Below are 288,358 nucleotides of genomic sequence, written 5' to 3'. Positions count from 1 at the left end.
CCTTTCTACTTCCACCATCGCCTCCTCTGGATATGGGGTTAAAATAGCCACGTCATCCGCGTATGCCAGTGTTTTCACTTCACACCCATTCAGACTCATCCTATAAATCCCATCATTCAATTCAAGCCGACGCAGAAAGGGATCCAGATATAGCGCAAATAGGAGAGGTGATGAAGGGCAGCCCTGCCTCGTTCCTCTTTCAATATTGATTCCTTCTGAGTGCCCCCTACACACCCTAATTCTAGCCGTAGGACTTTTATACAGTGTCTGCATTGCTTTGATGTATTTATTGCCGATGCCATTCCACCTCAATACCTCCCAGAGATACTCTCAGGAGACTCTGTCAAAGGCCTTCTCGGCGTCTAAGAAAATTGCTGCCATAGAGTCTCCTGGGATACTAGCTGCATCGAAGAATGTTAATACCTGCCTTGTATGTTGTGTAGTCCCCTTGCCTGGTATGAACCTGTGTTGGGAGTTGACAACTAATTTTTCGATAACTCCTGCCAACCTTCTAGCCAAAATTTTAGAATAAATTTTCACATCCGCGTTCATTAGCGTTATTGGTCTATATGATCCTGGTTGGTTTGCAGGTTTCCCTTTTTTGAGGATCACCACTACATCTGCCCCCCCCCCAGGAGTTGGGAATTGCTTCCCCTAGTTGTGCCTTACTCATGACGTCAAACATATCCTTACCTAGCACAGCGAAAAAAACTTTATAAAATTCCGCAGGTAGCTGGTCAGGACCTGCAGCTTTTCCGGAGGGAAGAAGATTTAGTACCTCTATGAGCTCCTCTTTCTTAAACGGTTGCTCTAACTCCTCCTTGCTTTCTAACGAAATACCCACTGGAGCAACCCCATTCAAATATCTCTTTACTTCTTGAGAGTTCCCCTCCATATCTTCTTTATATAGTGATGCATAAAACTGCTTAAAGATTTTTCGAATCCCATCCGCCCCAACTACTCGATTTCCGTATTGATCTATCATCTCCAAAATATCAGCTGCAGCCGCTCGCTGCCTAGTACGTGTAGCCAATAGATGCCCAACTTTTTCGCTAAATTCATATATCCCTTCTTTTTTAGCCAGATATTCCCCCACCGTCTTAGTTGACATATACTCAGTGGCTTCTGCCTTAAGTGACACCATTTCCAATAATAAAGGCTCTAGAGACAGTTGTTGATGTATCGCTTCTCCCAGTTCCCTCTCTGCGTCAAGAAGTTTCATATTCAATTCCATCATCCTATTTTTTTCCTTTGCTCTTGTAGCTAACACGTAACTCAGGGTCTCCCCTCTTACCCCAGCCTTAAAGGCATCCCAAACCATCTCCGAGCTGGCAGTACCCCTGTTGATGTCCCAATAACTTCTAATCCAGGATCTCATGCGTTCTTTGTACCCCTCCTCCTGCAATAGTGCCCTTTCAAATGTCCACTCCCTTTTTTCCCTCCTGTCTTGGCCTATTTTGATTGTTAAAACCAGAGGACTATGATCTGAGATTAAGCGGGGATATTTTTCTATTGCAGTTACATTAATGAGAGACCCAGAAATTAGAAAGTAGTCCAGCCTAACCATCACTTTGTGAGGGGCAGAATAAAATGTACTACCATCTATATCTGGGTGTAGCTCTATCCAGGGATCGTACAGGGAATTATTGCTAACCAGGTCACATAATGCCCTATACGTTCTTTTTTTCCTTCCTGAGTAAGGAGTCCCTGGCTGCAGTATAGGATTCCTAAAATCATGTATATTCAGATCTCCACATAGCACAATTGGTTCAGGCCAGCTTGCCAGCTCCGAATCTAAGTATTGAAATATCTCAGGGTCATCTTGCGTTGAGCCATATATAGTTACCAGTGTAAATTTCTCTCCCCTAAATGTCAAGTCCAACATGACCCAGCGCCCCCACTCATCCTCCTGTTTTTTATTTACTACCACATCCCTGATCTTCCCTAGGATCGCGACCCCCCTATTCCTTGTAGCTTGTTTTGATTTAGCTAAAACGGTAAATCCTAGTTGTCCTAAAAGGTAGGCTTGTGCCACCTCTACATGGGTCTCTTGTAGGCATACAACGTCCAAATGTAGCCCCCCCCAGCAATGCCGCCACCTTATTTCTCTTATTAGCATCATTTAACCCACATACGTTAATACTCGCAATTCTACAGGTCATTACAAATTTTCTTATTTCCTAAACTTCTTCCCAATTTACTTAGTAAAATGTTCCGAAAGACATAGTCTATAGTTCCTATATTTCTAGTATCCGTTGCAAATTTTATATACCACAAACCAGGTGTACTCACAAATGACAACATAAAAGTAAAAAATACAGTGTGCTTAAACATTTCAGTATAGTTAACCAATTTTCCCCCTTTTCAGCCCCCATTTAGCCCCCCTTACCCCTCCCACCCCATCTGAGCCCACCCCCCCCCATTTCCTGGCAAATAGGTCAATGAGACCTATGTGTGGCCGCTTTGGATAGTGCTAATCGCACCCTCCTCCCACCCGGGATCCTGCGAACCAATGATCCTCCCATAAATGGATATCATCTAATCAATGTTAAATTATATTATTACCCCCCCTTCTGGTTTTTAATCTCATCTAGGAACTGTTGGGCTTTAATCTCCGACAAGAAGAATCTTGTTCTTCCCTTTGTTACCACCTTGAGCTTTGCTGGGAAAAGGAGGTATGCTTCTGAACCCTGTGCTTGTAAAGGCGCTATCATTTGCCTTAGCCTCCCTCTTCTCTCCACTGTGGCGTGGCAAAAATCGGGCCTGGCAAAGAAGGTGACACCCTCTGCTGTGAGCCTGCTGTTGGGTCTAGCTTTCTCAATAATTTCTTCCCTTAATAGGTAGTTTCCTATATTTACGAGGATCGCTCGAGGTAGGTTCCCCTGACCGCCCCCCCCCCCCCTCCTCCTTGACCTTTCTTTAATGTAAAGGGGAATCTGTGTGCTCTCTGTATTTCCTTTTCCCAATTCCAGTTGGACTCGGGAAATGCACCTTTCAGCAAGCTAACCACAAAACGTCTTGTATCTTGCCCCTCGAGCCCTTCCGCCACACCCAAGAGTCGGACGTTATTTCGTCTCTGACGATTTTCAAAATCTTCCAGTTTCCACTGGAAGTCCTCGGAGAGTTTTTCCTGAGTGGTTTGAAAGTTCTGCCAGCTCCCAACATCATCCTCTAGTTTGCCTGTACGTTCTTCTACCTCCGTAACTCTGTCTGCAATCTCGTCATATAGTTTATTCATCTTCCTCATTGTGTTCTGTATTTTTTTTTAAGCCTGCCTCGCTCTCCGGCTCTCTGCCCTTGCTTCTGTTTGGATTTGCTTTACAGTGTTGAGCAGAATATCAAAAGGAGCTGATTGCGCTGCAGCCTCAGGAGGTATTTCCCTCATATTGTTCTCCTCAGAATAAGTTAAAGAGGTAGCAGAATAATCCCATGTTAGTCGATTACCAGCCCCGGATGGTGTTTCAATGTGGCGCCTGCTTAACATTGATAGTCTTTTCACTTTTTTTCTAGTTGTGTCTTTACCAGAGGTACTTACTCCTGAGCTTGCATGCTCATCTGAACTTCCCTCGGTAGTTTGGTCTGTTTCAGTATCCTCATTGGGTGAGAAAAACTCTCCCTCTGTTGAGGGTCCTTCTCTGATCATATTTGGCCTCTCTTCACAGTTTTTTTCATTGCTGGTTGTGATATTTTTTTCCACCAAACTTGCATCACTCCCCCATGTTTTGTCAGTTCCCTGCCCCAAGCCCAAGCCCAGCTCAGTTTCCAGCAGCATTATGGCTCCCAACATGTCTGATTTGCCTATTTCGTGTGAGCCTCTCCTCATCTCACCTTCTGGGGTTACTGGGTTTACCTCTGACCCTGAACCTGGCGCCGAGCTCCTCCTGGTATGGGCGCTTGCCTGCACTGGTAGCGTCTCAGTACTTGCTGCAGTGCCGGCCTCGTTGATTTTGCTGTCCAGGGCTGGGCTGGGTGGTTGCTTAGCAACCCTGCGTTCGACGCTCCCTGCGCCCTCAGCGTCCTCGCGGTTGCTCCGGCCGACTTCTGACACACTGCTGCTGCTGATTCCAGGCATACCGCCGCTACTGCTGCTCGCGTTTCCATCGCTCAGACCAGAGATCTTTGGAGAGAAGACTCCCACTAAGGTAGACTGCCGCAGGGGTAGTTCTTTATTTTTCAATCTGTCTCTGTCCTTGTCTTTGTCTGGTGCCTTTGCCACATCTGTATCGCTCACAGACGCTGCATTTCCCTGTCCACCTTGTCCGCCTAGAGTGTTTACTCTTCCTCGTGGCTCCGGCTTCTTTCTCGGGGGGGGAATGGCATTCTTCCGTACTGCGCCTGATGAGCGCGGCGGGCCATTCACATTCACATTCAGCGCCTTCTCATTCACCCCCGCTGTATCAGCAGTCTTTTCCAGGACTTGGGGCACCTGTCCTTTCTCCTTGCCATGCCCTCTCTCTGGCTTTGGGGGTCGCATTTTAGGCTTCTTTTGTTGGGACCTTGTCCAGCCAGCTTTTTTCAATAGTAATAGCACTGCTTGTGCAAGGCTCCAGGTGCCCTTTTGTTCCACGGACGCGAGCCACTTCCTTGACTTTTTGGCAATGATACTGAATATGTCACCGTCAGTGTTAAGACTCCTCGCCCCAGTAAGCAAGCTCGCCTGAATCCAGTCTGTAAAGGTCATCAGGTTCTGTTGTTACATCCCGGTGTCCCGGTGTTACACCCCGGTGTGGGAGAGGAGGTGAGTGCGACTTCTCAGCACCGTCCAGCCGCGGCCATCTTGCCTCGCCCATCTAGCGGCAACATTGCACCATTTCTAATTGCAATCTTTGTGAAGGGCCTTCCATTGTGTGCAAACACGTTGCTTCTTTTTTAGAAAAATGTGATCCTTTTGAATTAGAAATAATTTGTTTTTGTTAGAAACTGCAGATTATGCAGCAGATTAAATATTATGTAGCAAATGCATCAAATTCATAGCTATGCAAAATATCTGCGGCCACAGAATTGTGTAATTCCACCATCCTATGTATTACACTCACATTACCTCTAAAATTACCACATCGGAAGCCTGGAGGTTGTGAAGAATTGTCCTGTGGTGGCCAGCCCATCAAGATTGTAGGATGTGACTTTTGGGTCAGAGTTTACACTTCCTGAGCAGGGTAGTCCAATTTTAAAAACATTTTTTACAAAGTTTTATATGGCGCGAACTTCACCCGAAGGAATCGAGTATCAGAACGCTTTACACGAGCACCAGTTGGGTTACATGAGGACACAATTCAGAACAAAACGGAAGCTCCGTAAGTACGCCTTCATCTGGCAATGCTTACTCAGTTGCTTCCTGGAAAAACAACAATTGATGTACAGAATGCAGAACAATGTCATACATTCACCCCAGTACAGAGATCTGGGCCTAAATCCATCGTTTTTTTTGCTCACCATTCCATTCCAGTTTGAACTCAGCCATATTCAAATCAGTCTTGGGAACAGTCCATCCCGAACTGTCAGGCCAGGTCCTCCCTGGACTGGAAACAAGCATCCAAGGACTGGTGTCAGGGTTTCTCCCCTCTTCAGCCAGGATAGCTTGACTCCAGTGGCATGGAGAGCACGGGACCCACGTCTGGGCATACCCTTCCCACTTAGGGCGACAAATAATAAAACAACAATTGATGGACAGAATGCAGAACAAGGTGTCATACATTCGCCCCAGTACAGAGATCTGGGACTAAGTCCATCGTTTTTGCTTCCGGCATTTTGCTCATGCCATCTGGCTGTGCTTCGCCTCATCTTTGTTGATTTCTCGCTTCCCTGACTTTCTCCTCTGTGAGTTCTTAGTTCTGGGTCATTGCTATTTTGCCACTTGGTCCCTCAGTTATATGTCATCTGGTCTCTGGGGTTTCCTGGGTCCTGTGCCAGATCCGGTTGGTTGTGGAGCTCATTACTGCAGATCATCACCTGGAGGTGGGCGAGTCATTCAATACAACTTACCTGCTCATAGTTCAATGGTAAATATTTTGTTTCCTCCAGCAAAAGGCTATTGCTTCTGTAAAGTCACTGTGATGCATGTATCCTTCCATCCACTTACCCCACATGGCGAAATGATGCACTGATTACCGTCACCGTGTCTAGCTTTTTACACTTCTTCCCCTGTTTTTCCCAAACCTGACACTGGAATTTTCCCATTTCACTCTGGGCTGGGTCATAGACGCCAAGTTTTCCAAATCCATGCACGATGTGCTGCTCCAATCCAGGTTTTTTTTCATAGAATTCTGGGACTGTTTTATAATGGAACACACAAGGCTACAGGTCCCAGAATAAGCTGACCACTTAGATGTTTTTCTTTTCATTTCTCAGGTTCACCTGTGTAGGGTCTGAGCAAACTCATCCTGTCTTGTTTTGTTCGGATTTCAAGATGAGTGGAATCAGGCGTGAGTAACTCATCCTGTCTTGTTTTGTATGATTTTCAGGATGATTGGAATCTGGAGTGAGTCACTCATCCTGCATTGTTTTGTCCAGATTTCAAGGTAAGTGGAGTCAGGTGTGAGAAACTCATCCTATCGCGTTTTGTCTGGATTTCATGAAGTCCCGAATCAGTTCTGAGGGTGTGCAACCTAAAAATTGAATCCAGAACATTGAGACATGCAAATACCAAAAACAAAATATGGTTTCCAAAATTTCAAAAGTTAGTCTAGATTTTATATACCTAACTCCACATATGTATACCTTAGTAATATAAATATATATATAATATATTTATATATCTACAAGGTACATAGATGGGGAGTTAGGAATAGTACATATATACGTCTCTATATGCACCTACCTTTCGACATCTTGTTCCTCAATATTCAGTCCATGATATTCTTGTAGGTCGATATTCCTCGATATTAAGTAGTACAACTGTTGTGAGGAACTCATCCTGCCCCAGTTTGTTTGGAGCTCAAGATGACACAAATTAGGTATAAGTAACTAAACATGCCCTATTGTGTCTTCATCTTAACTGTATCCTTGTCAGGTAAGAGTGAATCATCCTGTATTGTTTTGTTTGGTCTTCAAATTAACCCATATGAATTGTAGTGTTACACCACTATCATGCTATTGTGATTATACTATCATCCTGCAAAAATATTGTATTCATATCGACTACCAACTTGTCATCAAGGTAAGTAGGTGCAGAGTTAAGTACAGTAAATATATACTTCCTTATATTCCTATGTTGATTTAAAGTTGGTACTCGCGGCTATAATATTTTTGACTGTTGATATTAAAACCACAATAGTCTTGCATACAACTTAAGCATACCTCATTCCTTCTTCTTATCTGGATTTCTGGAGTAAGTAACTCATCCTATTCTGTTTTATGGAGGTCACATGATAAGCAATATCAAGCGCAACCCATATTACTTAGGCTTAGGCTTTTCTGGATCTGAAGATGGCTCATGTGACATATGAGTAAACAATTTTACCTTGATTTGCCTGGATCTTATGTTAACGTCTGTTAGGCCTGAGTAACTAAAGTTTTCCAGCATCTCATGTTAACCAAGTATTCAAACTTACATATTTAGTCTGGTTCTCAAGTTAACCCAATGTCAATGTGACTCACCCTACCTTCTTTTGTGTGTATCTCGGGTTAGTTAGCCCATGTCAGGTGTGAATAACCTCAATTTACCTATGTTACCTGGATCTAAAGTTCACCCATGTCAAGTGTGAGAATCTCGCATCCTAACGAGTTTTGTCCGCAACTGAAGTTAACCCAATTTTGAGAGTAACTCATCATCTCCTGGATCCATCCTAGAGCTGTCAGGTTTCATGGTAAGAAACCACTTATGAGAATCTCATCCTAACGAGTTTTTTCCGCAACTGAAGTTACCCCAATTTTGAGAGTAACTCAGCATCTCCTGGATCCATCCTAGAGCTGTCAGGTTTCGTGGTAAGAAACCACTTATGAGAATCTCATCCTAACAAGTTTTTTCCGCAACTGAAGTTAACCCAATTTTGAGAGTAACTCAGCATCTCCTGGATCCATCCTAGAGCTGTCAGGTTTCGTGGTAAGAAACCACTTAGGAGAGTCAGAAATCATACCGGGGCTGTGGAGCCTTTAGTCATGGAGGACAGTGGCTTAGTAAGGTCTGGAACAGACGGTCCCAGCCATCAGAAGCCCGGTAGCGGACTTCGAAGTCAGAGAAGGTAGAGCCCTATAAAGAGTTGGTAGAGACAGAAGACGGGGTCTAGCAACATCGATTGTTTCAACTCCTTCACTTGAAGTTATAGCGCTCACCCTGTCAGGTTCCTCAGCGGACGGACTTCAATTCGCAGCCTTGAAGCGATGGGAAAATTCATGAGTCAGGGTTTGACTGTTCTTGTCTACCAAAGGAAGGGTCAACCCTTTCGGGTAGCCATGATGCTGCCGGCAACGGAACGTAGCAGATAGTGCCCGCCAGAAGGAGCCCCCAAGAGGGAAAAACCCAGAAGGGAAAAAACCTCAGTTAGAGATGAGAGACTTCCAAGAGGCTGATGAGGACAGGTACTGATGGTAGAAGACTAGGGCTACTACAAGGCTCAGAAGGTGCAGATATGGCTAATGGAACAGATGTATGAGGGTACAACGCGTACCGTTACAACGCGTACCGTTACGACGCAGGTTTTACAACTCAAGTCGTTACAACGACTTGCGTTGGGGGGCGCTGGATAGTGAATAGTTTAGTTTACTATTCCAACTCCAGTCCCCGTGGATAGTAGGGAAGGTGTTGGATAGTTAATTAAACTATTAACTATCCTAGAGCGCCCTCCAGCGAAAGTCGTTGTAAATCCTGCGTTGTAACGTTACCGCGTTGTAACGGTTCCGTTGTAAAGGATGTTCCCCAATGGAACACCATGAACCAGGAGAATAGAAAGGTTCAGAAGGGAAACGACAGCAGCAAGAATCACCAGCAGGAGGGAAAATACACCAGCAGGAGCGAGGAAACACCAGCAGGAGCGAAGAGTATTGCAACGTAAAGAGAAGGACAGGGCTGTTTCTTATATACCCCAAAACTGGAAGTGACACAGAGGAAGAAGCTACGCCTCTATGGTGGATTGGGAAATGCTGGCAGGAATACATGATAAAGCTTCCATGATGGATTAGTTAAGTAAAAACCATTCCCCAGAAATTCTGGGAAGAAGGCGGCCCCCAAGGAGCGGAATGCCTCCAGCCTACCTGACAAGTGAGGCAAAGAATGTGGTCCCTTGTAGGACTCTCTAAGCTGCAGGTATGTGTTTAGAACGTCCCGCTGTATTATGCGCGACACCAGGGAGGCGGTTCTGTGAGTCGCAGGTCGTGCAGCGACCGGCTACATGACACACTGGGATTCCATTACAATACCTTTCTTGTTTTTTACTCTTTATCTGTTGCCCCTGGTCTCCCTTCTCCCGCTTCCTTGTCCTAACTCTTGTATTTGTTTTAGCTTGACCTTGGGATTTGACTCTACTACCGTTTTTGAAATGGCTCGAGTATTCTCCTGTGATTTGGATTTGGCGATTAAGAACCGTCTGCCTGACCTGGCTTCCGATTCTTTTGGGTTGGCGACTACTATTCTGTATTCCAGTGGAGAGGAGTGCCACGCATCTTGGTTTCTTTGGAAATCTCTGGGTGTGCCTGGGGGCTAGTTACAGTAACACATTTTCTCAATCAAGTATTTCTGTAGTACTTACCTTTTAAATATCTTCTCTTATAAGTAAAGCTTTCTGTTTTCCATTTTTCCATATTATTAAATAGAAAACCATTTATTTTCCTGTCTGTATATATTTTTCAATGTGGATAAAAACGGAAATTAGGTTGTTTTTTGAGTGATTCCAGCAACTATTAATCATGGCTGCCAGGCCAATAGCTGTGCGGATTGAAAGGTAAGGGGGTTAAAAAACATAAAGGAATTTTAGTAAAGAGCCTTAAACATCAATAGATATGCACAACCTTGATACTACTATTTGCATGTTTTCTTTTAAGTACATATGTAATCATCTGAATAAAACCTGTCAGGCGTTCAGACATGAATTTATTGGTGAAATAAATGTAGAAATACACTCGTCTCAGCTTTATTTTTTCACAAAATCCAAAATATATATGGAAAAAATACAGATAAAATTAGCAACAAAAAACAATATGGATAAATACAAACGGAAATGTCAAAAAAATAAATACCATAAAATCGGGAGCCCTAGGTATAAGATACTGTCTACTAAGTTCTTCTCTTGTCACTGAGTTGTACTGTGTCCCTCAGATGCAGTGCCACCCTGTGCCTCAGAGAGTTCAGTTCAGTTCCTAGACCAATCATCACGCTGGAAAGGAGTGTTTTTTGTATCTCACTCTCTGATCCCCACCACAGTTTTTCTTGTTGCAAAACTTATGCTCCCTACTTTCCTGGATTGTGATAGAAGAACTGCGATAAGGTAGGATTAACCCCACAATCCTTCGGGCCGCATTACAAGGGTTGTGATGAAGTTTTAAAAAAAAGTGATGGATGGGATGCTTGAATTAATTCTAGCCACGGGTAATTACTCGGGCCATATCCTAGTCCATCGTTATTTTGCCAACCATACCACCTCAGTTTGGACCCAGCCATATGCAAATCAGCTTTGACCCTGCTCCAATGGAAACAGTCCAATAAGAACTACCAGGCCAGGTCCTCCCGGAACTGGAACACAAGCATCCCTGGACAGGTTTAGCTCTTATAAGGACTCATCAGCTGGGTATAACTTGCATCCCTGGACAGGTTTAGCTCTTATAAGGACTCATCAGCTGGGTATAACTTGGTTCTAGTGGCACAGTGTGTACGGGACCCACATTAGGGCATACTCGTCCCACTTAAGGTGCCAGGCATGGGCCAGGTCCTCCGTGAACCAGAACACAAGCTTTTGTGATGATTTTACCAAGTCTTTCTTCTAGAGGCCAGTTTTATGCATGTTGGTGGAAACAGCTCATGAAGTCTCCTTTTTCTAAACTTTAGGCTTCCATCTGCCAATTGTGAGTAACTCGTCCAGATCTATTTTTTCAAGATTTCAGGTTTGTGTAAGTCATCTGATCCTGTTTTGACATACAGCGCTTCAACGTGTTCTATTTTTTGCTTGCTTTCTTAAATTTATGCTTTTATTTTTAAAATAGAAAGAAATCAAAGGTTTCCAGAAATGGAGAGCCGACAAAAAACATGACCTTATTTATTATTCACATTTGACATGGGCAGCTTCAAATCTGTGCCTCTGCCTTGGATATCTACAGTCACTACCTTAAAAAAGTCTCTCAGATTAGCCACCATTAGTTAATATGCACCTAACCTACAACATTCATCTTCTAGCTGTTCTGAGCTCGGAGTAAAGCAAGTTATTACAGCTATGCCTCTGAAGTGCCAGTGTGGTTGAGGCAGAGTCGGGCATTTCCCAGGCTCATCAAACGCACCCATGCTTTAAAAATAGCACCCTCCTTGCCAAAAATAGATGCAAAAGCAAAATATTTTTAGGGGGTTACGGCCTGTGATGCGGAATGCCAGTGTTACCAATTACCAATACCGCCTCATTTTGATGCCATCTCATGCCTCCAAGTTCCACCACCGTGCACTTCCTGACTCTTCATATTACTCTTGCAGGTTCTTTTAAGGTCTCGCCTAGGCAGCGCTTGTGCTGTCTCTTTGAGACATGTTGTATTTGTTCACCCCAAGTTTGCAGGGTATGTCCAGATGTGGGTCCCTTGCTCACTTTGCCTCTGGATTCAAGCTAGCCTGGCTGATGACGGCTGATTAGCCAGAAACCGATCCCAGGATGCTTGTTTCCGGTCCAGGGAAGACAAGGCTCGGCAGTTCGGGCTGGACTGTTTGTAATAAAGTAAATCACCAGGAAACTGGGTAACCTCAGGAAGTAGGTTTATTGAACACAGCTGTTGCAGGACCCAAGAAACTGTGAAACATAGCATGTCCAAACTAATCACACATACACATTCCAGATCCAGATGACATGGGAGCTTATGTCATCAACCCAGATCACCACAACATCTCCCTTCTTTACATAAAAGTGAAATAATCAAACACAATGAACAAGATGAAGAAATTGATAAAAATAAAGATTTCAAGATACCAGCTCATGTAAATAACAAAATACAAAGAATGCAACATATCAAATCATGTAAATAACACAATAAATAATACATCAATCTGGAAACCTCATAGGTTTGACAATATTCCTCCGACCCATTCTGCGTACAGATAAAGGATAAGAATTAGACTTGTCTTCATTAGCTTGAACATCAGAAGAAACAACAGTAGGAGGAACAGAATGAAAAGATGTCTTAGGTGGAGCATTTAAGCTATGGGAAGAAGAAACACCATTTTCTAAAGAGGTAAAATTCACTTTGGCTACTCTCCCCTTGTTCCACCATTCATTTCTACTGGTTCTTACCGCATTTTTTGTCACAACCTCAACCCTAACTGGAGGTTTGAACTTAGACAACCCTTTCAAAACGTGATTAGGATCCTTTATGCGTACCCAGTCACATAAAGGATCCTAATCACGTTTTGAAAGGGTTGTCTAAGTTCAAACCTCCAGTTAGCCATCCTCATGGCCAATTGTAATGAATTAAATCCCAAGGAAACGGGGTAACCTCAGGAGGTAGGTTTATTGAACACAGCTGTTGCAGGACCCAAAAAACTGTGAAACATAGCATGTCCAAACTGGTGACACATACACATTTCAGATCCAGATGACATGGGAGCTTATGTCATCAACCCGGATCACCACTGTTCCCATGAGGCACAGGGTCAGACTGATTTGCATATAGCCATGTCTGAACTGGGGTGGCGGAGTGAGCTAAAGAATGATGATGGATTAAACCCAGATCTGTTGACTGGGGTGAGTGCTTGCAATGTTCAACACTCCGTCCATCATCCCCTTTGGTTTTGCCCTGTATTCAGAATATGGGCTTTAAGCTCCGCCCAGCACTTCTAGTTGGTTGGTTGGACTGTCTTTTGGAAATTCCTTTACTGTGGTTGATCAATAGTGTCCATCTATCCTGCCTTTGGGTGCTTGGTTCCCTCCCACGGGACATCACTAATTGTTTCTTTTGGTTGGCCATCTTTGGCCATCTGTTGCCTCCTCACTTGCAGACGCACCCTCTCCCTCCCATTATTGCGGAGTCCTTCCTGGTTTTTTCCTCAACTTTTTTTCTATTTATTGACTTTTATGGCAATGGCATCCGCTGCGCTTAGCTTTAAACATCTAATGCTAAAGCTCGGCACGCCACCATTGCTACAAAAGTTAATAAACAGTATAACAATGGCGGGCGGACGGCGCATTTCTTTCCCATTGATTTACTTTTATAGCAATTGCGGCACTCAGTGTTTTTACTTTTAAACATATTAAACTAACGCGCAGCATGCCACGATTGCTACAATAGTAAATAATTTTTTTAAACATGGCAGCGCACAACTTTTTTTTTCCTATTTATTGACTATAGTAGCAATAACGGCACAACACACTTTAGCTTTAGAAATCGAAAGCTGAAGCGCTGTGTGCTGCATTGCTACAAAAAACAATTAAAAAAAACAAAGGCAGGCGGACGCCTTATTTCTTTTTCATTTGCAAGGCCAATAGCTCTAGATTTAACGAATGCGAGACCTATTGCTTTGCAAATACTTGTTATTCCCTGCATTCTCCATTTGTCACTATTAACCTATATTTCTCTTTCTCCTCCTCTCCCCCTTCTGCCTTTCTCTCTCTTGGTATGGGTTAAAATGTACAGATGAAAAATAAGTCCTTGCCCCTCGTTAAAATGAGTGCTGGTGCCCACACCCTGCATCCATTAATCATTAGTTAATGTCCACACACCGATCCGGCCGGTCATTTCCCCATAGGATCAACAGAATGTGTGACTGACTCTGTCCATGCCCCGCCAGCCTGCCAAAATTCACTGTAGACCAGGCCACTTCCACTCAAAGGCAATGAAATGCAATAGAACTTCTAAAATCCCATATAATGCGCAAGGCAGAAACAGTGAGGACTGGAAATCTGAAATTTTAACAGGCCTATTTATGATTTCCGCATATGAAATATGCGCCCATCCTCTGTTTTATGTCTTAAAGTGTCCCAAGTGCTGCATAACATTTTATTTTATGTTTCCGACGTAAAAGCCCAGTGCCACTGTTACACCATCTGCTAGATCAGTGCATTAACTTCCCTCTGATATATGACTGCCCGAGGCTTTTTCCATCCAGCTCGCATGCATAATGCAAGCTATCAATTCACCTTAAATTAATAATATTAACCAGACCTTTTAGGCAGGTGCGTCTGGTACTTTAACGGCATAGAATGTGAGTGTCATTGCTTGTAAGTGTGTGGGGGTGGCATGGGGGTGTTTAGTGGATTTCTCAAAACTGAAGTGACACTACTACCTCTTTATCGCCTCCAGGGGGGTGGAAGGCAATTGTTGTTTGGGCAGATCCAGTACTCTAGATAAAACAGGGTGTCAGGATGGCAGTGGTCTGTCGCCCCTGTATTAAAAAAATGTGGCCAAGCCTCCCCAAACGACTTCGCCCACTAAAAGTTTGAAAGGAGCACAACACATTTTTTATTTGGGTCTATACTGAAAGTTAGCAGAACAAATATGATATTCAGTGATGTAAGTCCCTCCCTAGCTTTTCACTCTTACACTGTAGGTAGTTACCGCCCACATGTAGAGTCAGTTTCTTTACCCCCTACAACCTGGGTACTCACAAACATCTTCCCAGGGGTCAAAAGGTTTTGTCTGTGATGTGACCGAGGGCCGCATTGAGGCCAGCAAGGTGGCAATTGGGGCAGGGGGGGCCGGGGGTGCGGTGCAGGTAAGGTAGGTGTAGCGGAAGTGAAGCATATACATCCAGTGGCTGAATTGCACAATGTGAACCCAGAAAGCCTGGTATTAACCCTGGCTTTGCCACTTTACCAAACAGTGTGATCATAGACAATTGTTTAATTTCACTTTCCCTCCTTTTTCCTCACTATCATATATAAAAGTACATCGAATAACATGACTTCTGGATTTGCATTGTACAAAACCTTCTACTGTGCTTGACTTAAACCATATTGCTTTACATTGTTAATAGGAACCCAGCCCAAAGAGTGCACTTAACAACTGACTTGCATCTTAGTTCACAACTGACATTATTTGTCAGGGTGGGGGAAAGAATGAATGTTTGTAAATTATTTTTTGAAAACTATTGCTTTAAAAATATATATATACTTCTCAATGCACTGATATAATGTGATGTACTATGGTGAAACTGTTCTGCATGTTAATGAAATACACCTTTTGAATTTTGAAAATAAATTATCACATTTCTACACTTTTGCTGCAAGATGTCTTTAAAAATAAAGGTGTTTCTAAAGTTAGGCTGCTCAGTATAACCTATTTACTTCCTTTCTTTAACTTCAATGAGCCTTTAAATAAAGGCTTGCCTGTTTATTTAACTTATTTCTCAGTTAGTGCTGAGTCCAGAAAACAGCAGTCCAGTGCTGCTGTTGACCAGGATGCAGCATGTTATGGTCAGGTCGGCCTCATGCGGCCCCCGGGCTGTACTTTGAGTATCACTGCTCTACAGTCGCAGTCTCTATAAACACAGTATTTAGGGGGGAGGGTGAAGCGACCAGATAGGTATGGGTTGCCTGAATACTAGAAGCATCTTAATGGAGACTATACTTCTGCATAGTCTCGATTTGAAGGTACCAACATCCAGCATATTTTATTTCATGTCCATATTTAGCGTCAAAATAATTTTCAACATCTTCACCCGCATTCGCTCAGATCTTTTTCTGCACATGCAAGTCTGTGCAGGTGTGCACAGCTGTAAACAGTAGCCTGCCTCCGCTCAATCACTCAATTTCAAGTGCAATTCTGAAACAATATCCGACCTCAAGATCTCTTTTCTTTGACTGTTTTATTTTCTGGGCCAGGATATTGCCATTTAAACTTCTAATTTCAATATTTTAAGGCATTCCCCATCATAAGTAGTTTTGAAGGCATAGTGTTTTCCCCTTCTTTCAAAACAACTCATTGAAGGGAGGATTATTTTTGCCACAGTTGGAGAACACAGGTTGTGTACCTAAAACATGTCTTACCTTCAGAATAGGATATAGGCCAAAACAGCAAAGCTATAGTGTCACAGGACCCAGGAATGCACATTGTTTTATGTTCATCCATACTAAATCCCCGACCTGGTAATGAGGTGCCGGATGCATTTTCTTTCTATAGCTTTATCAAGTGTTTCTACAACACAGCTGTTTATCCAACATTATTTCAGTAATGTGTGGCTCCAAATCCCTGTGACGTGTCTGGATTAGGGTCTTAAATTTAATTTTACAAGAGGTAAAGGTACCTCCGCTGGCAAGTAACTTTAACTGATTTGATATTGTTAAACAGGACAATAACTTGGCTGGCAATTATTCCACCGTAAACCTATTTCTGCATTGAGGGATGTTTTTTCTTATCCTCACTAATACAATATTTCTTGTTGTAGTGAGATATATCACTATGTTTTAGTCAGTAGCCAAGTAAGCTTTCGTATTGCCTTAATGAATGAATAAGGCAGAATAAACATAGGCACTCCTTATCCAAAAGACCAGCCTTGCAAATCTAAATTCTAAAGGTGAAAATAGTTAAGAAAGACATGAGGTGAAGCCAGTGGTCGAAGTGGGGGAAAAAAAGTAGGGGAACTGTGGGTGGAGAATCAGAGGGCAGGAATAACTGAGGATTGGGTCATTGGGCGGAGTTAGAGGTGTGGCCAGGATGTGCAAAACATCCCAATCTTTAGTATTTGTGTGGCATTTCACTGACCAGTTACAGCTTATTATGTTATCTTTATTTCGATTAATTAAAATCATAAAAGACAATACAGGGAACATAAGCCTCCACACTTTAAAAGTATTTAAGAAAAAGACAATAAAAACAAGCATTCAATTTTTACATTTCATAAGTACAATGTCTAAAATCAATAAATACATAGTATGCAATGTAAAAAGACCCTTTACCAACGGCCATTAGATCTAGTATAAAGTGCATCATTGGGTAATTCAAATTTAAGCCTTGAAACCCTTTTAGTCCCACTCAGTGATTATATTTAGAGGGCTCTTCTTCTGTTTACCCGAGCTGCGGCCGCCAAAAGGCTGGCCACGCTAAAAGTAACCTGGGCGGAACCAAGCATTTGTAGATATGTGAGAGCGGGCCTGACTTGTGCGAAACCGGCATCACGCAAGATTGGATATAAAAAAAATTCGGCGCCTCTGAGTGATGGGAACATTACCAAATGAAGTGTGTCCTGTGCGGAAAAGTTATCACAGGAACATGGCGCTACATCCTCAGGTTTCCCCCATTTAGGAAATGCACCAAATATAAAGTGAATGAGGTTGAACCGGAATCTGACCAATAAAAACCGATGAAAGGGCTTGGTGACACACATCAGATACGGTTCAATGGATGGGGAGGTTGATAAACCATAAATGCATCTCACCGCTGGTTTTCTTAGCTCCTGCGCCTCCCTTTCTGCCTCCAGCAGGTTGCGAAAGTTAAGTTTGATTCACCCTATGTCCTCCTTTATAATGCCCTGTGGTGAAGAAAACAGATCAGGTCGGCCCAACCTGGTGAATGCCGCTCTAACATACGCCAACCATGGGATCCTGTCTGCCTTCTCTAGGGCCAAACAGTCCTTAAGGATTAAATGGTTACGGGTAATCTCATCATTCAGCCAGGTTTTTGCCCAGCAAATCAGTGGGGCCATTTTTAGGAGATCTGTAACGTAACCCAGTGCTACCTCCGAATGAATTGAAAATGTAGGGGATGATTGTGGTAGTGACAGCAAAGATCTGAGGAACCGGTTTTCCGCAATTTGTATTTTATTCGAGTCCACATAGCCCCAAATTGCTGCGCCATAGAAAGCGATCGCCAGGGACTTGGACTTATAAATCCTTAGCATGGCCTCCATGGGTCTAGCTCCCAATCTTTTGGAGAAGTTCAAAAGAGCCATCGAGGATCTTGTGACCACATTACTTTTCAACTTCATCTGAGGGCCCCAATTCCCTTTCTCATCAAATAATACTCCCAGGTAGGAGAAAGAAGGCACCCTCGTCAATTCCTTGCCATTGCACCTGAATGTTTTAACCTTTGTTTTGTTACTCCGTGCGCCGGCAACCATTACATGGGATTTAGCAATGTTAACTTTCAAATCCAGGGCTTCCATGAAGCTGCTGAAGTGGTCCAGCAGCTTCTGTAGGCCCATGCTCGTGCGCGCGAGCAAAACGGCATCATCCGCGTACAGAAGGACCGGGATACCCAATCCCCCTATACGCGGAGTATCAAGTGTGGCCGTACCTAAAGATTGTTCGAGGGCATTGATGTAGATAGTAAAAAGAAGAGGGGCCAGTATACAACCCTGCCTGACCTCCCTTCTAGAACTAAATTGCCTGGTACACTGGCCTTCCCTCGTAACCCTAACAGAGGCAGAAAGGTCTTGGTGGAGCTCCCTCAGGAAATTGACCAGAGAAGCATCTAGATCGATCTCATTTAAAATAGACCATAATTTTGAGCGGTTGACAAGATCGAATGCCGAGGAAAGGTCCATAAAACCTAAATATAAAAAACCCTCCCTGGCCACAGTATATTTGCTAATAAGGAGGTGTAAGTTTAGGCATTGGTCCATTGTACCCCTGTGTTCTCTGAAGCCGTACTGAAGGTTAGAGAGCACCCCCCTGCCCGTAGGCCAATCCCTTACTCTCTGGAGAATGACCCTGCCCAAGATTTTAACGGCAGAGTCAAGTAATGAGATTGGCCTATAACAGGAGGGGTCCCCTCTATTCCCCTTCTTAAAAATCGGTACAATCACAGAGGAGGACCAAGAGGGGGGGAAGCCAACTGTGGAAACCGCATTGAACACATTGGCCAAGATCTTAGCCCAAAACTGAGGATATGTGATGTGTAAATCGGCTGGTACCCCATCTGGGCCAGGAGCCTTGTGTCTAGTTGTCTCTCTGATTGCTTTTTCAACCTCAGATGAATCGAACCTTAACAGTAAGGCATGCCGTTCAACAGCTATGGGGGCCGATGTTAAATGCAAAACAAAGAAAAGAAGCCTGGTCAAAATCACTGTGAGTGTGCCATGTACAATCTGAGACCATGAGTCCATTAATGACACTATAGTGATATCACTGGGCTATGAAAATTCCCATCAGCCCACCCATCTGGTGGAGTATCGTCACGTGGGAGATGTATCATAAATCCAAATCTTCAAGCAACTGTGACTGCTGCAAAGAAGGATTTTGAGGATTTTAAATCCCTCTGATCTAGGTCATAAATGCTCTCAAAATGTTGGAGCCAACTGTCGTCAGGAATCATGCAGTCCGTATCTAGGTTCTCTTGATCTGAGAAAAAAGGCTGATTAATAATGGTCCCAGAATTTACGGCTGTCTCTTAATACATCAACGGATTGGAGGTTTTCCCAGGCCTCCTCCTTAATGTGGCGTTTGCGCGAACATTGCGGAGTTGAGCTATTAAAGCTCTGTTCCTTGACTTAATCTTAAGCGCCTTAAGTAGGGCACTGTGGGCCTTTGTGCAATTGTTATCAAACCATTTAATGGCCTTCCTCGGATGTGTAGTATCGCCCATCTCTAAATCTTTGGCGATCTGCTTGCATACCGCAACATAGGCTTCCACACGTGGGCCTCTGCGGCAGTGCCATCCAAGCAGATGGTCAAATTGGCCTCACATTTGGTAGCAAGGCCCTCAAAAAAAGCTTCATGGACAACCCTGTTCCATTTGATTCGTCTCCCCTGATCAGTGGTCGAAAGGGGCCTCAGCGCCCTCCCCCTTGGCTCACTTTGCGCCCAAAGACGCCTAGATCAGCCTCAAGCAGGACAGGATTGTGATCGCTAAAAGTTGAGGTCACTACTCTGTAAGTCAAGGATTTAGCTAGAACCACAGGGGATAAGAAGATATAATCAATAACAGAGTTTGCGCCACGCCCTATAAAGGTAGCAACAAAAAACAAATGCCTATACTGATATTGTTTAACAAAGATTTTGCCACCAGAGCAAAGAATGTTTATCCAAGCTGGGAAGTGCTTATAAGTAGCCTTTTATTAAATTGTCTTGATCCAAAAAACACAGGGGTATATTTGTATTAGTCATATACATTTGAGAACAAAAGCAACACTTTTACATACACTAAATACAATACGGACAAAAAAGGGGGTGAATAGATTCTTTAAAAACAATTCAACAAACATACCAAAGTCAGTCGTATCACAATCATACCTTACCATTCATACATGGAAAACATACAAAAACAAATACATACACGATTAAGTAAACAGATAAACAATCATGTAATGTATTAGGTCTGCTGCAATCTATACAATTTATATACACAATAATATTTACAAGTATAATTCCAAATTACTCAAAGAAATCAAGTATCAGCTTGAGATGTAAACAGCAATTTTTTATACGCCAGTAATGTGACACTGTATTCACACTAAAGGACAGAAACCTATCGAAGGAAAGCAGACACTGAGCATGGAACGGCCTACGCGTTTCAAATCCCAGGGTTTTTAGCCGGGATTTTCGTCAGGGCCAGGTCATTCACTATGGAAAATATCCAGGGAAGGAGTAAAACCTTAGCGGTATCTTGTGTTGTTGCAAGTTCAAGTAGGGGGCCAGCCAGTTATGGTCAAATGCGTCCTTGAACGAGGACAATGCGGGTACAGATTTGAATCAATTTCTTCCAAAAAAGCGGCCTCGGCATGAAGCTCCGTTGTTCTCAATCAATCGGCGTCCCCTGTAGCACTGCTCTCTCGCGCATGGGACGCCGATTGATTGAGCTATTTGACCATAACTGGCTGGCCCCCTACTTGAACTTGGCCCTGACGAAAATCCCGGCTAAAAACCCTGGGATTTGAAACGCGTAGGCCGTTCCATGCTCAGTGTCTGCTTTCCTTCGATAGGTTTCTGTCCTTTAGTGTGAATACAGTGTCACATTACTGGCGTATAAAAAATTGCTGTTTACATCTCAAGCTGATACTTGATTTCTTTGAGTAATTTGGAATTATACTTGTAAATATTATTGTGTATATAAATTGTATAGATTGCAGCAGACCTAATACATTACATGATTGTTTATCTGTTTACTTAATCGTGTATGTATTTGTTTTTGTATGTTTTCCATGTATGAATGGTAAGGTATGATTGTGATACGACTGACTTTGGTATGTTTGTTGAATTGTTTTTAAAGAATCTATTCACCCCCTTTTTTGTCCGTATTGTATTTAGTGTATGTAAAAGTGTTGCTTTTGTTCTCAAATGTATATGACTAATACAAATATACCCCTGTGTTTTTTGGATCAAGACAATTTAATAAAAGGCTACTTATAAGCACTTCCCAGCTTGGATAAACATTCTTTGCTCTGGTGGCAAAATCTTTGTTAAACAATATCAGTATAGGCATTTGTTTTTTGTTGATTCATAATTTTGGCTCAGCCTTGCTGATTAAGAGCCCACCCAAAGTGTTCTTAGGCTATAAAGGTAGCGGCTCTTTCCTCTCCCGCCCCGTACCTGGTTCAAATAAGTTCATGTATGAGAGGAGGGCCTTAAGGGCCTCCCCCTCTTTGCTATGCTCAAAATGGGGGGGCTCCCTTCCCGGGTAACCCTCCGTGCTCTCCACTATAACAGCCCCACAAGCAAGGGTGTATATTAAAATCTCCCAGAAGTATCACCTCTGGGGTGGAAGACTGCTCCTGATTGTAGACTGACAGATAGTGCTCCAGGGCCCTAAGGTGTTCATTTTGAGATGAACCATCCCTGGAGTTATAAAAATTAATGAGTACAAATTTCTGCTGGTCTGGAAGTGTCCACTCAATTATTAGAAAGTTCTTTGAATCCACTTCCAGATGTTTAAAAACCCCTACCAGATTAAGTGAAAACAGGACAATCAAGCCCCCTTTAGGTCTACCCACTGTTCCACGGACAGCGGGGATAGCAAAGCTAAGGTAGCCATCCAATGAGAAACTGTACGAAGTGTCCCAGGTTTCTTGGAAGGCAAGAATATCGTACTGCCTAATAAAATCTAACCAAATAGGGTCTGTACCTTTGGATTTAATACCCGCCACGTTCCATGTCAGAAATTTACATACGGGTGGGTACGTGCATACCTCAACCCTCTCTTCACCCGGTCCGCAGGGTAGTCAATCATTCAACTCCATCGGGGACAGGGGAGAGAAACGATTAGACAGACCTAAATCCAGGATAGATGCCTGGCTGTGGTGAGAGACTGGGGGATTACCCGCAAGACCCCCATCCGCCCCCCTGACTGATCCCTGTGTGGTACTATATTGTGGGGTGGTGTTGGACTGGTGTCCTAGTGGCTGTTGACTATTACGGGGGACGTGTACCCGATGTGGGACCTGAGGAATACCAACAGGCCTAGCCGGCCTGATTGGTGGATAAGAGAACCCTAGGGGAAGCGGTCTAATACCCTTGTTTGTCAAAGCAGAAGCATCCCAGAATAGTCTCTCAGCACTGGCCTGGTTATTGAAGTTTACCACCACACAATCCGCTGGAATGGATTTTAAGCAGCGCCCCACCCAACTAACCCTCCTTGCCATAATAACAGCTCCCATAATGTCTGTACCTCCGCTACTAAACTGAGAACACCATTCCTTGGCCAGCAGCATGAGGTCGTGGGTTGTTTCATTTGAACCTGCCCTTAATGGGGGAACTCCTGTAAAGACAGCCACCAGCGGGGCCGCCTCCGGTGGCAACTCCAAAAAACTGTCCCTATAAGGAGCCAGCCTATGGTCGTCTAAGTTGATATTATTCCTAATGCTAGTACCAGGGTTACAGTGTGCTGAACCAACCCTCATGGCCCCCCGCGAGCATCTACTTTTATCGGGCTTATATCCCTTAAGGGTTCTGGCGCCTTATTCCTCCTGTTGCCCATGTCACCCATAGACTCTTTAGTGGGGGATTTATTGGAGTACATCAGTGACCCCTTATGCCCTGGTTGTTGCTTCAAAAAAGCGTCAATTTTCTCGCATTTGGACAGTAGCCCAGCCACGCAAGTGTTCAACGTGTCCACAATGTCTTTTGCGATGGTTACCAGTGCTGGCTCCAATCTTGATACAATTAAATCCTCCACCATTTTGCTGACATGGTCGCTTAAGCTAACATCCAAGTTTACAGACTTGACCTTGGGATTGTTCCTTCTAGGTGGTTTTCTCTTGTGGCTACGAATATGTGTGGGATTCAAAGGTGAAGCCAAAGGGGGTATATCCATGTGGGGCAGAGGCAAGTGTGGGGCGCTTGACTGTACATTCATAGCAACCGCTATAGGGGTAGGGTTCGAAATCATGATCGTTGGTTCAAGCGGAACCCTGGGGCAGTGATCTCTTTCTAATGCTGGCTCGGTCACTGCCAAGGCCAAACCAAGTTCCTTCTCTGCACTAGCAATTTCTTTCGTCAAGACCCCCACAGCTGAAGTCAGGTAAGATATAATAGAATCAGATTTCCTGGGAATCTTGGCGTTTTTGCCCTCATGATCGCCCTGTGATAACTGCTTCCTCTTACCCATTGTAGAGTCTCAGTGGGGTGGCCCAGCCCGGCCTCCTCTGGCCCCGGACGGCCACAGACGGCCCACCCTTTGCCCGGGCTTCGCCCTGCGCGTCCCGCGGGCCGGGAGGTGCTCCTTGCGCTTTGTAGCGCCTCCGGGCGCCAAGCTGACGTCACTGCTGGAGCGCCGGGCCCCGGGGCAGCTGGGAGCTGTAGTTTCCCGCTGTCTCCTGGTCCGGCGTGGAAGGAGCTGCCGCCAATGCCCTCACGGCACTGAAGGGGAGTCACTGCCGGTCTGTAGATGGTCTGCTGCCCTGGACAGGTAGGTGGAACTGGCCGTTGCCCTCACGGAGTTGTCCTGAAAATCCACGTCCAGTTACAGCTTATTATGTTATGTAATTCAACCAATGGATACACATGATTATTTAACGATTAATATGAGCTATTGACTTTAGAAACATATTCCACTTTGTGAATTTATTTCAATCACAGAATGTACCAAAAATGCTTAAAAGTGGAAGCACGAGCCATTTGTTTCCGAGCCATGCAGTTTCTGTCGTCAGCAATATACACAGAGACAATCAATTTTACGTGTGTAAATGACTGTATAGGAAATGTTACATAAGACAAAGGACTACAAGGTGTAGGAGTCACAGGATAACCATACTAGTAGACAGTATAGTTTAATAGTGATTGGCCTGGAGAAACACAAACTCAGAATTTAAAACTTAATACCATGATTGGGGATTCTCTTTAATAATCATTATTGATTTGTATCAAAAATAACACTTTTTGCAACATTAGGATAATCAAAGGCTTAGGGAAAAAAACCATAACGCTCTAGTTTATACCTTGCAGTTTGTATGCAGCTCTTAGATGAAAATTAATAGCTCACTGTTCTTTGTTAGGATTGTAACTTATAAACTGCAAGTAGCAAAATGATCTCACTGACAAAAGCAGTAACCCACTGACCTATTTACAATATGTGCACTTTGTGATGGGCCTGGTACATTTTCTTTGCAGCAGGCACATTAACCCTCTGCGGTATCTTTCCATGAGTCAAAACTTCCACTAGACAAATCTCCGATCTCGCTCTAGGAAGAAGTTTATTCATCAGAGTTCTCATGACATTTTTATTATTGCCGAAAATAGCTGGCGGCCAGGAAGGAGGCACCAAGTGCTTTTAAATCCATAATATACAACGCCCCCACTCAAAGTCACACCAGTCGCACCGCCCTAGAGCCAGCTCTTCTCAGTGGTCCTGTGACCTCAGTGACAGAGTGACTGTTGCTCTAGGGTCTGCTACTTCGTAGGCCTGCCCGCAAGACTGGAGGTGAACTTCAGTATGGATTGTGGTGGGCAAGCCTTCAAGGTGAACCCACACTTGCCACTTCTACGGTCCACCTGCTGGTGCTAACACACCAGGGCTTTTCTGGTGCCTTCTAAGGTCTGGCATGGGAATGTGCTCCCATCAGGAGAGTGGTCTGGGGGCTGTTCATGAAGGCTGAACCTGATTCCCCAGTTCTAAATTTAGTAGCTCTGCCCCTAGTGCTACATCTGCTCCCTCACTGAACACCATACTGCCCCACTGAGAGAAACTCATACTGCCTTCAGCTACAATCCAATTTGACCTGCTATAAATAACTGGACGCGACTCAATTCAAATTACACACTAGGCAAGAGCAATATGCTGCCTAAAAGAAAAGATAACAACATCCTGGAACAAGCAAACACTCATAAGGAATGAAAGATTTAATAAAGCATGTAAAATGTAAGCAGGAACAGGGTGAACTTAACGCTTTTACAGTCATTATTCAGAAATCAACAAGTATTTTTGCCTGAAAAGTTAAGGACATAACTACAGGGCCCAGAAAGGACCCATTTCAATGTCCACTGCTTATATGCTTACAAAACGCAAGCAGTATGGTTTCAAAAGACCACATTTTTTAACACAAAGCCGCCGTACACATTTTGTTTTCCAATCCACCCATCAACCAGGTATTGCAGTTCCTCCAGGCAGGGCCGGTCCTAGGATTTTCGGGGCCCTGGGCAAAAGGGAATGTGGGAGGTCCCTGAAATCTACATAAGTGACACCTTCTGATCTCAGGGAAGCTGCTTTGTGCAGACTCCACTTGGCCCGCAGCTCCTCTTCTCAGCCACCCCAAGCAACTCTTGTGCAGCCCATTTCGAACTGAAGGTGTGAGAATTGCTTGGGGCTGAGTTAAACCTGTGTGGGCTACAGTGCTGACAATGGCCGCCCTGCCGAGTCTCTGAACTGGCTGCCTGAGAGGTGTACCCTCCCCTAGGCCTTCCCACACCATCCCTTAGATGCCCCAGGAGGGGGGGGGGGCCTCCCATGAGCCCGTTTGTGAAGCATTTCTTTCGCTCTGATCGGCAGACATACACGAGGACTAGTGGGGTGTTAATTGCCATTGTGGGGGACCCCATCCTGGCAGGCAGAGTGCCAGGCCCTGGGCAGCTGCCCATACTGCCCAAGCCTAGCGCCGGCCCTGCCTCCAGGTAGGAGGTACTGAAGGAAAACAATGCTGTTCAAAGAAAGACAAGAAAACAAAAGTAGCGCTTTACTGGCAAACTCTGTAAAGTGGTGCTAATGTGTTGGGGTTAGAAAAAAATTATCTGGCCACTTTAAGAACACTCCATCTTGCTTTATTTAATTACTTTTCAGAGTTTGAACATTTTATTTCCGAGGAGGCACTTTGGAATAGAAAAATGTCAAAACGGCATTTCCAGCAAAAGTGTTTTTCTTTTTTGCATCCATTTCACAGGGGTACAAATGGATGACAGGAAGAGACGGTGAGAACCATTTCTTGATTCATAATTTTCCGAAAAGTGAGAAGGAGTTAGACAGAACGAGAGGGAATAGGAGTAAGAAAGAGGGGGCAGCTGCCAGCGGCAGAGCAGAAGCAGACACCTTCCTTGTCTTGTCTGGGCAGGAAGTAAGAGACAGAGACCTTTTCCTTCTCTGCTCCCCGCCCGTCCACGAACAGAATATTTCTGACGTCCAGGGACGCATGTTCATAATAAAAAAGTAGGGGAACGGAATCTACAGAATTAAAGAAGTAGGGGCACGCCGTGCCCTGCCGTTCCCGCCCACTTCGCTCACTGGGTGAAGCCCAAATGACTAGAGCCTTTAACAAAAGATGTACATATGCAGTACCTGTGACCTCCTGGTCAGAGACCTGCTCTCTCCCTCAGCAGCTTCGCTGCTGCGCCGCTACTGCAGTGGAGACGCTGCCCTGCTGTAGGAGGGTTCGATTCCGCTGTCCGTTTTGTGGCGTTTTACTGTCTCTGGCCTGTTGCCCTTGTCCCCCGTGCCCACTTTGTCGCCCTTTTTCCTGCCGCTGCTGCCCCCACAGCCCCATGCCATTCCCACCTCCTGCTTCCCAGCTTCGCTTCCCTCCCCCTCCCCTATTTAATGGCGGCCGCTGCGAGGAAGTGCGAGCAAGACCTCTGACCTCCTAGTCAGAGACCTGCTCTATCCCTCAGCAGCCTGGCTGCTGCGCCACTACTGCAGTGGAGAAGGTACAAAAAATGTTGGTCAGGGTTTGAATAGTCAAAACATAGGTTAACTCATAAGAAATCTTCAAATTAATTTGTTGATTAAGACTTTTTCTTTACAGTACAAAAAGTGTTTATTCATACACATTCAGTGTTCAGTTAACATTATTATGAAAAAGTGTTTAAAAAGCAGAAAGTTAACATGGACCAATTACTTCATTGGTTAGTGTACATACTCAGGTGCATAAATCTCAATTCATAAATAATGAACTTTCCGGAGCATTTGAATTATATTATCCATAATGTAACATTTCAATGCGCTCAAAGTGACAAGGAAAGTAGACAGTTTAAGTGGGATAGGTGTGATTGGAGAAGGGTGAGGACTGGGTAAAGGGTGTTGTGACCATACTACAATCCTGGTAATATTCAGTACAGCCTTTACAGACTAATTTCGTTCATTAGTTCCAATAGGTTCTTTAACACAAGATCCGTATTACTTCATCAGTGATTTCCTGTGCTAAGAAAAATAGGTACAATCCGGTCTACGTTTCGACCCCTGGATAAAGGGTTGATTGAAGCCTCATGCTGGGGTCTTCATCAGGACTCTTGGAAGTGGGAGCGCCTGTAATTAATATATTTGTAGTGAGTGGAATCTATCAAGGCATTCAACGTGGTTGTACTGTAGTTACGCAATTAAGAAAGCTTCTTACTTAATGGTTGGCCGTCCAATGGCCTTTACGGTTGGACCTTCGTTGGTTCCATTTGGCTGTTATTGACCTAGAGAATTTAAGAGATTGCATGTTTTAGTGCACGGCTGGGTGTGGACCCTGCCCGTGACATAGTCAAGGAAATCGTAACTGGGGCACTTACTGGGAATGCTTCTAGTGTCCACGATGTATGGTAATTTATCCATCATGGTTGTTCTTAGATGCTTCTCTACGAAGGGATATTCATGAACACAGGTTCTTTCTGGGAATGAGAAAAATGGTACAAGGTCCGCTTTAGCATAACACATCCGTGTGGATGCTTAGTGGATCAATATCATTATTGGTCTGACTTCACGTATGCCCTGTTGGGCTTAATTATCTAGAGAAACACCATGGTTTGTGGTGCTTCCAAGGGGAAGGGGTGCGGTCGGGCTTTGTCCCGATACATGTGCGTAGGGGTTCGGCACATTCATAGTATCATGCGAATATATTAATATCGCCAATGCTATGTCAACATTTGTCGTGCTTACAGTGGACTTAATTATCCAAGAAAACCCAGTGGTTCTGCACACTCATTAACATTCCCAATGTAATTTCGACACATAACGTGGACTTGGTTATCCAAAATTGCCCGGTAGTTAGTCGTATACTAAGGGAAGGCTCTACCGCGATTTGGGTGCTCTAGGATTCCATATCGCGCTTACCTTTACAGCCCCTCTCGGGCGCGTGTACTCCTCAGCGCTGCCGGGCCGCAAATGTCAGCCGCGAGGTGCAGCCGCTCGATACTATCCGAGGGCTCGTCTCACAGCGGCCAATAGGGATGCGATCACCCGTGTTGGAATAAGGGAGTGTTTCTAAAGTGCCGCCGTCCTGTGTGCTCAGACAGCGTTCACCAAATGTCAAAGGTGGCGTTTTGATTAAGGAAAGCAAAACTCATAATCATGTTTCCTACTCATTTTGCTCAATTAGGTTTCGGTTTTGCATACCGTCTAACGGGGGCATTCAACATTGTGTTGCCAGATTAGTACGTTGTTATACTGATTTCTTAATCACCCGTGTTTAGTCTAGGGAGTACGTTTACAATCCCACCCGCATTGGTGTGGCCCAGCACAGCGTTCGTCGAGTGTCCAAAAAGGGTATATGATTAAAAAAAAAAAAAAAAAAACGGGACTCATAGTCCTATGTCATTATCCCTTATTCATTTATGCTTCAGTTCGCATTATACCTTGCTGGCATTCGGAATTCATAAGAGGAATTCAAGACTTAATAAAATTGCCTCTGTCTGGATGTCCGGATTTTTAATAACGACACCACCACTAGACCCCCCACTTTCCACGATCACTACTGCCTTAAACCTAAGGCAAAACCTCCTGGTGGAGGGTGCACAATACAAAAAATGACTCAATGATTACGCACGCACGTGTAGAAAAGCGGGTACCCAGTATATACCGCTGAAGAGAAATCACCTAAATACATGTGTATGAGGGTCATATTTGTTGGGAGATACCAGTTCCTCGACTTGTGAACCCAAGGTTTAAGCAGGACAAGTGATCCTTTCCCCCTTCTGATTATAAAAAAAAACATGTGGTTTGATCTACATAGGCCAAACCAAGCAGAAAATTAAGAACAGGATTCTACAACATTGCAGCAGAATCAGATGTCAAACGTTGGGGGCACCCTTAGTTGAACATTTCCAGGCAATGACCCACACACCAGAGTCCCTTAAATGGGTTGTTATCGAAAAAATCTCACTGGGCCCTAGGGGAGGGGACCTTAATTCTATCATGAATGTCAGGGAGTGCAAATGGATGCAGGCCTTTGATTCTGTACAAAAAGGTTTAAATGAGAATGATGCGACCTTTGCACAAATGGCCCTGATAAATTGTGAATAGACCACCTAACTGTGATTACCATTGAAAAAGGATGTATAGACCAGATCACACATGATGTCAACTTAAGATATGCATGCCATTCAATATGAATGTAGACTGCCGTGCTTAAACAACATTAGGCCATGACAGCAAGCCATATATACTCGCTAAACCATAGGGTGTCTACTAACCTATGTATTGATTAACAGGGGTTGTTGAGTTGTACAGAATAATCCACTGTAAATATCATGTTGCATAATTTTGATTGATACATTTTATTGATTCAATCTATACATGTAGTATACTGCAATTACGATGTTGAATGCCTCTTATGAATTCCGAATGCCAGCAAGGTATAATGCGAACTGAAGCATAAATGAATAAGGGATAATGACATAGGACTGAGTCCCGTTTTTTTTTTTTTTTAATCATATACCCTTTTTGGACACTCGACGAACGCTGTGCTGGGCCACACCAATGCGGGTGGGATTGTAAACGTACTCCCTAGACTAAACACGGGTGATTAAGAAATCAGTATAACAACGTACTAATCTGGCAACACAATGTTGAATGCCCCCGTTAGACGGTATGCAAAACCGAAACCTAATTGAGCAAAATGAGTAGGAAACATGATTATGAGTTTTGCTTTCCTTAATCAAAACGCCACCTTTGACATTTGGTGAATGCTGTCTGAGCACACAGGACGGCGGCACTTTAGAAACACTCCCCTATTCCAACACGGGTGCTCGCATCCCTATTGGCCGCTGTGAGACGAGCCCTCGGATAGTATCGAGCGGCTGCACCTCGCGGCTGACATTTGCGGCCCGGCAGCGCTGAGGAGTACACGCGCCCGAGAGGGGCTGTAAAGGTAAGCGCGATATGGAATCCTAGAGCACCCAAATCGCGGTAGAGCCTTCCCTTAGTATACGACTAACTACCGGGCAATTTTGGATAACCAAGTCCACGTTATGTGTCGAAATTACATTGGGAATGTTAATGAGTGTGCAGAACCACTGGGTTTTCTTGGATAATTAAATCCACTGTAAGCACGACAAATGTTGACATAGCATTGGCGATATTAATATATTCGCATGATACTATGAATGTGCCGAACCCCTACGCACATGTATCGGGACAAAGCCCGACCGCACCCCTTCCCCTCGGAAGCACCACAAACCATGGTGTTTCTCTAGATAATTAAGCCCAACAGGGCATACGTGAAGTCAGACCAATAATGATATTGATCCACTAAGCATCCACACGGATGTGTTATGCTAAAGCGGACCTTGTACCATTTTTCTCATTCCCAGAAAGAACCTGTGTTCATGAATATCCCTTCGTAGAGAAGCATCTAAGAACAACCATGATGGATAAATTACCATACATCGTGGACACTAGAAGCATTCCCAGTAAGTGCCCCAGTTACGATTTCCTTGACTATGTCACGGGCAGGGTCCACACCCAGCCGTGCACTAAAACATGCAATCTCTTAAATTCTCTAGGTCAATAACAGCCAAATGGAACCAACGAAGGTCCAACCGTAAAGGCCATTGGACGGCCAACCATTAAGTAAGAAGCTTTCTTAATTGCGTAACTACAGTACAACCACGTTGAATGCCTTGATAGATTCCACTCACTACAAATATATTAATTACAGGCGCTCCCACTTCCAAGAGTCCTGATGAAGACCCCAGCATGAGGCTTCAATCAACCCTTTATCCAGGGGTCGAAACGTAGACCGGATTGTACCTATTTTTCTTAGCACAGGAAATCACTGATGAAGTAATACGGATCTTGTGTTAAAGAACCTATTGGAACTAATGAACGAAATTAGTCTGTAAAGGCTGTACTGAATATTACCAGGATTGTAGTATGGTCACAACACCCTTTACCCAGTCCTCACCCTTCTCCAATCACACCTATCCCACTTAAACTGTCTCCTTTCCTTGTCACTTTGAGCGCATTGAAATGTTACATTGTGGATAATATAATTCAAATGCTCCGGAAAGTTCATTATTTATGAATTGAGATTTATGCACCTGAGTATGTACACTAACCAATGAAGTAATTGGTCCATGTTAACTTTCTGCTTTTTAAACACTTTTTCATAATAATGTTAACTGAACACTGAATGTGTATGAATAAACACTTTTTGTACTGTAAAGAAAAAGTCTTAATCAACAAATTAATTTGAAGATTTCTTATGAGTTAACCTATGTTTTGACTATTCAAACCCTGACCAACATTTTTTGTACCTTCAATACTGACCCAGGTCAGAGAGTTTTTAGGGTTAACCCCATTAATAATTCCCTACTACTGCAGTGGAGCCGCTGCCCTGCTGTAGGAGGGTTTGATTCCGCTGTCCGCTGTCTGCTCTGGTATTGTGCCCCACTGTTGTTGTGCCTCTTATTTAGTTCTGCACTATTGTTTTGTGCCTTTTTAGTGTCACTTGTCTGTTGCCTGTGTCCCCCGTGCCCACTTTGTCACCCCTTTTCCTGCCCCTGCTGCCCCCCCTGCCCTCCTGCCGCTCCCCGCTCCCACCTCCCAGCTGCACTTCCTTCCCCCTCCCCTATTTAATGGCGGCCACTGCGAGGAAGCGCGAGCAAGACCTCTGACCTCCTGGTCAGAGACCTGCTCTCTCCCTCAGCAGCCCGGCTGCTGTGCCGCTACTGCAGTGGAGCCGCTGCCCTGCTGTAGGAGGGTTCGATTCCCCTCTCCGCTGTCTGCTCTGGTACTGTGCCCCACTGATGTTGTGCCTCTTACTTAGTTCTGCACTGTTGTTTTGTGCCTTTTTAGTGTCTCTTGCCTGTTGCCCATCTCCCCCGTGCCCACTTCTTCACCCCTTTTCCCGCCGCTGCTGACCTCGCGGACCCGCCCTCCTGCCGTTTCCCGCTTCCACCTCCCAGCTGCGCTTCCCTTCCCCTCCACTATTTAATGGTAGCCACGCACAGTGGGCGCGCCGCTGGCATGCCGAAGGTGTGCCAAAGTTAGGCCCATCTGCGCCCGTCCGCGACCGGCGCCAGGGACCCTGGATCTCCGACCACCCACCGCTACGACGCAGCTGCTCTCCTCGCACTCAACCCAGGAAGGAACAACAACTGGCAGCTGTCCACGTCGAGCACCACCCACAGTCAGTTTTTCTGCCGTCACTGCCACCAGACCCTCACCACCGTCCGCATCCCCATGGCCACCGCCCACATGCCGAATGCCAATATCACCGGAGCCCTGAGGGGGATCCTCCTCAACATGTGCTCCCTGCACAGACACACTGTAGAGATCTGGGACCTCCTCAACACCCTCTCGCCATACATCGCCTTCTTCACAGGAACTTGGACCAACTTCACCTCTGCCCCGACATTGCCACCGCCATCCCCGACGGATACAAGATCCAGAGGAAGGATCGCCCCAACCGCCCAGGAGGAGGACATGCCATCATGCACTAGAGCTCCCTCCGACTCACGACCTCCAGCTCGAGCAACAGCCCGCCTACCACCAAACACCTCCATTTACAGATCCTGACCATCCCCTGAACGACCCTAAGAGGCACCCTCGCCTACAGACCTCCCAGACCTCAAACTGCATTCACCACCACCATCGCCGACCTCATCGCGTCCCACGCCATTGCCTCCATTGACTACATACTCATCAGAGACCTCGACTTCCACCTCGACAACCTCACCGACCCCAACTCCACCACCCTCCTGGACAACCTTGGCAGGACACACCCTCGACCCCATCTTCGCAGGAGGTAACAACGTCCACTTCAGCCAAACCATGCAATTCCCATGAACGGACCACCACTGTATACACTTCCACGTCAACAAACCCATGGCACCTAATCCTGCACCCCGCCCCCCACGAAGAAACTGAAGCAAGATCACCAAGGAGCAGCTCAACTCCACCCCCAACTGCGACACCCCCGCCATCTCGACCGATGCCAACCTCGCACCCAAAGAACTCCACAGATGGATCTCCAACTGCGCAGATGAGCTCGCACCCCTACGTGACCCCGACAGACAGCGCCCCAAGAAGGCCACCTGGTTCACGCCGACCTCCAAGAATCCAGACGCACCTGCAGCGCAACCGCAAATCCTCGGAAGACCGCACCACCTACAAGAACGCCATGCCAGAATACCACCAACGCATCAGATCCACCAAAAGGACCTTCATCCAGAACAAGATCCTCGCCAACTCCAAGGAACTCTTGAGCATCATCAAGGAATTCACCAAACCCCCTAGCGAAACCACGTACATCACCCCCTCCCAGGACCTCTGCAACAAGCTTGGCTCCTACTTCCAGCTGAAAATCAAGGGCCTCTACGACAACTTCAACGACCAGACACCTGACTCCGAAACCACTCCCTCCTACAGCAACGCTAGCTGGCCCACCATCTCCTCCTGGACCCCAGTCACCAATGAAGACTCCGCATTGACCAATAAAGACATCCACTCAGGATCCCCCATGGATCCCTGCACTCTGCACATTTTCCAGAGAGCCGCCGCCATCGCTCCGGAACTACGATGCACCATTAACGCCACCTTCGAAACTGGCATCAGTCCCGATGACTGGAAACGGGCAGAAGTCAGACCCCTACTCGAAAAGCCCTCACCCGATCCCACGGACCTCAAGAACTACCGGCCCATCTCCCTCCTCCCTTTCGCGGCAAAAGTCACCAAGAACACTGTCAACATCCAACTAACGAAATTCATTTAAGAAAACTCCTTCCTCGACCCCTCCCAACTCCGGATTCCGCAGCAATCACAGCACAGAGACCGCTCTACTCGCCGCCACAGAAGACATCCGCACCCTCCTCGACCAAGGACACACTGCAGCCCTGATCCTACTCAACCTCTCTGCAGCCTTCGACACCGTCTCCCACCACACACTCACTGCCAGACTCCACAAAGCTGGCATACAGGGAACCGCCCTCGACTGGCTCCGCTCCTTCATTTCCGGCAGAACCCAAAGAATCAGACTTTCACCCTTCCTCTCCGAACCCACGGAAATCAGCTGCGGAGTACCCCAAGGATCGTCGCTCAGCCCCACCACCTCATCAACATCTATATGGCCCCCCTCGCCGTCATCGTCAGACATCACAGACTCAGCATAGTTTCCTATGCCGATGACACTCAGCTCATCCTCTCCCTCACCAAGGACCCCATCACCACCAGACTCAACTTCTAGGAAGGAATAAAGGGCATCTCGTCCTGTATGAGCAGCAGCTGCCTGAAGCTCAACTCGGAGAAGACAGAGATCCTCGTCCTCGGACCCTCCCCCTCTGCATGGGACAACACCTGGTGGCCCACTGCCCTCGGCAGCCCCCCCACCCCCATGGACCACGCCCAAAACCTCAGCATCGTACTCGACTCCTCCCTCGCTATGACGAGACAGGTCAACGCCGTCGCCTCCACCTGCTTCAACACTTTCTGCATACTCCGAAAGACCTTCAAATGGATCCCACCCAAATCAAGGAAGACCGTCACTCAGCACTCATAACCAGCAGACTGGACTACGGAAACGCCCTCTATGCCGGGATCAACACATTTCTGCACCGCAAACTCCAGACCATACAGAACACTGCGGCCAGACTCTTCCTCGGCATCCCTCAACACGAACACATAACCCAGCACCTGCGTAACCTCCACTGGCTCTCAGTCGAGAAAAGATTAACTTTCAAGATATTCACCCACACCTACAAATGCCTCCACAACACTTCACCTCAATATCTCAACGACAGAATCTACTTTCACGTACCCAAGAGGAACCTCCGATCCACTGTCCTTGCCGTCACTGAACCCTCACGCATCTGCAGAGCAAGAACGGGTGGAAGAACCTTCTCTTACATCGCGGCCAAGACCTGGAACAAGCTGCCGATCAACATCAGACGCGCCCCCACCCTGCACATCTTCAGGAAGAACCTCAAGACCTGGCTCTTCGACTGACCGGAGCTGCCCCCCCCCCCCCCCCCCCCCCCCAAGCGACCTGAGACCCTCACGGGGGAGTAGCGCGCTTAAAACTTCCCTGATTGATTGATTTATTGATATGCTTGTTTGCAAGATAACAAAGCTGTTAGTCAGTATCAACCTTTCCAGTTTTCCTGCATGTAGAAATACCATTCCCAGAACTGTTTTAAAATGTGCTTTGATAAATATCCTGTTCTGTAAAGGCAGAATCAGATTTTTTTTTTACTGTACAATTATTTAAACTCATTGCAATATATTGCTAACATTTCCACCATTCCCCATTAGGCTACTTGAGCTATAAATGTGAGTGGGGGAAGAAGACGTACATTAAAAATACTTTGTAAAAAAGACTTGAAACACTCCTGGTCTGTGAAGGCAAATGCTGACATATTGGAAGATTTCACAGTGTATTATAAGCCAGACAAGACTGCGATTAGTCCAGACTCATAATTGCCTCCTCTAACAAGGGAGCTTAAAGCAACTAGTCATCTAGCTATGAAATACATCATCTGAGTAGATGCTGCGGGGTCACAATAGGATTCATTATCTTGGTAAATACTATTAGGGTAGATTGTAGTCTAAAGGGCAGTATACGGAGCTGAAAGTGCTTCCCTAAAATGCAGAATTGTGGAACTGTCTGATGACTGACTGCACGCGACTGGACTGAGCATTCAGGTCTCCTGCTATCCTGAAAGCTCCCTCCAGAATAATAATAATAATAATAATAATACTCTGCAGAGTGTGTATCTTGAATGGAATCTTCAGGATCTAATTGTTCATTCCCATGAGGTTGATTATCAATCTGAACACCCAATCTTCTCCATATTCACAGTGGTATAAAGTCTGGACTTAAGTCTAGATATGCTGATATAGCTTTTATCCTTCAATTTTCTAAAAAATACTCCTGTACATCCTTATGTAAAATGTAACCCAAAAGGGGAGCATGCTTAATTTATTGTAACACAAGTTCAGATGATGTACCTGCAGCTTCCAAAACAGGGAAGCCTATGTTTCTATGAATCCTCATAAGATTTTGGGTCAGAAGTCCAGATGCGAATGGCTTAGAGTGTGAACCTTTTTCTGGGTGAGTTCTAGAAAGAGGAGAAACAGACATTGGAATTACAGCCATAGTCTCATTAATCCCTATTTGTCATCTAGATCTACCTCAGAACACCCACAATACCTACTTGCATGATTTACAGAAAGTGAAGGAAATTGAGAAACAGAATAAGAGGACTATGCAAGATGGTGCCTTGTTCTGATGTATTGCCCTTGGAGAAGATTTTGCATCAAAATCAACTTAAACAGTACTCACACACACATAACCATGACTTGCCTACAGTGCACGATCTTCTTTAATTGGGTTTCAAATCGGGAAAGGCAGGTAAGCCGAAATAAAAGCTTCTACAGAACTGCTTGGTGCACATTCACAATGTAAAGAAATATTGGAGCCAGAGAGGACCACTATCTCTAACTTTTATCTCCAAACATAAGCCATAATCTTACTGTGAAATAAATACCCAATAGCATACTACTGCTAATTTGTCCTTCTTGTATACAGGAAAGTATCGACGCAACCCCTTGCCATTGGAGACATATTCTAAGGGTAGAATGGTTTACAGCTTATAGCATACTTCTAGGTTCTCCAATATTGAATCTTTCGTAGTCGTCTTGGTGGGAGTCCCTCTGTAATTATAACTAATAGTATACACTCTTTCAATTATGTCTACTATTATTGCATTTCCGAATGGAATTGAATAGCAATCCACATCGTTTTGTACATGACCCAAGTTCAACTAATCGAAGCAGAGCTTATACCTTTCCCTCCTGTGCAGAGGGCTCACACCTCAGATTTCTTACTGCACGTTGTGTAAAGGTAGTCTCCCTGAGCTCTGCTCAGTTTTTCTCTTCATCTCATCCTCACTTGGGAGAGTGACCTCCGGGTGAACTTATTCCATAGTATACCATCTTTCTCTACATATCCGACACATTCTGCCATCATGTTCTGCCAAACTCAAATCGGGATCCCCTCTGGACCCCTGCCCTCTCAAAATTTTGAAGAACTGCAGAGAGGTCCTGCTTCCCCCCTTGCTGGGTGTAATGAATCTGGCAATTTTGAATGGCGTCTTCCCCGCAACCTGGAAGTTGGCCATTGTCAAGCCTCTCCTGAAAAAGCCAACTTTGGATCCCGGGATCCTAAAAAACTTCCGCCCCATATTCCTTCTTCCTGTCCCCGCCAAGATGCTCGAGGCCCACCTCAATCACCATCTTAGCGCCTTCCTGGACAAAGCTAGCCTGCTAGACGCCTCTCACCATGGCTTTCGGAAGGCGCACAGCACAGAGTCAGCCCTTACAGTGGTGGTCAACAACATCCGCGCCAAGGTTGACAGTGGTCAGACTACCCTTCTGATCCTGCTCGACCTTACAGCCGCCTTTGACACCCTGTCCCCCTCCATTCTGGCCACTCGTCTTGGCGAGATGGGAGTGGAAGGACTGGCTCTGGGTCTCCTGACATCCTTCCTCAACCAGCGTGCCCAAAGGGTCAAACTGGGCAACTTCCTCTCCTCCGCCAAGCCTCTGCAATGTGGGGTCCCACAGGGCTCATCCTTGAGCCCCACACTCTTCAACATATATGTGGCCCCACTTGCAAGACTTGTTAGATCCTTCGGACTGGAAGTTTTGTCGTATGCTGACGACACCCAAATAATGGTCTCCCTATCTCATTCTGTTGAGTCCACGGCCTTAAATTTTAAGAACTGCATGGAAGCTGTGGCAGGCTGGATGACCTCAAACTTCCTCAAACTTAATGGGGAAAAGACTGAGGTCCTCATCTTCGGTGGCAAACAAGATGTCTGGTCGGATGACTGGTGGCCGCCTGCCCTCGGAACATGCCCCAAGCCGTCCCTAGTTGCCCGCAATCTGGGGGTTATCATCGACACCACACTTGCTTTTGACAAACAAGTCAACAAGACTGTCTCCACCTGCTGTGGTGTCTTGAGGATCCTTAGGAAACTCGCACACTATCTCTCCCTGGACGCCCCGAAACAGGTTTCGGTGGCTCTCATCTCTCCTCGCCTGGACTACTGCAATGCCCTCTACCTGGGTATAAGCAAAAAGCTCATCCATCGCCTCCAAGTTGTCCAGAACGCAGCAGCTAGGTTTGTAGTTGATGCCCCCAGACGCTCCTCTGGATCCGGGATCAGAAAAAATCTTCACTGGCTGCCTGTACAGGCCAGGATTAATTTTAAGGTTCTTGTCCTTACCTACCGTGCTCTACACGGTCTGGGTGCTGAGGACATTGGGTCCCTTGTGTCCTTCTACACCCCGGGCAGGGCCCTGCGATCGGCCCACAAAAGCCTTCTGTCTATCCCCCGAACCATTAAGGCTAGGTGGGGAGGGAGGGCCTTTTTCTCCCTTGCCCCAAAACTGTGGAACACGCTTCCAGCTGACCTTAAGGGCCAGCCGTCCCTCGCCCTTTTCCGTAAAGGTCTAAAAACCTGGCTTTTCGCAGAATCTTACCTGTAATCCCCCTCCTCGGGTGTCACCGGCCACTCAGCTATTCCATCAGATGCCCCTTGATGCCTCCGGGTTAAGTCGCTCAATACAAATCCCAAATCATCATCATCAAATCATGTCAGAAGGTTCTAAGAAGGGGTTATTTCGCTCTTGTAAGACATGTGGGAATATGAGGCTCTTCTCTGAAGACCTTCATAAAGAGTGCTTATACTGCCTGCATCCCACCACAAGTCCAAGGACTGCAAGCACTGCAGAACATTTTCAACCAAAATCCTTAAAGATAGGGAGCCAAGGCTTTTATTATGGATCCAAAAGAAAAAAGTGTCAAAAACTTCGAACTCTGGAGATGAAGGACTCTGCCCTAATGTCAAAGAACATCAACAATAGGTCAGATCGGGCAAAGGCACAGCTGAACCTCCCAAAATGCTTTAAAAAAGACTGACAAACCAAAACTAGTAACGGTTAAGGTTACTTTCCTCAAATCTCAGGAGAACAAGGGTTAAAAGGTGTCAACATTTGAGCCATCAACGCCTTTTGAAAAGGCATTAGCATCCACCGAAGTCAAAAAACCTGCCTCTGAAAAGTCTGTCAGATCTATGACTAAACCGACGATGACCCCATTGATGGCGAGAATGTCTATGGGGACAACACCCACAATCACTGTGTCTTCTGCTTCGTCAATGGCAACAGTAGTTTTGACAAGTTCCTCGACTGCAAGATTTTCGATGATGGAACCATTATTGACGCACACCCTGCCGCTACCGTAGTTGACATGGCAGACGGACGCACCGATGACGACTCTGTCGACGCTGCGTTTTCACACAGCGACAACGACCCCAAGAAGGCAGGAATCCAGCTCACCGTCTACGGCACTGTTGCCGAACCAGTTTAGCGGCCAAAATTAACATCACCTAGTAAAGTTTCACCGTTGCCACCAGTGCACCTTCTTGAAATGGGGGATGCAGAGGATGAAGATGATGACAACATTTTTTTGAGGGATGCCACCAGCTCTTTGCAACGGCATGTAAAATGTCAAGATTCAGATGATAATGAGGAGCAAGAATCACAACACATTTAGGCTGATTTCTCCGTTAGGGACAGACAAGAAAAACGGAAGGATTGAGAAACCACATGGAGTTTGAGGCCTATGATGATTCCTTTGAGGCACAACAACCACAAGAGCCAACAATGCAGATACCTATGGCATTAGTGATGGACCGCTAAATGATGTTGCAGGGCTATCACAGAAGGTTCCCTTCTGAGGTGGTCACATCTTCAAAAAAAAGAGATTGCAAGGACACCTAAAAAAGAACCTATACCGCCTCTGTCACCTCCAAGGGTACAGCAGGTTGAAATACCACAACCAAAAAAGTTGGAATCCATAGCCATACACAACGACTATGTTTATCAAGGGGATGATGACGATGACCCTGAAGAGGGTGTGATGTATTCCTATAGGTTCTGTATCGATCCCCCTATTCCTGACCCTGTTCTGGTTAACAAGTTAACTAGCAGCCATCCCATGATGCAGAAACCGTTATCTGATGAAGCCACACCACGGCACAGGAACGTGTTATCTGATTAGGTCATAACGCTTGCCATCTAATTAGACAAGCAATATTCCTCCAGCCCCTGATAAGGCATACGGAGTTCTCAAAACAAATCAAACCTATGAGAACCTGGGAAAAACCCTGCGGCCATTGTTTTGATTTCACCGAGAACTTCAGCAAAAGAATGTGCTAACGACCAGCTCGTATGACATCCTTATTGACGTATCTATGTCCATCCTTACGTCAATCTCAGCACCTTACAGGTATAAATATTACCGGTATTGCCTTAAGCAAACACACGCGGTGGTGACAAGATCGGAGCAGCCAGACTTGCCGAAGCCCTGAGCAGAGCAGACCCCGCTGGCGCAGCCCCGCCTTCCTGACGCGCTGAGAACGAGACGCTGCTTTCTCCTGCCGAGAAATCCAGCTCCGGAGCTTCCGGGTAGCCCTCGCAGGCAGCCTGGAATATCGAGACCAGAGACGAGAGATACCATCCCTCATTCATCCTAGATTCCAGGTACAGAACTGAATAACCCCTTGCAGAGAATTCTTGAGTCAGTCACTTGGCAAAACAAACTTAACTTAAACTGCTACTTTCTATTCCCGCCCACGTATTAGGCTTAGGTCAGGTACACTGGGGTAGGTGTAGTTAGAAACACCAGTTGAGTACGATTAGTCAAATGTATATGTGTATGTATCTCTTTTATCCATTTTAAACCACCTTATGGCTTAGAAACCATATAAATGTTTTTACAGTATTATTTTATACTTCTGCTTTTATTGTATGCACTTTACTTAACCATAAGTATTGCGATAATATCGATTCATTTCTCTTGTATGAGAAAAGAGACTGATCAATAAATACCATCTTTTATTGAACACGCCCGTCTCTTCCTTTTCTCTACAATCTGGTGAGACTAAGAATGCACGTACTGACTGAGTAAAATAAGTTGTCTTTTGTTTTCACACGACTCTAGAGATACACTCTTGATTAGGGGAGAGCAAAGTTGTCATGTTCTATGGTTGTCAGAAACTAAATCCCTTCTTGTCTATCCAGGGAGGTTCAACTCCTCCTTGCCTATTCGAGAAAGTTTCTAGTGAACTCTGAGCTAGCTGGCAAACCCAAAACTTTAAGTCTTATATCGACAATAGAAGACATAGTTAACGTCTGGTCTAGGCCTATACTATTGAAGGTATTATTCCAATGCGCAGAGCCTATTGGGATAATAGGAACTACACTACATGGCGCCCAACGTTTGGAAAGGCGATAAAACTAACGCAAGACATTAGAGTAACTCAGTCGTGCTTTTTCACTCAGACCCCTTTTTTCCCATAATACTCCAAAGACGTCTGGAGTGGGTGAAAGGTCATATCCGCCAAACCTCGCAGGAGGAAACTCCTATGTATGGTTCTTGGTTTAGTCAACGTTGAAGGATACACTGTTCCAAAATATTGTGCATCTAATCTTTGTTTCCATAAGAAACCTGATCTGCAAACAAACGGAATAACCTTCTGGACAGTACAATGTCAGACAGTGAAGGAGAAAGAGAGGCAGTTAGAATAGCAGCTGAACTCGTAGCAGCTGATAATGCTATGCAAGACGCAGACCCGGATATAATACTCATCCCGGTCAACGTAAGAAAATCTATAACTTTAAAACTTATAGAAAATGGACTGACACCTAGAGGTGGCACAGTCATATTCGTAATAGAGGCACACGAATATCGGCAGACAGAGGTATTCTATTCATGGATACACTTTCCAGCAGCAAACGCTGTAACAAAGCACTTCCACTATTACAAAACAGAGGATCCTCCTAATGAATACACTCCTTTCGAGGAGGTGGAAGTACCACTTAAATTTCAAGAGCACCTGCTCTTGTTTAATGGCGCCCTAAAACATAATAATCACATCACTAGGCTCGGTCCATTAGGTAGACCAGGAGCAACGTGGCCGGTCCTAGCCGGATACACACCACATCCAGACATCGAAAGAATGTCTGCAGCAGATCTTTTAATACAACTAAAACAAATAATAAAAGTACATAGACAATTAGTCCAATATGTAATGCGGACTTCAACAATCCAACCAGCAATTAAAATTCCACAGCTGACCCCTCATCAGGGGAACACAAATAAAATTACACCACAGAACATACAATCCTGCCTAGGTAAAGTACCAGCTAAACGGGAACAAATACCATTCTGGTTAGCACAAAAAATCACCCAAATAGAGGCGGTGTTTCCAGACACCACCCCGTTGGAAAAACACAGGATTCTGACGATCTGTCTTCCAATGGGAATCGCACCACACGTGGAGGACTGTGACACTTGGGGTACAGTCTTTGCTTCCATTTACACAAAAATGCATGGTGTTCCATCCATCTCGGTAATACCAGATGTGCTAAAACAAATTCAAGATGAATACGGTCCAGAACCCGCTTTAACTCTTGGTATGAAATTACTAAAAGACTTCAAGCAGGTCTCGGCTATATTACTAGCCAATATAAAGGGAGAAGCAGCAAACGTGGCGATCCGCCAAAGGTTAAAAGAAACAGATATAGCAGACCAACCAGCTGAAATTGCCAGAATTATAGAAAAATCCTATGAGGAACTAGGTAGAGATAGTTTAGGTGGAATACCAGTAAAACCCCGACTCATTGAAAGTCCTGAAAAAATATTTTTTAATAATAATTTAACATCACAAAAAAAGAGCTGGGATGGAAACAAACAATCCAATCCTAAAGAAAAGAAATTCCAGTCCAGAGGAAGGTCTCCTCGGCGGAGAGAAAGATCTCCAAACCAAGGACACAGGTCTCCCCAAAGTGAGCCCTCTGGGAAAAGATACAACCTTAGAAATAGGGATAATATTAAGAAGCCTGATAGATATCAAGAAATTGATACACGCCCCTCTCAATCTTTTCAGACTTCCTCGCAGAAATCGGAAAGAAGAGGACGATCAGAACAAAGAGAAGAGCACGCCAAGTCCAAAGACAAGGAACCTGCTCATCTAAAAAAGAAATTACAATTTCCAAAAAAGAAGGTAGCCAGTATTAAAGTAGTTAACAATGCCGAGAATACTGAGGACACAACTGAAAAACGGAGAATGGGCTCAGAAAATGCTAGACAGCGCAGCAGAAGTGAGCATAGCTCGCAAAGTCCTTATGAATCATCTGGAGACAGTGGACACGAATGAATATCTTCAAGTGGAAACTGCAGACACCAGAGTTAGCAAACCTCACAAAATATATGAAATAACTTTACGTATAGAAGGGGATAAGACTAGAAAAATAAGGGGACTATTTTGGGATAATCTCTCCAAGGGCTATGACATCCTTCTAGCTGATAAAGACTGCCACCAGAGTTTGTCAGGGACTGCCCTCATGGCGAAGAAATAATTATGCCTGCCTTCTCAAATCATATCCCAATTCATAAAAAATACACACTTGCCAGAAAGTGGGCAGTAGCTCAAGCTCCTGCTTTATATAAAAATCACGTAGGATGGGATGAGGACTCTCCTCCTCACAAAATCCAGTTAAAAACACAACCTACTGCACAAAGACAGTACCCAATTAAGCAAGAAGCTAAAAAACAGGTAAAAGAAATCCTAGATCAACTAGAATACCAGGGGGTGATTGAAACTTGCACCTCACAAATGAACAACCCTTTGTTTCCGGTTTCCAAACCAGACAATACTTATCGTCTAGTTTTGGATTACAGACACCTTAACTCATGTTGCAAAACTTTTGCAGTGCAAAACTCGCATAGTGCTGCACTAATGAATAACATAGTGCGCAAAAAATACAAAACAACATTAGACATCTCTAATGGATTATTTTGTCAAAATATAGCACCAGAGAGCAGATACTTGTCTGCGTTCTCAATAAATGGCGCTCAAAAACAATTCTGTCGGTTACCCCAGGGGTTCAAGAACAGCCCAGGATTATTCTCAGCTAGAGTAACAGAGTTACTACAAACATATGATGACGAAGCATTATCTTATGTCGACGACATATACCTAACAGATGATGACTTGGATACTCACTTGAAGAGAGTGAACACCATAATACTTGGGTTCGCAGCAGAGGGTTACAAATTCAACTTTAAAAAATCTAGTATTGCCCATCTAACAGTCCTGTTCTTAGGATATGAATTATCAAGTGAAGGCAAAAGCCTGGCTGACAATTTCCTAGAGAAATGTGCCGTACTCCAAGCACCTAGAACACTAAAAAACCTACAGTCAATTCTAGGCTTCCTAAATTTCGGAAGAACATACATTGCAAACTACGCAGAAAGGGTCAAACCCCTCTATGATCTAATAAAACCAGATTTTAAAAGAACCAATTGGACTCATATACACACAGAAATTTTGAGATCTTTACAAACAGACATGTTAATAAAAACAAAATTAGAAACACGTGATAACACACGCAATCTTGTGATTCGAGTCATCCCAGGAAGATGCGGATTCACATACCTGACCTCTAATGAGGGAGAAAAGGTACCAATTGCATTCAAATCACACTTGTACACTAAAGCTGAAATGAAATTTAGTCCAACGGAAAAAATTCTAACTGCAACACAGACAGCTATAGCGAAAGAACGAGCCCTGGCACAAGGTAAACGAATAATAATCGTAACACCGATACCAGCCCTAGAGGCTGTAACAAAAGCAAGCATTCCAAATGCTAAAGCGCTCCATCTGAGATGGATACAATGGGCTAATTCTCTTGCTGCAACAGACGTGGTATACGAATTTGATCCCAACTTAAAAACACAAGAATTTCTCCAATACGAATTCGAATGTCCTCCGCCGACCGAAATTCTGCCTCTAGAACATTACGGCTGTATAATATATACAGACGGATCAGCACAACCCGCAGTGGGGGGTAAACAAGCTTACAGTGCTGCGTGCGCGATTGTTAAAGGTCGCTGGCACGAAGGGAAATTTAAACCAGCTATCACTAAAACACAATCTCTAGGAGATTGTACAGCTCAGCGAGCTGAACTCCTGGCATTCAAGATGGCGCTTGAAAATACCGATCGAGAATTCCCCACACTCATAGTGTGCGATTCGTATTATTGCGTTCAGTCTTACAATGAATACTTGCAGATCTGGCTTCAGAATGGTTTTAAGGATGCAAAAGGAGGCACAATCAAGCATAAAATGCTCTGGGAACAAGTAGTTCTTTTACAAAAAGAACTACCAAAGACTCACGTGATACATACACTGAGTCATCAACGTGATGGCGTTCACGTTGCAGGGAATTCATTGGCTGATGAGGCCGCGAAGGCAGCTGTGCAAACGGCTTCTGTAGCTGCCATCACACGGTCAAAAACAAAAATAGACAGCAAAATATTACAGGCTGTCAGCGCTACAGAAAAGGATTCGATAGAAACACTCCCGAAAGGCTTTCCAGTAAAATATTCATACATAACTGATGCAAACAATGTTCCTTTTGCTCGAATCCCTGGAGTGGGGGGATAGGGCAATTCCAAACACGGAACATAGGTTAGGACTAATCATAGCGGCACACGAAGGGCTTGCTTCTGTACATGCTGGCGTCTCAGCCACAGTATCATTATTAAAACAGAGATACTGGTGGCCGCAAATGAGAAGACAAACACGGAACTATGTTCTAGAATGTGAAATATGTCAGAGAATGGAAGTATCAACAGTGAGACGACCAGCACAGACGCCCCTTCTAATCTCAGATAAACCATTAGCCTGTGTTTATCTGGACCACTGTGGTCCCTTACAAAGGGATGGTAACTATAAATACATCCTGGTCGCAGTGGATTCATGCATGAGATTCATATGGATGTGGCCCCAGCGATCGGCTGACGCCAGAACTGTTATAAAAGATTTGCGAGTCTTTATCGGCACATACGCAATTGGCATGCTGCATTCTGACCAGGGTCCTGCTTTTAGCTCTCGAGCTTATAAGGAGGCCATGACCAGCATGGGCATTGCATTGCGGTACTCTTGTCCATTTCATCCCGAGGGAAACGGAATCGTAGAAAGAAAAAACCGTGACATAAAGCAATCTATAACAGCAAAGGTATTAGGTTCGGGAGCTGGGTGGGTCAAACATCTAATAAGTGTCCAACGTAGTCTAAACAACCTGCCAAGAAATTCTCTGAAGGTATTCAGTCCGTACAAATTATTGTTTGGAACTAGGATGTTAGTCTTAGATCTTGACAGTCAGACTTCAGTGGTGAAGGAAAAATGCTTTGATATCAAAGATCGTTTGGCTATTTTGCAGGACTTAAACAAAACAAGAAAAGACCTGAGCAACATAAAGTTGAAACAGCAGCCAACAACCACTGAAGAACCACCACCTGTCCCAGCAAGACCTGTCTGGATTCCAAAAGTCGGGGATCTAGTCAGAGAAAAGATCGCGGTAAAGAAGGAATTTGGGCCTTCTTACAGAAAAGCAGTTCCTGTCTTGTCTATCAAGGGGACAAGATCAGTTGTACTACCGCCGCTTGCTGGTAAAAAGGAGAACCGAGTTGTATCCATCGACCTGGTAAAACCACAATCATGTGGCTGATAACAAACAGTAGGCCAAGTGGACTCCCGATAAGTAGTAGAACACCAAGATTTGCTACAAACACAGAGGTTCAATCTAAGAGGCTAATCACATTCGAAACGCCTACAGAACAACAACAAGGACTATGCAACAATGCATTGGAACTCAGACCTCTAAAAACCCAAATAAAAACATTTAGTAAAGACACACCAACCTACAATGAAGTAACAAACGAATATGCAAGAAACAGTAATCCTGAAGCAATTGGTACAATTGACAGAACTGCATCCGGCTACTTCATAAACTTCGATGATTCCTCTGAAGACCTCAGTGAATCAAAAACACAGCCATCAACAAAAACCTTTAAAGATAAAGCTAAAGAACTTTTGAAACAACTGAAAGAAACCTATCTGATTTCTCCATGGATTGAATTTTGGGTGGGCTTTGGTGCATTTATCCTCATACTTTGGCTCATCATGGTACTAACTTTGGGACGCTTCATTGAGGGAAAATATGCTAAAATGAACACAGCAAGTCAGAAAATCAACTTGATCCTCAAGCCACACACATCTTCACACGTCGAGAAAAGAGAACTTTCTTCAGTCAACTTCACAGCCAATCCTATACCGGGTGGGGTAGCATGGGACAATACTGACTATGAAATTTATGGTCCGGTCGAAATCCTGAAATATCCACACCAAATCAAGATCTCATTGAGTGACTTTGTAAAACCAAGCTCATTTGCTGATGATTGGGACTTTGAAAGTATAAATAATATGATGTCTGACCTAGTGATGTCTGCTAAATTTACCAAACATGATTATTTGCAGGGTTCGACTAATTATGATAGTATGTACTGTTACAACCACTATGGTAACCATTTTTTACATAAATCGGCACAACCTAGAAATGTTTTAAATTATAATCAATGGGAACATTGTGCAACCCCTCCAAAAGGAAGCTCAAGAACCTTTTATGACAAATATTCATACTTTTCAGGGTTCAACACAAGTAATGCTGAAACATTTTATTTCAAATTGTCAAATAAGACAGGGACAAAGACCATGCTTACAAACACGAAATTGATATATTCAGACTCATTTTTTGAACAAATGAATACTTTTGGTTTTGATTATTGGGACAAAAATGTTGAAGTAAAAAGTGTTTGGGGTACAAAAGAATGGCAAGTACAAGGTATAGAATCATTGTTTAGAGCCTGCATGATCCCAGAACAAATTATATTTTTAAATGACACTATTCAACAAACCACCTGTCTTGGCTTAGCCAAAATCAAAGACTTAAATAAACCGTCTATTCCAAAGCCAACAATGAACAGCAATAGCTCTACAGATGAAGAGATAGACGTAAACTATGTATTAAACCAAAACAGAACACATCCTGATTGGAAACAATGGTTGATCTGGCCCACAGATACTAATAACTGTCAAGATAGATTCCTGAACAAAACACAGGGGTTCACATTGACCAGGCCAGACCCTAGATATTCCCAAAGACAACACCCAGGGATAATAACCACCTACAGTGTGGGCAAATTATGCCTTCAATGGCTACAACCTTCCACACTGACAGAAATTAAGCAACACCTAACTTTACTTACTGATGGTGCTGACTTGCGTGATTTCATTATGGGACCGCGCAAACAGCGTCAAAAACGTTTCATAGCAGCCTCTGTATATGCAGCTTACAACGAGGCCTGGAAGGTTACTCAAATTGAGACAGCAGAAAGTATACGGGAAATTGACCGTATTAATTTGGAAAAATCACTTTCTGTAGTGGACAATGGGTTAATGACTCTGTCCTCCAGAATTTTTCCTTTGGACAGCATTGTGTCTTCAGCAATCGACATAATATCGCAAGACTTACTGTTGTTACAACACGGTCAGTCTCAATTGCGTTCTATTGTACAGCTTGGCTGGACGTTACAAAATCTGCGTTCAGGCTATGTGCCTTGGCGTTTAATCAACACAACGTCACTATTCAATATCTTTAACCTTACTGATAAACAAATCAGTATGGCACAAAAGGGTGCTGATTATACAATCCTGAGCATTGAGAAACTCGAGAGATTACCAGTGACAATGTCAGAACGACCTGTCAGTGAATGGATAATACATGGGATAATTAATATTCCAATATCAACCTTCAGGTTTCAATACTGCCAAAAATATATACAGGCTGGCATGTACGAAAAATTGGGAAAAGGGTACATTAAGACAACATGGAACTTGCCCTATTCACATGCATGTGTCAGTAATAAAGGACAGAAAGTGTTTCTTAGTGGCAATAATTGTGCGATGTCACTAAGCGGTACACTTCTGTGTAACGGAATTAGTTTGCATGGAGCCTGTGAAGGGAACTCAAATAACCTTTCATGTCACCAGCTAGGCACACCTGCAACAGAGATAGAACCATTTTTTCAAAGACTCTATAATGGGAGTTACATTCTAATTGTGGACCGCAGATGTTGTAGTCTTATGCCCGGGACTCCTTATCTCGTAACTACGACTGCGAAGGTCAAGTGCTGTGGACGCTTATTGTTCCCCAGCTCCTTTCCAGACAGGTAGGCAAGGGCATGGCCTAACTTGAAAATTACTTCTATTCGAATAGATACTTTAAGCAGAATGAAAACAGTGCTTCTTCAGACGCCGACCAGGCTCACGTCATCAAAAGAAACGTATGATCTCCTAGTCGCAAGGACGACTGCAGAGATTCACTCATTGTTATCAACTAATTCCCCCATACATTTCGCAGAAATCCTGAATGAAATCTTAAATATTTCTGATACCAGTGGAGTCTCAAAAGTATTTAAGACAGTATTTTCGATGGCATTAACACCATTCAAAGCCATACTGGGTATTTTTCCAGACTTCGTCCATTCGATTTTTGGCGGACTTCCCCTCATTTTGGGACTAATTGCAGGAATCCTATTCTTAGTCCTTATATTTCGTTATGGCAAACCATGTCACAGACAAAACACCTGCGACAAGGGAAGAAACAATCCGAGCCATTGGATACCGGGACCGGATATCAAAAATCCTGGGACTTTCCCGGCTTAGAGACCTGAACATGACTTGGTTTCTTTCATTTCGACCAATGTGGCATCGATGTGTTTTACCTGTATTAAGGTGCTTGCTGTGCGGAGAAGAAAGCGTGTTGGACACCTGTCTGACGCTACAATCAGATGCGCCAATGGATGCAGAAACATTGTTGAGTCCAATAACGGCTCATGCTTTGTGCTGCCCTCAACGGCTACCAATCCTGATGACGGCATTCGTGGAAACTTCACCACTACGATTAAGGGGTAGTGAAGTTCAAGATGAAAGCAGCATCGATCAGGTACGACCTTCTGTCAGCAATACTAATCAAAACGTCAATGGAAACAATCATGCGCACGAATGCATGGTTACACCTTTTTCCGAGTTAGTGGAACTCTCGCAGGAAGCTGTTGACAGCTTTTTCGACAGTCTAAATGATATGATGTTCTCACCAGAGCAGAAATAGAGACTTTTGAGCAAGCTAGCACACGGCGTTCCCAACACCCTGAATTTGGCCTTCAACTTTAATGATAAAATTACATGAACAATTTCCCCTCCAGTTCACGGACAGCAATTTTTTCAGCAGCCCCAAAATATTTTTACGATTTTTTCGGGACACTTATCATCTGCTTAAAGTAAGAACTATTCTTAGAGAACTAAAATTTCTATTTTTAGAAACTTTATAGACATTAGCTACCCGCTGGTATGTTCATAGTTATTTTTATTCTGTGATGAAGTGGTCTCGAACTTTTTTCTGTATTAAGAGCCATTTCATGTGTAAATTCTCATATACAACTTAGCAATAGTGTATACATATGCGTGATTACTTTAGCATTATTCTACAGCTTGAGTGCATATAATACATGTGACTGCTTTTTCCGTATATTAGATAATTTCGAAATGCATTATATGTATTTTGGGGTGGTAAGGTATACACGATACTCTACAGTATGTTTTACTATGCCTAGATTCGTAAATATGGCCATAGTTAGCGTGGAGTGGGTGTGATGTATTCCTATACGTTCTGTATCGATCCCCCTATTCCTGACCCTGTTCTGGTTAACAAGTTAACTAGCAGCCATCCCATGATGCAGAAACCGTTATCTGATGAAGCCACACCACGGCACAGGAACGTGTTATCTGATTAGGTCATAACGCTTGCCATCTAATTAGACAAGCAATATTCCTCCAGCCCCTGATAAGGCATACGGAGTTCTCAAAACAAATCAAACCTATGACAACCTGGGAAAAACCCTGCGGCCATTGTTTTGATTTCACCGAGAACTTCAGCAAAAGAATGTGCTAACGATCAGCTCGTATGACATCCTTATTGACGTATCTATGTCCATCCTTACGTCAATCTCGGCACCTTACAGGTATAAATATTACCGGTATTGCCTTAAGCAAACACACGCGGTGGTGACGAGATCGGAGCAGCCAGACTTGCCGAAGCCCTGAGCAGAGCAGACCCCGCTGGCGCAGCCCCGCCTTCCTGACGCGCTGAGAACGAGACACTGCTTTCTCCTGCCGAGAAATCCAGCTCCGGCGCTTCCGGGTAGCCCTCGCAGGCAGCCTGGAATATCGAGACCAGAGACGAGAGATACCATCCCTCATTCATCCTAGATTCCAGGTACAGAACTGAATAACCCCTTGCAGAGAATTCTTGAGTCAGTCACTTGGCAAAACAAACTTAACTTAAACTGCTACTTTCTATTCCCGCCCACGTATTAGGCTTAGGTCAGGTACACTGGGGTAGGTGTAGTTAGAAACACCAGTTGAGTACGATTAGTCAAATGTATATGTGTATGTATCTCTTTTATCCATTTTAAACCACCTTATGGCTTAGAAACCATATAAATGTTTTTACAGTATTATTTTATACTTCTGCTTTTATTGTATGCACTTTACTTAACCATAAGTATTGCGATAATATCGATTCATTTCTCTTGTATGAGAAAAGAGACTGATCAATAAATACAATCTTTTATTGAACACGCCCGTCTCTTCCTTTTCTCTACAATCTGGTGAGACTAAGAATGCACGTACTGACTGAGTAAAATAAGTTGTCTTTTGTTTTCACACGACTCTAGAGATACACTCTTGATTAGGGGAGAGCAAAGTTGTCATGTTCTATGGTTGTCAGAAACTAAATCCCTTCTTGTCTATCCAGGGAGGTTCAACTCCTCCTTGCCTATTCGAGAAAGTTTCTAGTGAACTCTGAGCTAGCTGGCAAACCCAAAACTTTAAGTCTAATATCGACAATAGAAGACCTAGTTAACGTCTGGTCTAGGCCTATACTATTGAAGGTATTATTCCAATGCGCAGAGCCTATTGGGATAATAGGAACTACACTACAAGGGTTAAATACCGCAGGACCAGACAACTAATGCTTTGTTACCCCTATATCAGCACCACCAACACCTCCAGGCGTTAGCGCACCACCCGATGACATCAGAGGGTTCCATGCACGTATCAAGAGGGTCGCAAAGCGTTTCGACCTACCAATACTGGTGCAACAGACTGAGTTCTTATATGATATTAGGGGATCAAACAAAAAATCTATTCGATCCATTCCAATAGTTGACAATATTTGGAATAAAAGACTCAAGGCTATAAAAAACACGCCACAGTAGCTGCAGTGGTACAAAAGCTGGATAAAAGATACAAAGTGCAAGTAAACTCGCCAGCATGTCTCATAGGCATCCTAAGCCTAATTTGGTTGTGATACGGTGGCACAAAGAAGATCCAAGAATACTAGGGCACTATGTTCAACGTCCCCCGATAAAGAGGGTAGGAGGTTGGACAACATTGGTAAAAGGTTCTAAGCCATGGCAGCGATCACAATAAGAGCGTCCAATGCCCTAGCTATACTGGACAGGTATGATTGCCAAATGTGGTAGGACTTCAATCATGTACTGGAGTCCCTGCCGAAAGACAGGAAATAAGATGCTAAGACAATCCTCCAGGAAGGGGAAAGAACATCATCAAAAATTATCGATACGCCACTAGATTCAGGCAGATGCCGTGGACAGCGGCCCTAAGACGGCAGGGTTGGCTTAGAGAAATATTGGATTGGACTTCCGGTCGAAAAGAGGTTGCTCTAAGGTACTCACCGAGGGAAGCGAGTACCTATGTGAGAAACCCAATGATGACGCCGCCCGATACTACACCATTATGGTGACTCCTTAACACCACCAGTGGCAAATATTGGATGAGGGTAGAAAAACTGATACCTAAGGACACCGCATAACCTGTAAGGTCACTCTTGTTTGATTAAGATAAGCTACATTAATGGAAGCAGAGTGATCATCACAAATGCTTCTACCTCCCCCATGTTGATTTTTTGCTATCATAAAGAATGGTCACACGCTAGAATTTATCCCGAAACCTTCCTACCATCCGCCTCTCATACGGAGCATCAACATCTTCAACATTTAAAAAAGGAAGTTCAGTCTCTAATTTCCAATTTGCAAGGGACAAATAGATGAAGTCCCTCAACACGACAAACACACATGCTTCTACTTTCTTCTCCTAACAAAAAAGAATGGAAAATGGAGACAAATGTTAGATCTCAGGATGCTAAACAAATATCTCAAAAAAAATAATCCTTTCGAATATTCACATTGCAGGAAATCATTTGCTTGCTAAACAAGAAGGGAAGCACACCTCCAAGAGCTGGAAGTGAGTGGAAAATGGTCAGACAAAGAAAGACAGCACTTTGTCTACTTTCTGGAGGTGAAAGCAGTAGAGCTGGATCTCAAAGCCTTCTTTACAAGGCTACAGAGGTCGGATGTTTTAATCTGCACAGTCAACACGACCCCAATGCTTTACTTAAACAAACAGGGAGGTACAAGATCACACCTTCTATCCTGGCAAGTTCAGTAAAATATGGACCTGGTGCCTAAACATCAAGAGCACCCTAAAGGCGAAACATGTTCAAGGCACACAGAACTAATGGGCAGACAAACTGAGCAGGTCACTGATCGAATGTCACAAGAGGGAGTTGTCGGACAGCCAACTCAAGAAAATCTTCTACAAATGGGGAACTCCTTCCCAAGATCTTTTCGCAACTCACAGACACCAAAATTGGATGCACTATGCAAGCAGGTTCCTGCACAAGGGATCATGGGGGAATACGCTCGGATGTTTTGGACAGGCATGTTCTCATATGCGTTCCCGCAGATGACTTTGATTTCACAGATACTACACAAAATGAAACGGAAGCTGTGCAGGATCATTCTGATAGCTGTGGCATGGCTGAGACAATATTGGTGTACGGAGCTGCTCCTAATGTCAGAACACCAACACACTCAACTCAAACCATTCCTGGGATTGCTCTACCGAGATAGTGTGCAGGTCATACATCCGAAACTGGAATCTCTAAACTTAGCTGCTTGGATCCTGAATACTATGAATTCCAACAGTTATCTCACAGCAATGCAGAGACATCTTAGCAAGAGCTAGAGCAGACTCTACAAACAAATCCTACAAAGCAAAATGGATATGATTCTGTCACTGGTGTGCAGCTAACGAGTATTTAGAGCTTTTCCACCTATAAGAAAACCCCTGATAGCATGGAAGCTAAATATTGTCCTGTCACAGTTGATGTGAAGAGCTTTTGAGATGATTGATAAAGCTGACATCAAGCACCTTGTATGGAAAATAGCAATGCTTCTAGCTTTGGCATCTGCCAGACGTACAAGCTTTTACAGTGCCAGAGCCCCACATGCACTTCAGAAAGGACAGAATCATACTGCGTACTAACCCCAGGTTCATACCCAAAGTACCCGCAGACTTTCACCTTAATTAACCAATTGTCCCAAAGGCGTTTTAAAAAAATCCATTGAACAAAGCGGGAAGATTTCGTCACACTCTTGATGTTAAGAGATGTCTGAAGTTTTATCTAGTAGTCACTAAATCTTTCTGAAAATCGGACCAACTCCTAGTATCATCTGCACCTCCGAGGAAAAGACCAAATGTCTTGAAAGCAACTATAGCGATATGGGTATCAACACCTATCTCTTTGTGCCATGAAAGAGCAGGAAGATCACTAGCATCCAAGGTACACACCCACTCTACCAGAAGTGTTGCAACCTCAATGGCGCTATTTGCAGGAGTACCTCTGGCAGACATAAGCAGAGAGGCCACATGGTCTACCACGCATACCTTCACCAGACATTACTGTCTGGATGCAGTGAACAAGAGGGATGCCACTGTATGCCAAGCAGTGCATCGAATCCTATTTCAATAAAGTGAGCGTGTGGTATTTATTTGTGAAGTTGTAATTCAGTGTGAATGTTTTGTACACTAACTCATAAATACCTTTGCATGCTACCCGTCTCCGCATGGAGTTTCTTTGATACTTTAATGTTCTGTCTAAAGGGGATACTGCTAGCTATTCAGATTCAAGCATGTGAATCTATAAAAGATTCAATACTGGAGAAAAAACAAGTTACTTATCTGTATACTGTGGTTCTCCAGAACTGAAATCTTTCATAGATTCACATGCAAACCACCCTCCTCTGCCTCAGTAGCTCATCTCATTGATATTTTCTTAGGTTGCATGTGATACTTACCAATTCTATGTCAGGAAGCGGAGGCGAGGATTATGCATATCCTTTCTCTATTTATTAGACAGCAAATTAAAAGGAACAAGAAAAAATAGCCATGAACTACATAGCCCAAGAGGCTCAGTGGTAGTCATGGAAACCAGTCCACCAATCACAGTCCAGGCAAGGGCATATAGGAGATCCCACGACGAAGTCCTTCCTCTATCTCTATTGCTGCCCCGTCAGTTAAGTCCCGAGCTTCACTTCTTATTGCGTATTTTGTGGCGTGGGCAGTTATTATTGTGACAGTTTGCTTTTTCTTGAATTGTTATATTGCTTGCGGTATTCTTGTATAGCGGATCATTCCCGCTTGCTGTCTGACACGGGAGGCTCCGGCTCGAGCGTCTGTTCATTGCGCGTGCACCGTGTGGGGCTGTCTTTCGACGCGCTTCCGGTGTCTGAGCTCTCACCACAGCGCCCTTTGCACGCATGTGGTGAGAAACGCGCTAGGTGCATTTGTTGTTGTTGAAGTTGTGTGGCCTCCTCCCCCCCTTCACTGACACCGCGTTTGCGGTAGGAAAGACGGGCTTAGCCCACACCTGGCTGTTTGTGGCTTATAATTAATACAGTGTTACACCTCATATTTTATTCGTACTACCACTGTTATTTCCTGCACAGGGCACCTGTGTTGGGGGGAACCCTTGTATATATATTTTTGGGTGTTGTGTATGGGTGCCCGACCCTCTGTGGATATGCAGTCACGTCATGGCCATGATTATGTGTCCATCCTTGATTCTGAGGGTCATCCCCCCCAGGTGCGCTCTCCTGCAGAGGTAGACAAGCTCCTTTCTTCAGCTATTGCCCAGGCGCTTGCTCCTCTGCAGGACAGCGTTAATAAACTGTCTTCTCATGTGTTTAAGTCTTCTTCTGGAATCCTGGGTGACAGTGGGGCAGGGCCTAGTGGCATTCACTCTCGGTGGTGTCACGTAAGGCAGTCAAGCGTGACGCGGGGCACCTGGAGGGCTTCAGTAAACTTGCTGAAGTCTTCCATAAGAGTGCGCGCATGCTTAGAAATGCACCCTACCGGGAGGACGACTCACCCGGATATGCAGGTGGCGATGCCACACCAGATTTTGACCCTGAGGAAGGGTTTCCCGAAGACGGAGAGGGTGAGGACGATGATGTCTTTGCAGATGATGATGAATCCTCAGAGGATTTGATGGATTCGGGCAGGTCTTGGCGTCCTAGGCCTTCTGGGTCAGACATAGGGGATGGCGAGCCGGTTCATCCGGACATGTTTGACCCTAATTGTATCTTCCGACCACGTTCCACTGAATGGGTGCCCGATAAGATGACAGCTGATTATGTTGCCTCTAAAATCAGACAACCCCTTAGTCAGGAGGTGCGATCTAGCCTCAGGTCAGAGTGCCCTCGGCCCACACTCCCTAATGGCGTTACTGCTACCCCAGAGATAGGCCCAAAATTGTGCACATTTTTGCAAAGTACATGAAGGACCCTAAGAAGGGCATAGATAGGTCCTGGAGAGCTTGCCTCGACAAGCGTCTTGATGTTGTTGGGCCCTTGACTAAAATCATTGAATTAGCGCAAAGGTCCGAGAATCCGGACAACCTCTTCCAACGGACGATGTTGCAGGGTGGGCACAGAGGGCGATGTGCCTTTTGGGCAACGCCAACTGTGCCCTCTCAGCTGAGCGTCGCCGTTCGCTCCTCTTAAAGATTGACCCAAAGCCTGGGGAATTGTCTTCGCCCGAGGCAGGCTCTGTGGCTCAAGGTACACTTTTTGGTGATCTCTTTGTGAAGGAACTTGGAAAGTTTGTGACCACGTTTTCTGCCCTTGATAAAGCGCAGGCTTCTATGAAGAAGATTTTTCTGAAAAAGGTTTTTGCCGGGGCTGGACGAGGCAGGGGTCGCTCTTCCAGCCGTCAGTTCAACCAAGGCTCCAATAAGGGACAGGGAAAGCGCAACAATGGCTGGAACGTGGAGGCAGAGGTCAAGGAAGAGGCTGAGGTGGCAACCAGATTAATTCCAAAGGATTCAATGGTAAGCATGAATCTACTCTCTCCAGTTTGTCTGGGGGGCAGGATTTCTTTGTTTCTAGCAAATTGGGCAGGTCTCACGTCAGATCCTTGGGTACTGCAAACAGTTCAAGGATTTCACATAGAATTCTACAGATCCCCTCTTCAACTTTCTCGTCCTTGCCCTATGTTTTTTTCCGAAGCAGAAGACACTCCCATAGACCGGGAGGTTCAAGATCTTCTCACAAAAGGTGCTATTGTTCTCTCCAATCTTCATCCAAGAGGATTTCTCAGCAATATCTTTCTGGTCGAAAAGAAAGAAAAAGGCTTCAGGCCAGTTATCAGCCTCCGTTCCTTCAACGAGTGGTTAGTTTATCGACATTTCAAAATGGAGGAAATCCATCTCCTCAGGGATCTCCTTCTCCAAGACGATTGGTTAGTCCGATTAGACCTCAAGGATGCCTATCTTTCGGCTCCCATCTTCCCTCCACATCGCCGGTTCCTCCAGTTTCAATGGAAGGATCAGATTTACGAGTTTCAAACTCTCCCCTTTGGACTTTCCCCAGCACCTTGGTGCTTCACAAAACTTCTACGACCAGTGGTCGAACACCTTCGCACGAAAGGCATTCGATTGATCATTTATCTGGGCGACATTCTCCTGATGGAGCAGTCCGGGGATCAACTTCTCCTCCACTTGCAGGTTACGGTGTCCCTCTTGCAGAATCTGGGGTTCACCATCAATGCGCAGAAATCAGATTTGATTCGGCAGCAGAGCATGATTTTTCTAGGGTTTCGCATCAACACGACGGATGCCACCCTTCATCTTCCGTCTCAGATTTCCAAAATCAAGAAGGAGATTCGCAAGGTGCTCCGCCGGGACCGGATCTCTCTCGGCAACTGGACAGAATTGTGGGTTTGTTATCATCTTCGATTCAGGCTATCTTTCCCGGTCCTCTGCATTACAGGGCCCTTCAGAGGTTGAAGGCTTTTCACCTCCGCAGAGGTCTAACTTACTCAGAGTTGATCTCCCTCTCCCTGGAAGCCAGGTCGGAACTCCTCTGGTGGATCGAACACATGGAGGAATGGAATGGGAGAGCGATTTTCGGCTCCCGCCCAGATCTGGTAATCGAGTCGGATGCCAGTCGCCTGGGTTGGATAGCCAGATGCGGCTCTCTTTCTGTGGGGGGCAGGTGGACGGAGAAGGAGTTGCATCTCCACATCAATTGCCTCGAACTCTTAGCGGGTTCTTTGGCCATTCGTTCATTCACGACAACAAGAGTGTCCTGCTGTGTCCTACTCAGGATGGACAATACGACGGCGGTTCGATACATCAATCGCCTGGGCAGTACTCACTCCAAGATTCTGGCACATCTTGCCAAGGATTTTTGGAATTACTGCCTTCAACGTCAGATTTCTGTGATGGCGGAGTATCTCCCAGGAGTTCAGAACTGTGTTGCAGATTGGAACGCCAGACAATTCCGGGATGCCAGCGATTGGAGACTGGATCCTGCGATCTTCCGTCAGGTTATGGACCTGTAGGGTCTCCCCCTAGTGGATCTCTTTGCTTCCAGATGGAATGCCCAACTCCAGCGGTTCTTCAGTTGGAAGCCGGATCCGGGAGCGGAGGCGGTGGATGCCTTCCTTCAGGATTGGTCGGGGTTTCCAGCTTATGCTTTTCCCCCGTTCCTGTTCATTCAGAGGGTCGCGGCTCAAGTTCGCAGGCAGAAAGTCTCTCTGATCCTGATTACTCCAATCTGGAGAGTTCAGATTTTGTTCCCGTCCCTTCTAGAATTGTCTTGGGACAGGCCTCTTCGGTTGCTGTCTTTCGAGCAAATTCTGGCGGATCCCCTGGGCCATCCTCACCCCCTGGTTCTCCAAGGCCATCTACATCTTATGGCCTGGAGGATTTCAGTAGACGATGGACGGACGACACGCTTTCGAGAGAAGCTGAACTCCTCATTCAACAGGCCTGGGCCCCGGGTACTACCAAGCGATACCGATCTACTTGGAGACGATGGGTTCGTTGGTGTTTGGCGAAACACCTGGATCCCGTAGGCTCCTCCGTTGCAGAGGTAGTCAACTTCCTTGCGGAACTCTTCCATCAGAAGTTGGCTTATTGTACCATTAATTCTTTCCGGTCAGCCATTTCTGCTGGTCATTCCCTGGTGGATGGGGCTCCTGTTGGAGAACACCCTTGGGTTTGTAAGCTCTTGAAAGGCATTTGTCTTTCACGCCCCCTGGAGCCACGTTACTCTGGCCTCTGGGATGTTAATTTAGTTCTTCATCATCTTTTATCTTGGCAAGATGATTATCTGTCTCGAAAGGAGATTTCAGCTAAACTCGCTATTCTCCTTTGTCTTATTTCTTGTAAGAGAGCTTCTGATGTCCGGGCTCTGGACATTTCTGCACGAGTTTTTACCCCGGAGGGTGTTACCTTTACGATTTCCAGGAGGAATAAATCTAGTACAAGGTCAGTAACCTATCCTGCTTTTCCGGATTCTCCTAAACTGTGTGTGGTTAGATGTCTTAAATCTCATGAGGACATGACTTTAGAGGTTCGACCTCCAGGTGAACAGCAACTTCTTATTGCCATTAAGAAGCCCTTTCGGGCGGTTTTCTCTCCCACCATTGCTAGATGGGTCAAGTGGGTTATGTCTGAATCCGGGATTGATGTCAGAAATTTTGGAGCTCATTCTACCAGAGGAGCTATGGCCTCCAAGGCTGTCCAAGTTGGTAGCAGATTGGAGGACATTATGAATGCCGCTGATTGGTCTTCGGAATCAACTTTTAAATTTTTTTATTTCAAGCTAATTCACAAAGCCGCTGCACTTGTGGTAAGTAAGCTTTAAACTTGCATAATCCTCGCCTCCGCTTCCTGACATAGAATGAGAAATTTCCTAGTTATCACAAAGGAAAGTTTCAATTCTATTAAGGATGCGGAGGCGAGGATTATCCCTCCCTGGCTTCATCTAGCCTCCCGCCCTGGGATTATCTGTATGAGGATTAACTTTCTACGTATCAGGAAAGTATTGCTCTTGTGATTTATTGTGTTTTGCATCAGTTATGTCCTATTTTGATTCCAGTTTTATTTGGCAGATTGTGCTTTCAGTACTTTATTGCCTTTGTATTTGCTTGACTGGTTGCTTTATGCTTCTGTAATGTTCTCATATAGGAGTTCCTTCTGGATAGGAGATTGTTATGTTCTCTTTTATCCTAGGTTCGGATCAGAAGACAGATTAGACGTTGGTCAACTTAACTTCCTGCAGCATCGAAAGAGGAAGGACTTCGTCGTGGGATCTCCTATATGCCCTTGCCTGGACTGTGATTGGTGGACTGGTCTCCATGACTACCGCTGAGCCTCTTGGGCTATGTAGTTCATGGCGGTTTTTTCTTGTTCCTTTTAACTTGCTGTCTAATAAATAGAGAAAGGATATGCATAATCCTCGCCTCCGCGTCCTTAATAGAATTGAAACTTTCCTTTGTGATAACTAGGAAATTTCTCATTTGCCAGTAATGAAGAGGGAGCAGATGTGCAGGAAAGCTGTCCTCGTCACCAATGGGGTGGTGCATTGCTGCCAAGTGGCTACATATCACATGTTACATCTCCAGCCAGTCCGGATACTGAACAGAACATTGGATGCTGAGATTTTTTTTAGCTCTACTTACAAGGCTAAAGGCTGGATATTGTTATCCAGCGATGCTGTCCTGCATCTTGCAATAGGCCAAAAATCCTGATCTGATTGAAGGTATCACACTTGACCCTACATGCCAACACACTCAATTCAGACTGGAGACTCCCAATATTGCTTTAAAGTTTTCCTGGTCTGTCTGTCAACTCAACTCATCCAGACTAGATATTTAAATTGCATCCCTTTACGCGCCAGGGCAAAATGCCACAGTTGTCTCCATTCAGATGTATATAACCAAGCATTTAAAAAATGAGACTATACCGTCTAAAACAGAAAAACCTTGAAAGGTGTTTTTTTTCCTCTTTTATATTCAAACGTGGACAATTATTTTTTTTGCAACAACTGAATGCTGTTTGGTATTCGGATATCACCAAAAACTAATAAGTTGCTCAGTTCATAGCTGAGACTTTGGCATTGTGTCTGTTTCTAAGAGCAGTAACTCAGAATCCGTCCGATGAGCTCATCTATCTTCTTTTCGGTTTCACAGCTACGCTCCAAGATGGCCGCCTCGCTGAAGTAAAGTTCAAACTTTAAACGCTGCGTCAGTTCTGTGTCGCCATCTTGGATTGGAATGATTTTCCTCTATCTACGACATTGTGGTATAAGTGGCGTACAATTTAATATAATTGTGTTAAATTCGCGCCATACTGCATTCGTGCGTTTTAATAAGCATACGAAGCAATACGGACGCATGAAAATAATTTTTGTAAAACGTAACGCATTTACATGTTGAAAGAGTACTTTCGATACGTAATTTTCCAATTTAAATACCAACTTCTTTTTTCCAGTTGGACACTTGAAATAAAGCTCAGTTTACTCTTCTGTCAATGTTACATAAGTATCCGTGTGAACTTGTAGGTGTGCTAATGGATTATTATATAAATTGTTTTTTCCGATACAGGTAACACGGACGTACTCCGATGCAACGGACCCGAAACAGTAGACTGTAAATTGTCGTCCTTCGTTTGTGTAGACGCCGGCCAATGGCAAGAGTCGTGGGCGTTGTCTTTTTCATCGGGCGTGGCCTATGCTCTCATCAGGACCAGTCTTGCTACAGCTGCATCCTGAGCACAGAGCATCATCCGAGAGTGAAGCCGGAGCATTTCTGTGGGGCTAGCCGTGAGAAGCGGGCCCGGAGTTCTTCCCAGCGGCAGACGAGCCCTGCCCAAGGCCACAGCAAGACACGAAGGACCTCATGAGCTAGGAACAGAAGCATCATCTGTGCATAAGCCTTCGGAAGAAGCGTAGCAGCGTTCGTGGTTGGAGAGCAAAGCACACTGGGGGACCAGTTCACAGTAAGGGCTTCTTCAAAACACCAAAAAGGAGCTTAACCCAGCCCAGTAATCCAGGATTGCCAAGCAACTAAACATTGGTGACGAAGAAAGCAGGAGTCAGACCCAAGTGTCACTGGATTAGGAACCTATTGGAGGTCTTCCTTGTAGTCATAGTACAGAATCCAGAACATGCTCAGCCTCTATCATTATCTGCCCATCTAGACCTAGAACTCTGGAGTTCTCCAGCCTAGATTGGAGAGCCAAAGCTAACCCAGCCTAGATCTCTCTACCCAGGCCCGACTAAAAGCCTAGATCATTTAGATCAGGAACTTGGCCCACACCCCAAGGACTTCAGGCAAGTCTAGTCTGCTCTGCCCTGCCCAGCCTAATAGCCCCAAGCGTGCAAGCCAGGAAACCAGCTCACCCTCAGGACAATCACCAGGGGGCCGGAGGAGACTAGCCTGGCCTAGGCTCTCAGAGCAAGAGGTCCTTCTACATGGAAACCAAGTAGGAGGTGAACCTTCCACACCAGTCTGTGCAGACAGGAGAAGGCAAGATGGCAGAGGTGACAAACCTGAAGACTGGCTTTGGTGAGTACCAGGGGTCGGGAAGGGCTCTGGGACCAGGTCCAGGGACTGGTAAGGGAATGTTTTGCTATCATAGGAAGTAAATGGAATAAATAGCGCATAATCTCCTTTGCTCAGGGGTGACCTGTGCAAATAGACGAACCAGGTGGTCGCGTATGGTGCCAATGTAATTGGGGCACCAAATTCAGTGAAAAAAAATTGATTTAAGAAATAATTAAAATGGAACAATCTGGCGGCACCAACTGCATAGTTCACTTTGAGCTCCAGTAACTGGCAGCTATTCTAGGGCCCCCATGTAGTGCATTGCAGTTGGGTGGCTGGGGAGGTAACGTAGGTCTTTTAAACCCAATATTATTCATTAAGTATAGACATTTTAATAGAATATTTAATGGTATCTAACTGTTCGATGATAATAAATGGTCCACAAATGAGAAAAAGCTAAAAGGCCTATGTCAACGTCATGTTGTTTATTGTAATTTGTGGCTACATTGATTAACCTGCCATGGGAGGAGGCTGCATTATGTGTAATTGAACATATAAATATTAGAATCAAAAACAGACATTTACCACAGTGTAAAGATAACCCCCTCAAATTGCCAAGCGGATAGCCTGTACCTTAACATCTAAATTGTACGTATAAACAGCATGACTTTAATGTATTATACAAGAAGCATTAATGCTCAGCTGGAAATTTGAATAATATATTAAAAGCATGTAATTTGCAAGAAGATGTCATCACTCTGCCTTGGGGGGATGAAATGTGGCTCAAAAGGAAGTGTTATATAATAATACAATGGCGTTTCATATAATGTGCAAGGGCAGCATCTCTGGCAACCCTGTGGCGTTTAATCTGTCATATTATGTCGAGAGATAGCATTGAATATAATAAGGCGTGCAATACAGTACAGAATCAGGCACTGGAGAGGGGGGCAGCTGTTATTAAAAATCCTAAGTGTGTTGAGAACAGCGTGTACCATTGCCTACTGTGCAATGAGAGCTCATTTGTCTGCCTGGAGTGTAGTCTCCCACAGCGAGGCCTGCTGTGTCAGATGTCCTGTATGTGAAATATTTAACCCTCTTCTCTCCCTGTAGGAATTTTCTTTTTGGCCATTATTTTATAGGAAAATGTCATTTGTTTGTGCCCTGCCCTGTCGAGATGGGTGGGGCGGTCTCAAAATTGACCGGGGCCTCCTTAGCGGGGTAAGGGGGTTAAAATGAGGGGTAACCCATGCCTCATATCTCGGGTGAATCCATCTCGCTTGTAACCCTCCTCACCCGATCCTAGGCTTTGCAATGTGTTGCCCCAAGTTAATATTCTGTCTTCTCAAGTAAGGCCCCCCCCTTGCGTTTTATTTGGTATTTCAGTGGCCAGTGCTTGGTTGCTGTCATATTCCGAAAGTCTTGCTTCTAGTGGAGCAGAGAGGATCTCTGCCCACAGTGTGGGCAGGGATTTTATGAGTGGGGGCTTTTATGAGTTGCTATGAATTATTTTGATGGTGCAGGGCTGTAGCTCTCGATAGTGCAGCGGGTGCAGTGGCACCGGGATAGGATTCCTCACCCCACCCGTGTTATTTCCTCACAGGTGATTGGAGGCCCATTGCAAGATTGCCCTCGCCCCCACTGATAAAAGGGTGGGGACTGGAGCATTGTAAAATAAGCATGGTACCAGGGTCAGTGACAGGCTCCCCCCACGGCGGCCCCACGTCGGTGCCTCCCACGCTTGGACGGGTTGGCGCGGCCCTCGCGGGCCCCCCTAGGCGCCGCCCCGGTGGGATGCGCGCCGGGTCGATGGGTGGGAGCCGGACCCCCTCCTCCCTGCATCTGTTTTGCGGTGTAATGCTCGCTGCCCTAATGGCTGCTGCCTGGCGATGGGATGACGTCGTGTCTATTTCTGGGGCGGGTGGGGGTGCTGGAAGGGCTTCAGTTCGGGCCTTTGTTTATTGGGGGTAAGGGCGGCTGCCGTGTCCGTCGTCACATATACACAGACCACCCGGGCCGGTTCTAGGCCGCAGTTACCCGGATGTCCGACTAGTAACATGGCGTGCTGGGTCGCTGTGATGAAACTAGGTCACTGGGAGCGAGGGGGCATCGCTCCCTGACCATAGAGAGCAGAGCATCCTCAAAACTGATGCCCCTTTGAGTTAGATCAACACACTTTAAATAACACTCGGGCAAATCACCGAATAAAAACAAGTTGGCATTTTATATGACGGAGAAGCAGGACTGCCTGCTCATGTCTCCAGATTTACCCTTGCTTTCTTAATAGTTCAGTCGGTCAATGCACTTACTGAAGAGATTTAAGCATTGCTGCTGGTCACCTGTTTTTCCCCCAGGTTGGTCCAGTGCATCAGTGCACCTGCTGTTGGGAGCTGTGTGAAACAATTGGGTACCGAGCTCGCATATAGATGTTTGCTCAGCCTTTCATCCTTTTGAGGTCAATAACATGGAAACCATTGACTTAGATAACAAATACAATTTATATTTTACAGTGCTATGAAGTCAAAAAAATCATAGCAGACAGTGCTATGTGAAAAACATGCCATTGTTAATTTTATTTTTCCATTTTTTATTTTTCTTTCTCCAAATTTTTCAGGAAATTATTTTAGATAAAACGCATAACATTTTTGCTGTGTAAGATCGACATATTGTCATTTTTGTAATACTCACAATGCACTCTCTTTAATCTGTGTAATGGTCTCAACCGCGCCTACAGAGTTTGTGAATGCAGTTTAATATTTTCTTATGTGGGCTCGAAGTTTTCACTTTTCTAGGCCTTGCCTTTTTAATTTATTTATGTAATTGTTTAGTGTGGCGCTGGAGTGTGCATACACACCATTTCGCAGCACTTATATTCACTTGTAGAGTATTCACCCGTGTGTTTTGATCTGGTTGATCGCCTCCTTGTGAAGGATCTGATGGGACTCAGAGCATCAATTCGCATCTTCTGGCAAACGGGCTTCATAGAAAGATATATTGCTTATTTTTGGGGTGAGGGCCTACTTCTTGCGGGTTGGAATGAGTTGTCCCGCAGATTTCCGGCATGGTGAAAAAGGCCTCTATGAAAGGCCTTTTCCAGGATTTCATTTAAAAGGCGTTCACAACTGGTTGGTTATTCTTGTATGAGTATGGAGTTCCACAGTTGTGTGCCCAATATCCAAACTGTTTTGCCTCTATGATATTTAGAGTTGAATTGCATTTGTTATGTAAGTCACATTTGTAAAGCGCTAACTCCCACTGCAATGACATTGTAACGCCATCTCTAATTGGGATCCTACTCGCACTGAACTGGGAAATCATCCAATCAATTGTGAGCTTCGTTTCTTGGTGTTTGAATGGGCGCGGTTGGTAAAGTGGTTGTTCAACATTTAGTTTAGAGCTGGTTTGTGCAGACTATTGGGAAGGTGACTAGGGGTCTCATTTTAGCAGATCTTGTAGTGTGTTGTGTGTGTGTGGTTCTCACGTTCTCCCTTGTATCATATTGTTAGTTGGCAGTTGCATGAACCAAGTAAAGTGATCTCTATATTACAGTACAACCAAGGCTTAATTTGTTAAATATTATAATAAATAATAACAAGGACACCATTTCTTTCCTGAAGACTCTGCTGACTGCGCTCCTGATTTAAGATTTTGTTGACTATTAAGGCTGCCTTGTCTGGATTCCAACTCATGCCTCTTTTGTCCCATACATTACGCTTCCTGCTATCTCACTCTTGCAGGTTCTTTTTCATTCCTACTGCAGCGGTTTTCCTTTCTTTCCCTCCTCCCTTATTTCTCCCTTTTATGCTTCCTCTCTCATGCTCTGATGAAAAAAAAATTCCAGATCCTCAAAAAATGAGTGCAGGTGTCCACACCTACAACCACCATCACAAATTAAGAACCAAGCACATTTCAGGTAGATCTTTAATATTGAGTTTGTAGCCTGTTTAGCCCAACTTTGTTATCTGAGTGGCTCTGAGATGAATGCTCATGTGTTGTGGGGCCAGTGCTGTTTAGTTGGCAGCCGTTTGCCAGGTATGGCTTGGTGTCATCAGGTTATTGCTGCTTGACCGTAGGAATAGATTTGATTGGGTATGTAAAGCATTGCCAGCCTGCAGTTAGTTGTCTTAAATGTGACTTCGCTCATATGGCTGCAAACCAAAATGCTAAGTGATTGAGCTGTCCCACTCTGGTCTGAATCATCTCTGCAGATATCTTATTGAATTACATCCTGAGATCATTTACCCAAGGCGTGGACCCTTATTCGATATGAGTGATGGCACGTTTGTTGCTCTCGTCAATAGTGCCGCACTCACATGAGTCATGATAATATGAATATGGGTCTTTTTTCACCCCGCAGCTCACCAGCGTCTCTTCTTACTTTGCCTTTTCATGACTGGTATAATTATCACCCAACTTGAAGGTATTCTTAACCGATAATTTAAGCTCCAAAAGACAGTAAAGAATATGAATGACTAATATATTTTTTTTAAATGCACTTCAATCAAAGCATTTTGAAGGGTGGATATGATGTGTATTTATCCTTATTTGAGCCTACTGTGGCCTAATTTTTTCTGTATTATACCAATAATTCATAGGTTCCTAAAGAAAAAGAAAAGATTCATTTTCATTATAAAACCCATTCGCACTCCGAATACTAGATCAGAACGAATCCTGCCACCTAATCCTCCTAGACCTATCGTCAGCCTTCGATACGGTCAAACATATCAGTCTCCTAGACCTACTTGAACACAGAATGGGTCTATCAGGAGCTGTTCTGAAGTAGTTTGCCTCATTCTTAGACAACCGAAGCCAAAGGATCAAGATTAACCAATCGCTATCCTCGAAAACACCAGTCACATTGGGAGTCCCTCAAGGTTCCGCCCTATCTCCTACCCTCTTCAATTTATTCATGGAACCCTTAACCGAAATTCTGAAACTCTCCAACATCCACTACCATATGTACGCGGATGATACCCAACTATACCTAAAAATATCATCGCTGGATGACATCTGCCTACTCAACACAACTTTACATAAAACCCACATCTGGCTAATAAAAAAACACCTCAAACTCAATGTGCTCAAAACTGACTTTCTCCTAATCTCCCCACCACAAGGGAAAGGTAACATAGTAAACTGGATGAAACAGCTAACAGCCCTCAAATGCAAACCACATATTATCGATTCCACAAAATCACTGGGAATAATACTGGATAAGAATCTCAACATGAGTGAACACATCAGCTCAGCCACCAGAGGAGCCAACTTTCATATGACCATTCTCAGAAAACTAAAACCCTTCCTCAACGACAACGACCTAAAAACAGCTGCTCAATCATTAGTTCTGCTCAGAATAGACTATGGGAATACAGCCTTATGTGGCCTGCCGAGATCCAGTCTTGCTCCTCTAAAGGCCTCACTCAACGTGGCTGCAAGACTCATCACTGGCTCCAGAAAGAACAACCATATCACCCTGGATCTAAAGGAACTGAATTGGCTCCCTTATGAGGCAAGAGTCCAGCTAAAAATGCATGCATGACGCACAAAGCCCTACACCTCAATACACCAAAGTATCTAGCCAATAAACTTCAATTATCAGGCAATAGCAGAACTCTGAGAAGCACCAACACCCTGCTATTGAAACCACAAACATTTAAGAAAAAGAGAACCTACACACGCACCTTCTCTGGCCTAGCACCGAGGATATGGAACGCCCTGCCCCAAACAATCAGAATGAACCCCTCCACCACTTCCTTCAAAAAAGAAGTCAAACTACTTCTAATGAATAACACTCTTTACCAATCCCAGCCCTGAGGCAAGTTGTTACCAACCTGAAGCTGCTCATCTACCAAGATACATGATGATCTCTAAACGAAAATGACCAACACAATCCTGACTTTCAACGAGAACTTACAGTCTACAAGATCGCATCTTAGATGCTCATTTATATGTGACTAGCGCTCAATTTTTCTTGTGATGTAACTTCTGTAAAGCACTCTGATACCCTCAGCGGGTCTAGTCTGCGCTATATAAAACTTTATCAATCAAAAACATATATATATATATATATATATATATATACTTTACTCTCCTCCAAGGAAAAAGTGCTAACACACCTCTACCCATACACATAAGACACTACAATGATCTCTCTAGACAAAACCCAACTTACCTTCACATTCATTAACACAAACCAATTCTAAATTAAACTTTTAGAAAAGTCTCTACTAGCCTTACTCAATCAAAGGCCAAGAAACAGTGCTCAAAAAAGGCTGGTGGCCTTCCCAGATCTGGGGTACAGGGAACCGAGTTGGAGAAGGGGCGGCAACGTTGGTGCACATTAAATCCGCAAACAATAAATAGCTACTTTAGTAAATCCCCTTCTGTTAATGGGTGCAGCAATTAACCAATGAATGAAAATGTTAACTTATAAGAACTGTTCATTTTACAAAAATAAATGTATATATTAAAGTCATGTTAAAAACACGACACAGGAATACCCTGAATTGTTCAACTGTTTTTCTGATAATGCAATTTCAGGCCAGTTGTGGGCCACACTGGCCCTTTCTTACATGATTTCTCCCGTTTTAAACACCTAATTTGATTAACTGATTTTTCTAATATGCAGAAAATGATCCTCACTTGCACTTTATAAATAAGTAGTTTCAGCAGGTTTGTCAGTTATCTACTGTTTTATTGTGGATTGTCTTGGAGGTGTGCTACCTGGTTAGTGTGCCAGGTAGTGTGAGGCTGGTGTGTGCAACAGTCTCAGACTGGTTTATCTGTCTCAGACCGGTGTGTCTGGGATTGCTAGGCAGGTCTGTCCATGCATGGTCAGGCACCAGGTATTTTCAGGCTGGGGTGTCATTCTCAGGTTTGTGTGTCTGGGATTGTTGGGCTGGTTTGATCAAGCATGGACAGGCATCAAGTATTTTCAGGCTGGGGTCTCATTCTCAGGTTTGTGTGTCTGGGATTGTTGGGCTGGTGTGATCAAGCATGGACAGGCATCAAGTATTTTCAGGCTGGGGTGTCATTCTCAGGCTGGTGTGTCTGGGATTGCTAGGCAGGTGTGTCCATGAAGGGTCAGGCATCGGGTATTTTCAGACTGGTTTGTTTGTCTCAGGCTGGTGTGTCTTGGATTGTTGGGCTGGTGTGTCCATGCATGGTCAGGCATCGGGTATTTTCAGGCTGGGGTGTCATTCTCAGGCTGGTGTGTCTTGGATTGTTGGGCTCGTGTGAGCAAGCATGGACAGGCATCAGGTATTTTCAGGCTGGGTTGTCTGTCTCAGACTGATATGTCTGAGATTGTTGGGCTGGTGTGTCCATGCATGGACAGGCATCAGGTATTTTCAGGCTGGGGTGTCATTCTCAGGCTGGTGTGTCTTGGATTGTTGGGCTGGTGTGTCCATGCATGGTCAGGCATCCGGTATTTTCAGGCTGGGGTGTCATTCTCAGGCTGGTGTGTCTTGGATTGTTGGGCTGGTGTGTCCATGCATGGTCAGGCATCAAGTATTTTCAGGCTGGGGTGTCATTCTCAGGCTGGTGTGTCTTGGATTGTTGGGCTGGTGTGTCCATGCATGGACAGGCATCAGGTATTTTCAGGTTGGGTTGTCTGACTCCGACTAATGTGTCTGGGATTGTAGGGCTAGTGTGTCCAAGCATGGACAGGCATCAGGTATTTTCAGGTTGGTTTGTTTGTCTCAGACCGGTGTGTCTGGGATTGCTAGGCAGGTCTGTCCATGCATGGTCAGGCATAAGGTATTTTCAGGCTGGTTTGTCTGTGTCAGATTGATATGTCTGGGTTTGTAGGAGTGGTGTGTACATGCATTGTCAGGCATCAGGTATTTTCAGGCTGTGGTGTCATTCTCAGGTTTGTGTGTCTGGGATTGTTGGGCTGGTGTGATCAAGCATGGACAGTCATCAAGTATTTTCAGGCTTGGGTGTCATTCTCAGGCTGGTGTGTCTGTGATTGCTAGGCAGGTGTGTCCATGAAGGGTCAGGCATCGGGTATTTTCAGGCTGGTTTGTTTGTCTCAGGCTGGTGTGTCTTGGATTGTTGGGCTGGTGTGTCCATGCATGGTCAGGCATCCGGTATTTTCAGGCTGGTTTGTCTGTGTCAGATTGATATGTCTGGGATTGTAGGACTGGTGTGTCCATGCATTGTCAGGCATCAGGTATTTTCAGGCTGGGGTCTCATTCTCAGGTTTGTGTGTCTGGGATTGTTGGGCTGGTGTGATCAAGCATGGACAGGCATCCAGTATTTTCAGGCTGGGGTGTCATTCTCAGGCTGGTGTGTCTGGGATTGCTAGGCAGGTGTGTCCATGAAGGGTCAGGCATCGGGTATTTTCAGGCTGGTTTGTTTGTCTCAGGCTGGTGTGTCTTGGATTGTTGGGCTGGTGTGTCCATGCATGGTCAGGCATCAGGTATTTTCAGGCTGGGGTGTCATTCTCAGGATGGTGTGTCTTGGATTGTTGGGCTGGTGTGCCCATGCATGGTCAGGCATCAGGTATTTTCAGGCTGGGTGTCATTCTCAGGCTGATATGTCTGGGACTGTAGGGCTGGTGTGTCCATGCATGGTCAGGCATCAGGTATTTTCAGGTTGGTTTGTTTGTCTCAGACCGGTGTGTCTGGGATTGTTGGGCTGGTTGTCCAAGCATGGTCAGGCATCATGTATTTTCAGGCTGGTACCCTGGCACTGTCGGTGTATTCTCTCAATGCCACTCTTCTCCTGTGTCTTTCCCTGTCCCACCGCTGCCTCTCGTCTATGGTGTCTCCCACTTTCCCAGTGTCACTTCTCCTGCGTCATTGGGTGGAGCCTTTTTCACCCCCCAGCCGGCTGTCTCTTCTATTGTCCGTGAATTCCCCAAACCCCTGCTATTGGCTGGGTTCTCAGTCACTGCCAGCATCGCCTGCTGCCTCTCGACAGTTAACCATCTGCTATCTCACTGGCTTGGTCCTGCTCTCACAGCCTCGACACTCACCCCCTTTACATGCTGGGCGCTCAGTCATCGCCCTTCCTTCTGCTGTCTCGTATTTTCAGTAACTTGTCCCCTAACTATGTGAACGGTCACTTTTCTCTTTACCTGTCTCTTTCCCAGAATTCACCGCCTTCACCTGTAATTGGCTACGAGCTGCTTTATCTGCGTCACTCTCTTCCAGTGGCACTCTCTTTCTTTCCCATCATCCAAGTATCCCTTCCTACCTTATCTCTTTCGCTATCTCAACATCCCCCCTTCTCTATCACTGGCTCGGTGCAGCTGACACTGCCCTGTCTCTTGCTGCCCATCCATTGTCTCACAACTTCCCATGCTCTCTTCCTAGCTTGATCTCTCTCCCTATCTTGCTCTCTTCCTGTATTGCCATCTCTTCCTGTCTTGCCATCTCTTCCTGTCTTGCCATCTCTTCCTGTCTTGCTATCTCTTTCTATCTTGCTCTCTCTTTCTATCTTGCTATCTCTTCCTATCTTGCTCTCTTTTCCTCTCTTGCCATCTCTTCCTGTCTTGCCATCTCTTCCTGTCTTGCCATCTCTTCCTGTCTTGCTATCTCTTTCTATCTTGCTCTCTTTTTCTATCTTGCTATCTCTTCCTATCTTGCTCTCTCTTCCTCTCTTGCTGTCTCTTCCTCTCTTGCTGTCTCTTCCTCTCTTGCTGTCTCTTCCTCTCTTGCTGTCTCTTCCTCTCTTGCTGTCTCTTCCTCTCTTGCTGTCTCTTCCTATCTTGCTCTCTCTTCCTCTCTTGCTGTCTCTTACAATCTTGTTCCCTCTTTCAGCTTTGGTTTCTCTACCTCTCTTGCAATCTCTTCCTATCTTGCTCTCTCTTCCTCTCTTGCATCTCTTCCTATCTTGCTCTCTCTTCCTCTCTTGCTGTCACCTCCTATCTTGCTCTCTTCCTGTCTTGCCGTCTCTTCCTGTCTTGCCATCTCTTCCTGTCTTGCTATCTCTTTCTATCTTGCTCTCCCTTTCTATCTTACTATCTCTTTCTATCTTGCTCTCTTTTCCTCTCTTGCTCTCTTTTCCTCTCTTGCTCTCTCTTCCTATCTTGCTATCTCTTCCTATCTTGCTATCTCTTCCTATCTTGCTCTCTCTTTCTATCTTGCTCTCTCTTTCTATATTGCTATCTCTTCCTCTCTTGCACTCTCTTCCTATCTTGCTCTCTCTTCCTCTCTTGCTGTCACCTCCTATCTTGTTCTCTTCCTGTCTTGCCATCTCTTCCTGTCTTGCTATCTCTTTCTATCTTGCTCTCTCTTCCTATCTTGCTGTCACATCATATCTTGCTATCTCTTCCTATCTTGCTCTCTTTTCCTCTCTTGCCATCTCTTCCTGTCTTGCCATCTCTTCCTGTCTTGCTATCTCTTTCTATCTTGCTCTCTCTTTCTATCTTGCTATCTCTTCCTATCTTGCTCTCTTTTCCTCTCTTGCCATCTCTTCCTATCTTGTTCTCTCTTCCTCTCTTGCTGTCTCTTCCTCTCTTGCTGTCTCTTCCTACCTTGCTCTCTCTTCCTCTCTTGCTGTCTCTTCCTATCTTGCTCTCTCTTACAATCTTGTTCCCTCTTTCAGCTTTGGTTTCTCTACCTCTCTTGCAATCTCTTCCTATCTTGCTCTCTCTTCCTCTCTTGCTGTCACCTCCTATCTTGCTCTCTTCCTGTCTTGCCATCTCTTCCTGTCTTGCTATCTCTTTCTATCTTGCTCTCCCTTTCTATCTTACTATCTCTTTCTATCTTGCTCTCTTGTCCTCTCTTGCTCTCTCTTCCTATCTTGCTCTCTCTTCCTATCTTGCTATCTCTTCCTATCTTGCTATCTCTTTCTATCTTCTCCCTCTTTCTATCTTGCTCTCTCTTTCTATCTTGCTCTCTCTTTCCATATTGCTATCTCTTCCTCTCTTGCACTCTCTTCCTATCTTGCTCTCTCTTGCTGTCACCTCCTATCTTGTTCTCTTCCTGTCTTGCCATCTCTTCCTGTCTTGCTATCTCTTTCTATCTTGCTCTCTCTTTCTATCTTGCTATCTCTTCCTATCTTGCTCTCTTTTCCTCTCTTGCCATCTCTTCCTGTCTTGCCATCTCTTCCTGTCTTGCTCTCTCTTCCTATCTTGCTCTCTTTTCCTCTCTTGCCATCTCTTCCTGTCTTGCCATCTCTTCCTGTCTTGCTCTCTCTTTCTATCTTGCTCTCTCTTTCTATCTTGCTATCTCTTCCTATCTTGCTCTCTCTTCCTCTCTTGCTGTCACCTCCTATCTTGCTCTCCCTTTCTATCTTACTATCTCTTTCTATCTTGCTCTCTTTTCCTCTCTTGCTCTCTCTTCCTATCTTGCTATCTCTTCCTATCTTGCTATCTCTTCCTATCTTGCTCTCTCTTTCTATCTTCTCCCTCTTTCTATCTTGCTCTCTTTTCCTCTCTTGCTCTCTCTTTCTATATTGCTATCTCTTCCTCTCTTGCACTCTCTTCCTATCTTGCTCTCTCTTCCTCTCTTGCTGTCACCTCCTATCTTGTTCTCTTCCTGTCTTGCCATCTCTTCCTGTCTTGCTTTCTCTTTCTATCTTGCTCTCTCTTTCTATCTTGCTATCTCTTTCTATCTTGCTATCTCTTCCTATCTTGCTCTCTTTTCCTCTCTTGCCACCTCTTCCTATCTTGCTCTCTCTTCCTCTCTTGCTGTCTCTTCCTATCTTGCTCTCTCTCACAATCTTGTTCCCTCTTTCAGCTTTGGTTTCTCTACCTCTCTTGCAATCTCTTCCTATCTTGCTCTCTCTTCCTCTCTTGCCATCTCTTCCTATCTTGCTCTCTCTTCCTCTCTTGCTGTCACCTCCTATCTTGCTCTCTTCCTGTCTTGCAATCTCTTCCTGTCTTGCCATCTCTTCCTGTCTTGCTAGCTCTTTCTATCTTGCTCTCTCTTTCTATCTTGCTATCTCTTCCTATCTTGCTCTCTTTTCCTCTCTTGCTCTCTCTTCCTATCTTGCTATCTCTTCCTATCTTGCTCTCTTTTCCTCTCTTGCCATCTCTTCCTATCTTGCTATCTCTTCCTCTCTTGCTGTCTCTTCCTATCTTGCTCTCTTCCTCTCTTGCCATCTCTTCCTGTCTTGCCATCTCTTCCTGTCTTGCTATCTCTTTCTATCTTGCGATCTCTTGCTATCTTGCTATCTCTTCCTATCTTGCTCTCTCTTTCTATCTTCTCCCTCTTTCTATCTTGCTCTCTCTTTCTATCTTGCTATCTCTTTCTATCTTGCTCTCTCTTTCTATCTTGCTATCTCTTTCTATCTTGCTATCTCTTCCTATCTTGCTCTCTTTTCCTCTCTTGCTCTCTTCCAATCTTGCTCTCTCTTACAATCTTGTTCCCTCTTTCAGCTTTGGTTTCTCTACCTCTCTTGCAATCTCTTCCTATCTTGCTCTCTCTTCCTCTCTTGCCATCTCTTCCTATCTTGCTCTCTCTTCCTCTCTTGCTGTCACCTCCTATCTTGCTCTCTTCCTGTCTTGCCATCTCTTCCTGTCTTGCCATCTCTTTCTATCTTGCTCTCCCTTTCTATCTTACTATCTCTTCCTATCTTGCTCTCTTTTCCTCTCTTGCTCTCTCTTCCTATCTTGCTATCTCTTCTATCTTGCTATCTCTTCTATCTTGCTCTCTCTTTCTATCTTCTCCCTCTTTATATCTTGCTCTCTCTTTCTATCTTGCTCTCTCTTTCTATATTGCTATCTCTTCCTATCTTGCTCTCTCTTCCTCTCTTGCTGTCACCTCCTATCTTGTTCTCTTCCTGTCTTGCCATCTCTTCCTGTCTTGCCATCTCTTCCTGTCTTGCCATCTCTTTCTATCTTGCTCTCCCTTTCTATCTTGCTCTCCCTTTCTATCTTGCTCTCTTTTCCTCTCTTGCTCTCTCTTCCTGTCTTGCTATCTCTTCTATCTTGCTCTCTCTTTCTATCTTCTCCCTCTTTCTATCTTGCTCTCTCTTTCTATCTTGCTCTCTCTTTCTATATTGCTATCTCTTCCTATCTTGCTCTCTCTTCCTCTCTTGCTCTCTCTTACAATCTTGTTCCCTCTTTCAGCTTTGGTTTCTCTACCTCTCTTGCAATCTCTTCCTATCTTGCTCTCTCTTCCTCTCTTGCCATCTCTTCCTATCTTGCTCTCTCTTCCTCTCTTGCTGTCACCTCCTATCTTGCTCTCTTCCTGTCTTGCCATCTCTTCCTGTCTTGCCATCTCTTTCTATCTTGCTCTCCCTTTCTATCTTACTATCTCTTCCTATCTTGCTCTCTTTTCCTCTCTTGCTCTCTCTTCCTATCTTGCTATCTCTTCTATCTTGCTCTCTCTTTCTATCTTCTCCCTCTTTCTATCTTGCTCTCTCTTTCTATCTTGCTCTCTCTTTCTATATTGCTATCTCTTCCTATCTTGCTCTCTCTTCCTCTCTTGCTGTCACCTCCTATCTTGTTCTCTTCCTGTCTTGCCATCTCTTCCTGTCTTGCTATCTCTTTCTATCTTGCTCTCTCTTCCTATCTTGCTGTCACATCATATCTTGCTATCGCTTTCTTAATCTCGGTGCCCTTTCCCCCCTCGTCCCTCTCACTGTCCCCGCACAGTCCCCGCACAGAGTCACAGGCTCGGTCTTGCTGTCCTGTCTCTTCCTGGCCCTTTCACCGTCTCGCAGGCCCCCACGCTCTCTTCCTAACTCTCTGCCTCTCCCTTCATCCCAGTAGTACCCCCGTGCCTCTCAGTATCTGCCCCTCCCTCCAGCCCCTCCCCCAGTGATGAAGGGCCCTCAGTGCTGCGGGTGACGCCTGCCCTGTCTCGCGCGTCTCCCCCTATACGTCCACGCGGCCTCGGCCGTACCAGGCCCGGCCGCGCTTTCTCCCTGTGATGTCATCCTCCATTAGTGACATGTCTGCCGTGGGAGCGGCGCGAGGCCTCCGCCAGCTGGGGCTCCACTCCCCGGGGAGGGAGGGGCCAGGGGGGCCTGCGCCTAATGACTGTCTGGGTAATCTTCTGCACAAAGCGCCAAGAGCAGCGAGCACGGAGGATTAAAGAACTACGGAGCATGCACAAGCAGAGCGAAGAAAGAACCATAAAACATCAACCACCCGCAGGAAGCGTCAAAAGCAGCTTCCACTAGGATGCCCCCGACAAAAGTGAGCACAACACATCAATCGTCTTCCGAAACACCACTCATGACCAGCAAAGAGGAACCAAGAACACACCAGCCAATCAGTGAATGAATCAGCCACCACCAACAAATCACACGTGGGTAGCTAAGAGGCACCAAGAACACACCAATCAATCAATCAGCCATCAGCGGAAAATCACACGTGGGTAGCACAACTGGAACCAGATTGTGCAAATCAACAGAAAACCATAGGTGGCACAACAACAAAAGGAAAACAAAGCATGCCAACCATCTGCAGAAAACCTCCAAGTGAGCAGGAAGAACGAAATAAGAACACAGCACACAGCATCTCCAGAAAGTATACATGGATAGCAAAGAAGAAAAAAAAAATGCATACATTTCCGTCAAACATCGGATGTATGACGATACAACACAAACATTTACAACGCATGCCTTTACAACGCAGTTTTTACATTGCAACATCCATTACAACGCACGTTTTTCCATCGCATGCCATCACAACGCATTTTTAGAAACTAGTGTAGGGGTAAAAATGACTATTCCCACTCCAGTGAGTGCAACAGTAGGGTAAGTGTTGGATAGTATAAGGGTAAAAAATTACTATTCCCACTCCAGTGAGTGCAACATTAGGGTAAGTGTTGGATAGTATGGGGTAAAAATTACTATTCCCACTCCAGAGAGTGCAACAGTAGGGAGAGCGTTGGATAGTATAGGGGTAAAAATTACTATTCCCACTCCAGTGAGTGCAACATTAGGGTAAGCGTTGGATAGTATAGGGGTAAAAATTACTATTCCCACTCCAGTGAGTGCATCATTAGGGTAAGTGTTGGATAGTATAGGGGTAAAAATTACTATTCCCACTCCAGAGAGTGCAACAGTAGGGAAAGCGTTGGATAGCGTAGGGGTAAAAATTACTATTCCCACTCCAGAGAGTACAACATTAGGGTAAGTGTTGGATAGTATAGGGGTAAAAGTTACTATTCCCACTCCAGTGAGGGCAACATTAGGGTAAGTGTTGGATAGTATAGGGGTAAAAATTACTATTCCCACTCCAGTGAATGCAACATTAGGGTAAGTGTTGGAGAGTATAGGGGTAAAAATTACTATTCCCACTCCAGTGAGTGCATCATTAGGGTAAGTGTTGGATAGTATAGGGGTAAAAATTACTATTCCCACTCCAGAGAGTGCAACAGTAGGGAAAGCGTTGGATAGTATAGGGGTAAAAATTACTATTCCCACTCCAGTGAGGGCAACATTAGGGTAAGTGTTGGATAGTATAGGGGTAAAAATTACTATTCCCACTCCAGTGAGTGCAACATTAGGGTAAGTGTTGGATAGTATGGGGTAAAAATTACTATTCCCACTTCAGTGAGTGCAACAGTAGGGTAAGTGTTGGATAGGGGAGGGGTAAAAATAACTATTCCCCATTACTTACCTTATATTGCGTTGTAGTGACATGCTTTATAGTGACATGCGTTGTACTGACATGCAATGTAACGGCTGCGTTATAATGGTATGCAATGTAAAGGATGTTGCGTTGTAATGACTGTGCTGTAAAGGTAGTGCGATGTAGTGACTGCGTTGTAAAGGTTGTATCCCCACGTGAGCACAAGACTACTCAAAGTCAGCGCAAAGAGGAAATTGCACACAGAGAGCCAAAACAATTGCACAATAACGACCTTTCTTAGATTTTACCAGTTGGTTGCAAAATGGACATTAAACCTGACCAAGTTCTTCAGTAGTGGAATAGTTAGTTACCCTAATGGACTCACAGTGGGTCCATCAAATCCAGGTGCCACATGTGGCAGCAAGAAGAAAAACTCTATGCATAGATAAGTACAAATTAACCCACAGTACAACAATCATCTTCTTGTGCCCACATGTGGGTAGCAAAAGGGAACCCAGAACAAAACAGCTGTCTTCAGGAGTGGGTGCAGCAGCGTCGGAAAAACAATACACCAGTCAAATTCAGTAGGCCTCACGTAAGCAGCAAATGGGAACCCACAATGCACCAATCGTCACCAGGCACACAAACCCAACTAAAAAGAACCCACAAGACACCAGTTAAATCCTGGAGCACTTACGCGAGCAGCTAAAGGGTCCCCACAACTGTTTGTTGCATAAAGTCAACACATCAATGGCAAAAGAAACCCCCTAATAACATAATATTCAACAGGAAACAAGCGGGCAGCAAAAATGAAGCTCAATATAATAATATATTACATGTTTTGGTGCTTTTATCGTGCAAAATGCAGTTTTATAGAGACCCATATTTCACAAGGAACCGTGAAATATCGGAAATATCTCATGGTTGCCGGTGAGATACAGATTTCATCATAATGACAGCCCCCAAATCACTCTGCAGAGCTTTGACATTGTCAGGGCTACTAGGACTATGCAGCACAGAGGACCAAATGATTAATTAGGGTAATATAAATTATGTGTCAAAAATGCAAAGGTGCAGCACATTTTCTATCAGTATTATTTCATCCATTTGAGATAGAATTACCATTTTTAGTTGATATTTTACTTCTTAAAATTACGTTGCAAATTATGTGGGACAATCAGTAAATTCATAACTATGATGCAAAAACTACATCCACAGAGTCGCCTAAATACACTGACTCTTATACTTACCAGGTGTTGTTTTAGTAATTTATTCAAGAAATGTAAACAAAGCCTGAACATCTTAATTCTAATCCATGCCTATTATTTGCACACTTCAAAAAACAGCAAAAGACACACAAATTATGGACGTAATGCAGAACAAATAAAACATTCACTCTCAGGCAAGAGATCCGGGTTAAATCCATTGTTCTTTTGCTCCCCATGCTACCCCAGTTTGGACCTGGCCATATGCAAATTAGTCTGGACCCTGCCCCTCATGGGAACAGACCAGTCCGAACTGCTAAGCCAGGTCCTCCCTGGACCAGAAAGAAGCATCCTGGGAACGGTTTCGGGGTATCGCCCCTCATCAGTCAGGCTAGCTTGAATCCAGTGGCACAGTGAGCTCGAGAGGGAAGCAACCATTACAACGCACTACCTTTACAACGCGGGTGTTACAACACAACTGTATTTACATTGCACTCCATTATGATGCAGGCATTACAACGCATGTCACTACAACGCCTGCCATTACAATGCATACCATTACAACGCATGCCATTACAACGCATTATAAGGTAAGTAATGGATTTTTTTGTAGTTTTAGGGTGGGTATGGGGGTACATGGGAATAGTCATTTTTACCCCTACACTATCCAACACTTACCCTACTGTTGTACTCACTGGAATGGGAATGGTAATTTTACCCCTACACTATCCAAAAACGTACCCCACGGTTACCCTAAAAGTATTTTGCGTTGTAAGGGTATGCATTGTAATGGAATGCGTTGTAAATGTAGTTTCTAAAAATGCGTTGTAAAATCATGCGTTGTAATGGATGTTGGGATGTAAAAACTGCATTGTAAAAGTATGCTTTGTAAAAGTTTGCTGTGTAACGTGTCCTATTCGCCCGAGACCAACGTCTGGGTGAATGTTTGATTGATTCCGCATTCCGTCCATCATTTGTTGCCGCAGCACTTTTGAAAAACACAGCCCTCACAAGTGAATTGTCATCAATAGGAACATGTAATATAAAAAGTACATAACAGGTACCAGGTAAAATATGGTCCAATATTTGCATCTCTGGGTTCTGGTGACATTTACAAACCATTCAGCCTTTTGCTTTGTGGTTCATGATGTCACCTGAACCCCTTGATTGCAATATTGGACCAATTTTATACTGTTATCCGTTAAAACGCGTTCTAACCAGTGGCACTGGGGCACTTTCCATATCAAGTTAAATATAATAAAGAAATGTAATACATTTGTCAGTGTATTGAGGAAGGAGAGCAGTGCTGGGGTGGTTGACATGGCTTCTTGGATGGCAAGCTGACATGAAAATGCTGGAGTATGTGTTTTTATTAAGCCTTTGCTTCTTGTGAGATTTGCAGAATGGGGCTTTTTGCACTTGGTCTACTATGGACCTCCTGTAATGACAGTTGTAACATGTAAATGTGGTGGGTAGATGAGAACTGTAGTTTTGTTAGGGGCATAAAATGAAATGCTAGCATACGAAGATCTCAGTGTAGAAGAATGAGAAGGGATGGTATGGTCAATTTTTCTTGGTCCTGTGAGGAGCCATGTTCCCAAGAGAAATACCTGTTTAAGATGAACAAACAATATTTTCAGAAGAATGGTGAGAACTGCATTTCCTCTGTTCCGGTGTAAGAACTAAGGCTTGAACGACTTGTTAGAAATATTCAGGTGGGATAGAAAGTTTTTACTTTCAGATAGAGTATAGTTGGAATACTTATTTATCAGTTGTTTAAGGAGTTTTATGTTGCCTTTGTAGGAGAGTAGGGTCTGCTTCCTATGGTCACCCCCACTTTTTGCTGTGATTTTCTGGTTTTTCGACTTTAGACTGGCTGTGGCCCTGCTAATCAGGACCACAGCCTAGCTGTTCTCTCTCTAAATTGTAACCATGTACTTTAGGTACATACCAGATTGGGTATTGGGTCACCTCTGTGAGTCCCTGTATAGTGTACCATAGCTACCCAGGGCATAGGTGCCTCCAAGGCCTACCAGGGGCTGCAGCATGCATTATACCACCCCTGGCTGGCCATCCAAACTGACACCACAGGTCTGTTCACACAGCCTGGGTAAGGTGGTGTAATCACCCCTTACTTACATATAGTATCCCTATATATATATATATATATATATATATATATATATATATATATATATATATATATATAGAGACACATATAGAGACACATATGCACCTATAAGCCACTCCTATGGTAGGCCTCGACAATCCTGGAGGCAGAGTGCTTGGTTTTATGTGAGAGGGTGCCCTAGCATGAGCTGAGCCCCTCTGCAGCTTTCGGAACCATCTCCTTATAGCTGTTCTATGATATAGCCATACCATATACTCTTAAGTGCATTATAATCCTCGCGGTTAATGCTAACTTTGGTTTGGCTTTATCAAAACATGTCGTGTAAGGTGTCAAACACTTTGGAATACTACCACCCTGCCAGTTCTGGCGGCGGGGGTAGCATTCCACCCTTCTAGAGGGAGAAGACATGTTGTTACTGTGAAACCCGGTAAAAGTTAAACAGAGCCCCAGCATCACAAAATGGATGCTGCTGCGACAGACACAAGTCTGACCTACTGCTGCTGGATGAAACTCCGGCAGGGGAGGCTTGGACAGTAGGTTTCCTGTCAAGGGAGGTGCCAGCACCTCCCCAGACAGGCTTTAGTGTATTGGGGCAGGGAGGGCTGCACTGAGAAATGCTTTTCCAGACACTGCCTGGGGCACACAAGGTGCTTCATGCATAGCCCGGTTCATACCAGTTGCTGGGGCACTCCAGCCACTCGCTGGTGCGAAACTGGACAGAGGGAAAGGGGTGTAACCACCCCCTTCACAGGTCCACCCAAAGGAGGGACCTAGCCAGGTAGTCCAGCCCCTAACCTTAGTATAAGTATAGGAGCTGTGTCCCTAGGACTTTGAATTACCCTGGACGAATCTTTTGAAGACATATCCCGGACCTTCGATGTTCCATTTCAACTGGAAGACGGAAGGCATCTCCCTTGTGGTCATGGAGTGACCACCCTGTTCAAACAGGCACCATCAGCAACTTTGCCGGTCTGCATTTTCAAGGCTCCCGCCGTATCCCGAAAAATCTGCGACACAGGACATGGACTTCCAGACATCTCGGACCTCGGCCCACATCCACAGCAAAGCTGAGACACGTGGTGGTCACGAGAGACGTGGGACCGGAACTCCTGGACATCCTGCATTTTGCCAACTGCTCGACTATCGAGGTACCCTCGCAGTTGTGCATTGGGGAAGAGAAGCCCCAGCCCCAAGCACCCTTTGCACCGAAGCACAGGCCCCCACACTCCGCGAATGTCCCGTGGGCCCCGCTTTTGCATTCGTGCTCGACCCGTCTTCCCAGCTCCTTACCCCTTGGCTAGTGAGCCCCCCGAAGACTTTCTTTCATCTTTACCTTGTTTGCCTGGTTGCTCCAGACTTGCTCCAGCTTCCCTACCAAGGAGAAGCGCCACAGACCTTGCTGGTCTGCAACAGAGCTAATCTCGACATCCTGCGTGGGTTGCGGTTGCCAGGACTTGTTGGGTCCTATCCGGATACCGACACTGCAGTCAACTAGATCCGTTGTGGGACAGCTCGAATCCAGCGCCTGGTCATCGTCAATGCCTCCTGAACCTCGTGGCTGAAGAGTCAAACTCACCTTCTTCACCTTCAAGCACCCGACATCGCCTGGTACCTTCCTGGTCACTGGCTAGTGACCCAGACTCTGTCCCCTCTGCTTTCAGGTTCTTTAGATCTCCGATTCACCCTTGGATCCACCCGGACACTTTTTCTCTGGTCGCCTGCAGCACTTCTTTGCAGCTCTCCATTGAAAATGACGACGAAACCCGACATCAAAAGGCACCTGTGCACCCGGCTTCCCTGGGTGAGGTAACACGAGTACTCCGGTGCTCCCATGGGTCTTGACTCTTTAAGTGTTCTAGTCTAAAGGGGTTTTGTCGTAGTCCACCCGGAAGTGTCCTTAAACTGTAACTTTGTAACTTCTTCGTTCCCATAGAAAGTCAATGGTAACCCGCGGCTGTGTTTAGGCACTGCACACGTCTCCCGTTGGCCTCCTACTTCCTACCTTTGGTTGTTTAGTGTAGCCCCAGCAATTCTACAGGCCCCAGGCCTGCTTTCTAACCCTCACTTGGTTCTTATACCACTATTTTAGTATATGGTTCGTGAGGCCCCTAGGGCATTACTGTATATTGTGCAACTTATCGTATGCTAATTAAGAATCTTGTAATGTACTTTGCCCTCTGACCTCATAAAGAGTGCAGAGGGGTTGTGTTTAGAATAAATACATATATATTTGATATATACCTTGTGTGGTGTCCTTTCATTTGGTATTCCAGAGATTATACATGGTAAAACAACTTGCTTCACATGCTCTCTGAAGTCTTAGCCTGTTGACTGCTGGTCCATGCTACCACTAGGATAGCTTTCTATAAGGTTGACTTTACAACCACCATCAATAAGGGTCGATTAGACTGGTGCAAGGTGCCCACTAGAACTAGTGGACATCATATGCCAGGCTAACTTCTCACAGCCTTGTTTGTCGTATTCTGAAAACTTCATAGTGTGTCAAAGTTTTAGCCAAATCCCATTGGCCTCTATAGCGACAGACTCAGGCTTATGTCTCAGGAGGGATAGATCTTATATCCAAGCTGTCAAAGGGCTCCTGGGTGGAGTTTAGTTTGAAAGTAAAGATGGTTTAATCTTCTTCGGCTCTCCAGTTGCCTTTGTCAAAAAATAACCCTTTTCAACAGGCTGATGGTGATGGTGAAAGCGTTCGGTATCCTGTTTCACCCTTTCTGATATGAGGTCTGGTATCTGGTATGGGTGGACTCTGGCGTTGGTGGGGTGCTCAAAGTGAAGTAAGTCGATCGTGTTGGATCTGAGTTTTAAGCCAGTGCCATCGGAACTGAGGCAGAAGGAACTTGTCCCTTGTTATGATATGCTCCATTATTCGAATAGTATTTTTTATGAATTCTTCTTGAATTTTAGGAGGTCACGTTCAGCTCTTAAAGACTGGACTCAGTGTTACCTAGTTTTGATTCATGTTTCTGGCATGTGAGTCTGAGTTGAATTTTCTTGTTGGATTTTGTAGATCTTGGTAGTGCATAGTGTGCTGCTAATTTCAAACAGTGACACTGGCTTTTATTCCAATACACTTTATTTATGTGCACACAAATTTTACATTTGTATGTGCCTCATGTTTTTCAAGCCGTTAATCGGCCTCAATTCTTGATTCCAGACTCCTTGATATCTACTTATGGGATGTTTTGGTAGGCTAGTGGAAATTATGTCACAGTTGTCAAATTGGGCCACCACAAGTGATATATATAGTCAACTCTAAATGTACAGTCTAATACCTATGGATTAAGCTGTAATGAAAAGGACTGGGGGTTTGGGTACATGATTCTTAGGGTCTCGGGCGTGGTACCCTGGCTCCTACTTACGCAAAACACTGTTTAAGCGAATTAGTGTCGGCTTAAACTGTTGCCCACTTTTGTCAAGTGTTTTCCCCTCTGGATTTCAGAGCATAATCAATATTTCAGAAATGTTGTTGGTCTGGCCCTTAGACTCTTCACTTCCAAGGTGAGTCGTTTTTATGTTACTCGCTGTTTTGTGGTATCCTTTGTAGTTATTTTTTAACTGATTCATGGCCTCCTCTGTTGGAAACAGCTATACAGGGTTTGCTCGCTGTTTTAGCCAAGTCATTTGGTAGGTTTTCCATTAGAGCATGTATTTGGTCGCTAGTTATCTTTGTTCGTCTGGGAGTTCGAAGTTGCGGGACTGAACCCGGATAACACCACACTAAATGTCAAAACAGTCCAATTCTTCCAAATGGTCGCAGCGAAACTGGGCACCACAAATACTATCTGCACTGCACAACCTTGTCCTTAAATCTGTTTACCTCATTGCAGTTCCTACCCAACATCTGAGGCATTTCAGGGATAATTCGCAACTCCCTTTACACCGTGTCTTTTCTACTTGTTTTGGCGCTAAGATAAACGCCTTGCGAAAGATCTCTATGCAGCCACTACTCAACCGTGGGACAATTGTGTTGCTGAGCACTTGCACTTTCCATATTTGCTCGGGTCTTCAAAATGAATGTTCGCGGAACGCTGGGAGCCAATATCTGAAGCAACCTTGAGACAATCTTTTGCTGCCTTTGCACACATCACTTTCCATTTCTGCGCTAAAAATGAATGTTATTTTGTCAGCTTAGGTCAATCATAACACCCTTGACACTGTTTAAAATGCTGCTTCAGCACTTTGCACATTCTCTTGCACTACTTGTTTTTGCATTGGTTTCTTTTGTTTGAAAACTGCTGCTCCAATCCCATACCAATGAGATGTATGTCTGTTAGGGTTTTAATTAACTGTACAATAAATTGTTACTTACTCACTAGTTATCCTCTGGGGGCACAGCACTTAAACCTCCAGAACAAGAGACAAGCCGATACATAGAACTAAAAATCTATGCAAGACTCTAATAAAGGCGAAAAATACTACAGAGGAGACAGGATTGAATCAAGATTAAACAGTCAGTAAATATTATAGTAAATGGAATGGAATAGAGAATAAGATACACAAATTTTCATCTAGGTCACAAACTAACCCAGAATCATTTACTATTAGGGACGTGGGGTGTGGAAAATAACATGGAAAATAAAGGTGTCACTAGAGATTAAAGAGGCTTGAATCTCTTTGTGCTGCAGATCTATATAAAAACACTAGATCAATCATATGTAAGAATAACTAAGATATACTGCTCTCCAATGTAAAGCAAGGATGAATACTTACTGAGAGAGGAAATGTTACCTGAGTGAGCGTAACCGCTAGCGAGGATCTTCCAGAAGCCACACCGGCAGACTGTATTTCCCAAATTCAGATCCTGGATCTCAGGGTGCACAGTGGTCAAATGGAATAACAAGTTAAAATAAGCGTTGGCAAATCCAATAGCTCTGACCACACCAAGCTACTGGGCTGGTTATTTTTTTTATTGGAATCATATGCCATACCATAAAAAGAAGAAAAATTGTTGAAAATGTAGCCGCCTAAAATGTGGCTGCCATATCCATGCTATAAATAATTATGTTTTATATACGTTTTAACTATTGCAATTGATTATAATGGTACAGGGCGGGTGCTTGATGAAAATATGATTCTGTGTTGGCAAATACAATAGGTATTATTGCCTTTCATTACTGTAACCGGAATACATTTTTAAGCACACCAGGATGACTACAAAAATAACAAGCATTTCCAATGCAATAGGTCTCTCATTAACTCGAGTTTAAGCTATTGGCTTTGTAAATGACAAGGCCTTTTATTTATGTTTTAAAAACGAAAACAAAAATAAAAGGCATTGTTATTTGCAATGTCAATATCTCAAACTTGCGTAAATGCGAGATCTATTGCATTGCAAATGCTTGTTTTGTTTGCACCCATTAGTGCAGCTAGTTTCCTCTGTACATTCTCAAATCGGCCAGTGCTCTAACTCCTTTGGGCCAAGAGTTACGCTATATAAAACTACATAAACCCAGTCCTTAGTTTTTCTTCCCGAAGAAAAAAACTGCCACTCGTTCTTTGGCAGGACGTCTACACCTTGTACAATATAGGTGTAATTACATTGGATAAACCTCCTCAGATGCATTTTAATAGGATGCTGCAGCCGGCGTCACACTCTCAATAAAGCAGTTGTAATCTACTAATTCCCTAGCGTGTTATATTATCTTTCTATTGACTGGGCATCTCCTGAACCTGAGGTGACCTTGCAACCTAATGCACTTAGGTGAGAAAATAGAAAACTGCAATCCCCATGTGACATCGCGACATCTGCCAAACTGCCTGCGACGGATGGGGAAGAGGAACAAGAAGAGTGAATGCACAAGCTTGTATTGCTAGTTCTCTTGTATACCGGCGCTTGCCTGCCTTGGTGCCTAGGCAGTCTGCGGCCACGGGGTGGAGTGTTTCTAGCTAGAATGACAGCACCTGTTGGTGTTTGGTGTTGGCGTGGTTGTGTGGCACAGCACTGGGGTGGCAGTTGGAATTAGTGCGGCTACTTCTCCTCACCCCACAGCACCATCGAGGTCCGGGCTGCGTGCAGCTGGCAGAGCCTTGGAAGGAGCAGCCGGAGTGTGGTGAGTGCAACCCGGCGAAGGGGGCACAGTAGGCGAGCGGCACGTCCTTCTAACAGCCACCACTTCCGCATACAGTGACAGCATGCCTATGACCCTGCTACAGATGTTCAATTCACCCACACCCTCCTAATTTTTAAGCAATTACAGTACTGTTGCAAGCGAGCGTTTGAGATTGAAGTGCTGATCCAATTTGAAGTTTCTGTATTTTGAATTGGACTCCTGTAATTTTACACAGGGTGTCAGAAGTTAATGGTTAATCAATGTGGGTCAAATAATAGGGAATTTAGGGGTTAGAATGTCCACAAAGTGCTCCCTCGAAGACCATGGCTCGATGCACAGTTTTGTCCAGCTCTGCATCACTAATGCCAACCAGGCGCTACGAACTGCACCGAACACGTCATGTAGCACTGCTTTCACCACTGCACCAATTAGTAGATATCACTCTAGTAGCATACAACAACACCTCAAGGACATCAGCGTTGGAGATCCTGTTCAGGGCACCAGTAAATCTACATTGCGTTGTTTCCCACCGCTACATCTATTGGCGTTGTGTGAAAAAAAATAATGGAGCAAGAAAAGAAAAAAACTTTGATCTAGCCGGAAGTGTTTGTCGTACCAAAACATTCTCTTTACATAATCTCTCTCTGGACACGGTGGGTAATCGTATAAGGGATTGGTGTATAGCTAACATGTTTGTAGTGGGGAGGGGCCACCTGTATTTCTCGAGTGTATTCACCCGTGCAACAAGAACAAGTCAACCAGGCCAAACCTTAACAAGGCAGCGTGACGAGGTGTCATGTCAATGGAAAGCACGTGTACGGACAAAAAAGTGCACGCGCATGTGCACAGCCCTACGCTAATGAAAGTAAGCAAAGATGGCGGCGGGCTGTCCAGATGTGCGTGCATTTTTTTTTGTCAGTACATGTGCATGTGTAGCGTGGTGGATGGCGAGAGCAGCCATCTTTGTCCATCCACCACGCGCGTGCATTCAGCTTTGGCTGAATCAATTACAAAAGGTCCTCTCTATGGTGAGTGAAGCGCATGCACTGCTTTCACCAGGCGAGACCTAAAAAAGGGAAACATCCTTTACAACGCAACTTTTACAACGCACTACCATTACGATGCAACTTTTACAACGCAAGTCATTACAACGAATTGCGCTGGAGGGCGCTCTAGGATAGGGAATAGTTTAATTACTATCCAACACCTTCCCTACTATCCACGGGGACTGGAGTTGGAATAGTAAATTAAACTATTTACTATCCAGCGCCCCCCAACGCAAGTCGTTGTAACGACTTGCGTTGTAAAACCTGCGTCGTAATGGCATGCGTAGTAAAAGCATGCATTGTAATGACATACATCCCCTAAAAAATGGATGAAGAATTAAAAGAAAAACGTGCACTATTGGCCTGCTAGTCCTGGCACGAACTGCACTTTTTCGAGTGATGTGTTCAGGCAATCAGGCAAAAACATGTCACTCACAAAGCAAGAGAAGCAATGGCTGAAGTGGGGTGACCCCTTGCTCATGCTGTGTCAATGTGAATGACATATGGATAAGCCAATGAACAAAGAGGGCTAATCCCAATCGCCATTTACACATAGGCATCTGTAAGTACTTTTTCATTTAAGAATAGTTTTGATCACCTGCCGCTGAAGAGACAGCTAAAGCCTTCTCCAGGCGAGAGTTAAGCATAGAATGGCATTAAAAGCAATCACCGGGTGCCTGAGATACTTAATCAGGGGTGGACTAGAGCCTGGAGAAAACAAAGTAACAAAAAAAATCTTCAAATGCAGCTTCAATCAATAGAGAATTAATTAGAAACAGTAAGCAGCACATAGTGCTCAGCTGGCACATGGACGTTTTAGGAAACAGACACTGCCCACCTACCCCAGGAAACAGACACTGTCCACCTACCCCAACAGACACTGCCCACCTACCCCAGGAAACAGACACTGTCCACCTACCACAGGAAACAGACACTGCCCCCCTACCCCAGGAAACAGACTCTGCCCACCTACCCCAGGAAAACAGACTCTGCCCACCTACCCCTGGAAACAGACTCTGCCCACCTACCCCAGGAAAACAAACTGCCCACCTACCCCAGAACACAGACTCTGCCCACTAATCCCAGGAAATAGACTATACACACCCACCCCGGAAACAGACACTGCCCACCTGTCCCAGGAAACAGACTGCCCACCTATCCCCGGAAACGGACACTGCCCACCTACCCCAGGAAACAGAAACTGCCCACCGTCACTAGGAAACGGACACTGCCCACATACCCCAGGAAACAGACACTGCCCCCCTACCCCAGGAAACAGACTCTGCCCACCTCCCCCAGGAAACAGACACTGTCCACCTACCCCAGGAAACAGACACTGTCCACTTACCACAGGAAACAGACACTGCCCCCCTACCCCAGGAAACAGACTGCCCACCTATCCCCGGAAACAGACACTGCCCACCTACCCCAGGAAACAGAAACTGCCCACCTTCCCTAGGAAACGGACACTGCCCACCTACCCCAGGAAACTGACTCTGCCCACCTACCCCAGGAAAACAGACACTGTCCACCTACCCCAGGAAATCGACTCTGCCCACCTACCCCAGGAAATAGACTCTGTCCACCTACCCCAGGAAAACAGACACTGCCCACCTACCCCAGGAAACAGACTATGTCCATTAATCCCAAGAAATAGACTATACCCACCCACCCCGGAAACACACTGCCCACCTATTCCCGGAAACACACTGCCCACCTACCTCAGGGAACAGAAACTGCCCACCTTCCCTAGGAAACGGACACTGCCCACCTTCCCCCAGGAAACAGACTCTGCCCACCTACCCCAGGAAACAGTCTCTGCCCACTAATCCCAGGAAATAGACTATACCCACCCACCCCGGAAACAGACACTGCCCACCTACCCCAGGAAAACAGACACTGCCCACCTACCCCAGGAAACAGACTCTGCCCACTAACCCAGGAAACCGACTCTGCCCACCTACCCCAGGAAACCGACTCTGCCCACCTATCCCAGGAAACAGACACTGCCAACCTGGCTAGCTAGCTAAAAATGACTAACTCCAAAGCAGCCTGGGAAATGTATGAATTTGAGAAGATGAAGATTTCCCAGCACAGGGTAATGAACCCAGATGGAAAAAGAGCTTTAGTTAATTTAACTAAATAAATTCATAATACAAGGTAGGTCCAATATGACAAAGGTTACAGTAATCAGACCTGAGATGAAAGCTAAAGCATACAAATTGGTAACACAGCCAATCACACAGGATTTGGCCAAAGCCCTGCTTGCAATCGTCAGCCTCAAGTGTTCTAATTCAACAAATAGGGAAAACAAGTTGGCCTCTGTCCAGTCGTGATTTGCCATTGGAGTTTTGTGGGATACTAGATTTTAGGGTTGGCTAGAGAGCTGAAAGATTTGTTGACCTGGCTTCTAGGTGTTCTGTCGGTTCTTGTCCTTGTCCATTAGTGTCCTTGAATGTTGCATGTGCTGTATGGATTGTCCCTTCTCGCCTCAATGTGAATCCGGTCCAAATGTCGTATACACAGATCCTGTATTGAAGCCCACACGCAGCGTAAAGGACCTAATGATATATAATTCATCTCCTGCCTGGCTGCTCGCACGTAGAGATCACAAAGGAACTAGTCATTAAAAATTCATCCTCTAGAGCCAACGTGTAGACTTCACAAAGCACATGATGACATCCAAATGCTCCCCTGGAGATTACAGCTGGCCAGCACAAAGGAACTAATGTACATCCTCTTGAGCCGGTTTCTGGCCAGTCAGAGGAACTAATGTACAATTCATCCTCTGGAGGTGGTATCTCGCCAGCCAGAGGAACTAATGTACAATTCATCCTCTGAAGCCGGTGTCTGGCCAGTCTGATGACATGATGTAAAATTCATCCTCTGGAGCTGGTATCTGGCCAGTCAGAGGAACTAATGTACAAATCATCCTCTTGAGTCGGTATCTGGCCAGTCAGACAAACTAATGTACAATTCATCCTCTGGAGCCGGTATCTGGCTAGTCAGAGGAACTAATGTACAATTCATCCTCTGGAGCTGGTATCTGGCCAGTCAGAGGAACTAATGTACAAATCATCCTCTTGAGTCGGTATCTGGCCAGTCAGACAAACTAATGTACAATTCATCCTCTGGAGCCGGTATCTGGCTAGTCAGAGGAACTAATGTACAATTCATCCTCTGGAGCCGGTATCTGGCTAGTCAGAGGAACTAATGTATAATTCAACCTCTGGAGCCCACACCTGGCCAGTCAGAGGAATTAATGTAGAATTCATCCTCTGGAGCCCACACCTGGCCAGTCAGAGGAATTAATGTAGAATTCATCCTCTGGAGCCCACACCTGGCCAGTCAGAGGAACTAATGGACAATTCATCCTCTGGAGCCCACACCTGGCCAGTCAGAGGAATTAATGTAGAATTCATCCTCTGGAGCCCACACCTGGCCGGTCAAAGGAATTAATGTACAATTCATCCTCTGAAGCCGGTGTCTGGCCAGTCTGATGACATGATGTAAAATTCATCCTCTGGAGACAAACTAATGTACAATTCATCCTCTGGAGCCGGTATCTGGCTAGTCAGAGGAACTAATGTATAATTCATCCTCTGGAGCCCACACCTGGCCAGTCAGAGGAATTAATGTAGAATTCATCCTCTGGAGCCCACACCTGGCCGGTCAGAGGAACTAATGTACAATTCATCCTCTTGAGCTGGTATCTGGCTAGTCAGAGGAACTAATGGACAATTCATCCTCTGGGGCCCACACATTTGGCTGGTCAGATGAACTAATGTACAGTTCATCCTCTGGAGCAGGTATCTGGCCAGTCAGAGGAACTAATGTACAATTCTTCCTCTGGAGCCCACACCTGGCCAGTCAGATGAACTAATGTACAATTCATCCTCTCGAGCTGGTAACTGGACAGTCGGAGAAATTAAAGTACAATTCATTCTCCGGAGCTAGTATCTAGCCAGTCAGAGGAACTAATGTACAATTCTTCCTCTGGAGCCCACACCTGGCCAGTCAGATGAACTAATGTACAATTCATCCTCTCGAGTTGGTAACTGGACAGTCGGAGAAATTAAAGTAAAATTCATTCTCCGGAGCTAGTATCTGGCCAGTCAGAGGAACTAATGTACAATTCATCCTCTAGAGATGGTATCTGGCCAGTCAGAGGAACTAATGTGGGGATGAAAGAGGTAGCCGAGTGGATGACGACCAGCCGCCTGAAACTGAACTCTGACAAGACGGAGGTCCTCATCCTGGGCTCTTCACCCTCCGCCTGGGACGACTCCTGGTGGCCTCCCGCCCTGGGCACCGCACCCAAACCGACAGACCATGCACGCAACCTGGGCTTCATCCTGGACTCCTCCCTCTCCATGACCAGGCAAGTCAACAACGTCTCCTCGGCGTGCTTCAACATCCTACGCATGCTACGGAAGATCTTCTGGTGGATCCCCACCGAGACCAGGAAGACCGTCACCCAGGCCCTCGTCACCAGCCGACTGGACTACGGCAACGCCCTCTACGCCGGTACCACCGCCAAGCTCCAGAAGAGACTCCAGCGGATCCAGAACGCCTCAGCCAGACTCATCCTCGACATCCCACGAACCAGCCACATCACCGGACATCTGAGAGACCTCCACTGGCTCCCCGTCAACAAAAGAATCACCTTCCGCCTCCTCACCCACGCACACAAAGCCCTACACGACCAGGGTCCGAGCTACCTCAACAGCCGAATCAACTTCTACGTGCCCAATCGCCACCTCCGATCAGCCAACCACGCCCTCGCCGCCGTCCCCCGCATCCGAAGAGCGACTACGGGAGGAAGGTCCTTCTCCTACCTGGCCGCCAAGACCTGGAACTCCCTCCCGACCGACCTGCGCCTGACCCAAGACCACCTCTCCTTCAGGAAGAAGCTGAAGACCTGGCTGTTCGAGCAGTAGCGGCACCCCCCCCCCCAGCACCTTGAGACCCTACGGGTAGGTAGCGCGCTATATAAGTGTCACTGATTGATTGATTGAATGTACAATTCATCCTCTGGGGCCCACACCTGGCCAGTCAGAGGAACGAATGGACAATTCATCCTCTGGAGCCTACACCTGGCCGGTCAGAGGAACTAATGTACAATTCATCCTCTAGAGATGGTATCTGGCCAGTCAGAGGAACTAATGTACAATTCATCCTCTGGGGCCCACACCTGGCCAATCAGAGGAACGAATGGACAATTCATCCTCTGGAGCCTACACCTGGCCGGTCAGAGGAACTAATGTACAATTCATCCTCTCGAGCTGGTATCTGGACAGTCGGAGAAATTAATGTACAATTCATTCTCCGGAGCTAGTATCTGGCCAGTCAGGGGAACTAATGTACAATTCATCCTCTGGCGCCCACCCCTGGTCGGTCAGAGGAACTAATGGACAATTCATCCTCTGGAGGTGGTATCTGGCCAGTCAGAGGAACTAATGTACAATTCATCCTCTGGAGCTGGTATCTGGCACAGTGCTACCCACTATATACCAGAGCTTTCCTAGAGCTGGACGATGGAAAGGAACTAATAGTAAACAATTTATTGACTTGAGGCCACACTCGAACAATTTAAAGAAACCAACGGTACACAATTCCTCAACATGAAGTCACACCTGAAAGCACAAAGGTACTCATGATTAAGGCTCTCGGTTTTCCATTTGTACAGATTTTTGCAGTTAAAAATAATGTTTTCCTAGTTATTTAATAAAAAAACAAAAAGGTAAAATATAGAAAATGGGGCTTCTTTTGAGTGCCATTCCATGCTGTCTTTCATCAGTTCCAGGTAAACACCTGAGCAGATAGACTGCATGGGGAGTTTTATAAAAACACAGGATGAGATTTCCTTAAATAACCGTGTGAGAAAGTGGCTCTATATATACTGGACAATAAGGAAGTACAGTGTGTATAGAGTCCACAAACCCCAAAGGAATAACAGAGGTTAAAGTCAGGACTGACCTTACTCTCCAAAGTGGTAACTTGGTCGAGCAGTAAGGCAGTACCAGAGGGCAGTGCAAAGCATTTGTTGGACACACTCAGTCAGCAAAAGATTTCACACACTCAAATTCTGAACTCCAGGCCAATGGTTGTTATATCCAAAGATATAGTTATTTTATTTTTAGAACCAGCAGGCATAAAAATATACTTTGCTAGGTATGAATACTTTCATGTAATTACTTTGCAAGGAAGCAATAAGGTATGTGAACACAATAGGTACAGGGGTTGCTAAAGGCAACACAAGCCTAGACACACTTTAGCATTGAGCTCAATTTATTATTATCATAAAAGTACAGTTAATTACAGTGTAGATTACTTTAGTAGTTCCAGGTCTAAATCCTAGATTTAGTCCTGGGGTCTAAGCTGAAACCATATTAGCAAAAACGTTTTAGTTACTGTAATGAATTTTCATGAATATAAAGCTGTTTTAAAAGTTCACACTTAGAAACTTTTCAATGTAAATCTGACAATGTTATTCAATGGGAGAAAATTCAAGTTGCAGGTAAAGTACGATTGCGTTATTTTTGTAATCCAGCACTGGTCTCCTAGGGCCAGCACCAGGTACATAATTGCGTTTCAGTATTTCGTATGGTTTTAAAGAATATTTCAAGTTTTCAAAAGTAGACATTGAAAAGCAGACAATGGGTTCCTATGGAGAAAATACAGATCACTAGTAAACCCGGTAAGGATTACTTTTGAGGTTCAGTACTGGGCTGAAAGATACAGTACTGGCTTTTCCCCTGATCGCAGGTGAGTACTTCGGAATTCGGCTGATTTTGTATGAATATTTTCAGTTTTCAAAACTTCACACTTAGAAAATTTTTGAGTCAAAATTGGTCAATGTTATCCAATGGCAGGTAAGTGAGTTACCGGTTTCCAAGTGGGTACTTGGCTGGTGAAGTTATGGTTCTGGGCATAGACTCAGGGGTCCCCCAAGGTCAGGTAGGTACAGTTGGTTCAGCCCCAGCAGCACAGGGCCGGCCGGGTGCAGCGGTAGTTAGCCCAATGATATCCAATGAGGGAAAGGGGGGCCTTCGGTTGGTGGCTGCTGGCTAGCAGGCCACGCGGCTGTGGGAGCTGGGCTACTGGTCACTTGCTCAGGGCAAGGGCGGAAGTAGAATAGGACAAAGGTGGCACAGCCAGCGGCACTCGGGCGTCTGGGTGCAGGGTGCTTTTGAGCCGTTGGGCGCTCAATGTTATCCAATGGGAAAAGTCAAAAAGGAACAAAGACTGCAGGCTCGGGGACAGAACTCTCCAGGGCCGACCAGCACTTCGAGAGGTAAGTTGGGATCTTGGAGCACAGGTAGGTACCCCAAAGGGAGGCACAGGGGGCTGTAGGGCGCCGGGTGCAGGGGTGTCTTTGAGTGTCGGAAAAGCTTACCCTTGGCTGGTCGTGGTTGGGATGGCCCCTGGTTCTGAGTCTGCAGACGTCGTCTGGTTCATCGGGGAGTGTCTTTGGGCACTGGACTTCGGGTCCCAGTCACCGGGGGGACGTCCTCGTGGTCTTGGTTCGGTTGGGCACAGCCCGGGCTCAGCGGGTGCAGAGTGGGCTGGTCTGGAGCTTCCTGGCTGGTACCAGGTAGGTTGTTGCAGCAGAGTCTCTGCTGATGGGAGTCCCAGTCTTTAAGAGAGTCAAGGCAGGCAGGTCCTCTGGGGGTCCCAAGTTTGCTGTTCGCAGGAGTCGCCGGGATTAGGCAGGAGCAGGTTCCAGGATCGACAGGCCGGTAGGGCTGGGGCCAAGTCAGTTGTTGTCGTCCTGTTGTTAGCAGCTGCACAGCGGGTCTTCTTCTTCTTGATCTTCTTTTCGTATCGGGATCTGAGGAAGGAAATTTCAAGGAGCCTCTAAATACTGAATTTAGGGGCGTTACAGGTAGGGCAAGGACAGGGACCAATGGGTCCCTGTCATGGGGTGAGTACACCCCTTAGCATGCTCCTCTTCTGTGGGAGGGGGACAGGAGCCTAGCTGGGATTGGGCAGGGCTCCCCATCTTCAAGATGGCCGGAGCCCGGGGTCGTGCTTCACCTCGTCTCCCTCACCTGAGGGTTGGGGTTGGCACAGGCTGGCACATCCCCCTTCCTGACATAGTTTTTCCCGCCAGTCTTCCCGCCAGAGTGGGGGTTAGGACTGGTGGGGGCCAGTTGCTGGGTACAACAAATGGTCTGGAGAAGCTCACAGAGGCGGCATGCCTTTGAAGCTTCCCCCTGCCCATCCTGGCGGAGGAGACCTAGCACCTCGCCCAGGATGTGCATTGTTGCAGGCCCAGGACAGCGGGGGCTCTCTACCCAGGGGTCCAGCAACATGTCTGCTGTGTGGCAGCCTCTGCAGCCACTCAGCCCAGTCGTGGATTGTAGGTTAGGATTTCAGAGGACATCTATAAGATGCCCTCTGGTGCATTTTATATTAAATCCCACACTGGCATCAGTGCTGGTTTAATGTGCTGAGAAGTTTGGTACCAAACTTGTCAATCTTTCAGGGTAGCCATTATGGTGCTGTGGAGTTCGTAATGACAACCTCCCAGTACCATATACTCTTAATGGCATCACTGCACTTACAGTGCCCAGGAATGGCCCTGGGTACTGTAGGGGCACAGGGCTCATGCACCTGTGCCCACACCTCTGGCATAGGGCACCCAGCTAGAGAGGTGACTGAAGTATGCTAGGGCAGTGGGTTCTGTGGGCATGGTACACAGGGATGTGTGCCATGTCGACACTTGGTTTAGTTCTGTACTTAGGCACTCAGCCTGCAAAGGCAGTGTGTGGGTGCCAGGGTTCAGGGCCCCTGAGGGTGGCACTATAAGTGCTGCAGCCCTCAGGGGTCTTCTCTGGTCACCATGCCCTGGGTACCTAGGGTACCATTTACTAGGGGCTGACAGGTGGCCAGAGATGCCAATTGGGTTTTTAGTTTCAGCACAGTTTTAGGGAAGGAGCACAGGCCCTGGGTACCTGGTTGGCAGGAACCCAGGGCACACTCAGTCAAAGCACATCAGCAGTTCAGAAAAAAGTGGGGGCACTCCAAGGCAAGAAAGATGGCACTTTCTCACAAACCGCAAATGTCTGCATACATTTGTAGTATAATGCTAATATTGATCTGCCCTGTACTGTGAGTTATAGTTGGCTTTTTAATTGCTAAAACACAACAGGCATCAAAGTACAAGTGCACATTTATCAGTTAAGTAAATGTGGAAGTACACAAGTTTACAACTTCATTTATTCACAAAACACAAAATAAATATGGATAAATACTGATAAGATGGCACCAAAATAAATATGAATAAATGAAGATGGAAACGTTAAAAAAAGAATACCATAAAACCGGGAGCTCTACTTCTGGTATACCAATGCAGCCTTCAAGCCTACCTATGTTGGGCACAAAAAAATGAATGGTAGACAATTCATCACCTGGAGGTCTCATATAAAGCCCAAAGGATCTACTGATACTGAGTGTGTGCGCTAGCGGCCTCACGTGACCTGTGCAAATGAATCAATGGCAATACATGAATTCGTTTGAAGATACACATGGACGGGAAGAGATTCTTTGGGAGAGGATGTGGCCTAACGGCTAGAGCTGCTGACTTTGGAGTTGGGGAACTTGGTCCGAGTCTCCGCGTCAGCTCAACGGCCTGTGATTCTGGGCAAATCACTTAATTTCCCTGTGCCTACAAGAAATCAATGTGTCCTTGTGTAATGTAACTGGTGCTCATGTAAAGCGCTCCCATACCTTCGGGTCGAGTTTTCACTCTATAAAACTGCAACAACAAAAAAAAGAAATGAAATCTTATGACCTAGAACACAGGTGTTCTGAGGTGGACATCACACTGGGGTATGATATGGATTCAGTGAGTCGCATTCCGTCCTCTAGACCCCAAACGAGCAGCACAAAGGGCCTAATGAGGTAACATGGTTGGACGGACGCGCGGATGGGTGGATAGTTGGTTGGTTGGGTGGGTCTGGTCTCGTGGTTAAGCTGCCGGCTTTGATCCTGGGACCCTTGGTTTTATTTCCAGGTGTTGGCACTTGACTGAAAGCCGTGTGATTCCACGCAGATCACTTCGTCTCCCTGCGCACGGTATGCAAATATTCAAAATACATTTGTATATGCAGGTGCGATATGCAAATCTATAAAATGCATATGTAAAGAAGTGAAATGAAATGTAAATGTGTTGTTCTAAGATGTAAATCCTAGCCTGGCGTACAAGGTCTCCCAGCATCACCAACAAAGTACTGCTCTGCAGATAGGTTCGTGCCGCACAAATACGGCTGCATACTGTGGAATCAAGCTATCCTGGCCGAAGAGGGGTGAAACGTGGAATCAAGCTATCCTGGCCGAAGAGGGGTGAAACCCCAAAACCGGTCCTAGGAGGCTTGTTTCCAGTCCAGGGAGGACCTGGCTTGGCAGTTCGGGCTGGACTGTTCCCATTGGGCGCAGGGTCAAGACTGATTTAGATATGGCTGGGTCCAAACTGGAATGGCATGGTGAGCAAAAAAACGATGGATTGAGGCCCAGATTTCTATACGGGGGTGAATATATTACATTGTTCTGCATTCTGTCCATCAATAGTTCTTTTTGCATACTGTGGAACAGCTAGACGTAAACTTTCGTGGGGGGTGGAGGGGTTAACATTTCAAACATCCATCGAACATGAAATAAGAAGACAGCAGCAGTTGTGGAAAGCAACAAAAACCCTCAGAGGCTGGGTAGGGACGGTAACACCCTTGCAAGGGTATTTCCTTTGATGTGGCTGAAGGTCAGGCCACCAGCTCCGCCCCCACCCCAGCCAGCCCAGGCCAGATGGGGAGGAAGGGCGGAGCTAAAGCCCTCTCAGCCGGACTACATACATATAAAATTTGATTGCACTTATGCAGGCTCAGCTGTGTGGAAACTGTCTGAGCGACCGTCTCTTGTATGCACATGCTGAAGCGATGGCTGTTGTAGGCACATGCTGAAGCGATGGCTGTTGTATGCACATGCGGAAGCGATAGCACATGCAGAAGCGATGGCTGTTGTATGCACATGCAGAAGCGATGGTTGTTTTATGCACATGCGGAAGCGATGGCTGTTGTATGCACATGCGGAAGCGATGGCTGTTGTATGCACATGCCGAAGCGATGGCTGTTGTATGCACATGCAGAAGCGATGGCTGTTGTATGCACATGCGGAAGCGATGGCTGTTGTACATACATGCGGAAGCGATGGCTGTTGTATGCACATGCGGAAGCGATGGCTGTTGTATGCACATGCGGAAGCGATGGCTGTTGTACGCACATGCGGAAGCGATGGCTGTTGTACGCACATGCGGAAGCGATGGATGTTGTACGCACATGCGGAAGCGATGGATGTCGTACGCACATGCGGAAGCGATGGATGTTGTACGCACATGCGGAAGCGATGGCTGTTGTACGCACATGCGAAAGCGATGGCTGTTGTACGCACACGCGGAAGCGATGGCTGTTGTCCCCAGATGCGGAAGCGATGGCTGTTGTACGCACATGCGGTAGCGATGGCTGTTTTACGCACATGCGGAAGCGATGGCTGTTGTACACACATGCGGAAGCAATGGCTGTTGTACGCACATGCGGAAGCGATGGATGTTGTATGCACATGCGGAAGCGATAAATGTTGTATGCACATGCAGCAGCACTGGCTGCTGTATGCACATGCAGCAGCACTGGCTGTTGTACACACATGCAGAAGCGATGGCTGTTGTACGCACATGCGGAAGCGATGGCTGTTGTACACACATGGGGAAGCGATGGCTGTTGTACGCACATGCGGAAGCGATGGATGTTGTATGCTCATATGGAAGCGATGGATGTTGTATGCACATGCAGCAGCACTGGCTGTTGTATGCACATGCAGCAGCACTGGCTGTTGGATGCACAAGCAGAACAATGGTATGTTGTATATACATGCGGAACGATGGTTTCTTGCACTCGTGTGGAAGCAATCACTGTTGTATATGCTTGTGGAAGTTTTCCTCTGTTGTATGCACATGTAGAAACGCTGCCCTCTTGCACCCTCATTGGGAATTGAGGGCTGTTGTATGCACATGCTGATGCAAATATTTGTTTTACGTCATGATGAATTTGTGTCTCTTGCACCAAACATGCGGAAGCGATCGCTGTTGTTTGTGGATGACGAAGCAATGTTTTGTTGTATGCATTAACGACGGTCTGTTGTAAGCACAAGTGGAAGGATGAACTCTAGTAATCACATACGCAAGTAATGACATGCGGAAGCGATGGCTGTTGTATGCACATGTGGATCCACGGTCTGTTGCATGCCCATGTGGATCCACGGTCTGTTGCATGCCCAAACAAAAGAGATGGTCTGTGGTATTCACATGTGGAAGTGATGGTCTGCCGTACGCACACCTGAAACCGTGGTCTGTTGCATGTGCATATAAAAGGGATGGTCTGTGGTATTCTTATGTTCCAGCAATGGTCTGTGGTAGGCACTTATGAATCCACAGTCTGTTGCATGCCCAAATAAAAGGGATGGTCTGTGGAGTTCACATGTAGAAGTGATGGTCTGCACTTTACACTTGTGAAACTGTGGTCTGTTGCACATAAAAAGGGATGGTCTGTGGTATTCTCATGTTCAAGCGATGGCCTGTGTTATGCACATGCGGATCCACAGTCTGTTGCATGCGGAAGAAATGGTCTTTGGTATTCACATGTTCAAGCGATGGTTTGAGGTGTGCACATATGGATCCACGGTCTGTTGCATGCCCAAACAAAAGGGATGGTCTGTAGTGTTCGCATGTCGAAACGATAGTCTGTGGTATGCATACGTAGATCTGCGGTCTGTTTGCATGCACATATAAAATGGATGGTCCGTGGAATTCTCATGTTCAAGCGATGGTCTGTGGTATGCACATGCGGATCTGCAGTCTGTTGCATGCGGAAGGGATCGTTTGTGGTATTCTCATGTTCAAGCGATGGTCTGTGGTCTGCATCTGCGGATCTGCAGTCTGTTGTATGCTAATGCAGAAGGAATGGTCTGTAGTGTTCACATGTTCAAGTGATGGTCTGTGGTATGCACATGCAAATCTGCGTTCTGTTGTATGTGGAAGGAATGGTCTGTGGTATTCTCATGTTCAAGCGATGGTCTGTGGTATGCACATGCAGATCTGCGGTCTGTCGCATGCAGAAGGGATGGTCTGTGGTATTCTCATGTTCAATCGATGGTCTGTGGTATGCACATGCAGATCTGCGGTCTGTTGCATGCAGAAGGGATGGTCTGTGGCACGGGTACTCATAGTACGGCCCGACAAGCCTTCCTTGGCGGCCCGTGAACCTTGCAGACACCTGTGTTTAAAAAAAAAAATAATTAAATAGTGTTAGCAAACACCCCCTCAGCAGCGCGTACTCTGGAAAAGCGCGGACTATAAGGCAGTGCGCCATTAGGATACGGGCCCCCGGTCACGCCCCCCTGGCTCCTAGAAGGGTGATTGGTCACTGCGATCAACGATAAGTACTTCCGGGTCAACACCGACGTGACTTCCGGCTGGGGCCGGTTATGGGGGAGGGGGCAGTGGGCCTATTTAGGGTGCATTGCCTGGCCCCTCGCCCTCTATGCAGGGGCGCTAAGAGGTGAATTACAACAAAGCCTCATTAACATGTAAATGGTCTTTTAAAGACCTGTGAAGTACTTGGTGGGGCTGTATGTGTGCACGCTGAGGAAGCTGTCTCAGCCCGGGCTGAGGCCTGACACACACACACACACACGGGTGAGATGACAGAGAGAGAGAGAGGGAGGGAGGGAGACAGAGGGAGGGTGAGGAAGGGAGACAGAGAGAGGGTGTCAGAGAGGGAGGGAGACAGAGGGAGACAGGGAGGGAGACAGAGGGAGGGAGGGAGGGAGACAGGGAGACAGAAGGAGAGAGACGGAGAGAGGCAGAGGGAGGGCGACAGAGGTAGGGAGATAGACAGGGAGGGAGACAGAGGGAGAGAGACAGAGGGAGGGTGACGGAGGGAGGAAGGGAGACAGAGGGAGGGAGAGGGAGGGAGACAGAGGAAGGGAGAGAGACAGGGTGGGAGACACACAGAGGGAGGGAGACAGACAGGGAGGGAGAGAAGAGGAGACCGAGAGAGGGGGAGACCGAGAGAGGGGGAGACAGAGAGAAGGAGGGAGGCAGAGAGAGAAGGAGACAGAGGGAGGGAGACAGAGGGGGAGACAAAGGGAGGCGGGAGACGGAGGGAGACAGAGGGACGGAGAGAGAGAGGGAGAGAGACAGAGAGGGAGGGAGACAGAGGGACACAGAGAGAGTGGAAGACAGAGAGGGAGGGAGACAGAGACAGAGGGAGAGAGAGAGAGAGAGACAAACTAAGATGTGTGTATGCTGGGTCTGGTGGCTCAGTGGACGAAGGCGTCTACTGCAGGGACTTGTGTTCAACCTCATGGTCACAATTTTGTTTTGCTTTACTTCCCACCTTTGCGGCCCTCGGCCACAAACCACAAGCCACACTGTATATTTGGCCCCCGAGAGAAAGTTTGTGAGTACCCATGGCTCTGTGGTATGCAGAGGCGGAAGCGTCAGTCAGTTGTATGCGCATGCGGACAGAGAGGCTCGCGCTACCCACAGTCTGTAGCCAGGATAAAACAAATGTAAATACGGTGGCCGCCCGGGGTAACTGTCGCGGGGCCCCGCCTTCCTCTCTTCAGGCAGGACCACGAGCCTCAGTCGGAGCACACGCTCAGTTCTTGTCACAGCAGCTGAAAGCAGGAATAATTACTCAGAAATATTTTTAGACTCCAGCGTGATAATGCGTCTTGTTCAGAGTTTCCATGACAGAAGGAGCGCCTTAATCACCAAAATTCCAGTGGCCGCGTGCGTAGCGGAGCAGTCATTTTTGTATAGCATGGTATTCATAGCACTTGCAAACGTCCTCAAAGCACTCAAATAACAGGTGCTGCTATCACGCGACTCAGTGGTACTGAAACAGGGACCAGAGGAACAGTGACGTCAGACGTATGCGTGGGCGCCGAGGGGCGTGTGTCACTTAAGCAGCCCCTACCAACTCTGACAGTCTTTGTGGTCCGTGACATCATCACCAACATAAGTGACATTTTAGGAAACAACACATTTTGCAGAAAGCAGCATTATAGTGTGCTGTAGAGTTTATAGCGCCTTTTACCTAGGGTGACCATATCTTGAGAACCAAAAACCCGGAAATTTCGGAAAAATAGAACAAGGACTACAATTTTTCATCAACGGAATGACGCAGATTGACAGCTCTCATCAACATAGGACCACAGAAGAGGCATTAAGAAAATAAAAAGTAATTTCTACAACCAACATCATATCTATTAACCCGTTTACCACGGCGAACATTCCGCCGCAGTGGGGCGTTCTACAGAGTGGGCATGGCTGCGTTGGCAAATGATCGTATGCAGCACCCAGAAGGCCGACGCGAGCACGGAACGGGTTAATTAAATTGCTTACTTACTACAGCTGCTAACTAGCACACCTTTAGAACAGATTCTAGGTGCACCTTTAGGAGCGTGTGATTGGCTGACTGTGTTGGCTGTAGTCAGGCCCACGTGAGAGCTTTGCATTGCAGCGGGAAGTGGTGGCCTTTAAGGACGTGTTCCATCGCTACAGGAACAGGCTGGCCTTGAAATATGCACACTGCTTTTTTCCTGGCAGCCCTTTAATATTTCATATCTCCTCCTGCTCTCAGTGTTTACTTAGGGCTCCGCAGCCTGAGTGCCTCTCGGTGACGTCAAGCATAAAAGCCGGAGCAGCCATTAGCGTCAGAGGGCCCGTGCTGGTCCCAGGCAGAGGGACGCGGCCATTCTGCAGGACAGGGATTGCTGCAGGGGCTGCCTCTTTCCAACGAATGTTTCACCCCCACTTTTACTCCAGCCGATTGCCTATAAAACAAGCACTTGCAATGCAATAGGTCTCGCATTTTCGAGAGTTTAAGCTATTGGCATTGTAAATGACAATGCCTTTTATTTGTCTGTTTTGATAATTAACACATAAATAAAAGACATTGTCATTTACAATGGCAATAGCTGAAACTCTTGTAAATGCGAGACCTTTGCCGCCATTGTCCCGGGCTGCTTGGAAAGTGAAAGCGCACATGGCGCGCTGAGTGTTGACGGAAAGCATGTCATGCCTGCAGTAACAGAACCGCATTAAAGAAAATAGTGCTTACATAGTAAATGAGACTACTGTGTAACAACAGAAGTAAAGGGGCCAGTCCTCATGGGAGGTTACAAATGAAGACAAGGCAGTACTTAGGAGGGACTGACAAGTCTATTAACGAATCAGAAGCCAGCGTTTATGAAGAACAATGACACAAGCCAATGAAAAATATGGAGGGAGAGTGGGCTAGGCTTCAAATCCATACTCAAATACAGCATGCCTCGCAGAGCAGCGCATGCGCAGCCCAGGCTTGACCTGATAATTCTGTTGTTGCCTCGCGGCAGTTGTAGGGTTGGGGTACAGTCAGGCATGTGGCAGACCTCGACCAAGGCTGCTGCCCTTTCTGGAACTTTGGCTTATTGGGTAATGTATTATTCTTCCTATAGACTTGTCTGCTTCAAAGGCCACCCCGAGTCCTAATGGGCTGCCCCAATATGAGGGATATATAGCCATGGCATTCTGATGGGATAGCCGGGAGCATGCATGTGTGATGGGGGTGAGGTGCTTGCTGCCTTCTGGCTTTGGACTTAGCGACCTCACCAGTGCCTAATTTGTGCAAGAACGCGCATTGTCACTCATTTTTGTAGACCAGGGCTTGTTGATGGTCTGACTTGACAGCACAGCTATTGCCAGACAATTATGTGAGAAGCATCAGGAGAGGGGCTTTGGCTCCGCCCACACGTTGGGAGCCAGGAGTACATATTTTGATTGGACATCAGTTGCGAGCTTCCTCAAAAAAAGCACTTGCCCTCCCACAGCTGTGATCGTTGTATTTATGTATCCAGCCTGAACTTTCAGGGGCGCTCACATGACATTGGAATGCTATTAAAGATCAGTCAGTAACCTATATGGATTTGTAGGTCTGGTTTGGCAATGCAACTAGCACATGACCTTTTAACCTCCACCAATGTTATTATACAGTTCTTTGCTTCCACACAAATACATATATAGTGCCTTGCAGGGGCGTAGCTTAGTCAGTGAGATTCGGGGGGTGTGATTTGCAAATTTCCCAACTAAGAAACAGTATGCCGGAGGGTGGCAGGACCAAGGTTTGGGATACACTGTTCCCATGAGGAACAGGTGCAGTACTTATTTGCATTAGGTGGGCCTCTGTCTTAAGTTTCAAGTTAAAACCTTTTAGTCATACGAGCACAACAACAAAAAATAACAAAGATATGGTAAGCCGGAATCAGGTCCTCCAGACCCAACTCTCAAGCCAAGAATGGATTTATTTGGGGGGTATCACACCCCAAACACCCACCCTGAATCTACACCCCTGGTCCCATGTTATTTACATGTAATGCTTCACATTACCATACAACATTGCTTTTAAAGCTTGACCTCTTGGCATTGTCAATGCTTGTTTTCATCATCAGACTTTAAATCAGAGCAGGCGGTAAAAAGACAGAAAAGGGAGAAGAGGGAACTCAGAAGAAATATCAGAACTGGGCTGGGGAACCAAAAGCAGACCTGGCAAAAATATTCAAATCAGCCCCTCTCGCTTTGTCTCCTCGCGCAGTCTCTCTCTTTGCATCCATCCATTCTCTCGCTCTGGTCTGGCTCCCTGTACCTGCTGCTGTTAACCTTGTGGAAATGGGGAGAGCGACAGACACCAGCAACAGCCTTGGGATTGGGTTGATGGGGCGGTCCTGTTTGTGAGCAGCCTTGGTATTCAGCAAAGCCAGCACTCATAGCACCAGCGGAGGGAGTGCTTAATTTGAGCCGGTGGTTTCCGGTGCTCAGCACCGACACTTAATCATCAACACCAGCACTTTTTATGAGCACCAGTTAAGGACACATTCATTTCGGGATTGATTACGTGATTTGCCCAGAATCACAGGATGTTAAGCCGACGCTGAGACGCAAACCTGCTGAAGTCGGCAGCTCTGGCCAATACGCCTTATCCTCCCCCCACTGGCATGGTCAGTAGTTTGTACTGTTTTATGCGTCGCTTGCAGGATAAATAGGCTGGTGCAAGCTGTCTCCTGATGAGAGCCCCGGCACTTATGTTTTTTACAAATTAACCGCTGGGCGGAGCGCTCCTAAGATCTGTATGACCCACAAAGCTTTACACCACAATTCCCCCAGTTATCTCGCTCAGAAACTGACAATCTCTGGTGGATCAAGAGCGACAAGAAGCGCAGACAATCTTCTTTTGAAACCTAAGAGATTCCACAAGAAAAAAACCTATAAACGTTCCTTCTCAGGAATGGCGCCCAGGATATGGAATGCCCTCCCTCCAGAAATCAGACTTATCTCATCCACAGCATCCTTCAAAAAGAAAGCAAAAGCTCTCCTCTTAGCCAAATTTCCATGAACTCTGACTATTGTATTCTGATAACTCAATACCTCTCCTCCTGAGACTATTTATCTTGTATTTTTGTATGTAATCCAGTAACTCGATACTTTCAGCTTGAGACTACTTATATTGTATTCTGTATGTATATTGATCTCCTTGCATCGTTACCTCCTTACATTGTTTCTTTTTGTTGTAACCATTTACATCTATTTTCTCAAACGTTTTGCTTAATCATTAGTCATTTGCATGCTTATTCACACACTGTCTGTAAAGCGCTCTGATATCAGTAAGGATCTTGTTCGCGCTCTATAAAACTTTCAAAATAAATAAATAAATAAAATCTATGGGCCCCTGTTTTTATTTAAGATTTTTTTTTTCTACAAGTTAAGCACTGCATGTGTTTGCAAAAGCACAAGAAAACACAATCACTCCCATAATATGTTACAATATTTTATTTTCTCCACTTCTCATTGGTCTGTCTGCAAACAGTAAGTTCCTATTATGAGTGGAAGCCTGAATTGTTTGCACTTTTATACTCTATGAAACAGGCTTTGGCAAGTACATTGGTTTGACTGCTGAACTCGAGTGTTGATTAAAATCAACGAAAAAAAGCCTCCAGGCTTGAGAATACAATGTATGGATGCTAAACAATTATATGTGTGGCGACAATGTATTTTTCAGATGTAAAATAGTTCCTCATGTATTCTAATGGAGGTGTAAGGCTATACCAAAAAACACAGTGGGAATAAGGTGAGACTAAAATAGTCCTGTAGGTTCGTTCAAAATATTATTGAAAAGGTTCTTGAGCCAAAATGCCAGAAAAGCTGAAGGAAGCTGATTAAAAGCCCCCTTTGTTTAAGTACGTATATCAGAGCATGTATGCAATATTTTCACCATGAATGGAGCACGCACTATTACATGCATTGGTAATGCATCGGTTCTGCCTATGTAATGAAAAAAAGAACTGTTTTCATTAATCATCATCCGGGAGAAGGAAAGAGCTCCCTGACAGATAACACAGGAGTGGAGAGGATGTGGCGCAGCAGCCAGAGCTGCTGATTCAAGAGTTGGGAATCCCGCTCAACATCCTGTGATTCTATGCAAATCACTTAATCTCTCTGGGTGAAAAATTGTTATATAAATATGCGGCAAGAGTAAGAGGTAAAACTTTATAAAAATATAGTTCCACCAAAGCGGATGTTAACAGTATTTCGGTGGCGGGAAACTGATAAGAGAAGCAGGCAAGGAACAAGCATTGGTAAATGCAGGAAATATGTGCCACAGCCAATAGAATTGGAGGAAAGGTAAGTGGCACAGACAGGAACCAATGAGAAGCCAGGAAAGAGAAGAAGTGGGATGTAAGCTCCTTTAAAGTTTATATTAAAAACAATAGGTTTCTCAAGCAAAGTGCAAGCGCTGTGCAGGCGAAACCTAATGAATGTGCTAAAGCCCGTAAGGGCCATCATCCACCCAGTTGGGGCACAGTCCTAAGCTACTATTTTGTAGAAAATGGTTTTCCATGAATAGACTTGATGGACACAGCTTGTTCTTAATTTGAGCCGGTGGATGCTTGCGAGGCCCACCAGTACTCTTTTTTTTGGGGAACCAGAACTTATTTTTTATTCTTAGGCCCAGAAAAAGGGAGAGAGTGAAGAAAAGGTGGAATGAAAAGAGAATGATGAAAAAGAACAAAAGCAAAGGGTAAAATCAGGGATGAAAAAGAACCTACAAGAGTGAGGTAAAGGGCCAGAGTGTTTGGTGGTGGATAAAAGAGGCATAAGGTTAAAACCAGATACGCCGCCTTGGCATTCGGCAACTCCAACATTTGGCAACTTTGGAAGTGGGCATCTGAGAAAATGTTTGCGCACTGGTACTTATTATTATTTTACAAATCAAGCACCTGTGGAGAAGTACTAACAAAAAAAAACCACCAGCTTACACGTCTGACACTTGGGTAATATTATTGTGAATATGCACTGCAAATATGGCAAGAAAATGTAAACCTGCCCACAGGGGCGTACTGGCATTCAACTCCATCTAGCTACTGAATTAAAGGACTTAGTGCCTGGCAGTACTGATTTTAGATCTGTGCCATGATAATTTATTGGTAGCCCCAAACATTTTTAGGGACAGTCCACTGTTAGTTTATTGTCAGATTCCTGCTGCATGGGAACCACTCGGGAACAATTGTTCGCCAGAGGTGGATGAACTCCAGGCCGGCTCTGACTCGGCTCGACGTCCTCTTAGACCGTGGAGCCTAAAATGAGCCGAGCTTACCTGTGTCTTCTGGTGCCACTGACGATCTGACGTCATGCTGGAAGAACTCAGAACAAACCATTGACCTTTGATGTACAACTAGCGAGACAAAGAGATTTCCATGCAGTGACAGAACTCCATACTCTGAAAATAAAAAACCTGGGTTCAATCCTGGCTTCCCTACTCCAACAAAGTGTGTGATCTCAGGCAAATATTTTATTTTATATGGCTCCTTTTCTTCATTTCCACATTTAAAAACACCTTGAAATTAGTGAGATTGGGAAGATCACTTTACAAACCCCCCTCTCTTGTGTTTCTTGTAATAGACTATAATGTTGCTCCATGTAAGATGCACACGACAAGTGACTTACCTCTTAGTTCACTAGTGGCATTGTCGTGAGGTTGTTGGGGGGCATGAATGTTTCTAAGTTCATGTTTAACAACTACTACTTTTAACAAATGTCTGCCAATGAGTTGATATATTCTGACGTATTAAGGCGCAACACTTCTGTATGTTACATAAAAACTCTTTTTTGAAGAAATGTAATCACAATTTTAGATTATATTTACTGCACGATTTCATGGCAAACATTTTCCTGCCTCGGCTCGTGTATAGTGCAAGTCAGACCCTTGGTTCGGCTGTAGCTCGGCTCTCCCTGTTCATTTGTTTGTTCGCCACCCCTCGATCGCCCTCCCACCCATCAGCATTGCATTGTAGTGCAGTTTCTTGTATATAGTTCTTGATAATCTGAAACACATTCGCAGAAAGAAGCACACCACACCGTAGGTTATGTTTAATTGCCATGGTAAGGGTTTGTAATGTGCCCTATGGGTTTAGTTTTTGAGGTCCTGTGCGATGATGAGCATAGTGGTAGTCTTATCTTGTAAAATGTGCTTGTGCCGAAGTGTGTAGGGTCACACAGGGAGTGAAGGGTAGCGCTCTTAATGTTCTATTGTTGAGTCTAGTTGGAAGAGTGAAAACGTGAGCGTGGCCTATGTGGGAAGTGTTTTATTGTCTTGCCTGATGAGTAGCGATGGGCTGTTCTTGCGTATCTGCAGTCGTGTTGTGGTGCTCACGAGTGGACCGAGTTAGAGAGAGGTGCATGTGAGGTCATGCCTACCATCCTTGTCGAGATCGTTAAAGAGAGGTGCACGTGAGGTCGTGCCTACCATCCTTGTCGAGATCGTTAGAGAGAGGTGCACGTGAGGTCGTGCCTACCAGCCTTGTCGAGATCGTTAGAGAGAGGTGCACGTAAGGTTGTGCCTACCATCCTTGTCGAGATCGTTAAAGAGAGGTGCACGTGAGGTCATACCTACCATCCTTGTCGAGATCGTTAAAGAGAGGTGCACGTGAGGTCGTGCCTACCATCCTTGTCGAGATCGTTAGAGAGAGGTGCACGTGAGGTCATGCCTACCATCCTTTTAGAGATTGTTAGAGAGAGGTGCATTAACAGATTTTTAAATACTCCTCTCACCCACTATGCAGTAACATGCTTCATCATAGGGCTGCTTACAATGCCCAGGTGCAGACCAACACACTGGACGGAGCGCTGATTTTTTTAGGGATAAAGAAAAAGAGAGAGGTGAGGTAAACTAAGGAACATTTTTGCCGGGAGGGATCACTAGTGCAGAAAAAAGTGAACTAAAACTACCTAAGGAAGTACCACCTAAACTCCTTTATTGTTGGTCTCCCTTGGCAGAATTAAAAAATCAAAGATCAGGATATGTAGGAGGAGTTACCACTCCTTATCCTCTACTGCAAGTACCAACATGTTTCAGCCAAAATGTGTTTCCCCTCTGGGTCACTGGCCTTCTTCAGGGTAAAGATCCCTCACGATGTTGGTCTGTCATAATTTGAACAATTAGTACAGAGTGGTTAAATCAACCTTACTTGTATTTATGCCCTATCATGAAGCATGCCACTTCATAGTGGGTGAGGGCAGTATTTAAACATCTATTGATTTTCCTCTCTATGTCTCCTTTATAAATCCTTCTACAATTTGCCTGGGACGGAGACACAGACAAAACAGCTTTGAGCAGAGTTTCTCCTGTTATGTTTTTTTGTCCTTCTCTTTTGTGAGTTGTGGTGTACCTGTGAGGGGAGTAAGAGAAGGCTCACTCCCTTGTCTCTCTTTTGTGATACTGCAAGGGAGCTCATGCCTACCATACTTGTAGAGATCACCTGGTCTGGTCTGTTAGTTTTTTTGCTCCCGTGTTTTGTGCTGGAGGTCGCAGCTGGTTTCTGGCCAGTGTCCTCCTACATCCCCAGCCGATAAAGAGCCGGTCTTCAGTTCCTTCCTGAATTGAAAGTGATCTTGGATTTTTCTGGTCTGTGCCGGGAGAGAATGCTATAACTCTGCAGCTTGGCGGAGAAGGACGTTTCACTGATCTGGTGGTCTTATAGGATCAGATGGTCTGAGGGGGTGCAAGTCTACAGCAAAGCATCCACGTTTCATAATATTTCTTTACAACTTGACATGAATGAGCGTGTGACCTGTGTCGTAAACGGCCCTCTAGGCACTGCGGCGTGCTTTGAAGGAGAAATGACGCTGCCGTGCTTAGCCAAGGAAGCATGTGGTTGGCTGATGCGATGCGGTCACCCTGGCTTAGGTGTAGGCGATGTCCAGTTGCTGCACTTTGGATCCTATTTAGGGCCAGTCTTCTGAAGCCATGTCATCTGATTGTCCTGTCCACGACTGCGAAGTATTGAATGTTGGTACCACACAGGAAAGAACAGTCTCCCTCACCCGCTGAGAGATTGGTGTCAGGGTCATTTATAAAAAAAAACCCACCCCTTCTACTCTAAAGGTGCTTCTGAAATTGGGTCGTGCAGGGTGCCTTCTGCACTGATCTCCTGTCCCTGACCTTGTACGCAAAGGCTGGTTGCTCACAGGCCCTTCTTCACAGATCATGGTCTCTGTGTGCAGGGAAGAGCGATGGACAGCCCCTTGGGGTGGTCCAGGCTTCCCCGTGAGCACCTTTGGACCCTATCACCCAGCCTGCCATCCTCTCATGTGACCATAGGTGGATACTAACTCATTGAACAAATCAGATACGCTACCCCACAGTTACATACCAGAGAACAATCTCATGACCAGCTTTATTTAAAGGGGCTATGCTGTGATTGTTGGAAAGACAGCACAGAAAGGAAGGTAAGTGCTGAGTTTCTAAATCAGTGGTTCGATCGGGGTCCCCAGCCACGCTGGTCAGAGTATGCAGGTTTCTCCCCCAACCTCACGGCTCTTTCGGCCTCAACACTATCAAGCATGGATGTTGTTGCGGTGCTGCAAGCCCCACTGCCAATACTGATGCCTGATTTTCTAAACAACTCAATTAACAATGTAAAGATGACAATTCAATACACGTCCGTGCTACTTAATAGCTGTTTATTTTAAAAAAGATTTTTTGTTTATGCATATTTTTTTAATTCAATGCAGTGATTCAAAGACAATTTAAAGAAGGACAATCAAAATAAAGACACAACACGTGAGATAAAAGCTTCATACATACCATCACTCATAATTTCTCGAAACATATCACAATCAAACCTCTCTCATTACAACATTCATGCAATGTACTCAACATATACTTTTCAAAATAAACAGCTATTAAGTAGCATGGACGTGTATTGAATTGTCAACTTTACATTGTTAAATGAGTTGTTTAGAAAATCACGCATCAGTATTGGCACTTCCTTCTTGTTGTTTAGTCATATGGGCTCAGCCTGACTGATTAGAGCCGACCCCCTTTGTTACCAGCAAGCCCCACTGGGCACATGCTGGGCGCTTTCACACATATCGCTGCCGACACTTTGACCCAGCGAGTTAGGAACTCGCAGCGGGCATTACCAGCAGTCTTCAGGTCACAAGTTTGAATCCTGCCAAGTCCAACTCAGCCTTCCCTCATTCCAAGTTTGACAAATTGAGTGCCATTCAGATTTGGCTACAGCAACACTTGTTATTTACAGCTGAGTGTCAATATATTGTCATCAAAAATATATTCTCTTAGAAGTATCATGTCCTAAATATTGTTTACAAAAATATGGTGCCATGGGGTGCAGAGTTTCGATTATTATCTCCCATGGGGTGATTTTTTTTTAAACATTGCAAAATGTATGCCAAAATGATATTCTGGTAGCACACCTTACTTACAGTGCCGAGAACCGCAATATAAAGAGTTCTAAACCAAAAATAAATATTTTTAATTGGCTTGGGATCTTGAAGGAAAACGTATGAAGGAAAACGGTACGCCTGAAGAACTGCTGTGTAGCTCAGTGGAGTAGCATCACAATCTTTGGGCTGCTGGACATGGTTTCCTCCATTACCTCTTACTGGGCAAGGCAACAACAACATTGTCAAATGTGACTGCTGGGATATCCCATAGGTTTAAAAGTTATTTTTCTAGGGTGGCGGCAGCTAGGGTTGTTATCTGCTTGAATTCTTTTTGGGCCAGAGGCACAACTGCTCAATTCATCCCTACCCTGTGCTCATGTCTGGGGACCAGGGCAGGCCAAGAATCCAAAACCAGCCCTGCCAAAAATGTTCAAACCAACGACACAATGAAGAAGGCGGTCATGGGGAACATGATTGGGTCATAGGAGCCCATCTTGATCTGAAACCAGCCCCTAGCCTGCAGTCTACCTAGGAAATCAGAGGTGATGGCAATCGGCAATTATTGTGGAGAAGAATCCTCTCCCGAAGCCTACATAGGGATAAAGATCAAAACTATATTCTGCATCAAGTCTATTTCTACAATGCATCCTGTGTTGCATAAGCTGAATTTCAATACTGTCGAACATGATGTTCTCTTTCTTACTTTCTCTTGAGAAGAAATGTTTTGTAATAGTTTCAAAATGGTAGAATTGATATCAAATATGAAAAGGCACTTGTAGAGTACAGGCGCATCAAATGTATCCCGTTTTGATGTACATAAAGGTAAGTTTGAAGGATACTGAGAAAAGCTGTATTGTGGAGGATCCTGAGTAGCCAATAAACTCAAGATTGTACCTTCTCACTTTAACCTGATTGGATAGTTTCATGAGAACTGTTTGTCAGTGTAGCAAATGTTAGAACTGTGAGATTTAAGCTAGTGCAAAGTAGATTACAGTTCAGAAGAACGCTCAGAGAGAGAAATGCTTGTATTCAGCTCAAAGCCGCGTAGGTTTCAAGTTTATGAATCTATGACATAATATCGACAGACATAATATAGACATACAAAAATATCGACACAAAAATATCGAAATCAAAATTTCGGAGTTCTATCTACATAAAGGTAAGTACAAAAATATCGAAAAAAATATATAGTAATACAAAAATATCGAAGTTAAAAATATCGTTTTTTTTAAATGTATTAATAATAATGTAATAATAATTTAAAAATACATATAATTTACCAAATTAAAAATATAAACATTAAAACATATTAAAAAATTAATAACTAATACATACACATTTAAAATGAATTAAAAACTACATATAAATTAATATATATACTTACTATACATATTGCAACAGTAGGAAAAGCGTTGGATAGCATAGGGGTAAAAATTACTATTCCCACTCCAGAGAGTGCAACAGTAGGGAAAGCGTTGGATAGCGTAGGGGTAAAAATGACTATTCCCCTCCAAAGGGTGCAACAGTAGGGAAAGCGTTGGATAGCGTAGGGGTAAAAATTACTATTCCCACTCCAGAGAGTACAACAGTAGGGAAAGCGTTGGATAGCGTAGGGGTAAAAATTACTATTCCCACTCCAGAGAGTGCAACAGTAGGGAAAGCGTTGAATAGCGTAGGGGTAAAAATTACTATTCCCACTCCAGAGAGTCAACAGTTGGGAAAGCATTGGATAGCGTAGGGGTAAAAATTACTATTCCCACTCCAGAGGGTGCAACAGTAGGGAAAGCGTTGGATAGCGTAGGGGTAAAAATTACTATTCCCACTCCAGAGAGTGCAACAGTAGGGAAAGCGTTGGATAGCGTAGGGGTAAAAATTACTATTCCCACTCCAAAGGGTGCAACAGTAGGGAAAGCGTTGGATAGCGTAGGGGTAAAAATTACTATTCCCACTCCAGAGGGTGCAACAGTAGGGAAAGAGTTGGATAACGTAGGGGTAAAAATTACTATTCCCACTCCAGAGGGTGCAACAGTAGGGAAAGTGGTGGATAGCGTAGGGGTAAAAATTACTATTCCCACTCCAGAGGGTGCAACAGTAGGGAAAGCGTTGGATAGAGTAGGGGTAAAAATTACTGTTCCCACTCCAGAGGGTGCAACAGTAGGGAAAGCGTTGGATAGCGTAGGGGTAAAAATTACTATTAGTAGTATATAGTGATACCTTCACTTCAACTCTGGCCTTAATTTTGACAGCTCCGGCCAGGAATCCTGGCCTTAAAAAGTGATGGGTCTAGTCTTAATTATGACAGGCCTAGTCTTAAACTTGTGTGTGGAAAATTTGACAGCTCTGGCTGGAAACCCTGGCCTTAAATTTTGACAGGGCCTGGGCGCAGGCTGTTGGCCTTGAACAGGCCTGGTTTTAAAAGGGGGGTGACATGTAGGGATATTCCCAAGAAGTAACAGGCTGCAAAACATGTGGTAATTGTGTACATGTTTTAAAAGTGCATATGAAAGTGCGTGCAGGCTGGAAATGTCTGTGCATGTTTAAAACTGGAGTTGCAGACAGCTGCAGGCTGAGCAGGCCTGAGTCCCCAACCCTGTGTGTTGGGAAGGTGTTTTTTTCTGTTTGAAAAAAAGGGATCTTTTAAAATGTAATTGGTTGGAAACCCTAGGGTGTTTTAAAAAGCACAAGCCATGTTCACTTTTCCCAGGAAGGCTTGGGCCTGTGAAGGCTTGGGCATGTTATAAAATAATGAACCACAGCCACCCCTGAGCTTTGAGATGTTGAAAAAGACAGATGTCGTGGCAAAGTTTCCCATGAGAACCGGAAATAGGATGCCAACTGCTAGGATGTAATTCACACACCCTCAAAGCCCCTGGTTCCAAACTGGACAGGTTAGTCCCATTTTTGACAGTTTAGGCCAAGACTTGATGACTCTGGCTGGAAAGATGACATGTGATGTGTTTAGTGCTGGGACAAGAGCCTGTTCCCGGGGGTCCCTACTTCCCAGGAGCAGGACCAAACAGTTTTAACATATGAGGCCCATTATAAAAGTGTCCAGAAGATTTAGATATGTTTGCTATGGCCCCAAGCACCCAACTCTTCCCAAGATAAGATAGAAAAAAAGTTCCCGTCCAAAGACCCCCATGACATTCTAAACCCCTCAAGTCATAAAGGGTGTGGGGGCTTCTAATTAGCATGCATGGACAGGTATAAAAAGGCCCCTTAAGGAACACTGTCAAACACCCATTCAAAAAACTCTGGGAGCGACTGGCGTGGATTGCTTTTGGCTGGACCTTGGGGACTCCTGCAGCAAAGTCAAGAAACCTTTGGGGATTGCCTGGCCTGGATTGGTTTTTTTTTGCGGCACTTTGAGGATTTCTGCACCAACAAGCCCTTCAACGACCTTGGGGGAGATAGTGGATTGTCTTGGAGTCACAGCGCCAACCCTTGGATCTTAAGGCAAGAATGGACCTGAGCAACTTCTCCCAGATTGACGCAGCCTGCCAACATGTAATAAAGGTAAATAAAGCATGGCGCCAGGATGTATGTTTATGTGGTGTTAAAAGTATACAAAACTGCAGTTTTGAAAATGCTAAAGAGTACTTTGTAAACTGTTAATGTTTAAGGAGATGTGTTGTGTTTAATGTGAATAAAGGTGCCAATGAAGTTTTTTTACAAGACGTGAAATGTAAATGTATTTAAAATGAATAAAGGCTGTGTTGAAGGTTTGAGTTTAAAGTTATGTGTGTAGACAATTAATGTTAATAGGGGTGGTGTTGTGGGGGATGGCGCAAGTTTGCAGGGGTTTGTATTTAAGGGGGCATAATGTTGGAGGTCTTAGGAGGGTACATGCAGAGGGGGAAATGTGTATTTTACAAAGCATAGAAACATTTTACCAGGATGCTGTACATTTAATGCTAATAAATGTTAAAGGCTTTGAGGTGTTAGTATTGCAAGCTTACCAGAGGGTCTTTAAATAATATACAGTGCATACAATTCAAAATAAATAAAGCATTATTGTACTCACCAAGCCGCTGTTTTCAGGGTCAGAAGTATGGGTCTGGATCCTTAAAAGAGAGTCTGCATGGGGTCCTTCAGTATGCGTGGCGCTGAGGGGGCTCTGGGGCAGGGTTCCATGGTTTTGGGGGTATGAGGCCCTTTTAAAATAAGCCCTGTGTACAGTTGTCGAGGGGAGGCTCCTGGTGGGGCGTCATAGTCCTTTGGGGGTGTTCTGGGGGGCTGTGTTCATGGTGTCCTCGTGGCTCCTGGGACCTTTGGGCTGCCTCTGTCCCAATTTTTTCTTTAAAATGCCCCCGAGCCCGCTTCTCCATGGCGCTGCTCGGGGGGGGGGGTGTGAGGGTCCTGTTGTTCTGGTGTCCTGTGGGGCTCCGGTGGCCACTGAGTGGCGAGTTTGGCGCTTTTTTTCTTTAAAAATGCCCCCAGAGCCCGCTTTACCGTGGCGCTGCTCTGGGGGCTGCTGTGCTGTCTGTGGAGGACTCCGGTCCCGGTGGGCTCCGTGCACCGATTGCTGAATCTTTCTTTTTCTTAAAAATGCCCCCGAGCCCGCCTGTGTCTGGCGCTGCTCGGGGGACTCTAGGGGGCGGGCTCCGGGTGCCCGGTGGGGCTCCGGAGCCCGTGTGCATAATTGTGCCTTTTTTTTTTAAATATATCCCCGAGCCCGCTTGCATCGGGGCGCTGCTCGGGGGACTCTAGGGGGCGGGCTCCGGGTGCCCGGTGGGGCTCCGGAGCCCGTGTGCATAATTGTGCCTTTTTTTTTTTTTAAATATATCCCCGAGCCCGCTTGCATCGGGGCGCTGCTCGGGGGACTCTGGGGGGCGGGCTCCGGGCCGGTATTGTAGGCCGTAGGGTCCAGGGGGCATTTCCAAGGAGCCCACGTGGATCCCTGCGGCCTCGAGGCATGGCGGCGGAGAGGCTTCCTCAGTGACTGCAGGGATAGGTCCGCCCCTTCCGTGATGTCAGCACTCGTCACGGAAGGGGCGTGGCTTGCCCTGCAGCCTCGGTGTGTTTTTTTTAATTATGTCAGGCGCGAACTTTACCCTAAAGTGTCCCTGCGCTTCACAATAGGAACAGAAATGAAACATAATGAGAAACATTACAAAAGAACAGATTACAAAAGCATACGTTACATTAAATGAAGCAAAATTACAAGTGTGCGCCAACAAAGTATAAGAGGTAGTAAACGGTGCATTAAAAAAGTGACAATCGTGAGTCAACAAAATACAAGAGGTAGCAAACGATGCATTGCAGTATTATACCTCTATATTTATTTTGTACGCTTTTTGTAACCTGCACACGTCACTTTTTCCTCCTGCAATGCATCGTTTGCTACCTCTTGTATTTTGTTGACTCACGATTGTCACTTTTGTAATGCACCGTTTACTACCTCTTATACTTTGTTGGCGCACACTTGTAATTTTGCTTCATTTAATGTAACGTATGCTTTTGTAATCTGTTCTTTTGTAATGTTTCTCATTATGTTTCATTTCTGTTCCTATTGTGAAGCGCAGGGACACTTTAGGGTAAAGTTCGCGCCTGACATAATTAAAAAAAACACACCGAGGCTGCAGGGCAAGCCACGTCCCTTCCGTGACGAGTGCTGACATCACGGAAGGGGCGGACCTATCCCTGCAGTCACTGAGGAAGCCTCTCCGCCGCCATGCCTCGAGGCCGCAGGGATCCACGTGGGCTCCTTGGAAATGCCCCCTGGACCCTACGGCCTACAATACCGGCCCCGGAGCCCGCCCCCCAGAGTCCCCCGAGCAGCGCCCCGATGCAAGCGGGCTCGGGGATATATTTAAAAAAAAAAAAAAAGGCACAATTATGCACACGGGCTCCGGAGCCCCACCGGGCACCCGGAGCCCGCCCCCTAGAGTCCCCCGAGCAGCGCCCCGATGCAAGCGGGCTCGGGGATATATTTAAAAAAAAAAGGCACAATTATGCACACGGGCTCCGGAGCCCCACCGGGCACCCGGAGCCCGCCCCCTAGAGTCCCCCGAGCAGCGCCAGACACAGGCGGGCTCGGGGGCATTTTTAAGAAAAAGAAAGATTCAGCAATCGGTGCACGGAGCCCACCGGGACCGGAGTCCTCCACAGACAGCACAGCAGCCCCCAGAGCAGCGCCACGGTAAAGCGGGCTCTGGGGGCATTTTTAAACAAAAAAAGCGCCAAACTCGCCACTCAGTGGCCACCGGAGCCCCACAGGACACCAGAACAACAGGACCCTCACACCCCCCCCCCCCCCGAGCAGCGCCATGGAGAAGCGGGCTCGGGGGCATTTTAAAGAAAAAATTGGGACAGAGGCAGCCCAAAGGTCCCAGGAGCCACGAGGACACCATGAACACAGCCCCCCAGAACACCCCCAAAGGACTATGACGCCCCACCAGGAGCCTCCCCTCGACAACTGTACACAGGGCTTATTTTAAAAGGGCCTCATACCCCCAAAACCATGGAACCCTGCCCCAGAGCCCCCTCAGCGCCACGCATACTGAAGGACCCCATGCAGACTCTCTTTTAAGGATCCAGACCCATACTTCTGACCCTGAAAACAGCGGCTTGGTGAGTACAATAATGCTTTATTTATTTTGAATTGTATGCACTGTATATTATTTAAAGACCCTCTGGTAAGCTTGCAATACTAACACCTCAAAGCCTTTAACATTTATTAGCATTAAATGTACAGCATCCTGGTAAAATGTTTCTATGCTTTGTAAAATACACATTTCCCCCTCTGCATGTACCCTCCTAAGACCTCCAACATTATGCCCCCTTAAATACAAACCCCTGCAAACTTGCGCCATCCCCCACAACACCACCCCTATTAACATTAATTTTCTACACACATAACTTTAAACTCAAACCTTCAACACAGCCTTTATTCATTTTAAATACATTTACATTTCACGTCTTGTAAAAAAACTTCATTGGCACCTTTATTCACATTAAACACAACACATCTCCTTAAACATTAACAGTTTACAAAGTACTCTTTAGCATTTTCAAAACTGCAGTTTTGCATACTTTTAATACCACATAAACATACATCCTGGCGCCATGCTTTATTTACCTTTATTACATGTTGGCAGGCTGCGTCAATCTGGGAGAAGTTGCTCAGGTCCATTCTTGCCTTAAGATCCAAGGGTTGGCGCTGTGACTCCAAGACAATCCACTAGCTCCCCCAAGGGCGTTGAAGGGCTTGTTGGTGCAGAAATCCTCAAAGTGCCGCAAAAAAAAGCAATCCAGGCCAGGCAATCCCCAAAGGTTTCTTGACTTTGCTGCAGGAGTCCCCAAGGTCCAGCCAAAAGCAATCCACGCCAGTCGCTCCCAGAGTTTTTTGAATGGGTGTTTGACAGTGTTCCTTAAGGGGCCTTTTTATACCTGTCCATGCATGCTAATTAGAAGCCCCCACACCCTTTATGACTTGAGGGGTTTAGAATGTCATGGGGGTCTTTGGACGGGAACTTTTTTTCTATCTTATCTTGGGAAGAGTTGGGTGCTTGGGGCCATAGCAAACATATCTAAATCTTCTGGACACTTTTATAATGGGCCTCATATGTTAAAACTGTTTGGTCCTGCTCCTGGGAAGTAGGGACACCCGGGAACAGGCTCTTGTCCCAGCACTAAACACATCACATGTCATCTTTCCAGCCAGAGTCATCAAGTCTTGGCCTAAACTGTCAAAAATGGGACTAACCTGTCCAGTTTGGAACCAGGGGCTTTGAGGGTGTGTGAATTACATCCTAGCAGTTGGCATCCTATTTCCGGTTCTCATGGGAAACTTTGCCACGACATCTGTCTTTTTCAACATCTCAAAGCTCAGGGGTGGCTGTGGTTCATTATTTTATAACATGCCCAAGCCTTCACAGGCCCAAGCCTTCCTGGGAAAAGTGAACATGGCTTGTGCTTTTTAAAACACCCTAGGGTTTCCAACCAATTACATTTTAAAAGATCCCTTTTTTTCAAACAGAAAAAAACACCTTCCCAACACACAGGGTTGGGGACTCAGGCCTGCTCAGCCTGCAGCTGTCTGCAACTCCAGTTTTAAACATGCACAGACATTTCCAGCCTGCACGCACTTTCATATGCACTTTTAAAACATGTACACAATTACCACATGTTTTGCAGCCTGTTACTTCTTGGGAATATCCCTACATGTCGCCCCCCTTTTAAAACCAGGCCTGTTCAAGGCCAACAGCCTGCGCCCAGGCCCTGTCAAAATTTAAGGCCAGGGTTTCCAGCCAGAGCTGTCAAATTTTCCACACACAAGTTTAAGACTAGGCCTGTCATAATTAAGACTAGACCCATCACTTTTTAAGGCCAGGATTCCTGGCCGGAGCTGTCAAAATTAAGGCCAGAGTTGAAGTGAAGGTATCACTATATACTACTACTATTCCCACTCCAAAGGGTGCAACAGTAGGGAAAGCGTTGGATAGCGTAGGGGTAAAAATTACTATTCCCACTCCAGAGGGTGCAACAGTAGGAAAAGCATTGGATAGCATGGGGGTAAAAATTACTTCCCACACTACTCCCCCTTTAACACACAACACACTACATATACAAAAAACCACAATTAATATAAATATCAATTAATAAATTAATAACAATTAATATTAAATTGATGTAATTATAAATTAGCTAATTAACACATATTAATTACCAATTAAACATTAATTACCAGTTAATTAACAAGATATTTACAAGAATAAACAATATTTATTAATAAATTATTTATAATTAATATTATGAAATAATTTAAAAAATAATAACCAATTAGTTAACAATTAATTAACAATAAATACCAATAAATAAATACAATTTCTTTAATTAATTTAATTTAATGTCACACCCTATTCTCCTATAAACACACAACCCACTACACATAAATAAATCACATAAAAAATGTAATTGTCATTTAATCACTTAATAATAATTACCAATTAATTATTAATTAGCAATAACAAAATATTCAACATATTAGTACATTAACACGTTGAATGCTATGGGAATTCCCCTGCTGTGCTGGGATTCCGGGATCTTCATGCTTTCATGACGAGCTGGGCTCGGCATCAGCGTAGCAGCAGGCTACTTCATGACGAGCACTTGTTTTACATTTCCTTGTGTCACTCTTTTCACTTCACTTATTATTAGTTCACGTTGTGCAGTAGCTCTAATTGTTTAGTTCTGGTCCTGATGAATGCAAGGACGTAATAGTCCCTATATTGCAGAAACATGTCGACCACCCTTACCTCAGGCAGTCTACATAATTAGACTGCTTAAGGTCGCACATATTTTTAATCTTGGTATTTAAGGCACACATAGAATAAATATTATCTTGTGCTTTTTCTAAACCAATTTTAATACACATTTTGTCTTGGTTTTCTTTCTCACTCACTTTTTCTTGCACTGCACACCCCAGTCCCATTTTCTTAGTCCACTCATTAACATCGAGTGGTAGACCACACTGTTAGTGTCTACACTTTCTGAGGGACCCCTTTCCACCGGGTTGACCTCTGATTGTGGCACTGATTTTCTCAGACGGGTGGTCCGGATAAAATCCCAAATGATGAAGGGCGGATCCGTATGGTGACTGATGGGTAATTTCCTCATCCTTTGAGAGCCTCCTGTGCCGTAACAATTTAGAGGTGCGGGTGCCTTGGGTAACTTCTTTATACTTCTGGGCGCTTTTTTTGAGACCCTCTGGTACCTTTTGTTGTTTATACTTCATGACGAGCCCAGCTCGTCATGAGCGTGGAAGGGGTTAACTCTAATTAATTTAATTAACTAATTAATAACAATTAATTACCAATTAATTATTAATTACCAATAACAAAAAATAATAAACATTACTACATTAACTCTAATTAATTTAATTAACTAATTAATAACAATTAATTACCAATTAATTAGTAATTAACAAAAAATAATAAATACTACATTAACTCTAATTCATTTAATTAACTAAGTAATAATAATTAATTACCAATTAATTATTAATTAATAATTATTTATTAATCAAAAATATTTTAAAAACATATTAATCAATTAATTATAATTAAATTACTTCCCACCCTATTCCCCTATAGACCCACAACCCGCTCTGATACTAAAACGCAAAATGTAAACAAATTTACTAATTCTAAACATACATTAAAAAACATGTTTAACAAACATATAAACAACATAATAAAATACATAACACTAAACAAAATTTCGATATTACTAACATACATACCTTAATATCGATATTCTGTCTATCGATATTATTGCACATCGATATTCTATACCATCGAAATTAAAACATCGATATTATTGTATATCGATATTTTAACCGCATGCGTGCTGCGGTCATTTTTGCGCTGTGCGGCTTTTTTCAAAAAGCCGCGTTACATGACGAGCTGAGCTCGTCATGAGCATGCGAGCGGCACAACTCATGACGAGCTCAGCTCGTCATGAGCATCGAAGGGGTTAATTTCGATATTTTGTCTCTCTACCCAAGTTTATTCTTTATTTGCATAGTTACAGAAAACCATTACAACATTTTAAAATAGCCAATAAAACTGGTGTTGTACCCCGGTAAAACCACTAATTCACATACCAAATTGCTGTACAGATTGTACCTGACTGGTTAAAATAGACGATGTACCCCCAGGTTCAACATGCTCATGTTTTGCGAGTCCTTAATAGCGATTATTAAGGAATCGCTATTAACCCCTTCCATGCTGATGACGAGCTCAGCTCGTCATCAGCGTTACCTACCGTGTGCTGATGACGAGCTGAGCTCGTCATGTAACGCGGTATTTCGAAAAATGCCGCATACCGCGGGAAAAACGTCCGCACGCATGCGGTTAAAGACTCGCAAAACGGGATGCATGTAGAAATCGCAATATTTTTTGCGAATTCTACTGCTTCCTTATTTGCGATTCGCTAATTGCGAATCGCAAATAAGGAATGGCTTTCCCTTTCATTCCTATGGGCCTAAAGGCCCATAGGAATGAATGGGGAGTCATTCCTTATTTGCGATTAGCAATTAGCGAATCGCAAATAAGGAAGCGATTTCAAGTGTGCCAGGGTGTCCAAAGGACACCCTGTAGCACCCCATAAATGGTAATTTACACTGGTGTTGCGCACACACATGTCCAAAGGACATGTGTGTTTGTAACATACAACTTAGAAAAATGCACTAAAGTGCATTTTTCTACGTTTTCGCTATTTACCACGTAGTCAGACTTCGCGGTAAATAGCGGCCCCAGATTGCGAATTCGCAATTCTAAAATGGTTCATGAATTACATTTAAGGAATCTCAAATTGAGATTCCTTAAATGCAATTATTCGCAATTTAGCGATTTCTAAATTTGCGACTTTTGCATTTGGGATGATGAATCCCAAATGCAAAAAAAGCGCTCGCAAAGTGGCCAGATATTCAGAATCTGGCCCTTTGCAAGCCGATTTTGCCTTCATGAATCTGGCTGGTAGTACGTTAAAGTGCATCAATATTCGCGCAGTGCAGTCATTAAAGTGCAGCACACGTAGTAAAATGCAGTACTGTGCAATACATGTTTGGCAGTGACACCTAATAGATCTGGCAAAAGCTGAAGTTTGATACATTAATAAGGTGCTCTTTTCATCTTGCAGCGGCCAGCTTGCGAGCTGATGGCTACACCGGCAGTTTATTACTGACATTGCTGATGTTGGATTGTCAGTTTAATGGTTTCTTGTTTCAAACATTTATCAATGGGCCAATTGATAAATGTTTGAAACAAGAAATGTCACGTCAATGATGTCAATGCAACAGTGATTTATTTGTATATAAGTATGTAAAATGTTATGAATAATGTGAATAACATACAAGAAGGTTGAAAAGTATGACTGAAAAGTTTTCAATAAATGTGGAAACAAATGAAACAAGCATTGGAAATGCAATAGGTCTCGCATTAGAAAAGTTGTAGTTATTGGTCTTGTAAATGACATATTTTATTTATTTGTTGGTTTTTAAAATTGCTAAATTGATGGCTTTGTCATTTACAATGCCAATAGTTATAACTTTCGCGAATGTGACACCTATAGCATTTGGAATGCAACATGTTTTGTATTTACGTCACTTAGATGGCAGCTCTGGTCGTTAGGCCACATCTCTAGAGAGCAGGAGAGTGCAGCAGGGGAGAGAAGCACAGCAATGCAATAGGTCTCGCATTAGGAAAGTTTGAGCTATTGGTATTGTAAAGGACACATTTTTTATTTATGTGCTTGTTTTGAAAATAGCGAAATTAATAGCTTTGTTATTTACAATGGCAATAGTTTTATCTTTCGCAAATGTGACACCTATTGTAACACAATATGTGTGTTGAGGGTGAGTGAGGGTGAGGGTGAGTGAGGGTGAGGGTGAGTGAGGGTGAGGGTGAGGGGTTGAGGGTGAGTGAGGGTGAGGGGTTGAGGGTGAGTGAGGGTGAGGGTGAGTGAGGGTGAGGGGTTGAGGGTGAGTGAGGGTGAGGGTGAGTGAGGGTGAGTGAGGGTGAGGGGTTGAGGGTGAGTGAGGGTGAGTGAGAGTGAGGGTGAGTGAGGGTGAGTGAGGGGTTGAGGGTGAGGGGTTGAGGGTGAGGGGTTGAGGGTGGGTGAGGGGTTGAGGGTGAGTGAGGGGTTGAGGGTGAGTGAGGGTGAGGGGTTGAGGGTGAGTGAGGGTGAGTGAGGGTGAGGGTGAGTGTGAGTGAGGGTGAGTGAGGGTGAGGGTGAGGGGTTGAGGGTGAGTGAGGGTGAGTGAGGGTGAGGGTGAGTGAGGGTGAGGGGTTGAGGGTGAGTGAGGGTGAGGGTGGGTGAGGGTGAGGGGTTGAGGGTGAGTGAGAGTGAGGGTGAGTGAGGGTGAGGGGTTGAGGGTGAGTGAGGGTGAGGGTGAGTGAGGGTGAGGGTGAGTGAGGGTGAGGGTGAGTGAGGGTGAGGGGTTGAGGGTGAGTGAGGGTGAGTGAGGGTGAGTGAGGGTGAGTGAGGGTGAGTGAGGGGTTGAGGGTGAGTGAGGGTGAGGGTGAGGGGTTGAGGGTGAGTGAGGGTGAGGGGTTGAGGGTGAGTGAGGGTGAGGGGTTGAGGGTGAGTGAGGGCGAGTGTGAGGGGTTGAGGGTGAGTGAGGGTGAGGGTGAGTGAGGGTGAGTGAGGGTGAGGGTGAGGGGTTGAGGGTGAGTGAGGGTGAGTGAGGGTGAGTGAGGGTGAGTGAGGGTGAGGGTGAGGGTGAGTGAGGGTGAGGGTGAGTGAGGGTGAGGGTGAGTGAGGGTGAGGGTGAGTGAGGGTGAGTTAGGGTGAGGGTGAGTGAGGGTGAGGGTGAGTGAGGGTGAGGGTGAGTGAGTGAGGGTGAGTGAGGGTGAGGGTGAGTGAGGGTGGGTGAGGGTGAGTGAGGGAGAGGGTGAGTGAGTGTGAGTGAGGGTGAGGGTGAGTGAGGGTGAGTGAGGGTGAGGGGTTGAGGGTGAGGGGTTGAGGGTGAGTGAGGGTGAGTGAGGGTGAGGGGTTGAGGGTGAGGGGTTGAGGGTGAGTGAGGGTGAGGGTGAGTGAGGGTGAGGGGTTGAGGGTGAGTGAGGGTGAGGGGTTGAGGGTGAGTGAGGGTGAGGGGTTGAGGGTGAGTGAGGGTGAGTGAGGGTGAGGGTGAGTGAGGGTGAGGGTGAGTGAGGGTGAGGGTGAGTGAGGGTGAGGGTGAGTGAGGGTGAGTGAGGGTGAGTGAGGGTGAGGGGTTGAGGGTGAGTGAGGGTGAGGGTGAGTGAGGGTGAGGGGTTGAGGGTGAGTGAGGGTGAGGGTGAGTGAGGGTGAGGGTGAGTGAGGGTGAGGGTGAGTGAGGGTGAGGGTGAGTGAGGGTGAGGGGTTGAGGGTGAGTGAGGGTGAGTGAGGGTGAGGGGTTGAGGGTGAGGGGTTGAGGGTGAGTGAGGGTGAGTGAGGGTGAGTGAGGGTGAAGGGTTGAGGGTGAGGGTGAGTGAGGGTGAGGGGTTGAGGGAGGGTGAGGGTGAGTGAGGGTGAGGGGTTGAGGGTGAGTGAGGGTGAGGGGTTGAGGGTGAGTGAGGGTGAGGGTGAGGGGTTGAGGGTGAGTGAGGGTGAGGGTGAGGGGTTGAGGGTGAGACAGACAGAGCAGACGGCGCAAACACACACAGGAGGCTGCACGTACGGCAATCGCAGAAGGCTCACGCACACAGCGTGCATAAGGTATACCTACATAGCAGATGACGAAGTGAATGTACACACAAACTGTGCCTACAACAGTAAATGCATTCCTTTAGAGAACACACACTTAGAGTATACAAAACATGGCGCACGCCTGCGGGCATAGTCACAAATAGGCACCCATACAGTCTGCGAGTACAGCAGACGCATGCACACAGCAGAAGGCAGCCTGCATAGAAAGACACGAGTGGAGCGCACACGCAGGGACATTCACAGCGTCCACATGCACAGAGCGGGGTCACAGCTGACGCGGCGCTCGTGCAGGATACAACACACATGATTGAAGAGAGAGACAACTTGGAGGAATGCTTATAGGTGTGTGTGTAGACGATGAGGGTGTGAAGCAGCAGGAATTTAATCTCCTATTTTTTTATATGAAATGTTGAGTTGCCCATAAAACCGTGTCTTGTTAAAAGGGTTATAAAAATAGTTATGATTAAAATCCGTGACTCGCTCAGTTTTCTGATTGACATTGTATCAGCTGGGATAGATAGTCAAAGCTGTCTAGTAGAAACTTCCAGTAAATTAGTATCGGGAGAGGCGGCATAACATGATTATTCGCTCTGCATAGGAGCTCTTTAGATGATGCAGTCTAATAAAAAAAATAGAGGTTTGCCAATGACATTTTGCTCCAAATTCAAAGATACAGCTAACTGCTGATTTACCTTAATCAGTGACACGGTGAAGCATGAACGCATGCGGTAATGACGGAGATGCAGTTCTTGACCCGAGTTACAGTTTCACGTTTCTTACTGGGGGTTGTTTTGCAACTTTACAGATTGGAATAATAATAATCCACTTTGCTGAACAATATAACATGTGAATTCACCACGAACCTATTGCAACTCGGTGTAAAAAGATAAAATCCCAAATCAAGACACAAGTATTGTTGCAAAAGGTGGTGTGAAGCAGCAGGAAAAGACAGCACCAACCCTAACGAAAACGAGTCAAAAGAAACACGAGAGACGGCGGAGGGCATTGCTGTGGGGAGGGGGGAGGAGAAATGCGACACGGCGGGCAGGGGAGGGGGCGGAGCGGGTAAAAAAAAAACAAGACGGAGAGAAGGCAGAGAAGGGGAGGGGGAGGAGAAATGCGACACGGCGGGCAGGGGAGGGGGCGGAGCGGGTAGAGCGGCATGTGGGTGTGAAGCAGCCGGGGCCTTTGAAGTGAAGCTAAGCTTCACTTCAAAAGGTGTGGTAGGAATGCGGCTGAGGGAACAGACGGCGATTTGGTGATGTGCACGCGCATTTTAGGTCAATGCGCAAGCGCATTGACCTAAAAGCCACGGGCACAGCACCAAATCGCCGCAGTTAGGTAAACTTTGTTTAAAGCCCTATAGTCTCGCTCTGCTCAATGCGCATGCGCATTGACAGGCGAGACCTAAAAACAAAGTATAAAGAGTGGTGATAAACTTTAAGTTCTTCAGGTGCGGAGCACCAAGTGAACAGTGCATGATTAGGTGAGCCACAATTCACCATAACCATTGATTTAAGTTCTCAGGAGTGACTATCCTGATTAATCATAGCACCATTGGATAAAGATATAGAACCTGGATATATCAGGAGTGCTCCTCACAACCCCAATTATCTGTAGGATTGTCAGTTTAGGCATTTTTTGTTCGGCCAGCATAAGAAATGTTACCGTTCTGCAGTTCAGTTGTGTGACCTCGGGTCAAACTATGCCAGCACCGCTTGCCCCTGATGCGGATTCCTTTCTGCTTGAAAGGGGCCTTCATCAGCTGTGACCTCTCTTGCTACCTTGCATGTGCAGATTAAGTGCAGAATGTCTCCTTGTTCCATATCGCACAGCTTGTAAGTGCTTTGGGTCGATGCCCTCAATCAAGGTGGAAGGTGCTGAGTATTTGGAAGAATGCCTAATCTATGCTGTAGGAATTTTATTTTTATTGGTTTAGGATAACCCTAATTGAAATATTTTTGAGGTGCAGGTGTTTTATAGGAGTTTAGGGTCATCCAGGCATGAGATCTGGCTGAGAATGTTACCTTGAGCTCGACCAATGAGAGATGTTGTACGCACTTCCAGACCAATTTTTTAAAAGTTAGGTGGTGAAGCTGTGTGTTCCAGAGCTCGGAGAGTCTGGTTGTTTCCAGAGACTCCTGTGGGTAACTTCTAGCACAGGAAGTTTCTGTGTGCTGGAGTTCTTGCCATGATTCAGAAAAGGGGGTGATTCAGAAAAGGGGGTGGTGATGAAATTAGGAGTTCTTGCCATAGCAGTTGATTTAAGGAGTTTGAGGTGGAGGTTCTGATCTTGTACCAGCAGATAATGTAAGATCCATGCCTAGCCAGGGATTGTGTTATTAAGCCGAACTCCAGCCTTATTTGAGCTGGTGAAGTATAGGACAGTAGGCAGAACATGGTCGTGTATGCTTTAACAAGTGTGCTATCCAGTAAGTTGGCATCTCTACCCCGCATTGCTTCGCTGCCATAAGTTATTGTAGGGAGTAATTTGGCTTGTACTACCTTCGGGAGCGGACTCAGTGTAGGCCCCTTCAGTTTATTTGCGAGATTTTTCATTGTATCATATTGATATGACCAAGCCTTTCCTTCTGATTTCCTCTTTCCGGCGAGTGAATGCCCTTTCTTTATCAAGGATGACTCCTAGGTACTTGTATTCCATTGTTGATTCGAGCTGTGTCCTCCCAAGTGCCATCTCCTCTGCTGTTTCCTTTTGTTGTTTATTGTCATTGTCCGTGTCTTACTAAAGTTGATTTTTAAGTTGTTCTTTGTGGCATATTTCTGCATTTCGGTGAGTAAATGTTGGAGACCAACATAGGTATGGCTGAGCAGCACTACATCATCAGCGTACATTAGATTGGTCAGTATTATGCCTCCTAGCCTAGGTGAATGTGAGTTGCAGATGTTAAGAGCTTGCTGAAGGTCAGCCATAAATAGGTTGAACAGGGTGGGTGCGAGCATGCAACCCTGCTTCAGGACCTTAGCTGTAAGGACTTTTGAAGAGAGGTGAGTCCCCCCGCCCAATTTCACCTGAACCCAGGTGTCTATGTGGAGAAGTGCCAGGATGTTTAGAATGGCCTGTGGGATTCCCCAGCGCGCGAGCTTCCCCCACAGTCTGCCCCTCTCAACGTTATCAAATGCAGCACTGAAATCGATAAAGCATAGATGAAGTGGGAGGTTAGCAGTCTTGGCAGCATCGATGAGTAGGGAGATTGCGAGGATGTTTGTTGGTGTGCCTACTGTTTTGCGAAAGCCTGTCTGGGTTAGCAAAATTATCTCCTTATCCTCTGTCCAGGCTGTGAGATCCTCTAAGACAGTGCCCGCAACGTATTTTGCTTCATTGTCAATCAGTGTTACCAGACAGTAGTTGCTGGGCTGAGCCTTGTCCCCTTTCTTGTGAATCTGAGCAATTGTCGAGCCTTTCCATGATTCTGGTAGTCTGCTTAGTAGCCTGACTTTCACGAAAATAGGTTGCAGAATGACTGCCTAGTCAGCCGCTTTAGCTTTGAACAGTGCCTGTGGGATGCCAGTCGGTCCCGGAGACCCTTCTTTTCTCCCTTTTGCGATCTGTTTTTCTATTGAGAGTAGCGGTGGATCGCTGGCCTCACCTGCCGGTGTGATGTCTGTCTGACGTGTTCGACCCTGGCGTCTCATCGCGGCCCGTTCCCATGTGTTTATCTATTGACCATCTATTAGTGTCCGGAATGTAGGTGCCTCCCGTTTGATAGTTAAAATGGTTAGATAAGAATTCAACCCAGATTTCTTCTGAGATATGTGACAGAATTCCCTCGTAGTGGGGGTGGACTATGTCATTCACCGTTTTCCAGAAGTGGGCACTATCATTAATGATTTATGTCATGAAGAAGTTTTGCCCAAGTTGCATTTTCTTGCTCTTTATTGATTTCCCATTTCAGTTTTTTGAGTGAGGTCCTTTGATTCCTCAAAAAAAATTGGTGCTTGAGGCCCCTGGGTGTCTTCTCAGCGTTCCTAAGGTGCTGTTTATTGATTTTTTGAGAAGCTTGAGGAGGTCTTTTTGTGCTTTTGGGATCCTGTTTCTCCTGCTCTGACCTGGGAATGATCTTCTTTAGAGCCTCGTTGGAGTTTTCGGGTACTCTCTTTATGGGAGAACGTACTTTTCAATTTTTTTCCTATTGAGGAGACTGTGCTAGTTTGTCCTATTCTTTATGAGTTTGAATTATTAACTGACACATTCATTTATTGACTATTGATTGATACTAACGATGTTTTTTTGCTTCTGTAACCTTGGAAATCTTTAATAAACCTTCATGGTTTGAAAATGTAATAATTCTCGGTCTTCCTTGGGGAGCACAATGTGCTTCACATTTATTGAATGTATTGATTTGTTTACCAGCCTCAGCTACAAACTTTGATTCATTAGATAGCACTTTATGGGACCAGAATTTTTCTCAGACAAAAGCGCTGACCGGAGCAACACATTTTATTTTCTTCAAAAAAGTGTCCATTCCCCCTAAAATGAGTGGACTGGGTTCGGAACTTGGGAGACCGCAGCAGAGCGCTCCCTCTGCAGCATGAAACATTTCATTGAGACTCCCAAATGTGCTCTCTGATGTGCAAGCCGGCTGTGCCATCTGCTCTGTACCGTATCTAATGCCCAGTTGGGCCCATGGCAGAGATAGTTAGTGGCAGATGCAGGAGGCGGGTGCCGTAATCAGTTGGCCTGGAAGTAGTAGCAGTGAACGGGCAGGGGCGGCTCTAGGCTCATGGCGGCCCTGGGCAGGGAGCGTAGGTAGAGTGCCCTGGAAGAGGGGGGTCGGGCGTGGCGGCCCCTGTGGCCATGGCTTATATATGCCTGTACCAGCGGGCCAGCAGTGGGTAGGGAAAAAAAGAAGCCAACCAGGAACCAGGAGGAACGCAGGCGTGGAGGCCAGTGAAGAGAGGGGGGTCAGGGTGTTTGGAAGTGGAACAGAGCCGGCCACCAAATCCCTGCCAGGGGCCGCCACTCAAATATGTATCCATCCTCAGAGGATTATTATATTAAGGATATATATTGCCGTGGCGGCCCCTGGGGTTTGGCGGCCCTGTGCAGGTGCACAGCTTGCACATGCCTAAGGCCGCCCCTGGAACGGGTTAAGCTCACAACAATGGCCGATTTCAGGCAGCTAAAACTTTGCTGACGAGTTTGGGGCCCCAGTGGCATCTGCCTTGGACTCAGCGCTGGACTGGCTGTACCGTGTAGCGGATGTTTGTCTGGAAGGGTGGGGGGCAGTTTTGGAGTGGTGGGGGCTGGCTTTGTTACTGGGGTGCAATTTTGCAGAGATGCTGCAATATGGGCTCCGCCGCCCCTAGTTACAAAAGCAGCAGTGCTGGGGGCCGGTTTTGTTAAGAAGCAATGCTTGATACTTCTTGCCCCCTGCAACCGGGGGGGGGGGGGGGGGGGGGGCTCTGACATAATTGCTAGGGCTGCTTTGAGTTCCCAGTCCGGCCCTGCTTGTACTCACCGAGAAGCCCTTTGAAATGCCAGTCTAACAGAAAAGACATTGAAAATTGAGTGCCACATTGAAGATACCGGCCGCCGAGCCTGTATGGAGGAGCACAAATAAGACAGATATAGAGCCCCAAAATCACAACCCGTACCTCACCAAAATGAAGGCTGGGACCATGAGTAGGGCCGCCATCTTTCTTAGAAAATAACACTGACCGTTTGTTTCCATTTTACTGTTCAGGAACAGTCAAGAGATGGTAGGGGAAAATTTTAAATTGTCAAGATGCTTTTGTGAAACAGAAGTTAACCATTTGTTTGCTGTAACAATCATTCTGAAATGATTTAGATAGCTCGCGAATACTTTTTAACAGGTTTATTTATTTATGCACTTTTATATAGCGCAGACATTACCCAAAGGTGCTAGAGCGCTTTCCAGTAGACAAAGATCACTACATAAGGTCCAAGATGACAAAGTAGCAGATCTTTACATACATAAGGCGCAGAGTTACAAATGTACGTTTTACAGCTTTACAACTGTTTGCTTAACAATAAACATAGATCACATAGATCATTATACAGAGTCCAAAATTAAAATTGCAGATCATAACATAAAGGCACAGATATGCTACTGTTTCAAGATGTAGGTATGCCAAGTTCCGGGTAAGGTCTAATGCGACAGAGATAGCCGAGTAAATCTAATGGTCAGAGGGCTAGGATGTTAACTAAAAAGCCTTTCAAAGAGAAGGGCTTTCAGTTCCAATTTGAAGTTAACCAATGATGTTGTGGTGCGTAGTTTTGAGGGGGTGAGTTCCATATCCTGCAGTGGTGGCTTATGAACTGCGATTGGGTCAGCGGCAGACCCATCTCCCTTTCCCAGCCAGATTTTAAAGTAGTGATAGATAAATCACTCCTGGGATGAGGCAGCCATCTTGGAGAGGTGGAGATCAGAGGACTCTGGTCTCTGGCGGAATCCAGACTCCACCTCAACCTGTTGGAGCTTTGAGCAATCCGACTGGTACTGAAGTCTTTCTACCCTCCATCCAGGGGAGGCTTGTGCGGGTGTTCATGGACAACACCACTGCCATGTGGTACTGCAACAAACAGGGTGGGGTGGAGTTGTGGGAGTTTGTCAAGAAGCTCTGCGTCCCTGGACATGGCTGGAGCAGCAGGGCATATCCCTGGTGGTTCAACATCTGGTGGGTTCTATGAACGCCAGAGCGGACAAACTCAGCCGTCGATGCCTAACCGATCCCGAATGGCATCTCCATCCGGATGTGGTGCAAGGTCTCTTTCAGCAGTGGGGAGAGCCTTGGTTAGATCCGTTCGCCTCTGACGAGAACGCGCAATGTCAGCAGTTCTGCACACTGGAGTTTCTAAGGCGGCTCCCACTTGGAGACACTTTTCATCTCGAGTTGAGCTCAGGCCTCCTGTACGCCTTTTCGCCCATACCATTCCTGCCCAGACTTCTCAAGAAGATCAGGAAAGACTGGGCCCAAGTCATCCTTGTGGCACTGAATTGGGCTCAGACAGTCTGGTATCCCAAGCTGTTGAGGATGGTCATTGGTGCTCCGATCAGGCTGCTCCTTCGGAGGATTTTCTGTCACAGCAGCAGGAGGGGGTACTTCACCTGAACCTGTCAACGCTCCACCTTCTTGGGTGGAGATTGAGCAGTGACAGTTTACAGATTTCGACTTTCCTCCTGAAGTCTGTAACGTTATCTTGGGGGCCAGGCGTCCCTCAAGACGGTTTACACCTGCTGTTGGGCAAAATTTGTGGCATGGTGTAAAGAATGACACATTGATACCCTTTCTGCTCCCCTTTCTCAGGTCCTCCTGTTTGTTCTTTACCTTGCTCAGCAGGGCTCTTCTCTGGGCACTGTTAAAGGATATCTTTCTGCAATCTCGACTTTTTTTTAGTTGCCCGACCATCTTTCCCTTTTCCAATCCTCTATTGTTCATAGGTTGTTGAAAGGTTTGCAACATGTTTCCACCCACTCCTTTCGTTATACCTCAGTGGGACTCTTACACAATTGTTCACTCTCCCTCCTTAACCTCAAGACAGCCTTTTTGGTGGCAATAACATCTGCCCAGAGGGTCATTGAGCTACAGGCCTTGTCATCCATTCCTCCTTATCTTAACATCTACCCAGACAAACTGGTGCTCTGTAGAAGAGCTTCCCTTCTTCCGAAAGTGGTCACTCCATTTCACGTGGGCCAAACCATCATTCTACCTACTTTTTGCACTCCGCCTTATCCCTTCAAGGAAGAGAAGCAACTTCAAAGCCTGGACCCAAAAAGAGCATTGTCGTTCTACCTTGGCCACACAAAAGACGTCCGGGTGGACTACCAACTCCTCGTGGCGTATGTCAGAGTGAAGAAAGGATGGTCTGTACAGAAGAGGACTATCTTAGGATAGATCGTTCTTGTATCAGAATCCGCTACACATTGGCTAAGAAGCAACCCCCTGAGGGTTTGCACGCATTTTCCACTAGAGCTAGAGCTGCCAGTGCTGCGTTAGCTTGCAGAGTTACGGTCCTGGACATCTACCAGGCAGCAACGTGGGCTTCCCTGCACACGTTTGGCAAACACTACTGACTGGAAAGTCAAGTCCGTAGGGATGGGCACTTTGCCCATCCGGTCCTGCAGGACTTACTTGTGTGAAATTAGGCCGCAGGCCCACCTCCGGGGAGGTATTGCGTGGGTATCGATTTTACGTTAAGGAATCTGTGGCTCAAGTCTCTATCAGATTAACAAGTTACTTACGTTCGGTAACACCATATCTGGTAGAGACTCTGTTTAGTTGCAGATTCCTTACTGACCCATCCATCCTCCTCGCTCTGCGAACGGATTTCTAGGGACAGAGCTGCTCCCTTTCAGGGCCACCTTTTCCACACCAGCAGTCACTGTACTTGGTGGGAATGTGCTTCTGGCACGGAAAGTCACAAAAAGTAACTGATGTCAGTGCACCTGGGTCGCGCCTAGATAGGCACTGCGAACATCATTTCCAGCCACGCAGATCCAAACAACTCCACCTACCCGCGGACAGAGGAACTGCTCACGAAAAATTTCCAGATCCAACCCGACGCCTGGGGTAATTATAAGGTACGGAACCTGCGGCTAGATAGAGTCTCTAGCAGATAAGGCCTTACCGAAGGTAAATAACTTGTTCTTTATTAACACTTTATTAATCTGTTAATATTATTCAATATTCTAAGCAGTTGCGGACACCCTGAGTAGACTTTGCTGACCCCCGGGGTCCCTGGACCACAGGTTAAGAGTCAGTGGGCTAGGGGTATCAATGTTATGTGAAACTCAAGTGTTTGACCACATGCAAGAGCTGTGACGCACATCTGGTGCGAGCAGTCAGTATTCTATCTAATTGTTTTTGTCTTGTCAAGTGCTCCTATAATGTAATTATTGACCTCAGTAAATGTATAGAAAGGCTCAGTCCTGCACTCAAACATATGACTTTTGTTGGATACTGAAAATACAGAAGCCTCCAGTGCTGCCAAGCTTCCCAGGCCCATGTGTGATGGGCTGAAGCACCACATCACACATGGGCCTGGGAAGCTTGGCAGCACTGAAGGCTTCTGTATTTTTAAACTAACTGGGCTGAAGCAATTTTTATTTATTTTTATTTATGGACTTGTAGTGTTGTTTATTCCAATGTAAAGCAGGACTACAAATCCAAGATTTTAAAGGGGGAAAAACCTGGACTGGAACAGCACATCACACTTGGACCTCAGAAACTTGGCAGCTTCGAAGCTCGTACAGCAGAGCTGTCCCTCGAGTTATTTTACAGACCGTGAAAGCTGCAGCCCCTTGCATTCCTAAATGCATTTATTTCTCTCTCTCCTCTGTTTAATCACCAACGGGCACGCTATTCCCTTCCTGCTTCTCTTTGTTTTTCTCATTAGAGGGGGAAAGAGCCAGTGAAGCTATATTTCCAATTTCAGTGAAATTAAAAACGCTTTCTTGGTTTTCTTCCCGATGCCGCGCTCCCCCCGAAGCCCTGGGACTCAGAGGCTGCTCTTCAACGAGGAAGCCAATTTTATTTACTCCGCCCCCACTCTGCGAACATAACAAGCGGCTGCTCCCGACATGGCCCGGGGGACTGCGAGAACTACCGAGGCAGAAGCAGTCTGCCTGCTGCCTCCCTGGGACCGCTGGCGCCAGCTGGAGAGGCTCGGGGCCCAGGCCGCACTGCCTGGTACCTCTCTCAGCAGCGCGATGCAGGATGATGGCAGGAGCAGTGCTTAATTTGAGCCTGGGGTTCCCGGTGCTCAGGCCCGCTAGTAAATAAATACGAATGTTGAAATGAGTCCGAATCGAGACGAATGTTGAAATGAGCCCGAATCGGACCTTAGATTGATGTTCCTAACTCTAATGGCTAATAACATCGATCAGTTTATATAAAAACGTTAAGGTTTCTCCTGTCAGTGATTTAGTTACTGATTTTGTTGTTTGTTGCAGTTTTATATAGCGCGGACTCGACCCAAAGGCATTTGAGCATTTTACATGAGCACCAGTACATTACACAAGAACACATTCATTTTTGGTAGGCACGGGGAGATGAAGTGATTTGCCCAGAATCACAGGATGTTGAGCTGACGTCCGGACTCGAACCTGGATCCCCAGCTCCAAAGTCAGCAGCTCTGGCAGTTATGCCACACCCTCTTATGTTTCGCAAGTATTATCTGGCTCAAAAATACCATTCAGGTGGCACATTATAGGGATCATAAGCATTTGCAATGCAATAGGTCTCGCATTTACGCGGGTTTAAGCTGTTGGCATTGTAAATGACGATGCCTTTTATTTATGTTTAAAAACCAAAACATAAATAAAAGGCTTTGTCATTTACAATGCTAATAGCTCAAACTGCATACATTTGAGACCTATTGCATTGCAAATGCTTGTTATAAATTGGAGTGGGCTTTTTATTTTGTCATGTTTTTGACTTCCACTGTTTAGGTACTTCTAAATAGTGTTCACATTTTCTCTACGCTAAGCCTGTCTGCTCTTGCCATAGTTACTAGGGGTGGAACTCAAGTTTAAATTACTGAAACCTTTGACTTGAAGCAGCCGGTCGGTGACTTTATTACATGTGGTGGACTACCAATTAACCATTTACTTTCTTATAATTGGGGTACAAAAAAGAGGTAGAATGATCATAATTAGGGCTCCCGGTTTTATGGTATTTATTTTTTTAACATTTCTGACTGTATTTATTCATATTTATTTTTTGGCCATTTTATCTGTATGTATCCATATTTATTTTGTGTTTTCCGTATAAATGAAGTTGTAAAACTGTACATTTCCATATTTATTTAACCAACAGACTTGCACTCATACTTTGAGGTCTGTCGTGTTTTAGCTATTTAAGCTGCCAAATATTACATCACAGTACATCCACTGGTAAATATAAACATTATACCCCAAATGTATGTTGACACATGCAGTTATTTAAAGAAATGTCATCCTGTTTTTTTTTATTTCCCATGCTGTCCATCTGCTCAGCTGTTGGGCTATAATGCATGAAAAACAGCACAAAGAGTCACTTAAAAGAGGCACAATTTTCTGTATTTATCCACTTTTAAAAATAAATGTTGACAGAAAAAACATTGTTTTCTGTCTGTATTAATCTGTAAAAATCCGTAAAAACGGAAGACAGGGAGCCTTCATCATAATTGATGGGGTTAGTGTGTTGGTAAGTTATGGGAATAGGGTGAGGTTTAGGGTTCAGCTATTATTGGGCTTCGGATTTGGGTTTTACTGTCTATTTCAACAGCCAAGATCATATATATGGTGCAGAAGGTTAATGTTATGCGTTGAGTCAGGGGCTAAACCGAATGGTTTGAATCCAGGTCCTGTGCTGCATATTGGAGACATGTTTCTACTCAACAATGAGAAGGCCTAGGGCTTGCAGAGGTCATACAGCGTAAATTGTAACAATGAGAGCATTTTGCCTCCTATGTCCTGAGGCTACCCTACTATCCTGACAAGCATCTTCCTGTCATATGTTTGTTGCACATAGCAGGTTCTTTGTTACTGTTGTCCTTGCAGCAACACTTGTAATAGCTTCGATGGGAGAAAATGAGTACACCAAAAAGCAAACTCATTAAATTGGAACAGAAACTAGGTTAGGCTCCACTGCATAAGTATGCGTGAAATAGAAGAACATAAGGTAAATGTCAGCCTCTCTTGAATTAATTTGCAAGTCTAAAAAAAAGTGTGAAAAGCCTTGGATGAACTCTCTCTCTTGTTAGGGGCTATTAATTCCAAATCTCCAGCATTTCCAGCTATAGGTGACAGAGAGGATCTTGACAAGTCAGAAGCATCTTCTGATTATGCAAACAACTGTATAGATCCCAAAACTGTCTATTCACTGGGAGCGTAATCACATGGAGGGGATCAAGGGGCTTGAATGTGGGCGTAATTTGCTTCTATTGGTGCTATTCCCTAAAAAAATTGCCGTTAACAGACAAAAACACTCAAACGATATCTTATTCAGGCTTGGTGCTACATCTGTTTTTAAAAACAATTTTTTGGACTTTTTTAGCAAGCGGTAAATTGGCAATCATAATTTCTTGGACAGATAAGCGGATAACAAAAACGCATATTTGCACAGCTATTGGAATTTAGCGCTGCACTCGTAATCAGTGCCATAGCGTACTGTCAATAATCGGGCATGCTGTTAGCTCTGGGACCACATTTAGGTCACGACAAACGTTACATTTTATTAAGAGCACCAATAGTTCACAGGTTATAAGTAATGTTTAATGTTGCACTTACCTATTTACTTGGATTTGAGGCAGGCTGGTACATGTTCTCACAGCTGCAGGCAGCAGCCCGGCCCGAGTCGCTGACCCCGAATACGCGGGATCATGAATATACCATACTACGCGCTCTCCACAGAGCACGCAGCGGGCCAAAAGTGGCGAGCAGTAATCTCTGCAGTGCTTCAGGGCAGCAGCAGGCTCACGACGTCGGGTTAGAAGCAGCTAACGCTGGAGGGGTTGGGTGAGCTTCATAGAGGCCGAGACAGGCCCATGGTGGTGCAAGCGGTGGCGTGCTCATCACCTCAGCTGCCCGGACCTTTTATAATAATAATCTGCTCCAAATACCATGATACTACTAACCTGATGTACATCCCAACAACCTTGTATGGCTAGCCATTGGGATCTTCATTGGATTTTGCTGGCTTTGTGATTAGCGTCCCTTTACCAGCGCGCCATTATCACCTGGATCCTCCAACCGGTGAATACCATTTTAGGGGGGCGCTTGCTCAGAGCCACGCGTGCTCCATCCTGTGCCTCACGCCCTTTTGTTGTTGTCGAATCAGCATGGAGAGGGGCTGCGAGACAGCATCTGCTGACCCAGATGGAGCGGCATCCTAGTGTGCAGGTAATAAAAGCCAAATAAAAGCAAGGTACGCGGACGCTATTCTTTTTTGTTTAAATCCTTACTTTTTAAACAACAAACTAATTGAAACATGGAAGGTCTCTGTCCTCCTAATGCACCCATCTTTTCACTTACAGTTTGGAATCCGATGTAATGTTTTATGTTCCCCTTGCATCCCCCAGGACATACCGTGCAGCAGCCTTTCTATGTCATGATACCAAGGTATCTGCACTCCCTAACACTTTTGCCTCAGCCGCCCTGAGCAGGTTTGTGCACCTAGAGCACACACTTGTACACTCAGTTATGGGGGATATGAGCAGGACCTCTAGAATTGTACAGCAGGGGATGACCAAATTATGTGGCAAGAAAAGACAAATTATGCGGCATAATGCAGCACATTTTGTGATAATATGTTGTCATTATTTTATCATGTTTGCACTTGTTAATACTATCTGATCATAGGTTAAACCTCACTGGTTCCAGTTAGCATACCTACATATAGAAATAAACAACAGAAAGGGGGCCAGTTAACCTTTGCAAAGGGTCTTCCGCTGTGCAGCAACATGTGTTGCTACATTTTGAGTAACTTTTCAGTAACTTTTGAACTGTTTGCGGTACTTTTGAACTGTTTGCGGTAGAAACAATTTTTTTTGTTAAAATCGGCAGATTATGCAGCAGATGATGGATTATGTGGCAAATTGATAATTCTGCAAAAAACGCAGCAGCCGCACAGTCGCATAATTCCAGTGGCCCTGGTTATGAGTCACTGAGTGACACGGACTGGGCACCCCAGGCAGCAGAGAGTCACTATGTAGGCACCCACAGCTCGGCCTACACTACAACCCAGCTGAGTTGCACTTACAATGAAAGAGTACCTAGGTCGGTGCCTGCAGCCTTGCTAGCCTATATGCCTACGCGGCTCTTTGCCCCTCATTTTTTAGGTCTTGCCTACGAGAAGGCGTAAGTTGCCTAGCTGCAAAAGACCTGTTGTGAACTTACAATGGGCTTAGACACCGCATATTGCTCAAAATTGGTTGGGTTTATTGTCACTATCAATTGTTTGCTTCTTCAATGGCTTTCCTTCCTCTTTTAGTGTTTGTTCCTTCCATGGACCATAGCCTCCATATAGTCTTTTTGATTGGGTGACCTCAGGGCTTTAAGTGGGCCAGGTCCTGTCGGTACTGAGCACCGGCAGTTCTTAAAAGCAGGTGCTGAGATGTGTCCCTATCAGGCGCTCCATTTTTACATTCAGGGTGGAGGACAAAAAAACATATTTCTGTATCCGTCACTGCTTTTGATGCAGGGCCGGCCTTAAGCATGTGCAAGCTGTGCAGCTGCATAGGGCCGCCACGCCAATATATATCCTTAATATAATAATCCTCTGAGTATGGATACATATTTGCGTGGCGGCCCCAGTGGCAGGGATTTGGCGGCCTCCGGCTCTGTTCCACTTCCAAACACCCTGACCCCCTTCCTGAGCTCCGGGGGGCTCCGTCCCGCCCGAACCCCCTCTTCAAGGGCTCCCTACCTACGCTCCCTGCCCAGGGCCGCCATGAGCCTAGAGCCGCCCCTGTTTGATGTAACTTCAGAGACTAATTTTTCAGTTTTATGTAGCACAAGCACGAGCAACAGTTACATTACAGAAGGACATATTCATGTTTTGAATCACAGCCGACGTGAGGCTTGAACCTGCCCTCTCAGCTCGAAGGTCGGCAGCTCTAGCCTTAGCCACAACCCGCCCACAAGAACGGAAGCATTTTCAATATTATATACAACGAAGTCATAGTTGGTGCCTATTTTCCTATGCAATTTACAACCACTGACAAAGCCAGTCACCCTAGCTTGTTGTAGATGTAATGTTACTTGTGTTATATATCTGAAAGAATGGACAGAAGCAGCAAACTACCAGTAGGGCGGCACACTATGCTAAGTACAGATTTTTAGCTTAAGTGTTTTAAGCCATGCCCTTAATTACATGGGCCATGCCCCTATGAGATAGCCCCCAGTTTTTTCATCCTACTTAAAGCACTGGGTGACCTGTATCTTTTCACTGATTACATTTATGGCACTTCCTTTTTTTAACATTCAACTCTCCATGAGAGTGCATGTGTTTTCAAGCTTTCTCCATCGTGTGCTGGTTCCCGCCCTGAAATACCTTCCCCCGCGCTGTGTTGCTCTCCACCCTACCCGGGACCTTTCTGCTGAAGTGTTGCTAAAGTGCATTCTAGAGAGGGTTTTGTTTTATCTCTGGGTTTCCATGTATTGCATGCAGTGGCGAAGCAAGGTCAGGTTTTAAACACATATTTTTGCCATTTTGTCACCCCCCTCAGTGATGACACCTGGGGTGGCCAAAAACCCACCGCACACCCCTTCCGGCGCCCTTGCTTGCATGGAAGCACACGCTTTGGCACAAAAAGAATTCTGTGGTGCTGGGGGAAGGGCCAGCTACTGCATTCACTCAGCTGCTGTCTGATGGAGAAGGTGTACTTATCCTGCAGGCCCATAAATTCTTCTCCTGAAGGACTATACATCTACTCACTTGGCTACTGCAGAGGACAAAATGGCTGAATCCTGTAAAAAGTAAATTAGGCCTTCGCAAGCTTCCCCGTTACATCCTGACACTTACTTCCTTATTATTTTAAATTCTGTTCAGAGCTTCCTAAGTGAAAGGTATTTTAAAAATAAACCATGCCATTTATAAAGATCAAAAACATTGAATTCGAGGTACAGATTTCAGATACCAAAAGATTTGTGTTTGCTTTTTCTTCCGTATTTCGAAATGCTTTTTTTATTCACTTGGCTTAAATAATACTTAGCAGACAAGCACTGGCAAAGCCAAGAGCTAGATGCTCGTGTTCTAAAAGTTAGACTTATTGGTTTTGCCATTGCTCATTGACAAAAGCAGGGTTTTTGCTTGATGCTAGTGTGTGGACTTCTAAATATTGTATAGTTCCGGCCTACTGAGAGCATCTTTGCTATGACATCTTAGCGGGCTGCCACATTGTAAAAGCCCCTACTTGTAATGGGGGTGTATTTTTGGACTCCTACCAGCGTCTGGGCCATCATGCTTAGTGACAGTGTATTTCTGCCCTGCTGCTAGGGTCAGAGCCCTCACTAGGGATGACCGTGCAGTTCTGCCTTGCTGCCCCCGTTTTTGAACCCTCACTAGTGATGACAGGGCAGTTCTGGACTGATGCCAATATGTAAGGACCCTCACTTGTGATGACAGTGCAGTTCTGGCCTGATGCCAGTGTGTAAGGACTCTCACTTGTGATGACAGTGCAGTTCTGCCCTGCTGCCCCCATGTTTGAACCCTCCCTTGTGATGACAGTGCAGTTCTACCCTGCTGCCACCGTGTTTGAACCCTCACTTGTGATGACAGTGCAGTTCTGGCCTGATGCCAGTGTGTAAGGACTCTCACTTGTGATGACAGTGCAGTTCTGCCCTGCTGCCAACGTGTATGGACCCTCCTTTGTGATGACAGTGCAGTTCTGCCCTGCTGCTACCGTGTATGGACCCTCCCTTGTGATGACAGTGCAGTTCTGGCCTGTGTGGTGACGCGCCCTAGTTTGTTGGGAGCGTGCACCGGGGCATCACGGGAACATGCGGGCGGCCATGCTGGATTGCCGTGACCAGCGCTAGAAGTGAGACGATTTTCCGGCGCTCGGGAACATAAGCTTAATAAAGCTTAATTTAAACTTATAAACGTGCCCGTGTTTATGTCCACCGGGAACGCTATAAATTGGCGACGAGGCGAGAAGCACTGCATTGCACTCGGCGGTACCGGACCCGCCCTGCACCATATCATCAACCCGAGCATGGCAGAGGAGAGGAGTCACCACGTGGAAGAAAGGGGCACTCTGAGATCCACGAAAACGGCGCAGAGGTCCGTGGTTCTCCAGGAGAGTGCAGCAGAGGCACAGATCGGACACAGATGAGTTCCAACACGCACTAGAAGATTTGGATTCACACTACCGCCCGGTGGTGTGCATAGCAATAGACAGGTGCAATTTTTTCCAAAGAAAACAAAGCAGCAGAATCAATAGATGAATACGTAGCAGCACTGCAGAAACTAGTGGTAACGTGCAAATTTGGCACACTGCACGACAAGCTCATCAGGGGCCAGATCATTATGCACACCGCAAATACAGCAATCCAGGAGAAACTGTGGGTAAACGGAGACACCCCTCTAAAGGAAGTCATAGCACTAGTAAAGAAGGCGGAACTATCCAAGAGGTGTGCAGAAGCAGCAAAAAGGGAGAGCCTCAACAAAACTCCTGTGTGCAAGGTGATGGACAGAGGCAAACAAGAAGTAATCCAGCAGCCTGCACAGTCGAATGCCAAGTTCCAGAAGAGGTACCCTCAGAGCCCCACGAGAACGCAAAGGCCACAAGGAGAGAGTAAAAACAACTGCTACAGATGCTGGAGCCAAAAACATGCCAGCCACGATAAAGGGTGCCCAGCGTTCATGGCAAAATGCTCTTTCTGTGGGATAATGGGGCACTACAAAAAGGTGTGTAGGCGGAAATTCAAGAGATCAGAAGTGAAGTACGTAGCCCAAGAGACGGACAGAGAAGAAGAAGCACCCGAAGAGGAAGAAGAGGACGGAGTCTTATGTGTTAACGACCAGGTGCTAGGAATAAATTGTGCAAGGTCCAAGAAACCTGCGTTACAAATGGAAATTGGAGGAGTGACGATTAATATAGTGGCAGATTCAGGCTCTCCATATACCATTGTTCAACGAACAGTATGGGAAAAAGACTTTGAACCACGGGTAAACCGGGACCTACAACCAGCGGACATACACCCAGTCACGTACACCGGCGAACCTATACCCATGATAGGGTATTGCACCCTCAAGTTCGAGTGCAGAGGAAGAGCGGCGGAGGGGAAGCTCTACGTCGCCGAGAAGGAACCGTCGGTCCTAGGATAGATAGACCAAGACGCGTTAGGGATCCAACTTAACCCAGGAGGGACCACGCAAGTGATGATGACGGACACAGCACAGGCGTATGAAGAAGAGGCATGGAAGGACGAGTACCTTGAGGTCTTCAAGGGAACGATCGGTCGGATGACGAAATTCACACACAAAATATGCTTAAAGGCGGGAGCACAACCAGTGAGCCACAAAGTTCGCAACATTCCCTTCAGGAGCAGGGAGGCCATACAGGAGGAGCTCCAACGATTGGAAAAAAATGGAGTAATTGAAGCCATTGACAGCGCCAAATGGCTTGCACCACTGGTGGTCGCACAGAAGCCCAATGGGAAAGTGTGTTATGCGTGGATCTGAGGGAACTTAACAAGAACATTGTGGTGGATAAGTTCCCGCTGCCCCGGATCAACGAGATGCTGGCTAAAACCAAAGGGGTAAAATGGTTCTCCACGGTGGATCTCACATCCGCGTACCACCAAATCGCCCTCCATCCTTCATGCAGCCACCTAACATCATTCATAACACCCTTCGGATGCTATAAATTCCTGAGAATGCCGTTTGGGTTGGCATCGGCAGCGGCGATATTCCAAAAACTGATGCACTGGTTATTTCATAAAGTGAAAGGCGTGCAGTACTTCCAAGACGACATTCTTATAATGGGCAAATCAAAGAGTGATCACGATCCAAAACTGCACACCGTTCTGACCATCCTAGTGCAAAACGGTCTCACTGCAGAGTGGGGAAGGTGCAAGTTCGGAGTGGGATCAGTGACATACTTAGGTCACGAGATCAGTGGAAAAGGAATCGAACCGAAACGAGCAAACGTAACAGCCATTAGAGAAGCACCTACACCAAAAAGGAAGGAAGAAGTCCGCTCTTTCCTGGGCATGGCTGAATTTTACAGCAAGTTCGTTCCCCACTTTGCATCCAAAACACATCACTTAAGACAACTATTAAAAGAGAAGAACACCTTTAAGTGGACGAAAGAAGAACAGATGGAGTTTGGACTATTGAAACAGGACATTTGTGCAGCCATGCCCCTCAAGGGTTTCTGCCTTATCTATACTGATCACTGATGCCAGCGACAAAGGACATGGGGCAGTTCTAATGCAGACGTCCCAGGAAGGAGATGTTAACACTGTCAGTTTTGCCTCCAGATCCCTGGCTCCGAACGAGGAGAAATTCAGTGTTATAGAAAAGGAAATGTTGGCTACAGTGTGGGCAATGGAACGGTTCAGACAATTCTTATGGGGTTCAAAGTTCTTACTCCGCACAGATCACAAGCCACTGGTGAAAGTCTTGGCCCTTAGTGGGCATGCACACGAGACGCCACGGATAGCGAAAATGACCTTAAGACTACTGGATTATGTCTACGATGTGGAATATTGCCTGTTGCCCGTAACCTCGGTGTCCTGATTGACGATAAACTTTCGATGAGGCAGCAGGCAACGAAGGTCGCTGCAATCTGTTTCAATACTCTACGCTGGTTGCAGAAGATCATATGGATGTTGCCTGAGTCCACTCGAAGAACTGTCGTACAGGCCCTTGTGATGTCTCGTATCGACTATGGCAATGTGCTCTATTTAGGAGCAGATAAAGCCACAATCAATAAACTCCAGGTTGTACAGAACTCAGCTGCGCGCTTGTTGCGCAATGTTCCACGGAGAACGTCCGCAATGCAAGCTCTGCGTGACCTTCATTGGTTAAAAATTTCTGATCGTGTGGTCTTTAAAACTTTGTGCTTCCTATTTAAGATTCGTCAGGGTTCTGCTCCCATCTACCTGCTCAATCTTGCCAAGCCATATCAGCCTGGCCGCTCTCTTAGGTCATCCAACAACAGCAATCTTGTGATTCCTAGGATCCGACTGAAAAAAATGGGAGGCCGTTCATTCGCATATCTAGGACCCAAGATGTGGAATGCTCTCCCGTTGGCGCTAAAAACAGAAACTAGCCTTTTTGCTTTCCGTAAAAAATTGAAGACTCTTCTGTTTTAAGTTCTTCAGTTCTGTTTTTTTTTTTTTGTTTTTTTTCTCTCAGCTACTGCTTGTTTTTCTTCTCTAGTCTGTCCCTGGCGCCGGGAAACCCATTGCGGGTAGCTGTGCGCAATACAAGTTCAATAAAATAAATAAATAAAAATATATCCCCGGGACAAGGAACAAGGTAGCAGATTTCTTGAGCCGAGCAGCTGCCTTGGAACCTGCCGTGGAACAAGAACCCTCGGAGTGGGAAGGCTACACAGTGGCACTCACGCAAGACCACGAAGGCGTGATCAGCAGTCGAGAATGGGAAGAAACGTACTGCAAGGACGAGACCTTGAAAACAGTGAAGAGCTACGTGACACAAGGGTGGCCAGACAAAAAGCACCTGGACAGCCAGCTGAGGACGTATTGGGAAGTTCGGGAGGATTTATCCATAGTGGACAATCCAGTGGTCCTGCTCCGAGCGGACAAGGTGATACCTCCACAACCATTAATAGATCGTCTTCTAGCTATCCTGCATGAGGGACACCTCGGAATAATGAAGACAAAGGCCAGGGTGAAACAGGCCCCCGTATTGGTGGCCGGCAATGGACAATCAAATAGAGAAGCATGTTAGGATGTACGAGAGTTACAGCCAAGCGGACAAAGCACAAGTCCTACTACGTCCACCCCTAGGAAAGTTCATGTGTCCCACAAGCCCGTGGGAAATGCTGTCTGTGGACATCTTGGGACCCATACTGGACACCAACGGGGTACCCAAATACGCGATAGTCCTGATAGACAGATACACCAAGTGGCCGGAAGTGGACATTTGTGAGGAAGCCGACACGGAAGCCATACTATCCTTCCTCACAGCCACTTTCTTGAGGGAAGGTATTCCCAAAGTAATCACGAGCGACAATGGTCCACAATTCAGTTCAGCCAAGTGGAACGCGTTCATAGACCGCAACGATATAGAAGTCAAGCACACCCCAGTGTATCATCCGGCGGGAAACGGACTAGCAGAGAGGTTCAACAGGGTGATAATGGGCTCTGTGCAAGCAGCAATTAGTGAAGGCAAGGACTGGGAGAAGTAACTCCAAAAGATGCTGTGGGCATATCGCATTACGCCGGCCAACACAGGGTACAGCCCGTTTAAAGTACTCAGAGGACGAGACCCGTTCACAAAGGACAACCTAGCATGGAAACAACTGGTGGTCCAAAGTAAAGGGTCTCCGGCTGTTGTACGGCGCAACATGGACAGGGCACAAGCCTTGTACACTGAGCAGTATAATAAACTGCGCAACGTGAATGAAGTGACCTTGGAGAAGGGTGAATGGGTGAGAGTGAAACAGGCAATGATGAAGACGAAAGGCGACAGCAAGTTTAGTCCTCCCATTGCAAGTAGTAGAGCCATACGCAAGATCGGCTTTGCTAAGCGACGGCAAAGTGTGGTCGCAAGATAGAATGGCACGATGCAACAAAGTCATGAAGTGGGAAAGCCCGGAAGAGGGAAGTCCAACCCCCTCGGAGAAAGGACCAGAACTGGGAAGGACACTAGAGTCATGAAGAATTGAACAAGATACCGTCATCAGTGAGCAGAAGGACGAAGAGGTGTACGATCCAGAGGAGCGTGAAAGGGAAGGACCAGCCTTTTCAGTCACGCCTTGCAGCCAGGGTACGGAAATAAAGGAAGGAGAGCAGAGGATAAGAGCGAGGGGGAGCGCCAGCTCTCCAAGCAGCGACCAGTGTATGAGGGGTAGCCCAATGAACACCCGTACCAGGCTGGGCAGGCTGGTCAAGGCACCCAAGAGGTTTGAAGACTATAACATAGAGACCAAGTAAGACTATTAGTTACCTGTGACTCTATCTAACTCTGTAGTCCAGGGATTGCTAGAGCATGCACCTAGATTGTTCTATATTGTGTTGTAAGGTTAAAGGGGGGAGATGTGGTGACGCGCTCTAGTTGCTGGGAGCATGCACAGGGGCATCACGGGAAAGTGCGGGCGGCCATGTTGGATTGCCGCGACCCGCGCTAGAAGTGAGACGATTTCCCGGTGCTTGGGAACATAAGCTTAATAAAGCTTAATTTAAACGTATACACGTGTCCGTGTTTATGTACAGCGGGAACGCTATAGCCTGCCGCCCTATCTGGACCCTAGTGTGTAATTACACAATGGTTCTGGTGTGCTGCTAGCGTCCCTCCTTTACGTTTAATGACGGTGTGATTCTGGCTGCACCTGCACCCGGGTCCTTGCCTTTAATCCTGGTGTGACTCGGGTCTGCTGGCTGCGTCGGGCTCCTCCCGTTTAATGAGTGCGGTGCCTGCCAACACCTGCGCCTGGTCCTCGCGCCTAATAACTGCGTCATTCGGGCTGCTGCTTGAGTCTGGCCGCGGTCCCCGCGGGGTCTGTGGGCTGTAGCAGAGGCAGCGCCTGAAGAAGCCCCGAAGCTCGGAAGGGTATTTGGGGGGAAGCGACACTGAGGCCCACTGATGCTCTGGTGTCTGGCCCAGAGTCCAGCTGGTGCCTGGAAAAAATCTTTTTAGTCAGCCCGTGCTCGACACTTGGTACATCTGAGGCAGGGATTTAGGTGGGATGAAGAAACTGGGGTGTGTCTCAAAGGGGCGTGGCCTGTTTAATTTAGGGCGCGCCTCAAAAACACCTAAGTTAAAAATCTGTTCTCATCATATTGTGCCGCGCGACTGGTATTTTGCTGTTTCTATCATTGCATCCAGATATATGATACAAGTAACGTCGTACCTACAAGTCAAGACTATTGGCTTTGGCAGTGGTTGTTGTTGCATAAGATAAATAAGTAGCAACTGTGGCTTGTATATAATATTGAAAAAGCTTCCACTTAAAGCCCTGGTGACACCACGACAATGTTGCTGCTCCTGAGTTTCAAAAAGAGAGAGAAATCCAGAGAGAAAATGACCCTCTTTAAAGGATTCCCCTACAACACTCCCCTGGCATGACGTCATGCCGTAACTTCTCCCCTTGTGAGAAGTGAGCAGTGTGAGCATGCGCACATCGATGTGCCTGCTGTCACTACAGTCCGGGGAAAAATGGACCGCCTGTGCCAGGGCACAAAACAGAGCCCGAAAGAGACCTGCTTCGAGGCCCCCTTTAAAAAGCTGGCGGTGCTCAGCACCGGTGAGACCCGGCCCACTTAAGCCATGGGGTTTGTCAATGGTTGTTAGTTGCATAAGATATATAAGCAACAACTGTGAGTTGTGTATAATATTGAAAATGCTTCAGTTCTGAATTTATGAGAGTATAAAAGACTTACAAGTCTCTTCAAAGTTACCTCAAAGGCAGCGAAGGGTGGCGCTGCTGCAGAGTTAAGATGTTTTTTCACCCTGAGGGTGAGGGCAGAAATGGAGAGCCCGATAGGGGTCTCAGCACCTGCTTTTAAGAACTGCCAATGCTGAAGACCGGCAGGACCCTGCTCACTTAAAGCCCTGATGTGAAGTCTAGACCGTCTACTGCCTTGACTTTGCAACAAAAAAAAAAAAGAAAACGCAGGCCTCGCCCAAAACGGACATATACGTTCATCACTGACAGATACAAAATAGAGAGACTACATATAGAAGGCCTGCAAGCTTCCCGAGATTCCAGAGGGGCAAAAAGGAAACACAATAAATAATCCTAAAAGTATGTTTTTTTGCAACAGCTTGGTAACAGCATTACATATTTTGCCTGCAGAGTTAGCGGTCTAGTTTTTCATTTACAACCCGGACGTTCGGATACAGGCCCCATTTTCAGAATAATCACTGACCGTGTAAATCACTATCATTTAGATTTATTTTATATAAATATCATCGGTATGGGCATCCTTAAAATCTGGATCCCTCTGGATCTTGAGCTGGAAACCCCTTTCATAGTCACCTAAGACTTTATCAGCTTACTCAGCCTTTGATCAGCACTTTTAAATTCACTGCACCATGACAGTGCACATATTTGCGATGTCCTGAAAAAGTTGAACATATACGGTATAAGAAGGCAGCGTAGGGACACCCTGACCACCAGGCTGTATTAGCTGGGGTGGCTAGTGTAACGTCCTGCTACAAATAAATACAGACACTTCTGATGGTATAACTGGAGCTTTATTATCTCTGTCCAGTACCTTCCCTGTCCCTACTCTAACTGCCCTCATCCTGTCCCTGCTCCGCCTCTTCCTTTCCCTGACCACCTAGCTCCTCCCACCCAGCTACTAGACTGCTAACACATAACATCTCCCCCTTTCTTAACAAAACTAACGACATGTTCAATCATATCTCTTCAATGAGTCTCTTTGGTCGCTGGACAGTGCGGCGCGGCCTTGCGTTCACTTCATCCGAGTTCACTTCAGTCTGAGGGGCATCCAATGGGCCCAAATCCTCTAAAGCATCCCGTTCAGGGGTCTCAGGATCCAGTGACGCAGTGAGGTCAAGCAATGATCCAGCCGAGTCTCAGGAGCACTTCTTAAAGTGAGACACGTTCCTCGTAACTCTACGGCGGTCAGACTCCGCCGTCAGCATAGTGCCCTTTTGCCGAGTGACCAGTAGTGGTTCATCGCGGAAACGACAGTCCGTTTTCTTCTGCTGGTCTTGTTTCACTAGTACATAGTCTCCTTCATGTACAGAGGGTGATCTTGCTCTTCGCTTGGCGTCTGCATACAACTTCATCTTGTCCTTGTTACGCTTATCCGTGTCTGCCATCTCTAGATTGTTGTGGGTGGGTGATATAGCACGCAGGGCTCCATCCCAGGTTGGAATTCGGTTCCTCATGGGGCGACCTAACATCAGCGTGGCAGGACACTTGCCGGTGGTCGAGTGGGGAGTTGTCCTGTAGGCTCTGAGGACCTCGTTGAGGGCGACCTGTAGGTCCTTCTTCTCGGCACAGGCCTGGAATGGCAGGAGGTAGCGCCTGGTCAGCTACGAAATGGATATATTCCTCTGCAATTGAAGGATGAGAACTGGTTGTTGCAGGCGGATGTCGAGACATGTAGTCTGCCGGGTTTTCAGCCTTTCCCGGCTTGTGTACGATCATGAAAGTGTACTCCTGAAGCCTCAAGCCCCACCTCTCAATTCTGGGGGGCATTTTAGATCGGGGGTTGCCGTAGATGGTGACTAGCGCCTGGTGATCAGTGATCAGGGTAAAGTGCTTGCCGTAGAGGAAGACATGAAAATGTTCACATGCCCAGACCACTGCAAGGCTCTCCTTCTCGGGCTGAGAGTACGCCTTCTCGGGATTGGACAGGCTGCGGCTGGCATAGGCAACTATACGTCTCTGGTCAGAGTCATGGTCATATTGTGCCAGAATGGCACCCAACCCTACGGGGCTGGCATCAACTGTGACTTCAGTCATGCGTCTGGGGTTGAAGTAGGAAACTCCACGGCTGACTCCACGGCCCGCTTGATCTCTGTGAATGCTTGTTCACATTGAGGAGTCCATTCAAAGGGTTGTCCTTGCTTGGTCAAGGTGCGGAGCGGGTGGCTGATGGTCGCGTAATCCCGGATATACCGGGCGCAATACCTGGCCATTCCCAGGAACGATCGCAGATCACTGACGTCCTGAGGACACTTGGCGTTGTTCAAGGATGCCACTTTTTCCGGGTCAGGTTTCATTCCCGCTCCTGAGAAGATGTGACCGAAGAACTTTAATGTTGATTGATGAAATTCGCATTTGTCCTTGTTCAGGGTCAAGTTTGCATCAAGCAGGGCATGACAGACACGGTTGAGTGCAATGTCGTGCTCACGGGTGTCGGAGCCATAGACAAGGATGTCGTCGCTGTAATTGAGCGTATTGGGGATGTTTTGGATGATCTGTCGAATAGCCTCTTGGAAAATTTCGGCAGCCGAAGACACACCAAAGCTTAGTCTCTTATACCTGGAAAGTCCAAGGTGCGTAGCAAAAGTTGTGATGGGGCGTGATTGGGCATCCAGCTCCAGCTGGTGATAGCCCTTGTTGAGGTCCAGTTTAGAGAATACCTTGGCTCCGTTCAAAGCCGAGATCATGTCACATAGAAGTGGCCCTGGATGGCGTTCACGTTCTATCGCGGTGTTGGGTATTCGCATGTCGACACACAGCCTTACTTTGCTGGTGGTGCCCTTTTTCGGTACAACGACCACTGGCGAAACCCATGGGGTCGGGCCGTCCGTGCGTTCAATGATGTCGGCTGACAGGAGGTCATTGATCTCTTCTTCCACAGCCTTTTGAAGGTGGAAAGGAACACGCCGGGGGTGCTGAGCAACAGGCCTGATCTGTTTGTTGACGTGCAGGTGTATCTGGTGATCCTTCAACTTCCCCAGCCCGATGAAAAGGCGGGGAAAACGGTCGACGATGTTCTGGTCATCACAGACTTTGAAGAGGATTTCCACAAGACGGAGACGCTCCGCAGTCGGCAGGCTCAGCAGACAGTCAGCTTCGGGGCCCTTGATGACATGAATGACTGCATCAATAGTGACGTTGTCATGTGCAAGTGTAGTCGGGAATTTGCCAAGACATTGCAGCGGCTTCCTTGCCATCCAGGTGTAGACCCGTACAAGTGCATGAGTGAGCGGCGGCTTGGGGCGCATCCTCTCATACTCGGTGACGGGGATGTAGTTCAGCGAAGCTCCGCTGTCCATAACAAATTTGGTGTCGTGATTCCCAACTTTAATGTGTAAACGAGGATACTTCTTCAACTGATCTGGGTCTGCAATCATGTATGCACGGTGGGTCGTGTATTCGGAGTCTCGAGATGAAGACCTGGAGCCTCGGGACGGAGATCTGCGCTCCCATTGCGATCTGTGTGACTCCCTGCTGGAATGAGTCGAGCTGGAGGACCCCGTGCCTTTGTCATGGACGGCTCTAATATGGTGCTTTCTGGTGCTCGATCGAGACGACCTCCCAGTTCCACTTCGCCTTTCTTTGTTGTACTCGCCGCACATCGCCTCGAAATGGTTTGTCCTACCACATTTTCTGCACCGCTGGCCCATGGCAGGGCAGACGTCCACGTGAGGATAGTCGTATCCGCACCTGTAGCACCTCCTTGCTCTCTCTGGTCTCTTCTCTCTCTGGCCGGTTTCACGCCTCCTGTGATCTGATCGCCTCGAGCGAGACGACGGTCGTGATGTCCAGCGATTGTCCCTCGAGCGTCTTCGCCCGCCACCACGGTCTTGAACTCGATGTGCTTGCTCATTGCTCACTTTGCGCCCAGATTCAATGGTGGCGGCATGCTCCTCAGCTTGATCGTAAACGCGAGTCAGTTCCTCAATGTCGTCTAGTTCTTGCGGCTTCCTCAGCAGTCGTCGTCTGAGGGATTCTGAGTGGCACCCCTCTATTATCTGAGACTTGATGGCAGCGTCGGTTGAAAAATTATCGAAGTCGCAGTGCCTCGACAGTCGCCGCAGTCGAGTGATGAATGTGCTCATTGCCTCGTCTTTCCCTTGACGTGCCTGATGAAAAGCATGGCGCTCATAGTCCACGTTCCTTTTGTGGAGGAACCTCTTGTTTAGTGCGTCGCGCACTTTGTCATACGTCCCGGTGTCTGCAGCAGGGAGATCCTTGATAAGTTTACTTATTTCACGCCCAGCCAGATTCCGGAGAGCGATTAGCTTGTCCTTGTCAACGGTCACTTTGGACCCTTCAAGGTAGTCCTCGAAGTCTTCGAGCCATTCCTGCCACCTGGGGCCCATGCTTCCACCTGTCGTTAGGGTGACTGGCTCTGGGGCCCTCAAATGTGATCCTCCTGCAAAGAGGGGCTTGACCTCATTTCGGTGCGGTGATGTTGACATCGTGGGACTGCGAAATGCTGTGCCGGGTGCTTGTCAATGCTTGTTTGTTCCTTCTTGCTAATGCTTGTTCATTTACTCTTGACAATGCTTGTTTCTTTTCGTTCACCAATGCTTGTTTGCGTGCTCTTGTCAATGTTTGTATGTTTCTTCTCGCCAATGCTTGTTTATTTGTCTCAGTCAGTGCTTGTTTCTTTTGCTGGGTGCCTGACTTCAAGATGGCAACCAAGGGTTTTCTCCTGAAAGTCGCCTGACTTCAAGATGGCCGCCGTCACTGCAGGCCCACATGAGGCTTTCTCTCCTGATTCAGTCACTTTCAGTTCATTCCAGACTCACCGGCGGTCGACTGCAGGGTCACACACATCAGGATTCACTCCTTTCGGCCTCTGCTACCACCAGGTGAGGTTGGGGTGGGCTCCCACCTTACTTTCCACGTTCCCGCTCTTCAGCGCCGATCGCGTGCCGAAGCTCACGCATCGGGCGTGAGGTTTTCCGACCTCCGACGGCACCCGGGCTCCAGCTCCAGCGCGTTCGGCGGTGCTTGCTGGCAGCCTCTCGGGGACAGCGTCCTCCACGCCGAGGTACCTCTGTCTCGTTTTGGGGCTAGGCCGGGTCGGAGTGGGCTCTCGACTCCGGTTCTTCACGGATGCCAAGTTGCACGCATCCGGCGGGACTCGCGCTTTCGGCGCGAAACAGCTTCTCTCTTCGAGCGTGCCAGCGCTCGTCACAGTGGCTCCCTCTGGGCTCCCCACGGTCACTGGAGGAGCAGGGTCGCCTGCTGCTGACCTCTTTCTTCCGGCAGCAGCACCACACGGCAGCGGGCTCCTTCACTCGACGCTGCTGGGGACAGGGCCCTCACACGAGGGTCTGTGGGTGCAATTATGCAGATCCTACCCTCGTCGCCAGCTGTAGCGTCCTGCTACAAATAAATACAGACACTTCTGATGGTATAACTGGAGCTTTATTATCTCTGTCCAGTACCTTCCCTGTCCCTACTCTAACTGCCCTCATCCTGTCCCTGCTCCACCTCTTCCTTTCCCTGACCACCTAGCTCCTCCCACCCAGCTACTAGACTGCCAACACATAACAGCTAGTAACATTAAATGCCGAAAAAACTGAGTTGCTGCTGCGCTGGCCCTCCATGTCTCTTTTCTCCTGGCAGGTTGGTAAGTGCTCCCAGTGTAGTAAGGTGCAGCCCAGGTAGAAGTCAGATTCAAGTCAAGGAAATTCATACACACCTCCAGGTTTAACAGGGACTTCATAGTTAGTGACGGGATGGATGGGTGGGGAGAGACGCTATTTAAGCAGTGAAAGAAGCAGCACTGACGAGCAGGAAAGGGAAGGAAGGAAGGTGGTTGACTTCCTGCCAAGCGCCGAATCCAACCAATCCTGGAGCTGCTCTCATGCTGTTTCAGCATGAGAGCAGCTCCAGAGTTGGTTGGAGCAGGGACACCAAGCACTCATATTGAGGCTGGGGGCCAGTGCCAGCAATTCCACGGCTGTTTAACAGTGCTGGGATTGCTGGCTCTGTATATGCGCATGTCTGGCTCGCCGTCGTAAGATAGCCTGCCAATCTGACATGCGCACTCGGCACTGGTAGTAGTTTGCATTCTCAGGAATCAGTCCCGCCCTCATACTCATGGTCAGCGGCACACAGGCAGATAAATTCATAAAATATACTGACCATCTAAATAATTTATCTGCGTACCTGCTACGCTTGCAGCGGGTGAGGTGATGCTCCTTCGCCCTTTAGGAGGAACCGCCACTGTATATTAGGTTTTAACTGGTACAAATTAATTGAGCGTGTTTCTCAGGTAGTATTAATGCATTTTAAATTGACAACATTGTGAAATATTACTGCTGCTGAATGTGCAACATCGTGCTGCGTAATTGACCTTTTCTTTTAGTTGCAAAGGTAAGTTTATTAACAGTATGTCAACAAAGAAACAAAAACACAATAGCAAACAGCAAAGCATCAAATATAAAGAATACAACGCATATTATTAATGGCAAGTAAACCAATGATTATATACTAGAAGAAAGGTCCATGGTAGGGATAACAAAAGAAAAGGGTATAAAGGAGAGAAACCAGATACGGGACTTACAATAGAACAAGTAACAATTGGAAGAAATGAACAACAAGCATTTACAATGCAATGGTTTTGCCTTTGTTAAGGTTAGAGCTATTGGCATTGCTCTTGACATTATTTTTATTTATGTTTTTTTAACATAAATAAATGGCATTGTCATTTACAATGCCAATAGCTTAATCTCTCGCAAATGACAAACACCCACACAGAGCCCCCCCACACACACCCACACAGAGCCCCCCACACACACACCCACACAGAGCCCCCCACACACACAGCCACACAGAGCCCCCCACACACTGCGAGCCCCCCCACACACACTGCGAGCCCCCACACACACTGCGAGCCCCCACACATTGCAGGCAACAGAGGCACGTAAACATCTCTTAGGCGTAAGGCATTCTGAATCATAATTTGAGTAAGCTGAGGTGGGGTAGCTTTTGGAGAATTGTATGCTAGGAATGTCATTCTATTGTAGAAGACCAAGGCAAAAAAAAGTAGAAATAATATTTCAACAACAATAGAAAATGTAAGGGAAATATATTTGGAGTTTCAAGATCATAGTTCTGACCTATAGAGAGAATATTTCAACTAGGAAGTTAAGCTACTTTGTTTAAGGATATCCAATTCCCTAAATTAACACTTTAGAAAATACTGGAATAAATAAAGGAAAATCTGCAGAGCCAGTTGGTTTTCCGGAAAAGATATACTAGTTATTAGAGGAATAATGAGTTACTGTAGTTCAAAAATTATAAACACAATTTGTCTCTCTCTATGTGTATCTATCTATATATATTTTTTTTTTGAGAGAGATATATATATTTTGTATTACTAGCATCATAAAAGTATGTTTGGCATTGACTTACTAAAATGTGGAGAAGCGTACAGTCAAGTACACAAAATCGTAGGTTTACACTGATACAAATGACACAAGTCGAGTTGTGCACGTGAAGTGCAGTGTTTTCAAAAGTGTGCTTTGCGACATTCCTAACAAAAAGATAAAGATCTGCCTCAGCAAGAGGGTGGGTGTTGCCCAGGATCCTACATAGAGGTGCCTGTTGCCTACAAAGCCTGGATCATTTCTTGCCTCCTACATGCATTATTTTTATGATTTTTCAGTGATTCCAAGTTTTCCATACATGCTATGAAGCATAGACTGCATAAAATGCGGAACATGGAATCGTTTAGGAAAGGGGTAGAGGATCAAACAATGGAATGGAATTCCTATAAACGACCCTTCGCTTGGGTAAGTAACGCCATAGGCTGGCAGATAAAGTCTGTAAATTTTAACCTTTATGAATGTGCAATCCTACAAGTTTAGAAAGTGCACACGTTCTATTGGCTAAAATATGTAATTTGTGAACAAGTAATAATATCAGCTTTGACATAATTCATGTGAAGTGTGGGTCAGGAAACCAGTGCCATTTGCCCAATATATAGGTCGTAGCTATTGCTTTGCCGAGTTTTCCCTTGTAATCTGCGCTTCGAAATAGTGACTCAGAGAAAGTGAAAGTCAGCTGCCATATTAAACTTGTACATCTCAAAATAGCACTACAGAATACTCACCGGTCTGAGGACTCGCACCACCTCCTTGAGGACCCCCTCCACGTTCCGCACCGAACACAGCACCAGCGTGCAGACCACAGCATCCGCGGAGCCGCTGGCCACCGCCGACATGTCTTCCCCAGACGCCACGAGGAAGCGCGTGAACCGGACGTGGTCATTTTCTGCAACGCTCTTGCCCAGGAAGCGCTCGATGTCTGGGTTCGGATCCGTGCACGTGACTCGGCATCCTGGCGGGAAAAACTGGAAATTTGTTCCCGTTCCGCTTCCGACCTCCAAAAGTTGAGCTTCCCCCCGGGGCTGGCGAAGTCTAGCATATTGGTGAAAAGAGTCTTCTTGAAGGAATGCATCTTCCGGTTGTAGACGTGGCTAAATGTGGCCAACACGTACGGAAACATCTTATTGGCTAGTGGCTGCCATACTCCTAAGAGAGCCAAGAGGTGCACTGGCAGGGTCAGCAGCATGATGCCCCCCTGAAGGGTGGCTATGAGAAGGCCCATGTTCGGAGCCGAGGGCGCCGCCGCCTCTGAGGTCTGCGCTCTCGAGCTGATGCGTGTCTGAGCTGCGCTGGATTTACTTTGTAGGAATAATGCACACCATATGCACAGATGAGTCCACATTCAGGTTACCGGTATGTTTTTTCGTTACAAACAAGGGTGTTCCTTAGCACACAAAGCTGGAATTAATGGTATATATTTTGTACACGATAAATAGATTGCCAGTCATGTCCAGAATTATTCCTTTATGCAAGGAAATGTAATTAATTAATTTGTTTTTTTATAAAGAAGTAACGAATAAATAAATATTTGCTACAAGTCGATGCTCTAGAGTTTGTACAAGTTTCGCCTGGTGTGCTCGAAAATTAATCTAAAACGAATTCTTTCAAAGGCTGTGTCCTGAATGGATACACTTGCAATAATGTTTAGATCTACATAAGTAATTCTTCATTTTGCACAGTGACGCGTTTGTTTTTTCTGAGAGTGGAAATATTCAGAGTAACAGCTAAACCTCCTGGATTTTGTATAGTACTGACCTGTAAGGATGTGAGTTTGGAAGCTGAGCTGTCACGTACGGTCACTTTACCCCTGAAAAAGGGCAACTGCTCATCAAATAGGGTAGTCTGGGGCTCCAAGAATGGCCACTTTCAAAGTCAAGAATCACAAAGGATTAGCCGGGACAAAGGGAACACGTGGATGCTTTATTCAGCCTGGTTCAGGGGGTGACAGGTCTCAAAGAGAAGCAAAACAGGAACCGGGCTCGGAAGGGCACAACATTCCAAGACGACATTTCAAACACTCTTGAAGGAAGCATGGGGTGCAAAGGGTGGGGCTTCAGCAGACAGATGCAGCGGTCACCGGGCTGTCCCTATACTGCATTATCTTTTGGCATTGTTAAAGGGCTGAAACTTTGCAGCCAGGATTAGATTTCTCCCGGGTTGACCGTATAAATACATTGCCACTTTTGGGCTTATGATGGTTTCGGATGGGGGAGGGGCGTTGCAGCCAGGCCCCATATAATACACTAGTACGTTTTTGGGGCGGTTTAAAGGGTTGGATGATTCAACAGGATGTGCCGAGAATTCACTGGGCTCTAATGTTTGGGGTTTCTGCACTGAGATAACAGCCATGCCTCGGGTGACTTTAGAACATACTATTTTTTACCTTAAACACAAAGGCCCAAGAAACACACTGATGCAAACCCACACCAAGCGTCCTTACCACGGTATATCTTTCTGATAAGCCCATGTTACCCAATGTCCACCTTCTAGAAACTACAGACTTGCAAAAGTGCAAAGATAATTTCATTTTTATGAGAAAGTGTAGCACTCGAGGCATGTTCCGTGGAAGAAAATGTGTATTTAAATGTAAGTTTCCAGATCCTAATACAAGAAATGAACTAGATGTTGCCCTAAAGTAAAATGAAAACTCTGCGAATTAGAAAAAAGTTTGTTCTAGCCAATGTTCTTCTTATCCCTGTGACCATCTGCCCTTAACAACCTCATGCAAATTACGTGCTGGCTGACACCACTGAGGCTCCTGGGTGAGCTTGTGCCATTTCAAAGGGTTCAGGGTTTGACACATTTACAATGACCTCCGGTAGTGCCCGAGTGCCTTTGATATGACAACTCCGCCCTCCTTTGATAAGCATCAACACCGACAACTACCCCATTGTCTGTTAGGGGGGGGGGCGCTCTTCCAGTCCACCAAGAAAGTCTCCCTTCTGTGCCTCACAGGAAAACATGCGTTAAAACAGTACATTCAATCTCTTCTGCATGCAGTATTGTACAACATGAAAAGTATTTCCACAGGTTTGAATAGTATGCCCCTATATTGTACCCCATGTGGCCTATGTCCAGATGATTATATAGGAGAAGCCCGGCCCCCCTTAAGTTGTTCTGTGTGACCCTCAAGTGCGTAGACCTGTGCAGGGGCCTTCGCGCGCACTCCTTGTCACTGTATAATCCTCCCGGGCATGCTGGTACAGTGTGAGCTGCTTCTGGCTTGCAGGATTCTACGGAGCTGGCCTCGTGTTCTCATGACTGTGCCAGGGGAGCCTCACGTCACTAGATTGGTACAGTATGAACCTCACAGTCCTGGAATCTCACAGCGTGAGCCTTCTCCGCGGGACTGGACAGAGTGTACAATGTGAGCGCCTAGACATAAAACGTGTACTGTGTGAGCCCGCTGTCCTTACCATCGTCCGGCAAGAGGCCCACGTCTTTAAGAATGGACGTTAAGAGCGAGTAGCGAGGCCGTGTCTAAGGGTGTTCCGTACGAGCCTCACATCCACGGGTGGGTGCACTAAGGTGTGTCCAGGGTGCCAGAAAAAGGAATCCGCTTAATATCGTGCACTGTAGTACATTTACTTTTCGAGGTGAGATGACAACTAGATGTTGTTTAGCTGCGTCTGCAGGAGGGTCCCCGTCCCTCTGCAGGCCTCGGAGGAAGGAAGGGTCACTGGGAGTTCATAGCAGACAAAAGAGCGGCCGGATCACAGCGCGTCCCCACATTAGCATTCTGGCCTTTGATTCCAACTGGCCCAACAAGCGCCCGTACAAAACACCAAAGCCTCAGTGAGCGCTCAGCCCCCGGATTAAGATGTCGCGATGTGTGCCTGGCATGAAGATGCATGTCAAACAAGGAACAATGGCTGACCTGTGCCTACAGTACCGTGCCCGCCCTGCCCACGTCAGGCCTGCAGCAGGTTTGCGCTCTCAGGGGGAGTGTCAGACAGACTCTTAGTGATTTGCGCCCACAAACCGAAAGCACTAATGACGTCATTTCTGCTCCTGCTAATATTGGAAACCAATACCAAGATATTAACTTATTGTTATATCTTGGAGAGCGCTCCGTACCTGGCCATCAGAACGGTTCCAATCCAAAGCACTCAAACCTCATTGAAACAGTACGTTCCCAGAGACGGCATTTTAGGTCAAACTAGAGATAACTCCCAGTTTTATCATCCTCATAAAAACGTGGTTAGGGCTAAAGGTATTTAAAAGCACGGGGCTGCGTGTGGCCATGGCAGAGCTGTAAAGCTTGGTGGTGTGGAGTTAGCAAAGATGCAAAAAAAGCCATCGGAGTAAGAAATAAGCCTTTCCCTTCGGGGGAAAGATGTTCGGAAAGTTTTGTTTCCGTGTATACGGAGCACAACCCCAGCACCATTATTTTCCTTCACTATAGCTATGTGTGGTCCTGGGCACCCCATACATTGCCCTGGTGCCCTGGTTTACTGCGATGGTCGTGCCTACTGAGAACCGCCGTGACGAGTGTCTATAGAGGAGTCCTGGACTACAGTGTTCCGCTTGTTGTAAGGCTGGCGATGCGAGCAAGCGTGCTGTATTGTTGTGGTATCACCCTGCGCCGGCAGCAGCAGGGCCGGGTTTTCAGGTCATTGTTTTCTCGTCTCGCCCTCTGTGCCGCTCGCATTAGCAGCATAGAGTGCTGCACGGTGACAGCAGAGGCGGCAGCGCCAGTACTAGACGGCTATTTAAACCCTGCTAGGCGAGCACTCTCCCATCACATGACCCGCCGTTGGCTGTTTGGACCTCCACTGCAAACCGGAGCAGTCAGCAGCGCCCGAAGCACCGCGAGTACACAGGGCACCTGGGCAGGGGGTGGGGTGGCTGCTGGAAAGCTCGCAGCGCTGCTGCTGGCTGCCTAGCGACGCCGAAGGTGAGCCGCTGTGCAGTGGCCGCTTCATGGTGTTAACAGGAGGCGGCCGCTTCTCACTGTCCCTGCCAGGGCAGAGCGATCTCAGGCTGAGCCCCTGAGCTCTGCGGCAGGGGAAAGGACGCCTCTAACCATTAGTACCTGTGCATCAGGGAGAGAGCAGCGCCACTTGGAATACCCTCGCGGCGCTACGTCTAAGGATGTCAGCCAGGCAAGAGGCATCTTCGGCCGGTGCCGCCATCAGGAAACAAGCGGGAGGGGGCGGGAAAGGGGGAGGAGAGACGCAGAAGACGGCCGGAGCAGGAAGGCGGGTGCCGGCTCAATGCCGGACCAGATTCGGGGGCGTTCCCGGCTTTTGGCTGACGTCGCGTGACGTAGCCAAAAGGGAAAAATTCTCGGGAACGCCCCCGAATCTGGTCTGGGATTGACAGACAGAGCCCTCTACCAATGGCTAGCCTCCATTTATGGAGCTAGCCAATGGGAGGAGGGGGCAGATACCCGACCCCACATAGAGGATTAGAGGATATCATTAGATTTTGCTAGCGCATGCGTACTTCGTACGCATGCATCGCTAGTCAAAACCTAAAAACAGAGAGCTCAATGGGGTTGAGCAACTTCTTGAATACATGGTGCTGGAGCAAAGGATCTTTTAGCACTTTCATCTAAAAACACCGTAGCAGGAAACCATAAGAGTAATCTTTTGTGTTTCAGGGACAAGGGAAATACCAAAGTTGAGTTAAGTCTATGATTATGGCAAACAGAGTACCGACAAGCTAAATATGAGAGTTTAGAGGCATCCTTCCAAATTTTTGTTATCTGCTGAAAAGCAGCAGCTAATAATAGGTCCATAATTTGTGTTTGTGTTTTAGGTATGTTCAAACTATTAGAGAGACTGCCTAGAAAAATATTTACAAATGTAAGGAGGATATTTTTGTGAAAAAAGCATTAATTTGGATCCAGACTGATACCCAAAATCGTGTAACTTGTGGACATGAAAAAAGTAAGTGATGAAGATTTGCCTGTGGATATGACAGGACCAGCAAGCGTGTGAGGTATCAGAATGCATTTTATGCAGTGAAACTGGTGTGAGCAATAGTCTGTTGTAAATAAAGAAAAGAGTTTGTGTAGTAATTGACCTTTTCTAGCTGCATAAATAATATATATAATAATCCACATTTGTAAAGCGCGAACAATCACCCATAAGGGTCTCTAGGTGCTGGGGGCCAAGCTATTGCCCAGAGTCACATGGTGCTGGGCTAATCTGCCACCGGTGCTTGGGACCGAACCGTGATCCCCAGATTCCAGCGTCAGTCGCCCTGGCCGCGGCACCACACCGCGCCACATAATTTGGTCCTCAGGCGCTGCATAGCTCCGGTGACCCAGTCAGTGATTTGCACATCAAGAGACAGATGAGCTTAGGATGCACAGTATTTAAATGGTAAATATTAGCATGCCTTTCATTATATCTCGGACCCAACCTCTTATTCTTCGTCTACACCACTGACCAGCAATCAATGCCATCTCCAGGGGATTCCCTAGCGCTCTAAGAGAGCCAGTACTTTCAGCTTCAGAAGCTTAGTCTTAAGGTTGCTTGTAAATGGGGGCATCAGTGGACTCCACCCGCAGCGATTTTCTGTTGGTGAGCGCGTCTACTTCATGGAACTGGGTTAAGCTTAGAACGTAGGCCCAGATTTATCCCTAAGAGACATTTCTAGGGTGCGTTAATCCTCCTTTTATAAAGAGGATTATTCCTATTTATTCAGAGCTGCAGTATTTAGGATAGTAATCCCTTCCACCGTAAAAATTGCTTTTTAGCTTTGAGATTTAATGAAATCATCCACCAGCGATGCCAGTGGTATTTTGTATGAAGGATTTTCTGAACAAAATTCCAGCCTGCATTTGGTGACTCACAGAATGAAGCTGAATTCTTTCCTTGACACAAATAAATGATAACGCTACTGCACAATTCAAACTCCTCACCCACACTTTCGAGGCGCTGATACATAACACTGGCCCAGCATACCTCAAAAGTCACATCTGCCTTCACAAACCTTCCAGACAACGCAGCTCGTCCGGACTGCCACTTGAAAACATCCCACGCATACGGAAAACCATGATCCGACAGTTGAGCCTTCTCCCACAATGCTCCTAAAGCATGGAACAACCTGCCGCTACACACAAGAGCCTTCTCATCACTTCTTGAATTCCGCAAGAAACTGAAGACCTACCTTTTCGAGTAGTCCCGCTAGGTCCTAGGTTTGGCTCGACTCACACCTGTCCAGCCTCAGGATCCCCTCCTGGCTGATAGTGCGCTCTACAGATCCAGGCAACAAAACATAACAGCTTGTACAACACATGCTACATTTATGCTATGTTACTAGCATTTATATGGTGTGCTAATCACCGGTAGAGTATTCAAATGCCCTAGAAGAAATGAGCTGGATTGTCTGAGAGAAGCCTAGTGGAATAGCCAGCCAGCCCTAGATCCAAATAAACGACAGAAAGAGTCCTCCGGCACACACATCCGTACATGTAGCACACAAGAAGATCCTGAAGAAGACCAGACACATCTTATTCGTTCCATCATCTCATACGAAACATTACTAAGCAATACTATACAAATATTCAGTGACCAGTCTTACTGAGTACTTACTGAGTGACCAATTCAAAGTCCCTTAGTATTAAGATTTGTGTATCTGATCTTTTTTGGTTAAAAGGCATGACATTTCATATAGAATTGTTTATATGCTACAGAAAATAACAAGTAGCTTTGCAATCTTTCATTTATGCCTGACGAAAGCAGCTTAAGTCACCCAGTTCAAATTCTTTCTTAATATAAGGATCTTGGAACAGGGTTCTAATTATGCTTCAGGTGCTAGCTGCGCCTGCTCTCCACGTGCCGCAACCTAGAAATGTGTGTGTCTCTGCCGGAAATAACTAGAGCGCGGAAGAATAATGCAGGGATTGAAAAGATGGCCGACAAAAGATGCTCCTGAAAGAGGGCGGTGATAAAAAGCAATGCAGACGGCATCTGCAAGATCAGCAGTGTGTCTGGAAATGATTCGTTATTGCTTGTGAAACACTACCGGGGCGGATTTACTGGAACGCATGTTACAAACCTGATATTTATTCTGGGCTACATAGCTAAAGAGCAGTGGTTAATTAAAAAAAATGCTTGCAGGGACTCTTGTCAGGAGGAAGCTTGCACCAGACCATTTCTCCTGCTAGCGCTGCCTAAAACAGAACCAACTACTAACCGTTAAAGTGGGGAGAGGATGTGGTGTAATGGCAAGAGCTGCATACTTCGGTGCTGGGGAACAGGTTTGAGTCTCAGCGTCAGCTCAACATCCTGTGATTCTGGGCAAATTACGTACTCTCCCTGTAAATGAATATGTCCTTAAGTGGTGCTCATGAAGTGTTGATAATTAAATGCTGGTGCTGAGCACCGGAAAGCACCGGCTCAAATCGACCAACGCGTTATTGAGGTGGGAGGTGCACAGAGAACTATATGGTTTCACTATTCTTACCTCTACATTTACATACCTTGAACATGTCTATATTGTCAATGTACTTAGATGTGGAGTTAGGTATAGAAAATAAATATAAACGTACCTTTAGTTATTTCGTCTCTCGATATTGTGGGCCCGAAATTGTGGCTGGGGATATTCAGACAATTTATTTTTTTGAGTTTTATATAGCGTGAACAAGACCCGAGAAATCGGGTATCGGAGCGCTTTACATAAGTATCAGTTGCGATACTTGAGGACACATTCATTTTTTTTGTTAGGCACGGGGAGATGAAGTGATTTGCCCAGAATAAGAGAATGTTGAGCGTCAATGCCGAGACTCGAACCTGGTTCCCCAAGTCCGAGGTCGACCGCTCTAGCCGTAAGGCTACATCCTCGATATTCCTGACCCGCACCAGTCCCTGATGCCAGTCCCATTAAGTCAAACCATTGAATTAGATCCCATTTGTACAGATGTGACGGGTAGGGCCACGGGGTGAGGGAAGTTGTTGGCGGTATAAAGGGCAGGTATGGGGAAGGGTTGTAGGTAACAGGAATTGCAGATGAAACGCTGATGCGCCATGAGAAATCAAGAATGAGTGGGGTTCTAAATCCGATTCGGCCAGTAATTCCCCCATTCCCCCATACATTTCATTCAGAGATTTTGGCTGAAGTCCCTGGATGAAATATGCCAGGTCTGCGGATTTACTGCAGTTTTAGTAATTCCCAAAGTGGTCGCTAACTTGGTAACGCCCATTGTGAAGTCCGAGACCGTGTAGTCAGCCCTTTAGCCTCCAACTTGGTCTTTGCTCTAATCCTATGAATGTTGTAACTGTGCTTGAAAACCTTACATGGTGTAGGCTATAGCAGTGATTAATTCATAAATAAATGCCAGTGCCCAAGATATTTCATGGAATGCCAGTGCAGCTTGCTCCACCCATAGCCCCAGACTGTGCTATCAGACGCCAGTACCATTGATAATTGCTATCAATTAAAGTCCAACAGATGTGACAATTCCATCTGATCCAAAGTAGAGAGAATGGTCAGGTTGACCTAGCATTTTGTTTTTTAATTGCATGTAATTGCTATACACTGTTGCTGATGTGTTCTGCTAACCAATAGACAGACAGCGCCACCATGTGGTAGAATGTCAATAATAAGTGCTGGTGTTAGGAAAAAAGTGCAGGTGCCAAGTACAGTTGAATACCAGCACAAATTAAGCATCAGGTTTGTCGCACATAACTGCTTCACACAATCACTCCTCTTACAAAAAGAAAGAACACTGAATCTTTGTGCTCAACACATGAACATTTTTTAGTATAAAGACTAGGTCCTAACTTTTGATTTTATCAGTGCACTGGTACTCTTAACGCTAGCTTTGCAGACAGAGAAATGCCCTGTTTGGAACTTGTATCTTGAAACTTTAATTTTGAATGGCTAAAATCAATTTTACTTCTAACGTCTATTCACTTTTGTTGCAGATGTGTCGCCCATTGTTGCCGGCTTCATTGGTGCCACCGCCCTGGTAGTGTCTGTCTCAGTGACCGTGTTCATCTGGACATGCTGCCACCAGCAATCAGAGAAGAAGCAAAAGAACCCACCATACAAGTTTATCCACATGCTCAAGGGGATAAGCATATATCCAGAGACATTGAGTAACAAAAAGAAAATCATCCGGATCCGGAGGGACAAAGCCGGCACCGACCGGGACACTGGGAGGAGTAGCCTCTTAGTGGATGCCGCAGAGGCTGGTCTGGTAGGATCTGCGAAGACTCCGCATCTGATCAGCCCTTCAGGGGGCATAAACCAGCTGCCAATCAAAGTGGATTTTGGGGATGAGCTGAGCCCAGATCAGTGCCTCACCTCCAATAGCAGTAAGACACCCTCACCATCCTCCCCCGAAGTCGAAGCATCATTGGGTTCATTGACTCTCAGCGTGGACTACAACTTCCCAAAGAAAGCCCTTGTGGTGACAATCCAGGAAGCACACGGCCTGCCCGTAATGGACGAACACAACCAGGGCTCAGACCCTTATATCAAGATGACCATCCTGCCCGACAAGAAACACAGGGTCAAGACCAGGGTCCTACGCAAAACCCTAGACCCTGTGTTCGATGAGACCTTCACCTTTTACGGAATTCCTTACAGCCAGCTGCAGGACCTTGTCCTCCACTTTCTGGTCTTGAGCTTTGATCGCTTCTCTCGTGATGATGTGATTGGCGAAGTCATGGTGCCTCTTGCAGGCGTAGATCCAAGCACTGGGAAAGTGCAGATAACCCGGGACATCATCAAAAGGAATATTCAGGTGAGTACATTTCCCTCCTTCCTGTGTTTCCTAGATGAAAGTGCAAGTGTGTAGGGTAAGTTTGTGTATAAAATATTTTATTTGTATGTGGACAGAGAGCTTCTGTGTATATCAAATAGATCAATATTGTTTTCCACTTTTCTTTGAAAACTGTTACTATCATTCTTATGAATTTATAATAATTTATGTGAGTTGGTGCAAATTCTAAGAGTTCCAATGATATCTTAATAGTTAGTTTTATATTTCATCCTTATGGTTACCTTTTTAATACAAACAGATGATATCACTTTGTGTTTTTTAAATTAATAGCAAAGCTGAAAAGAATTGATTAGGCATGAAAAACACATTCATACAATTACATCAACATGTTTCAACTATGTCAACTTAAAGGACCTTCATTAGGCTTGACTGCATATGTAGTGTCATTGTATAGAAATCATAAATATCTTACGAGCAACCAAACATGATAAGGTGAGGTGGTACAGAAGTCCTATTTCCTATCACATAACTGTACTTAAATCTTCAGGATTTGTCAAAATTATGAAGCCTTAGTATGCAAAATTAATCTTCTAGGAAAATTTAAAAAAAAGGATCTATATGTATATTAAGAAGTCTGGTCCTTCCTAATAGACATACACACGCTATCTCTCTTTCTAGGATACTTAAATAGAAAGCTATGCTGGGTGTACCTAGTTCACATTGGTTGTAGTGATGCAATGGGAGAGAATGAGCTATTGAGCATATCTGGTGGGCCACGTGGCCACATGGCTCTAAGTTGCTGGATCACCAGATAGCACATTCATGGTACTGATAATGCATAAAACTGCTAAATGTTGGTACAGTCGATCAATTCAGATGTGTCGCAGATGGTCTCATGAAAATATAAAGCAATATCACAGTTCAACTTGTTTTTAAAGCTTGGTTTGTGTCTTCTACTGAGAAAACTCTGATAATTCACCTTGGTCCAGCATGTGCATCCGCTAGCCGCGGTGTCATTTTGCTTATTAACCATGTATTTGTTGATGTCCCCGCTTGCGACCCCAATCTGCACAGGCTCTTCTTTCAGAGACATATCTTCAGATGTCCTCGTTACACCATGACCAACCTCTACGTTCACTTCTGTGGGCTTTCCTATATGCGTCTATTTCCAGCATTATATCTATCTGGGCGTTTGATTTAGTGGGTCAGTTTACCTCTAGTGATTGGGCACTTTTAAAATCATCTCATAGACCCTTCTGTCCAAGCTGCATTGACACCAGCTGTTGGAAGAGACAAATATATGTTATAAGATCTTTATTTCCTTGTCTCAGGGATATAAACCTTGCGTGCATAGCTTGCTTTGTCTGATGTTTTCCAAACATTTCTCTGAACTGAGTAAGGAACTGGTTGCAATTAGCAAGCCAAGGATTCCGGTTCAAAGATCAGAGGGGTGGCCCTTGTCATGGCGTCTTTAGTCAAATATGGAGAATATTAAGCCGCATCTGACGCAAAGGTCGTTCTAAGCAGTGTCGTCGACACTGCGCCAAAAAGGGTTGAAACACAGATGATCTCTTCCAAACTTCTCCAGAGGAGATAAAAGTCAAGAATTTGCAGAAGTGTTGTTTTCTATTACATCTGCTCCTGCTATATGAGTCTGTTTGAGAGGATAACTACTACTCGCCACAGGAACCGTGTCTAATGTCCTAGTAGTGCTGGAGATGGTAGTGTACAAAGCAACCATTTGATTTATGCGAGTTAACAGAAGAGCCTTGCAGGCTAATTCTAATTCATCCGGAATAATATTAATGGCTTGTGCCTGAAATGGTCTTTAAGATGGGTTCATGGGCCCGGCAAACTTTAACATGCCGAGAGCTCGCCCGACTGAGAACCCCTGATGTCCCTAAATCTGTAGGCAGTTTAGTAGCATCCTGAAATGCCCGTAGAACAAACTCTAAGAAAAGCAGGGAAACGGATAGAAAACAGTAGGACTGGATGCACCGTCTACATGAATTAGTCTCATAGGTTGGTGCAGTATGGAAATTTCTACCCAACAAACTTGGAGGAATTGGGGACCAGCTTTAATTAAGAAGAAGGTGATAGGAGTTTTGAAATGTAATGCATAAAGTAACTCAACACTAATAGACAGAGAATGAATGGCTTATCCGTAGAAATGGTGGAATGCGCCAAAACGCTCTCCCATAAGACTAGAATACGAAGCAGGAACCCGAGGACATGAGAAAAATTCAGAGCACCAGTTGAGGAGCTAAACATAAAGCCTGGTGGCCTCTAGAGCTAGGCCCTGTTCCCATTCCCAAGAGCACAGTTAGGAACTTAGGAGTGCTTTTTGATCAGCAACTTACATTCAAAGGCCATGTAAATCAAGTTGCTGGTACCTGCTTTCGGGCTATTGGGATGTTAAGACGAGTCTTCCCCTACATACCGGACCATTACAGGAAAACGCTTGTACAGGCTCTCGTCATCAGCAGGGTGGATTACTGCAACGGTTTGCTCCTCGGAGCTAACGAGGAACAACTTAGCAAACTGCAGGTAATCCAAAATACAGCAGCAAGGATTGTCCTGAATGTTCCATCAAGGACTGCCTCCTGTCCCCTGCTGATGAGACTCCACTGGCTTCCAGTGAGGAAACGAGTCCAGTTTAAAACTCTATGTACAATTCACAAGAGTATGATAGGGGAGGGCCCGAAATATATGACTGAAATCTTTCAGCCCTACATCCCCAGGCGCTCTCTGCGCTCCAGTAACCAGCAGCTATTGCAGGTACCCAGAGTGAAGAAGACCAGACAAGGTGGCCGCGCGCTAGCCCATGCTGGACCAGTACTCTGGAACTCTCTACCCCTAGAACTTAGGTCTCTCACCAGTCACTTGACTTTCCGGAAAACTTTAAAAACATACCTGTATCCCGGTAAATAATAATGCCTCTCTAGTCTATATTCCTCTTCTGGACACACAATCAGAACACCCTTTTTGCAGCAATAGTGCGGAGATACCCCTTCGGGGGTCTAGTCTGGCGCTTTATAAGAATATAAATAACATAAATAAATAAATAAATAAAAGCAGGACCAGAGAAAATAAAGCTGCAAGGACATATCACAGGCATGTACTACAGCAAAGTGAGAAACCATAGTAAGTAGGCAACATGCTCTCAGGCTTTTGCTCAATTTTGAAGGGAGTCTAAGTACAGACTCTTTCACCAGTGCCCCAGAAGTGATCAGATTTCCCAGGAAGTAATCATGTGCCTAGAAACTATGTTATGCAGGCTAGTGTTTGAGTGAACCAAATTTCCAAACCCTTGTTCTCCAGACTATCCAGGCTTTTCCACCCTATCTATGGGTGGACACAATGTGAATGAGCTTTCCAAATCCTGACAGTGTGGAGCAGATATTTCCCCAGAAAAGGGTGGTGGTGGTGTCGGTAGAGGCAGTGCGGAAAGGAGCTAAGTCGACAAAAAAGATTAGAAAAATCAGTGTACCTCCAGCAGGAGCCGCTGCAGAACCCAGGAAAGTAAAGAAGATACGCCTACTTCTTGTAGGAGGTAGAAGCTTAAAGAGCTCAGACAGGGCAAGATACATAATCATCCCTGATCTCAATTCCCTCGCTACCCTCTTGGATTCGGTCTACAGCCTCCAGGCCCAGGGGAGCCCTGGCATCTGTAATTAGATGTGGGGATTTCTAAGTTCACTGCAGCTGAGAGGAAGGGAGGCTCATCTGTGGCAGTCAGAGAATGAAGACTGGAGATTAGGAAGGAAGCTATTTGGTTATTCGGTCTGAACACGGATGGATGCTACGCGATCTCAAATTGTCACTGTATTTTGGGTGGATTCTCACTTTGGAGAGCTTATTACATGTGAATAAGGTATTACATGTAAATAAAGAAGTATACCAGTGTCACAGGGAATCATGCGTGGGCTTCGGCATGTCCAGTTTTCCTCTTAAACCTTTGTTACATATAGGAAAAGTTCCTTCTTTTTTAGTATGCAGACTAGAGTCACTTTCTAGCCATTTTGTAAGCCCACATGCATGACTGAATCCTGAAAGAGGTCATGTAATTCATAAAGAGGATTATAAACTATCCCCTTGAGGGCTTTAAGTTTTTCAAATATAGGATCTGCCCAAGTAATTTGGTGAGAAAAACACAATTATCTTTAAACTCATTAAAATGCGTCCAACTGTGTTTAACATGTTCCTAAATGTAAATTTACCCTTAAAATACATTGCTTTTAGAAGTGTTCTTAGAATAGATATGATTGTGGCCAAATGAAACCAAATACTATGATTTTAGAGATATTCCTAGTATAAAAATGATGGTGGGCGAATGAAACTCATAGGATTCATGACAACGCCCCTTCTTGAAAATAGCCGCGGCCCTGCAGGTAAGGCCGGGTGGGGGGGATTTCGATGGACAATGACGAGGGGAAATGAATAATTTTTTGAATTTCCCCTTGTCATCGTCCGTCAAAATCCCCCTACCCCCCACCACCCCACCACTCTTACCTGCAAGGGCCGCAGCTGTATTGACCAACATTTACAACCGATTTATGTGCTTTCTAAGACCAAGAGGGTGCTGTTTACTTGTGTATCGGTGCAGTAATATGTCGAGACTGACATACATTGGAAAAGCAAAGTGTAGGTCCCACCACTGGAATAACAAAGGGAACTGTAGGTTATGACTGAAGTCCACTGATAGAGTTGTCCGTGGATCCCATTACCGCTCTTCAGGATTGAGGGCCATTGGCAGAAATGTGTCTGGGCCTCAGAAATTGAAAGTAGAGAAACTGCAGACCAGGATTCAGTGTCCTTGGCTAAATTCTTATTGTTGTCCAGCATTCGGGTCGTAAAATGGTGTTGTGTATCAGGACTGAGATGAATGGCCAGACTTTTTTGGGTGTGGGTCAGTACTAGAAATAGGTAGTTTTTGTTTGTCAGAATCTGGGGTGCTCTGCCAGAGCTGTGTGTCCGTCTCAGCACTGCGTTCACGTCCTGCAGCACAGGACTGTTGTGGACTACGAGCATCAAGCTCGTCACAGTGGTGTAGCAGCGGTTGCTGCATGCCGGGTAACAGTGGTTGCTGCAGGTTGGGTTTGATGTAGACTGCAAGGGTGATGTGAGATTATCAGTACTGAAATGCAGGCTGGTGCTGTTGGAAGCTCCTGAAGTGCATTGGCTGACCTCTGTGACGGTCAAGCTTGAGTGGAATTGCCAGAGATTTCAGTCCTGGCTATCAGGGTTAGTGGTAGGTCAGTCTTCAGGTGCACTGGCTGAAATGTGTGGGTTCAGTGTGGAATAAACTAGAAAATAAGATATGGGTTTTGGAGGTAGAAGAATAAGCTGTGCTGATGGCCAAGGGCGTCCTTCTGTCTGGCAGCCTTTCATTAGTTCCACTTTAATAATTTCCTGCAGAACAGAATCCTGTTTGTTTTCTTCTTGGAGAACCGTCTGAAGAGCGAGGAACGGGCCAATGAAAGCGGCGGGGAGGATGAATCCTTCCGCCGCGGAGAGCCATAAGTGGGCTAATGAAAGCCTCAAGCACTGACGGTGAGCCATTCCAGGACAGAGAGCCATGAAAGGATTAAATGGAGTGGCAGGAAGGATGGGGCCTTCAGACGCAGACGTCTAGATTGGGCTAGTGAGGTTGGCAGTGAGGGGGTGGGGCTAGGGCGGTCGTGCATTCCACGACAGAGATGCTCGAATGGGCTAATGGGGACCTCAGGCAAGGATGGCTCTTCTTTCTAGGGCAGAGAGCTATGAATGGATTCAGGAGAGTGAAAGGGAAGGCTGGGGCCTTCAACAGGAGGCTAGTAAGGATACAAACAAGGTAATGAGAGCTGAAAGCAAGAATGATGAGTCTGTCCTGTGCACGGATAGGTCAACTGTCGTTAACGCACCCCGCCCAGCCCCACCCCTTTTTTCTAGGGGCCATGCCAAAGTAGATTTTCTTCTTAGCCCTGCATGGAAAACAGACCAGTATTTCCCACCCCCTCTATATTATGCTGCCAGAAGTGTGAGGGTGTCCACATACAGGCAGGCCTGCCAGAGCTGTTATTGCTCCTATTTATTTATTTATTGGTTTTATATACTTTCCATTAGATTTGCATTAACCCCTTGGGCGCGGCCGCAATTCTGCCCCTGTGCGGCCATTTTGAAGAGTGGGGGGGATCATGACAGCCCCGAGCCGTCATCAGCACACGCCCACCGTGATGCATGACGGCCGGGGGCCGTCATCAGCATGGAAGGGGTTAAAATGCTTAATAGAGAACAGTGGGAGACACATAATTATAAGAAAGTAAGACGTTATATGTTCCTTTGCCAGATGCTATGAATAAACAAAACACATAACAGCATAGTCATGCAGCGGATGCTGTGTGGGCAGGAAAAGTGGAGGGAAGAGAAGAGACTGGGGAGTAAAAGGGTGTAAGAAGAAGGGGAAGCATATTGTCAAATATCATAAGCATAAGAGGAGCTCTATATAGTCACAGGTTTACAAATGAATCACCTTTAGAACATTTCCTGGGTCTGATTAGGGATTGTCAACAGTTCCTGTACTGATGGGGGAAGAGGGGAAGCCATGCCAAGGGTCTATGGGGGGTCGTGGGGCCTGGATCTTCAAGGTAGACTCTAAATAGATGAGTCTATAGTCATTTTCTGAAACTCAAGATGCTCTATGTTGTTCTCAGGTCAGAAGGCAGAGTGCTTCAGGAGCTAGCTGATGATCCTGAAAAGGATTGTTGCAGGTCAAAGGTGGACTTGAATGTTGTTGTTTCAAAGATGAGAGGGGTCTCTCACTCCTTGAGTATCTTGAGCCTCCTGAGATGGCCATGGTGCAGCCCTTTGAATGCTGGACAAGATCTTGAACTTGACTCCTGCTTCTAGTGGGAGCCAGTGGAGTGTTTTCAATATGGAGGGATGTAGTCAATCTTTTTTCTCTCTGATGATGATGCACACTGTGGAGTGAAAAAGGACTTTAAGGGGAGGTTGAGAGAAAGCCTGTGAGGCTCCTAGTATGGTGTTTCTAGAGTCTGTTATGGGTGTTATGAGAGCATTAGCAGCAGTCCTAAGATGATTATAGGAGAGTTGTTTTATTTTATTCAGTTAATGTATTATTTATTATTATTTACAGGTTTTATATAGCGCTAGCTAGACCCAAAGGTATCCGCTCGCTTTACATGATCGTGAAAAACACAGTAAATCAAGAATGCAATGCCATATGAAGCGAGACTCAATAGATTCTAGTACACACAAAAGATGAACAAAGCAAATTCATTAGGCAATGAGCGTGGGAACCAAAAGAGGTCAAAAGAATAGTATGTGTTAAGGGAGAGAGGATCTAATAGACAGCAGAAGCAAACAACCGTCTATAACAGAGGGTCTAGTCCTGTAACGAGAGATAATTAACAAACTTCAGTAAGCTTAAGAGTTAAAGTATTTGTTGAGGAGGAGGAGTTTCAGGTCTCTTTTGAAGCAAGGCAAGGAGGGGTTGCATCGTAGATCGCTAGCTAGAGAGTTCCATATGCTGGGCGTATTTTCAGAAAAAGAGCAGGTCTTAGTTTATGTCTTTATTAGTTTGAGAGGTAGGAGAAAAAGTGCAGTCGAGCTTCTCAAAGATCTGGTTCTCCCAGCTTTCGTGAGCCTGTTGTCTAAGTAGTTGGGGGTATGTGAGTGAAGGGCTTTGTGGGTGATGCAGGCAGTCTTGTAAGTACATCTTACCTAGATGGGAAGCCAGTTGAGGATCTTGAGGGCAGGCCATTAAACATCTGTTATGAGCCGGGCTGCCCTGTTTTTAACTGATCTAAGGGGGGGGGGGCGAGGTGAGTTGTCTGCATCCCTGTGAGGATGGCATTACCATAGTCCAGTTTGGAGAGGACATGAGGTTGCACAACAATCTTGAAATCATCGGAGAGAATGAATGGTTTAATTTTCTTGATGTGTTTTAGTGTGTAAAGCGCTCCTTTGGCTGAGTTTTTGACGGGATCCTTCATTGACATGTTGTTGTCAAGGGTGAAGCCTGCCTAGGGACTTTGCAGAGTTGGATAGAGTGAGAGAGCAATTTAATGCATTCAGGTCACTGAGCCATTCGTGGATTGGTAGGTGGTTGCTTTTGAGGTAGAATTATTTCTGTTTTGTTGGGGTTTAGCTTTAAGTGATTAGAGTTAACCAAGATTGTATCTTGCACAGTGTGGCGTTGAGATGTCGGATGTCACTGGGTGATTTTTTAATTTTGTAATAGAGTTGAGTGTCATCAGTATATAGGGAATATTTGATCCTTGCATGCTTCAGGATGTCAGTAAGGGGGAAGCTAGCGGATTATGCAAACGTATTTACGTGGTGAAACATATTGATTGGAACGTCAATAACGAATCATAAGTATTTGATGCTTGCGTTCTATGCTGGGACAAATCTGTATTTACCTCTCTTCAAGATCAGAGGTGTCGAATTTGTGATCAAGACAGAATCAGGACTTCAGTTTTGTCAGGGTACAGTTTTGACCAGTGTGTGTTGAATGAGTTGTGTACTAACTTTAGAGTATGGATATTGTTGACTAGTTATACCTTTAAGTACAATTTGTGTCATTGTGTGTACTGGTGCGGTTTTAATCCTGAGTTCTCTAGTATTAGTCCCAGTGGTTCCACTTATACGTTGAAAAGGATCGGTGATAAGGCACACCGCATGCCACCTTCTCTGGTTGAGGTGTATATGGAGGTTATTGATGAGAGACCCCTTGATATTCTACTTATTAGTTGTTATTAAGGGCTAACTTAATACATCATATGGATTAGTATGACCACCATAATAAAAGAAACTCTGTGATCATGAATATTAATATTAAGAATATATAGACCCCCTCAAACAATATTTATCAATCAATTAGTTTATAGCTCCTGGTTTGTCTTGCGGCTTCATATCAATGTTTTGTTTATTGTTGAGTCCTATATAACACTCTTGCATACCTGGAATAGACTGAAGGATCTCCAGCTTAAAGCCTGGAGAGGGAATATGTCCCCCATCTTCTGCTTTCTCTTGCCTCTCTCACTGATTGGGAGAGTTTATATAGAACTCTCTTCATAACTTTCCAGGGGAGCTGTTGGGTGCCCTGTCACTCTCAACCACAATATTGCGATTTTCAATCAAAAACAATGCTGTAATACAGAAAGCAGATGTTTAGCATGGTGAAACTGAAAATTGAAGCAAAAACTGCAAGGGAACTACTATTTTGCCCATTTTTATTCCAGCAGCACTGACCCGACAGTATGTGGCAATTTGCAGACTGACAAAATTTAAATATTATTCTGTTTGTTTTGCACAAATGAAGCAAGGCCGCTTTTCAGGCCTAATTTTAAGAAAGATATAATTTTAGGCTGTGTACAAACTCAGCACACAAACATGATCAATGTTAAGATGTCTGTGGGCCTGTAATATATATGAAACCCTCAGAACATATATATATATATAGATGTAGTGAACAAGGCGGTCTTGTCCGCCGAAACGCGTCTGATCGTCTATATTGGTGAATAAAACCCTTTGATCTTCATCCACGGAGTCGGTGCCTGTTCTTTTCAAAGCCAAGCCAGGATTGGGGGAAAAATATATATATACGTCTCCCAGGAGGCCATGAGGCCACGCCCAACCGGGCGGGGAGGTGTTTTAAGAACAGGAAGTGCTCTCAATCGTTTTCCCACTGCCTTCCAGATAAGCCACTGAGGAAAGGACTTATTACCTGAAACGCGTCTGGCTTTCAATCTTGGATGCTTTTGCCTGCCCAATCTCCGGTGTTGTCACGCTGTCACTTTTGAATAAAACTGCTGCAAACGATTTTGTCTCCGCTAGGCTCTCTCTAAAATTGGTTCTGCAAGTGGCTTGATATATATATATATATATATATATATATATATATATATATATCAAAGCTCCAAACATCCACAAACGATATGTCTGTATAGAAAGCAGCACACGCAGGGGGTGATTCCTCAGAAGATTTTAATGAGGAACCTCACAGCATACGACGCGTTTCGCCAGAGGGCTTCGTCAAGTAATGCAAAGAGCCAAGGCGCTCAACTCATTTTTAAACAAACAATCGTGCATCCACATGGTTGTTGAAAAGCAAAGAAGGACAATAATTGTGGCATCAAATGGATCGGCCATCTTTAGATGGTAAACACAGGCATGTGCGCATATATAAACACACAAAGAAAACCATCGTTACTAGATATATATACATTATTTACATGAGATCCAACATAAATATGCTCGGAGTTACATGAAACATCTCGCCCAAGAATGGGCATGAACATTCATTCCATAAGCCTTCAATGCACAATGATATTCATGGGAATGCATAGAAGGACTATAGGTATGGTGACAAATGGGTCAGCCATCAGCAGATGGTAAACCCAAACCTGTGCGCATATTTAGACACAAGCAGAAAGCAATCATTTCTAAATGTATATATATCTAGCCCACGAATGGGCATGAACATTAGTCCCATAAGCCTTCAATGCACAATACCGCCCTGAATGGGCAAAACACAGGAAAGCAGTGATAAAGGTACCATTGATCAGAGTACCTAACAATGTAAAGGGGCAACATTCACTTCTGCTGGTATACAAATATAACCCCAATTTTATGCTAGCAGTGTTGAAATGATCGTAAAGCTAATCTTAGAGATATATTCATACTGCAATAACATGCCATCTGGCAGATTCGTGAATATCAGTGCCCACACTGGGCTATGTATCAACTGCTACTCCTGTAGGAAAGAAAGTATCAAGTGGATGCACCCACAAATATCAAATCGAATATTATCTATTTACAAATATCTAAAACCAGAATTACTGACATGAAAAGAGACCTAATGAGAAACTATTTACATATGAGAGAATGTCCCGATACAAAAGAATCACAAGCAGAACAGACATGATTAACCCAAATGAACCGAAAGTTCTTCATGCATATTAAGGCCGTTCGGGTGTTTGCTCTGCAGATCAATAATATATCGGGACTCCAATCTCCGCAGTTTTTGTAAACGATCACCCCCCCTGATACTAGCTGCTACACTATCGAGACAGATGTAAGTTAACAGATCCCTGTTACTCTTGTGTTTTTTCTCGAAGTGCCTCGCTACGGGGTAAGTGACATCCTTTTTAGCTATTGCACGCATGTGCTCTAGTATCCTTAGTTTCACAGCATTGGTGGTACTGCCAATGTAGTTTAAACCGCAAGGGCAGGTGAGACAGTAGATTACATATGCAGTAGAGCACGTCAGGAACTTCATTATCTTTTTAGGTGTAGAAAGACCTGGCACATTATAAGCAAGCGTCCGCTTGCTATATTTGCAGGCCTTACACCGGCCACATGGATAGAAGCCATTCAGGACAGGAAGTTTCGATTTCTTCTCAGGAGCAATGTAATGACTCGAGACCAACTGGTCTCTGAGAGATCTCGCCTTCCTGAACGTTACAAGGGGATTACTGGGTAACTCAGCTTTGATGATATTGTCTGACATAAGAATACTCCAATTCTTTTTGAGTATCTTTTTAATTTGCCCGGCATTACTGGAAAAAGTGGTGATTAAACGAAATGCACCGTTTTTGGTTTTGACAGTTTTTTTCGTCTCCAACAGTGATTTCCTCTGCATCTTATTGGCTCGATCGAAAGCACTACTAAGCACTTTATCACTATAACCCCTTGGTCGAAAGTATACCGTATGGGGAACTTTTGAGGCTAAGGCGTAATAATTCAAATCCTGATGATTTCAAGAAGGCAGCGGCTGCTAGTCTTCAGAGATTCAGGGTAAGGGGTTATAGTGATAAAGTGCTTAGTAGTGCTTTCGATCGAGCCAATAAGATGCAGAGGAAATCACTGTTGGAGACGAAAAAAACTGTCAAAACCAAAAACGGTGCATCTCGTTTAATCACCACTTTTTCCAGTAATGCCGGGCAAATTAAAAAGATACTCAAAAAGAATTGGAGTATTCTTATGTCAGACAATATCATCAAAGCTGAGTTACCCAGTAATCCCCTTGTAACGTTCAGGAAGGCGAGATCTCTCAGAGACCAGTTGGTCTCGAGTCATTACATTGCTCCTGAGAAGAAATCGAAACTCCCTGTCCTGAATGGCTTCTATCCATGTGGCCGGTGTAAGGCCTGCAAATATAGCAAGCGGACGCTTGCTTATAATGTGCCAGGTCTTTCTACACCTAAAAAGATAATGAAGTTCCTGACGTGCTCTACTGCATATGTAATCTACTGTCTCACCTGCCCTTGCGGTTTAAACTACATTGGCAGTACCACCAATGCTGTGAAACTAAGGATACTAGAGCACATGCGTGCAATAGCTAAAACGGATGTCACTTACCCCGTAGCGAGGCACTTCGAGAAAAAACACAAGAGTAACAGGGATCTGTTAACTTACATCTGTCTCGATAGTGTAGCAGCTAGTATCAGGGGGGGTGATCGTTTACAAAAACTGCGGAGATTGGAGTCCCAATATATTATTGATCTGCAGAGCAAACACCCGAACGGCCTTAATATGCATGAAGAACTTTCGGTTCATTTGGGTTAATCATGTCTGTTCTGCTTGTGATTCTTTTGTATCGGGACATTCTCTCATATGTAAATAGTTTCTCATTAGGTCTCTTTTCATGTCAGTAATTCTGGTTTTAGATATTTGTAAATAGATAATATTCGATTTGATATTTGTGGGTGCATCCACTTGATACTTTCTTTCCTACAGGAGTAGCAGTTGATACATAGCCCAGTGTGGGCACTGATATTCACGAATCTGCCAGATGGCATGTTATTGCAGTATGAATATATCTCTAAGATTAGCTTTACGATCATTTCAACACTGCTAGCATAAAATTGGGGTTATATTTGTATACCAGCAGAAGTGAATGTTGCCCCTTTACATTGTTAGGTACTCTGATCAATGGTACCTTTATCACTGCTTTCCTGTGTTTTGCCCATTCAGGGCGGTATTGTGCATTGAAGGCTTATGGGACTAATGTTCATGCCCATTCGTGGGCTAGATATATATACATTTAGAAATGATTGCTTTCTGCTTGTGTCTATATATGCGCACAGGTTTGGGTTTACCATCTGCTGATGGCTGACCCATTTGTCACCATACCTATAGTCCTTCTATGCATTCCCATGAATATCATTGTGCATTGAAGGCTTATGGAATGAATGTTCATGCCCATTCTTGGGCGAGATGTTTCATGTAACTCCGAGCATATTTATGTTGGATCTCATGTAAATAATGTATATATATCTAGTAACGATGGTTTTCTTTGTGTGTTTATATATGCGCACATGCCTGTGTTTACCATCTAAAGATGGCCGATCCATTTGATGCCACAATTATTGTCCTTCTTTGCTTTTCAACAACCATGTGGATGCACGATTGTTTGTTTAAAAATGAGTTGAGCGCCTTGGCTCTTTGCATTACTTGACGAAGCCCTCTGGCGAAACGCGTCGTATGCTGTGAGGTTCCTCATTAAAATCTTCTGAGGAATCACCCCCTGCGTGTGCTGCTTTCTATACAGACTTATCGTTTGTGGATGTTTGGAGCTTTGATTTATATAACGGGCACACCCCCGTTTTGGCGTGCACCCGCTCATGTGTGCAGCTAGCTGGTGTTTGGAGCTGGACATATATATATATATATATATATATATATATATATATATATATATATATATATATATATATATATATATATATATATATATGAAACTGTGGCACGGCACATCCCTGTCATATGTATGAAATTGTCACTTAACAATGGAGACCCAAGTCTTTTATACACCATTCAAATATTGGACAAATAGATGTATCAGTCAGAACTGAGAGGAGTTGGCCTAACTGCCTTTGCGGTTGACCTCACAGCTGGGGAATCCGGTTCGAGTCTTGGCAGGTCCGCAAAACATCCTGTGATTCTGGGCAAATCACTTAATCTCCCCGTGCCTAACAAAAATGAATGTGTCCTTGTGTGATGTAACTGGTGCTGGTGTAAAGTGCTCTGATACCCGATACCTTCGGGTCAAGTTCGTGCTATATAAAAACTCCGTAAAAAAATAAAAAGATTTAAAAAACTATTGATGTTGTAGTAGTGTGTACTACATGCGTCAGCTGTGAGTAAACGATAAAAGATGTTTAAAATGAGTATGAATGGATAAGGAAATGGTTTAAAATTGATGGTGTTTAGAGATGACCGTTCAAACAGCAGTATAAAGCAAATTTGATGGAAAGTTTGGTTGCTACAAGATAGCGCTATTTTTCAGACAGGTTGAAATAGACATCCTGCGATGGCGTATTAAGAGAAGCGCCATAGTTCTTTATTCAACAGTCCACAAGTTTTCCACCTCAAGACAGACCACTCTTGCTTGGAGCCATCATTCACACATACATTCATACTCCGTGTTAAAGGGATGTATGACGTTACAACGCATACTTTTACCACGCCTACCATTACCACGCATTTTTTACAACGCAGGATCCATGACAACGCATACCATTACCACGCATGTATTTACAACGCATATACCTTTACAACGCATACAATTACAACGTAAGTATTGGTAAGTATATAATATTTTTTAATATTTAATTTAATTAAAATTAATTAAATTAATTTAATTTAATCAATTTAATTTAATGTAATTTAAATTTAATTATATTTAATTTTTACACTGTACCCTTTTACCCAAAAACCCAAAACTGACCCTGAACCCTAAAAATACCCTTTTACCCAAAAACCCAAAACTGACCCTGAACCCTAAAAATACCCCTTCACCCAAAAACCCAAAACTGACCCTGAACCCTAAAAATACCCCTTTACCCAAAAACCCAAAACTGACCCTGAACCCTAAAAATACCCCTTTACCCAAAAACCCAAAACTGACCCTGAACCCTAAAAATACCCCTTTACCCAAAAACTAAAAACTGACCCTGAACCCTAAAAATATCCCTTTACCCAAAAACTGAAAACTGACCCTGAACCCTAAAAATACCCCTTTACCCAAAAACTGAAAACTGACCCTAAACCCTAAAAATACCCCTTTACCCAAAAACTGAAAACTGACCCTAAACCCTAAAAATACCCCTTTACCCAAAAACTGAAAACTGACCCTAAACCCTAAAAATACCCCTTTACCCAAAAACTGAAAACTGACCCTGAACCCTAAAAATACCCCTTTACCCAAAAACTGAAAACTGACCCTAAACCCTAAAAATACCCCTTTACCCAAAAACTGAAAACTGACCCTGAACCCTAAAAATACCCCTTTACCCAAAAACCCAAAACTGACCTTGAACCCAAAAAATACCCCTTTACAAAAAAAACCAAATAATATTTTTAATAAAATAATATACTTACCAATACTTACGTTGTAATGGTATGCGTTGTAAAAGTACCTGCGTTGTAAATACATGCGTGGTAATGGTATGCGTTGTCATGGATCCTGCGTTGTAAAAAATGCGTGGTAATGGTAGGTCGTGGTAAAAGTTGCGTTGTAATGGTTGTATACCGTGTTAAAGTCATTAGATTGACCGTAGTCGACAATTGCTTTTTACACAACCACCGTGGCAGTGGTTTGCTTGGCTTATACTGAGCTTTACAGCGGCCATTTCGAGAAATAGTCCTCAGCTCTCTCGACAATAATGCGTCAGATCTGGGACTTATCTCATAACGAAAGTGTAAGCACCTTGATTGTTAATTGACCAGTTGAGCATAAATGAGCCGTTGTAATGGTGCAATCATTTTCAAATGAATAGCATTGAGATCAAAATTGCTTATCCCTAAATTAGAATCTGAGAATAAGCCATTAAAAATTGTGGTTGTAAAACATCCAACGCTTTAGACGGACACTAAAATCCAGTAGAATGCCTTTGATATCCCTGTACCTACTAATTTAAGATAGGTGGCTAGTTCAGACATGTTGGAGGTGTTTAAAATGTCTCCAATGAACACCTGAGTTACCCATGATGCACTTCTGTTGTGTAATGTACAGTAGCCTACTGCAGAGGTAATTCTTATACCTTGCTTCCATGAAAATGAGAATATATTTGTTAATTTATCAAGTTTTCCATGTGAAAACCAGTTAATGTCTGGTCAATAAAACGAGTAAACTTTACAACCACAACAAACCCGTCCCCTTATTTACTATGTAAATTAACCCCTCTCTCAAAGAGTAATATGTGTTTGAAAGATGGATTAGGTAAGACCCGTTTTCTTAAAGCGTAAGTACTACACAAATGATAGGTTCCGGTGTCACCATAAGTGAGCCTTTGCTTTCAGAATGGTGGAATTCCATTCGGAATATAAGGTAACCACAGCGGCGGCTCATCCGCAAAGGCTACATAGCGTCGCCCCACTGCTCACTGAGCAGTTCAAAACCGAAAAATGAAATGATAATGCTACAGCGGGGCTCCAGAAAACATTTCTAATCAATACTCACCATTTCCCTGAAACCTTAAAACTCACAAAGCATGCATCAGTGGGGCCCATAACACTGCGCATGTACCCTGTTCACTTACACTTGGCTTCAAGGCTTTGGTGAATCGCAATGGAGAAATGCTGTAACATTTGGTGGAGCGTCTAAACCTATTTAACTATTTATTATTTACACCTGCAGATTTAAAACATTTTACCATGGTTTTATTTGAACATTTAATTATTCAGACACACAACCATAATGGCAATGGATCTGCTAGAATGAAAATTAGGTGTAGGAAAATCACAAGACCAACTTTTAAAATTCCATTTTCCCAATTTTATTAACAGCAAAACTTTATTATGTCTGACATTTATGCATTAGTAAATTCTTTATTCAGTAAAATCTTAAACTTTATTTCAAAAATGCTAATTTTATTTAGAGCTCAAGAAAATCGCTTTATTTTAGAAGACAGTTAAAGTTTAGCAAAGAACAGATAGTTCCAAATTCATTCTCTGCTAACATCCCTAACTAACACCCTCATCTTATCCTTCAGTCCTGTAAAGCAAACAAGTAAAAAGCATTAAAGTCTTACATCCAGGAATCGGTCAGCAATCGGGCAGCATCTCCAGTAGAAATCGAAAAAGCGACCCCTTCTAGTCAAATACAGGGGTTTTATACCCTAATTCTCTAACTTAATCTATCTAAAAAGTAACTATCATCCCTTATTCAAAATTTCATTGGACAATTTCGGGGTGGGTGAGCATCATCTCACCATTACAACATCATTTTCTCTATGGTTCAGCAGAAAAATAAAGGGTCTTTGTTTTAGGACAGTCCATAGCGTAACTATTTCTTCTAGTAGATACATCGGTGCCCTTCCCCATGATCACAACGTCCAAGCGCTTATGTTTGGCACTCATCCTAGGTTCCGGGCCATGGCAGCCTTGAACCTCCTCGAGCACAGGTAGTTCACTCTGGCTTGCAAGTTTTGGTGTGCCTGCGCTGTTCCGCTCTTGCTCACAGTTTACCCGAACATCCATTTTCTAACTAGGCCTCAGAAGCCACTTTTGGAACTATCATAGAAACAAACACAAATTCATGTTAATTATTGAATTTAAACCCATTCTGTTTACCTCCCCATACTAATGTTTCCCATTAGTTGTTACCTAGCAAATAAGCCACACAAATGCGTTTTATACTTACATAATCAACCTCTTCTTATAACAAAATGTGTACAAAAAGCACATTTAATTTGCGTTTGTTCATATTAAAGCTGCGCATTAATTCACAATACAATAACAACACATGTTAATTAATTATATGGCAACATGCAAGCAAAATTAGTACTCCAATGTATAATAACCTTCATGACCTCCCTCGACCTAAAAATAAATACAGACAAATCACATGTCATGTCAGTGGGTGGGAGGAAGAACAAAAAGCTGAAGTCCTTTTTTTGCGCAAACACACCTATTTCCAGCGTAAAAACTTTTACCTATCTAGGGGTGGTTTACGACGAAAATGGCACATGGGGACCCCAAACATCGGTAAAAGTTAATGCCATGAAAAGATCTGCGGCTGCTATCGCAGGTTTTGCAAAACGACTGGGCGGCAAACCTACAGAAGCCATGCTAGCAATTTACAGACCCAAAACAATTGCTATAGCAAGGTACGGGGCTTCTATATGGGGCTACACCAACAATGTAGTAGCGATTCAGGTAGAGGAAAATAAAATCCTACGTATGCTTCTTGGTCTACCACAATCCACGGCCACTTTTTCTGTCCACACGGAACTAGGTCAGGGGTACATAAGTGACATCATTAAACAATCCCCTATCTCGATGTGGCTAAAAACTTGATTGAACCCTAACCTAACCCTGAATCATACAATCTTAAGGGACTGCCTACGTATGGACAAGATGAAAAATATTCAGTGGTTAGCATACATTAATAATACCCTAAGCTCCCTGGGCCGCCCTGATTTATTTTCGAAACCTGAATGTATTGTTAAAGCCGACCTGGAATGGCTAAAAACGACTTTTATTAAACACAGAGAATTAGAGCGGGAGAGCAGTGAACTTGTGAAACCAACAGTGAGGGAGCACTATATCTCCAAGACTACCATTGCTATTGAACCTTACTTAAAAGTTGTGTCAATCCCGTTTCACCGCTGGTTACTTACTAAGCTAAGATTTAACCAGATTCACCTCCTGTTAAATGACTCTAAGGTGTGGGCTAAGCCCGAGGATTTGCCTGTATGTAATTGTGATGGTTACACTCTGCAGGACACTCTACATTTCATGTTTTTTTGTAATTTTCATGACTTGCCTAGGAAAAAATATATTATCCCACTACTTAAAAACAAGGGGTTTGTTCAAGCGAAACCAGCTCTTCTTCACCTTAAGCAGCTAGATTCCCCGCTAACTATGTTTGGTGTTGCAAATTTTCTGGTGGCTGCTTATCGTTTTAAAAAATGTACCATGAACAGACAACATAACGCCTCTAGTGACAACTTATGAAATTACTGAAAAACTGTTTTTCTTTTTAAACTATGTAAATATTTTAAATTGCTCAATTTTAAACAGTACTATCAATTTACTGCAAGTGTATTCCCCTGATTATGTTACTGTCCCTGTGTGCTTTTTATGATTTTTTATTAATCGAAATAAAGCTAAAAAAAATAAAAAATAAAATAAAAAAAATAACAAAATAATGTGTTCATCTTACTCTATGGTTGGTTAATTTCACAAAACATACAATTAGTAAATATTAACGTTATGGGGCATTCATTTTGAGAGGGCAACACAAAATTTTGTGTTTGCCACCTCGCTCCATCAATAACACGTTATCATTTTATTTAACTGTACTGGCTCAGTTGGTTGGGGCAGGGCTGGTCTGTTCGTAGCTGGGGGAGGAGTGAGAGGACCTTCATGAGTGCGCATGACAGTTTGGCCGGCCGTCTTGGGCCTCCGAAGAGTCCTGCACATTTAGCTGGCTATTGTCAAGTGTACTGATCAAGATTGAATTATAAATCTTTTCTACATGCAAAATTTGGACTTTTTCCTTCAATCCTAAATGAACATTGTCTCTAATTTTGGGTTCTGACGCCAGTACCTATTACTCTATAAACGTGTGCACAGGACTTGGTATTTACACTTAGCATGTTCTCCACCAGGCTGTATTGCACAGCCTGGGTGGAGAACATGCACAGTCTCCCAGCCCCCTGTCTGAGCGCTGAACCACGATGCTCAGACCAATCACAACGCTGCTGTCATGCAGCGTCATGATTGGCTAGGGGATTCTGGGAGGCTGTGTGCAGGGCCGGACATTCCTGCTGCCGGAGAAGAGGATGGAGGAGAGGTGGCGGCCAGCCGTAAGTGCTTTCATTCCAGCCCCCGCTGCACCACCTCAATTCGGTAGCAGCCGCTACTGGGTAATCAGGCTACAAATGAAGGAAGTTCCCACTGAGCTACTGCCATCTGATGTACCTAAGAACATCATACAGCACATACCATGTAGAACCGTACACTAATAAAACTTGATTGTGTTATCCAGATCTCAACTCCACCCTAATGTACTCATTCATTTCATTACAGGAGTTTGAAAGGTCTCCATTTTCTTCATAAGAAAAATCAGTCTGTAATGGGAAACTGTGAGGGTCGTGGAAACCGTGAGATATTTTCCACAGTTTTGTGTCTCAGATGTGCTAAGGAGAGTGTCAGGGAATGTTGGGCCTCTCGAGTAGAGATTCAGAAATAGGCTAATGAGAGCTACAGGAAAGGAATGACCTTTTTTCGCGGCATAAAGCGCATGATAAGCAGCACCCAGCATCCTCCTGAAACCGACAGAGCACCGTCTGCCTCCCTCAGCGCACCCTCTGCATCCCTCAGGGCACCCTCTGCATCCCTCAGGGCACCCTCTGCATCCCTCAGGGCTGTATGGAACAATGACCCAGTTTCCTTCAGATTCACCCAGCTGGAAGCTTGCTATACTCCTGCTGCTCTTGAAGAAGCACTCTGGATCCTAGCATCCCATACAACTATCAGCCAATCTCCTTTCTTCCTTTTCCTTCCCAAATCCCTGAGAAAGTTTCTCATTGCCTTAACATGAATCATCTCCCCAGTGAAACCCATACTGCCTGAAAGCCTTTTCATAACACAGAATTAACCATCCTTGCTGTAGTAGATGATCTCACAGAAATACTAAACCACGGTATTACCCAGTCTCTCAGGAGTGTTTGACTTAGTTCCTCATTCTAGTGTTGACATTTAACTTTTTGATGATGAATTTTGCCATCAGCTGTAGGCTGGTTGAAGTCCTTTTTATCCAAACAATCTTAATCTGTCATGCTTACTCTTTTTCACTCATCTAACACATCCATCATATACAGAGTTTTCCAAGGCTCCTCATCAAGGGTAATGTTATTTAGCATTTACATAGTTCCAGTTTCAGTGCTGGTAAGGCCTTATGCCTTTCAGGTTATGTCCTACACAGATGATGCATGTACCACGTTTATTTAGAATATTCTTGCCGTTTTTCGGACTGTTTTTGGGACTGTTTTTGTTAGCACTGATCTCCAAGCGATTATAATGTAGTTTTTTTGATTTTTTCTGTAGATTGATCCCCTGACGAAGGGCCTTGCCCGAAATGCATCGGGATATGTGTTAAACATATGTATCAATATATCGTGAAGTACATGATGACAACCATATTTACAAGCTAAAATAAATTGTGAAAGATGGTTATTTTCCATCCACGTTTCAACATCATCATTACCCTATGACTATGGAATAAGACCATTGGGTCCTGTTTACAGTTGTGCGCAGGGGTGTTCTCTCCCCAGACGGGGGAGCTGCTTCTTCTCTACACAGATGATACCCAAATACTATATTATTGATTTCCTCCTCTCCCGTTCCAACGTTTTAAACATTTCATGACCTATGAAATATGATATATTTATGTATATTTATTGTAATTTATCTTGTGCTTTTATGGGTATTTCATAGCCGAATAAAGAAAGAAATTGAATTGATACCCAAATACTGATTTTCTTCTTGAATAAGATTACCTCAACCAAAGAATGATTCTGTTTGTCACTCCAGCATGGATGAAAGGCGATTGTCTGAAACTCAACAGTGAAAAGGCAAAGGTCTTTCTGTTTGGAGGTCAATATTCAGTTTGGTCCCCCAACTGTTGGCTCTCCAATCTGGAAACCATCCCCAACCAACCACTACAGCCAGAAATCTTGTTGTGTTTTTTGGGCTGTAATCTATCTTTTGCCCCTCAGATCAATTTGATTGCTGGTTCCTGCTTCATGTTTCTCAAAATGCCCAACTGCCAGAGTCTGCCCCTATTTGACCACACAGTCTCTCATTAATCTGATCTCTAGACTTTGGTAACTTCACCCTCGCCAGTCTGTGGCCTCCGATGTCAGAGAACCTTGCTGGCTTCCTATTCTGAAGGAGTCTGTGTTTAACGAACTGTGCATAGGCACTGAGCTGTTACAATTCAGGACCCGCATATCTCAGATTCAGAGTTGTTCCATATCATCCTGCTCAACCTCTCAGATCAGCCATCGCCGACCTGATGCGATCACCTCTGGTTAAGAGAACTAGGAAGGGTGGCTGATGCTTTTCATTTCTTTGTTCTAGATTGTGGAACACCTTACCCGCCAGTGTGAGACACACCAATTCCATAACCCTTTGCAGGAAGAAACAACTCCTGTGCTGTCCTAATGTTTTTGATCAGTGATATTTTATATCCCCGAGCTCAAGGATGCAGTTTTTAGGTAACAGCGTGCTTTATAAAACCTTTAACATAACATAATATAACACAGACTCCCCTCCCAGTAACCCCTTTACCAAAGGTGACCTGGAACCTAGCATCCTTCACACCCTCGGGATGATGCTGATCAGCATTATTAATGCCACAGAGATCCATCTCACTACATACTTTACACCCATGTGGAGCATCTGGTCATCATCCCTTAGGCCTATGTTGAGCTGCCTCTCAGCACTAAAATAGAACCACAAGGATCCTCCTAGCTACTTTGGGAGCTTGGTGAGTCTATATCAACATCTTAGAGTTCATAAGAAGCTATAAACATACATATCTTCTTTCAGGACCTCATCCCTCTACGACCTCAAATGCGTCAATCCTATTCCTACATGGATCTTTTGATCTGCATACTATGAGCTCACGCACAGCCAATATCGGATGTATGTTGTTACAACGCGTGGTATTACCACGCGTACCGTTACAACGCAAGTTTTACAACGCAAGTCGTTACAACGACTTGCGTTGGGGGGCGCTGGATAGTGGAATAGTTTAATTTACTATTCCAACTCCAGTCTCCGTGGATAGTAGGGAAGGTGTTGGATAGTAAATTAAACTATTCCCTATCCTACAGCGCCCTCCAGCGCAAGTCGTTGTAACGACTTTCGTTGTAAAACCTGCGTGGTAACGGTAACGCGTTGTAAAAGATTCGTGGTAAAGGATGTTCCCCGCCAATATCCACTATCGCGGGGGCAATGCCGTATCTCCACTAAACATCCTTTGGGCCCACTTGTAATCGTCATAAAGTGCCCACCCTCACTGAATTACTGCCTGCCACCATTAATGTCCCATCGGATTCTCTGTCCACCATTGTGTATTGCTATACAGACCCTGTGCTATTTTTCGAGGTCATGTGGCGTCTCTGCCTTTATTGTAGCCACGTGGAGCTGTTACCGAGCATTATTTGGCCTTACTCTGTGCTAAACTAAGCTTACATACCCACAGACCCGTATCTTCAAAGCCAGTGCACAGCAAAGAGGAAACTTCTTTATTTAGAGTCCATTGGGAGTCATCATCCAGCATCCATTGGGCCCATTATGAGCCACTGCCAATGATCCATACAGCCTGCACACCAGCTGCTGCAAAGAAATCTTATAACTCTCCAAGAGCCGCTCCAGTCCTATGGGCACCAACGATGCTGTGGCCCAGTCTCCCCGACAGACAGTCGCAGCGACATTATGCTGCATCATCCAACCAACTTAGAATGCCATTTGACATCAATCAGACATGTGTGTACCCTCAGCTTCATCTCCTGCAGCTACATTGAAGCCCTCTTCCTCGTATTATATAAGTCGGGTTAGGATCCAAAAGCAACTTTAATTATTATCTCTGGAAGTGACAGGGTTAGTTAGATGTGGCCATTGAATCAAGACTAAGGGCTGCCTGCTCTAGCATATGGAACCAAGTCCCATCTTAGTGCCCTTTTCTGCCTTCTCTTTGGAAACTAGACAAAAATGGGGTTCCGGGTGGTCATTGTCAAACATTTCACTGAGACATCCAAAGCTATAATACTGAAATGAAGATTCAGGTTTGACATAAAGCAATATCAATTATCTCCAACCCACCTGACTCCTCTGCAGACATGGGTCAAAAAAGCACAAAGTAGGTTGTCAGGTCACCGAAGGGCTGAAGATAAAATACCAGAGTGCACTATTTTGTGCAGGTTTGTACACTGTAACAGATGAATATCATTCACCCTGGTCAATATCGTCTTGCATCACCACCACCCAAAACACACTTTTATAAGCACACCATACAAACAATGTGGAAATACAAAGAAATGCCATGTTGAATGTGGGCACTTTATAAATTGTCCGTGATATAGCAATGGTAGGTCCTTGCTCCTCGAGTGATGAAAAAAGGCATATTCCTCCCAAGATCTATCAGATGCCACCTGGCGTCAGTTCACTCCTTCAGCTGGTATGGTGGGGCTGCGGTCACCCTCAGCACCGGTGGGATACACTTTGAACATGTCCCAATCTCTACAGGGCCTATTCAAACCTATCCAGTGGAATAGCATATTTTCAAGTCCACAATGGCTGAACATAAGGCAGGTCAGGATAATGGTAAAGAGAGCAGAATTGCAACGTTTTCAGTCATTTGAGAGTTTTTGTCACTGAGGCACTGGCTGCGCATCCTCCTTTGAACCTGAAAACAGATGCTGCCCAACCACACGCGTACCCAGGTACATCTGACACACAGCATTTGAACCCATCCTTTGGGCCCATACCGAAGCCCAGCCCACCGTACTTCAGGCCTTGGTGAAGCATCTGCCCACCAATTTTTGAGCTTAGACCAAATAAACAAAGATTCTGCCCTCCTAAACAAAGGCTCTGCCAACTATCTGCTAAGCTTACACAGAAACAGAACTCAGTGTACCTTTTGTTCCTGATGAAGCCGCCAGCACTGCATCCTTGATACTGTCATCCAGCCTTTAGTCCATGCTTTCGTCCAGTGCACATTATTGCAAAGTATCTTTAGGGAATGAATTTTTGTAGCATGTACTAGAACATGTGAATTGCTACTTCATTTGAGTTCAAAAGAGCCTCAACACCTTTGGGTAACGTGGAGGAATCTCCCAGTATCTTTTGTGTCCTCTCAGTGCTACATACCACCATGATTTTAGCTCATATGGAGGCGTCTCTGCATTCTCCAGCTAGTAAAGATCCTCTGGACATATTGTGGAAACGCAATATTATATCTCCTGCTGGCCGTGTGGGAGCTTTCACATCTAATCAGTGGCAAGCGTCTTTCAGAATTATGGAAGGCTCTTTTCAGCACCAACTGTGTCAATCAAGCTTCCTAGGCTGGAATAGTTAATCCTGCCCATCTGTACATGAATGATTATCCAGTCATAAATGTGATTATTTATTCAGTACCAATCCCTATGCAACCTCCCGGACTAAAACTAGATAGTTACGACGGGAATCATTTTAATACTGAAACATATTATCCTGTGTAGATTTAAAAGATGGTCAGACGTTGCTGCATGCATGCATAAATCCTTTCACTGAAAACTTCAATAACTCTGTAATTATGCTGTTCCTTCACGTTTAATGGAGCAGCAGTGTATGAAGATGTGAAGATTTGCTTTACCAAACCTCCCACAATTTTCATGATACTAATATCACAAACCATGTTTTGAAAAGTTTTCTCCGTGTTAGTTTTCATGTTGAAATCTGGGCTTATGACGCCATTTTAGGTTCTATAGAGAAAAGGAAGATCAGGATTCACCCACTTATAAAGTCATGAGGAAAATGATTTTAAAGTTAACTTGTTAGAAAACAGCAGATGCATTTTAAGCACAGGTAAGCGCTCACAAGGAAATAGTGTGTGTTTGCGTAGTAAAGCTACACAAGGGCATAGTGTGACAATCTACAAACCTTGTGTTGGCTAATGGTCAATATTTACATAAAACTGTGGTGTCTTAGTAAACACTTCCTTGCTCCTTTAAAGATCAGAAGTCTAAACTTTCCCTAGCAGTGCCTTCCATACTCCTTTAATATGGGGCCCTTAAGATGGACTTGAGAAAAGGACATTTATTTTGAAACATTGGATGCCTACACTTTTTGTTTTTAGCTATTTGGAATTTTTTGTCAACCTTCCCCAGTAGCTAGACATTGGCAGGACATTCCAGGTGCTGTGAATTTACTACAGATCTCTCTCCTCTATAGATTTACTAACATTCTTGGGGCTCTATGAACTCTCCACAGTTCAGGAGGTCTCTATTACCATCCCACTCTCTCGCTCTGTGTGAATGTACCACAGTATTATATTCTCTGGTTTACAACAATCTGTAGGTACACTGAATAAACTAAGTCTACACTCCTCACATTTGCTGCAGTTCTCAACACAGTGAATTAACTTTAAATATACATTTGTGAATTTATCCCTGTTTTTCAGTCTGGGGATTAAGACAATCATTGACACTAGTGATTTGCCTAGTAACATATTACAATTATACAAATTCTTAATGAACTCCAGTCATGCACACTGTGCGTTTACCCTGTACATAGATTCAGCGAACTTAAAATATTTATCTGCTCTGTATATCAGCCTTAGTTTTTACACTTTTGAATGTACCCAATTTATGTTCAGTCGTATTTTATCACAATCTGGCAGTCTGTGAATTATGACAGCCCTATACTTTTCATGCATTTACCACCTCGGGAAATGTAAAATAATCTACTGTAAATGTGGATATGGACATGGATACGCTGGTTCATTGTGATTCATGATGTAGGAGTGCACGTCATGTTCTGCTGTGTGCTATAAAGTTCTGCGTCTTACTTCTTGCCCATTTCCTGCCCACAGAAGAGTGTAAGCCGCGGAGAGCTGCAGGTGTCACTGTCCTACCAACCGGTGGCGCAGAGGATGACAGTCGTAGTGCTCAAGGCCAAGCACCTACCCAAAATGGACATCACCGGTCTCTCAGGTAGCAGCTATTTACTCCAACTTGCCTGGTGTAAACACTTGTACTTATGTTCCATATTATGCTTCCACTTGTCACATGCAGTCTGTACTCTTGTGTAACCACAAGCACATCAATCATGAAATCCTGTCTGAACTCTAGTAGGATATAGCTTAGCATGGATGGGTCCACTTGGGCGGTTGCCACCTGCGTAAAAATTCTATTTTTTTTTTTTTTTTTTTTTTCCAGAAAACCTTTATTGGTGCATATAAAAAGTACAAATACAGGCCTACAACCCTCCGGCCGGCCACAAATATCGTTTGAGCATGAGCGCATGCAACATGGTGACGCAATAGCACAGCAATACCAATAATCGAGCAGTCAGGAGGTACACTGTAAATCACGTGTTATCGCGCCTCAGGAGCATTGAAGGTTAATTTTAAAAGTTTTCTGTAGCAACTATTAAAGTCCAACTGTTCCGTTTTAATTGAAGATAGCAACTATAAACTAAGAAAAAAGGGTCCATGTAGGCGTGATATAACAATAGCCACAGAATCACACATAGCCAGCAGCCCAGTGTCAAGTCCCCTCCGGCGGCATGGGGGCCAGAAAATGTGCAGCAAGGGTATCAGAGCCAATATCGTAACAAATAACTACCGCCACCCGCCCACCAGCAACATCGACATGGGCCCAAGGTAGAAAGAAAAGAAGTACTAAAAGAAAGAAGAAAAACAAGGCACCATAGAAACAGAAAAAACCAAAAAACCCCACCCCCAACCCCCCACCCTACAAGCATGCAGAGGCTACGGCCTACCCCCCCCCCCTGCAGTGTGTCTGTCGCCCAATAAACCCGAAATATAGAATAAGAGAATAAGAAAAGAAAAGGAGAAAAGTATCATAACACCGAAGATATAGGGAGCAAGAAAAGAACAACCTAATCTAAAACTCCCATAAAACACCTAACCCCGGAGGAGGGCCACAATCACGGATTCCCGGACTCCACCGCCCGCACAAAACTTCCGCCCCTTACACAAGGTCAAAAAGAAGACAGTCATTATAACCATATGTGAAAAGGGATATCACAAATAGCGCCCCTAAGTATACCGAAATAGCGTTACAGTCCGGGTCCCCGCCAGCCGATCAACACAAATTTCAATATCACGAACAACAATACTCACCCCCAGACCCCCAGCCCGCCAAAACATCCACCCCGTGAGAAAGGATCAAAAATCGGACACATCCATTGCAACCTAAAATGGAAAAGGACCATTGCAAATAGCGCGTACAAATGTACCAGGATATCAGCTCCATTCAGGTCTACGCCAGCCAAGAGATAAAAGCAGCGCAATATTATGCAGTTCGGGGGAACATAGACAAAGGAAGAAAGAAGCAGCGCGACTCAGACAATTCGGCACAGTAGGCACACAGAATTACAAGGAACATATCAGAAGAGCAGTCCGAGTCGAGTCTCTGTCAGCCAGTCCATAACGAGCATTGATGAAGATTCCCTCAGCCCTGGCCAGATCTTGAGCGTTTCTTCAAACATGGCCTCCGGGGGAGGTCCAACTCAAACAAAGCCGGAGGACAAAATGGCCACCACCGATGAAAAGAAAGGAGGCAGAGACAAAATGGACACCACCAGTCACTTGCCGAGCTGCAGGCACACAGGATAATCACCCCCGAACTCATGAAGAGACATCCAATCCGTCGCCAGAAATAAAATGTTTGCAAAGCTGCAGGTTCAAAGGGGACCGATGTTAGCAAACTCAAAGTTTGAAACACTAACCTCTCCATAGACAAAGTCTCAGACTCCGACAAAAGGGGAAACATTGTAGCGCCACTGAAGCAGTTGGACGGCCGTTCACAGGCATCACGGCAAACAGGGAAAGTCAACACCTCCCCGCGCTCATTCCGCATCCCGGCGTCCCCAACAGAGACAGACAAAAGCGAGCCAGTACAGTCCTGATAGGTGGTCGAACTCCCCCGATTCAAGAGAGGGATACCGTTGAGCCGCTCACCCAGTTCACCGAAGAAGGCACGCCAAACACGGCGGAGCCCGGCAAGTTCGGCCAGGATGGCCCCGTATGTTGGCATCGATTGCAGGCACTCCAGCTCCACAGTAGGGAATGGTTCTCTAGGTGCAGTAGCCAGCTCGCCAACGGGCAGGGTGGTATAGTCGCAACACGAGACAGCCCTCACCATCACAGGGAAGGCAGCCGCCATTGCTTCCGCCCCGGGATGTGTACACGGAGAAGGGGGCAAGCGCGGTTTCAAGTGAGCGCACTCCGGGTCGCCGCTGCAAGCACAATACACGGCCTTGGAGCGCCGCACGGGGGATGCCACTGCCGCTCCGTATCTAGGCGAAGGCGAGCACAGGTGCGACCACTAAGATGGAGCGGCTGCGAAGAGTCGCAGTGCCACCCAGGGAAGGTAGCCACAGCGGGTAAACGGCTGCACGACGAGTCGTCCTTATGGAGCGAGGCACTCGGGTGGTAAAGGGTCCGTCAGATTCCCCCGTGTGACAGCAACGTGGATGAGCGCACCGGCGCACCTCGGGTGCAGCAGGCCGTTGCCGTGTCAGTGACCACCGGCGGAGAGGAGGCAAACGAGTCCCAGAGCCAGGTCTACGGCGGTCGTCCAGGCAGCACGACGATAACTCTCCCAGTACGGCACGCAGGGACCTCGGAAGATCACAGGTAGAAGCAGCGCGGTCATAGCATCGCCACACAGCGGTCAAAAGTCAGGATAAAAGGCAGGATGTCGGTGCTGGGTGCACAGGCTCGCGGAGCCGGGAATCAACACGTCCGGTCAGGTCGCCATCTTGGCTCCTCCGTAAAAATTCTTAAGGGTGCAAAATCTTAAACAGGGGTGCAAAATTACAAAAAAATCCTTGCTGTGCCGATGCCGCTGGAATTCCAGAACTTCCCCCCCAGGACAGTGCGTGTGAATGACCTCTGAGGGACTGGGTAAGAGGGCTGGAGATACATTAATGGGATAGGAGGCAGACGCCATAGTACTCCACTACTAGGTCGCTCCACATTACAACCCAAGGCCCGATGTATGGCCATGTTCATGAGAGCTGGAAGAGGCAAAAATACCAAAATGTCTTTGTGACTGGGAGCCCGAAAATACCTGCACCACAGCTGTTACGAGTGATTAGCAGTCCAAACCCATCAAAATCTCAAACTGAACCAGACTCCGGTGTGTGGTGGGAACCGCGGACTCCGCTAAAAGGACACTCTGGACTACCATACCATACTAAAGGCATATAGTGTGCTATAGAAATGCCTGATTACAACATGTCAGACACTGCCGCGTCATGGTCGCCAGTAATGCGAACCGACTCCTCCACAGCCCTACTAGCTTGAGATGGAGTATTCTGTATTCCACTCAGGCCCCCTTGCCATTGACTTTCAGTAAAGGCTGGAGAGGATTCCATATTTCAAGTTGAGGGGAGACATTACAGAATTTTCATTTTCGGTCAATATCACACGCAGTCCGTATTACAAGTAGTCCGTGCCACACCAATACATGCCTGCAATATCACACTATAGGTTTTCATTGCTGTGTAGTGAATATTCCTTGCATACCATACAGTCTAGAGAATAGGTCTGGACTGGTGAGCCTGTCACTCGCATTTTCCCAGTGGGCTGTAGGCTAGGGGGCTGCTTTCAGAGCTGATGACTGCAGCGTAGGCCGAATGACAAGGGTCCTAGTGCAAGAAATGAAATAGCCCCCCTGCTGCTGTTTCAATGATAAAATATTGCAATAATCAGGGTTCAGTGGATCCCTCAGGGCTTTGGGCCACAATGCCACTGCACCAGAGGAAGCTACGCACCTGGCTGATTAGCAGCGGCGGTTCGTGCAGGTAAGCGCGGTGGGGTGGTGTGGTGTGAGGGTGGGGCGGGGGAGTTGATAGATGACGGAATAGAGAAAATAAAATAAATAAATCCTATACTGTCATCTGTCGACTTCCCCCACAGCCCCGCCTCACCGCCCTTACCTGCACGGACCGCCGCTGTTGGTGAGCTGCCATGGCCCAACCATGAAAGCCTTTGGCCACATTAAAGGTCCCCGACTGGTTTGAACATTTGTGCCAGGGCTGATAATGGTTATCTAGTCAGGCTGCGCTTATGAATGTCGCACTATCATGTGCAAAGTAGGAATAACATAAACATACCACAACTTGCAAGTAATTAGCACATCATCATGATGCTGTCAGTGCGTGACACATCACATGCAAAAAAGAAAAATAATGTTTTTTATTTTAAATTATTATTAATTCACAGCGGTACAAAAGGGGGTGGTGATGGGCGGAGCATCTGAACCAATCAAACACTCACACCCAGTCAAAAGATCTGGGTTTAATCCATCACCGTTCTTTAGCCCACTCTGCCACCCCAGTTGAGACATGCCATATGCAAATCAGTCTGACCCTGTGCCTCATGGGAACAGTCCAGCCCGAACTGCCAAGCCATGTCTTCCCTGGACCGGAAACAAGCTTCCTAGGACCGGTTTCTGGTACTTCAGCCGTCTTCAGCCAGACTTGCTTGAATCCAGTGGCAAAGTGAGCAAGGGACTCAACGTCTGAGCATACCCTTCCAACTTATGGCGAACAAAGCGGTACAAAAGGGGGTGGTGATGGACGGAGCATCTGAACCCACCAGCCAGTGTTATATGCATAGAACACCCATACTATACCCAGAACACTGCAATAAGGACCTGTAGCCCGCCAGCCAGTGCTGTATCCTAGCACACCCATACTATACCCAGAGCACAGCAATACTGACCCATAGCCCACCAGCCAGTGCTGTATGCCTAGCACACCTATACTATACCCAGAGCACAGCAGTACCTGACCCCTAACCCACCACCCAGTGTTATATGCATAGAACACCCATACTATACCCAGAGCACAACAATACTGACCCATAGCCTACCAGCCAGTGCTGTACGCCGAGCACACCCATGCTATACCCAGAGCACAGCATTACGGACCTGTAGCCTACCAGCCAGTGCTGTACACCTGGCACACTTATGCTATACCCAGAGCACAGCAATACTGACCCATAGCTCGCCAGCCAGTGCTGTATGCCTAGCACACCATGCTACACCCAGAGCACAGCAATACTGACCCATACCCAGCCAGCCAGTGCTGTATGCCTAGCACACCCATACTATACCCAGAGCACAACAGTACCTGACCCGTAACCCACCAGCCAGTGTTATATGCATAGAACACCCATACTATACCCAGAGCACAACAATACTGACCCATAGCCCACCAGCCAGTGCTGTATGCCTAGCACACCTATACTATACCCAGAGCACAGCAGTACCTGACCCGTAACCCACCACCCAGTGTTATATGCATAGAACACCCATACTATACCCAGAGCACAACAATACTGACCCATAGCCTACCAGCCAGTGCTGTACGCCGAGCACACCCATGCTATACCCAGAGCACAGCATTACGGACCTGTAGCCTACCAGCCAGTGCTGTACACCTGGCACACTTATGCTATACCCAGAGCACAGCAATACTGACCCGTAGCTCGCCAGCCAGTGCTGTATGCCTAGCACACCATGCTACACCCAGAGCACAGCAATACTGACCCATACCCAGCCAGCCAGTGCTGAATGCCTAGCACACCCATACTATACCCAGAGCACAACAGTACCTGACCCGTAACCCACCAGCCAGTGTTATATGCATAGAACACCCATACTATACCCAGAGCACAACAATACTGACCCATAGCCCACCAGCCAGTGCTGTACGCCGAGCACACCCATGCTATACCCAGAGTACAGCAATACGGACCCTTAGCTCACCAGCCAGTGCTGCACGCCTAGCACACCCATGCTATACCCAGAGCACAGCAATACTGACCCATAGCCCACCAGCCAGTGCTGTACGCCTAGCACACCCATGCTATACCCAGAGCACAACAATATTGACCCATAGCCTACCAGCCAGTGCTGTACGCCTAGCACACCCATATTATACCCAGAGCACATTAATACTGACCCGTAGCCCGCCAGCCAGTGCTGTACGCCTAGCACACCCATGCTATACCCAGAGCACAACAATACTGACCCATAGCCCACCAGCCAGTGCTGTACGTCTAGCACACCCATGCTATACCCAGAGCACAGCAATACTGACCCGTAGCCCGCCAGCCAGTGCTGTACGCCTAGCACACCCATACTATACCCAGAGCACAGCAATACTGACCCGTAGCCCGCCAGCCAGTGCTGTACGCCTAGTACACCCATACTATACCCAGAGCACAGCAATACTGACCCGTAGCCCGCCAGCCAGTGCTGTACGCCTAGTACACCCATACTATACCCAGAGCACAGCAATACTGACCTGTAGCCCGCCAGCCAGTGCTGTACGCCTGGCACACCCATGCTATACCCAGAGCACAGCAATACGGACCTAAAGCCCACCAATAGCACCAGTAACCTAGGCGTGCAGTACCCATATGGCGCCTGTGCTGTGCCCCTGACGCACTAGTTATGTACCCCTAGAACACTCATACTGTAACTTCAGCACATTCTTACATTACGAAGCGCACCCCAATACCGTCCCCATAGTGCATCAGTGGTGATGCCCTAGCACACCAGAAATGTACCCTTAGCACACCAGTAATGGGACTATAACGCAGCATTATACATCTGTGCCGTATCACTAGCACACCAGTGCTGTATCCTCACACACCAGTGCGTTACAAGTACTTCATCAATATCATACCTGTGCGTGGAGAAAGACAGAGGGCTCGTCATGTCAGACCTTTGGAAGGGGAGTTACAAGTTAGCTGCTTCCAGCCACCAGCGAAGAGTGGCCTGGGACCCAGCAGACGCTATAAAAGTGGTCAGCTAGGAGACAAGAAACACCCCTTACCCTCATAAAGGAGAGAGGTGTGGCGCCACGGCCAGGGCGACAGACGCTGGAATCTGGGGATCAGGGTTCGATCCCCGGCTCCGGCGGCAGGTTAGCCCAGCACCATGTGACTCTGGGCAATAGCTCGCTTAATCTTCCCGACGGCCCCCAGCGCATAGAGACCCTTACGGGTGATTGTGCGCTTTACAAATGTGGATTATTATTATTATTATCATATAACACACTGTCCGGCAGACGTCCAACTTGGCTGCTCGCTGCCAGGCATGTGGTGTCGGCGACAGTCGGGCAGTCACAAGGCCCTTATTGCAAACGGAGCTTAGTATAAGTTTACACATCAAGAGACAGTTACAAGGTGATTTGTGTGCAGGTAAAGTGCCACAGTGTTGCACACTGCATTACAGAGAAGCATCCTAAGGCAGAGACATCACCTTTGGTGCAGAGAGAAAGCCTTATCCCGGCACTGAGCACAGACGCAGAGTCCTCCTGGTTTTGAGATTGTCTCCGCCTCGCACATTGAGGGATGGACATAAGCTGTATACTGAGAAACAGGCAGAGAGAGACTCTCACACACAAAAAAAAACAAAAAACTCTCACACCTTGCACATATTTATTTATGCGATTTTACATAGCACGTACTTTAACCAGAGGTGTCAGAGCGCTTTACAATAGATCAAAATGCATTAGATCAGACATTACAGGTAACATGGTAGAGGTGAGAAGACGTATGACTGAGTTACGCAGAGTGATGGTTACATATTTACAAAATATAGATTCACTAAACATTACACATTGCAAGATAGTGTTGGAGACATATAACTTGTGCAAGGACTTATAACTATATTTACAAAATATAGATTCACTAAAATTTGCACATTGCAAATTAAAGTTAGAGCAATTAGGGTTTCAAAAGTACATATTCCAGCGTTGAAGCGGAAGGATGAACTAGTTCTCCAGTGAGGAATATGAAGCAGTCAGAGAATTATTAGTAAAAGTGTCTTTGGAAGAGAAGAGTTTTAATTTACTTTTAGAAGATGCAGAAAGAGGTGGTAGTGCGGAGGAATGGAGGAAGTGAGATCCAAATTCTGGTCGCACTACCGGATAAAGATTGTGCCATAAGTCTTTCCCTTTTGAAAGTTGGGGGTTCGAGCAGTAAGTTTTCAGCATTTCTTGAGGGTCTTGATCCACTTGAAATGTTAAGTTTGTTCTCTGGATAGCAAGAGGTGGAAGTATGAATGGATTAATTGGTGATACAAGCAGCCTTAAATATTGACCTGGCTTCAATAAGAATCCAGCGAAGAGTTATCAGCGTAGGCGTGATGTGGTAATTTCTTTTGGCCTCGTAGACGAAGTGCGCAGCTGAATAAAGGATGGATTTCAAAGGAGAAATGTGGATCTTGGGAGGCCTGTATGGAGTGAATTACAGTAGTCAAGTCTGGAGAGTACCAAAGATTGAACAATTTTTTTCAGAAATGAAACCTTGGATACCCCTGATAAGGTGAATTTAGTAGCGTGCGTTTTTGGCATGGTGTTGATTTGGGGATGGAGGTTAAGTCTCTTGTCCAGAATGACTCCTAGGGATTTAGCACTACCAACTATGGTAGGTTTGTAGTTGAGAATGTTCAGATTATCCATCCAAGATTGTACAGGAGGTGGGGAGTTTGAGATAAGAAGGGACTCAATTTTCAAAGGATTTAGTTTTAGGCAGTGAAATGTCATCCATTCTTGGATAGAGCTGAGGGTGGTGGCGAGGAGTGAAATGTCATCCGCGGCGGACACCTTGAGGTAGAGTTGGGTGTCATCAGCATAGAGGTGAGAAGGTATCCCAGACTTTTGTACTAGTTCTCCTAGAGTTTCCATATCGAGATTGAATAGGGTGGGAGCAAGGATGGAGCCTTGCGAGACACCATGATCAACAGCCTTTGATGTTGAGAGACAGTTTTTAATTTTGATCATCTGAGATCTGCCCGTGAGGTATGAGTCTAACCATTTAAGAACTATGCCTTCAAAACCCATTCAATGTTTTAGAGTTGTGAGAAGTGTGTATCGGTTTACAGTGTCACATAGACAGACAGGTGGCACAGTGCCCCATGTAATGTTCTTAAAGATGCACGAACTCAGTTCATAGGTTATCATATAGATGAAGAGAGACAGCCATGACCCTTCACATAGTCGCAGAGACAATCACAGTACTGCAGACAAAGGGCTAGTTACATAGTCCTAAAGAGACAGTCACAGCCTGCACGCTGTTAGGAAGCTGGGCACCAGGAAATGGCACTGCACAGTACAAGACACCTATTTTGACCTTTTAGTCCATACAGACAGTTACCACTCTACACGCCAATATACAGTCATAGCCATCATCACCCCAGAGAAAGACATACAAATATTAGAGGTTCACAGACCTGGCCACAGCAAGGCTCTGTGTGAGACTACACACAGTCAGTCTCAATACCGTGACTGTCCAAAGAGAAAGGAGCAGCTACTTGACCTACTGAGAGGCAGTCTCTCCTGCCTTCAGCATCAGAGAATCAGTCAGAGCTAGACTAGGTTTAAAGTGCATCTGGTAGGATGCATGGTCAGCGAGTAGCAGGCACCATCTGTTGCACCATTGGTGAAGGCTCTCTCTCGCCATGCATGCAGCAACGAGCCTGCCTACCTGGGCGGGCGTCGGAAGAGCACAAATCTTTGCATGGCGTTCCCCAAGGGAGTGCACCGTGAGCTTGCTTCTACAGAACTTCAGCACTACACCGCCAGCAACGCACTAGGACTGTGGCCCCGCCTCCTCCATGTGCCGGCAGCATCACATCCCCACCAACCCACTAACATACATCCCAGGGAAGAGGTAGGGCTGCAGTCAGGAGAGAGAGGTGGCCTGCTGGTGGTCACAGGGGTCACAGCAGCCACTCCATCACTAAACCCCATTAGCACCAAAGCAGCACCCACACTCCCAGCTTCCTGGGGGAACGCCCGGTGCCCAGTAGGGCCAGTCCAGCCCTCATCAATGGCTTGTGAGCGATATGCATTGTTGATAATGTTATTATAACATGTAACCAGTATCATGTCATCAACATTACACCCTCACATCTTAAGAATATTATGAAATATGGCCTTATAGCCCGCTTCCGAGGGCTATACTGGTTGTTAAAGACCTTGAACCTGAGTTACAGGTCTGAGCTGCAGGCGAGGGCCTATAATAAGGGAGAGGGTCTTTAACAACCGGCAGAACTGGAAGTAGAAGGGTTATAAGGCTATTAGAACATTCTACCGACTAAGGGTAGAATGTTCTAAATTAAAAAGGGAGAAACAAAGACAAACATTGGAATGTTGGAGCAGAAGGCTTATACCGGCCATTATAAGCTCGAAGCTATTCCATTATATTAAATGGAGCGCTCTACATCCCAATGTTGTAATCAATATTATACCATCATATGTAACCTGTATCTTGTCAGTATTACACTGTCACGACTAACCAATATCATGTTGTCCATATTAAGCCATCACGTGTAAACTGTACCATCTCATTAACACACACTTCTTAGCCGGTCAGTTTTCTGTGCTCAGCCCTCCGGTTTAAGTGACCATCCCAAGGCACTGCCTCAGATCACATTATCACACCCTATATGAATATCGATTCCAAGACAGAAACGCGCCTATAGGAAAGGAATACTGTCATGCATGAAAGAGGCCGCATCACATGACGCAGTTAAACAAAGTTTTCAAACGCAGGTATATCCCTGAAGAGGTAATAACTGTAAGACAAAGTACATGCACCGAGAAAACTGACTAAAATTGAGGACCAAGTGCAGTTGGAGGATCTGTTATGCTTCCATATAGCAACTATTATGTCCCTACACTTCACCCTTTCCATGGTCTCCATTTCTTCTTACCACAGACAGTTCCTTAACCGCATATTGGAATCCTTAGCCTGGTCTAACTCCAGGCAGTCTACACTCTCCCACAGAAACTCCAGTTATAACCCATAGGTACCCTAGAATCAACAGGAGGGACTAGTTGGTATTTTCACCCAGCTTTTTAGCTATGTGTCCACATTAGGCACAGAAACCATAGCTAACATTCCAATTTGCCTTTTCCCTTCTCATGCAACCAAAACCTCTTTTGGCTATGCGAGCATTATACAATACTGACTTTAACACAAACATTAGAGCAGGCCTTTCTTCATTTAATTACTGATCCCTTCACTAAGTTACCCATTCTCTCAGCCATTAAATCCCTATTTCACTCAGTCACTAAAACAGCAACTCTAGCATTCGTTCCCCTTACTTCCTCCTACTTTCGATCAGCCCCCTTCCCCTTTGCGGTCACTCAGCACCTGTATCTAGCACACTCATCTTTACTCCATCTTTTTCACAGTCGCATGCATATATCCTCACTACTTCCCTCGTTCCTTGTACACATTGCAAGTGTCTCTAGATCTGTGTCATTGGTCTTCTTTTCTCTCACCTCTCTCCCATGCAGATCCCTATGTCAAGGTCAATGTCTACTATGGCCGTAAGCGCATCGCCAAGAAGAAGACACATGTCAAGAAGTGCACACTCAATCCTGTTTTCAACGAGTCCTTCATCTATGACATCCCTGTGGAGCTGCTGCCTGAAATCAGCATCGAGTTCCTGGTCATCGACTTTGACCGCACGACCAAGAACCAGGTGGTGGGTCGGTTGATCCTAGGTGCTCATAGTGTCACCGCTGGCGGCGTGGAACACTGGCGGGAGGTTTGCGATCACCCCCGCAAGCTGGTCGCCAAATGGCATAGCCTCAGTGAATACTAGAAGTGGATTAGGGTGCGAAGGGATCCCGGGTGGGTTTGGGGGGCAGAGGGTGCCCACGGCCCTCTTGTATAAGAGACTTACACCTTGTTTTAGCTGTAGATGACTACTTTATGATGCTGATCCTCTAGTGATGTGATTCCGCAGGGGTGCTGACGTTCAAAGATGCATCGTTTTAAATAATTAAAAGAACAAAAAAAACACAGACTTACATATACTAACAGTATAATCACATTATTGCATGCCGATCTACCCAGTGAGGATTTGTATAAACAACCAATGTCAAACAACCGATGTTCGCGATTCTTTGTCACTAAGGTTGTTCACAGTCCTGGGCTCTTCTTTTACATGCCATTGTAATCTGGCAGTATGCCAAATTGGTTGAATTGAAGTGATCCAAGACTTCACTTAAAATACATTACTTGTGTGACTGGATACATGGTGTCCCAGTTTCATGGAGACCGTGAATCATCCTAGTTGTACACTCCCCACACTGATGACGACACTTAGTGCGCTGAGATGTTCTTAATGCATTTTCACTCAATCCTAGCCCTTAATCTGCCTTCATGTGCTAAGTGTAACTCTTTTTGGTCTTTTTGTGCCAGTTTGACTTGGTCGTCATCAGTGCTCGACATTTCTTGTCTTGCGTGAGGTCTTCAAGTTTGCATTAGCGGACTCGCTGTCCTCGAAGTTTCTTTTCAAGTTGTTTATTGGAAAAATCAGAACAATGATTGAGCAACAGAGAAAAGGGCAAGATGTTAACGCTGTAGTGTACCATGTTCCTGCGGTCGAAATATCGATCTACACCGATATCGTAACAGGAAGCAGAATTAATAGTAAATCTATGCTTACCTTAACAACATTTTGGAAGAAGATATTTCTGTTTTGATATATCTTTTGACAGGCTTGTGTGGTACATGTTCGGTATATGTGTAGTATCCCTGTGGTATATACGTCTGGTTACGATACACATGTAGGCCAATATTTTCTGGATTGAAAATGTGACGCACAACATCAAGTGGGGATTAGAAGCAAAAGTGCTGTGCATCAGTTTAGGCAATCAGGAAATATCTCTCATTAGACCTGGGGTCTCCGAAAGACCAAAAAAAGCATGGACCAACCGGTACGAACTAGACATGTGGGTGACCTCACCCTAGGTATACTGGGATTTTTGGGTCGCCATTTTGTCTCTTCGTTTTTTAGATTACTCAATTTGGACAACAAATTATAGATTGTAGAGTACGTTTTTTTACAATCTGCATTGCTTCACTTCTTCATTAGAGGTACATCATTTCTTATTAAATGTTGCTAAAGTTAGTAAGGACAATTCTTCATGTCCTGGAGGCCCTGAACTAGTTAATGGGCTGTAACTTGTGTTACAAAACAAGTAAGCAATACGATCAAGTGACCGCAGCAGCAAGCAAGTAGTTAGACCTGGCATTGTTGCAGCGACTTCACATAAGCATACCGCTACACCTTTTAAGTCTCCCAGGTGTGGGATATAAGATATTTATTGGAGAGGGCACCTTATTGAAAAACAAGAGTGATGAATAACAATTTGGAGAATGAGTAAGGCTTGGACTGGCCCAGTTCACTGATGTGTATTTGAGGAACCTTCTTGTTTGGAGGATGAACATGCGTTCGAAGAAAGCTGATCGAGAGGTATGCGTAAAAATCGCAGGATTAATTATAAGATTTCCTTTCTGGTACCTGAAAATCAAACTCACTGCATTTGTTATATATGCTATTCTCAAATAGTTGTGTCAATGCTCTATAAGGTGTGTGGATGTTTCCAACACAGAACAACATATAGCACATACTGCCAGACTCCTCCTCAATCTCTGTCATACCTAAAAAAGCGCTTCTATTTTACAATGAAAGTAACAAATATTTTATTACACTCTCGCGTTAGTTTTCGTTCGCTTCATATAACATCCTCGAGGCGTTGACCATGATGTGTTTGCTAGTGTGAGGATGGCACATTGGAAATAGCTACAGAAATAAGAGCTAATCTTTCTAGACCGCACAGCACAAACTGAGTTGCCTTTTGGCACTTAGATAGTCAATGTTCTAATTAACATACTCAGTCGTATTTTTCTCCTGGGAAAGGTAAAAGGCGGAGAAGGCAATACCAGGATTTCAATCTATGACTTTGGGGTTTTAACAATAGCGTTGGGCGCATTAATCTACTGAGCATTTTACTATGAATTAATCTACTGTTGTTGGAGGAGCTAATGCACACTCACTGAACCTATTTTGCCAAAATATCACAGAATACGTTGTGGATAGATATAGCAGATGCCCCAACGTTGGATTTATCCATTGACTATTAGTCGTTGGTTATAAAATAATGCTTCAGAAAGTTATATCTGTGTATCAATGCTGTAAATCATAATATCCAAGCAAATCTGTTCTAATTTCAATCCAGATTGTACTCTACACATCCAAGACTGTTAAAAAAATATGTTTTTTAGGCTGTCTGTCAAAATGGCAGAGAATTTGGACAGTTTTGCCTCTTCAGCCGCCACACTCTAGTTTCACAAGAGCTCTGGTCTAACGATGGAGATGTCAAAGGTGGATGGAGACCGCCATGTTCTATTTCCTTCCGTTCATTGCTCTGCGGTGACCTCCAACTGGATAGAACATATTGAACCGGAAGTGTACATACATCTGTGTTTCCTTGTTAAGATTTTGATGATATTGTTTACAGTGTTCTGTGTGAAGTGGCATGAGGCCCTCATTAAAGGGCAAAGCCCACCATAAAAGTGTGTAAATAAAGAAATAAACCTGACGTTGACAGTGAGAAGGTTCTCACAGATGAGCGTTGTTTGTCGTTCTTGCCACTTTCGGACTGCCTAAGGATGTTGATGAACTGCTAAGTCGCCGCTGTGTGTTTAACTGTTGTTAGATGGTTGACATAGGTAGAAATCTTATGAAACACCTACAGGTATTGCCACTGTTTTCAGGAAAAATGCCCATATTTGCTAAATTTTTGAAGCTTTGCAATGGCAGAAGCAAGTACTGAATGCAAATCTGTATAAAGTCCCTCTGTATTTTTAGTAACTTGGTACTTTGGCCTCTGTTTTTTTTAAACAACATCCAGGAAGTGTTTACTCAGATCTAAAATTCTATTGAAGGGGTCTCTTATTGTGTTTGTTGTTAAAAGATTCACTTGCAATAAGTGATACTGTGGAAACTGGACCTCTCAGGGCCAGGTACAAGCAGAGCTCTCAAGTCTGCCAGGTATGAGTAGATCTTCTTTATTTTTATTATGTGGAATTCAACAGTGCAGGAGCCAGAATGCTGATGAGCTACTGATAACTAGCATGAGGCAACCAGAGAGCTGGAACAGACAGGCCAGGCCAGGCTGGCATGCCTGAGATAGAAAATGTGGAGGTCTAAAACAAACAAGACAGCAGATCTACAATTTCTGATATTGGACAATCTTAGGCCTAGAGAAGACATCACTGGGTGAACTCCTCACACCAGACAATAGGCTGCTTGAGAGAGATAGACAATAGAAGGACTGAATTTACTATTCACACCTTGCGAGGGACAACCCTCTCATGAGACAACTTGAGAGGTAGAAAAAACAACTCTCCGACCCCCGAATACAGCAGTTTGAGAGTTAGAACAACAGGACCAAAGAATCTGCCCACACCTGACTTGGGACAAATTGACTTCTTACAAAAGAACAATGTAATGCAGTACACACACCTAACATGGAACAGCTTGAGATCTCTGCACAGATCGGCGTTTTTAAGGTTGGGTTTGTTCTGCATCCGTCATTTATGATTTTCTACATAAACTTTGGACTCCTTAGTGATTAGACTTAGACTGGTAATCTGGACTGCACATTCTGTAGTTGCATTTATTTGCATAGGTCTGGTTCTCTTTTGTAAAGGCACAGAAGATATATATACCTCAAAGCGGTCAAAAGTGCTCACCTGGGATGCTGACTGCGATGGGGAGGAAGCATACGGCGGGCAACACTGGTCCGTTGTTTGTAGCAGGCTCGGGGAATGAAAGTTCATCGGTCCCCCACCCCTGGGAACTTCGGAGTTCAAGGCCATCCAAAACCGAACTGTGTTTGGGCATCACTGGATGTAAGGCGTAACGGAATACTATGTCCGTAGTCTGTTTGGGAGGCGACTAAACTCCGACCTGGATCTTGGAGTGGAGAGGAGGAACGCTGAGGGGGTGGGGCGAAGAGCAACACCAATTAGGAGAGACTCCAAAAGACTTTAAAAATCGGGAGCCCCCACAGCATGTTCGATATTTGGCAGCGAAACGGGCACTGAAGAGGCCGCAAGGCTGAAACGCGTCTGCCCCTGCGTTTCGCAATTTTATGAACTGAGCCCTGTCATTTAAATAAAATAACCTGAGCCAGCTAGCATGTGTCGGTTCCCGTTCTTATGGATGGGAAGTGGTGTGGATATATATATATATATATATATATATATATCCACAAACACAAAACGTGACGCAGTCACGTCGATGCACTCCGTCCGAGGTCAATTACCACAATAAATCAAATGTGGTCCAACGTTTCTTTATTCAATTCCTTACAGCATGAAATCAGGCATCTGGAACAAAGTCCCAACTCGTTTCGGCGATACACTCGCCTTGATCACGGGTGTTTCATACATTCAAACAGAAACTATAAATAAAGTTATTTAGAACACAAGTCACATGTGATTTCGATTGTGCAAAAGTGAAAATAAACAAAGGACTGAGTAAAGCTTTTTTGGCAGCCATCTTATAGTGGTAAATGTTCTATTGATAAACATGGACTAGCACACAACTTTCATTAATTATCCACCTTGTGCAGTACTCGAGAAATTTAACAAAATCTATTTATATATATACACACACTAAGTGTCTACATAATGAAATATTCACAGGTCAAATTTTAGCGACCGTTATCATCTAGACTTGCATGACTTATTCTATATTCAATTAATAGTGCAGCTCCGTGCGTACAGTCATGCCTGGTATGATACCAAATGTCTTAAACCTAAAAACAATATAACCCCTGTGGGTATATATAATACTATCTCAAAATCGTGATGATTTCGTCAAGTGACAAGAAATATATAGTATTCTGTGTAGACACCAATATGGTTGTGCTTCATGTTGTAGCCCCAGTGGGCATAAGTCTCAGGTAAGCAGTTACTTCTCAGTGCCTGGACAAAGAGAAAAGACTGAATCAGATTCTAAAGTACCTCATATCCTCAACAAACAGCATACCACCGTTATAATACTCAGTAATTGTGATAGTGAAAAAATAAAAAATAAAAACTACAATTGTGCTCTCAATAATTAAACTAATAAAGTTAAAACCAAGTAGCATGCAGGATGCTCTCTGAGTTACAGTCCAGATAAAATACAATACATCATAAGTTACCTTCAAAAGGTACGGCCATATACAAAAAAACAGAAATAAAAAACATTGATCAAAAGCCAATAATCTGAATTAGCAAGGCAAGTTACAGTTTTACTCCCCCAGATGCCATATCATTTCCTCTTTGGAATTAAGACCTCTGGGAATCGGTGTGTCTAGATCTAAAAATGTTCCGATTTTCCAATTGCCGCAACTTCGAATTTATCACCCCCTCTCTTCATTAGTGGGAGTTTGTCAATTACAAAAAATTTTGGAAGATTGCGATTGCTACTGTGGAGTTCTTCAAAGTGACGGGCAATTGGTGAAGTCTGCTCTTTATTCTGAATTGCCCTCATATGTTCCAACACTCGTTTTTTTGCAGGAAACATCGTGCTTCCAACATATTTTTTAGAGCAAGGGCAGACCAGAACATAAATACAATATTCTGATAAGCACGTGAGATGTTTACCTATGGTTTTTTGTGGGTTTCGGCTGGTCATGCCTGCCTGAACAGTGGGAAAATGTACAGCATTTATCTTCTTGGGGCAAAGGTTCTACTGGAACCTCTGAACAAGGAAGCCAATCTTCTGGATATACTAGAATATTTCTTCCTGTTTAGGTTTTGTCTGCACAACGCTTGTGCCGTGCTTGCAAAATCTCTAGTATTTACACAAAAAAAATGTAAAAGGGGCTTAGAGCCCTCCCATTACTTGCCTTTACTTACCATTAGCTGGCTCCCATACGAAGAAGGGCCAGTTAAAGCCTCAAGAGCAGGTCTTCTTCAGGACTCAGTGAAAGAATAGGAGCAACCTATTGGAAAAAGGACAATTTGCCCAACCTCATTAAAACCAATTAAAAAGGTGTGTGTAATAGTGCTATCTCTTCCAAAAGGAAAATGCATCCTCACCTGGAATTTTCAGTTCGCCGGTGAGGAATTAGCAAAATGTATTCAAAAGACAAGGGCTCACTTGCTCATCTCCTAAAAGGGATCATTGGTTTTAATGAGGTTGAGCAAATGTTCCCTTTTCCCAATAGGTTGCTCCCATCCTATTCTTTCACCTAGTCCTGATGAAGACCAACTCTTGAGGCTTTAACTGGCCCTTCTCTCCTTCGTCAGGTCGAAACGTTTACATCTTACACAGCCTGGATTGGATTATTCATCCTTAAAAGGGACAATTATGATTGAGACTATTACCCTTGTTCAATTAGATCACATTTATGATGTACAATAAATGTAACAGACAGGCTTCCCTGTAATAGCTATGTTATATGTATGAGGTCTGCTTCCTATTTCCGTTCTCTATCCAAAATTTCACACATGGGTGCTCTTTCTGAGCACCTTTATTCCCTTGTCCTTCTATCTGGAGCGACCGCATGTAAATAATGAAAATTACACTGTCAAGTTGCATATATAAAAAACTCATGCATTTACTTCTTTGTGGGTGATAAGTATTGATTTCACTGTATACTCTCTTCCATACCTTACCCCCTACCTCAAGGTTGCGGAGGTTGGTTTGGACATATGAAAATAGGATAAGCTAATTAGTTTAATCTTGTCCTTTCTGCTGGTCTCTCAAATTGCACCACTGTTTTTGCATATCACACTTTACTCAGGTCCTTTGGGTTATTGTTGTGTTATCCCATTGATATGTAAAACTGGCAAAATTAGTCAAACATCTATTCCACCTTTTTAAATAGCAGCATGATGATCGGCGACAGGATGTTCAAACTTCCTCTCAAGGCTAATAGAAAGCATGATATGTCTCGATACGACTCTAAATTTGTTTATAACGGAGTTGGTCAGGCAAAGCTAATCTGGTAGGCTAAACAATCTAGTAATCCACTTTTGCTTGACCTTGACCTAACTTTGTGGCAATCTCGTAGCACTTAATTGTGGAAGGAAATTATTGTTTGAAATAGATAGCGAGGCACCAAGCTCCCCTAACAACTTGGGGGGTAGGAAAGCAAAACACAAGGAATCCCCAACACCAGTGGCGGCTCCTCCGCTAAGGTGGAGGAGCGTCACCCCACCGCTCAGAGAGAAGTAGTTAAAGAACACTAAAATCATTATAACTAGTGTTATTATCATTTTAGTTTTCCTTTCCTGGTGCAGGTCTCAGAGCAGGGCAGGGGAGGAGTGGTTTTGCCCACTCCAAGGTGCGCAGTGGTACTTTGACCAGTCATCTCGGACCTGTATAACCGGCATGCGCACTTTGCATGTTCTTCACCCAAGCTGCATTACAGCCTGGGCGCAGAACATGTCCCAGGCTCTCATTCCCTGCCTGAGCGCCCATCCACAGCGCTCAGACCAATCACAACGCTAAGCGCTGTGATTGGCTAGGGGAGTCAGGAGCCTGGGTGCTTCGTGTTCCTGCTTAGAGGAGTGAGAGGCGGCGGCGAGTGGATCAACAGCCGGCCGGTGGCTGGCCTGAAGGTAAGTGTTTATTTTTCCATTTACAACCCTCCCCATTCCCCCGCCCCGGCACCACCGGTAAATAGCGGGCGCCACTGCACAACACATTGATGAGTGTCTAGCTACAAAAGATTTTTTTTTAATCACCTTCAAAAATAGTATCAAATGGGTAAAGAGTGAAACTAAACAATTGGGAAAAAAATGCATTGTGACATCCCTCACTTGTAAATACTTATGCTGATTTAAACAGGAACTGTTTTCACATGAAAAACACTTTTTCCATCTTAAACTGGGAATTTCAGATAGGTTTCCCTGGGTACACCGGTATCTTGCAAAAGGTAGATTGTAAGGCTTACCCACACTTTCTTCCTGTGATAGGCATACAAAGACAACCAGATTTGATATTCTTCCTTCCAAATTGTACTCTGCTGCCATCCTTCCCTCCATACTGTCCATACATGTGGTGTAAGCCCCCACAGCTTGACCACAAATACAGAAATGCCAGTGCGGTCTGTGCAGTGAGGGCACCTCCATACAACATGAGTGGGGCGTTCAATCACACGTCACCCGCTTGCACAAGAAGTGTGCCGCCTGCATGCCTGTAACGTCCGGTAACCTATTAACACACTTCTCAGTACAGGTGTAACAGCATCTTACGCTAAGTATACCTTCATAAGTTCGGAGATATACAGGACACTCAAAGGTGGCAAACACAAATTGTTGAACTTGAGCTCTCTCGCCACTATCACGACACTTGAATACTGAAGGCAACTTGCAGGTGTGACTTGGCTCTCCAGAGCACTTCAATCATACAATTCCGCTCATTGCATGTGGAGCCGCAATTAATGCAGACAGACGTGTGGGTGCAAGGAAGTAGACTATACCATCAAAAACTTGGACAGTCTCAAATTCTGAAAAGGGTAAACACCGCCGAACAGATACGTTGCATGCCATGGTAAAATCAGGGGCGGCTCTAGGCTCATGGCGGCCCTGGGCAGGGAGCGTAGGTAGGGGGCCCCGGAAGAGGGGGTCCGGGCGGGGCGGAGCGCAGAGGCCAGTGAAGAGGGGGGAGGGGGTCTGGGTGTTTGGAAGTGGAACAGAGCCGGAGGCCGCCAAATCCCTGCCAGGGGCCGCCATGCAAATATGTATCCATCCTCAAAGGATTATTATATTAAGGATATATATTGGCGTGGTGGCCCCTGGGGTTTGGTGGCCCTGTGCAGGTGCACAGCTTGCACATGCCTAAGGCCGCCCCTGGTAAAATTATTCATAGTCCTGAAGAAAACTAGGCATGATTTGGCACATATGCTTCCGGTATGTGTAACAGGGTGCCCATACTGAATTGATATTGGCTACTTGGCACCAGGAACTGCACCAAGGCTGTGCTTGTAAACCGATAACACGAGTCACCTAAACTCACTGTACCTCACTGGACTACCTTCATGCACTATCTTAACCTCATACCTATGATCATCATCCATTCTAACAGTGCGCATGCACACACCACATTTTGGGGATCGTTATTGACGTGTGTAGGAGAGTAGGGTCTGCTATCCTATGGTCACCCCAAATTTTTGCTTTTTGCTTCACTGGTTTTCGACTACTGAGGCTGTGGGCCTGCTGATCAGACCCCCAGCCTGCTGTTCTCTCACTAAATTACTGATACATGTGCTATAGGCACATACCACAATTGGAAATGGACTCCTTGTCAGCCCCTGTATAATGCACTATAGGTGCCCAGGGCATAGGGGCCACCAAGGCCTACCAGGGGCTGCAGCATATCTTTTGCCACCCCTGGCTGGTTCTTAAATTGACACAACTGGCTGATCACTCAGCTGGGGTAAGGTGGTGTAATCACCCCTTACTTAGATATAGTATACCTATATCTAAACCTATATCTGGACACATATAAACCTGTGAGCCACTCCTATGGAAGGCCTCATCAATCCTGGAGGCAGAGTGCGTGGTTTAATGTGAGATGGAGCTCTAGCATGAGCTGAGCCTGTCTGCAGCTGTCGGGAACAACTCCCTAAGCTGTTTCAGGATAATGCCATACCATATACTCTTAAGTGCCTTATAATCCTCGCGGTTATATAGCAACTTTGGTTTGGCTTTATCAAAACATGTCGTGTAAGGTGTCATACGATTTGGAATACTATCCCCTCGCCAGTTCTGGCGACGGGGATAGCATTCCACCCCTCTAGAGGGGTAAGACATGTTACTTTACTTAAATGCGGTTAATTTCTAAAAAGTCCTTAGATCCACAAAATGGATGCCTCTGCCACAGACAAGAGTCTGGACCCCTGCAGCTGACCGAAACTCCGCCAAATGGGGCCTGGACAAAGGGTTTCCTGTCGCAGGAGGGTGTCACCACCCTCCAGACAGGAGATAGTGGATTGTAGCAGGGAGGTTTGAAAGAAACCAGACACTGCTTGGGGCGCACAAGGCTGCCCCTTGCATAATCCGGCCAAACCGGTTCTGGGGCACTCCAGCCCTCGTGCAAGGGCGGCCTGGATCAAAGGAAGGGGGTGTATCCACCCACTTCCTGGGTCCCACCCATAGGGGGGGACCTAGCAGGTAATCACGCCCCCCAGATTCGAATAAGAGTGGGAGCAGTGCCAATGCACTTTAGATTTCCTGACGAAACATAAGAAACGAAACTCTGGACCCTTGGACCTCCTACTCAACGTGGAAGCCCGAAGAATCTCCCTTGTGGTCAAGGAGTGACCACCCTGTGCAAACAGGCACCATCCAGCCCTCGAAGTCTACTTTGTTGCAGTTCCCGCCGGAACTCGAGCGACAGAGATCGACGAGATCAAGCTTGCCTGCCTTCCAACAGCCCGATCCACAGTCCCTGCAGAGCTGAGACCCGTGGAGGCGACCGGAAGCGTGGGGCACGCCATCTTGAATTGACCACGAGACGCTGACCGTGCAGCCCACGAGTGACCCTCGAAGCTGTACACCGGGGTTTGAGAAGCCCCCACCCTGAGCCACTCTTGCAACGAAGTTCAGCCCTCCACACTCGACGAGTGCTGCGTGGGGCCCTTCTGCTCCATTTGGCTCAACGCGTTGGCCCGGTCACTTGCCAGCCGGCTAGTGGCCCCTGTGCCGACGAAACTACGAATACGACTTGTGAATCTGGTTGCTCCAGATCTACACCAGCTCCCCTGAAAAGGAGCCCCCACTCTGACCTTCCTGGTTCGAGTGAGAAGCAATCTCCCGGTTCCGCGTGGATTGCTTTTGCCAAGTGCTGTTTGCTCCAATCTTGAAGCCGACAGCGCCGACGGCGAGAGCCTGCGTGGGACAGATCGTGACCTGCTCCTGGACGTCGCAGATGCCCCAGAGCCCACGTGACAGCGAAGAGAAGCTCCTCGACGACCACCTGATTGCGCCCGACATTGCCTGGTTCCGTCCTGGTTCCACCCTGGTCACTGCTGAGTGACCCAGAATCTGTCCCCTCTGCTTTCAGGTACTCTTCAACTTGAGTCCACCCTTGGACTCCACCGGACACTTCAATTTCACCCCGCCTGCAGCCCTTTCAGCTTCAAGCACCAAGAGCCTGCGTGACGAAACCCGACTCAACTTCGACCCTGTGCACCCGCTTCCTGTGGGTGAGGTAACTTTGCTCCGCCGGTGTTCCCACACTGGTACACATCTCTAGGGTCTGTGTCTTAAGTTTTGTTCCTCTAGGTTCAGCGGAAGTGTCCTTAAACTCTAACTTTACAACTTTTACGCACCATTGGTTAACATTGGTGCATGCGTGCGCTTTCCGCACTGCTCCCGAATCCCGTGGGCCGTTCCCGACTTCAGCATTGCTTGTCCTGACTGCTCCCAGCGATTCCCTAGGCCCTAGGCCTAACCACTGCTCGAGTGGCATCTCTTATACCACTTGTTTAGTATATGGTTTGAGTGGCCACCCGCCCTCATCCATAATTGTGCAACTTTGTATGTTTAAACTGTGCTTTTGATTTAACGCTTGTGCCCCTTTATTCATAAAGAATACTGGGGATTGTTTTTAGTAATAAATACATATATTTTTATAATATATACTTGTGTGGTGTCCTTTCATTTGATATTACAGGATTGTATGTGGTAAAACAGCTCGCTTAACACGACCTCTTAAGTTAAGCCTTTAGGCTGCTTAGTCCATGCTACCCCTAGGATAGCTTGTCTAATAAGGTTGACTTACAACCAGACACCATAAGGGATTGTTTGGTCTGATATCAGGTGGTTCCAGAATTGGAAACATCACCTATCAGGCCAACTTCTCACATTGGTGAGCAGCGGTGCGGATTTGAGCTTGCTGTTGTTTTACCATTGCAATCTTTTATCAAATTGAAAGATCACATCAAGTACCTCTAGGTACATATAAATCAAAAGCTTAGCATATTAAGTTCTACTGAACTTAGTAGTTGTAGAGTAAAGGGATTAGCACACCCTGACTACAACTCACTAGCAAGGTACAGTAGGAAAACACTTAGTGTAGGTAGGTGCATCACTTACACCACACTAGAGTCATGTCTGACACAGGAAAAGCCTCAGGGTCTACTCCTGTGACAGTTGACCTTACCCAGGCAACTTCCAGCTATGACAAACTAACCCGAAAGGACTTGATTGCCTTGTGCGTATCAAGAGGGTTAAAAAGGGGCAGAAGTCCCACCTGTCCTATCCTGATAGCCATTCTAGAACAGGATGACTTAGAAAGGGCGAATGGAATTCCCCTAGAGTCAGGAGATGGAGAGAACCCACCTATAACTGGTACCCCTCAGGAGGAAGAAGGAGAAGAAGGAGAAGAGGGGGATGAGGACTCAGATGTTGAGGACACAGAAGACCAGGAACAGAGGGGTAGCCAGGTCCAAGTTGCCAGGCTTAACCAGGCCAACTTAGACCTACTAGGGAATGGAGAGGGCCAGCACCTCCCCAGAACCTATAACATTCTCCCAGGCAACAGAAGAGTGAGATCTCCCTCAGGGGACTCTCATATTTCTAGTGCCTCAAGAGAATCTGAGAGAGGTATGACTGCCTCTCAGAAGACTGAGCATAGGGCCAGAATGAGGGCTGTCAAACTCCAAATAGAGAGGGAGGAGGTAGCCCTGGCTCAAGCTAAACTTACCTTGGCTCAAGCTAGACTTACCTTGGCAAGAGAGCAGAAATTGAGTGGCTTAGATGCCACTGGTGGCAGCAATCTTCCTAGAGAAAAAGACAGGGGCTATGATAATAGAAACCTGACAAAAATTGTGCCCCCCTACAAGGAAGGGGATGACATCCACAAATGGATGACTGCTCTGGAGAGAGCCTGCATGGTACAGCAGGTTCCTCAGGATCAGTGGGCTGCAATTTTATGGTACTCCTTTTCTGAGAAAGGGAGGGACAGGCTCCTCACAGTTAGACCTGAGGATGCCAAAAACTACTCTGTTTTGAAGAGTGTTCTTATTGAAGGGTTTGGCCTAACCACCGAGCAATACAGGTTGTTGTTCAGAGACACCCAAAAAGCACAGACTCAAGACTGGACTGATTTCGTTGAGTGTGCCACTAAGGCTTTGGAGGGTTGGTTGCAGGGAAGTAAAGTTTCAGACTATACAGGATTGTACAATCTTATAATGAGAGAGCAGATCCTTAATAACTGTACAAACCAGCTGTTGCATCAATACCTTATTGACTCTGATCTGACCTCTCCCCAAGAATTGGGAAAGAAGGCGGACAAATGGGTCAGAACAAGGATTAAGCAGAAACCCCAGAACCAAGGTGGTGACCAGAAGAAAACAGACCAGAAGGGTGGAAATCAGAAAGATAAAGAAAAAGACCAGAAGTCTTCAGGCCCCCAAACTAATAGTAAGGAGGGTGGTTCCCAGAATGGAAACAAGAAGAAGAAGAATAAAGGTCCAAAGACACCTTGGTGTAATACCTGCAAATCAGTTTCACACTGGGGCAGTGAATGCACTAAGGCAAATCCAGTCCCCACCACTGCAGCTCCTAAAGCAACTGCAACCCCTAGTCCAGTAAGCAGTGGTGGAACACAGTCCAAGGGTGTAGCTGGGTTGACCCTGGGTATTGAAGTAGGATCTGGCCTAGTCAGAACCCCTACTCAGGCAGTTCTCCTATATGATGTGGACATAGATTTGCCCACTGCAGTGAGTCCCAGTAACCTGGGCAAATATAGGCAGACGCCCTTAATTAATGAGAAACTGGCTCAGGCCTACAGGGACACATGTGCCAGTGTCGCAATGGTGACACCTGACTTTGTGGACCCTGGACAGATTGTACTAGGTGAGAGTTACCTAGTGACCAATGCAAGCAACTCCACTACTTCCCATAGTGTGGCAGTTGTGAACTTCTCCTGGGGAGGGGTAAATGGCCTAAAGAAAGTTGTTGTGAGTGCAGACCTCCCAGTAGACTGTCTGTTAGGAAATGATCTTGAAAGCTCAGCTTGGTCAGAAGTGGAGTACAGGACTCATGCAGAAATGCTAGGGATTTCAGAGCATGTCCTTGCAGTGACAAGGTCTCAGGCTAAGAAGTGCCTTCCTGAACCAGTGGTGGATCTTGGAACAATAGACCAACCACAACCCAAGAGAAGGAGCAAGAGAGGAAAGGCTGAGCCTTCCACCTTGCCCCAGGTTGAGGATCAAGTTTCAGAGGAAACTGATTCTGCAGTCCAAGAGGAGACTGTCTCTGAGGAACTTGAACCTGACCAGGTTGAGTTTCTGGGGACAGGGGGACCCTCAAGGGCAGACCTGAGGCAGGCTCAATTAGATTGCCCTTCCCTTGAACCCCTCAGACAGCAGGCTGCTGCTGAGGCTGCTGGGGATGCCCAAGGTACCCATACTGTGTATTGGGATGATGGACTCCTTTACTCAGAGGCTAGAGACCCCAAGCCTGGCATGACCAGGAGGTTGGTCATACCTCTGTAGTTTAGGGGATTCCTTCTTACCTTGGCCCATGATATTCCCCTTGCAGGACACTTAGGCCAGAACAAGACGTGGGACAGGCTTGTTTCACACTTTCACTGGCCTCATATGTCAGAAAATGTCAAGGAGTTTTGTCGCTCCTGTGTCACTTGCCAAGCCAGTGGTAAGTCAGGTGGCACCACAAAGGCCCCCCTAATACCACTACCTGTGGTGGGGGTTCCCTTTGAAAGAGTTGGAATTGATATTGTGGGTCCAATGGACCCCCAAACAGCATCTGGGAACAGATTTATACTGGTGGTAGTGGATCATGCCACCAGGTATCCAGAGGCTATTCCCCTGAGGACCACCACAGCACCTGTGGTGGCAAAAGCCCTCATTGCAGTTTTCTCAAGAGTGGGCTTTCCAAAGGAGGTACTATCAGATAGAGGCACAAATTTTATGTCTAGCTATCTGAAAGCAATGTGGAAGGAGTGTGGGGTAAACTACAAGTTTACCACCCCCTACCATCCACAGTGCAATGGGCTTGTGGAGAGATTTAACAAGACCCTTAAAGGCATGATAAAAGGATTACCAGAGAAGCTCAGGCGGAAATGGGACATTCTTTTACCTTGCCTGCTCTTTGCTTACAGAGAGGTCCCACAGAAGGGGGTTGGCTACAGCCCTTTTGAACTTTTGTTTGGCCACCCTGTGAGGGGTCCATTGTGTTTGGTGAAGGAAGGATGGGAGTTACCTCTCAAAAAGCCCAAACTAGACATAGTGGACTATGTACTTGGTCTCCGCTCCAGGATGGCTGAATACATGGAGAGAGCATCCAAAAACCTGGAGGCCAGCCAAGAATTACAAAAAGCTTGGCATGACCAAAAGGCTGTACTGGTAGAGTACCAACCAGGACAGAAGGTGTGGGTACTGGAGCCAGTGGCCCCAGCAGCACTCCAGGACAAATGGAGTGGACCCTATCCTATCATTGAGAAGAAGGGAGAGGTCACCTACTTGGTTGACTTTGGAACACCCAGGAGCCCTCACAGGGTAATCCATGTGAATCGCTTGAAAGCATTTGTGGACAGGGAGGACATGAGCTTGCTCATGGCCACAGATGGGGATCAGGAGGAAGAGAGTGACCCTCTCCCAGACCTGCTTTCCCAGAACCCTGATGATGGTTCAGTTGATGGAGTAGCCTTGGCGGGCAGCCTCACTGACCAGCAACAGATGGACTGCAGACAAGTTTTGCAGGCCCACAGGCATTTGTTTTCACTCACACCCAGCCAGACTGACTGGTGTACCCATGTGGTGGACACTGGTGACAGTCTGCCTGTGAAGAATAAGATCTACAGGCAACCTGACCATGTCAGGGATTGCATCAAGGCTGAGGTGCAACATATGTTGGAGCTTGGAGTGATTGAGCAATCAGAGAGCCCATGGGCCAGCCCAGTAGTCCTTGTGCCAAAACCTCATACCCAAGATGGAAAGAGAGAAATGAGATTTTGCGTGGACTACAGGGGTCTCAATGCTGTCACTAGGACAGATGCTCACCCCATTCCAAGAGCAGATGAGCTCATTGACAGATTGGCTTCTGCCAAGTTTCTGAGCACATTTGATTTGACAGCTGGCTACTGGCAAATCAGACTAGCTGAAGAGTCAAAAGCCAAAACAGCATTCTCTACCCCTAGTGGACATTATCAGTTTGTGGTAATGCCCTTTGGTTTGAAGAATGCACCTGCCACTTTCCAAAGGTTGGTGAACCAAGTCCTTGCTGGGTTGGATGACTTTTGTGCAGCATATCTAGATGATATTGCTGTCTTTAGCTCCACCTGGGAGGATCACCTGATCCACCTGAAGAAAGTTTTGGAGGCCCTGCAAAAGGCAGGCCTAACTATCAAGGCTACTAAGTGCCTGATAGGGCAGAGTAAGGTTGTATACCTGGGCCACCTAGTAGGTGGAGGCCAGGTTCAGCCACTGGAGAGCAAAATCCAGGCCATACAGGACTGGGCTCCTCCAGTTACCCAGACACAAGTCAGAGCCTTCTTGGGCCTGACTGGGTATTACAGAAAGTTTGTGAAAAACTATGGGTCTATAGTGACACCATTAAATGACTTGACATCCAAGAAGATGCCAAAAAAGGTTCAGTGGACAGTTAGCTGTCAAAAGGCATTTGATGACCTGAAGAAGGCCATGTGCTCTGCACCTATCCTGAAGAGTCCTGACTACTCCAAACAGTTCATTGTACAGACAGATGCTTCTGAGTTGGGGGTGGGAGCTGTGCTCTCACAACTTAATCAAGATGGTCAAGACCAGCCCATTGCTTTCATTAGCAGAAGGCTGACCCCTAGAGAGAAACGTTGGTCAGCCATTGAGAGGGAGGCCTTTGCTGTGGTTTGGGCCCTGAAGAAGTTGAGGTCCTACTTGTTTGGAACTCACTTCCTAGTTCAGACCGACCATAAGCCCCTCTTGTGGCTCAATCAGATGAAGGGTGAAAATCCCAAACTGCTCAGGTGGTCCATTTCCCTACAGGGGATGGACTTTACAGTGGAGCACCGCCCAGGGACTGACCATGGTAATGCAGATGGTCTCTCCAGGTACTTCCACTTAGAACATGAAGACTTATCTGGTCAAGGTTAGTTTAATGTCCCTGCGTTTGGGGGGGGGGGTTGTGTAGGAGAGTAGGGTCTGCTATCCTATGGTCACCCCAAATTTTTGCTTTTTGCTTCACTGGTTTTCGACTACTGAGGCTGTGGGCCTGCTGATCAGACCCCCAGCCTGCTGTTCTCTCACTAAATTACTGATACATGTGCTATAGGCACATACCACAATTGGAAATTGACTCCTTGTCAGCCCCTGTATAATGCACTATAGGTGCCCAGGGCATAGGGGCCACCAAGGCCTACCAGGGGCTGCAGCATATCTTTTGCCACCCCTGGCTGGTTCTTAAATTGACACAACTGGCTGATCACTCAGCTGGGGTAAGGTGGTGTAATCACCCCTTACTTAGATATAGTATACCTATATCTAAACCTATATCTGGACACATATAAACCTGTGAGCCACTCCTATGGAAGGCCTCATCAATCCTGGAGGCAGAGTGCGTGGTTTAATGTGAGATGGAGCTCTAGCATGAGCTGAGCCTGTCTGCAGCTGTCGGGAACAACTCCCTAAGCTGTTTCAGGATTATGCCATACCATATACTCTTAAGTGCCTTATAATCCTCGCGGTTATATAGCAACTTTGGTTTGGCTTTATCAAAACATGTCGTGTAAGGTGTCATACGATTTGGAATACTATCCCCTCGCCAGTTCTGGCGACGGGGATAGCATTCCACCCCTCTAGAGGGGTAAGACATGTTACTTTACTTAAATGCGGTTAATTTCTAAAAAGACCTTAGATCCACAAAATGGATGCCTCTGCCACAGACAAGAGTCTGGACCCCTGCAGCTGACCGAAACTCCGCCAAATGGGGCCTGGACAAAGGGTTTCCTGTCGCAGGAGGGTGTCACCACCCTCCAGACAGGAGATAGTGGATTGTAGCAGGGAGGTTTGAAAGAAACCAGACACTGCTTGGGGCGCACAAGGCTGCCCCTTGCATAATCCGGCCAAACCGGTTCTGGGGCACTCCAGCCCTCGTGCAAGGGCGGCCTGGATCAAAGGAAGGGGGTGTATCCACCCACTTCCTGGGTCCCACCCATAGGGGGGGACCTAGCAGGTAATCACGCCCCCCAGATTCGAATAAGAGTGGGAGCAGTGCCAATGCACTTTAGATTTCCTGACGAAACATAAGAAACGAAACTCTGGACCCTTGGACCTCCTACTCAACGTGGAAGCCCGAAGAATCTCCCTTGTGGTCAAGGAGTGACCACCCTGTGCAAACAGGCACCATCCAGCCCTCGACGTCTACTTTGTTGCAGTTCCCGCCGGAACTCGAGCGACAGAGATCGACGAGATCAAGCTTGCCTGCCTTCCAACAGCCCGATCCACAGTCCCTGCAGAGCTGAGACCCGTGGAGGCGACCGGAAGCGTGGGGCACGCCATCTTGAATTGACCACGAGACGCTGACCGTGCAGCCCACGAGTGACCCTCGAAGCTGTACACCGGGGTTTGAGAAGCCCCCACCCTGAGCCACTCTTGCAACGAAGTTCAGCCCTCCACACTCGACGAGTGCTGCGTGGGGCCCTTCTGCTCCATTTGGCTCAACGCGTTGGCCCGGTCACTTGCCAGCCGGCTAGTGGCCCCTGTGCCGACGAAACTACGAATACGACTTGTGTATCTGGTTGCTCCAGATCTACACCAGCTCCCCTGAAAAGGAGCCCCCACTCTGACCTTCCTGGTTCGAGTGAGAAGCAATCTCCTGGTTCCGCGTGGATTGCTTTTGCCAAGTGTTGTTTGCTCCAATCTTGAAGCCGACAGCGCCGACGGCGAGAGCCTGCGTGGGACAGATCGTGACCTGCTCCTGGACGTCGCAGATGCCCCAGAGCCCACGTGACAGCGAAGAGAAGCTCCTCGACGACCACCTGATTGCGCCCGACATTGCCTGGTTCCGTCCTGGTTCCACCCTGGTCACTGCTGAGTGACCCAGACTCTGTCCCCTCTGCTTTCAGGTACTCTTCAACTTGAGTCCACCCTTGGACTCCACCGGACACTTCAATTTCACCCCGCCTGCAGCCCTTTCAGCTTCAAGCACCAAGAGCCTGCGTGACGAAACCCGACTCAACTTCGACCCTGTGCACCCGCTTCCTGTGGGTGAGGTAACTTTGCTCCGCCGGTGTTCCCACACTGGTACACATCTCTAGGGTCTGTGTCTTAAGTTTTGTTCCTCTAGGTTCAGCGGAAGTGTCCTTAAACTCTAACTTTACAACTTTTACGCACCATTGGTTAACATTGGTGCATGCGTGCGCTTTCCGCACTGCTCCCGAATCCCGTGGGCCGTTCCCGACTTCAGCATTGCTTGTCCCGACTGCTCCCAGCGATTCCCTAGGCCCTAGGCCTAACCACTGCTCGAGTGGCATCTCTTATACCACTTGTTTAGTATATGGTTTGAGTGGCCACCCGCCCTCATCCATAATTGTGCAACTTTGTATGTTTAAACTGTGCTTTTGATTTAACGCTTGTGCCCCTTTATTCATAAAGAATACTGGGGATTGTTTTTAGTAATAAATACATATATTTTTATAATATATACTTGTGTGGTGTCCTTTCATTTGATATTACAGGATTGTATGTGGTAAAACAGCTCGCTTAACACGACCTCTTAAGTTAAGCCTTTAGGCTGCTTAGTCCATGCTACCCCTAGGATAGCTTGTCTAATAAGGTTGACTTACAACCAGACACCATAAGGGATTGTTTGGTCTGATATCAGGTGGTTCCAGAATTGGAAACATCACCTATCAGGCCAACTTCTCACAACGTGGACATGAACAAAAGGCAGGGGCTTGATGCGTTTGGCCAAAGGGAAATGGCCATACTGGATGTGGAAGAGGTGTGGTGCAGCGGCCAGGGTGCCTGACTCAGGACTATGGGGTTCACGGTTTGAACCCTGGTGCCGGCGGCAGGTTAGCCCAGCACCACGTGACTCTGGGCAGTAGCTCGCTTAATCTTCCCGACGGCCCCCAGCGCCGGGACACCACTTCGGAGGTAGCTGTGCTCTTTACAAATACTGGTATTTCATTTTCATTCCATTACCAATACTGGATTGGCCCTTATTTGCACGGAAATGGGGGTTTTGACCCAGCCCTAAAGGCTCTTATTTGCAAGGAAATATTCCTATAGGATCAGCCTTAGAGACCCTTATGTGCAAGGAAGTGGGAGGCTGGATCAGCCTGAGAGGCCCATATTTGCATGGAAATGAGAAAGTGGATCATTACCTTTTGGTATCAAATGCCTTGCCCTGTCATGGCTGTTAGATGTGATGTTTTGTGCCAGCATACAATCTCTCTATCATCCTTTACCTTTACTGCTAGACAATGCTCATGTGGTTTTTCCTCAGGAGGCTGTCCTTCCTCTCTTCTGTTTAATCTTTACATGTCCCCACTGGCTTACCTTGTTGAAGCTTGTCGCTTCAGTCTGTTTCTATACGCCAATGACACTCAGATTATCGTCCTAATATCTGGCGTTAAACAAAACTCATCCACTCAATTTCACGAGTGTCTTACTGTGGTTTTTTTTGGATTAGAACCAACCAGTCTAAATTAAACTGGGGAAAGACTGAAATTGTGCACCCTTCTATCGCTTCTCCTTTGTGCAACTTGCCCTTCTGGCCAGATGTTTCGAGCACTATGCCATTTCTGGTTTCTAGCATAAGCAACCCGGTCGTACGATTGGACAGTTCTCTATCTTTGTCAGACCAAATCTCCAGTGCATCTTAGTCATATTTTTTTCCAGTGTTCTTAAGCACTTTCTGCATTTGATCACCCTGCCACAGAAGTTAGAAACATTGAATGCTTTTATGTCTGCTCGAGTGGACTATTACAACTCTATTTATCTTGAACTTCCTGCTTATCAGATACAGAAGTTGCAACTGATCAATAATTACTCTGTTAGGATTGTGGTGGTCTTTAAATATTATGCCCATTTTTCTGCTGCTTTATGCCTTGTTCACTTGCTACCAGTCAAGCAAGGAATTGTGTTCAAGTTTATGTGCTTGGTTCATAAAGCATTATATGTGCATTCATCAGTTTCTCCCTAATTCTCTAGATTGCAATGGTATTGTCTCAGATGCCCACTGAGATCCGCTTACCATAAATATTTAAATTTTACCTAAATTTGCCCAGAAGACTGTTTGGGGTAGAGCCTTTTCTGTAGCAATTGCTACACATTGGAGTTTTCTGTCATTGCAGCTGAGATCTGAACAAAGTCTTCAGAAAAGTTCTGAAATTGCTGAAAACTTAACTTGTCCCCAAGTTACCCCTAAGGATTCCTCAATTAGTTATCTTTCATATTGTATTGCGGCCTTAGTGCACCAAAATGTAGGCTCTCTAGCACCAAGAAACCCTGTTTTGAGTGTACTCTACACTTAATAAATCCCAGAAATAAATAAATAAAATTTGGCAGAGTAGGTCAGCCTTAGAGGTCCTTTAGTGCTAAGAAAGTGTCCAGTGGATCAGCAAGGTGCCGGTATCTGAAAGGAAATAACCATCCTGGGCTCCTAATCTGCTTGGAAGTTTCTGGATTAGACCAGGCTATAGGTCTTTATCTGTAATGAAGTGGGCACACTAAATGGTAATTGCAATTACAAATACACTAAAGGAGCCTGCTTGGTCTTCTGTATTGAATGGGAAAACTGGATAAGTCTGGGTCATTCTGTTTATGGTAGTGGTTGCAATGCAAAGATCTGGGGGGGGGTCACTGACGTTTGAGAAATGTATTTTAATTTCATTTCTATAACGCGGACTACTCCTGAGGCTTTCAAGCGCTTTACAAATGGCAGCATGTTGCTCCAGGCCCAAGGTTAGTGGTTAATCCGGTAGTTGTTAGTTATTGGGATTAGCCTTGTGCTCTCAAGGACAACATTCCATATTTGTGGTGGATTAAATTAGTGCCAGTTGGGTGTGATCATTATTGGGGGGGCGGGGCTCATGCAGATGCTGGGATTAGTAAATGAGCATAGAGGAGTCTCTCAAGCCAGTTTGTGCCTCGCAACGCACAACAGGTGGTGTTGAGGTGCTAATGATGCATGACTATGCATTTTAGTGCTGTGATGCAGATCACTAGACAAAATTGCATTAGTCTAACCCCGGATACGTGGTACTTGGCAGGGGTGGGAGCTTATTAGGTGTTGCTAGACTGCATCTGTTATCGTGATCTTCTCTGCTCGTGGCTGATCTGGATAGGCCCCGTTTTTTTGCAGGAACCTAGCTAGTCTGGGGCCTTTATTGGCCGTTACAGCGAGCCCATATGTTTTGATTTCGACTTTAATTCCCGCTTTCATGCTGTTCCTGACCATGCACCTTTTGACACAAAAATACATCACAGTACAAGCTAAAAGCACATATTCCATCAAAAGAAACATGGGGGAGTCGGGAGGAGGCACTAAAAGGTACCAGCGTGCGGCATGAGTCACTCAGGGCGGGAGGGAGCACTTTGTCGCGAGGCTCAGAATGGAAGCGCGCGCTCTGAGGGAACACAGGCCGGGCTTTTATCGAATGCGTGGTGGTGCGAGGGGGCTCAGTACGAGAGCGCGCGCTCGGAAGAAACACAGGCCGGGCTTTTATCGAGTGCGTGGTGGCGCGAGGCTCAGTATGGGAGCGCGCGCTTGGAGGGAACAGCCCGGGCTTTTATCGAATGCGTGGTGGCGCGAGGCTCAGTATGAGAGCGCGCGCTCGGGGGGGGAACACAGGCATGGCTTTTATCGAACGTGTGGTGGCGCGAGGCTCAGTATGAGAGCGCGCGCTCGGAGGGAACAGGCCGGGCTTTTATCGAATGCGTGGTGGCGCGAGGCTCAGTATGAGAGCGCGCGCTCGGAGGGAACAGGCCGGGCTTTTATCGAATGCGTGGTGGCGCGAGGCTCAGTATGAGAGCGCGCGCTTGGAGGGAACAGCCGGGCTTTTATCGAACGCGTGGTGGCGGCGAGCGCGAGCCCCGGTACTCATTACTTCGATGAGTCACTGCACTTATAAAGCAGAAAATAGAGCCACCTGCTTTTATAAGAAAACAACATAAACACAAAAAAAAGTTTCGCGTTTTGCGCAGCGCGTCTATTTGTTGCTAAAAGAATTGTCTTCCTCGTAACCAAGGCGATTGGCGGGTGAATGACGATTGGGGTCACTGTGTTTGGATTCTGCTGGTCTGCAGTGAGGAGGACTCCCAACCCTCCTTTGTTACAGTTTATTTATTGTACTTAAATGGTATTTGTAGCGCTTTCCTGGGAGTAGTGTACCTCTGTGGCGCTATGTTGGCCTGGTCTGATTTGGTGGTGATTCGGTGAGCACGGTTGAACTGCCCGGTTAAGTTCGAGCAGGAGGTTGCCAGTTTTCTTGACCCACCTGATGCAAACTAAATTTGTGAATGGTGGGCATAACCCCTTTGGAGTAAGCCCCTGCTATCGTGAAGGGTCGGTAGGGTGCATGGCTGTAGTCTGAGTACCAGAAGCATTGGTTTTGTGCCCTGTCATGACACAGGTCTCAACTGATTTTATCAATAATTATTAATATTGAGTTCATCTTATTAATGCTATTTTTTTAATTAATATTGAATCATTAATCCCGTTGCACTCCGATATTAATATATTTTGTTTATTATTTTTTTAATTAAGGCTTTTTAGGTTTAACACCTTCAATGCTAAAGGTATTTTTCTCCTGTGCTGACATTTCTTGAATCTCATTATTTCATGACGAGCTCACCTTGTCATTAGCACAGCTCCAGTGTGCTTCATGACGAGCTGAGCTCGTCATGAGCATGGAAGGGGTTAAAGATGATCCTCCACCTACCTCTCTATGGGCTAGATGTAGGTAATTCCCATTTACAGACTCTTAAATACCGAATTTTTCCGATTCTTGCTTTTTTTTAAGGCCTGGCTTGACAGCAATGCAGGGGGACCTTATGTGATCAATAAAGAAAGAGCTTTCAGAGTACCACGAAGAGAGAGTCTTCGTCTCCACCCTCATGTTGGTTCCCACTTGTACAGAATTTGATTCGGCCAAATGTATGTGCTTCCAATCAAAAGAGTGCTTGTATGGAACTCTTTGGCTTGTAGCAAAGCTTATAGGGCCAGATGTAGGAAGGCAAATACCGGTCTGTAACGGATGATTTCGGCTTTTACCGACCGGTATTTGCTTTTGTGATATGTAGGGGGCCTAAATTTTACAGAATCGGTAAATTTACAGATTCGGTATATTTACCGATTTGGTAAAATACCGAATTGGTAAATTTACAGATTCTGTAAATCCAGATGTAGTTGGCACTGCAAACAGTGCCACAGGCCCTTAGGAATTAGTTATTTACCACCAAATAATAATTGGTGGTAAATAATGAATTTCTGTGTACATGCACATCTGTGCATGTACACCGGTGCCATGTGGCACACATACATGCCCTAAGGGCATGTATGTGTGTCACATTGCACACAAGCCAGTATCAGGGGTGCAACAGGGTGTCAAAGTGACACCCTGTCCCCCTTGTAAATTCGGTGATTTTACCGAATCGGTATTTACTGATTCGGTAATTGACATTGATTCCTATGGGCCTCAAGGCCCATAGGAATCAATGGCAATTACCAAATCGGTAAATACCGATTCGGTAAAAAATACCTACATCCCGATTGCCAGTTCTTAAATACCGAATCGGTATGATTCGGTATTTAAGAATCGGTAATCTGGGATTACCTACATCTGGCCCATAATCTTTACAAGAGGACTGAGTTAGTTATTACGATCATGTGGTTTCAAAAACAAGAGAACCAAAGGTTTATTAGGGATTAAGGGTAATCTGTAGTTAAAAGAACAATGGTTGTCAAGCAATAAATATGACCACAATACTCTTGAAAAAGTAATAATTTCCAAAAATAGTTCCAATGACTATAGGAAAATCATTTTATTTTTTGGAGTAAAAGTCACATTAATACCTTGGGTGCTTCCCAGATTTTTCCCCTGTGCTGAACCTTATTGATTCCCATTGTTCATGACGAGCTCAGCTCGTCATGAGCACCCTAGAGGTATACCTCATGACGAGCTCATCATGAGCATGGAAGGGGTTAAAGAATATACCCCCGCCGGGATAATTCCAAAACAAGTGTTAAAACCAGACAAAACAAAAAACATACAGGCAAAGAACAAAGTATGACCAGCAATTATGTGCAAAGTCAGGGTCACTTAGTTCAAGAACAAAACACTTCTGCGCCCAAGGAAAAAGTTTATACAAAGCCTAGTGGGTCAGAGTGTGGGTCGATGGGATATCGATCCCTTTATCATGTAGGATCATCATCAAGATAATTAATAATTTGCCTGAAGCAAAACTCACTAGTCCATTGATGAATGTCAACACCTGGCAATTAGGTTAGTCCAGGGAATCCCAGCGTGGCTGAATCAGGCGAGTAAAAGAACATATTCCAAGTAGTGACAGGCTAGCCCTCTGTTTGGTTCAATCATATACTCCAGATGAATGTGGACTGCGAAGAATCCACTTCGGGTCAAGCCATGTTCCAAAATGAGATCATTGCATAAAGCCGAATGTGAAACAGAAGTTAATCGTGTCCTGGTCAGCCGCCCTGAAGAGACGACTTCAATACTGTTATACCTGTTTCATCAATTAAAATCCATCAATCATTTAGTGTTATAGCCGAACACTGACCTTGTCCTGTGTCTGTAGCATCTATTCCATAAAGACCATTGACTGACTCAACATTCACCGCTGCTAGCACCTTCTCCTGCACTAGGTTAAATTGACATCAGGAGGAAGGCCTTGGCCTGTCCTGCGGCTCTGCTCCTGTGCCTTAACAATTTTGTTTTTTCTTTCTGCCCTTTATTTCACTATTTTTTGTACTTGTCGTTTTTATTTTTTTCACTAATTAGACCAACAGCAACTTTCAACAGAATCAATGCACAGAGATCATTTTTGGTGCACAACTGTGTTTTATAGGAACTTTGGACCAAACTAGATGGGACTCATTAGAGATGATGTCATCAGCAAGTATCTGTCCCAGAATTTATTTCATGACAGAACTTCTTCTAAGTGACAATTATACAAAGTGGCCATTCAACATTTAATGGGCTATAACCCATTGCGACTAAGGAAATAAAAAAGGCAATCTGGTGACTGACATCACAATTTGTCTCAAAACCCAAGCTGACGTCATCAAACAAAGTAACATTCTTTTTTAATTTTTTATTTTAATTTAGGCATAATTTGTACAAAAAGACACATGAGTTCAAAAAGGGGAAGGACAAGTCTAAAAACTTTTCAATAATCAGGAATAATCAATATAAATTACAAATCAAAAGAGGTGCAATTGTTCATACATAGTATGGACCAGAGGTAACTATTATTGCCAATCAAGTAAAAACTTCCAGAAAAAAAGATCGAAAACATACTAAAGTGCGAAAAGCAAAAAGAGAGAAAAAATAAAAAAATTCCTTACTAAGGTTCCTTGAGAATATGGTAAAGAGCATAGACAGGCGAGAGTAAAAATAGTAGCCGAACACCGATAGCCCTCATGATCATAGCCGGGTCTGGTGGCTCAGTGGACTAATGCGTCTACTGCAGGGGCCTGTGTTCGACCTCATGGTCACAGGTTCAAATTCCGGCAGGTCCACTCAGCCTTTCATCCATCTGAGGTCGATAAAATGAGTACCATTGAGTTGGGTAACAACAAACATCTGTTATTCAGCGCCAAGATACCCGTAGTGGTGAACATGCACTTCAAATACACATGTTATGTTATGATCATGTTACATGATGAAATACAGATCTCCTCTACAATAAAGTGCAATAAGACATCACAAATACAATCATTTGCAATCGTATAATTAATTAAGTCAACAATTCAACCATGTGGAATATTAGAAAAATACTATAGCCAACCCTTCGGAACATAGAGCAAGATTCAGCTTAAGGGGAACCTGAACTATCCTGAACCGCAGAGCCCATACTTTTAATTAAATTGAGACATTGTCAAGAGGCATTACATCTCTTTAAGCCCTGACCCTCTTTACGTAGGCTTACTCAAACTGCTTTGTTCTAATCATTTTATTTAGCCATTCTTGATATACTGGTGCCCTGCAGGCTCGCCACAGTTGCAGAATCAAAGAGCGGGATATCGTAAAAACAATTACCAAGAACCGCTGTCCTGATTTCACTATTATTGAGGATTGACCATTTTAAAAAGTACAAAAGCAGGATGCACATCAATTCTTACCCCCAAGGCCGAGCTTAAAACAGAAAACAGCTGCTGCCAAAAGCAAATTAACGTGTGGCGCAAGAGTAAAACCTATGAAGCCACCCCCCCTTGCAGAGAAAACAACAATTATCAAGAGACTGAACCATTCTATTCAGGGCTGCTGGAGTGTAGTAGGCCATCCAATGAGATAGGAACGACATCTTTTTGAAGTTAGCCGTCTCAACAACCTATGGCCTAGTAGTAATATAGTCTGCCAATCCTGCTCCGAAAGATGGCAATGCTAGTGAGCCAAAGTTTACTAAAATGTTTCTGATCACATTCTCTTGCAGCAAAGTCCATCTATCAAGTATTCCTTTATTTTTTTTTAAACGTTGAGAGATAGTTTAGTTGAAAAAGCTTAGGATAATCATCAGTGATGACTACCCCAAGATATCGATTCGGATTATGGGCTCGGTCTTGTGATTGCAAAAGGAGAGGGAGAGCATCGACAGGGGAATTAAAAAGAAGAACCTCCGTTTTCTTTGGGTTGATCTTATAATGCCCGGTACCTTTAAAGAGATCAAATTCATCTAGAACCTGCTGGATATTGCCCATTCCCGGTGTCGGATACAGAATGACATCCTCTGCAAACATTTTAAGCTTAGCAAAACCCGGGAGAGGGACCTCAATAGCCTGAGAGGTCCTAATCACAGGAGGCTCTATAAAAATGTGAATAAAATGGGTGAAAGGGGGCACCCCTGAAGGATCCCCCTATTTATCGCCATTGTTCCTGCTAAATGGGAGTTGAGAACTTCTTTATCATTGTCCCCATGATATACTTTTGAATTTAATGTTTATAAAACCTTTGCCACCAAATTACTTCATTTTCTGACCAAATTATTTAATTGTTTTAGAGAAGGGGGTGAAGTTTCATCTTATTTTAAGGAATCAACTATTGTTAGTTTCTTTAAAAAGGGCAAGAATCCTAAAGATGTTCATTCATGCAGGCCTATTAGTTTGCTCAACGCTGATTACAAGCTCTTTATGAGATTATGGGCAACTTGTATCACTCCGCTTGCTCAGGCTCTAATTCATAGTGGCCAGTCAGGTTTTGTGGCAGGGCGGTTGATGGCATCAAATACTGGCTTTCTAATTCAGGCAAATAACTTTTTCTCAATTAACCATACAAACGCGGTAGTTATTATGTTCAATGCTAAAAAAGCATTTGATCTGGTTAACTGGGACGCCCTGTTTTTTGGTCTGGAGGGATTTGGTTTTCCTTTCCACTTTGTTAGAAACAAATTAACATTTCCCATAATTACTTCCTGATATGTCTGCCTCTTCATGCAGGCGGAACTTCCATGAACTGTGCACCAACACTGCTCAGCACTTTTTGCGAGTTCTCCCTCCCCTTCGCCAGTTCCTTCTGTACAGCAGGCTAAAACACTTTTCCCTACACGTCAGAATACTTTACATGGCTGCACTACTCCACTTCCGGTGCACTTGCACATCTGTTAAAAGAAAAAACAAGAAAACACATGAAAGTGGGAATTTGTAAATGTTTTACACTGGCTAAATATTACTTATAATTGCAAGCACGTTACTGTTGTATAGTTTTGAAAGGGAAAGAGTGTGTATTCCGTTTCTATGACGGTATTATCTTTAAGGCTAAATCCTGTTTTCAAAGTGTTCCATTCAAGAGACAAAATTGCTCCAAATTTGAACAGGAAATCTTTATTAGTGCATTTTTGAACATGGACAGCCGACACGTGTTTCGCCCCTTATGGCGATTGGCGCCAGGGCTTTCTTAAGGCTGTAAAAAAAAGTGAGTTTAATTTAGTGGAAGTGCTAATTGATGCATATGACCCCAAGAATAGAAACAGAACAAGATCCAGAAAAGTGCTTAGTGAAGTGTAAGAGAAAGGGCGTGATGGAAGCCAATTTGCTGTTTAGTATTTAGATGTTAACATTGGCTCATAAGTATTTACAAAAGTGTTCTTAATTGACAAGCGTGAGAGAGTGGTGATGTAGTGAACACGAAAGAGATCGGGGCAAGGTCAAGAATTATTTACATAAGTTGTTGATTATTTGGTATTCCAGAGCTAATATTTTATGTTAATTTGTTTCATGATTTTTTGTATTATTTCTAAGTGATGACTGCATTAAACCCAAGGTATTTAGAAAGGTCAAGACCGAAAAAATGAGTAAGAATGTAGATCACCCCAAGGTGTCGGTGTTTGAGCGTTACTAGTGCTAAAGATTGATGCAAGAGCCATACCTAATTAGACATTCATTTTCATATACAATGCACTTCTTCCAATTTTTCTGGTCGATTTGTTCCAACATCAACGTTTTTTCTGGACTATAAATCTGTTAATGCAATACATTATTTACAAAAAACATTTAGTCATTTAAAAAAAAAATTTTTTTTTGTTAATACAGGAAAGATAATATTTACATAAAAACAAAGAGAGACACATCTTCCTAACTTCTGATGTAAACTCATAGCACCTCAGATCGTCATCTTTGTAAGTATATAGACCCATAGCGGCTGTTTGCATGCATTGATATATACAGCAGGGGGACTTTTCCTTATGGTTAGCATAGTAATTGATTGGGAGTGCAGATACGGGCTTGGAGGACGCAAAGGTCTAACAGCGTGGCCAGCTTCATAGCGCTTATTGTTACTCCCAGGGAATGCCCCAAACTTCTAGACGCGGCTGTAAATGCAAAGCAGGTAGCCAAGCGTGTCTCTGAGCAGCCATAATTGATTGCGAAATGCAGATAATCTTCATTTGTCATCGCGTTTCGTAAAGAAAAAAGTTTTAAACGTGAGCACAAAGGAAAGCGCGACATCACATTTTAAGTAATGTTAACGTTTACAATATAAATCATAGTGAAGCGGTCCTAGTGCCCATGGTGATTGTGCCGTTCGAAGGACAATATGGATGTAAAACGGTACGAACGAGGATTAAAATTAAAACCTCGTAAGCAGCAAATTGCTTCAGAGTTTTTTTACGAGGAAAAAGCCACCTCGGTAAGCCAAAGCGGGAACATTAATATAGTACACTTACTTCAAGATAAATCTCCTGGTGCACTAAGGTCTCTACCGGAAACTCCGAGTCCTGCAAGGTTCGCGCAGTGAGGTTCCGGGGCTCCGGCTTGTTAATTTAACCCGGATATGTCGATGTTGAACCGGAAGTGGTTTCACGGTATAGTAGATTATTCCCGTCAAAAGCAACGGTATTTTTTAAATACAGTTTATACAAACTAGTAAATACAAAGAGGGGGATAGGTGAAGGATGTTTAATTTTATGTTAATTTTTAGTCTCCACATTGAGGGAAACAGACATCGTTATTTACTAAAAGTGAGTATGCAAGACGTAAAAGGACGTCAAAAACAACCAGGGCTTTTGTTATGGTTAGGCTGCAAAAGCGGTCGCCATTTGGAATGGTATTAATGGCACAATCCATTCATGAGGACAGCAAGTAACCATACCTTGCTCATACCTCATACTACAGCAAGATGAGTTAAATGGGCAGTATTGACAACCCAATCTATTTATGATCGCAACTAATAGTCATACTTTATTTTCACCCTATGCCTTGGCCGAGTGAATAAAGATTAATGTGAATGAAATACCAAGGCTTCGCCGATATTGCTCGCCCCCTATGTGGAGGACTACAAAAGCCCACTGTCTAGGGATTACCATGCATACACCAGATCATATTTTTAATGACCTAAGTAAAAACTTATTTTCTATTTGTCACTGTATACACAATTGTATAGTCCCAACACAGGCCACCCCATTTCCTGCTAGTACCAGGGGATGGTTATGGACGAACACAATATTGAACAGTGTAAATTGTTCGTTACTGTTGTATGTATGTTTTTTAATACACATTGTTCAAGGTATGTACAACTGAAATTCACTAGCCCTTTGGCGTTGCTTTAATCATGCAGTGCTTTAAATGGGCAGGTACTGTCCGGTACGGAGTACCTGCACTTCTTTAGTTTGAAAGGGAGATTACCAGCCCTTCTCAGCCGGGGTTCAGCACTTTTAATGGGTCATAGCAGCACTTTTAGACAGGGAGTGTCAGGTACTGAACACCTGCACTTTTTTTACTTTGTAAGACAGAGAACAAGCATTTCTCAAGCTGCTTACAATACTTTTAAAAGGGGGGAGTGACAATGCTTTTGGAAAATCTCTGTCAGGTTCTGAGTACCTGCAATTTTTCTTTGGGAAGAGAGAGACGCAACACTTCCCAGGAGGGTTCCACTACTTTTAATGGGAGAGTTCCTGTAATTTTGGGCACTGGCTGTCAAGTACAGAGGATCTACACTTTTTAATTTCATAAGGGAGAGAACAAGCACTTCTCTACAATACTTTTCCATTCCAAAATCTTTATTTCGATCACAAGATCATAAAAGATATACAAAATAACTGCATTTAGTTAAAATTCAAGTACAAATAATCATTGATGTTAAAAACATTAAAGATTTAGGCAATAAGTCAAAGGGTGGCAGTTTTCAAGATTCTACAGCCATCTTATCCAGTCGGTTTCGGGTGTACTACATCGCAGTTAAAAATGTTGCCACAGCAAACACAATTGACGGAGATAAGTACTTTTCAATTGGGAGTCGCAGCACTTTTGGGTAGTTACTGTCAAATACAGAGTTCCTGCACTCTGTATTTGGTAAGTGAGAGAACCAGCAAGTCTCAGGAGGGTTACAATACTTTTAAAGGGGGCAGTACCAGCACTTTTCAGTGGCAACGCGCTACTCTTAAATAGCGACTACAAGCACCTCTGCACTTCCATTTCAACTCTTACCAGACCTACATCGAAGCTGTTCATTAAAATTTAACTTTCGAACTAACAGAGTCCTAAAAAGTAATTACTTGACCAAATTTAGGTGAGTACCTCAGACGTCGTCGTTAAAACTCAAACACTTTTCTCTGCAGGTAAAACGCAGTTCTCAGCAGCAGACGCATTGACCCTCTGAGCTACATGGACCCACCACACTGCCCCTGCTATTAAAGAGGAGCACGGAAAGTAGGGCTTTATTAATATTCATGTCTTCGCTCTGAACAGACGCGGATGCGGCTTTAAAACTCGCAGAGGCGCAGTCTTTTGTTTATGTCAATTAAGCGCCGCCATGGACGTGTGGGGCCAATACAAGAGACAATAAAAAAATTATAGCCACCGTGAAACAATCTTTGTAACAAAATCAGTGGGCCTGCAGTGTTAGTAAACTGCAGTGACGAGCGGCGGCGGCAAATATGGAATGTGAATATTTTTTAATTGCCAGGCTGTCGGTTCAGGATCAGAAAAAATTACAGGGGCCATTAAGTGAGACATTATCATAGTAATGGGGCTATTATTAACAGTGCTGCAGCTTTCCTCTTTTCAGTGAGCAGGCTCAGGGCCTGGGGCTGTCTTGAGGCAAGGATGGGAGCCTCTCTCAGGCCCAGAGGACCATCCACCAGGGAGGAGAGAAGACATTTACCATGTAATATTCACTGAGGGTACATTGTTAGCACCCTGGTTCATCTGTGAGGCCCTTGTAGAGGTAGTGTTCCAATTTGCAATTCCACCTACAACCTACTAAGTATTTCTCATTTTGAGTTTAAGACTTAGTTGTGCATGAATTGCACCACTTTAAACAAAAAGCATTGGCGAAGCCAAGTCTTGCCTTTGTGACCTATTGGCATTGCCAATGTTTTTTTAACCATGCTTCACAGCTTCCATGATGCTGTGAAGCAGCATGGGGGAGGGAGGAGGGAATGGTGAAGCAACGTTTAAGACGGTGGGTGGAGAATGGTGAAGCATGACGAGAGTGGGGTGGTGGAGTGGATGAAACACAGGGGAGGGTGGGAGGAATAGCGAAGCAACAGTGGAGCGTGTGGAGAAGCCGAAGCAACACTGGAGAGGACGCAAAAGCAACAGAGTTGGCAGGAGGGGACGCGAAAGCAACAGTGCATTGGCGGGAGTAAAAGCAACACAGGGGTTGCGGGAAAGCAACACAGAGGCCACAGACAGGTGGAAGCAATGGAGAGAAGCACAAGGTAAGAGGAAAAGGGAGGAGGTCGAGGAGAAGCAGTCGGACAGCAGACTGCAACACAGAGTGTAGGAGGAGAGACCTACACTAGGAAGAAGGCTCGAAAACACATGCACTGTAATGGAGTGCTTCACACAAAAAGTAAAGGTAGTACTTGAAAAGCTAGCAGGAGAAGCAAAGATGCCAGTCAATGTAAGAGGCAGTGCTCCATGGGAGGGACAAACGCAAGATTGATTGCCAAGCAGGGACACAAATAAGAAGTAGGCAAATAAGACTGACAAAGAAAGCCAACCAGTGGTAAGCAATGGCAGGCTCCATACCCTGTATGTTCTGGTTAGGCACAATATGCCTCGCAACAGACAGCGCATGCGCGGTCTAGTAGGCTTGAAATGAAAAGCACTGGTTGGTAACTGATTTACTGAATGTGTATTCTGTGCATTGCTGTGTTCTGACTATGTAGGCGACAGCACCGCCCTTTGACTGCTTTGCCTAGTTACCTTTAGAGTTAAACTGTAAAATGGGCACTCGGGTCCCAGTTTTAGGATCTGGGATACGGATGCCCAAGGCCACCCAAAGTGAACAGTGGCAGCTGCCAGCAATTACAACCGGTAGGGCTGAGGGGGCAGTGGCGGGGGGAGAGAGAGGAGACGTTGGAGAATTAAAAAAAAGAAGAAAAAAAACACCTACCTGCTGCTCCGCTGTCAGCCGCCTTGTTCCTCCTCCTCCTCACATTCCGGAAGCTGAAAGGGGATGGTCCCTCAGAGCACAGGCTCCACATCCATTCCAGACACTTCTCTCACATGAGAGCAGCACCAGGATTGGTCTGAGTGGCCTTGTCTGCCACTCAGACTCCGCCTGGGAGCCTGTGGGGCTTCTCCAACTCTGCTGTATAATACAGCCAGGTTGGAGAAACATAAGTGTAAGGACATAAGGACGGCCGGTCAAACACGCATGCTCACTTATAAGTGCACAGTACTCCTCCCTGCACAGTCCCGGCCCCTCCCCACCCCTCCTGTCGGACGTAATTAACTCCGACAGACATAAATAAAACTATAATAATGTGTTATTATCATTTTATTTATCATCTGCTGGCAGTGGGACGATGCTCCTCTGCCATTACGGAGGAGCTGCCCCTGAAAGTGAAAGACCCCAATTGACCAAAACATTTTTGTAATGTATGTCTGCTTCAGACATCTGTGCTGGGCTGGACAGGCTGTAGCGGGCACTTGGCGTTTCCCTGATGGTCCGCCAGTGTGGGGGTCAGTTTTGGGCCCCTGGTGGGCCGTTTTTGTTACAGGGCCGTTTTTGCAGCATATCATTCGATATCGTCCGAAACCGGCCCAGACAAACAGCTCGGCCGCACCCTCAATCCCCCGGGGGGGTGGCCGAGCACTTTGCCAGGGTCGGTTTTGGTTCCCAGTCCGGCCCTGCATCTGTGTCTTGGTATAATGCTGCGTTTCCACATTCCATGTGGACGTTTAATGAGAAGAAAAGAATATCTTGGTTAGATGCTGAGTTGCCCCTGTTTTGTAACTTTCTAACTGGACCTATATCCCCAAAATTGCTTCAAAACGTAGCTCCTCTTTTCTTTTCTAGTATTTTTTACTGCCTTGGAACCTTCTGAACCGGATTTATCAAATACAATAGGAAGGGGTTTTACAATGTGAACTTGCCAAACATCATAGGAAGCGGCATTATATTGTGAACCTGGCAGCACATGCAAATGGAGGGAGTTCCTCAAAGTTCCTGACAAATGCAATAGCAAGGGGTTTTCAATTGTGAACCCCACTGTCAAATATAATGGGAAGGGTTATATATTGTGAACACCAGGACAAATACCGTAGAAAGTGGCTTTACATTTTGTCAATAGATTTACTTTATTGCTTCTCAAATGTTGTGACAAAGCCAGTAGGCCTCTCATTTTACATTGTGATTGAGTTAACATAGCGGGTAAACGTAGCCGTGTCAATTGTGAAAAGCCTCCTGTTTTCCAATAAGCCTGTAGGAAGCATTTCTGGATTTTAAGTTATGTTTGAAGGGTTTGCTGCTCTCTGTGATACTTACTGAGGGTATGTGATTTGACCCTTGATTAATCTGCATGGCCACTAGAAGCAGCCTTCCTGTTTGTCATGCCAACCGAAATCTCCTGCCGCCTCAGTGTAAACTGAAGGATACGGAAGGTTTAAGGAGGGACCAGGCATTTCGTCCTGAGATGTCATATTAACAATTCTCTTATACCTGTTTTTTGATAAATTAAAGTTCTTACATTCATTTTTCACTATATCCCACACTGGCCTTGTATTGTCCCTGTGGCATCTATTCCATGCAGACCATTGACTTGCTCAACATCCGCCGCCGCCAGCGCCTTCCACTGCATCAGGGTAAATTGAACATCCCTGGCCCGAGGCTCTGCTCCTTGGTCTTATCAATTTTGTCCTTGATTCTGCCATTTATGTCTTACCATTTGTTTTGTGGTTGCCCTATTTAATTTTTTTCTAGTTAGAAGATCATTAAGTTTCAACAGAATCAATGTACAAAGATCTTTTTTGGGTGGGTGGTGGTGTTTTTTTTAGGTGCTTTGGATCTAAAAGGTTGAGGCTCAGTCTGATTTCATCTGTGTATCTGTCGCTCACCTCCTAATAATTTAGGTTTGTGCTTTCCATTAGCCGTGATGCAGAACTCATTTTGATAACAGAACTACTTCTATTGGACAATTATATCTATTCACCTTGTAATAGGCCCTAATAAAACCATTACTGCCGGAGCAATAAAAAGGGCAGTCCCTTAAACGGGTTACCCAGGGAATGTTGTTGCACTATATCTCAAAACCCAGGATGACATCATCAAAGGAACATTCCAGAACAGTGGTTCTCAACATGTGGAGAGGATGTGGATGTAGCCTTACGGCTAGAGCGGTCGACCTCGAAGCTGGGGAACTGGGTTCGAGTCTCAGCAGGGACGCTCAACATCCTGTGATTCTGGGCAAATCACTTAATCTCCCGGTGCCTAACAAAAATGAATGTGTCCGTCTGTAACGAAACTGGTGCTCATGTAAAGCGCTCTGATATCCGATGTCTCGGGTCTAGTTTGTGCAATATAAAAATCTAAAAAAAAAACGTGGTCTGAACTACATCAACAACACCGCGCCTGTTCAGAAATGGAGCGGGGAAAGTACGGCCTTATTAACATTCCTGTTTTTGCTCTGAACAGACGCAGATGCAGCTTTAAAAAATGCAGAGGCACAGTGTTTTGTTTATGTCAATTAAGTGCCGCCAGGGACATTGTGGGTCCATAATACAAAAAATAATAAAAAATTATAGTCATCGAGAAATAATTTTTGTAACAAAATCAGTGGGCCTGCAGTGTTAGTAAACTGCAGTGATAGGCGGCAGCAAATATGGAATGTGACTATTTTTAATTGCCAGGCTGTCGTTTAAGAAGCTGGAAAAATTACAGGGGCCATTAAGCGAGGCATTATCATAGTAATGGGGCCATTATTAACAGTGTTTAGTCTTCCCCATCTCAGTGATCAGGCTTATGGCCCAGAGCTGCCTTGACGCTGGGAGGGGAGAGACTCCCTACCGCCTTTCAGGCACAGAGGACCATCTGCACGGAAGGAGGAGACGACAATACTGTGGCAGAGATTTCTCCACTCAGCCCATTACTGGAGCAATGTCCACTTCCCTTCTTCCGCCATCGACAGCAGAGACCTTTGTGCAATATTGTGGACGGAGCCACCCTCTGTCCATTAATGGATCAGTGCCCATTTCTCATACATGCCTACGGACCCGATTCAGGCGGGGGACTCCCAATTGTTTTCTGGTCAAAATGTACTTTATTTTGGTTGACTCCCACCTAAAATTGCCTCTGCATCAATGTAAGTCAATGAGGGAAATACATTCTCTGCGCAAGTTAGGAAAGCGTGTCAGTGCACGTGACCTTGAGATGTGCATGCCAGGCAGATCAATTTTAAGTGTAGGGAGTCTCTAGGTGCCAAATGGGTGTCTGGCTTTGATGGACGTGTGACTACAAGCCTTCTAAAAAAAAATGTTGAAGGTACAACGAGAACCGTAAGTCATTCGGTCCTTTTGTGTTACTGTCTCAGGTTAGGGTGCTCTTTAGTGTGCGCATACCGCAGTCGGCAGTCGGTCCTGACGAAATGCTCGCGAGTAGCTTAAGGAGGCTGAAACATGTAGACCACTGTTTTTTGTTACACCACAGGATGTAACTGGTCAATCTACCCAGTCTACAACATCCACCACACAGTTTTTACCTCTTACCTTATTCCTTCACCATTAAATTCTCGCTGGGCAAATAAAGGTAATTATATCTAAATAATTTTTGCACCATCACTTTTTCGCATTCCCGAAAAAACCCGCTCTGCTGTAACCAGGATTCATAGCACACCAGAGGGGCACTCGGCCTCTCTGGTGGGAACCCTATGATGAAGCATGTCACCTACTAGGTTGGTTAGTGAGGGTTCTTTTATAAAACAAGAGTGACTTCTCTTGCTGGCTTTTGAATTTTTGGCCTCCCCCAATATTTATACTCTGTTTCTCTTTGTTCTTTTAGGCAGAGAGTGTCTGTGCTCAGTCCAAACCAGTTCTGTCCTCTCTGGTCCAGCTTCCTGGCAGGAGGTGGAGACAGCATTGTCCAAGGCAGACCAGGCCCATTCAGGTGCAAGGGAAATCTCCTCCCACCACACTAAATGCAGACCTATACAGGTGCTACTGAAACTCCTCCCACTACTCTGAATGCAGGCCAGGTCTATTCAGCTCAGCCCTGACTCATCCAGGAAAGGCAGGACACGCCTCAACCCCCCCCGTAACTGTCTACAGTGAATGCACATTCCCAGCCCCTGTCACTCCAAAGCCGTCAATCCACAACCCAGCAGAGGCACACAGAAGAAAAATCATCTTTACTAAAAGATGCATTTTTACGGGCTGAGTTGAGGCATACTAAACTCCATTTCTCTATCTCGCCTTATGGAGAGTTATACTTGGAAGATGTTACAAAGTACCTCTCATTCTATCCTATGGCATAGATAGCCTTTCAATAGTGAAAAGCGAAATGCACGTATTTCACTATCAGGACATGTCACACACACCAGGACATGTCCTACTTTTCATAAATACTGCACCCTGCCCACAGGGGTACCTTGGGCCTTCCTTAGTGGTGACTTACATATAACAAAAAAAGGAAGGTTAGGGCCTGGCAAGTGAGTGCACTTGCCAAGTTGACATGGCAGTCGCAACTGCGTGCAGACACTGCAGTAGCAGGTCAGAGAACCCTTTGTAAGGCTGCTCATGTGGTTGGCACAATCAGTGCTGCATGCCCACTAGCAGCATTTGATTTACAGGCCCTAGGGCACACACAGTGCACTATACTAGGGACTTAGTAGTAAATCAAAGAAGACCAACATGGAAACACTAATCCCTAATACAATTTACATCGAGAGCATATGCACTTTAGCACTGAATAGCATTGGTAAAGTGCCCAGAGTTTTAAAACCAACAAAAACAGGGTCAAAAACAGGAGGCCCAATAGCAAAAAGTCTGGGGATAACCCCACTGAAAAAGCCAAGGCTGACACAGCCCCCCACCACACTTGGAGATCACGTTGGTGGTGCCAATACCCTGTTTGGGGCCACCACATGGAAAAACCATCAGCAGAACCAAGCCCCACAGGGTATTATGGGGTACTCCCTCTGTCGATTGGTGAATTATTTTAGTGGCTCAGCTGTGGGCTTACATGCACAGCCTCATATTGCATGGTTTTATTTTTGTCTTTCGTCTGCATATTTTGTTGGGGCCATCCATGCTGCCCAGCCGGTACTGGTGTTTGCTGGTGTGGGAGCCGGCAGGCAGGGTGTTGGGTCTGTGGTGGCTGCCCCACTGCACCAGACACTGGTACAGGATGACAGAGCAAGTGCACCATCATTGTGGGTAGGAAAGCAAGACAGTGCTCCCCTTTCCTTCGTCAAGCTGGGGCCCTGTGAGGGTCCCCGTGCCTTCCATTTGCTTGTATTGGCTCCCTGAGAGTTGTAGGCCCCCGGGTGGCATTCCATTAACGGGGAAAGGGCCCCCCGCATTGCCGCTCCCCTGGGCAGTTTTAATCACAAGGGCTGCATTATCCCATGGGGGTCCTGGCCCTCCCAATGAGAAACCTCTGAAGCATTGGTGGAGCATCATATGTTCATTGGACCGATTTCGGACAAGTTAAGATGAGCAAACTGTGCAAGTCTAACCACCAGCAGCAATTGCAGCAGGCCTAAAAAAGGGAGCTGGGTTTACTGGCTCCCTGTGCCAGTGTTTCTCTTTTGCCTGGTTTCTGGTGCTCCTCTTCTCCTCCTGGGGCATGGAAGTCCAGGCCAATATCCCAACTGGTCCTCTGGAGGTGTAAGAGGGTCTGCCTCACTGGCCCTGGAGAAGCCTACTTGTCCTGGAGTCAATCACAGACAAGAGTCTTTTGTCCATCAGGGGAATTTGTCCTTCCAGCTGTCCATGGTGTTGCCGCCATCCAAGTTCAGGGTCTGGATCTCAGTGCCTTCTTTTTCAAGAGTTTATAAGTGTGATTGGAATGTTCTAGATGCCAGGCACTCATGGACAATCCTAAGATGCCACTACACACCTCAACCTCTGTTCCAAATCTCCTGCACAGCATTCTGGGACAATCCAATATGGTGCCATGAAGTGGTGTATGTGCACAACTCTTCTGGGGGCTTAAGCCCCACCCCTAGCTGACATCACTGCCTGGGGCTTTATACCAAAACTTCAAGGAGGTGCCCCTCTGGTGTTCGCTCCAGGGTCTGGCCTTCCTCCTTTGTTTGGTGGACCTGGCCTGTTCCAGCCCTGCTACAGTGTGACAGCTACTTACCAGATGCAGATTTTCCTCCCCATCTGGAACCAAGTAAGGCCCTGATAATTGCTTTTTGTGTGGGGAGGTTTTGCTCTCTTTGCGGAGGAGCAGAGTAATTAACTTGGCCCAGTAGAGTGACAAAAGGCCTGCAATTTGATTTTGAGCTGAGCCAGAGAAATATGATAATTTTTGGATAACTCATAAGGTGCACATGTATATTATTGGGACCTGCTTATTCAAACTCTGTGTGCATGTGTCCCCCTAGTTTCCCACCTCACTGAACTGTGTAGGCCTAAGTGGATCAAAACAAAAAATTAAGGCAGATCTCCCCTGTATGTGTGATACAATGACACTGCAGATAATCCAGCAAACCCTAATGACCTATCTATTAGTGCCCACTAATATCATAAGGCATACCACAGGTCCACATCTAGCCCTCCATAGTCGCTTCTGCTGCAAGCTACCATGGGGCAATTACCTGGGTGAGCACAACGATAGACTCACACACATAGCCCCGACATGTACGCACATCTTTAACCAGTCCAGTGTCCCAGTGGCCTACTGTAGGAGAGTAGGGTCTGCTTCCTATGGTTACCCCCACTTTTTGCTGTGTTTCACTGGTTTTTCGACTTTAGTCTGGCGGTGGACCAGCTAATCAGGACCACAACCTAGCTGTTCTCTCTGTAAATTGATACCATGTACTTTAGGTACATACCAGATTGGTTACTGGATTACCTGTGTGAGTCCCTGTAGCTGGTACCCTAGGTACCCAGGGAATAGGTACCCCAGAGGCCTACCAGGGGATCAAGCATGTATTGTGCCACCCCTGGTTAGCCTTCCAAATTGACACCACAGGTCTGCTCTTGCAGCCTGGGTAAGGTAGTTTAAGCACCCTTAAAATAGATATAGTATACCTATATCTACCTTTACATATAGACACATAGTAACCTATAAGTCACACAATGGCAGGCCTTGACAATCCTGAAGGCAGAGTGCTTGGTTTTGTGTGAGAGGGTGCCCTAGCATGAGCTTAGCCCCTCTGCAGCCTTTGGAAATCCCTCCTTTTAGCTGTTCTATGATATAGCCATACCATATACTTCTAAGTGCATTATAACTCGTGCGGTTAATGCTACCTTTGGTTTGGCTTTATCAAAAACATGTTGTGTAAGGTGTCAAACACTTTGGAATACTACCCCCCCCCCCCACCAATCCTGGCAGCGGGGGTAGCATTCCACCCTTCTAGAGGGATAAGACATGTACACACTGGTATACCCGGTTAAAGTTAAACAGAGCCCCAGCATCACAAAATGGATGCTGCTGTCACAGACACGAGTCTACCCTCCTGCTGCTGGACGAAACTCCGGCAGGGGAGGCCTGGACAATAGGTTCCTGTCCAAGGAGGTGCTAGCACCTCCCCAGACAGACTTTAGTGTATTGGGGCAGGGTGGATTGCATTCAGTGAATGCTTTTCAGACACTGCCTGGGGCACACAAGGTGCTCCATGCATTTCCCAGTTCAAACCGGTCGCTGGGGTGCTCAGCCCTAGCTCTGGCACGAAACTGGACAAAGGGGAAGGGGTGTAACCACCCCCTCCCCAGGTCCTCCCATAGGTGGGACCTTAGAGTTAGTCCAACTCCTAAACTTACTATAAGAAAAGGAACCCAGTCACTAGGACTTTAGATTACCCTCGACGAAACTCTACAACATATATCTTGGACCTTCGACATTCCATATCGACTGGAAGATGGAAGAAATCTCCCTTGTGATCAAGGAGTGACCACCCTGTCCAAACAGGCACCAACTGCATCTTTGCTGGTCTGCATTTTCGAGGCTCCCACCGGATCCTGAAAAATCTACGACACAGGACACAAACTTCCAGACATCTCTGAAGCTGACACGAGTTCCCAGCAGAGCTGTAGCTGATACGAGAGATGTGGGACCGGAACTCCTGGACATCCTGCATCTTTGCAACTGCACCTACTTCCCGAGGTATCCCGAAGTTGTGCATTGGGATATTTAAAGCCCCTGCCCGAGCACCATTTGCACCAAAGCTCAGAGGCCTACACTCCACGAGTGTCCCGTGGGCCCGCTTTGTGAATTTCAGCTTGAGGCGCCTTCGCCGTTCCTAGTCCGTTGGCTAGTGAGCCCCTACAAAGGCCAATCCTTTACTTCTTGAGCTTTTCTGGTTGCTCCAGGCTTGCTCTGACTTCCCTGCAAAGGAGGAGTCCCCCAGACCTTGCTGGTCTGAACTGAGCCAATCTTGTCATCTTGCGTGGGTTGCTGCTGCCAAGGCTTGTTGGGTCCAACCCGGATTCCGACGCTGCAGCACTCGACATCCTTCATGGGACAGCTCTAATCCAGCTCCTGGTCATCGTCAACGCCTCCTGGACCTCGTGGCTGAATAGTCAAGCTTCACCTCTTTCACCTGATAACACCCGACATTGGTTGGCATCTTCCTATCGCCATCCTGGTCACTGGCTAGTCACCCAGACTCTGTCCCCTCTGCTTTCAGGTTCTTCACAGCTCCGATCCACCCTTGGATCCACCCGGACACCTTTCCTCTGGTCGCCTGCAGCACTTCTTCGCAGCTCTCCATTGGAATCGACGACGAAACCCGACACCAAAAGACACCTATGCACTCGGCTTCCCTGGGTGAAGTAACACGAGTACTAAGGTGCTCCCATGGGTCTTGACTCTCGAAGTGTCTAAGTCTAAAAGGGTTCCATCGTAGTTCACCTCTAGGTGCCCTTAATCTTTAAAATTGTAACTTGTTTGTTCTCCATAGAAAGTCATTGATGATCCCCGGCTGTGTTTAGACACTGCACACTTTCCCGTGGGCCTCCTACTTCCTAACCTTTGGTTGTTTAGAGTAGCCCCAGCGGTTCTACAGGCCCTAGGCCTGCTTTCTAACCCTCACGTGGTTCTTATACCACTATTTTAGTATATGGTTTGTGAGGCCCCTAGGGCATAACGTATACTGTGCAACTTATCGTCTGCTAATTAAGTTCCTTGTATTGTACTTTTACCTCTGACCTCATAAAGAGTCCAGAGGGGTTGTGTTTAGATTAAATACATATATATTTGATATATACCTTGTGTGGTGTGCTTTCATTTGATCATTCAAGAGATTATAACTGGTAAAACAAACTGCTTAACTTGCCTCTAAGTCTTAGCCTGAAGGCTGCTCTCCACAGCTACCACTAGGATAGCTTTCTAAAAAGGTTTACTTTAAACCTACCATCAATAAGGGTCGATTGGACTGTTGCAAGGTGCCCACTAGAATAGTGGAGAGCATATACCAGGCCAACTTCTCACACGTACCATTAGCTCCCGCAGTCCCTTGAGGTGAGGGTGGCCCCTGAGCTCCTGACTGGGGCCAGACGGGGTGGGCCTCCTTCATGTACTTTGCGAGTGTGCCCCCTCAAATTTCGTTACACCACTTCAGTGTCTCTTTCCGCGTCGATGCAGCCTTATAATAAATGGCGGACACTGGCGGTAAATACACTTTAGAAAAAAGGGGACGCCTATAGTAGCAACTAGCTATAACATAGGGAAATAAACACAGTGTTAGAAAATTATAGCTAGAAACAGATAATGACCAAGGACTAGTGTAATAAAAATACCGTTATATTAAAAGAGAGAGCATGTGAGAATACATTTTCACATGTAGATAAACTAACCACCCTATTCTAACAAATGTGTGCACACAAGATTCAATATCAAAACGAATTTTATTCTCTTATTTTATATATTGTTCATAGTTTACTTGATAAATGACATATTGGCATATTCATTAAAAATTTATGATCATGATTACAAGAAATGTATATCATCAAAATAGCATGATTGTGCATGTATCAAATACGATAGACGGAAAGTTGATGGAGGCAGTGCGGCAGATGCGGTAAATACACGCAGTTCAATTACCATGAGTGAGACTCGAGTAGTGAGACTCACAAGCAGTAAAGGTCCAAAAACCAAGTGATCAAAATGTGAAAAACCCAGGTGGATTATATGGACGAAACCATTTTGCTACACTGGTTCTGTGCCCATTTTCCTCCTACCACCATTGAGGGCAGATACCTTCCTCCAACATTGGGGGCATAGACACCCCTTCACTATTGGATGCCGAGGCAGCGCTCTACTACTGCACAGTCATGTTTTACCACTAAGCCAGACAATCTCCCTCAAGCTCCGAGACCTTCAGGGCTGAATCGCTATTGGGGTCACTTGTGGGGCAAAGAGTTCATTCCTCCATAGTAGAACCAACCGAGCTTGCTGCTAAGGACAGCCACTCATGGAGAGGGAGTGAACTTTTGGGGAAATAACTTCACCTTTGATTCGAGGGCACCCCAACTGGGGTAAGACTCCTCCTTTGTCACTGAGCAACAGCCGCAGCCGGCAGTGGGAGTACCTGCAGGGTGGTGACGTGGGGAGGGGGACGGGCAGGGTGGGGGGGGGGTAGTAATGTATGAATTACAGAGTTTTACAGGTAAGTAAACATTTAAGTAAATAAAACGAATTTTGTTGCGCGCACTGCATCGCATTTGGGGATACAGTGCACTCAACGAAATTTGTTTTATTTATTTAAATGTTTACTTACCTGTAAAACTCCGTAATCCATACATTACTACACCCCACCCTGCCCGTCGCCCTCCCCACGTCACCGCCCTGCAGGTACTCCCACTGCCGGCCACATCTGCTGAGCAAAGAGACGCCACTATTAGGCAGAATCTCTTCTTTACCATCAAAATCATAGATTCGAGCATTGGGTACAAAGAATCCATTTCACCAATGGGGGGAGTTACCCCTAACCATTAGGAGCAGAGGTTTACCTAAAATCATTAGGAGTACAAACTCAACCTACCAGAATTAAAAATCTAAAATATGAGGCAGAGCCCACCCTTCTCCTCAAGGTCAGAAGCACCCATGAAAAAAGGTAAAGATAGAGGTAGAGCCCTCCCTCCCCCACTAGGTACAGTCAACCCATCATCAATTGAGATGCGATGGAGGACTTCCTTCGCCAGTGCGGTAACAGAATACCTTGTGGAAAGCGGTGACTGGGCCTTTAAGGGAGCAGACTTCCTTCCTTCCAAACCTGGGGCAGACATTTTGTGCAGGAGTTTCAGTGGAAGATAAGAGACTATAGCTTTGTGGACACAGAATACCCTCAACCATCAGTGGCTAAGAATTTGTAATCATCTAAAGAAAGCCTGCATTTTCTGCAGCATTCTCCTTCACCAGTAGGGGGCAGACTCCCATCTGGGGACTCTCTACAGCTCCTGCCTTCATCAATTAATTCCTTCCACTGAAACATGTATTTTTGTTTAGTAGAAGATGAAACTTGATTGAACATCCATAATCAAAGCATGTTTTCTTTGCTGTAGCAAAGGCTCGGTCGATAATAACGGCATCATGGGAATCTTTTCTGGCACCCCCATTGGCTCACTGGCTTTGGAAACTGAATAAGATCAGCCATCTTAAATATGCATTGTTTTATCGTCAACATAAAAGTAGGTCATCTTTTAAAAAACTGTGATATATTTTATGATGCCTAATTACTGATTAAATTGATATTTATATCAGTATTTCCTGGAAACTGAGTATGTAATATATAATTGTATAATTTAAGTTGTTCTTTTCCTTTTCTCACTGGCTGCAGAGACTCCCATCCCCCATTAGTGGTAAAGAACCACTTCACCTTTGGGAGCAGAGGCTCCTGTTAGCCAATGAGCTTAGAGACCCCTTCCATCGTCTAAGACGGGGACCGGGCCCAACCATTGTGGGCATGGAGGGGAAGTCTCCATTTGAGGCTAGAAGGCCCCCACACTAGTTATTTTTTATGCAGCACAAGCTCACCCCTCGGGACAGATACCCCTCACAGGAGATTCTATTTGTAGGGCAGATACTCCAACCTTGCAGACAGAGAATTATGTACTGGGCAGGAAACATTGCTTCCAGGTCTGAGGTAGAGACCCCTCCACCAATGGGGCTGCGGCCATCCTCCACCAACCCACCCGTGGTGTACCAAACCCCGCTGCCCCCACCAAACCATCATTACGAACTTCCTTCACTCTAAGGCCTAGACCCCTCTTCCGGCAAGGGCACTGTGGTATTTTTTCAAATTGATTTCATTATTTGTTGTGGCCCTTGACAAAAAAATATTTGTTTCCTCTTCTGCCTTAAGCAATCAACCCGCTCCCTCCACCCTTACCCATCACCTGTCCCACCAGCTCAAATTTACAACTGGCTCCCATCAGCTGGTAAATGTGAACTTAAAACTCACAAAACCACTAATACCGTGAGGTTTGACACCCGTTAAAACCAGGTCTGCCCACTTATTACCCATTCCATGGGGTTTAACTCATAATTGCATGTTACTAGAAGGGTTTTACTAAACTGAACCTGTGATTACAGATGCAGAGTTTATGCTCTGCCTGTACCCCGGAACTTGTAAAGCGACACATAGCACAGACAGGACACTGCCTGGTACCAGTAATAAGCCTAGCGCCTGAGGACAGTTTACACCTCAGCGGAAAAAAAGCACATGCCGGACATTTATGAACCAATAATTATAATGGGGCAACCCTGTGTCCCTCAGAACCTGGGTGTATATGACAGCTGCTACAACGTTTTCTGTCAACACCCCTACCAATGGAAAAGAGAGACCGGTCTTAAAATAAGGCTTTCTGTAGCAGGGTCGGACTGGGACAGAAAATAGATTGAGGCACCAAAATAAAAGAAGCCACAGTCAGTGAATTAATATTTGCAAATTGGGTCAGGTGTTAACTTGTAAAGACACGCTGTATAATTGTTTTGCAAAGTATGGAGGACTGCATCGATTTGTGCTTGCTGCAGCCAATGTTTGTTTTATCATCAGGGAAATCAACAGGTTATAAAAGAGGGCCAAAAAGCTGGGCCACACACTCACCTGTCATACCAGCCCTCCCAGCACTGACAGACTGCCCTATAGGCCAGCCTGATCCAATTACATAGTTGTTAATAGAGCGCCCCTTCCCAGCTGCGGCCCGTGCAGGTAAGAGCAGTGGGGCTGGGTGGGGGAGTATTTCAACAGACGACGAGGCAAAATTAAATATTTATTTAATTTTTCCTTGTGGATGTTTGTAAATACAGCCCCCCCCCCCAAGACCTGACCCCACTGCTCTTACCTGCACGGGCAACAGCTTCCTCTTCCACTTAGAGGCACTCCCGGAACTTGACCACAGCAATGAGGATGAACGCAGAACTCTGCATCAAGCACATTAGCTAGGGTGACCGGAATTTTAAAGCCAAAAACCGGGTAATTTCACAAAAATAGAAGAAGGACTGCAGTTTTACTTCAAGAAAGTGCACAGAATGACAGTGCTCATCAGCAGAGAATTAAAAATGTGCTAACATTCGTGCCAAGAATTTTCAATTCTATTAAGGACAGGAGGCGAGGATTATGCTTTCTCTATTTCTTTACTGAGAAACAACAGCAGCCAATCAGAACACAGTAAAGACGAAAAACTACAATACCCATGGATACTCTGATATTATAAATAGGGTCACAGAGGTCACAACTTCCTCTTTCTTGTCCAAAACAGTTAAGTCATAAATTCAAAAACGAAGAAGGAAAAACCAAGGGTCCAAAAAGAACATCCGGCCGCAGGACATCCAGAAGGCGAGCAAGCAGGAAAATCCAAGAACCAGGGGAACGAGCCATAGCAGTAGTTGCAGACGCCGGATCCAGACCTCATTTGAGATCGGAACCTGAAATGGTAAACCAAAGTCGTAATACCTACACCCAAACTGAAGAAGGTCAAAATGTTAAGAGAGGGCGGGACACATTGCATTACATTTCATAACAGAGACATATGTAAGTCAGCACAGAACAGCATATGAATGCATTATCAGTTAGAATAGCAAGGGTGGGATAATCCTCTCCTCCTGTCCTTAATAGAATTGAAAATTCTTGGCACGAATGTTAGCAAATTTTTAATTCTATGGCAGGACGGAGGCTCCGATTATGATTGTTCAAAGCCGAGCCACCACAACAGAAGTAACATCAACAATTGGTTTAAAATAAAAAGTTTTGAACACAGATTCAGATGACCAGTCCGCAGCCTTCATGATGTCATGAAGGCTAGCACCCATTGAAAAAGCCTTTGAAGCCATCGCTCCTCTAGCGGAATGAGCACCAAACAAGCTAACATCAATGCCCGCCTCCTGCATGAGCCAACGAACCCAACGTGCCAAAGTTGCAGGAGTAACAGGTTTGAAAGGCTTCTGCAAACCAATAAGAAGTTGACCTTGTAAATCATGTCGTAAAGATGCAGTGCTTACCTCATAATCCTTGAGACATTGGACTACACACAATTGAGGATTGTGGGGAAAAGAAGGATAAGAAACAGAAGAGGTATTACACTTCGTCCGTCTGGAAAGAACAAAAGTGACACCTTCCGGTGAAAAAGTTCGACCGGCAAGATCTAAAGCACGCACATCAGAAACCCGTTTACAAGATATCAAACATAGAAGCATAGTCAGCTTCGCAGAAAGTTGTTTACGGGTCAGGAACAAATTGGAGGGCCAAGACGACAGGAATCTCAGAACCACAGACACATCCCATAAGGCAACGTACTTGGGACAAGGAGGTTTTACCATCCTAATGCCTTTAAGTAATTTAGAAATCAAGGGATGTTCACCCGCAGGTTTGCCATCAATCGGAACATGACCTGCCGAAATGGCCGAGCGGAAATTGTTGACAGTTCTATAAGCCAACCCCGAAGAGGCCAGAGAAGCCAAAAAATTACTAATCAGAGTGAGATCCGCTGATATGGGATCCACTGACCGTTGTGCGCACCAAGCACACCAACGCTTCCAACTGGACGCATAACGCTTGCGTGTGTTGGGGGCCCAAGCTTCATTGATAAATCGGGTAGATTCTCCCGATAGTCCCGGGACTTGCCAGCGTCCCCCGAAATCCTCCAAGCCACCAACAGAAGTTGATCCGATAAAATCAGAGGGTGAGGATTGTGCAGAGGATCCAACGAATGTCTGACATAATATCGACCACAAAAATATCGCAATACAAAAATATCGCAACAAAAATATCGAGGACAATAATATCGGGATCCTATCTTCATAAAGGTAAGTACAAAAATATCGAAAAAATAATATCGCAGTACAAAAATATCGAAATTAAAAATATCGTTTTTTTAAATGTATTAATAATAATGTTAAAATAATGTTAAAATACATATAATTTAACAAATATTAATAAAAACATTAAAACATAATTAAATAATTAAAAGTAATACATATACATTTCAAATAAATTAAAAATGTAATAATTTAATGTAATTTTATTTCTTTTAATTTCATTTAATTGATTTAAATTACATTTAAATTTATTTTATTTTTACCCTTTACGCCTGTACCCCAAAAACCCAAAACTGACCCTGAACCCTAAAAATACCCCTGTACCCCAAAAACCCAAAACTGACCCTGAACCCTAAAAATACCCCTTTACCCAAAAACTGAAAACTGACCCTGAACCCTAAAAATACCCCTTTACCCAAAAACTGAAAACTGACCCTGAACCCTAAAAATACCCCTTTACCCAAAAACTGAAAACTGACCCTGAACCCTAAAAATACCCCTTTACCCAAAAACTGAAAACTGACCGTGAACCCTAAAAATACCCCTTTACCCAAAAACTGAAAACTGACCCTGAACCCCAAAAATATCCCTTTACCCAAGAACTGAAAACTGACCCTGAACCCTAAAAATACCCCTTTACCCAAAAACTGAAAACTGACCCTGAACCCTAAAAATACCCCTTTACCGAAGAACTGAAAACTGACCCTGAACCCCAAAAATACCCCTTTACCCAAGAACTGAAAACTGACCCTGAACCCTAAAAATACTCCTTTACCCAAAATTAATTAACATTATTTAATTACCAATTAATTATTAATTGACAATAACAATAAAGTAAATATATTAGCACATTAGCTGTAATTAATTTAATTTACTAATTAATATTAATTTTTCCCAAATAATTAACAATAAAAAAATTATATATATAAAAAATTAATCTAATTAATGTAATTAACTAATTAATAATAATTAATTCCCAATTAATTATTAATTAAAAATATGTACAAATTTATATTAATTAATTAACTAATTAATATTAATTAATTACCAATTAATTATTAATGAAAAATATGTACAAAATTATATTAATTAATTAACTAATTTTAATTATTTACCAATTAATTATTAATTAAAAATATGTACAAACATATATTAATTAATTAACTAATTAATATTAATTAATTACCAATTAATTATTAATGAAAAATATGTACAAAATTATATTAATTAATTAACTAATTAATATTAATTAATTACCAATTAATTATTAATTAAAAATATGTACAAACATATATTAATTAATTAATTATTATTAAATTACTTCCCACCCTTTTCCCCTATAAACCCACAACCCGCTCTAATACTAAAACGCAAAATGTTAACAAAATGACTAATTTTCAAACATACATTTCTAAACATATTTAGCAAACATATAAACAACAAAATAAAATACATAACACTAAACAACAAAATTTCGATATTACTAACATACATACCTTAATCTCGATATTCTGTCTGTCGATATTATGGCACATCGATATACTGTACCATCGATATTAAAACATCGATATTATTGCATATCGATATTTTAATTTCGATATTTTGTCTGCCTACCGGATCCAACAGGAGGTTCCACAGTAGTGGAAGGATGAACGGTGTCGAGCAACTCATCTCCAGAAGAACTGGAAACCACGCTTGGGCCCTCCAAAGAGGGGTGATCAGAATGAGCTCCGAAGAGAACAGACGTACCCGGGCAAGAACCCGGGGAATCAACATGAAAGGAGGGAAGGCATAGCATAGGGACGGAGGCCAAGGCTGGAGAAAGGCATCCGTCGCCATAGCCTCCGGATCCGGGCGCCAGCTGAAGAATCGGGGAAGCTGGGCGTTCAGTCGGGATGCGAATAGGTCCAGTTGACAGGACCACCAGAGGAGAGTCAATTTCCGAAAGACCCGAGGATGAAGCCTCCAGTCGCTGAAGTCTCGGAGGTGACGAGAATTCCAGTCCGCAATCTGATTGCAAGAACCCAGCAGATATTCTGCAATAACCGTGATCCTGCGTTGCAGACATAGGTGCCAAAAATCTTTCGCAATCTCCGAAAGCAGCTTGGACTTGGTCCCCCCCAGTTTGTTCACATACCGAACTGCAGAGATGTTGTCCATCCTGAGAAGAATGCAGCAATTCGTTCGCTGAGAGGAGAGGCACCGAATTGCAAAGGAACCCGCAAGAAGTTCCAGGCAATTGATGTGGAGAGACAGTTCCTCTTGCGACCAACGACCCCCCGTCGACACAGAACCGCATCGGGCTCCCCAACCCCAGAGGCTGGCATCGGACTTGATCACAACATCGGGGGTCTTCCCAAACAACGCTCTGCCGTTCCAGGATTCCATGTGGTCCAGCCACCACAACATCTCCGTGCGAGCATCCTCCGATAGAGGAACATGATCCGAGTAACGCAGACCCTTCTGAAGATGCCAAATCTTGAGGCGCTGAAGCGCCCGATAGTGCAGAGGACCCGGAAAGATCGCCTGAATGGAGGAGGACAGAAGACCCACAATGCGGGCCACGGAACGCAAGGAAACAGTCTGTTTGGCAAGAAGGAGACGTAAGTCCCTCTTGATAGCCCTGATTTTCTGCCCGGGAAGAAGGAGTTGACAAGAGACAGAATCGATCCGAAAGCCCAGGAAATCCATCGACTGAGATGGAATAAAGTCGGATTTTTGAGGATTCACCAGGAAACCCAAAGATTGTAACAGATCGATGGACCATTGCAAATGTGAACGAAGAAGAATGGGACATTGAGCCAAAAGAAGGACATCGTCCAAATAAACAATCAGACGGACTCCGCGAGACCTCAGAGACTCCATCACAGGACGGAGAAGCTTCGTGAAGCACCACGGAGCCGAGGAAAGACCGAAGGGGAGAACTTTGTACTCGTACCAAGTTCCCAGCCATTGAAATTGAAGATAACGACGATGAGGGGCAAAAATTGGCACTGAGAGATAAGCATCTTTGAGATCTAGACGAACCATCCAGTCTCCCTCTTGCAGTAAGTCTTGCAGAAGATGAATGCCCTCCATTTTGAAATGGCGGTAGACTACTCCGCCGTTGAATTCATTCAAGTTGAGGACCAAACGAGACCCTCCCCCTTTTTTCTGAACCAGAAAAACGTTGCTGACGAAACCCTTGGGATGAGGAGTCGTCGAAGCAATGGCTCCTTTTGACAGAAGAGAGGTGATCTCTGCGGAGATAACCTCTTGATCTTGTAGGGAAAAAACAAGAGGACGCGGCCGAAGATGTGGAGAGGGCGAGAGTAAAACTCGATCTTGAACCCCTGCACCGTTTCCAGCACCCAGGCATCTTTGGAGATCAATTGCCAATTGTGAAGAAAAAATTGAACTCTGCCCCCCAAAATCACATCTGAAGCTAGAATCAAGCTCACCTGAGGCGGAATCTGGACGACCTCCTTGGTTACCGTTGTAACCACCTTTTCCGAAGTTGCCTCTACCCTTTTTGGAAGGATAGAAAGAAGACTTGGTGCCAGAATAGGACTGGTTGCCACGCTGGGACTTATTGCCTCGCTGCGAGGCCTGCTCAGCTCCACGGCCAGACGAACGTCTCCTTCGTCCGGCCCTGCCAAAAAGTGGATGAAAAGCACGTCGGAGATTGGCTTGGGCCTTGTCCAGCCCATTGAAGGTGGAGACGAACTTCGTCAATTCCTTGAGGAAAGGTGCTCCGAAAAGTAAGCCCTGAGCCTGAGGACCAGATTCAGAGGAAGCCAGGTCTGTCAATCTAGGGTCTAGTTTCATTAGAATAGAACGGCGTCGTTCCGATGAAAGGGCGCAATTCGCATTGCCAAGAATGCAAACGGCGCGTTGGGACCACCCAACCAACTCGTCCGGGTCAAGTAAAGCACCAGATTCCTTGGCGCGATAGGCCATATCCAGGATTTTGGTGTGGGGTCCCAGCAGATCCAAAAGTTTGTCTTGACACGAACGCCAAGAACGATCCAAACCCTTAGTAGGATCCTTTGAATATTTCTTCATGTAAGTTATCATAGTGGGATCCACTTCAGGAGTAAAGGCCAACTTGTTAGAAAGATCAGGACGAGGGCACTCAGAGCGCAAACGCGCCCGCACCTCCTTCTCAAAAGGGGTACGAATATGATCCTGTATATAATCAGCGACCTCAGGAGAGGGCAACCAAGAAGAAGAGTTTGGATGCACTATATCCGCTGGATCAAAAGTCAATACCTGAGGAGTCGCGGGGGCATCCACATAGTGTTCCTTCCTGGATTTCTTGGAAGGAGGCGGCCTCGCTGGTTCAGAAGAGGAAGAGGAAGAAGATGAACCATCATCTGAAGCCGAAGAAGGAGAATCACGGGTAGGAGCAGAGCGTTTTTTAGCCCGTGGCGCTGATGACAAAGACTTCGGCAATTTTTCCGAACTATGTGGGTTCTTAGGCGAATTACCCCTGCGCCCAGAGGAAGGAGGCAGCCAGCCTTGCTGGGCAGCATAATCAGATAAATGTTTTTTCAATGGCGCAATCGCCTGAAACAGAGCTTGTCCCATTAAGTCATGCATGGATGCAGAGGGCTCCCCCTCATTATGGGAGCCATATTCTTCCTCATCATAATAATCAGCCATAACTTGATATAGAAGTAGAAGTGCCCACAATGGGAAGGAACGAAGTCCCTAGATTTAAAGGCCAAAGCCAAATTTGGGGGAGTGGAACCCCTAATGCAAGCAAGAAAACACAAAACCTGACAAGTAGGGTACAATGCAATTGAAAGTGGAGGGAGGGCTTGCACCACAAAACAAATTTACCACTCTAATCAGAGCCTATGCGAGTATTTTACAACCCCTGCAATTTAGAGGGCAAGAGGGGCGTAATAGGGCTCAAGCGGCTGGCAGAACAGGGCACGGCAAAGTAGAAACCATAAAGTCCTCAAATGCCTCAGGAAATGTGAAACGCAGCAACGCACGTCGGCAAATACCAAAACAAACGCTGACGCGCATGCGCGCGCAGCAGCCAGCCGATAGGAGGGACGCGTGACACACGTGCGTCTCTCCAGCCCCTGTCAACCTCCCGCTCCACGGAAAACAAAGACGCGACACTGCGCGTCTTGAAGAGAGGCGAACACGCGCGCTCCCAGAACCAAAGGCCGAAGCCGAAAGAAACAGCCGCGGGAGACCGAGAAAATTAATTAACCAACGCGCCGCCAAAGCAGACAAAATGCGCGAAGAAAACCACAGAAGCGCACAAAGCGTGGGCAATATCACAATGAAGTAGCAATTGTATACAGCAAACAACAATAGTAAGGCATACAATTAAACAAACAGTGAGTAATAACAATAAAGGCACTTAACTGGCTGCGAAGCAGCAAAGAAAGAGGAAGTTGTGACCTCTGTGACCCTATTTATAATATCAGAGTATCCATGGGTATTGTAGTTTTTCGTCTTTACTGTGTTCTGATTGGCTGCTGTTGTTTCTCAGTAAAGAAATAGAGAAAGCATAATCGGAGCCTCCGTCCTGCCATAGAATTACAGAACAGGCAGTTAGAACATACATAAAATGCAATTTTTAAACCCAGAAGCTTGCCTGTTAATTAAATTGCTTTCTTAAAACAACTGCTAACTATCCCTGCTTTGTAAAACATAAAAAAGCACCTCCTACAGTTTTGAATCGTCCCTCTCTAAAAACCGGGACAGGAGTTACATTTCCTGAAATCTGCCGGGTCAGCAGGTGAAAAACCGGGAGCGTCCGGGCAAAAGGGGGACACCTGGTCACCCTAACATTAGCCCATTGAACTTTCTTTCAGACTGCGGTCCGTCGGCATAAACGCCCGACGCTGGTGCTGGAAACCAGGGTTCGAGCCTCAAGGTCGCGTCCACATCCTGTGATTCTGGGCAAATCACTTAATCTCCCTGTGCCTGAATGTGTAATGTAAATATGGTGCTCATGTAAATCGCTCCAATACCTTCGGGTCGAGTTCGTGCTATATAAAATATACACAAAAAAAATGGTAAAAGTAGACAGCAGGTGATGGTTTGACGGTGGCACAGGTGTTGCTTGTTTCTTGACTTCAACATATAATTACGACTGTGTGATGCAATGAGCGTAGAACAGCTCATCATGCATTTCCTCCCTCGTTACAGCTGTCTGTCTTCGTATCCTTGCTCCCCTGGGAGGTTATGTGCAGGTACGTTTGGAGATCTTGAAGCAGGAGAAAGTGTGGAGTCTGTAGGTCTGTGGCTGATAAACATGACAACTTCAATAATTATTTACGCAAAATATATGCATTATTCATTTTGTTCCTACGCCTTCTACTGTCCAATATACAGAGATATTCCAAGGTCAAACATTTTTGGAGAGTACGAAACAGGATCACATTTAAATAATGATCAAACAGTTTAAAGTTAACAGCAATAAAAAATGTTTCCCCCCATTGGGGCACACAGATCTTTCATTGCTGAACACCGAGGAACAGAATTAGAGGGAACATTGGCCATCACACCGGTGGAATTGATCGAATATATTTCAGTAGAGAAATACACAATGCTTCTGTGTGTTTTAACAATATTTTATCTCTCAGCACCCCGTCCCCTCGCCATCCTTTATGTTGATTATGTATATTTCTGCACTTTAAACTAGTGTTTTGTTCACCACTGTATACCTTGTAAAGCGCTCTGATACCCTCACGGGTCAAGTTCGCGCTCTATAAAACACAAAATAAATAAATAAAATGTGGTTGCAAATATGAGGCAAACAGGTGCATGGCACATGGAATGACCAAAGCCCAAATATTTGAGCTAACTTCTGATGCATACTGCAGACGGCAATGAACTGTGGGTTATGTTTTTTTGGGGGTGGTTTTATATAGCGCGAACTTGACCTGAAAGTATTGGAGCGCTTTACATGAGCACCAGTTACGTAACACAAGGACACATTCATTTTTGGCAGGCACGGGGAGATAAAGTGATTTGCCCAGAATCACAGGATGTTGAGCAAACGCTGAGGCTCGAACCTGGTTCCCCAGCTTCAAAGTCGGGCGCTCTGGCTGTTAGGTCACATTATCTCATCAACAAATAAGGTTTATTGTGGCACAAAGCATTAAAAAGAAAGGTAAAACAATGGTATATTATTAAAAAAACAATAAAACCAACTTCATTAAAACTTACATTAAAAACATGGGGCAAAAGTAATCATAATACATGTCCCCCTGGGCCGTATAGCATATAATGCAATCTCTTAATCACTTTAGAGCGGCTTTATGTAATAAAGCATCATTATTAAACAGATCTAATCGTATTGTATCTATTGGTGACAAGAGCATATTCAGTTTAAAGCACTTCATATATAAGGGCATATATATAGCTTAGTTCACATGTCATCATAAAGTGTCCTGTGTAAAGTCAATAATTCCTGGGTGTTCTTCACAGGGAAACTTCCATGAGGGGCAATGCATTACTAGTCATAACAAGATAAACAATGGTCGCCATATATTATACAGTACATCACTATTTGGTAAAAGATGAGGGCCAAGGCTGTATATAGTAACTTATGTTCTCTTTACCACCAAGCCTGTCTGCGCCTTTTGTCTTAATCTTCACATTCCCAACAGGGTCGGACTGGGAACCCAAAGCAGCCCAGGCAATTTTATCAGTCCAGCCCCCAGGGGAGGAAAGAGGGGTGCAAGTGTGAAGCACTGCTACTATTGTTACTGGGGGTGATATTGCAACAACTCTGCAAAATAGGCCCCAAGTAGGTAGACTGGCCATAGCAAAACCGGCCCCCAACCTTCCAGCCTCTCGGGGAAACGCCGGATGCCCACTACAGCCAGTCCGGCCCTGATTCCCAACAGGAATCTACCTACACCAAGCCCGATTAAGTAAGTGTCATCAAATCTAAGCATCCTAGCTGCCACTTTGAGTTGTCTAACTCCCAGGCTCCGACACAGTGGAATGATCCATCTTTTCTTGCAGTTCATATATATATAGGACAGAAAACCAAGACGTGTTCAACAGTTTCTTTAGGTGCACCGCACATTGGGCTCTGGCACCAGGAGTCTCTGTTGTAGATATCAAATGTATGCGAATGTCCTGCATGCTGGCTCTTAACAAACCTGATGTGATTACTTGTTTACAATAGATCCAGACTTGGATGACTAGAAACCAACTTTGCCTGAAAGCAGTGCTGGATTAAACCCTATGGAGGCCTCTAGGCAGTCGAAATATCAGGGGCCCCCTTGCAAATTATCTTCTAATACCTTTTTGATTTTTCCAACCAACAATTTTAACCGCATGCGTGCGGCCGCGATTTTCGCGCTGTGCGGCAATTTACAAAAAGCCACGTTACATGACGAGCTGAGCTCGTCATGAGCATGCGAGCGGCGCAACTCATGACGTGCATGGAATGGGTTAATAAACCAATACATTACATGAATACAGTATTTTCTCTACAGAGTCTTTAATGTAAAGTTTTCGTTTCTTTGAGCTGATTCATCTTTTTTCTATCTTTTGGACACAACATAATAAAGCTTGATTGTAATTTTCTTTCAAGATCAAATTAATGTTATTGTGATCCGTTATTGCAGGCCCCTAAAAGGAGTGGGGCCCATAGACCAGTGCCTACTTTGCCTATTTGGTTATCCGTAACTGTCTCAATGTGAGGAATACAGAAATGTTCTATAAGGTACTAAACTTATACCAGAGAGTTCTTGCTGGCTGAATTTGATGAGATACAACAGCCAGTCCAATTAGCCAGGAGACCAAAACTTGTATTAAATTGTAATTGTATTGTGTTGTATTGCAATTGCATTTGTATAGCGCTTACTACCTCTAACGAGGCATCGAATCGCTTTTTCGGCGAGTAGCTCGCTACTCCAGAACCCATAGAGGATTAGTGTTGAGTTAGTATAGTGAAACATGCAAGTACATTTTAAGTGGTGGATAGGTTAGTCAGTTATTTGGATTCGGAAGGATAGCAAAGGGATAGAAGAGGGAAAAAGCTTTGTATTTATATAGCGCTTGTTACCCCTGATGGGTGTTGAAGCGCTTTTCTGGCGAGTAGCTTGAGTCTTTATCTTTGACAATCAGGTCTCAGATCCCAGTAATGCCAACAGTTTTAATTTATAGAACATATCAATTTAGCTACTACATTTGTGTATATTTTTATCCATTTTTTGTGTGATTAGATGAGGCTCTGTAAATGACTGAAAATGTTTCTTGGCCAGTCCTAAAAACAACAGCTTTGCTACTGATGCAGTCGATCAAGGCAAGCCACGAAAATATACGCATTACTTTGACGAAGAAGGCTTGTCATCTCACCAAATAAAGAACGAGTAGCATATGCTTAAAGCGCCTACTCAGTTTTACATCTCTGCTATTTCCGTCACCCTGACCCGACCAATTACCGAAAATAAAGAGGTTTTTCATAGAACGATCAGTGGCCGCCTTCACACTGCGTATTACGGCAGCGCCACCTGATGGTTGTATGTCGACATTACAGGGCAATCTGGACAGCATTTTACTGATATGACAAGGCTAGTATTGTATTGAATCGAACTCATACATGCTAACATTTTTTAGGAGAAGTAAATGGGAGATCTTTAAAAAAAGAATCTGGAGAATGTATTTCTCCAACTGACTTCGATTGAAGCGCAGGTTATTTCAGGTGGCAGACAGACAAAATAAAGGCATTTTTGGCCTCAGTAATCGGCTACTCTCCCATCAGAAACAAGCATTTGCAATGCAGTAGGTCTCGCATTTACGCAAGTTTGAGCTATTGACATTGCAAATGACAATGCCTTTTATTTTTGTTTTCGTTTTTTAAACCTAAATAAAAGGCATTGTCATTTAAAAAGCCAATAGCTTAAACTCACGTAAATGCGAGACCTATTGCATTGCAAATGCTTGTTATCCTCTGTCTCTGCTGTGGCATTGATGTGACATTGTGTCTTGTAATTGTTCACTTCTATGCTTTATTAAGGGACTTGTTGCAATATGTGGAAATTTGACTTGTTCAATGACAGAGCTCAATAAAGAGACTTTCAATATTAACAGCTTTTCTTCATGTTTTCATTTGCATAGCTGAGATTTGTGCACAATTCACCAAGGTGGTACCGTGAGGGAATAAAGGTACCACCACTTGTTAGTTAAAGCTCCTTGAATCTGCAGAAACACGGTATGAAGCGCTATAAGAAAGCTCGTTGCTGATATTATTAATATGTGCAGAGAGAGCTCCACGCGCAATGTATGAGTTTGCTTCACCTCCTCGGGGACCAGGTGTCCGAGTTAAACTAAGGGGAAGCCTTAGGCATGTGCAAGCTGTGCGCCTGCACAGGGCCACCACACCCCAGGGGCCACAACGCCAATATATATCCTTAATATAATAATCCTCTGAGGATGGATACATATTTGCGTGGCAGCCCCGGCAGGGATTTGGCAGCCTCCGGCTCTGTTCCACTTCCAAACACCTTACTGAGCTCCGGGCGGGACGCCCTACCTACGCTCCCTGCCCAGGGCCGCCAGGAGCCAAGAGCCGCCGCTGCTGTGAGACCTGACACACTCCTGCAGGACACTCTCATACACGAGGGAGGTCTGACACCACAGAGAGGATGGCGGGGCACTGATCACGCTGAGTGCTGGCGGAAGTGAGGGTGGCACAGGTGCATGGGCATTCTTGGGGTTCGAGGTGCTGCATGCGGCACTTTTTATATTTACACGCATAGATATTGTACACCATGGCATTCACCCTGTTAATAAACGTGTCTGGGACCAGATAAGGCCAATGGGTGTGAGTGAGTGATGAAGGGAATGGCCACGTCACTAGTTGATGTTGCTAAATAAATACAGGTTGAAAGCACTAAGAACAAGTGCGTCTGTGGTGTGAAGAAGCAATCAGTGGTGAAAAAAGGTTCTCCCACTCCACTAGCATAACACACTGAAGTCATACCGCAGAGCTTTATGGATTTCTATTGGTGTAGCTGAAAGAATGGCTCAGTGAGCTGAATGCTCTGAAGGTCAGACTTCGGACCTTGAAAAAGCAGACACAAAAAATTCAATTTTTCTAAGGTGGATAAATACAGTACCGTAAATAGGGTAATAATGGCATTTTTTATTTACAGCGCTTAGGAATGGGAGAAGCCTTATATTTAATGCTGTGTTTATCATGAAAATTAGTTTTTGGTTGCTGAGCACGGTGCAGATCAGCAAAGATGAGCCTTATCAAAGCTTTACAAATGCCCCAATAGTGATATCTCAGTGCATGCATGGTGCAACAAGGGTCACAGATGCAGTACTGGATCTCCGTGGATTTCTGAGTATTGTGTGGACCTATCGCTCTCTCAGGAATGGATTTGTAGTGGGTGGTGCTGATCAGCACACATAACTAAAACACATGTTGCACTGGAAACATGATAGTTGGCACGGTCCCGCAGACTAAAGGCTTTGAGGGTTAACGTGCCTCTTGCAAAGCTCTGCCCTTAACCTTTGATTCTAGTATCCGTATCCTAATAAGAGAGTACAGTGGAACTAATGTTTTCTGATTAATTTCTCATACAATGTGCTGCTCACACGTTCCTATCCCGGAAAGTCTTTTTTTTATACATTTTATTGAAATTCATCATTACAACACATCAGCAGCAATAATTTCAAAATCATTTTGTATGAAGACTATCTGGATGTGTTCCTTTATGCAATGGTTACATAATACTTTTATGCCTGTGTACAAACCATATTTACATTTAAGGGATTTCTTGTACAGCTTACTAATTAATTCTTCTCCGCCGATAACATGAGTGACAATTAACACTCAATATTACACTCTAAAAGAATTCTGTTTTATAGCGTGGTTCATTAATGCCCATTATTAACATTTATATGGTGTTATACAAATATTTTTGCATGCCATGTTGTGGGTTGATTTATTTGAGCAGCACATGTAAAAGGAAAATATTAATATCCCATTCAAACTAGGGTTGTTCGAAACTGCATCCTTTTTACTCACAAATGTTCATGAAATTACATGAAAACGTTGCAAACTTTTAAGTGAAATGTGATTTACTGGTATCATGAGTCAATTTTTAATTCCAACCCCCCGCAACACCCTCCCCCCATCACCTTGAGTAAAAAAAATCTGGCAAGCTACTAACAGGACACTATTATTATTTTTATTATTATTATTTATTGGGCTTATTGAGCGCGACAGATACCCAAAAAGGGCTTCCCGGCGCTATAGCAGAATACTGAACCAGAGAGACAGGAAGGAGTTAAGGAAAAAGAGACCTGAAACATGTTACTGGTTGAAAAGCCAGGTCTTAATGGCTTTGTGGAAGTGAGTGTACCAAGTTTCTAGACGGAGAGATTGCGGGAGGGAGTTCCAGAGCTTCGGGCCTAGGAGAGAGAAAGATCTGCCTCCCATCCTCGCCCGGCGTGTTTTAGGGACACAGAAAAGACCTTGAGTGGCAGATCTCAGGCTGCGGGCAGGCATGTAGGCCTGTACAAGGGTTTGAAGATATCTGGGTGCGTTGCCCCACTTTATCCTATGCATGAGGCTGAGGGTCTTGAATTTGATCCTGTTGTCAATTTTTAGCCAGTGGAGCGCCTTTAGGTGACTGGACATACGCTCTCTCCTGTTGCATTTGCAGAGCAGTCTGGCAGCGGCATTTTGTACCAATTGGAGGCGCCTCATGACTGTCTGAGATGCCCCTAAATAAAGGACGTTCCCGTAGTCTAAGTGGGAGGTAATTAGTGCGTTAATCACTGTCTTTTGAGTGTCATCCGGGAGCATCCTTATGATTTTTCTGAGCCATCTCAGGATAGTAAAGCAGGTAGCTGTGAGATTGTTCACCTGGGGCTCCATGGTTAGGCCGTTGTCAATGGTAATGCCTAGATTACGAACTTGATGTGATGGAGTTGGCAAGGGGCCCATTTCGGATGGCCAGTGTCTGGAATTCCAGAGGTTTTGATTGGGACCTACTATCAAGACCTCGGTTTTGCTTCCATTAAGTTTGAGCATGTTTTTGTTCATCCAGGAAGAAATGTTCCTAAGGCCTGTCTGTAGAAGCGAGGGGAAGTCAGGGTTCTCGTTTGAAAGTGAGAAAACGATTTGAGAGTCGTCAGCGTATGTAAACATGTTAAGACCAGCTGATTCGGCGATTTGGGCCAGCGGGGCTGCATAGAGGTTAAAAAGCAGGGGGCTTAATACTGAGCCCTGTGGAACTCCGTAGGGGGAGAAATGGACATTGGATGCCGCATTACTGGAGGAGATTTGAAATGTCCTGAGAGTCAGGAAGGATGCAATCCAGTCTAGTGCCGTTCCTTTTATTCCCATGTTGGAGAGGGAAGCGAGCAGTATATCGTGGGAGATGGTGTCAAACGCCGCGCTGAGGTCGAGTAGAATCAGCGCGGCGGAGTTTCCCTTGTCGACCAGTTGTCGAAGATTTTCCACAACTCCAAGTAGTGTAGTCTCCGTCGAGAATCCAGTGCGGAAACCCGATTGGGAAGGGTGTAAGATGCTGTTTGCTTCCGTAAATCTGGCTAGGTGTTCGTGGACATGCTTCTCCAAGATTTTGGAGAGAACAGGCAGGAGGGATATGGGACAAAAGTTTGCCAGGACTTTGGGGTCAGCCGATGGTTTCTTAAGAAGAGGCGAGACCATGGCATGTTTCCAGGATGGCGGGACCGTGGCCGTGGAAAGAGATACATTTAAGGTTTGACATAACACGGCGAGAAGAGGAGAGTCCAGGAGTCCGAGTATAGAAATCGGGAGGGGGTCAGCAGGTGATCCAGATTTGACCTTCCCTAAGATGTGCCGCAGACCTTGGACATCGATCTCAGGCCAGGAAGTAAGTGGTTCGTAGGACGGTTGAGATTGGACATAGATGTTATCTGTATTGGGGCCGGGGTTTTGCGCACTATTGGATTGAGCCTGGTGTTGAGTTGCTATATCCTGGTAAATTGTCTCAATCTTAGATGTAAAATATTTCGCTAGTTCCTCGCATTGGAGGCTGTTGAGAGGAAGAGGTTTGGAGGGTGTATTGGCGCCTGCTAGCTCTTTTACAAGGTTAAAAAGTGTTTTAGACTTGCTGGTAGCTTCAGATATGGATTTGGCTACATAGCTAGCTCTTGCTTTGTTACAGGCTTTATGATAGAGCTTGAGTTCGCTTTTATAGTGTGAGCTGGCAGCCGGGGAATAGTCTTTCCTCCATAGGCGCTCTAGTCGTTTACATTTGGATTTAGAGGCCTTCAGTTGTTCATTATACCATAAGGCAGGAGAGTTATGGGAGGTGGTTTTTTTGTGGACTAGGGGCAGGCAAATGTCTAAAGCACCTAGGAGCCAGTTATTGATATTGGTGGCTGTAATTTCAATGTCTCTGGTGTCTAATAGTTCCTCCGGTGGGGTTGAACTTAGGATGGACGTGAGATGGTTAATGTCCAGCTTTTTCCAATTTCTTTTGAGGGACTTGCTAGTCCCGCCAAGAGGGCTGACGGCCATGTGGTCCCACAGATGGAATTTTGTTAGAAAATGGTCTGACCAATCTAAGGGCAGAGCCTGTTGGCACTGTAGCTGGGGAAGGCTGGAAAAGATGGGATCTAAAAGGTGTCCCCTTTTGTGAGTTGGGCCTGAGTTCCATAGAGTGAAGTTCATGGCAGCTAGGTCGTTAACTAAATTTATGCCAGGTTTGTTTGTAGGGTCGTCGAAATGAATGTTCAGATCACCTACAATGGACAGATTTTTGTAATTCACCCTTACCGAGGCGATCCAGTCCACTAGTTGGGTAGCCCAAGGAAGTGTGGGACCAGGCGGACGGTAAATCAGGAGACCTGTGAAGGAGAAGGACGGGTGTAGTTGGAGTTTGAAAAGGGCCACCTCACAGGTAGGTAAAGAAAATGTCTTATAGCAAGACAATTTCTGTGCAAACCTATCTTACATACCTTCACTATGGTTGAAAGGTACTAGTTACTTACGGCATGACAATGTCTGCAAACAATGTTTTGGCGCCACCCAGAGGCCAAAAGCCAGAATGACTGCTTGACGACAATTCTAAATGTTCGATTTATTGAAAACAAGCAATGCCGTGCTTTCCCCCAAAAAAAGTCCCCCAAAAAAGTCCCCAAAAAAAGTGCCTAGTGTCACGCCGCCAGTGAAGCCTCCAGTCTGCGCGTGCACATCTTCTGTCCCTTCTGTCCCACTGCATGCACATCGGAATTGTATTGATTCCAAAAGGCCCTCAGCATGGCGAGAGCAGCGCATGCGCTGCTTTCGCCAGGCCCAGACCTAAAAAGAGAGAGCTCCCCAGGTTAGACCAAAAGGGACCGGGTCATATCACACTAGTGAAAATAAAAAATTCCCTTCTGTGTCATAGTATACTTCCAGTAAAGATGTCTGTATTAGTTTACACTGAACCAAAAGATTACAATTAGTTATTAATCATCATCACTCAACGTAATTCAAATAACTAATTCTTTTACTTTGTTGTTCACATTACAGCCAAAATCCAGCCTTAGATCACAATTAGATTAAAAATACATTTGTTAGAACATTCATAAAAAAACTTTTGTACACACAGGTCTGTAATCACAACTTATCAAAACACCTGCCAATTTCCTAAGACAAGATAAATATTAATTTGACATTTTTACGTGGGATTCAAAACAAATCTTTTTCCTAAACTTCATGCATAGAAAACTCTATGTCATATAATACTTTGTTACTCTCATGCTATAGTTTAAAAAAACTGTTAGCGCAACCACTCTACTTTATATACACTTCTTCAAATGGTATAAGATACTCCAGTGTGTGTAATACATACAAATCTGTTAAAAACAATACATTATTTTGTCCACATGTCGACGCGTTTCGGTGTGTCTTGTAATTCTTAAACACCTTCCTCAGGACTCAGATTAAAAATAAGACTTTTTCCATAAAACCAGACCAAATATCTAAAAATAAATAATAAATACAATTAAATTCCAACATTACGTGTGTGGACATAATCTCATTATTTTGGTTCAGCGCATCCTAAGATTTATTTTTAAATGTAGAAAATCATGATTATAGATGACAATTATACAGAATATTATATTTGGGGAACAACGAATAGTGACCTATTACTTAGTTACTCTTTGACCAAAGGCTACTATAAAGCAATGGTTGTTTAAATGTCTAACCCTCAAGTATTTTCACAAGGGAATCGCGATAGAGTTGATGGGTTATTTGTATCTATAATTCTATCTTGGCTCCTCAGTTATTTCTGATTTACTGAAGATACTCCACCTACGAGTAATGTCTCTTTTTATTATTTCAAACGATGCCTCATTTGTCATATATAACACTAACCATTTAATAATTTTTCTTTAAAAACAGCCCCTGTGGTAATTCCAGGACTTTTTATTTAGGGAGTCATCACAGTGTTTTACAATGTTCTCGTTATAAGGATACTGCCGCCTTTTGTCAATTGGGTCAGGTTTGTATTCCTAAATTAAAAATAGAGTAATGGAAAGGGAACACTCTATGTTATCCCCATTCTATTTAATGCGTAGTTCTCACTCACTACAACTTGTTATTACTGGATTGCGATCTTTACTAAGTAAATGTCTATTAGATTCATTATGTTGTATCTCTTCTTCTCTTCATCATTCAATATCCACATCCACATCACTAATTGCTGGACTATGTTTGCCTCTTATGATTCTCAAGTCATATGACTACAATCCCTAGATAGCTAGCCAAGGGGAGTCTACATGTGAATACCATTGTACTATTATAAAACAGAGACCGCTATTACCTTTTGGCTCTGACATTATTATTAGATACAATCTCGCCGTGCATCACAAATCGACACAAATGATTTTTTAGAAAGAAGATACGAGGGCTCATAAGTTCAACAAGTCGTGCATCTGAAGTAAGTTATACCCCTTATTTTTTTATATATATACATAGGACCGAAGAGAAAACTGCGGTTTGTGACATTCCCAAAAAACTCACTGCACGTAAACAAGGTCTAGCGTTCTGTCCTTCACTCATTCGTCACCCATGCCATGCACCTCGGATAAACTATGCTTTTTTAAAACCGAGATGTAAGCTGCGCTTTTACTGCACTCAAAAATGCTTGATGCGCTTTTAATCAATTTGACTTCCTTTCTCAAGCTACACCGTCTAACAAGTCGTGCAATTCACCTGAACTCCAGTTTAAAGCATTCGAACAACAAGCTGCGCCTGTGATGGATCTGACATCCTGTCCTAAGATCACCTTATTTCTTGAATCAGCGTTTCACCTTGCCGGGGGTTCTTGTATCGTTAGTAAAGAACACTCCTTGCAGTCTTACCTCTTTTAATGCAAAATAGCGACATCCCCCCTTCTGATCACGTAGGTGGCAGCCATTAAACAATTCATAATTTTATATACAGGGATATGGAATGCAATAACAATTGTTGACCCATCAAGAGTGCGTGAAATCAATAGCGAGCTACATTTGTAAGTATATGGGTAATAATTGGCATTTATAATTAATATATGACAGATGAGGCATCATTTGAAATAATAAAAAGAGACATTACTCATAGGTGGAGTATCTTCAGTAAATCAGAAATAACTGAGGAGCCAAGATGGAATAATAGATACAAACCCATCAACTCTATCGCGATTCCCTTGTAACGCAGATGCTATTACAACGCATGCCATTACAACGTAAGTATGGTTAAGTATGTTTTTTTATTTTAATTAATGGAAATGTAATAGGTGTATACATGTTGGATAGTGTAGGGGTTAAAATTACTATTCTAACTCCAGGGGGGTGTAATAGTAGGGTAAGTGTTGGATAGTGAAGGGGTTAAAATTACTATTCTAACTCCAGGGGGTGTAATAGTAGGGTAAGTGTTGGATAGTGTAGGGGTTAAAATTAACTTAAATACTTACCCATACTTACGTTGTAATGGCATGCATTGTAATAGCATCTGCGTTGTAATGTCATGCGTTGTAATGGCATGCGTTGTAATGGATCCTGCGTTGTAAAAGTTTCGTTGTAATGGTAGTGCGTTGTGAAAGTTGTGTTGTAATTGCTGTTTCCCGTCTTAGCAACTGGAAAACCAATATTTTCTCTATGTCTTAAAATACATGGTAAAAACTCATTATCCATATATATTCTTTTTCTGAGCATTTGACACATACTCATCAGAATTATTTGAGTTCCTGTCATAGAAACATAATCTGCAGGGACATAAATATTCTTCGCAGATCCAGCCTGGTCTTACTTTGGCAGAGTTTCCATTCATAGCCTTGTGATTCTCTGCTCACCTTCCCTCCTTCACAAATGTTTTGATCTCTTACGAGAAGAGGTTCTTGAATCAGTAGAAGAGGATGTACGCTTCTTTTTCCTCTCAAGTTATCCTATTGTAAGGAAGATAATACATCATTAGTAACCAGGAAGAAATTGGCAAGAGTGATATCCACGCTCAACTGAGCCACAAATCACTCATTAAATAGCCCTGGAACACTCCTTAGAGCACTTGTGTGTTGTAGAGCAGAAGTGACAGTATGTGCATATGCACTCCAGACACTATTCAGCCACATTATCTCCAAAACCTGAAAACCAGGCAACACCACCCTGATGAAGTCCTCAGGTCTAAGCAGAGGAGGGGTATTTAAAAAACAGGGCCGGTCAATGGACAGCATACCATCTGGTGTGCTGCTCTTAGAACGCCTCTAACTTCATTCAAGCCCAACAGGGAGAAGCTCGCCGAGGCAAAACATAAGATGTTCGTGCAACTCTAATCCGAGCCAAAGTCAGGGAGGAGATAGCGCGGCAACATATAACCACTGGCCTTTGAATATCGAAGCACAGAGGCTGGGCTTACCTTGACTTTATAATGCAAGGATCCCTCACACTATGTCCCAGGCCTACTGCTCCCTCCTTGTACCGCAGTCTCTTCCAAGCCCGCAGGGAGGGAGTACACAGATGCATCGCTGGAGGACTAAACCAAGCAGGGACCAGTATCCCCAAAGTCCTCTTCTCAACAGAGACATGAAAAAACACGAGGGTTCTGGGAATGCCAACCCGCTTATGGCACTGAGGGATGGGTTTGTCAGGACTTATATTGGCGGAATTTTATGAGGTTTCCATGCTTCTGGAGGAGGAATAATGACTGGGATGAGTGTTTTAGACATAATATGATGTACCTGTCGGTGCGGTGCACTATGAGGATCCACCCCACTTATAGGCCTCTCAGTATGTATTAGATAAAAAGCCTCTTTGTCTACAATCGTGCTCTCCTAGATACAAGGCTGGTGTTCTCCAGACCCAGTTTTCCTAGGAGAGGTCTTCTCACATTTTTCACTCTTCTAAACTTAACCTGCTGGAAGCCCCTGCTATTCAACAAATTAGAACACATGGTTGGCCTTTTTATTTCCTGACTGCAAGGCTGTGGATTTTGCTTCCTTTTTCCTTGTAGTCAATTGAATTAATCATGTAGGGCCAGATGCATCAAGCATCCATTTTGCGATTCCTTATTAGCGAAAAATAAGGAATCGCTAATAAGGAATAGCAAAATGGAATGCATCAAGCAATCACTACAAAAATAGCGATTCCTTAGAATTCCTTAATTGCGACTCGCAAATTGCGAGTCGCAATTAATGAATACCTCCCCATTCATTCCTATGGGCCTAGAGGCCCATAGGAATGAATGGAAAGACAATCTCAATTTGCGAATCGCAATTAGCGATTCGCAAATTGAGATTGCGAGTTCAAGGGTGCAGGGGTGTCCAAAGGACACCCTGTTGCACCCCTGATTTTGATCTGTGTACATATGTTGCGCACACACATGCCCTAAGGGCATGTGTGTGCGCAACATGAAAGTTTGAAATATGCACAAAAGTGCATTTTTCAACGTTTTTGCAAATTACCATGAAGTTGTACTTCGTGGTAATTTGCGAGCCCTATTAGCGAATTTGCTATTTTTGAAACTTTCATGCATTGCATTTAAGGAATCTCAATTTGAGATTCCTTAAATGCAAACAATCGCAATTTAGCGAATTCTCTATTTGCGATTTTTGCATTTGGGATGATGCATCCCAAATGCAAAAATACCGGTCGCAAAGGGGCAGATTCTGAGAATCTGCCCCTTTGCGACCGGTTTTTAGCTTGATGCATCTGGCCCTTGATTTCTTAATTACCTTAAGGCTTGGTTGTTCTAAATGTCTGGTCCACTCTGAGCGTACAATCCCGGTGCAGACGTTTGGGGTTCTTAACTGCAGGATACCCTAAGAGTCAATGACTGAGCATCTGTTTTCATTCATTCACATCCTAAACCATAATTGAGATGGCAGCATTAAAGAGCCATGTCTTTTACTGCAAGAAATATGCCACGTGGCCTTGTTTTCAACTATATGTATATCTTTGACACAAACTTCTTTACTCTTGAAGGCAGAAGGGATAATGTTGATGAACTGGTGTTAAATACTTGCCCTTGACTCTTTCCTTCCAAACTCATTTTTTTCTGCCATTCCACTTTTTCCTTCTAATTATTAAACCCTTGGTTCACTTGTTCCTTTTTTCCTTTTCCTTAGCTTTTTCGCGAATTGTTTCCAAATTATGTGGTGACACAATTGTGTTTAATATGCAGCTTCTGTGCTTCTTTTTTGTTCTTTGCAAAATGTTATAAATAAAGTTTTTTTTTAAACTGGTGTTTATGCTCTACCTTGCCAGAGAGAATAGTTTTCTGTTGATCAATAACAGTTGGAACAACTCTAATAATCTTTACATTGTGCTTCATGTTACATTTCTGCCATCAGAGTCTGGTAAGTTAACATATACTACTATTTCCCAATTTAATGTTACTCTATTGTCCAACCTCAGGCGGTTGGAACAGTGAGTATGTGTTCCCAAGATTCAAACCTGTGATCATCAGTTCACCGAAGACATAAGTGAAATTCAAAGCAAGTCTTGGCTAACCTGCCAATCCTTAGGCAATTTTGTGAAAGTGCTCCGTCGACAGAAGTACTTTGGCAAGGAATTCCCACTTGTGCAGTGCCAACTTTATAAATGGCGAAGGGGCTGCTGTGGGGCTGGCTGAGTCAGAGCCTCAGCTCTCTGGAGGTATGCTCACTCACACAGCAGTGCTTAATTTGTAAAACAATAAGTGCCAGGGCTGTCATCAGGAGGCCACTGCAGCCTACACCACCCATTGCCCCTGTGATGCTGCCAATGACAATAACAACACAACTACTAACCCTCACACTCCTACAAGTGTGACATTTCAGACTTTCCAGGCCCCCCAAAGCTATAAGAATGGCTTGGGCGGCAGGTAATAGTCATTTTGAATGCATATTGATTTAATAATTAACTGTTGTTGTGGTTATCTCTAAATTAGCCAGACAGCGCCGCCTTGTGGCAGATGGTCACAAGCGTGGGTGTTAACAATTAAATGCTGGTGCTGAGCACCAGAAACCACCGGCTGAAATTAAGCACTGACTCAGAGCTATGTGAAGTCCTTCATCTTTATCAAGTTCTTTGTGTTTGATTATTAATTACATTGCGTATCCATGTTTTAGAAATCACAAAAGAGCATACGTTTCCGTCAAATCTCTCATCATGAGCTGAGTTGCATATCCTGTCCTGTTTTTTTGGGCGTTTTTTGCATATTTATGATGGTGTCATTTTGCTTTCCCATTACCAACACAGGACTACAAATAGCAGGGTACAAATGGAACACAGGAATCGATTACTCATGCCTGACACCTACCTACCTGAGAGCTCCTGTACTGAATTTGGGCTTCCTTTCATGTTATTTGCCTTGTGCTTGAATAGAAATGTTCTGATCATGAGAGGGAACTAATGTTGAGCCAGGGTACAATAAAAAATCTCCACAAACGACTGCATATTGCACCGGAGCATTACCAGTGCAAAGACCATAGCAGGCATTTAAATATACACAGTCTGACTTGGCATTTGCTATTGACCTTTCCAATTTACAGACACTGTTAGAAAGTCCCTGGCAAAGTCTATCCTTCCTCTTTCCTGGTGAGGATGGTTGTGCAGCTTAAAATGATCATCGGGCTAATAATTTTCTAACTTTCTCTCTTCCTTAATCAACAAAAATGTGATACAAATCCTTTGGTCAGGGAAAACCCTGTATTCTCCCACTTAAGAATCTCCGGAAACCCTATTTTGGGCAGTAGGAGTCAGTCACCTATGGTCTAACCCCCATGCACTCTAAAAACAGGACATGATCAAAACTTAAACCAAACATATCAAACAGAAGGAGTAGTTTCTGTCCTGTAACTCCAGTTCTGTAGTAGGGGTATCTCTGTTATAGTCATAATCTAGTGAATAGTCCCGCCCATGTGCGTGGACCCCGGAGCAATCAAAAATAATCTCTTACAGTGTCAAAAAATGCAGAAATGCTTAGACACTTAAGAGAGAATTTAAAGACAGATAATGCAGCCAAAAAGGCTACACTGTCCAGTACTTCAACTAGAAATTCCACCATAAAATCCACAAAACAGCAAAAGCCTGTACAGATTTCCCTTGCTTAACAGCAAAATCCCTCAGAAATGATAGAGAGAAGAACCTGGACAGACAAGCCCCATAGGCTGCCATTATGTGGCTTAAATAGGATACTGTGCCTTTAAGGAACCTTCCAGAACCTTCTCCCAGTATCCCAGAATGCATAGCAGGTCCAACTTAGTTTCAGTTCTTTTTGAAGGCGCAAAAAACGCCAGACCTGTAGCATTATGTACATGAATAACTCTCCACCGGGGAGGCGGGAGGGCGCTTATGACTATAACAGAGATACCCCTACTACAGAACTGGAGTTACAGGACAGAAACTACTCCTTCTGTAGTAGGGGATCTCTGTGTATAGTCATAATCTAGTGAATAGAATGGCAAGCCCATCCCCACACCAAGCGGCGGTGGAGAAGAGAAAATTACGCCACTATTGTGCGAACAGATTCCGCAGCGAAGCCTGCCCAACCTGATCGTCTGCCCTGGCATCAGTGTCCAGGCAGTAATGCTTAGCAAAGGTATGGACCGACGTCCAAGTGGCCGCCTTGCAGATCTCTGCGAAGGGAACATTACGAAGCATAGCTGTCGTGGCAGCTTTGCCTCTGGTGGAATGAGCCTTAGGTTTACCCCCTAAGGTCTTATTAGCTTTGCAGTAACACAATTGTATGCAGGACACAATCCACCTCGAGATGGACTGTTTAGAGGTAGCAAGACCAGTCCTGACTGAGCCATAATTGATGAACAATTGGTCTGACCTACGAATATCTTTAGTCTTATCAAGATAAAACTTCAGCACCCTCCTCACATCCAGGGAATGTAAAGACCTTTCCGCTGGAGACGAAGGATTCTGAAAGAACGTAGGTAAAGTGATAGTCTGGTTGATATGAAAATCAGAAACAACCTTGGGAAGAAACTTAGGGTGAGTACGCATAACAACCTTAGCAGCATGAAATACAGTATTAGGTTCCTGGCAACACAATGCCTGAATCTCACTCACCCTGCGGGCCGATGTAATGGCCACGAGGAACGCCGCCTTCCAGGACAGGTGCTGCAACGAAGCCTTATGAATGGGTTCAAAAGGCTCCTTCATCAATCTGGACAGCACCACATTCAGGTCCCACGAAGGCGAAGGAAGCCTGACAGGAGGGAATACTTTCTTCAAACCTTCCAAAAAATCTTTGATCACAGGGATCTGGAAAAAGGAAGTCTGTGAAGGGCCTTTCCTGTAGGCAGTCAAAGCAGCCAGATGAACCTTAATGGAATGAACATTAAGGCCCGACTGCGCCAGATGCGACAGATACGGAAGGATGACATCTTCCTTGCATGTCGTAGGGTCATAGTTCTTAGACTTGCACCAGATGCAAAACATCTTCCACTTGTAAGCATAAGAAGTCCTAGTGGAAGGTCGCTTAGCCTCCTTCAGTATGTCCATACAATCCTCTGGGAGATTCAGATGGCCATATTGCACTATTTCAGGAGCCATGCCACAAACTCAAAGAAGAGAGGTTGGGGTGCACCATCCGCCCCCCGAACTTCGTGAGAAGGTCCGGCCTGCACGGCAGCTTCATGTGAGGAAGGAGAGACCGGTGAAGCAGGTCCGTGAACCACCACTGTCTGGGCCATTCCGGGGCAATCAGAATCATTCTCGCCCTGGAGTGGGACAGCTTGATGAGAACCGCCGGAATCAGGGGAATTGGTGGAAAAGCGTACAGAAAGCTGTTCGACCAGTTGATCCATAACGCGTTCCCCAGCGTCCCCGGCTGGTAGTATCTGGAGGCGAAGCCTCGGCATTTGCTGTTTTCGGCGGTGGCGAACAGATCGACGTCTGGAGTTCCCCACCTTGCGAAGACTTCTCCTAGAACTTCGTCGTTTATGACCCATTCGTGGTTTTCCTGAATGAGTCTGCTCAGTTCGTCTGCCTGAACATTCTGCACACCTGGCAGATGGGTAGCCGTTATCGACAGTCCTCGAGCCAGAAGCCAGTGCCAGATCGCCTGCGCCTCCTGCGACAGAGTGCGTGATCTCGAGCCCCCCTGCTTGTTGAGGTAATACATCGTTGTCGTGTTGTCCGTCTGAACAAGCAGCGAGTCGGTCTGGAAGGACGGATGAAAAGCCTTCAGTGCCAAGTGAACAGCTCTGAGTTCCAGGAAATTGATGTGGTACGTGGACTCCGTCTGGGACCACGTCCCTTGAATCTGCAGGTCTCCGGAGTGCGCTCCCCAGCCTTGGAGAGACGCATCCGTCACGATGGTCTGTGTGGGAATGTCCTTGTGGAAGGGAACACCTCTGAGAAGATTCTCCTTCGAGCACCACCACTTCAGAGACTGAAGAGCATGTAGAGACAGTCGTATCTTGTCGTCCCAGGATCCTCTCCTCTGGTCCCACTGATCCTCCAAGCACTCCTGCAGCGGTCTCATGTGCAGCCGGGCATGTGGCGTCAGGAAGATACACGAGGCCATCGATCCCAGCAGAGAAGACACCGTCCTCACTGTCGTGGATGGAGCGGACATGAGAGCCTGAGCCTTCCGAAGGAGTGATAAACGTCGCTCTTCCGAAGGAGACACGCTTGCTGACAGCGTATTGATGGAGGCTCCCAAGTACTGGATACACTGGACCGGAGTCGGGACAGACTTGGACATGTTGATGTGCAACCCCAGCTTGTTCAAGAGAACGCACGTCTTCTGGAAGTGCGCTTGAGCTTCCGAGAAGGAGGAGGCCTTGATCAACCAATCGTCCAGGTACGGGTAGACAAACACCTTGTTCTTCCTCAGGTGTGCCGCCACTACTGCCATGCATTTCGAGAATGTCCTGGGCGCAGACTTCAGCCCGAAGGGAAGCACCGTGTACTGATAGTGATTGGTGCCGACCTGAAAGCGCAGAAACTTCCTGTGTTTGCATGCAATTGGCACATGGAAGTATGCATCCTGTAGATCTATGGCACACATCCAGTCTCCTCGTTGCAACTGAGGATAGATCTGATGCAACGGCAGCATGCGAAACTTTTCTCTGCGAATCCACTTGTTTGCCTGTCGCAAGTCCAGAATGGGCCTGAACTCGTTCTTGTCCTTCTTGCGGACGAGAAAGAACTGAGAGTAAAGACCTCTTCCTCTTTGAGACAGAGGTACGTCCTCTATCGCCCTTTTCCACAGCAGGATGTCTGCCTCCGCCTGGAGCTCGCACAGCTGGTACTGCGAGCTGACCGGAGGGATCGATGGAGGAGGGCTGATGAACCGAAGATTGTATCCATTGCAAACAATATTCAGCACCCACTTGTCCTGAGTAATTTTTCTCCACTCTGCCAGAAAAAATTGAACACTTCCCCCCACCGGAGCGGGTAACGGACGAGGGGGAAGTAACCGCTCAGGGTCGAGACCCGGCCGGGCCCTTGGTCGCGGTAGAGGACTGCTGAGCCCCTCTACCCCTCTGACGCTTCTGGAAGGGTCTTCTGTATGGCTGCTGTTGTTGCTGCTGCTGATGCTGTCCAGAAGACTGACCCCTTCCACGACCCTGCGACCCGAACCGCCGTTGGAACTGGCGGTAGGGTTTCTTTTCCTTGGGCTTCTCCAAGCCCACCGCCGTCAGGGTCTCCGCCTCGGCCTTCATCCTGGCCATTTCATCATCCGCGTGTTTCCCGAAGAGGGTATCTCCGGAAAAAGGCAGATTCGCCACACGTTGTTGCGCTTCAGGCTTAAGCGACGTCAACCTGAGCCAAGCATGGCGTCTCTGGTTTATACCGTGGCAGTATCCATGCGCGGACAGCAGGGAGATATCTGCCGCGGCACTGATGGCCTGGTTAGAGACCAGCATCCCCTCCTGGACGATCTCCATGAAGTCCTCTCTGCGGTCGCGAGGAACGAGGTCCGCAAACTGCTCCATCGAGTCCCACAGTGAACGGTCATATCGTCCCAACAGAGCCGAGTCACTGGCGGCCTTCATCGTTGTGGAGGACGTCCCACACTCCTTCCGTCCAGTAGAGTCAATCCAGCGGCTCTCCTTATCAGGAGGCACAGTGGATGCAGGGGAGGTGGCATGGAGCTTCCGAGCCGCTGTCACGATCACCGAATCCGGTGTCGGGTCCTTTCTCAAGAAAGCTGGGTCCGACTCTGGAGCTCTGTATTTCTTGATGAGCCTGGAAGGCGCAGACTTCACCACCGCCGGTGTTAGGAAGAGCTGTTCAGCAGGCTCAAGGAGCCCCGGCACCAAAGGTAGTAGGGGGCGAGACAGGTGTTTCTTATGTAATGTCTCAAAGATCACAGAAGTTGAAGGCGTAGGAGCTGTAACCTTGATCCCCAACTTCGCCGCCCCATGCAGGAGAACCTCCTGAAACGTGCCAATGTCATCTATTGGGGACACCCTAGTCGCCGGTGAATCAGATAACGTTGGCGAGTAGGAACGAGTCCCCGAGGCAGAACGGGACCGGGACCTATGCCTCCTATGGCGATGCCTGGATCTCGATGAAGACCCGCGTCCACTCCTAGATCTGTCTCGTCTACCCGAGCGAGACCTAGATCTCTTGGGTCTGGGCCTGTCCGTAGGCCTCCCCGGTTCAGACGCCTTAGGCTTCGGAAGAACCTTCGACTTAGGAGTCTTCTTCGGGGGTGTCGGGTACTTGGGCATCGACACCGATCTCGGCGGAACCGGTGGAGGAGGCGTAACCGGAACCTGGACCTTCGGAGCCGGTAGGGGAGGCAACGGGGGAGGGGTCGGAGCCCTCGGAGGCGGACCCCTAGGCAAAGGAGGCGGAGTAGGCTTCTTCGGGGTATACACCACGGAATACGCCGTTCCCGGCGAGCCATCACCATGTCCAGACTGTGGGGAGCCCCCCACAGTCCTGGGCCTGTCCTTACGACCTCCTGACGCCGAAGACCGGTGCCCAGACATCGAACGCGAGCCCTTCGACGGCGATCGGCCCTTCGGCGTCGACCGTTCCACACTCCTCGACGTCGACCGGTGTCTATGCCTCGACGTCGACCCCGACCAGATGGATGAACCTCGAAATCTCGACGACGGGCGATGGCGCCTCGACGGCGACCTCGACCTCTTTGAACGTCTCGACGTCGACCTCTTAGATCGCCTCGACGTCGACCTCTTAGACCGTCTCGACGTCGATCTCTTAGACCGTCTCGACGTCGACTTCTTCGGCGCCGGAGACCTCTTCCGTCTCGACGGCGACCCTGACGACGAGGATCCCCTCGACGACGATGACTTCGACGGCGAACGGCGGTGTCGCCTCGACGGCGAGCGCCGACGCCGGGTCCTCCGATGTTGTCCACTCGACGCCGACGTCGACGACGAGGAAATCGACACCGGCTTCGACGGCGGCCTGTAAACGCCCCTCGACGTCGACGGGCGACGTTTTCTCAACCCAGAGCCCTGGGGAGACCGGGAACTGGCCGTGGACCTTCCTCTCGACGTCGTGGTCATAGCAACTGACCCAGACGGAGATATTGGACGAGAGCTGGACTTCCTGCCCCTGGGGAGCCCCCCAGAGGCCTCAGCATGGGCAGAAGGAGCCCCTCCTGACCCACCTCGAGCCTTCAATCTTCTTTCTTCAAGTCCCTGAAGTCTGATTTTTCTCCTGTCCTTCAGGGTCCTTCCAGAGAAGCCTCTACAGATCACACAATCCTCAGGGATGTGGGAAGAGGGAAGGCAGAGGATACAGACCTCATGGGGGTCTGATTTGGCCTTCTTCCTGGAGCACTCCGGGCATTTGTCAAATAATGCAGGCATTATGGACAGCAAAAGAGTGCAGAAACCCAAGAAGAAAGTCACCAAAGTACTTTAAAAGCACAAAAATCGAATTTAGTGAAAAAACACCAACAAAACCCTTGAAAAGGGAGAGCTCAATGCTCCAGGGTCCTGCTTGCAGGAGCCGGAAAAAGAACTGAAACTAAGTTGGACCTGCTATGCATTCTGGGATACTGGGAGAAGGTTCTGGAAGGTTCCTTAAAGGCACAGTATCCTATTTAAGCCACATAATGGCAGCCTATGGGGCTTGTCTGTCCAGGTTCTTCTCTCTATCATTTCTGAGGGATTTTGCTGTTAAGCAAGGGAAATCTGTACAGGCTTTGCTGTTTTGTGGATTTTATGGTGGAATTTCTAGTTGAAGTACTGGACAGTGTAGCCTTTTTGGCTGCATTATCTGTCTTTAAATTCTCTCTTAAGTGTCTATGCATTTCTGCATTTTTTGACACTGTAAGAGATTATTTTTGATTGCTCCGGGGTCCACGCACATGGGCGGGACTATTCACTAGATTATGACTATACACAGAGATCCCCTACTACAGAAGTGGAATTACGGGCTGGCAGGGGTATTCAAGTCTTAACCAAGTTTTAGAACAATGCCAACTCTTTCATAATATCAAGCTCAACTTGATCTACCAAATTTAGTTATGCAGAATCCTTAAGCTGTCAACAAATGCCATAGCTCATTTCAATTTGTACCTGACACCATGACTGATAACATGTATAATATGCAATTAACTACTCTCACAGCTGCTGCCATCTACTAGGCCTTAAAGAATTTCGACCTACATACTATAAATTGTAGTATTGTTGGAAATGGAGCTTGTTTATGCATAAAGAAACAACTTCACATGCTTGAAGATAAGACTCATATTACATAAAGTTCCAGATCAGCCTCAACGTATCAAATTCTATTCTTTATCACCCATTGTGTCCTTTGCACCAGAGGGAAGCTTTTGATAAGATGTCTTTCCTCAACCGAAATGCAAAAACATATTATTATTAATCTCTCTTTAGCACTTTTCGTGACAAACTATGACGCTGCCCTTGTCTACCAATTCTGTCTTGTCCAATACCCAGTTAGGTTTCTTTATACTAAGCAGTTATTTAAGTACTTATTACAGTGTTCCAAGAGCATGTCAAGAACTTACCGAAGGTTGCATCCATTGACGAATCAAAGGAGTGTACCCGATTGGGAACATCATGCTCAGGTAATACTGAGTGTTGGCGCTATCCAGACCATTTCGGCTTCTCCACGGTGCGTCCTAAGAGTAGTGGGAGGGCTAGGCCTGAAAGTCAATGGTGTGGTCCATAAATCCAGCATGGAATGGAGGATGTCAAACTTGGGCATCTTCTTCAATATCCAAACGAACACCATCACTTTCTGGAAATGGGCGTGGGCAAACCTTGTGAGTGCTCTTCTCAAGATAATGGATGGACCATAAAGCATTAGTTAAGATCCCCAATCTAAGATGGAGCTTGTGTTTTTTCCTGTGACGTCCGATCAAAACATAAGAGATGCAGTCACGAAAGGAAGATGTGCCACAACACATTTGTTACCTTATTTGTTTGCCACATTCTTCACTTCTTTGCTATTCTTTTTGTTCCAGATTGTTGATTGTTGTTCTTCTGGATCACTTCACCTGGATTCTTGCTTGACTCTTTCCTCTTCCTGGTGTCAGGAGGAGTTTGGCGCCTTTATTATTAATTCAATTCCAAACTTCATTTTCATGTAAGCACTATAAGGTTACCAAGGAGGTTTTTTCCCTTATATATTTTTTTTACTTACTGGAACTCTCTTAAGGAGATACTTGACACTTTTGATGTATATAATTTTGCACGGTGATACCCTGGCTACTGAGAGTATTTGCCCTGTTCTCAGGCTATATAGGATGGTAACTCAGCTGACCTTCTCATCATTCAGTCCTTCACAGCCCCAGGCATAGGAAGATGCGCCATCCTGTAACGCTGTCTGCCTTACACCAGTTGGATGCCTCTATAAGGGATTCACAACAACAAGCCTCCTGTTTGAACTGTGTGGTTTTTCTTTTTTGTGACCACTGGACACCTGGGCTGCATATCTGGGTTTGACCACCATCTGTACAGGAATGGGCATATATCCCTATTCCAGAATGAAAAATCCTGGGGAGAGGGTGTAGCATTATGGCTAGAGTGGTCGACCTCGAAGCGAAGCTGGGGAACCGGGTTCAAGTCTCGGCAACGGCGCTAAACATCCTGTGATTCTGGGATAATCACGTAATCTCCCCGTGCCTAACAAAAATGAATGTGTCCTTCTGTAACGAAACTGGTTGTAAAGCACTCTGATACCCGATGTCTCGGGTCTAGTTCGCACTGCATACAACTCTAAAAAAAATTATTCTGTCCCATCCTATTGCATGTCTATATTTAGTGCCTCAAACTAGATGTCTGAGTTTTGGAAACTTTATTTACCACTCTCATGCTTGGCTCCAAGAACAACAACCCCTAAGGAAACTGGATGCCACACATTGAAATTTGGACCAATGCATCAGATGCTTCAGAGAATATCCAATCAAAACCATTTACAGGGCCTCCAGAATAGTGGAAACAACATGGGGAATATAGATGACTAAGGATAATGGACGAGGAGGTATGGTGACTGCTAATCGACTGGCAGACATAGTGAACCTACTGCAGGCCATCTCT

General features: G+C 45.3%; 1 protein-coding gene and 1 pseudogene across 1 annotated transcript; one reads left to right on the top strand and one right to left on the bottom strand.

Annotated features, from left to right (window-relative positions):
- Positions 1-62,631: 62,631 nt before the first annotated feature.
- Positions 62,632-208,070, top strand: SYT11 (synaptotagmin 11). The gene is made up of 4 exons (XM_078671524.1): positions 62,632-63,425; positions 168,674-169,497; positions 196,076-196,199; positions 207,562-208,070. The coding sequence occupies exons 1-4, from the start codon at positions 63,392-63,394 to the stop codon at positions 207,870-207,872; spliced, it is 1,293 nt and encodes a 430-aa protein (XP_078527650.1). The 5' UTR covers positions 62,632-63,391; the 3' UTR covers positions 207,873-208,070.
- LOC144799282 (thiol S-methyltransferase TMT1B pseudogene) lies at positions 159,503-160,014 on the bottom strand (annotated as a pseudogene).
- Positions 208,071-288,358: the final 80,288 nt, after the last annotated feature.

Source organism: Lissotriton helveticus, chromosome 12, assembly GCF_964261635.1.
Source record: "Lissotriton helveticus chromosome 12, aLisHel1.1, whole genome shotgun sequence".
NCBI lineage: Eukaryota > Metazoa > Chordata > Amphibia > Caudata > Salamandridae > Lissotriton > Lissotriton helveticus.
This window is presented reverse-complemented; position numbering and strand designations above follow the sequence as displayed.

Bases quoted from the DNA above. Each gene is read 5' to 3' on its own strand.
- SYT11 (XM_078671524.1), top strand. From the start codon at position 63,392: ATGGCAGAGGTGACAAACCTGAAGACTGGCTTTG. The intron at 169,498-196,075 runs GTGAGTACATTT...TCCTGCCCACAG, and splicing joins TCATCAAAAGGAATATTCAG to AAGAGTGTAAGCCGCGGAGA. The intron at 196,200-207,561 runs GCAGCTATTTAC...TCTCCCATGCAG, and splicing joins CATCACCGGTCTCTCAGGTA to ATCCCTATGTCAAGGTCAAT.